At 38.2% G+C, this 288,358-nt stretch overlaps 4 protein-coding genes, 1 non-coding gene and 1 pseudogene across 15 annotated transcripts; all 6 read left to right on the top strand.

Moving 5' to 3' along the window:
- The first annotated feature begins 26,792 nt into the window (after positions 1–26,792).
- FCRLA (Fc receptor like A) lies at positions 26,793–33,669 on the top strand. 8 transcript variants are annotated; one of them, XM_069478433.1, is made up of 6 exons: positions 26,808–26,886; positions 30,065–30,079; positions 30,360–30,512; positions 30,813–31,079; positions 31,914–32,198; positions 33,327–33,669. In XM_069478433.1, the coding sequence occupies exons 1-6, from the start codon at positions 26,808–26,810 to the stop codon at positions 33,623–33,625; spliced, it is 1,098 nt and encodes a 365-aa protein (XP_069334534.1). In that variant the 3' UTR covers positions 33,626–33,669. The 8 variants fall into 8 exon arrangements, with proteins under 8 accessions (XP_069334541.1, XP_069334534.1, XP_069334535.1 ...); XM_069478440.1 differs by lacking the exon at positions 30,065–30,079 and having other exon boundaries at positions 26,793–26,886; XM_069478434.1 differs by lacking the exons at positions 30,065–30,079; positions 30,813–31,079.
- Positions 33,670–44,575: 10,906 nt separating this feature from the next.
- Positions 44,576–50,584, top strand: FCRLB (Fc receptor like B). 4 transcript variants are annotated; one of them, XM_069478429.1, is made up of 8 exons: positions 44,576–44,691; positions 44,783–44,877; positions 45,697–45,747; positions 46,033–46,053; positions 46,407–46,661; positions 48,261–48,527; positions 49,172–49,462; positions 49,700–50,584. In XM_069478429.1, exons 2-8 carry the CDS (start codon positions 44,793–44,795, stop codon positions 50,113–50,115), a joined length of 1,386 nt encoding a protein of 461 aa, XP_069334530.1. In that variant the 5' UTR covers positions 44,576–44,691; positions 44,783–44,792; the 3' UTR covers positions 50,116–50,584. The 4 variants fall into 4 exon arrangements, with proteins under 4 accessions (XP_069334530.1, XP_069334531.1, XP_069334532.1 ...); XM_069478430.1 differs by lacking the exons at positions 44,576–44,691; positions 44,783–44,877 and adding an exon at positions 45,292–45,319; XM_069478431.1 differs by lacking the exons at positions 44,576–44,691; positions 44,783–44,877 and having other exon boundaries at positions 49,276–49,462.
- A 5,081-nt stretch (positions 50,585–55,665) lies between these two features.
- Positions 55,666–55,727, top strand: LOC138391125 (U7 small nuclear RNA). Its single transcript, XR_011234746.1, has one exon. It is a non-coding gene; the product is annotated as a U7 small nuclear RNA (small nuclear RNA).
- Positions 55,728–71,096: 15,369 nt separating this feature from the next.
- On the top strand, positions 71,097–76,756 carry DUSP12 (dual specificity phosphatase 12). Its single transcript, XM_069478428.1, has 6 exons — positions 71,097–71,460; positions 72,481–72,594; positions 73,022–73,140; positions 73,767–73,863; positions 74,157–74,331; positions 76,355–76,756. Exons 1-6 carry the CDS (start codon positions 71,117–71,119, stop codon positions 76,514–76,516), a joined length of 1,011 nt encoding a protein of 336 aa, XP_069334529.1. The 5' UTR covers positions 71,097–71,116; the 3' UTR covers positions 76,517–76,756.
- A 6,477-nt stretch (positions 76,757–83,233) lies between these two features.
- ATF6 (activating transcription factor 6) lies at positions 83,234–287,289 on the top strand. Its single transcript, XM_069480287.1, has 16 exons — positions 83,234–83,337; positions 90,588–90,664; positions 93,626–93,713; positions 95,891–95,997; positions 104,225–104,354; positions 104,918–105,121; positions 112,584–112,804; positions 125,641–125,826; positions 127,119–127,210; positions 148,414–148,545; positions 154,024–154,137; positions 155,178–155,277; positions 163,198–163,265; positions 166,132–166,246; positions 216,540–216,624; positions 281,571–287,289. Exons 1-16 carry the CDS (start codon positions 83,256–83,258, stop codon positions 281,777–281,779), a joined length of 2,010 nt encoding a protein of 669 aa, XP_069336388.1. The 5' UTR covers positions 83,234–83,255; the 3' UTR covers positions 281,780–287,289.
- Positions 192,334–193,074, top strand: LOC138389107 (proteasome activator complex subunit 3 pseudogene; annotated as a pseudogene).
- Positions 287,290–288,358: the final 1,069 nt, after the last annotated feature.

The following is a 288,358-nucleotide window of genomic DNA, read 5'->3' as shown; positions in this document are numbered from 1 at the left end:
CCATATAATTTCTTTCTATTTTTTTAGTAGAGATGGGGTCTCGCTCTTGCTCAGGCTGGTCTCGAACTCCTGAGCTCAAACGATCCGCCCACCTCGGCCTCCCAGAGTGCTAGGATTACAGGCGTGAGCCACCGCGCCCGGCCTGTTTTTCCATTTTTTAGATACCTCACTTAGGATAATGGTCTCCAGTTCCATTCAAATTGCTGCAAAGTCCTTAATTCATCCTTATTCATGGGTGTATAGTATTCCATAGTATACATATATCACATTTTGTTAATCCACTCATGAATTGATGGGCACTTGGGTTGATTCCACATCTTTGCAATTGTGAATTGTGCTGCAGTAAATGTTCATGTGCAGGTGTCTTTTTGATAAAATGACTTCTTTTCATTTGGGTAAATACCCAGTAATGGGATTGTTGACAGGTCTACTTTTAGCTCTTGAGGAATCTCCATACTATTTTCCATAGAGGTTGTACTAATTTGAAATCCCACCAACAGTGTATAAGTGTTCCTTTCTCTCTGCATCAACACCAGCATCTATTGTTTTGGGACTTTTTAATAAAAGCCATTCTAACTCAGGTAAGATGATATCTCATCATGGTTTTATTTTATTTATTTATTTATTGAGACAGAGTCTTGCTTTGTTGCCTGGGCTAGAGTGCCATGGTGTCAGCCTAGCTCACAGCAACCTCAAACTCCTGGGCTCAAGGGATCCTCCTGCCCCAGCCTCCCAAGTAGCTCGGACTACAGGCATGCGCCACCATGCCCGCTAACATTTTCTATATATTTTTAGTTGTCCAGCTAGTTTCTTTCTATTTTTAGTAGAGACGGGGTCTCGCTCTTGCTCAGGCTGGTCTTGAACTCCTGACCTCCAGCAATCCTCCCACCTCGGCCTCCCAGAGTGCGAGGATTACAGGTGTGAGCCACCATGCCCAGCCTCATCACAATTTTAATTTGCATTCACCTGATGGTTAGTGATTTTGAGCATTTTTTTCATGTTTTTTGGCCATTTGTCTATCTTCTTTTGAAAAGCTTCTGTTCATGTCTTTTGCCCACTTTTTAATGGGGTTATTTTTTTCTTGCTGATTTACTTGAGTTCTTTATAGATTCTGGTTATTAGCCCTTTATCAGATGTATAGCTTGTATATATTTTCTCCCATTCTGTAGGTTTTATATTTTCTCTGCTGCTTATTTCATTAGCTGTGCAGAAACTTTTTAATTTAATCAAGTCCTACTTATTTATTTTTGTTGCTGCTGTGTTTGCCATTGGGATCCTCTTCATAAATTCTTTGCCTAGTCTGAAATCTAGAAGAGTTTTCTCCACACTTTCTTCTAGAATTCTTATGGTTTCATGCCTTACATTTAAGTCTTTTTTCCATCTTGAATTATTTTTTGTGAGTGATGAGAGATAGTGATCCTGTTTCATTCTCCTGCATGTGGCTGTCCAATTTTCCCAGCATCATTTATTGAGTAGGGCTTCGTTTCTGTCAGGTCCAGCTTCTTGGCAGACTGTTGTCCTGGTCCTTTGGCTCCTTGCTTGGAAAATTCACAAGCAGGGTGTGATGGAGTGACCACAGGCAGGAAGGAATTCTACACAAGCAACTTTTATTGCAGAAAAGAAGGGAGCTATCCAAAACAGATCAGGCTCCATGAATGGAGAAAGACATTGAGAACTCCAAGGTAATTTCTTTTTATTGGCCTGGTCTGGGGGAGGGCTCAAGGGAGGTGTGGGATATTACCAGATGATTAATATACATGATTGACAGGTGTTCTTATAACAAAGTTGCAGTTCCACAGGTGCACATGCCTCAAAACCTCAAGTTCCTGCTCTTTGCAGTTGTTAGCTGTGTTTTCCTGCAGTCCTTTCCCACCCCCGCCCCCACCTGGCTTCTCTGCCACTAGGAACCACCCTCCTGGCCTGTATCTGCCATGTGCAGATTTAGTCCCTGCCTAACATTTTCCCTAATGTATATTGTTGTCTGCTTTGTCAAAGATCAGTTGGCTGTATGTGGATGGTTGTATATCTGGGTTCTCTGTTCTGTTCTGTTGGTCTATGTCTCTATTTTTGTGCCAATACCATGCTGTTTTTGTTACTATAGCCTTGTAGTATAGTTTGAAGTCTGTAATGTGATGCCACCAGATTTGTTCTTTTTGCTTAAGATTGCTTTGGTTATTTAGACTCTTTTATGGTTTCAAATGAAGCATAGAATTATTTTTTTCTAGATCTGTGAAATATGTTGGTATTTTGATGGGGATTGCATTGAATCTGTAAAACACTCTGGGTAGTATGGACATTTTAACAATGTTGATTCTACCAATCCATGAGCATAATATTATATGCTTTTCCATTTGTTTGTGTTGTCCATTATTTCCTTCCTCAGTGTTTCATAGTTCTCTTTGTAGACACCTTTTACCTCCTTGGTTAAGTATAATCCTAGGTATTTTATTTTCTGTGTAGCTATTGTGAATAGTACTGAATCTTTGATTTGACTCTCAGCTTGACTGTTATTGGTGTATTGGAATGCTACTGATTTGTGTCCATTGATTTTGTAACCTGAGACTTTAATGAACTTATTTCTTAATTCCAGGAGTGTCTTAGAGGAGTCTTTGGGGTTTTCTAGATATAAGATTATATCATCAGCAAAAAGTGATGGTTTAACCTCCTCTTTCCCAATTTGGGTACACTATATTTCTTTCTCTTGCGTAATTGCTCTGGCTAGGACTTCCAGCACTGTGTTGAACAGGAGTGTTGACAATGGGCACCCTTGTCTTGTTCCAGTTCTTAGTCGGAATGCTTTTAGCTTTTCCACATTCAGTATGATGTTGGTTGTGGCTTTGCCATGTGGCTTTTTATAATCTTGGGGTATGTTTCTTCTATGCCTAGTTTGTTGAGGGTTTTTATCATGAAAGTGTGCTGAATTTTGTCCAATGCTTTTTCTGCATCTATAGAGATGATCATATGGTCTTTGTTTTTGCTTCTGTTTGTGTGGTGAATCACATTTATTGATGTGTGTATGTTGAACCATCCTTGCATCCCTGGGATGAAGCCCACTTGGTAATGGTGGATTATTATTATTTTTTTTTGATGTGCCATTGAATTCAGTTTGCTAGTATTTTATTGAGGATTTTTGCATCTATATTCATATGGGATATTGGTCTGTAGTTTTCTTTTTTTGTTGTGTCCTTTCCTGGCTTTGGTATCAAGGTGACATTGGCTTTGTAGAATGAGTTGGGGAGAATTCCCTCCTTCTTAATGTTATGGAATAGTTTCTGCAGCATGGATATCAGCTCTTCTTTGTAAGTTTGGTAAAATTTGTCTGTGAATAGTCTGGTCCATGGCTTTTATTTGTTGGAAGATCTTTTATCACTGCTTGAATCTTGTTGCTTGTTACTGGTCTGTTCAGGAGTTGTATTTCTTCCTGACTGAGTCTTGGGAAGTTGTGTGTTTCCAGGAATTTGTGCATTTCCTTTATAGTTTTGAGTTTATGTGTGTAGAAATTTTCATAGTATTCACAGATGATATTTTGTATTTCTCTGCTATCAGTTGTAATATCTTCTTTTTCATTTCTGATTGAGCTTATTTGGGTCCTTTCTCTTCTATTCCTGGTTAATCTAGCAAGAGATCTATCAATTTTGTTTATCTTTTCAAAGAACCAAGTTTTTGTTTCATTGATTCTTTGTATTGTTCTTTTATTTTCCATTTCATTTAGTTCTGCTCTGACCTTAGTTATTTCTTTTCTTCTGCTAGCTTTGGGTTTCATTTGCTCTTCTTTTCTAGTTCCTTGAGACATGTCATAAGATTAATTTGTGATCTTTCTGTCTTTTTGATGTAGGCAGTTTGAGGAATTTTGATTTCCATCTTAATTTCATTATTGACCTAATTAATAATTGTTCAGCAGAAGCTTGTATAATGTACATGACTTTGTGTAGAGTTGAGTGTTTCCCTTAGAGTTGATTTCTAATTTTATTCCACTGTGGTCTGAGAAGACATATGGTATGATTTCTATATTTTTAATTTGTTGAGACATGTTTTGTGGCCTAAGATATTCTGTATCTTTCACAATGTTCCATGTGCTGATGAGAAGAATGTCTATTGAGTAGTTTTGGGGTAAAATATTCTGTAGATATCTGTTAGGCCCATTTGTTCTAGAGTCCCATTTAAGTCCAATGTTTCTTTATTTATTTTCTGCTTGGGTTATCTGTCCAGTTCTGTCAGTGGGATGTTGAAATCCCTGGAAATTATGATGCTGCTGTTTATCTCTTTGCTTAGATCTAGTACGGTTTGCTGTATGAATCTGGGTGCTCCTGTGTTAGGGACATAAATGGTTAGTATTGTTATGTCTCCTTGTTGAATTGCTCCCTTAACCAGGATATAATGACCATCTTTGTATTTCTTTACTATGGTTTATTTAAAGTCACTTTTATCTGATATGATAATGGCTACACTTGCTTTCTTTTGGTTTCCATTTGAATGGAATATTTTTTTCCATCCTTTCAGCTTGAGTTTGTATGAGTCCTTGTGGGTTAGATGTGTTTCCTGGAGACAGCGGATACTGGGATTGTATTTTTTTTTTTTTTTTTAAGAGATGTTGTCTTGGGCCAGGCGCGGTGGCTCACGCCTGTAATCCTAGCTGTCTGGGAGGCCGAGGTGGGCGGATCGTTTGAGCTCAGGAGTTCGAGACCAGCCTGAGTAAGAGCGAGACCCCATCTCTACTAAAAATAGAAAGAATTATATGGACAGCTAAAAATATATATAGAAAAAATTAGCCGGGCATGGTGGTGCATGCCTGTAGTCCCAGCTACTCGGGAGGCTGAGACAGGAGGATCGCTTGAGCCCAGGAGTTTGAGGTTGCTGTGAGCTAGGCTGACGCCACGGCACTCACTCTAGCCCGGGCAACAGAGTGAGACTCTGTCTCAAAAAAAAAAAAAAAAAAAAAAAAAAAGAGATGGTGTCTTGCTCTTGCTCAGGCTGGTCTCAAACTCCTGACCTCAAGCAATCCTTCCACCTTGGCCTCCCAGAGTTCTAGGATTACAGGTGTGAGCCACCATGCCTGGCCTTTCTTGGTTTGTATTTTTTCACCCATTCAGCCTATGTCTCTTGAGTGGGGCATTCAGACCATTCATGTTGATTGACAGAATTGATATGTGGGATGCTGTTCTATTCATCCTGTTGAGTATACCCTATTGCTTCATTTTACCTCATGGGCTATTGTTTTATATGAGCTCTGAGCTTTAGCTTTTGGGTGGTTTTACACTGGTGGGTGTGTATTGTGCTAATCTGTGTGTAATGCAGTTCTGAGTATTTCCTGCAGTGCAGGTCTGGTCTTGACAAATTCCCTCAGTGTTTGCTTGTCTGGAAAAGTCTTTATTTCTTCTTCATATATGAAACTTTGTTTTGCAAGATACAAAATTCTAGGCTGGAAGTTGTTCTGTTTAAGAAGACTGAAGATGGGTCCCCAATCCCTTCTGGTGTACAAGGTCTCAGTTGAGAAGTCTGTACTTAGCCTGATGGGTTTTCCTTTGTAAGTTACACTTGATGTGTTCACCTCAGGGCTCAGAGGAGTTCCTCTTTCATGTTGATTTTGGCCAGTCTGATGACTATGTGTCTTGGTGACTGCCTCTTTGCAATGTATCACCCAGGTGTTCATTGAGCTTCTTGTACCTGGATCTCTATCTCTAGCAAGACCAGGGAAGTTTTCCTCAGTTATTCCTTCAAATAGATTTTGCAGCCCTTGTACATTTTCTTCTTTACTCTCAGGGATGCCTATGATTCTTATATTTGACCATTTTACATAATCCCATATTTCTTGTAAGCTTTGTTCTTTCCTCTCAATTCTCTGTTCTTTATTTTTGACTGACTGAGTTCATTCAAAAGAGTTGTCTTCAAGGTCTGAGATTCTTTCTTCTGCCTGGTTTAGTCTATTCTTAAAACCTTCCACTGTGGTTTATATTTCCTTAAATGAATTTTACATTTCTAGAAGTTCTATTTTTTTAATGTGTTGATTTCTTTAATGAATTTTTCATCTATTTCCTGAATTGTTTTTCTGGTCTCTGAGTTTGTTTTCCATTTTCTCTTGGATTTCATTGAGCTTCCTTATAATCCATATTTGGAATTCTTTATCTGTCATTTCAGTATTTTCATTTTGGTTGGCATCCATTGCTAGAGAGCTGGTGTTCTCCTTTGGGGGTGTCCTTTTGCTCTAATTTTTCATACTTCCAGAGTTCTTTTGTTGATTCCTTCTCATCAGCTGTCATTTCCTATTTTTGGATTTTCTTTTGTTTAGATAGGGCTTTTTTCTTCTCCCTCATAAGGGTATGGCTGTAGCATATGTTGGGTAAGAACAATGGCTTTTCTTGTGGGTGCTTTGATGGCAATCTAGGTTTTGGGTGGATGCCTTGGTTATAGATATCCTTAGTGTGGTGATTTTCTCAGTTGCTAGTTGTTTGTAGGTTGTAGCAGTGGTCAGCTATGTATGTGGGCAGATTCCCTGTTTCTCTTTGATGAGGGATGATGGAGGTCCTTGAAATCCTTTCTCTTTACCCAGGCTCATGGTCTTCTGAACCATGTGAACTGTATTGACATGTCCAGTTTAATCTCTGAAATAGTAGGTGGTGCTTGTGGGTAAGGATCAAACACAGCCTATATGATTGAGTCAGTAAATACTGTAAAAGGCTGTGCAAATTGATCTCCCTATCAGTAGGTGGCACTTGTTGTAAGGAACAGGCTGCTGTATTGTTTTGGGGACCTGGGACGGGCTCTACTCCCTTAGAAGAAGCACTCAAATGCCCCAAGTAGTGAGTGGGACCCTGGAACTTCCAAGTGAGTCCTGATTCTCCACCACAGCAGAGGCATGTGGGGGAGTGTGGCTGGGTGGAGCTGAGTCAGGTGAACCTTCCCTCAGGCTCCACAAAAGCTGGTAAGGTGGCTGTCTCACCAGGGCTCAAAGGTCCACTCCCAGGCCACCAGGGGAGGGGCTGAACTGGCCCCACCCAGCCAGAAAGTCTGCTTGTGGGTGGGGGCCATTTAGATTCACAATCTGGCTATCAGGAGCAGGTTTCGCTCCTCTCCTCTCTTCCCTGCTCCTCAGTATCCGTCTGGTGTCTATCAGCAGACAGGAGCTCAGACTAGCTGAGCTCCCCAACAAGAGTGCTGGGACCCACTCTGCAACTCTCTTTTCAGTTCTGACCATGTGGGCTCCATCACCTCCTGAGGTTAGTTCACAAATCTCCCTTTTGTTCTCCCAAGCAACACAATTAAGTACTGAGGGTACAGGATCTGGCCTGTGGGCCTGTCCTGGGGGTCCTGAAGATCAATCCCTAACTGTGCCAGGGAGAAGCATGCTGGTCCTGAGTTGCCAATGGGCTGCTCAAGCAGGTTTGATGTCCCTCTGTTTTGGGGTGTGTCCTGCTCTGATGGAGAAGCTAGGCAAGTAACACCAGGGAGGGCCAGTGAGCAGGGAGCTCACAGTCTGAGCACCCCTTAGTCTGCTGCAGGTCTTTAAGAGGAAAGGTTGAGCCACACTCTCTGTGGAAGCCCCGGTGTGGTGGATGCACCAACAGAGGGGAAGAGCAGTTCCTGTGAGCCCCAGCCCAATTGTCTCTCTTGGCAGCCATAGGTCGGGGAGAGAAAGGAGAGGAAAAGAGTCTGAATGGAAGAAAACTAGCACTGTGGTCATCTCTGTCCCTCTCTCCAGAAGGCAGCCTGTCCAGAATGTCCAGGCTCTGGGGTCACACAGATGCCCCAGGAGCCGCTGGCCCCCTGGGTCTCCTACAGTCTGCAATGGAGTTGAGAAATGTTTGTGTGGGAGCAAGGGAGACAAAAACTGAGGGGTGAAGCTCCCTGAGGAGGACAAAGATGCATGGTAGGTGGAGAAGCAGTATGGTGCCTGCCACCTTGGCTCCTGTCTGTGGTGACTGCAAGCAGCCCAGAGGGCGCTAGCAGCCTAGAGCTTTGTCCTCGAGAAGCTCCCAGTTCACTGGTAGAAGGAGCCCACTGACTGCCAGAGATGTCCCTTCTCACTGGACTCCAACCCTCTTCAGGGTTGATCTCTGCTGATATCTTCCTCCTTGTTCTGCTCCTCAACTTCTTCCTTTGAAATCTCTGGTAGGTTCTGGCACATTTCCCTTGGAATTACACCTGATCTATGATTGTTTGCTTTTTCTTTTTCATCTAAAACTTTTCCTTCTTTCTGAGATGATCTGGTAGCTGGTGTCTCTGATCTGCCATCTTAAAAAAAATGACTGTACTCTTCTAGTGAATCTGTATTCTTGTTTTTATATCTTCTTCCCTTTCCTCCTACGGCAAATAAAACAATCACTTTGTTTTGCAACACAAGTTCTCAGGAAGTCAAACTTCAGATGAGTCCTCAGTGGAAATTGCTGACTCTTCCTGTTCTGATGTCCTCCCAGTGTAGTTACCAGAAATATGTGACCTTCTCAGAGAAGCCATCACCAGTAGGTTAGAAACATGATTGACAGTCTCTTTGAGGGCTTGGTGAGTGTCCTTGAAGAAGCTTCATTTTTCTGGGACTGTAATACAGTATCATTATGCAATGTTCTTCTTGAATTCAGGCTTTAGTAGCTTCCTTTCTTGGGTGGTTTCCACAGATTTCTATGATACTTTTTATGATCCCACGATCAGATTTCATATGCACATATTGTTGTAGTAACAAGAAACAGTAATTATAAGTACTGGGTTATTGAGGCCTTACTTTATGCCAAACTATGTGCTTTAGGAATTTAGGGAGTTTAAGATTATTAGCCATTCATGTTTTTTCTTTTGAGATTTTCCTGTGCATTTATTTTTTGCCGATTTTTATAGTTACAATGTATGTCCCTTTGTTTATAAATTACATGGAAACAACCTATTCCTTTTATTTATATGTAAATTATTTTACTACACTAATAATATATTCTTTTATAAAATTAAAATACTGATAAGTGACAGAATATATTCAGGGCACTTGAATCTATGCTTTCAGAAGAAAGAAAACAATAAAAATATTAAAAAATTTTTAAATTCTGGTAAGCAAAAATAATAAAAAAATTTGGTCACCCATAAAGCCACAAACCAGAAGTAATTAAAGCTAACATTTAAGTATACCAATCCACATTCCTATCTGTGGCAATATGTATATGTATTTTAAAAATTGGATTGCATTATATATTTTCACATGTTTATAAATATATTCAGGTACAAAATAATGCTCATTGGAAGCATGTAAGTTCAAATATTACAGGAATATAAGGGATAAAAACTGGAAGTCTGCTTTTGTCCTCATTCCCCTCAATCCTGTTCCCCTTTCTATAGGTAACCACTGTTGAAGTTTGGTGTACCTTTCTGGATTTTTCTGATTTCATTTAATTTATATTTATAGTTTTTAAAAGACCACAAGTGGGATCATACTTTACATGTGATTATGCGGTTGAGTTATTTTGTTTAGCAGTATATTGTGGAGCTCTTTCTATGGAAGTATTTTCTTTTTAAGGATTATATAGTATTCCATAGTACAAACATTATACCATATTTTATTTAACCAATATTTTCAAGGTTTCACATTTTTCATGATTATAAACAATGCTGCAATGAAGAACATTCTTGGATGATATTTTTGACTGCATGTGTGAGTATTTCTGCAGGTTAGATTCTAGAAGTAAAATTGCTGGCTCAAAGGATACTTTTATATTGTCTTTATAAAAACAGTTTACATGTCCTTGCAAAGTATATTATGGTTCCCATTTCCTGGCACCCTTGTCAATATTGGGCACTGTTAATTCTTATCAATCTGATTGTAATGGATTGTGTTGCTCTTCCCTATGCAGCATTAACTTCCCCTTATCTAGTAACAGCCCAATTTTGCTTTGGCAAAATAGCCCTACCTGCACTCCCAGTCTACATGGGTAGGTGGACTGACTTCATCCCTTATTTCAGGGAACAGCACAGACCCCAAGCTGGGCCAATTGGGTGCTATTTCCCTAGCATATAAATCTTGACACAGTGTCACTAAGACTGAAGGCAGGTGAAGTTCATTCATCCCAGTGGTACTGCCCAGATGAGACTGACTTCTTGTATCCCTAAATCTTCCCTGTTTCTTGTAGTTTCTGAGGTCCTTGAACTTACCTGTCTATTCTGTCAGATATCTTCTATTCTTTCAAAAATTTTCCTTTTTTGCTTAAAGTGGTGTGGAAGATGAGTTGATTTATAGCTTGGCTGGAAAAAGCTCTATCTCTATCTCTGGGGGACTCCCAGATGTCTGGGTTTTACTCTTAGCTAAGATAAGCTAAACTAGTCTCACGCTTATCAGCAGGGTTTATGATGTGCTATTTAAAGTCTGAAACTTGACTTTCAGTGTGACTCCCACAGTCAATTTTTTTACTGATAGTTTTTCAATGAGCCTAGCCTAACCAGCTAGAAAGCCTGGCTTGACTGTATAGGCAGAGGGGCGTATAAACCCCTCTGGGAACTTCTGCTTTGAGCCCTCGCATAGCCAAGATTCCTTGCATGAATCTTGGCTGTTCAATCCAGACAAAAAGCACAAATAAAGTCCAGTGACAATAAGGATGCTGGGGAGCTTGCACATGGAAATCTCTTGAACTCCCAATGATTGCCTACATTTCTTTCTCTTGTTGTACCTTTAAATAAAAGCCTTTTGTGATTATGCCCTGTGGAATCTGGTGAGTTCTTTCAGATACCCTTCTCAGTAAGGTCTTCCCTGACCACCCTTCCTCCACTGCCATTACTCTGCTCTTATTTCCTCCATGGTAACTATCATTATATGTGAAAACTAAAAATAAAATCCTAAGTCTCCAGCCAAATGTGAACATGGGATGCATGTAACATATATGTTTGTTCTGACACATGTGTTAGGACCCCCCCTTTGTGCATATTCATACCTGTTGAATATGTATACTTAATCAACCCATTCAGCACAAATTTCTGTCTCACTCTTCCCTCCCTCAAAGTGTCTGCCTCCAGTTTCAGCTGGAGGCCCCCTTCCCAGCCTACAGGTTGTATCTCTTTATAAGAAATAAAGTTCTCCTCTCCAAATTTATGAACTCTTATCTTTTCAGTTGACATATGTAATTATCTTATGTATTTTTTTTGCTTGAATATTTACATATGTTCTGAAATGTAAGCTCAGTGCAGGCTATGTGCTTATATTATTCACTGGTATATTTCAGGGACTAAAACAATGCAATAAATATTTGTTGAATGAATTAATGAAAGAAATTTTTCTCTTATAGTTTCTGGATTATGTGACATGCTTAGGAAGGCATTCTTTATCTTAAGAGTTCAAAAGGTAATCATTTTTAAAAAAGGTAATCATTTATTTATTAACTTTCCTTGAAATCTTACTATATTTATCTAAAATTCCTAAATACTCTAAAAATATTAGATCTTTAATATATCTAGAACTCATTTTTGGATTTGGTGTAAGGTAAGGGCTTAACATAGTTTTTTTGCATATGAAAGTCAATTGTCTCAATATCATTTATTGAATAGTTCAATGATTTGAAATCTTACCTTTATCACTCTAAACTGATAGGTCAATTTTTGGCTTCTCTTCTGTTACTTTTTTCTATTTGTCCATTTCTGCATCAATATCACATTTTTACTTATTGCAACTTTATAGTGTACTTTGATATATAGAAGGTCAAATTTTTTCTCATTCTTTTGTTTCAAGATTTTCTTGGCTATTACTGTGCTGCTTCTCTTCCAGATGTACTTTAAAATTCCATAATATCATTAAGATATTGGTAAAATTGCATTGCATTTATAGATTATTTGGGTAAGAATTGACATCTGTGTCATATTGAGGCTTCCCAAGTTATGGCTTTTTATTAATTTAGACTTATAGAATTTTCCTATAATATCGTATGGGCTTGGTACATTCTCTTATGATAGATCTTTGATGAACTTTTTTTCTGTCATGTGTGGTCTGGTTAGGATTTTCTATCTCTTTTGGAGTCAATTGTGAAAATTTTTATTTTCCTAGGAAATCATCCATTTTATTGGTATGCAGCGTACATTGCATTTTCTTCTATTTCTCGGTAATAAATTATATGTTTGTATTTACATCCTCCCTCTCATTCCTAGCTTTTGAATTTTCCTTCTTTTATCCTTAGGATGACTTCAGTTGGAAATAACAGGAAATCATGATTTAAATTGCCTTAAACATTAAGGACATATATTATCTCACATAACAAAGAGTCCAGAGACAGAGTGTCTCTAATACATCAGGACTCTGGGTCTACTTTTCTGCAATTCTCTGGGCACTGCCCTTGGTCTAGCAGCAAGAGGATTATGGTTCTAAGCATCATATCCAGATATCTAGAGAAAGAAATGTAATAAGTACCTCTTATATGTCTCTTGAGAGTGAGAAAACCTTTTTTAGAAGCCCTGGAGCAATCTTCTGATCTTATAATATATTGGTCAGGTTGGCTCAAGTGCCCATTTCTAAGTCAATCATGAGAAAGGGACTGAGATTACCGTAACTTACTTAACTTATCATTTCAAGGTGAAATGATTGTTAAGGAGTTGACCACCTTGACCACTATTTATCTCTGTTCATCCTAATCAGACTTTCCAAAGATTTGTCTGTTTTGTCTTGTCACAGATTTTGACTTATGCATCAAGTACTTTGCCTTTATTTGTTTTCTAACATATTATTTCTTTCTTCTACTTTATTTGGATTTACAATATGGTTCAATAATTTCCAAACATCTTGTTTTAAAACAGATTCACAGAAGGCTCTTTTCCTCTTCTGCTATTTTAGCCACATCCATTAGATTGTGATATGTATGTACTCCTGTAGTTATTATTTCAAAACAATCTATACCTTTAGTTTTATTTTCTTCTTAACCCAAAGTTTATTTAGAAGAGTTTTGTTGTGTTTTTTTAATTCAAGGGAAATGAGCACTTTTTTATTTTCTACTTTTATTGCAGAATGGTCAGTAAGTGTGATCTGTATAATTTTTTTTGTATGTGAATATCTTTAAGTATATGTGTGAAAACAATGCTTTCTTTCATTTTAAAATAAACTTTTATTTTATATTATAGCAATACACACACTTAAATTGTAGATAGAATAGAAGGTATACAACAAGAAATTTCTGTTTCTTGTCCCTTCCCTCACATTCCCTCAGCTCTACTCCCCAGAAGCAACCATTTTCAATTTTTTAAAACTACATCTTCTGCCAATTTACCTCCATATTTCCAAGCAATACAATATACTTCTATTTCTTTATTTTTCAAGGTTAGATGTTATCTATTTGATCTCCTACTATAGAATGAGGACTATTATTATACTATGCTTACTCACTTCCCACTTTACCTACCAAGTGCTCCAGTACAGCTTTTTCACAATCTTATGACTACTTGTTCATTGCTGAGACAAAATGTTGTCTGATTACATTTCCTTTCTTGAACGATTTTTCCCCTCTAGAGATAATAAATGCTTTATTTTGTCATTTGTTTAATTTTCTATGTGTTTATTAGCTTTTCCCACAATTAAAAAAATTCTAAAGCAGCTTAATACTATTTTCCCTGTGGTCAAATGCATCATATAGTTTTTAAAGTTCCTTTTTCCTTCTTTTTTTTTTTTTCACCACAAGATATCCCTCCTTCTTCAGCACTAATTTGGATCATTTGATCTCTAGACCCCTTCCACAGCTGCTGTCCTGGGACTTCCCTTCATCTGTCTTTTGCATGACACCCTGTTTTCTGGATCTTATGTCTTCCCATTTCTAGGTTTGCTTCCTTGCTTGGCTGCAGTATGTTTGCCAGAGGCATCCTGAGAAACGGTGTGTGGGTAGTGTAGCAGATGCCGTTATGCCCTGCCTCATACTCAAATCACCTGTACTCACCTGCAGGTGCTGGCTGTTCAAATTCTCCTGAGAATTAAACCACGGTGAGGAAAAATTAGCTGCCTGGAAACTGTCACCCTGGGTAGGAGGAGAAGCCTTAAGAGTTTAACTTCTCCTTATACAGAATTTACAATTATCTTCTCATTTTCAAAACATTCCTTATCCATATCTTTGGTTGTACATGATTCCTCCAATTCCTGAACATTTCCTGAGATCTTCCAGGAAAATTAGCTTGCTTCTCATTAGCATTCCTCTCTTTAAAAAAATAAACTCTATTCTCTATCACTCAATTTTCTATAACAACATGACCAAGATTTATGGTCGTCCCAATGTTACTTCTTAGATATTAGACAAAATAGTGTTATTAATTGGTTGAATAACAAAGAGACATCTTTACATCCCTGTTTATCTTAATGAGACTTGTCAAAGTCTAATTGATTGGTCTTTTCACAGAATTATCTTTTGATTTTTTGATCAAGTCTTCCCTTTGTTTGCTTTCTATCTTGTACATTGTAATCTCTTCTATTTTTGTAATAATTCTTAGTCCCTAATCTTATTTCTAGTTCTTTTGCATTTTTTTATTTAAAAAAAATTTTTTTTTGAGACAGAGTCTCACTCTGTTGCCCGGGCTAGAGTGAGTGCCGTGGCATCAGCCTAGCTCACAGCAACCTCAAACTCCTGTGCTTAAGCGATCCTACTGCCTCAGCCTCCCGAGTAGCTGGGACTACAGGCATGCGCCACCATGCCCAGCTAATTTTTTCTATATATATATTTTAGTTGGCCAGATAATTTCTTTCTATTTTTTTTTTATTAGAGACGGGGTCTCGCTCTTGCTCAGGCTGGTCTCGAACTCCTGACCTCGAGCGATCCACCGTCTCGGCCTCCCGGAGTGCTAGGATTACAGGCATGAGCCACCTCGCCCAGCCTCTTTTGCATTTTTTAATACCAAGAAAAATGTATAGATTTAAAGTCATCTAAGACATTTGCCACACCATGCTAGTCTCTTTGTTTATTATACTCCTGTGTCTACTGAAATTAAATGTTCCTTAATTTCTCTATTTTTGCTGAAAAGCACAATTTCAATGGAGCATTTAAATTATACAAGTATTTATATCAACAAGATTACTTAAGAGATTTCTCATCAAACACATTGTAACATACATTTACATAACTATTGCTAGCCAAAAAAATTAAACCCTTTAACTATGATTTCCATATATCCAGTGAGTCTTTGTCTTTTAATAGATCATGCTTTTAATGTCAAATCTAAGAACTCTTTGCCTAGCCCTAGATCCCAAAGAATGTTCTCCTGTATTTTCCTAAAGGTTTTATAGTTTTACATTTAAACCCATGATCCAATTTGAGTTCATTTTTTATGAGGTGTGAGACTTAAACTGAGGGTTTTTTCTTTGTTTGTTTTTGCCTATGGATGACCAATTGCTCCAACAACCATTTGCTGAAAAGGCTATCTTCATCATTGTGTTATTGCTTTTGCACCTTTGTCAACAATCATTCCGACATATGTATGTGGGTCTATTCCTCCTTCTCTATTCTGTTCCATTAGTCTAAGAGTCTTTCACTCTGCCAACACCACACAATCTTGATTATTGTAGCTACATATACTTAAAATTGGTTAGACTGATTGTCCTGCTTCATTCTTCTTTTTCAAAATTGTTTTAGCTATTCTAGTTCCCTTATTTTTCCACATACATTTTAAAATAATATCGTTTATATCTACAAAAAAATCTTCCCAGGATTTTGACAAGAATTGTGTTAAACCTGTATACTATTTTGGGCAGAACTGACTTCTTTACTATATTGAGTTTTCCAATCCATAAACATGTTATATCTATTTGTTTAGAGTTTTTAAAACTTTCTTCCATCAGTGTTGTTTTTGTCATACAAGACCTGTACAGGTTTTTACCTTGTTTCTGATCTTAGAGGGAAAGTCTGCAGTCTTTCACTGTTAAGTATTGTATTAGGCAAAAGTCTTTATAGCTGTTCATTATCAAGATGAGGAGGTGCCCTTCTATGGCCACCCCTTTTTTTGAGACTTTTTATTATGAATGTATGTTGATTTTTGTTGAATGCTTTTTTTTTTCTTGGCATTGATTGACATGATCATGGGATTTTTTTTTTCTTTTGCATATTAATATGGTGAATTACATTGATTGATTTTCCAAATTGAACCAGCCTTGCATTCCAGGAATGAACCCAACTTGGTCATGGTGTGTAATTCTTTTTTTATGTTACTAAATTCTATTTGCTAATATTTTATTAAGGATTTTTACATCTATATTCATGAGAAATATTAGTCTGTAGTGTTCTTGTGTGTGTGTGTGTTAATCCTGTATTTGTCTTTGGCCCAGATATGGTCTGACTTTTTTGTTATATGTTCTATGGGCATTTGCAAAGAATGTGTATTTTTTTGTCTGGGTTTGATATCATGGTAAACTAACTTCCTAAAATGAATTTAGATATGTTCTTTCCTCTTCTATGTTCCAAAAGAGACTGTGTAGAATTGGTTAATTCTACTTTAAATGTTTGGTAGGATTCTCCAGTAAAACTGTCTGGGCCTGGAGATTTCTTTCTGAGGAGTTTTAAAATTTGAATTTAATTTCCTTTATAATTATAGAGCTATTCAATGATCTATTTCATTTTGGATGAATTGTAGTAGTTTGTGCCTTTTGAGGAATTAGTACATTTCATCTAAGTTGTAAAATTTATGTGTGTAAAATTGTAGTATTCCCTTATTCTCCTTTTTAGATCTGCAAGTTCTATTGTAATAGTTCCTGCTTCATCCAGATGTTGATACCTTGTGTCTTCTCTCTCTGTCTTACTTTTTGTTAGTCTTGCTGGAGGTTTGTCAATTTTATCGACCTTTTTTTCTGCTCGTATCTTTATTATTGCCTTCCTTCTGCTTGCTTTGGGTTTATTTTGCTCCTCTTTTTTTAGATCCTTGAGGTGGGAGCTTAGATTTTTGATTTGAGGTTTTTCTCTTTTCTAATGTATGCAGTTAGTGCTATGAAGTTTTCTGTCAGTACTGTTTGAACTGTGTCTCACAAATTTTGATATGCTGTATTTTCATTTTCATTCAGTTCAGTGTATTTTATGTTATTTCCCTTGAGGTTTTCTCTTTGACCCATGGAGTATTTAGAAGTATATTGTTTAGTTTCCAGGTATTTAAAGATGTTCCTGTTATATTTCTGTTGCTGATTTCTAGTCTGATTCTATTGTGGTTGGAAAACATAGTCTATATAATTTCAAGTCTTTTAAATTTGTTGAGGATTTATTTTGGCCCAGTATATGGTCCATCTTGGTATATATTCCATGGGTACTTGAAAAAAATGTATATTCTGCTATTCTTGGGTGAAGTTTTCTATACATATTGATTAAATCCTATTGGTTGATGGTGTTGTTGAGTTCTTCCATATACTTGCTGATTTGCTGTCTAGTTGTTCTATCAATTGTTGAGAGAGGGATATTGAAATTTCCAACAATAATTGTGGAGCTTTCAACCTTTTTCAGTTCTATCATTTTGGCTTCACATATTTTGCAGCTCTGTTTTGGGTGCATTTACATTTAGAATGTCTTTTTTGTTGAATTGATACTTTTATCATTATATAAATTCCCTCTCTGTTTCTGGTAATTTTCTCTGCTCTGAAGTCTACTTTATCTGATGCTTTTGTGAGTGGTGGTGGGGCCACCATTTTTTTCTGTGGTACTGCTAGAGTAGCACACTTATTGTCTAAATATTTTCAGTCATGCTAGGCTACTAGGCCTGGTCCTTCGGCTAGGAAGAACAAACTGTTGCTGGGGCATTTTTTTCTGTACCTTTGGCATTTCTGGGTTTCGGGAAACCCAGTTCTGGTCAGCTCCAGTTGTGTGATATATGAAGCAAAAAGAAAACCCAGAGAACTTACTACCATGTTGTTCCTCAGATTCAAAGATTCTTAGCTGGTCTGCCTTTCTTAGAGTCTTTTTATTTCTGTTTTATATATAATGTTCAGGGTTTTTAGTTGTATTTAGCAGTAATAATGGAGAAAAGTACCTCTTCTACATATTCCCAGAAGGAGAAGTCAGAAAGCTTTTTATTTTTAATATATATATTTATCACTTATCTTTTCTGTCAATACATAGACTTAATCATAGTCTTTATTTTCTCCCTTAATTTTTTGGGGAAAAAACCACCTAGGAGAAAATAAATCAAACTATCAATAGGAGAAATCTCTATGAGACAGACTTATGGGTGGTTTTTATTTCTTTATTTCCTTTTTCTGTATTTTCTATAATTACCATGTATCACTGTAAATAATTGGAAGCTCAATGCTCTATGTACCTTATTTTATTATTATTAAGTAAAATCCTACTTATTTCTATGTCATCTTTGCCAATAAAGTTGAGTTTTTTAGGCCTTATTTTTGCTCTTGGTGCTAACCAATAAAATTGCAGGCTCTAACCTTAAAAATACAAGTCTTCATAGCTAATATAAGGAGTCTCATAAAGAGATGTCCCCTCTCCCTTTAATCAACAGAGGGAGCATTATCCTTCTGTATCATAAAGCTGGGTTCAAGAATCCAATTCAATAAGGTATTAAATTGGAGACTTTTTTTTTTTTTTTTTTTTTTGAGACAGAGTCTCACTTTGTTGCCCGGGCTAGAGTGAGTGCCATGGCGTCAGCCTAGCTCACAGCAACCTCAAACTCCTGGGTTCAAGCGATCCTACTGCCTCAGCCTCCCAAGTAGCTGGGACTACAGGCATGCGCCACCATGCCCGGCTAATTTTTTCTATATATATTTTAGTTGTCCATGTAATTTCTTTCTATTTTTAGTAGAGACGGGATCTCGCTCTTGCTCAGGCTGGTCTCGAACTCCTGACCTTGAGTGATCCACCCGCCTCGGCCTCCCAGAGTGCTAGGATTACAGGCGTGAGCCACCGCGCCTGGCCTTAAATTGGAGACTTTTATAAAAAAATATCAATCTTGTGCTCTTGGGCAAAATGGAGACTTGTGTGAATATTCATAATTGTTTAACAACTTGTTCTGTTAATATCAATCTGTCCTTGGAAGTAAAATTTGACTAAGGAAGCTTTGTACAACTCCTTTAAAAATTACCATATCTTGGCCTGTTGTGGTGGCTTACACTTGTAATCCTATCACTTTGGAAGGCTGAGGCAAGAAGATCACTTAAGGCCAGGAGTTCAAGACCAGCCTGAACAACATAGTGAGACTCCCCTCTCTACAAAAAATAGAAAAATCAGCCGGGCATGGTGGTGCATGCCTGTAGTTCCAGCTACTCAGGAGGCTAAGGCAGAATGGAGCCCTTAAGCCCAGGAGTTCAAGGTTGAAGTGACCCATGATCATGCACTGCACTCCAGCCTGGGCAACAGAGCAAGACTCTGTCTCAAAAAAAAAAAAAAATTGCCATGTCTTATGAAAATTACTTTTAAAAAGAAATCCATGATTCTTTGTGGGTATCTTATTTCAAAATTTGTTGCCTGGGCAATAATGTTGTAATGGACATCTCTGTCTTCCTACACAAAATAAATGCTTGTAAAATTGCTCTGTCAAATCAGAAGTGGATTGTTGCCATTTTCATTTTCTCAGTTACTCATGTTGGGAGAAAGAAACTGGTGCTTCTGTAAGATATTCTACTTCAACAAAGACATTGGGAGACTTATTTCAATTAAATAACAAATTACATTAACAAATCCACAGGGAGCTGAGAGTTGAAGACTGTGCCCTATGCTGGCAGTCGCAAATAAAGCAGCAAAGAGAGGGGAGATAAACCTTCATCTTTGGCCCTAGCAGGAGCCTGCCTGCCTCTGTGATGTGCCAGTTCAAAACAATTTTGTTAAAGAGTTGTTTTGCTGAACAAATCTGCACAGTCATCACAAAGAGAGTAAGACAAAAAGCCATACACATACACATGTTTTTAAAAAAAATTGTCTCTTGCCCAAGAACCACAAGCAGTTTCAATCTCTAAGGGAAAGAGTCTAGGGCACTATCGTCCATGAAACACCCTTAAATCTTTTATTTTTTGCCAGCAGTCAGGTTGAAGGAATCACTCAGGGCACTGTCTTCCAGGAATATGTGGATTTTCTTTATGAAAATGAGTTTCCCATACTTCTGGCAATCTGAGGGTAAGGGGTTGGCTTTCTTTAGAAACTGGGAGTCACTCTCTGGAAGATAAACAATAGGGTGAGAGGTCTGGTGCATGGGAAAGCTCAGAGCATCTTTGTGCATGCTTTCTGAATGTGTGTTCTGAACTTTATTTGTGATGAAACAGGCACCCAGAAAGGGGCATGTCAAATCATGTCTGACTTACCTGAAGACTTTCTGCTTCTAGCTGAGCAACTAGAAACTGGTTCTGAGTATATTCTTTCTTTCTTTCTCTTTTCCTCTCCCTTCCCTCTTTCCATCTTTCCCTCTTCCTTCCTTCCTTTTTTTTCTTTCTCTTGGAAAAAATACACAAACAAGCCAAGTCAAGATGTGAAGAATAACTTTGTGTACTGCAATGTATTTTCAAATCCTCTGGAATGAGACAGGTGACATCACTATAGATCCTATAGATCTACAACAAGCCATAAAGTTCTCGATAATTATCACAGCTGGTATGTATAGACAGTAAAATGATAATAGAGGAATATTATGAAAAACTTTATGCTGATAAATTTAACAATTTAGACAAAATGGACAATTTCCTTAATAGCTGCACACAAACAATTTGAGAAAAAATAGATAATCTCAACAGTCCTATTATCTATTAAAGAATTTGAATTTATTAATAATACTTTCCTGTAGAGAAAACTCGAGGCCCAGATGGCTTCACTGCTGAATTTTAGCAAACATTTAAGGAATAAATAATACCAGTTCTACATAAAGTCTTCCAGAGAATTAGAGGAAAGAACACTTCCCAACTCAGACATCCAAGCAAAGGCTGCAAGAAACAAAACCTAGAGACCAATATCCCTCATGAATGTAGATACAAAAAATTTTAACAAAATTTTAGTCAACAAATCTACCATTCTATAAAAAGGGTAATATATCTTGACCAATGCAAACCTGGACTAATTTAAAAACCAACGAATAAAATTTGTTATATTAACAGATTAAAAAAGGAAAAAGACATCATTTTAATAGATGCAAAAAAGCATTTGATAAAATTCAACACTCATTCATGATAAAAACAAAACAAACAAAAAAGTCCTCACAAACTCAATAAACTTCGAATAGAAGGAAACTTCCTTAACTTGATAGAGGGCATATATAAAAAACCTACATCTAGTATCATACTTAGGTGAAAGGCTGCATACTTTCTCCCTAAGATTGTAAACAAGGCAAAGAAATCTGCTCTCATCACTCTTATTGAGCATAGTGCTTAAAGTTTTAGCCAATACAATAAGGCAATAAAAGAAAATAGAAAGCATATAGGCCGGGCGTGGTGGCTCATGCCTGTAATCCTAGCACGCTGGGAGGCCGAGGTGGGAGGATCGCTCAAGGTCAGGAGTCTGAGACCAGCCTGAGCAAGAGCAAGACCCGTCTCTACTAAAAATAGAAAGAAATTATATGGACAGCTAAAAACATATATATAGAAAAATAAGCCAGGCACGGTGGCGCATGCCTGTAGTCCCAGCTACTCGGGAGGCTGAGGCAGTAGGATCGCTTGAGCCCAGGAGTTTGAGGTTGCTGTGAGCTAGGCTGATGCAACGGCACTCACTCTAGCCTGGGCAACAGAGCGAGACTCTGTCTAAAAAAAAAAAAAAATAGAAAGAAAAGAAAAAGAAAAAAAGAAAGCATATAGATCAGAAAGGAAAAAATAAAATAGTCTCTATTTGCAGATGACATGACAGTCTATATAGAAAATCCCAAGGAATCTTTTTTTTTAAAAAAATAACTATAACTAATAAGTGAGATCAGCAAAGTTACAAAGTCAGTATACAATTGTATTTTTGTATGCTAACAATGAAAAATCAGAAATTTATTTCTAAATACCATTTATAATAGTATCAAGAATATAAAATACTTAGGGATAAATTTGGCAAAAGATGTGCAAGACCTATATATTGAAAACTGCTGAGAGAAATTAAGGAAGACTTAAATAAATGGAGAGATACATTGTTTTCATGGATCAGAAGATTTGATATTATTAAGATGTAAATTCTTTCCAAATTGATCTATGGAATCAATGGAGTCATAATGAAGTCCCAGCGGGCTTTTAAAAAAAATTACATGGTGATTCTAAAATTTATATGGAAACATAAAAATATTTACATGGAAATGCAAAAATTATATGGAATAGCTTTTGAAATTCTGAAAAAGAAGAACAAAGTTGAAGGGAGTCCAGAAATAGAATCAAATATATATGGTCAATTGATTTTTAGCAAAGATGCCAAGGCAATTTAAGAGGAGAGTATAATCTTTTCAACAAATGGTGCTGTAACAATTGGTAGCCATATGGAAAAATTAAACCTTAACCCTTAGCTCACACCATATTTAAAAATTTATTTGAAATGGATCGTATATCTAAATGTAAGAGCTAGCCCTGTAGAAAATAGCAGAAAATCTTAGTAACCTTAGATTTGAAAGAGATTTCTTAAATAGTATACAAAAACCATGAAAAAAGAAAAAATTGTTAAATTATACTTCATAAAAATTAAAAATGTTTGCTCTTTAAAAGCAATAAGAAAATGAAAATATAAGCCATAGATGGAAAGTATTTGCAAAACATATATCTAACAAAGGACACATATGTAGAAATTATAAAACAACAACCCTTACAAATCAGTAATAAGAAAACCCAATTTTTAAACATAGGCAAAGGATTTCAATTGATACTTCACCAAAATATACATATGGTAAATAAATACATGAAAAGATAAACATCATTAGTCATTAGAGAAATGCAAATTAAAATCATATTGACCTACTATGAAACATAAAAAGTACAAAGTATAAAGAAGGACCATACAGGCCGGGTGCAGTGGCTCACGCCTGTTATCCTAGCACTCTGGGAGGCCAAGGCGGGAGGATCGCTCAAGGTCAGGAGTTCGAGAATGACCATACCAAGCATTGTTGAGGCTGTCTAGCAACTGGAGCTCTCATACTATGCTGGTGGGATTGTAAAATGATTCAACCACTGTAATAGTTAACTTTATGTGTTAACATGACTGAGCTAAGAGATGCCCAGATAGCTGGTAAAACATTATCTCTGGCTGTGTCTGTGAGAATATTTATGGAAGAAATTAGCATTTGAATTGGCAGACTGAGTAAAGATCTGCCCTCACCAATGTTGGGTGGCCATCACGCAATCCATTCAGGGCCTGAATAGAACAAAAAGGTGGGAATAGGGCAAATTTGATTTCTCTGATTGAGCTGAAACCTTCATCTTCTCCTGCCCTCAGATATCAGCACTCTTGGTTCTGGGTCTTCAGACTCTGGCACCTACACCATCAGCTCTGCTGATTCTCAGGACCTTCAGACTTGGACTAAATCATCCACTGGGTTTCCTGGTTGTCCAGCTTGCAGATGGCAGATAGTGGGATCTGTCTGTCTCCATAATCATGTGAGCCAATTCCTGTAAGTTTCCTCATATATGTATATTAGTTCTGTTTCTCTAAAGAACCTTGACTAATATAACCAAACTGGAAAACAGTTTTTGGCATTTTCTTATAAAGTTAAATATATGCCTACCTAAAAATACACCTACACTTCTATGACCCAGCCAGGCCACTTCTAGGTACCCAAGATAAATGAAAGCCTGTGTCTTTACAACTTGTATGTGAAAGTTTGTGGCAACTTTATTTGTAGTAGCCATAACTGGAAGCAACCCAAATATTAATCAATAGGTGAATGGGTAAACAAAGTGTGATACAGCCATAAAATGAAATAGTCCTCTGCAATAAAATGGAAAGAACTATTGAAAAACACAACATGGATGAATCTGAAAGTGATTCAGGGGTCTGTCGCCCTGGGTAGAGTGCACTGGCATCATCATAGCTCACAGCAACCTCAGATTCCTGGGCTCAAGCAATCCTCCTGCCTCACCCTCCCCAGAAGCTGGGAGTACAGGTGGACACTACCACGCCTGGCCAATTTTTCTATTTTTTGTTTAGAGACAGGGTCTTTCTCTTGCTCCGGCTGGTCTTGAACTCCTGACCCCAAGCGATCCTCCCATCTGGGCCTCCCATAGTGCTAGGATTACAAGTGTGAGCCACCACACCCGGCCAATGCACAGTTTTTAATAGCAAAAACTTGAAAATAACTCACATGTCCATTGTTGGTAGAATAATTTGTGGCATAATCACATGATGGGATACTTCACAGCAATGAAAATTAGTTAGCTGTAGCTACACAGAACGTCAGGTTGAATCTCAGGAACATACTGTTGAGTCAAAAGAAAGCAAGACTCAGAACAATAAATACAGTGTGATTCCACTTACTAAAAGTTCAAAAATACAAACTTATTATAACTATGAAATAAAGGGGGTGATTAAAACAAGGCCAGGATTGCAGTTGATGATGGGGAGGGAGGACAATGTAATCAGACAGGGACCCACGCAGTACTTCAAGGATTATGGTACTATTCTGTCTCTTCAACCATATGAGGGTACAAAAGTGTACATTATATTATTATTCTTTATACCTTCACACTTTTTATAAATATTTTTATCTACTCAATTAAAAAGAAAGAAAATTAAGCATCAGCCCACTAGTGATAAGCCAGGAACAGCCAAGGAGGGCCTGTAAGGCCTAGTTGGTCTTGGGAAGGGATGAGGGCCTGGACCTGTCCCATCTCCCTGGGAGCATTCTGAGGTGATCCTGATGGCAGAACTAACTCAGTGAACTGAATCTCAGTCTCCACGAGCACACAGCAGACCCAATGGTGCTCTTTCCCCCAGTGAATGACACCTATTTTAAATAGTTCATCAATTGAGCTTCAAGTGAGGAAATTTTCCCAGCAGCTTCGTGGGATTTAAGTGTAAAGAACTTCATAGCTTCATCCCAGATCTTCAGGTGACTTTTTGCTTTCCATATTGAGAGTTGGAGCTAGGCATGGTGGCTCACGGCTGTAATCCTAGCACTCTGGGAGGCCCAGGTGGGAGGATCACTTGAGGTCAGGAGTTTGAGACCAGCCTGAGCAAGAGCGAGACCCCGTCTTTACCAAAAATAGAAAAAATTAGCCAGGAATGGTTGCCCACACCTGTAGTCCCAGCTATTTGGGAGGCTGAGGCAGGAGGATCACTTGACCCCAGGAGTTTGAGGTTGCAGTGAGCTATGAAGACGTCACTGCACTTTAGACCACGTGGCAAGGGAGTGAGACCTTGTCTCAGAAAAAAAAAAAAAGAAAAAGAGAGAGAGAGAGAGAGAGAGTTGGGTCCTATTAGAACTGATACAGATGGTATAGGGCAGGGTCTCTCTGCAGGTAAGACAATGGTAAGGGCAGTTAATGAGAAGGGATGGCATAAACAGGGAAAGATTATGATTTGTTTAGAAGCCTCTTAGCCCTTGTCTAACCCTGAGATTCTATGTTTTATGGAGTTTTAGGAATAGAGATCTATCTAAACACACTTCACTTATTTAATTTGTGTTAGGGCTGGCTAGACTTTTCTTCCTCTTCTGAGGCTGCTGGGTCTTTCACATCACATCAGCTGCAAGGCTTACTGCCTCACTGCCTCCCCAACGCCCCTGTGCAACCACTCTTGGATTCCCTGGGGCCACCTGCATAAAAACATACAATAATGGAAATTTTATTCTCAATGCTTATTTTAGACTGAGAAACATCTACTCTCTCATGCCTATATTGCTGATACGTCTGCTCTGATCTGTGGTTTTTGCACAGCTGAAGGGTCATGCTGTCCCTCCCTCTGTCTTCAAGCAGGACTGCCTGCCTCCATTTCTGATGGCTCCTCTTATCTCCAAAGGACCTGGTGGAGGCCTGGAGGGTGTTATGATGGAAGAAGCGGGAAGTCTGTGATCACTGTGCAAAGAGGCATTTGCCCTGCCACCGAGGATCCTCAAACAGCAAACATTCGGAGTCAGGGACAATGGTTCCCAGAAGGCCACCTGGAGCTGAAGGAAGATGTTGTAGCCTCTACATCGCCCCTATTTCTGAGTCTCCTAAGGTTTCTCAAGTTATCAGATGCCACCTGTCTCTAATTTCCTTAGGATCAGTGGCTTGAGATTTGGCTAGGAGCCTGAGCCCTGTGTTGCCTGCTGACTCCCCTGGAAATCGATTTTCTTTTTTCCTCTTCTCTTTCCCAGGGGACTCTCCCTGCCTCATACTCATATTTCTACTGAGAATGAGCAGTCTTAATCATGCTGCAGAGACAGAGAGCTGACACATGAGTCTAGACAAATTTGTAGGGAAATTTGTGTACAAATTTGTAGACAAATTTGCTTTGGGTGGACAGATTCTAATATCTGACTTGGTGCCATGGCAATCTTCTTCCCCCTCTGTCTTGCTACATTTTAGTCACTATAGACATGTAAGCCATGGAGCAGGATGGGGCAGGACACTTGAATTCTCACCACTGATTCCCCAGTGATATTCCACATAGCCTTCAAGCCATCTGCCACCTCCTGTCCCCCATTGCTTTACCAGTGAAATGGACGGTTGTTGCATTGACTTTCCCCAGGCATGTGAAGGCCAGTTGGCTATCAGACAGTCACGTGCTTTGAAAGGTCTCTGATCCCTGTGAGGAAATTCTTGAGCAATTGAGAATGCTATCATGCCATTCACAGCCCTAAGGATGCAGATGATACCGGAGCTAACCTGGCCAAATCTGAATGATGAAAGCCAATCACAGACTTGACAAAGAAAATAGACCTCAGATGTGAGGAGATAAGACAGTTAGATTTACTTCCTCTTTTCTAATTTGAGAGGTTTCATTTTGAAGAAGATCAGTGTTGAGGTTGCAGGAGACCTAAACACAGTCAACATGAAGCTGGGCTCTGTCCTCACAGCCTGGGCCCTCCACCTTTCCCCTACTATGCTCTGGGCAGCCCAGATGTTACTGGGTAAGTAGAATGTTCGAATATTGGTGTGGGAATGGAGCTATGTCTGGCTTTGGGGAAAAGACCCAAAAGAAAGAAAAGTGGACTAATTTGGCCCTACAAAGAAGCAGTGTTCAGGTGGGATAGGAAGGGTAGGTATAAGAGAATTTAGTGTGTAGGACTGAATGGCTTTTTTTTTTTTTTTTTTTGAGACAGAGTCTCACTCTGTTGCCCAGGCTAGAGTGAGTGCCGTGGCGTCAGCCTAGCTCACAGCAACCTCAAACTCCTGAGCTCAAGCGATCCTCCTGTCTCAGCCTCCCGAGTAGCTGGGACTACAGGCATGCGCCACCATGCCCGGCTAATTTTTTCTATATATATTTTTAGCTGTCCATATAATTTCTTTGTATTTTTAGTAGAGGTGGGGTCTCGCTCTTGCTCAGGCTGGTCTCGAACTCCTGAGCTCAAACAATCCGCCCACCTCGGCCTCCCAGAGTGCTAGGATTACAGGCGTGAGCCACCGCGCCCGGCCTGAATGGCTTGTTTTGAATTTAAAAATCATCAAGGCTTTTCTGTCCTAAAAGTCCCATCTGACTATGATGCCTTCTCTAGCTGCAATCTCAAATCTTACCTTTCATTTCTGAGACAAGTTTCTTGAAAGAGTAGTCTGCACTTGCTATATCCACTTCCTCACTTCTCACTCACTCCTCACTGCTTGCAGTCTGGCTTCCACTGAGATGGGTTTCACCTAGGGCTCAATGACCCCTGCATTGACTGGTCATTGCACACTTCTTAGTTCTTATCCTGTTGGACTTCTCTGCTGTACTGTGCTCAGTTGATCACTTATTCTTTCTTGAATTCTCTACTCCCCTGGCCTCCACGGCACCATTTTCTCTTTGTATTACATGTACTTCTCTTGGCCCCTTCTCTTCTCTTCCCTGTAAACACTAGTGTTCTCTATAGTTATAGCCTTGCTTTTCTACTCATCTTTCTTTACATAATCTTTTTCATAAGCTCATTTGTCTGTATAATTTTTGCCACTGCAACTTTATAGAGTCCCAAATCATATCCCCAACCCTAATCATGCTTTTGAGCTTCACATTCAAATATCATGCTTCACACAAGAATATAATATACCTGCACCTCTCACAGATATCTCAGCACCATGTGACCAGAGGTGAACTCATCCATTCTCCTGGCTCCTAGCTCTTTTAAGTCATCTTTCACTATTTCTGATCTCAGCTAATGGTACCTACAACCATCCCAACATCCAGGCCTGAAACCTGAGAGACAACACAGACTCTTCCTTCTTCATTCTCTACAGCTGATTAATCATCAAGTTTGGCAAATTTTACTTCCTAAATTGTTCTTAGAAATAGCCCCTTCCCTGAAACATCACTAAGGTCCTAGGACAAGCCCTCATCATCTATGACTTGGTCCAACAATTTTCTAACTAATAATCCCCTTGTCCCAGCCTTGTGTTCTTGAAATGAATTCTGTACTCTGCAGCTGCAGTGATTTCTAAAATTCAAGTTTACCATCCCAAGTTCCTTATCATGGCATACAAGGCCCACCACAACCTGGCACCTATTAACCTCTTCAGCCTCTACTCCCACCCTCTGAGTCTTGCAATTTATGCTGTAATAAATCCCAATCAGCTTGTATTTCACATTCACACACCAGACTCTTATCTGTCTCCAAGACTTTGCTTATGCTACTGTTTCCACCTGAAATGAGCTCCCTCCATGGCTCCCTCTTCCCCTCCCCCATACAAACTTCTAGGCATCCCTGAAGACTCAGCTCAGTTGGCATCTTCTCCAGGAAGCTTACCTTGAACCCTCTTTTTTGCTTCAGTGGCTGTCTGTGACACCTTTTTATTATTATTTTCCTACTCGTGCTGAAATATCTTCATCTACCAGTGTCTTGCATTAAACTGAATAAATTGGGTAGGGACAATGTTTTTTGGATTTTGTTTTGTGGCAAGAACTGCAGACTTGGAATCAGATAGTCTGGTTTCAAGCTCCTCCTCTATTTACCAGCTCTATGTCACTTTGGAAAGTCACTTTTTATATCTCTGATTCAGTTTTCTCATTTGTAATAATTGTGAGAGTAATGATATCTACCACATAAGGTTTATTGAGTGAAAGTGCCAAGTAGCCCAATAAGATTTTATTTTTAAAAAGGAAAAATGGAGAGGAGGCTGAGTTCAGTTGAGTGACAGTGGAGGAACTGAAAAGAGGTAGCAGAGTAGCAAAGGGAGCTGAGAGAGGATGGAGAGAAAGCACCGGGTCCTGCTATGATGAGAAATAGGAAGTAGAGAGGGGCCTTGGTAAAGGACGTTACAAAGTCAAGAGCACTGGGCCGTTGGGTGAGGAAGAGAACAAATGTGAGTGGGACAGGAAAGGACGGGGTGAAGAAGTGAGCACAGGAGAATGGCCTGTGGCTGGAAGATGGGGAGAGGGATTAGGGGACAAGGAGCAGTCACAGAGGCGGGATTGCCTGGGGCAACCACGGAGGTAAGAGATGGGTTGGAGAGATGCAGTGAGAATCTACAACTCCAAGTTTCAACCTGGAGGCAAAGAATTGTTCCACAGTTCCCAGTAGGAACTGGGAGTAGGAGGTCAGGGGTAGAGGGAAAGACAGAGAAAGGGCTCTGCCATTGCTAGGGAAAGTTCAAGGGCAGAGGGCATTAAGATAGAGATGGCTGAAAAGTGAAGACCTGCAAGGGGGAGCAAGGAAGGAGGAGAGACACAGCAAGGCGGTGAAAACTCTTGGTAAACGTATTCAAGGCTGAAGAGCCAAGTGAATTTTGGGAAAATGAGAATGAGGAGAAAGTCCCTGAGGAAGGTCTGAGGCTCGAAGTAGACCACATCTGCACAGTGAAGTAAACCACATCTGCACAGTGAAGTAAAAAGAACACTGATTTTGGACTCAGACACACCTGACTTTCTTGCTCCATTCCTTACTCTCTTCTTAAAACTTGAGTTTTTTACTTTTCTAAGGCTGTTTCTCTAAGATTTGTAAAATGAGAATAAAGTCACATACCTCTAAAGTTTGTGAAGATTAAATAAGATAATGCATGAACGTGCTGGCAGTGTCTGGTGCCCAATAAATGTTCAAATCTGATGTCTCCCTTTCCCTCCTGTCCTCTGCCCACCTACTCGGGGCTCACCATTGTCTTTGGCCTCTGGTTCCTGCACCACAGCTGGATGTCATCCAGGTGAGTTTACTATTCTTTCACTCTCTCTCTTCTCTCTGCCCCAAACTACAGTCCATTCACTGAGAGCACCTGGACGCCTGTGAACCAAGGTCAAAACTGTCCCTCTGAGACACTCACAAGGATCTCTTGGAGAAAAAGCTTTTGGTGTCTTCCTATTCTCATTCTAAAAAGAATGATTTTCCAAGGAGAGGGAGGAATGCTTGTGGAGGGTGATTTTCTGTCCTCTTTCTCCAAGTTGCAGCATCATTTTTTGGTTCTCCCTGGGCTATGTCCTCTTCAGTTGCCAGTTTTGAGACGCTGCAGTGTGAAGGACCTGTCAGCGCCGAGGAGAGCAGCTGCCACACCGATGAGGACTTGACCAGCCAAAGGGAAGCTGGTTTCCAGTTCAAGGGCTACACTTTCAGTGAACCCTTCCATCTGATTGTGTCCTACGGTGAGGTCCTGGGCAGGCCTGATCAGTGCCCCAGACCCTTCCTGTCAGCCCCACAGCCCACTCGGGAAGGTGCTCCCAGGAAACTGGCCATGGGATGAGGTACTTTCTTCCCAATCTTCAGCCCACAGCAACCAGGGTGCCCTTAGTCCTGGGCCCTAGAGAAGTTGTTTCACACTCCCAACCAGGGATGAAAGTTACCTGGAACCTGAGAGAAAGTGTAGGGGAGTCTGCTGTAGGCATAATTGGGGGAGCTCCCAAGGGAGGCCGTGGGTGACACTGAGTTCTTTCTCTGGGCCACAGACTGGCTGATCATCCAAGGCCCAGCTATGCCAATATTTGAAGGGGACTCCTTGGTTCTGCGCTGCCAGGCCTGGCAAGACTGGCCACTGACTCAGGTCACCTTCTACCGAGATGGGTCAGCCCTGGGTCCCCCCGGACCTAACAGAGAATTGTCCATCACTGTGGTGCAACAGGCAGACAGTGGGCACTACCACTGCAGTGCCATCTTCAGGAGCCCTGGTCCTGGGAGCCCCGAAACAGCATCCAGTGTGGCTATCACAGTCCAAGGTGAGAGCTAGAAGCAGTGTTGTCATGGCAGAGGAGGGTGGGGAGAGACAGGGATCCCCAAATTTTCTTTCTTTGGCCTGGAGGTGGAAGAACATTGAAGCCTTAAGGAGAATGTTGCTGGCAAATGCCCAAGCAGGGTTTCAGGAGGGATGAGATCTCAACATTGCCTTTTCTTTTCTTTTCTTTTCTTTTTTTATTTTTTTGAGACAGAGTCTCACTCTGTTGCATGGGCTAGAGTGCTGTGGCGTCAGCCTAGCTGACAGCAACCTCAAACTCCTGGGCTTAAGCAATCCTCCTGCCTCAGCCTCCCAAGTAGCTGGGACTATAGGCATGAGCCACCATGCCCAGCTAATTTTTTCTATATATATTTTTAGCTGTCCATATAATTTCTAGTTTTAGTAGAGACAGGGTCTTTCTCTTGCTCAGGCTGGTCTCGAACTCCTGAGCTCAAACCATCCGCCTGCCTCGGCCTCCCAGAGTGTTAGGATTACAGGCGTGAGCCACCGCGCCCAGCCAACATTGCCTTTTCAAGTCATTCAGCCCTGCTCCAAGTCCAGCATGTTTCCTATAACCCAGATCTATGCTTCCCTGGGTTCAGTGATTGGTGTTTAGATTATTGTCAGATTTGCCTATTGCTGGACCTTTTCCAGTCCTGTCTACTTGGAGAGAGAGAGAGAGAACTTGAAAGTTTCAGGTGGAACTTTTCTAAGAGAGCCCATTCCTGATGGAAACATGGGAGAGGAAGTGTGACTGGGGGCCTCTCAGATTGCCTCTCATGTGTCTGTCTGAATGTAGGATGGCTGAGTACTTCTTTCTTATCTATCTTTCCCCTAGAACTATTTCTAGCCCCAGTTCTCAGAGCCATACCATCAGCTGAGCCCCAAGGGGGAGGCCCAGTGACCCTGAGCTGTCAGACAAAGCTGACCCTGCAGAGGTCAGCTGCCCGCCTCCTCTTCTCCTTCTACAAGGATGGAAGGACAGTGAGAAGCTGGGGCCTCTCCTCAGAATTCCAGATCCCCACAGCTTCAGAAGAGCACTCTGGATCATACTGGTGTGAGGCAGCCACTGAGGACAATCAAGTTTGGAAACAGAGCCCTCAGCTAGAGATCAGGGTGCTGGGTAAGTTAGTACATATGTGTCTGTTTGGTGTTTGTGTGAAAAGGGGGACAGGATGAATGGGGCCGATCAGCTGGGGTTCAGTGTGGGCAGGTTAAGAAGGGACATTGAGGAGGCAGGAACAACAAGTGAGAGTCCCTAATGATGGAAGAGAGCACAAACAGAGAACTCCTCCCCCAGACAGGGACCTGAGCCAGCTCCACACTTGCTGCCCCATTGATCTCAGCATCCCTACATCATCTCTGGGCATTTGTAGGAATATAATATCTAGAATGAGGGTGAGGTGGTCTGGAGTCTATGTGCAACTATGGGAGCCACCATTAAGAAGGCTGCACTTGACCTGAAATACTCCCAGAGGAGGTGTCCAGGGTGGTGAGGGAACTTGAACCCATGTCATATGAAAAACAATGGAAGGGGCCAGGCGTGGTGGCTCACACCTATAATCCCAGCATTCTGGGAGGCCAAGGTAGGAGGATTGCTTGAGGTCAGGAGTTCGAGACCAGCCTGAGCAAGAGTGAGACCCTGTCTCTCAAAATAGAAAAATTAGCTGGGTGTAATGGTGCATGCCTATTGTCCCAGCTACTTGGGAGGCTGAGGCAGGAGGATCACTTGAACCCAGGAGTTTGAGGTCGCAGTGAGCTATAATGATGCTTCTGTACTCTACACAGGGCAACAGAGTGAAACCCTGTCTCAAATAATAATAATAGTCATGGAAGGGACTAGAGATGCTCATCCTGAGGAGGAGGTGATTCAGGGGGCCAGCAGAGATGTCCTCAAAAAGCTGAAGACTGGCACAATGACGAGGAATTAGACTAATGTCATATACAATAAGGAACTTGAGCTAGACCCAGTTATCATGTGCGCTTTAGGAAATTAGATTCTGTCTTGATAAAGGAGGAACTGGCTCATAGTCATAGCTGTCTAAGGGTGAGGTCTCATTGCTGAATATTTTCAAGTAGAGGTAGGAAAGCTTCTGATTAAAATTTGGATCAGGAGTGATTCTTGAGTCCTCAAGGCTCTTTTGCCATTGGGCCCCACAGTCACTTTCAGAGAATAAGATTGACCAGGGATATGAAGGTAGGGCCAGAGTCAGGTTTCACTCTCGTGTATGCCTTCTGCCCCATAATCCAGGTCCTGCCAGCTCTGCCACATCTTCCACCTTGAATCCAGCTCTGCAGAAATCAGCTGCTCCAGGAACTACTTCAACTACAGAGACCCCTGGGCCGCCGCCTCTGCTGTCCACTCCTTCTTCTGAGGATCCAGGCTTCTCTTCTCCTCAGGGGGTGCTAGACCCCCACCTGCATCACCAGATGGGCATTCTTCTCAAACACATGCAGGATGTGAGAGCTCTCCTGGGCCACCTGGTCATGGAGCTGAGGGAATTGTCTGGCCATCGGAAGCCTGGGACCACAGAGGCTCCTGCCAAATAGAAGTAAACAATTCACCCACAATATTGCTCAACCACCTCAATAAATCCAATTCTTTCTATTTTTTATCTTCCTGGGCCAGCACATATGCATAAGTAGTTTTCCAAGTTGTACCCCTGTTTTGTTAGAATAATGGAGATAAGTGAGTCAAATAAGTTGTATAAAGTGATACCTGGAGTTTAGCTACAATTGTGTATTCTCTTTCAACCTGACAATGTAAGTCTGCTCTCTCTAGACCAGGAATTTCCTTCTGTTGTCCAGACCAGAATCTGGTGATTTAAAGAGAAGCAATGGAGGTGAATTTAATGCAGCAGTTTCAAGTGGGGGTAATTTTGCCCTACAGGGGGCATTTGGCAACATCTGGAGACATTTTGGTCATCATACTGGGGATGGGGATGTGTGTGCTACTGGCATCTAGTAAGCAGAAGCCAGGGATGCTGTTAAACGTCATATAATGCATGGGACATACCCCACAACAAAAGTTTATCTGGCCCAAAATGTCAGTGGTGCTGAGAATGAGAAATCTTAGCCTAATGAAACCATGGGTGTTGGACTCTGGGTGAGCCTTTGCCCTTTTTAATTATCATCTCCTTCCAGCCTCATGCAGAAAGTCTTATTTACATGCTAGTATTTAGTTGGTGCCATGGTCTGAATGTTTGTGTACCCCCCAAATACATATGAAATCCTAATCCCCACAGTGATGATACTAGGAAGTGGACCTTTAGGGTGTGATTAGATCAATCACAATCCCTTGTGATTGGGATTACTGCCATTATATAAATATGTATATACTAAAAAAAGCCCCAATGAGCTAACTCACCTTCCCACCATATGAGGACACAGCAAGAAGGTGCCATTTATGAACCAGAAAGCAAGACCTCACCAGACACTAAATATGCTGGCATCTTGATCTTGAACTTTCCAGCCTCTAGATCTATGAGAAATAAATTTCTACTGTTTATAATCTACTCTGTTTATGGTATTTTGTTATAGAGCCTAAACAGACTAAGGCAGTTGGTCTCTCCTACATGTCTGAGTTTATGCTGTGTTAAGAATACCCATAAGACAGTGTCTCTATCTACAGAGGGCTTTGATTTTGGGATGGAGGGGCAGTAATACCTCTACCCAAAACACAAGTAAAGCAGGGTATATAAAAATTTCCCACAAGATCTTACTGAGCTTAGAAATATGTGATTAAATATAATATTGCCAGAACAGCAAATATTTGTTTTAATCCATTTGTGTCTGAAATATTTTTCCTTAATAACATATATGACTCTATTTTAATTTCCTATTAATAATTTTTTCTGTGCTTGGCCTGCTACTGTACATTCTCAGCCAATGAGAGCCAGCCTGGCAGACTCTGCTTAGGTCAGTGAGTTAGCACAGCACTTTATAATGACCTCAGCCAATGGGTGTTCTAGCATGTTATGTTGAATTACATGGTGTGATGTTCTCCACTGTGGCCTTTCTTTGTGCCATTTACTCTGTGCTATTTTGACCCACAGTGTTTAACAAAAGATATGTACATGATCACACATGCCACAAGGAAATAGAATTGTGCTGATGGTGAAAGGAGAGTTTTATGGTGGTTCCTAGCGCCTTCAAGGGGAAGAATCAGGAGGCAGATGGGAATTGATAGAGGTCTGTATATATCACCACAACCTGAGATGACCGATTAACAATTGTATGAATGGGAGTTGCAAGAAATGACCAGAGGTATGTCATGACTTTGGTGGATTTGAAAAAATGGAAATTCAATTGCCAATGTACCATGTGTCTACAAAGATGCATTATAGCCATCCTACATGGAGTTGATTTCAGTTAATGCTTCCATTTTCATGAATGCATCTTGCAAGCTCCTGCTAAATAGGGAATTCCTTTGAAGATGGTAAAAGCTATCAGAGATCAGGGAAGAAAAAAATGGATGCAGCTGGCTGAGATAAATGTCACCTCTGTACTCCTCATCCATGTGTATGTGTGCACCTCTGTCATCATACTGTATTTTAATTTTTTTATTATCTTATTTCGATTTACTGGAGTGTGAGCTCCTTGAGAGTATTCCTTGAACTCTTTGTTCCACATTGTCTCATTGGTGTCTACTTCAATGAGGCATATATAAGCCCCCAGTAAATTTTGTTTATTTGAATTGAGTTGGGGCAGCAAAATAAGGGAAAGCATCTTGAAGAAGATGGGAATGAAGCTGTATCTTAAAGGGCAAGTGCTGTGCTTGGCATCAGCAAAATCTCCTGACTCTGTCCAAGGGACCCAGCCTACGCCAAGGACTTAGAAGCCTCAGAGGGAGGGTTTCCCATCATCAGGAATGAGGACAGCAAGAACAGAACTGAGAGAGAGAGACAGAGAGAGAGAGAGAGAGAGAGAGAGAGAAAGCATTTAGTTATTTCCTTCTGTCTAGCTGGGAGAGGTTGGGAGAGAGGGCGGGGAAGAGGGGTTGTTACATTGGATCTGGTTTATGGCCTGTACGGTATAGAATTCTGTAATCAGCAGATGTCCCGATGCAGCTATGCTTGATGTCTCAGAAATTAACTTTAGATAGCAAGCACATCAAAGGAAAAACTGTTTTCTACTCATGACACTTCTGACACCAAATATGTGGGTTTTCCACCAAAGCAATTCTCGGCAGAAAACAATTGGATGTTCTACTATATGTCAATGATGACTCTAACTACCCAGAGTTAGCACAGACCCCACAAGTTAAGGGGTCAGTCCCACATGACTGTTATCATTTCAGAAGCCAACTGCAAGTCCCAGGCTTCTGGCACTTGTGACCAACCAGCTATAAATCAGGGCTTCCCACAACCCTATCTTGGGTTCAACACGTTGCTAGAATGACTCACAGAACTCAGGAAAACAGTTTACTTAACAGCCAATGGACAATATGCATAAGATGATATGTAGGAAAGGGCACGGAGTTTTCATGCCCTCTCTGGGCACACCACCTTCCCAATGTCTCCACGTGTTCACTGACCCGGAAGCTCTTTGAACTCCATCATTTAGGGTTTTTATGGAGGCTTCATTACATAGGCATGATTGATTAAATTGTTAGCCATTGGTGATTGACTCAAACTCCAGCCCCTCTCTCCTCTAGGAGGTCAGGGTGTGGGGCTGAAAGTACCAACCCTCTAATTACAGGATTGGTTCTTCTGGCAATCAGCCATGTTTTTCTAAGAGTTTGGTTGAAGGAGTTTATTATAAATAACAAAAGATGTTCCTCCCTCCTCTCTCTCTCAGGAAATTGCCAGGGTTTTAGTAGCTCTGTGTCAGGAACCAGGGGCAGAGACCAAATATACATTTCTTATTGTGTTACACACATCCATTATGTTATAAAGTTGAATACTCAACTTGCATAGCCTATAACTCAGAATTCAATGCCTACATATATAGACCCAAGACAGAAATTTTAGTACATGTATATTAGAAGACAGGTATAATAATGTTTACAGTGGCAATGTCTGTAAAAGCAAAAATTTGAAGTCAACTCAGATGTCTATCAGCCTAAAAATGGATAAATTGTGCTATTTTCACATTTTCACAGAATGGAATATTATGTAACAGTAAAAATGAATGATCCATAGCTACAAAGCAGCAATATAAAAAGAAATCAGAAATATAATATTGAGTGAAAAAAGCAAGTCTCAGAAGATATTGCATAGCATTATACAATGTTTAAAAACAAGTAAAACAAAAGAATATATTGTTTAGGCATTCACACATACATATGATAAAACTTTTTTTTAAAGGCACAGAAATGGAAATACTGATATCAGGATAGTTGTTACCTCTAAGGGGCTGACTGGGGGTGCTGATAGAGAAGAGTACATAGGTAGATATAAGTTACTAATAATTTTTTTAGCTTCTCTGATAGGCACTTAGAGCTCCTTTAAAATAAATGAATAAATATATACATACATACATTTAAGTACTTTTTCTCACTTTAAAAATATTTTTTTTGTCTTGGTGATTGGGTCTCCCTGTGTCACCCAGGCTGGAGAGCTGTGGTACAACCACAGCACGCTACAACCTTAAACTCCTGGTCTCAAGTGATCACCCTGCCTCAGCTTCTGGAATAGTGAGTGGGATTACAGGCATGGGCCACCATGCCACACAAAAAAGAAAAAAATACACACATATACTCACACACATTTTTCTAAATCATCTTTAAGTCCCTTTAAGTTTTCTGTATTTACCTTCTAGAGGTAATAGAAGCCATGTTTATTACCTACAATGTGCAGAAGTTCTTTCCCTTATTGTATCAGTATTTAGTATCTTTTCCTTTACATTTCCTTTATATTGGTAACCATACCAACCTATTAAAGACTGCTCCTAGGGCTGGGCATGGTGGTGGCTCACGCCTGTAATCCTGGCACTCAGGGAGGCCGAGGTGGGAGGATCACTCAAGGTCAGGAGTTCAAGACCAGCCCGAGCAAGAGTGAGACCCCCGTCTCTACTAAAAATAGAAAGAAATGAGCCAGATAACTAAAAATATATAGAAAAAATTAGCTGGGCATGGTGGCACATACTTGTAGTCCCAGCTACTCGGGAAGCTGAGACGGGAGGATTGCTTGAGCCCAGGAGTTTCAGGTTGCTGTGAGCTAGCCTGACGCCATGGTACTCTGAGCCTGGGCAACAGAGCAAGACTCTGTCAAAAAAAAAAACCAAAAAACCAAAAAAACCAAAAAAACCCACCTCAAAGAAATGAAGAAATAACATCCATAAAAAAGAATAAAAGCTTTTGAAATAAAAACAGGCAGGACTGAAACAAGTACAGGAAGATAGGAAAAAGAAGCAATTCAAAAATCCTAGAAGTAAAAAAAAAAAAAAAACACAAAAACCTGAAAATAAAATAAAAACTCAGTAGATAATATAAACTCTAGATTGAACACTATCAAAGAGAGAATTGTAGATTGGAGAAATATGCTGAGAAATCCACCCAAAATGCAATGCAGAGAAATAACAGGTTGAAAATATAAGAATAAATTTAAGAGATGTGGAAAATAGATTGAGAGAATCCAACATTTTTCAAAAGTTTTTGGCTGATATTTTATGTATATATTATCTTCCTTAGAACATAAAGTTCTCAAGGTAATAGATAACCTTACACGGGCCCACAGGCTGCATCCATGGAATTCATGACCCCATCATTGATCTCAATAAATAATTACTCACAGGCAGATATACATAGTGGTGGACATACTGTAATAGGAGTTCCAAAAGTTGAGAATACATGGAATGTCAGAGAAGCAATATTCAGAGTTAAAGGCTATGAATTTTCCAGAACTGAGGAAAAATGGGTCCTCAGCCTGAAAGTTCAGAGTGCTGAGATTGAGAATACTACTGTATATTCATTATCTTGATATATTACTTTTGTGTGAAACTTCAGTGTTTTTCTAGTGAGCCCAATAAGGAATGAAGACCTATTAGCCTTAAATTCTGATGTCCTATCCAAGGCTCTTTTTTGAAGAATGTTCATATTTTCAATCTTCCAGTGATCAAGCAGATAAGCTGTCTGTAATAGGAGATTTCACAACTTAGGCTGTAGTTGCCCAAATGCATTTTTGAGTTCCCTCAAAACTCTTAAGTGGGTGCTTGTTAATAGTTACCGTGTTAATTTGTTTTAGAACATATCAAATACCAAACTCTATAGGTAGGATATTGTACTACCAGCTATGCATTTGGAAGTAGAGATGATGATGAATAAGTCAGGAACTCAGGGAAAAGATCACTCCCTGCTGACTGGTGTGATTAGATAAGTTTCGTGAAGAAGATAATACGTGGGTGGAGCATTGGAAAACATGTAGGACCTGGAGAACTGAAAAGGAGAAGGAAGGACATTTCAGAGGTGGGATGATGCAAGTAAGGGCACGAGGGGAAGAATTTTTTTTTCTTTTAAAAAAATTTTTTTTTAATTTCAGCTTATGATGGGGGTACAAATGTTTAGGTTACGTATATTGCCCTTGCGCCCCTCTCCCCCCAAGTCAGAGCTTCAAGTGTGTCCATCCTCCAGACGGTGAGCACCGCACTCATTTTGTATGTATACACCCCTCCCCTCCCCCCCACATCTGCCTGACACCTGCTTAATGTTATTTCTGAATGTGCTCTTAGGTGATGATCAGTGAAACCAATTTGATGGTGAGTACATGTGGTGCTTATTTTTCCATTCTTGGGATACTTCACTTAGTAGAATGGGTTCCAGCTCTATCCAGGAAAATACAAAAGGTGCTATATCACCATTCTTTTTTATAGCTGAATAGTACTCCATGGTATACATATGCCACATTTTATTAATCCACTCATGTATTGATGGGCACTTGGGTTGTTTCCACATCTTTGCAATTGTGAATTGTGCTACTATAAACATTTGAGTGTAGATGTCTTTTTATAAAATGTCTTTTGTTCTTTTGGTTATATGTCCAGTAATAGGATTGCTGGATCAAATAGTAGATCTACTTGTGTTTCTTTAAGGTATCTCCATATTGCTTTCCACAGAGGTTGCACTAGTTTGCAGTCCCACCAGCAGTGTAAGAGTGTTCCTATACTCTCCACATCCATGCCAACATTTATTGTTTTGGGACTTTTTGATAAAGGCCATTCTCACTGGAGATAAGTGATATCTCATAGTGGTTTTGATTTGCATTTCCCTGATGATTAGAGATGTTGAGCATTTTTTCATATGTTTGTTGGCCGTTATTCTGTCTTCTTTAGAAAAGTTTCTGTTCATGTCCTTTGCCCACTTTTTGATAGGGTTGTTTGATTTTTTTGTTGCTGATTTTCCTGAGTTCTAAATAGATTCTAGTTATCAGCCCTTTATTGGATGTGTAGCATGTGAATATTTTTTCCCATTCTGTAGGTTGTCTGTTTGCTCTTGTGATAGTTTCTTCTAAAAAGCTGTGCAGAAGCTTTTTAATTTGATCAGGTCCCATTTATTTATTTTTATTGTTGCTGTGACTGCCTTTGGGGTCTTCTTCATAAATTCTTTGCCTAGGCCAATGTCTAGAAGAGTATTTCCAACGTTTTCCTCTAGAACTCTTATAGTTTCATGTCTTAGGTTTAAGTCTGTTATCCATCATGAGTTGATTTTTGTGAGAGGTGAAAGGTGTGGATTCTGTTTCAGTCTTCTACATGTGGCTATCCAGTTCTCCCAGCACCGTTTATTGAACAAGGATTCTTTTCCCCAGTGTATGTTTTTATCTGCTTTGTCAAAGATTAGATGGCTATATGAGGCTGGTTTTATATCTGGGTTCTCAGTTCTGTTCCATAAGTCTGTGTCCCTGTTCTTGTGCCAGTACCATACTGTTTTAATTACTATAGTCTTGCAGTATAGTTTGAAGTCTGGTAAATTGATGCCTCCCATTTTATTCTTTTTGCCTAGGATTCCTTTTGTTATACAGGGTCTTCTCTGGTTCCATACGAAGCATAAAATTATTTTTTCTGTATCTGTGAAAAATGATGTTGGTATTTTAATAGGGATTGCATTGACTCTGTAGGTCACTTTGGGTAGTATAGGCATTTTAACAACGTTGGTTCTGCCAACCCACGAGCATGGTATGGTTTTCCACCCATTTACGTCCTCTGCTATTTCCTTATGAGGGGAAGAATTGACACTCGGATGTCATAGAAAAAGGTGATTCCTTTAACTGAAACAGAGAGTTCAGTGGAGCAAAATAATAGGAAATAGTAATGGAGAAGTGAATAGGCTACACAGATTCTTAAATGTGCAGCTGAAGAAAATGGATCTGTAGGCAAAATTTTTAGTAGAGGAGCAACTTGTGAAAAGTGATCTTTAGCATGACTATTCTGGTACTCTGGTATGGGGTGAATGGGTGAATAGGAGAGGGATTGAGGGCGGTGGATTCTAGGTATAGGGCTCAGTGTGAAGGCTATTGCTCTCATCCAGCCTGAGGAGAAAAGGGCCTTGGGTAGGGACAGAAGGAATAGAAAATAATAATCTGAGAGATGTTAACAGAAAGAATCTCCAATTCTGGGTGATCAGATATGGAGTGACACTGCTCCTCTCAGACAAAAAGGCCCCTATGCCCAGCCCAGCAGCCCAAGGTAGAAAAACCTGGTTCAGTTACAACTTAAAAGAGGCAAGGGAAGGGACAAAGTGACCTTCTAGAATCTAAGGGGGAAGTTTAAGGGGGGGGTGTATGTTAAGATAAGCCTCATCCTAGTCCTGCCTCCTTGAAATTTTTGTTCTCTTTTGGTACCAACCTTCCCCCTTCCCAGTGAACAAGAGGAGACGTGGAGAAATGGGGAGGTCTCTAGTAGTCTTCCTGCCAGAGTTCCTTCAGGCACATACTGCTGTCTATTCTTAAATTGGCCTTTATATTCCTTTGGTATTGAAATTTTTTTATTGAAAAGTTTACATTCAAGAATAGTAATTTTAAAAATGTTCTTATTTAGGAAAAGAAAATTTTGTTTGGCAAAATTACAAAGTTAAGAAATACTGAATATTGATGACAAGAGGGAACAAGAGACCTGTGAACTGCTAGTGGGAGCATAAACAAGTGCAGCCCTTTTTGAGAGTAATCTCACAGTATTCATTGTCTTGCTTTATTTGTGCCACAAATACCTACTTTGCATGTGCTATGTGCTGTCACTGTTCTAGGTTATACAGCAGTGAACAAGAAAAATTCCTGCCTTCATGGAGCTTACATTCTAATGAGGGAAAACCTACCACAAACAAATGAATGCAATGTCAGGTAGCGACAAGTGCTATGAAGAGAAATAAAGCAAAATACAGAGCCAGAGAATGATAGTGAGGGGATGTTACTTGAGACAGTGTGGTTAGTGACGGTCTCTCTGAGGAGGCAATGTTTGAGTGAAGTGAGGAAGTGAAACTTGTGAAGATCTGAGAGGAGAATAAAAATCTTTCAGGCAGAGAGAACAGCAAGTGAGGGCCTGGAGCAAGACTAAGCATGGAATTTTCTAGCAACCATTATAAACACAGTGTGGCTAGATCACAGTGAGGGAGGGAGAAAGTCATAGGGAATGAGGTCAAGGGTCAGGCAAAGGCCCAATCTGTATGGCCCTGTACATGGGAAAGGTGTTTGGAATTTATTCTGAGTACACCTTTGGGAGATTTTGAGGGGGAGTAACGACATAATATGATTAACATTTTTAAAGTATCTCTCTAGCCACTGGGTGAAGAAATAACCATATGAAAAGATATATTTAGAAGGTGAGTTGTCAGGACTGGCCAATAAACTGGGTGTGGTTTTGCAGTCCCACTCCCAGGGACACATCCCATAGAAGCACAGCAGCGGCTCTGTAGGGAAGCATTGTATCCGTATTAGCACTGGCTTAAGCGAAGCTTCCTACACACCAGGCCCTGTTCAAAGCCCTTCACACATAGGAGTTCATTCATCCCTTACAATATGTGCCAAGAAGTTCATTGTGGAATTGTTTGTGGTAGCCTAGGGTGGGCAGCAACCAGGGTATTCGGGAAATGGACGAGTGCAGTGTGGTGGAAGCAAACTGTGGAATACTGGGTAAGGCAAAAGTGAGAAACAAGATGCATGTAGAGCAACGTGAATGAATCTTAAATGCATGGGATTAATTTTAAAAAGAAAAAGAGAAAATAATATCTAGAACAATGCTATTTATGTAAACTAATCACACTAAATATTTCTCAAGTATAAATACATACATATATATTAGAAACACAGAGTAAACATTGTACAGTGAGTGCCTATGTGAAGGAGAGAAGAACAGTAGTGTGAATGAAGGTAAAAAAGAATTAAGAAACTAGAGATGGGACTTGCAAAGGTGAATGATGACAGTCTGCCACGAGCAGCACCTTGAATCCCTGACAACCAGAGGGAGATCAGAGAACAGATTTTGGAGTGAGATAGACTTCTATTCAAATCCCAGTTCCATCATCTCCGTTTCCTCATATTTAAAAATGGGATAATAATAATCTTTCCTCAAAGGGCCTTGTGAGGATTAGATGAAGTAGTATTTGTGAAGCAGAGGCGTGGTGCCTGCCACACACTAAGGCACTCACTAAAAGTGAGCTGATGTCATTATTGTTGGCAACAGCAGCGTTATCTTGTCATCATCATCATCACTGAGAACATGTTTTTTATCAAATGATGGCATATCTTTTCCAGAAGCTATGTTGTAATAGGTGTCAAAAAATTGCTTAAGTAACAAATGATAATTGCTAAATTCCTCTGCATAGTAAAAGAGTGAAGAATTAGAAATTCTGAGGAGAAAAATTCTGGATGAAGAAAAAGATCCAATTTGGGGATAATTCAGAGAAGAGCTCAAAATAAAGAAACGTTGTGCAGGAGATTTTTCAAGCCAAATTCTTACTGTATGATGTGAACGTTACCAATGATTCCAGAGATTTCCAGGGAAGACAATACCACTCATGAATGTTTGGGGCAGTTAGATTTTTTTCTGGAATCCAGTAAAGGGCTGAGATCTGTGTTCTGGGTGATGAGAAACCAAATAGAGTCTTGTGTAGCCTAAGAGGAGAGCTGACAATGGCATTGCATTCTTGTCATACAGATGGAGGCCTGGTGCAGAAGTCAGCTCTCTGGGGCAGGATGTGGGTGATGTAGGTGATGTGGGTGATGTGGCCCCATACTGGCCCTGAGACGAGGAATCAGGCTGGGTGTGGGGAAGCACAGGTGTGTTGCCCAGACCGGGCACTCCTAAAGCCAGCAGTTGATCATCTCTCCTCTCAGTGCCTAGTTCTTCTCACCCTCCTCCACTCTCCTGGGCACCTTATCAAATACCTCCCTAGTTGTAGGCCTGTATGATTCTCTCTCTCTCTAATCAAAACCTGCTCTCAAAACAGGATCTGAAGTGGTGAGCACAATTTAAATGACCAGTCACATTTCCCTAAGAGGCATTTGCACTTTTAACAGGGACTAGCCAGCACATTAAGCTAAAATATGGGAGAATCCTCAGAGTAGAACTTTGGGCACCAGCAAGAGGGGAAGATACTATCTTAATGAGAGTTGACAGTGTCTGACAATTGATTTTCTTCCTGCCAGAGTTCCAAGGGAAGGAGGTGCCCCGGTTCTAAACAGCCACAGGTGAGGAGAGAATAGAGTCTAAGGAGACATACTATCAGGTTGGAAACTTCATTAAGTATTTACATGAAAATTCAGGTTCCCCGTTGCTCAGGTATGGTCACATGGCTCAGAGAGCACAAGAAGTAGAGCCGGAGGTTGGACCTGAGAAGTTTCTGAGGGGCTGTTGCAGTGACTTCTGTGCTGCAGGTCAGGACTTCTGTGCCGCAGGTCAGGAGTTCTGGGACTGACGTGTGGTTGAGGAGGGGTTGCAGGGACAGGTGGAAGGAAGGAATAAAGGGACAAGGGAGTGGAGGAGCCACAGGGTGAGATCATCAGGGTGGGTAGGAAAGAAGAGTTTTCAAATTTCTGAGAATTTAGGGTTTCAGGAAGGGAGGAAAAAGGGGAAACACATTCCCCTTGACTGGGGAACTAGACACCAGGGCCATGCCAAAGTGGTTGGTGAGTCATGCCTTTCTGTCTCCTCATTGTGGGAGGATGAGAGCTCTGGGTACAGGCTGCCCAACATTGACCTCATTAGGCCTCATGCCAATGTCTGTCATGGTGACTGATGAGAAAAAAGGACCTGGGTGGACCTTGAGGACATGAAGATGTGTCTTCCTCAGTTGAGGCTTGCAGGGCTGGCTGGAAGGTGGGGAAGGGGTTGGATGGGGTGGGATGTCGATGGGAGACTGAAGGTGGCAGAATCACCTGCTGGAACCTGGGGTTGTATGGAGCTCTCTCGTGCTGCAGAGGGCATAAGCTATGCCAGCCTTCACTGTAGGAGTCAGGGCTGGCCTGAGCTGTGAGGTGGCTATAGAGGTGGTAGATGGGACAGTGCCTGGCTCTTGGGATACTTGAGGGTTGACACATATTCAGTCTGTCTCCTCCTCTCTCCAGTCCACTGTTTTTAGGAGCTAGGAATGGGTGGGAGAAGCTGCAGTATCTCCTAGCCTCAGTGGTCAGCCACTGGCCACCTCTTTCTTTCTCTTCCCCATCCCATGCCATTACATCTCCATCCTTCTGCAGCTGCTGTAGGCAGATCCGTCATGTGGGCACTGACAGCCCTTCTGCTCCTGGGTGAGTCCTCAATGTGGTGGCAGTGGCAGAAGGACTTTGGGTAGTGGAGAATAAGGTGGGGCAGGGTATGGGAGTGTGGGGGTAGGCATTCAATCCTCACATCCCAAGAGGTTCATTATCTATTTTTGAAGGGGTAAATAAGAGGGGGCTTTCTCAGAGCTGGGGAAACCAGGGGCAGAAGAAGAAAAACAGGCTTTGACAACATTCAGTCTTTCACATGGTCAGGAGTCCCTGCCTTTCCTCTCATCTCCAACATTCTCTTCTCCCTTCTTGCTTGTTTTGCAGTTCCAAGCAGTGGGCAAGCTGGTGAGTCTTACACATTCCTCATCCCAATTTTCTACAACTTCTACTCCCATCCCCCTATATGATCAGCTCGAGTAGACTCCCCACTTCTTGGCTGTTCCAGGATGGTGTCTCTTTTCACCCTTTGTCAATCCCTGTAGGTAAATTTGCTTGTATACACTTAGAAATGGGTGCTGACTGATGGACTGAGAGTTTGTAGCCTCAAAAATGTGGTCTCTCCTCCTGCGGAGATGGATTAGTACCTGGGCTGGGTCCTGGAAGCTGGGGTTTTCTAAGATTTCCCAACCTCAGACCACATCTTTGGGCACCTCACCTTGATTTTCTTTCTACATTTCTCCCTTCTGTGTGCCCCCCAGCTACTCTGGAGAAGCCCATATTGTCTCTACACCCACCTTGGACCACAATCTTCAAGGGGGAACGAGTAACCTTGAGGTGTGATGGATATCACCCTCTGCTCCTGGAGCTCCGGCCCATCAACACTCTCTGGTATTTGGGCCACCTACTCTTGCCTTCTCATAAGAAGAGCATCGAGGTACAGACTCCAGGGGTATATCGATGCCAGACACGGGGAGCACCCGTCAGTGACCCCATCCACCTCTCTGTATCCAATGGTGAGTGGTCTGAGCATGGGGGGAGGAGGAGCACATGTCTCCTCAGGTGATACTGGGTCACTCCCAAGGGGCAGGAAGCAAGAGCCCCATTTGGGCCTATCTTGAGTCCCTGGAGTAGGCATGGCACTATGTGAGAGAGGCAGTAAGGCAGCCTAGCCCCAAAGTGCCCGCCTTACCCTCCTGCCACCGTGTGAGGCAAATGAACATTTCTGTTTGTTTCTGAGACCAGCTCAGAAGAGCAGAGGCTCTGAGAACCTGGGACACTGGACAGAGAACTTTGGGGAGTGGGGAGGGGTGAGCAGGAAAGGGCAGAGGAAAGCAGGAAAAGGGAGTGTCCCTAAGCAGGCTGAGCACAGATGGAAGAATTGCTCTTGATTGAACAGTATGATGCATTTCTGTGCTTCAGTGTCCACATCAGTCAAGTAGGGACAATAAAAGCATCTAGCTCTTTGGCTGTTGTGAGGATTAAAAATGAATTATGACATGTTGCTAAAGAAAAAAAGCTGCAATTGAATAGAGCACTTGATCAAAATTTTATTACAGACATGTATACATAAGAGTAATTTGAGAATTGACTCTCCAGAGATATTTGAAGGGTTTTTAAACAGTATTAAAAAAATAACAATAATTTGTTCATTGAAGTACAGGATTGGCTACTTCACAGGGAATATTATATAATCTTGGCCTGGTGGGCCACAATCTGTATTTAGAATTTAAAGGACATCACTCAATGTTCAGATTAACACATACACTTCGTATTTGTACTGTGTGGTTTCTTATTTGGAAATTGTTAGCGAGAGCAATAATATACTGACTACGATAAAGAGTGGTTACTGTTTACAGACTGGGAGTGCATACAGCTTGTGGCTAATACTTGCAGAATTCTTTCTCAATGTACACCACCTAAAATGGCTTCTAGTATGTGTTAGGGCTATGCGAACGTTAGCTATGATGATCATGGTGATTGGGTAAATCCCCAGTGCTGTGAGAAATACCTAAAGCTGTCCCAGGTTGTCAGATAGGTTCTCTGGAGGAGATAAGGTCTAAGCCTAGACATGCAGGACAAGTAGGCCTCAGCTTAAACAGGTGAAGGAGGGACTTTTTGGCTGAGAATACAGGGACAAAGACCTTGGGCTCAGAGAAGGGCCAATTCTCTCAGCAGTTCAGCATGGCTAGAACTTAGTCTGTGTTAGGAGTGAAAGGTGGGGAGAGTAAAGAAATGAGGCAGGGGAGAATACTGACATGGTGTTGGAGAAGTAAGCAGGGCCCAGGTCAGGAAGGCTCTGCTGCTGTCCTAAGGAGTTTAAACTTGATTCTGTTGGGCAATACTCCTTGAGACTGGAATCACCATCTTTGCCTCCCTAGTGCCTAATGAAAGACCAGCCTTCCTCCTTCCTCCCCAGTCACCTCTGAACGCATCTTGGGCTATGAAGCTGCTGGGTGCCAACCGCCAGGGAAGGCCTGCCCACTCAAGAAAGGGACTGGAGTTGGTGGGAGATGAGGAAGAGCAGCTAAGGGGGGAAAGCAGGGAGGCTGAGGATGGGACACCTCCAGGACTGGATTTTCTGTGGAGTCTAGCGTGTCTGTGGTCTGCCGTAGACTGGCTGATCCTACAAGTGCCCTATGCTGCGGTGTTCGAGGGCGAGCCACTGGTCATGCGCTGCCGCGGTTGGTACGACAAGGTTGTCTACAAGCTTCACTACTACCACGACGACCAGGCCGTGCGCTACTTCCACTCCAGCGCTAACTACACGGTGTTGCAGGCGCGCGCCAGCGACAGCGGACGCTACCAGTGCTCTGGCACCATGCGCATCCCGGTGGAGAGCGCGCCCATGTTTTCCTCCAAGGTGGCTGTGACTGTGCAAGGTGGGAGAGACCTGGGGCCCGGGAGGGTGGCAAACGAGCCCTGGGAAATTCTAGGACAGGAATCAAGCGGGGAAAGGAGGGGCGGAGGTTCAAATAGCTGCCACTTGGCGGATTTCTCTGCTAGACCTTGGGCGCTGTCCTCTCCTCCGCGGTTGAGTGCTTGACCTGCAGGCTGCTCGGAGGTTGGTGCCCATTCCCCCCGACGCACACCCTGGCATCTTACTCCGACTGGAGACCGAATACTTAGAGGGCAGCTCGGGCCTCAGCCCCAGCCAGAAGGGCGGCGGCAGTGGTAGGGGGCGCTGTGGGATTGAGACGAGGGAGCTGCTCCCTATCGTCAGGTGAGGCAGGCGCTGCGTACCCTTCTCTAACCTGGAGAAGTCGAGCTGGGTGTCAGTCGGGATGAGCTAGGAAGCATCTGGCCTGGTCTCACCTCCCTTCAAGCTTTTGCCGTCCCTCCGGGACTCGGTCCCCACCGCACATTTCAGAAGGCTCTCCTCCCTTCCTCCACGCGTACACACAGCCTGCTGCCACCCGGTCTTGGCCTCCGGGTCGGCGAGGAGCCCTCGCGGAAAATGAGAGGGAGAGAGGAATTGCAGGGCCATAGACAAGCCAGCCTTGGTTCCTCCTCGCCCTCTCCGCAGAGCTGTTCCAGGCACCGGTGCTGAGGGTGATGGGTTTGGAGGGGACCCGCGGCGCGGCCCACGGCGCGGTGGTCCTGCACTGCGAGACGCGCCTGCACCCGCAGAAGCGCGACACGCCGCTGCAGTTCGCCTTCTACAAGTACAGTCGCGCCGTGCGCCGCTTCGACTGGGGCGCCGAGTACACGGTCCCGGAGCCCGAGCTCGAAGAGCTCGAATCGTATTGGTGCGAGGCGGCTACTGCCACCCGCAGTGTCCGGAAACGCAGCCCGTGGCTGCAGCTTCCGGGGCGCGGTGAGTGACAGGACGCCCTCCCGGGATGCTCACCCCGGGGAGCAATGCTGCCTGACCTGTCTGCACCCACAAGTCTCCCCCATCTCCCCTCCTGTGTCCCGCCCGCCTCCTTTCCCATCTCCCCATCGTCGCCCTTCCCACCCCTATTCCGGCCGCCCTCGCTCCCCTCCGCAGCCCCACGCCTCTCCCCCACCCCAGCGCCAAGGGGCAACGACTCAGGGCGTCATGCTTTCACAGGCTCTCCCCTGGATCTGACCTCCACCACCGCCCCGGCCCCGCGGGCAGCAGCCTTGGCACCGGGTAATAAGCTGCTTTCCTTCAGAAAGCCCCCTGTGTCCAGATCGGTCCCTTCGGTCACCTTCGTCCCGAACACCACCTCCGTGGGACTGCAGTTCCCGGCGGACGGCGCCCCGACGGCTGGGCCACCAGCCTGCGCTCCGCCAATGATCTCAGAACAGTCGGCTAGAGCCCTGAAACCAGACGTGGACCTTCTGCTCCGAGAAATGCAGCTGCTCAAAGGCCTTCTGAGCCGGGTGGTCCTGGAATTAAAGGAGCCACAGGCTCTCCCGGAGCTCAGGGGAACTCCCGAGACCCCCACTTCCCACTTTGCCGTGAGCCCAGGAACCCCAGAGACCACTCCCGTGGAAAGTTGAAAGAGCAGCTACCGTCCCCTCTTCAGGGTCATTCCTCCCTGGTCTCTCCGTGGAGACCTGTCAAAGCCATCTTTGTTTGCTTCCCTTTGTTTTGCTGTGGTTTTTAAAGAAGAGCCCATGAAATGTGGTAGCTGACGATTTCGATCTCACACAGCAGTTTGTAACCACAAGCATTCTCTCGGATCTCTTCCTTCTCCTCACAGAATTCAGTGAGGAAGTAGAAACCTGTTATTTACTACTGTGCAGTTTACCTTTGGAAGGGAATTTGTCATCCCTAGCTCTTCATATAAGCCTTGCCCAGCATGGGCAATTTTTTTGGTACTTAAGTTCATTGAGGTAACTAAGCACTTGAGAACATTTTAGAGTCAAGTTGTAATTATTATAATGAATTTTCTGTCTGTTAATATTAAAAAGACTTTCAGTTCTATTACTAATGAGTTTATATCCTCAAAGTCCTGGGTTCCATTTATTTTTAGAGAAAGAAAGGTATTTGTGTGGACTTCCTATTCCTAAGTGATAAGGGTCAGAGTTCTTAGACTCATCCAGAAGCATCCCAATGTAACTAGATGGACTGATGGGCTCTGCTAGCAGCAGGTGGGCTATGCTAACCTGAGCGGTAAATTAGAGAAGTTATAATTTTTATTGAGAAATCTCTTTGAGTACAGTTTCAGACAAATCCGCAAAGTTGAATTCTCATTTTTAGCAGCTTTTTTTCTTCCTGAACCATTCCAACACTAACATACTTAGATACACACACTGCACAGATCCATATCCCATCTTGCATGGTGACTTTACTGTCACTTTAAGAAAAGTGAGAGACTATTTCAATTGCAATTTAAGGGGTGTGCTCCCTGAAAGTCCCATATTCATGGGTCCCCCATCTGCCTGCTGGAGCCATCAGTTCTTTGCAGGGCTAATGTAACTTGTTTTCAGGAGGTCTCATTCTCTTTGGGTCCACATCCTTTTTTAGTCAAGTTTCACTGTTAAGGCTTGGGGCTGATAACAACTGTACCCTCTCATCCTTTACTTCTACTTGATAGATATTCAGTCACAATCCTATTTTCCATTTCTTTCTGAGCAATTAACCAGAATAACATCAGCAGTCTTCATCCTATTCTTCTTAGTGTTATTCTTCACCATATTATTATTACAAAGTCACTGAAATTATACAGGGAGGCAGGCAGGTGCACACATAAATTACAATGCAATGTGGTAAATGTGCTATAAAGCACTATAGGAATTCAGAGAAGGAAGTTGAATCTTGAAAGAAAAGAAAGAATTCTCTATGTGGAGATGTGAGAAAGGTTGAGGGGTAGGGCAAGTAGGCTGAGGATGCAAAGGCACGGGGATGTGAAAGACTCTACTGTGTTTATGGAATTGCAAATAATTGGGAGTAGTTGGAGAATTCTGTGTGTTTATGTGTGTGGGGGGCTGTATTTTAGGCAGAGATGAATACTGGGAAGTAGGAAGGGATCAAAACATGAAAGTCTTATTAAGAAGTACTTTAGGCCAGGTGTGGTGGTTCACACCTGTAATCCTAGCACCTTGGGAGGCTGAGGCAGGAGGATCGCTTGAGGCCAGGAGTTCGAGACCAGCCTCAACAAGAGCAAGACCCCATCTTTACAAAAAACAGAAAAATTAGCCAGATGTGGTGGTGTGCGCCTGTAGTCCCAGCTACTTGGGAGGCTAAGGTAGTAGGATCACTTGGGCCCAGGAGTTTGAGGTTGCAGTGAGTTGTGATGATGCCACTATACTCTATTCTGGGTGATAGAGAGAAACCCTGTCTCAAAAAAAAAAAAAAAAAAAAGTATGTTAGCCTGTTGGATTGGATATTTGGGATGGATATTTGAAAGCCTTCCTGACATGAGGGCCTCAATATGTCTTACTTACTTTCTAATTTAAAATCAGAAAGGAAGAATCAAATAAACTTACCTCAATGACCCTTGCTTGACCCTGAGAAGGTACCCTAATCCAGTACTGGGGTCCTGGTCTACAAGGGTCTTTGTGGCTCTGTTTTCCAGCTTGGTAATGCAGGCTCATCTCACTTAAAATTCTCCTCCCAGGCTACCTTCCCTGGCTAACTGCACTTTATTCCTGTGCCCAGGCTCTTTCCCTCTTCCAATTCTGTTCCCCTGAGGTTTCTGCCATCCCTGATCTATTATAGATAGGAAGTGAATCACTTTTCTACTCAGATTTATCTATGTCCGTGTTTTCCCGTGTTTTCTTTCCTATGAAGAGCATTGACAGTGCAGCATTTCTTAAAAGAAGCCATTAAAAAACAAAGTTTTTTAATGTTGCCATTGTTGGTAGACTTTTAACCTGGCTCTACAATTACCCAGAGCTAGCTTACTTTTGACTTCTGCTTTAGGAATGTTGCTAAACATGGACGATTAAACACTCAGCCCAGCTCTCCCACAACCAACAGTTGTTTCACTGTTGTCTCTAGAAATTTCTTCCAAGCTGTTTGCAACATTCTATAAATCTCGATGCTGGTGCTTTAATGTTCATGCTTCTGTAAGAAAAGAAAATTATGCAAGGCAGCAATCATAAGATGCATCATGATTTCAGAGATGTTAAAACATAGTTGTAAAAATGTTTTAGAATTAATAAAATACAAAATGCACCCTGAGCTCTAGGCAACAAATTTTGAAATGTCTAGGAAAAAGGCATTATGGGCCCAGTACTGTGGCTCACGCCTGTAATCCTAGCACTCTGGGAGGCTGAGGTGGGATGATTGCTTGAGCCCAGGAGTTAGAGACCAGCCTGAACAAGAGCGAGACCCTGTCTCTGCTAAAAATAGAAAAAATTAACCAGGCATGTTGGTGGCCTTATAGTCCCAGCTACTCGGGAGACTGAGGCAGGAGGATTGCTTGAGTCCAGGAGTTAGAGGTTGCAGTGAGCTGTGACGATGCCACTGCACTCTAGCCGGGGCGACAGAGTGAGACTCTGTCTCAAAACAAAACAAAACAAAACATTATGTATGGTCCTACGTATGGCCAGAGAATAAAAGTGGACATCTTTCAAGATAAATTGGAGGTCCTCAAAAATCTTAAGAGAACTTAAAGCCTGTTTTAGTTCAACTAAGAAATCATTTCTTGAGACACTTATAAACTTCCCTTGCCCAAGAACACCCACTCTATCTTTGGACAGCTCTAGAAATTAGAAAGTTCTCCCTCAGGTGTGGTGGCTTTCACATGTAATCCCAGCTACTCCGGAGGCTGAGATGGGAGGATCACTTGAGGCTAGGAGTTCAAGATCAGCCTAGATGACATAGTGAGATCCCATGTCTTAAAAACAAAATGCTCTTCCTTACATATAATGAGCACAATTACTTTGCTATAACTTCTACCTACTGTACCCCTATGGTTACACAGAACAAATCCTCTTGACAGCCCTTCAAATATTTAAAGACACTGCTTAGCTCATGCCTATGTTTTCTTAAAGATATATTCTTTTTTCTTTTTTTTTCAATTTTTTTTCCTCAGGGTTTTCAACTCTTCCTAATTTGGAATTTTTTCTCCATCTTTGGATTTTCTGAGCATATCTCCAGTTGTTCTATATTTGGTTTAAAATGTAAGACCCACAACTGACTGCAGTTCCTCAGATAAGTGTGTCCAGGGAGAATAAGGCAGGAATTCAGGGGTTTTTTGTTTTGTTAATTTGGTAACCCCTTTTATTAGGATTTCCAGAATTACGGATGGGATAAAAGATACAGTCCTCTTCCCTCAACACAATGGAAAAGAATGTGACTACAGAGATGTCCTTGGTTCACTCAGTTCTCCTGTATCATCTCTAGTGCTGAAAGAACTCCTGTAATAACAGCTGCCTGTTACGGACCAGCACCCTGGGTCAAGGTCCTTCATTCACTGAATGAACATGTCCTAAGGGCCAAATTGACAGCAGGTCTCTATGTACTGGACAGGTGGGGGATGCAGGGATGCACTGTGCTATCTCCTTGTGAGCAGGTAACTACCACGCTGATGCCGGGTGAGGCGAACAATGGCAGAACTCAACTCACAGCACCCTTGGAACATGAGGAGAGCACCTTACTCCTCGCCTGAGGAGTGTTTGTATATGTGGGTGTGTGTGTGGGGGGGTGTCTGGTCAGGACAGACTTCTCTGGTCAAGAAGGGAGGTTTGTGCAGCAGACCCTTTGATTATCCACACTTTACACAAGAGAGTGCTGAGAAAAGAGAGCTCAACACAGGAGAAGCCAGCTTTCCACTCTTGGTCTTTGGGACTCCAAACCACCTTGAGTCTGATCAATTCCACAGCTGTGTGGCAGCCATTAAAAACATTCCCTCTGGCTGTTTGCCTCCAAATTCTTATTATCTGTTAAACAGAGTGAGGCGATGGAGACAGAATTTGGGGCTTGAGATGGACTGCAAAAGTCTCTCTCATATGGCAAATTGCCTTCCCCAGGGGAGCCCTAGAAGTCAAAGTCCTACTCAGCTGTAAGCTCTGAGGTGAGCCTTTCACACCAGGGGGACTGCAGGGCAGCTCCTCAGATAGCAGACACACAATGTCTTAGGACCTTTCAAGGTGGCTCTGTTTTGCATTTCACTGGTGGACATGGTGTTGGAACGATGCTATTCCATCATGGGACAGTATCTGCATCTTGGCAAGGGAACTTAAGCAAAGTCTGTCATGTAAAGTGTGTGAGTAGAGTGGACAGGGGCCTGGCTTTGGTGTCAGACAGACCAGGGTGATTCCCAGATGCAGCCTTTGCAACCCAAACTCTTTCAGTTTTGGTCCTTGTCTGTAGGTGGAGGGTTTGAGACTTACCTCTTTACATCTTTGGAAAATAAAAACTGAGACTTAACTTTTTACATCTTTGGGAAATAATAACTGAACATGTGCAGCACACAGTTAAGTCCTTGTTATTCAGGCTCCAGGAAGAGCCATTCTCATTGTGCCATGTGTTAGGGACACATCAGTGTGGAGGCAAGCATGCCGGGGTCCCAGAAAACCTTGTTCTCAGATTGTATTTCCCATTCATTGGTCCATTTGGGGAATTAGAATGAATCTCCATCACGTGCTCTTCAGTAAAAATATTGAACTCAGTTAAGTGTGTCTTTTCATCCAGGTATTCCCTAGGGAAAATGGAAGTGGATTGCCTTAACCTTAGGGCTGAAGGTAAGCAGGCATCAGGCAGAGGAGGAGGGAGAAGTGCAAGCCAGAAAGAAGGGACAGCAGATGTGAGGTTGTAAACATAAGAGACAGAGAGAGAAAGAGAAGGCATGGGTGGGCCATCTGATGAACAGAAAGAGGTTCAGATTGTCTGGAACATCGAGTGTGGGGTGCAGCAGCAGGAGGTGTCTGCTACAGGTAAGGCATTTTGGGGTTGGCTGGGCCAGATGTGTCTAGTCCAAGAGGCCAGATGTTATCCTAAGGGCAGCAGGCATTCCCTGAAGAATTTGAGCAGGGCTGACACAAGGAGTTATGAAAGGTTCCTCAGGCACTGGGACAGAGGATGCATGGGAAGGGGACAAGGCTGGCAGCGGGAAGACTAGCTATGATAGCCCTGGTGGTCATCAAGGAGAGAGATGACAGTGTTACAACTCTTTTAGAATCTGTCTAGCAGGTTTTCTGGTCCTCACTGGAAGACCCCTAAAAGAAAAAAATTTCAAAAGAAAAAAAGGAGAGAGATGAGAGTGACTGGACTAGGGAATTTCCTGTTGTAATGGAGAGAAGTGTAAAGATCTTTCTTAGACATGGGAGGTCAAAGTGGCCAGGCTTAGTGATTGTGGGAGTGGTGAGAGAAAGGCAGCAATCAGGATGGCTTTAAAGATCCCTGGCCTAAACTGCTGGGTAGAAGGTGGTGCTTTTCACCGAGTCAGGCACCACTAGAGGAGGGGCAGGTGTGCAGAGTGGAGGTGGATGGGTTCAGCTTGGGACATGTTGAGTATTAGTGGCTTTGGGACTCAAGGACTTGAAACCTGAGTGACTCTGGGGAGCTGACCTAACCTCTCTGTGCCTAAGAAGCCTCATCTGTAATGAAAATGATAATAATAATTAAGAATAATGACTAATTTGTTGCATTTGTTTAGTATAAGAGAATGTTCTCTTTTTATATAGCAGAGTGGTGTTTTCTTGTCAGGTCCTCCCAGGTAAAATGGGAATCTACCTATCCATGTATTGGCTTGATTTTACATATCTGCTTTGGGTATTTTAACCGTTGGGCAGGTACTTCCAATGATAAAAAAAAAAAAAAATAAATTCAAAGTAACAAGTGTATATTATCACATGTGTGCAGTATAACAGTCCATTAGCCTATCTCTCAAAGAAACTCTCCCACCCCTCAAATATGCTAATCTTCCTCTTGTAGCCCATCTCTCCCTCCAGAGGATGGCTAGGGCCTTTGGAACCCTGGATCTCTAACACTCTTCTCTGTTAAGTCACCTCCACTGCCCAGGGAGTTGTCTGGGGCCCTCTGAGTGCAATCGGCCTTTGGGGTGTCAGTTGGCTCAGCTTGTCTGTAGTTTCGGAGAGAGGACTGAGCCTGATATGTGGATCTGGAAATGATAGGTGAATGGCTGCCTAGCAGGGAGGTGCTGAAGGCACAGACACCTGGCTTTGAATCAAGCCTCCACCATTTATTCCTTGTGTGACTTTGGGCAGGTTACTTAACCTCTCTCTGGTCTGTTACCTTACTTGTAAAATGAGGATGATGATAATACTCTGGGATAGTTATTAATTTTTGCTTCCTTCATTTAGACCACAAAAATATTAACTTTCGAAAATTGTAAAATGGTGTTTGGGTCGGATACTTCCAGGGAAAAAAGAGAATCTCTCTTTGTATTCGTGTATCTGCTTGGACAGACAGGAAAGATGCCTTGCTTATTTTGACCTTGTTGACAATGAGAAACTTCACCTGATTTCTGCAGTAAGCCATGGTAAATAAATCTCTACATGTTTTCCTGTTCTGGAAAAGGGCTGACCACAAAGGACCACTTTTCTTCATGTGACTTAGATAAAGGTTGCTGTCTGGCCATTTTGTGCCAGGACTCCCATGAGACTCCCGGATGACAGACCCTCCCACTCCTTGTTCTTTGTCTCATGAACAATTCATCACTTAGATGGGATGTTTGTCCTCCTGAAAGTAGCTAGCCACAACGATAAACAATTCCCTGTTCTGCTGACTGAGACTTCCCCTGGTTACAAAAACACTCTCGTCCCTAAACCTCCCCACTAACACTTGTTTACTCCTCCCTAAGAAAGTAAAGGCAAAAGCACCCCTCCCAGACACTCTCCTTAGGGCAGCAGCCTGAACAAATCCAATTTCCTGACTTGTTTGGTTTCTGTCTTTCCAGTGGGCACGTATCGCCGGCGCACAAACAATTAGTAAATAAACTAATTCAAAGAGCTGGTGCCACTTCTCCCGTGTGCACTGTATGCCGAACCCCCAGTCAGTGACAGAGAGTCGCCTCTCACTCATCACTCCAGCCAGCGCCCGGCCTCGCCTGTGAGGTCACCTCTGCCGCCCGGAATTTCTTCCCATGGCCTCAGGAAAAATTAGTCCAGGAACCACGCTGCCGGGAAGGCGGTCCTCAACGCCTTTTCTCCGCGGAGCCGAGCGGCGGCGAGGGTCGCCACCACCCACCCGGCGCCCAAGCCGACAAACCCACGCCCCTCTCCCTCCCGGCGTGCACTGCGGCCCGCGGCAGCCAATGGAAGGTCCAGTTTCTCTAAGGTTTCCCAACCCGGGTTTTATTTTTATTTTTCACGATTAAGCAATAGCACTTGTGACAGGATGTCGAAGGTGATATTTTAAGAAACAACAGACACGAAATTATGAAGCTAGATCATCATATGCAGAACTTGCAAAGGAAATGGTTAACAATCTGTTCCTTGACTTTTAGACTCTGAAATCACACCAAGGAGATAAAAAGAGGCCAGGATGTGGAAAGGAGAGGATTTTTGAAGAGATTTCGTTACCAAAATTCTCCCTCATGGTGGGAAGGTGTGGGAAGCTTATACCCCCTTCTCAAGCCTGATGAGGGAGATGTCTATGGAGTCACCTCGGTCTGAAATGTGCTCCATGCAGTTAGGAGATACATGGAACTGGGCCGGACTTAAGCCTGAGAAAGGTAAAGTGAGCTATGGTTGTAGGATAGAAGAGCCTGTCCTGGCATTAGCCTACACTGTAGAAGATCCTGAAGCCACGTGTATGTGTATTTCCATGGTCCATGAAAAATCGAGAGCTGGCATGGAGTTGTCTTGGTTTCTGTACAATAAGGCCACCAGGAGGGGTAGACAAAGGCCCCCAAAAGCTGGAGTTACATCTGGATTCCTAGGGGCTGAGGAAAGAGGTGCACCTGGAGAAAAGGTGCATCTGCCTTGAGCACAGTACCAGAAGAGAGCCGTTCCCAGAAGTAAACATCTCCAAAAAGTCCACAAAAGTGCCCATGGGTGAAAGAGTTGGCTTTTAGCCATCGGCCAAGTACAGAGAGTAGGAAGCTGCCCAACCAAATAAGAACTTTCTGTTCCCTTACCTCTCATCCCTCTCTTCCCTATTCTCTCCTGTTAGGTTTGTCTGGATGTTCCCTGGTCCCCCAGTTCCCAGTGTCAAGAATGAGTACTGGTACTGAGTAGAGCTGATGATGGAGTGATCACAAACACAGAGCAATTTTATACAAATAGTTTATCACATTAAAGAAACAATGAAAGTAAAGAAGGAAGCTACACAAAATGAAAATGCATTCCAGAAAGAATGGAATGTGTCTATCTCCAGGAGTGGAGAAAGACTCCAAAGTCTGAGCACATGCAGCTTTTCATAAGCTCACTAGTTTGTCCCCCGTTTCTTCTGGCAGCATTGGTTGCCCTTTCCTGCCTTTTGGGGTGATTGACAGGTTAGGGTTACATAATAGGTTATATAACAGGTTGGTTATGTAACAGTTTCCTTTCTGCCCGTGTGTCTTCCCCAGAATTCCTCACGAAGCTCCACCCATGCCATGCTGATTAGATAATAATGAGCTCTAGGTTAGTTAAAGGTTACTAGGAACTTTTTACCATGTATGTTCACATCAAATTAGCTGTAATTTGGTTCTTAGCCACAATTTGGTTCCCGTTCTCTGCCCTTAGCCACTTCCTTGCCACCTGCTTACCTTCCACCAGACCTAACACTCCTACTTTGGCCCAGGTGTGAAGCAAAGGAAACAGATGCTAATGAGAGGAGGAAAAGATGTTGGTCGTAGTACAGTGCCAATCATGCTCCTTCCCAAGTCAAGACCTTACCTGGGGAAGTAAGAAGACAAAGACTTACCTTTGAGTAAAATTGGAGGTCTTATTAACATCTAGCACTGGCATTCTAATTTGTAAATTGAAGTATGCTTGTGGCCTAAGGTCATTTTAGGACTTTCCATTACCATGAAAAGCAGAAAAATCAGGGATCTTTGCAAACTTTAATGTATGCATGAATCACCTACTGCTCTTCTACAAATGCAGATTGTGATTCTTTGGGTCTGGGGTGGGAGTCTGCATTTCTGACAAGGTTCCTATTGATGCAAGGTTGACGGTTCTTTGGCCACATTTTGAGCAGCAAGGTGCTGCGAGCAGGGGAAGATTACCCCATTGAATAAATTTTAAATGGATTTTGAAAGATAAAAAGGCAGCATTTTGATCATGCCATGAATTGTGCTTTCAACATACAAGTCACCCACTTTAATTTTTTAAACATAGCATTAATAATGAATATAATCGTTATCTGAAAAAAAAGTCATACTGTGCAAAAAATATTCAAGCTACTTTCAGTTGCCACCTTCCAACCCACTCCATCAGTGGGTTACAGACGTAACCAGTATTTAACAATTTGGCATGCATTCTTCTAGGCCTTCTATAAAAAGATCTTTCTAAGTATATTATTATATTGATCAGGATTCAATTTCAGAGAACAGAATTTACTCTAGCTGGATTAAATAGGAAGGCATTTATTACATAGTATTTAATAGCTTATAGAATGGTTGGGAGGGATAAAGCAACAGACTCTAATTTTAGTTTTCAGCAAAGTCTCCCAATATCAGTTCACCAAGAGAGTTGCTGCTGCTTCCAAAATCAGAAAATCGCCATTCTAGGTTTACAAACCACAATTAGGAACCAGCCATGATAGGAAAGATGCTGCTATTGCTGGTTTATCAGAACCATACCTGTTTGCTATGGTCTAAGAAATTGTTGAGCTGGGCCCTGCATTAAGCACCATAAAACTACAGCCTGGACACTAAGTTTGTCCTATTGCTGCTACAGAAAAACCAAAAGCTTCCTCAACCAGGTTTCCAGAAACAACATAGCTACAGAAATATAGCCTCTGCTTCACTTTCACCTTCCATGTGTTGTTCAGGGCTTCTGAGTGGCCAGACCTAAGTCATATCCAGCACCTAGCTGCAAGAGAGTCTCAGTCCCTTTTACTTTTCTGGGCTCCGCAGTTCAGAAAGGCAACTGAGAAGGCCATGAGTGGATATTTATACCACCTCCACAGACAGTAAAATGGTAAGTTCTAGAATTATACTGTTGGAAAGGACCTAGATATTGAATCCAACTTGTTCATTTTAGAGAGAAGGAAATTCAGACCCAGAAAGGCTAGATGACTTGTAAGCGAAGGAGTAGAAATAGAACTCAGTCTTTTACGTGGAGTTCAATGTAACCTAAGGAGAGATCTTCTCCAGGAGTCAGGTAATACTGTCCAGCCTCACTGAGCTTATTACCTGTAAACCCACCCAACAGATCATTTTCAGCTTATGGGGGAGTTTGTTTTGAGGACCAAAATGCAGGACTTATATTTATCTCTTTTGAATTATGTCTTTGTTAATTTAATAAAATAATTTTGGATTCCAATGCAGTCCCTGCCAGCTTGTGACATGCGCATTTAGGTAAGCATGTCTGTGTCCTAATCTAAGTCATTCAAAAAGAAAAAAGTTAAATAAAACAAATTTTAAAGAAAGAAATTTGGAAGGGCTCTATCTCACTAAAAATTTAGTTCTTGGTTGCCATTGATCTGTGTCACACCCTTTTGGTACAATTGTTTAACCAATTACCAACCTACTTGACTGTGCAATATCCAGCTCATAATTCTCTCCCTTGTCCACAAGGAGGTCTGCCCCAAAGCCAAGGGGAGCACCCAGGTACACAGACAAGCATTTCCCTAATCTGCCTATCTAGTCACCCTGTCAAAAAAAGAACAGACTATCAGGGCAAGACCATTCTTGATAAATTCATGCTTATACCTGGTGGACATTGCTTATAAGTCATTCCTGTAGTCATCTGCTCTAGAAAATCATTTTGGGAGCAATCTTACTGGTTTGATAGCCAGAAGGTACAGAACCAGGTGGGGCGCTTACCTGTTTAGTAGTCCCTGTGGCCCCAGTAAGGGATTTTGAGGTCCTCTGTGAAAGGGACATGTAGGAGCCCTCTTTCCCTTGGCAGGGGCTGCAAGTGTGTGTGGCCCCTGTAAGGGCTGGTGTAGCTACTGTGACTGGGCACAAGTTCCAGGACAGCTTGTGAAGTTTCAAAAAAAAATCCTCCTTTTGCATATAGACATGTAAGGCACATTTTATGAAACAATCTCAAGAGTCTTTGCCCTATTGTCTTGTGCTTTTGCCTCATTGCTCTCTATCTTCCCACCACCCTCTCTAGGGCCTTAGCCCTCATTTCTTTCACCTGTGGGAAAAACTCAACTAAAATGCTCCTTTCCTGAGAATTTTCCCCTGCTTCTTCCAGCCAAAATGAATTATTTTTTTTGTCTGAACCCCCAAAGCATTTTATTTGTATTGTCCATTTAACACATGGTTTGAGACATCTTAAAGGAAGAGGGGGATATATTTCAAGGTAAGGAGGGGGCAAGGAATGGCATTTTGAAGGATTGGAAATCATCCGTGGACTGGCCAAAAGCTTACAGGATTTCTGATTTGTATATTTAGAATCTTTTAGGGACTGTTAGAGCAGGCATTACTAGTCTTGTCTTTTTTGGATGGGGGCACTCAAATTTAGAGAGCTTAACTGGCTTGGCCAAGGTTATTCAACTACTACATGACAGAACCAAACCCTAAGTCCAGGACTTGTGCATACAAGTCCAGAGTTCTTTCCTCTACACACACTGGACTAAGTGTAGGCAGCAAAAGATCTCAAAAGGTTGTGACACAACCTCCAAAGGAGGCCCAAGGCCATTTCTTCCATTTTGTTTGTCTGAGGAAGAATAGAGGGAGAAGGTTTAGGCAAAATGTAACCCAGCAAACCCTAATATGGAATAGGGAACATCTGTGGTCTCCCTTTCCCCACTCATCTGACTCTCTGTTTACTAGTTTCTCCTTGAGTCAAAGAAGGAACTGAGAGCACTACCCAAGTATCACCAACCAGTTCCTGCCCCAGCATTTCTCAGAAGGACAGGCACAAAAAGTGATGAATTTGCAGATGTTGGGTTGGGGGTGGTGGGTGTTGGGAGTAAGGCAGGGAGAGTTGTTTGGTCAGTTGACCAAGTTGTCCCTATACAGTGAGGGGGTTTCAACTACTAGTCAGTCATCTCTGGTCCGAGGGTTCTTTGGAGCTGAAGTTATTTCCTCGGATCTTGATAATAGGTGTCCTTGTAGGGAAGGAGGATGCAGTTTTACAAAGGCACAGGCCTCTAAATTAATAAATGGACTTAGGGATGTGGTTGCGGCAGGGTAGATGGTTAAGATCTACTTTTTCCTAATTCTCATGGCTGTTGAGCTCCTGGACTGGTTGAACAGTGATTTTTGTCTGCCCAACAGCTTCCTCGCCAGAGCTGTCTGCAGCCATTCCTCCCCCCGCTTCTTCACCACAACTCCAGCCTCTTCTGCTCTGCATTCCCTCCAAACTGCCCCTGGTGCCATGGGTTAGCTTGGAATTTATTTCTCCCACTAATAAGACATGTTGATAAGTTCATTCTTATTACAACTCTGCAGTGTGGCTATATATATATTCTTAATTTGCAGATGAAGGAACTGAGACCTAGAGAAATCAAATAACTTTCTAAGAGTACATGATCACAAATGTATAAGTAGGAGGTCCAGATGCAGCTTGGGATTCATACCTAGGTTTTCTCTAGCTTCAGACTGTGGCCTTCAAAGATAGTGCCAGGCCAGGCGCAGTGGCTTACCCCTGTAATCCTAGCACTTTGGGAAGCCAAAATGGGAGGACTGCTTGAGGCCAGGAGTTTGAGACCAGCCTGGGCAACATAGTGAGACTCCATCTATTCTACAAAAAATAGAAAAGTTAACTGGGCATGTTGGCCTATGTCTGTAGTCCCAGCTACTCAGGAGGCTGAGGTGGGAGGATTACTTGAGCCTAGGAATCTGAGGTTGTAGTGGAATATGATGACACCACTGCACTCTAGCCTGGGTGACAGAGCAAGACCTTGTCTCTAAATAAATAAATAAAAGACAGTGCCAAATCTGACCTCGTCACTTCCTATGTACTTGTCTTCTATAGAATTATGTAGAATTATATATATCCATTTGTATTTTTGTTCAACACAGTTATTTGGGGGCCTCAAAGTATGCTTCATATGTATCTTCATAACTGTCCTAGATCTTAAGTTTCATTAAGAACATACTCGCAAAAATCGATAACTCATTAGCTGCAGGAGGGCACTGGAGACCTGCTGGAAATAGAAAGAGGAAATTGTCTTTGGAGCAGGTGGGCAGGTGATGGGACAAAAAAGGGGAAATTTCTCTGTCATCGTTCAGCAGAGATATGCATTTACAGTAAATATTTTATAGATGATAATCATAAATTATACAAGTGACTATGTTCTAGAAGCCCAAAATGATTGAGAAACAACCAGAGTGAGAAGGCTGGGTGATGTGTATCCTCATGTGATCAGGCCTTGTTACATAAAATGAGTGCTTTCTCGAAGGGCAGGCCATCACACACTAAACAATCTCTTAGCAACTGTAAGAAATTTTTGCTAATCAATATTTATAAAGATTGCAAGTTCAGTGGTGATAAAATGAACAAATTGTGGCTATGTGCATGTATGTGTCTGTGTGTCTGTGTGTAGCTACCAATCCTAAGACAGATAGCCTCTTCTCCTTTCCTTGACAGTAAGCAACTTGGCTTCCTCCCTAAAGATAGCACTTCCTTTCTTGGGCTTAACATCCTGCTTTTCTTGCAGGCTGTCATATTCATTTTTTCCTATTTGAAGGCAGGCGCAGAAAAATACATCTTACAAAAAGGCAAACAGTGCCCCCTAGTGGCAAATGCCCAAATACAAAAGCTGTTAAATTCACTTTAGCCTCAGGAATTGAAGCATTTTTATTTACTCAGTTACGGATACCGAGCCAGGCTCTGTAGGTATTCAGTAAAAATCCAGGAGTGTGTCTTACTCCCATCCTGGAAGAAGCTTATACAGTCATTTTATGGAGTTTAAGAAGGAAAGCTCACTTACAGCAGAAAACTAAAAAAGCTAAGGGAATGATTAGGATACTGTAATAAAATGTCAGTAACAGAAACTTTTAATCTTTTCCCTCTTTTCCAGAATGGAAATATCTATAATTGTTAACAATGAATAATTTTAATGATACTAATTGAAATAAATAAATAAAAACTACATGAAAAAGTGTATAGTGCCAATCATGTAAGTTTTCCTCCTACCAGCAGCCCCCAGAAATAACCACTAACAGTTTGTTATACTGTATATCTTTCAACATTTTTCATATATATGCATACATATATATTTTTTAAATAAATAGACTCATACATACTTTCTTGTTGTAAATCAGCTTTTTTTTTTTTTTTTTTTGAGACAGAGTCTCACTCTGTTGCCCAGGCTAGAGTGAGTGCCGTGGCATCAGCCTAGCTCACAGCAACCTCAAACTCCTGGGCTCAAGCAATCCTCCTGCCTCAGCCTCCCGAGTAGCTGGGACTACAGGCATGTGCCACCATGCCCGGCTAATTTTTTTCTATATATATTTTTAGCTGTCCATATAATTTCTTTCTATTTTTAGTAGAGATGGGGTCTCACTCTTGCTCAGGCTGGTCTCGAACTCCTGAGCTCAAACGATCCGCCCACCTCGGCCTCCCAGAGTGCTAGGATTACAGGCGTGAGCCACCACGCCCAGCCTGTAAATCAGCTTTTTTATTTTTTAACTTAGTAGTTACCTAGTATTTCATTGAGTGGATAAACCAACTCACTTAACCAGTCTATTACTTGTAGTCATTCAGATGTTTCCAGTTTTTCACTATTATAGATAATAGATGCTGTGTTGACAGTCACCAAGACCATCCTCAAGCTCCCTGATTTACTAGAAGGATTCTCAGCACTCAGAAGAACTGTTATACAAAGTTACGGTTTATTACCATGAAAAGATACTGATTACAATAAGCAAAGGGAAAAGGTGCATGGGTGAAGTCCAAGAGAAATCAGGGGCAAGCTTCCAGGTATGGTCTCCCAGAAGAGTTCATACAGAGATGTGCTTAATTCTCCCAGCAATGATGTGTGGCAACACGTGTGAAGTATTGCCAAGACAGAAACTCACCCAAGCCTTGGTGTCCAGAGTTTTTATTGGAGGCCAGTTACATGGGCATGTGTCACCTGCATGACTAACCTTAACTACTCATCTCTAGCCACCCAGAGGTAAAATTGATACAGTATGGCCCAGGGCCTCAGGCTTACAAAAACAGGCCTTTACCATAAGTCACATTGTTAGCATAAACTATCTAGTCTTACTGATACAGGTGGCTCAAGGAGCTGGTCAAGGGCCAGTCCTCCTGAGGACAGGCCTTTCTTTGGAGTGTGCAGAGCTTGAGCAACTACAGCCTGCAGAGTTAACCCTTTGCTGCACAGAGGACTTCTAGATTTATATCCGAACACTAACTAGGCCCTCAGCTGCCCGTTCCCGCAGGTCAGCTTCCACATAAGTGGAATATTCACATATCCTCCACTCAATTCAAACTGGCTGTTCTTTTCAAACCTCTCAGCATATAAACGGAATTTTTCATTCACCCAGAAAATAGAAACCATCAGAAGAGAATGTCTTTAACTTCTTGTCATCCAACCACTGAGCCTCCCTGCATCCCTGTCCATTCTTTCCTCCTTTCCTTTGGTTACCATGGAAAAGGGTACTTTTTCACCCGGGCTTGGATCACACCCCACCCCTCTAATTCACTCAAGGACTACTTTTCTCCTGTATCTTTAAATTCTCTCTCTCTCTTCTGCTACTTCCCCAACCTTTAACAAAGCTCATCTTTTGCATAAAAAAAGAAAAGAAAGAAAGAAACCCCTCCTTGTGTCAAATTTTCCTTTGGCGATGGTCTCATTTTTTTTTTCTTCTTGAAAGACTAGTCCACACCCACTGCTTCCATTTTTCTGCTCCCCACTTCCTCGTGGCCCCCTGTTATCAGGCTATCTTTCCCCAGCCCTACTCCCAACAACCTCACTGAAACTACTCTCACAAAGGATGCTAAGACCTTGCAATTGTTAAACATATTGGGAGCTTTCAGTCCTCACTTTACTTGACCTCTCTGGTATAAACTCATCCTTGGCTTCTGAGATAACAGTATTTCTTATTATCTTTTTGGCTATGACTCAGTTTCCTTCATGGGTTCCTTCTACTTACCTATCCCTTAAATCTAATTTTTCTTCAGCAATTACTCAATTCTTTTTGCATCTTTTCTTATACTTTCTTCCTAGACAATCTCATCAATCCTATTTCACTCATAAGGTGAATGGACCTCTTTTCTGAGTGTCATATCCAGTCTTCAACCAGCCAATGGTCATATTTACTTGGGAGTCAACATGTCCCCAGATGGATTCACTTTTCTCCAAATTGACTCTCCTCCTTTATTCCCTATCTTGGTGAGTGAAACCATCATCCGAGCAATCACTCAAACCAGAAATAAAGTCATCTTTGATTTCTCCCCTTTTCATCTCCAATATCCATTTGCTCTCAAAGCCTTCTTAATATCTCTTAAACATGTTCCCTTCCTTTCTGTCCCCTCTGCTAGTACCCTAGGACCTTGTCATGCCTTGACTCAATTATTGCCCCAATCTCTTAACTAGACTCTGCCTCTAGAATTGTTCTCCCCAACACATTCCCTACACTGTGGTCAGGGTTGTTTTCTAAAATGCAAATTAAATTGTGTCATTCTGCTGCTTTAACTTCTTTAATAGTTTGCCCAGCCTCTAAGAAAAGTTAAAACTTATTGGCAAGGCATATGTTGCCTTCATGATCTGGCCATGCCTATCTTTCCAGTGTCCTGTAGACAACTGTAAACACTATCTCAATCCTCTTTCTTTCTTCCTTTCCCAAACACATTTACACTTTGATGGGGCTTTCTGGCCTTTGTGCCTTTGTAGATGTTGGTCCTGCTTAGAACTTCTTTCCTCATCTCCCTCCTTTTTGCCTGAAAAATTCCCACTCATCCTTCAAGATGCAGATCAAGCATAACCTTCTCCAGGAAGGCATCCCTGATTATCCCCTTTCCGTTAGGTTTGGAGGCCCAGTGTGCTCCCTTAGTACCTTGCCCTTGCCTCTATTAAACACTAATTAAGCTATTCACTTATCTTTTCCTACAGCTTTTCTCCAAGTTCCTTGAGAGCAAAGACTGTCTTATTCATCTTCATATCCTCAGCATCAACTATTGTGCCAGGATTTTAAAGTGAGAAAGGTTGGGTTGATTCAATCAAGAGCTCAGAAGACTGTTAATGTGACTGAAACTGAAATTCTATACTATTTGAATAACAACTTCCCATTTCTCCCTACTGCAGCCCCTGGCAACTACCATTCTACTTTTTGTTTTCATGATTTTGACTACTGTAGATATCTCAGATAAGTGAAATCATACAATATTTGTCTTTTCGTGATTGCCTTGTCACTCAGCATAATGTCCTCAAAGTTCCTCCATGTTGTAGCATGGAACAGGACTTCCTTCTTTTTCTAAGGCTAAATAATATTCCATGTATACCACATCTTCTTTATCCATTAATCCATCTATGGACATTTGGGTTGTTTCCACCTTTTGGCAATTGTGAATAATGCTGCAATGAACTTGGATGTGCAAATATCTCTTTTCAAGATCCCACTTTCAATTCTTTTGGATATATATCTATAAGTGGGATCACTGGATCAGATAGTAATTCCATTTTTAGGTTTTTGAAGAACTTCCATACTATTTTTCATAGCAGCTGGAATATTTTACATTCCTACCAGCAATGTACAAGTGTTCCAATTTCTCTATGTCCTCACCAACACTTGTTATTTGCTGTGCGCGTTTCTTTTTACAGTAACCATCCTAATGGATGTGAGATGATATCTCATTGTGGTTTTTTTTTTGAGAGAGAGTCTCATTCTGTTGCACGGGCTAGAGTGCCATGGCATCAGCTTAGCTCACAGCAACCTCAAACTCCTGGGCTCAAGTGATCCTCCTGCCTCAGCCTACTCAGTAGCTGGGACTACAGGTATGCACCACCATGCCCGGCTAATTTTTTCTATGTATTTTTAGTTGTCCAGCTGATTGTTTTCTATTTTTTTTTTTTAGTAGAGACGGGGGAGGGGGGGTCTCACTCTTGCTCAGGCTGGTCTCGAACTCCTGAGCTCAAAGGATCCCCCCCAACCTGGGCCTCCCAGAGTGCTAGGATTACAGGCGTGAGGCACCGAGCCCGGCCTCATTGTGGTTTTGATTTACATTTCTCTAATTATTAGTGATGTTGAGCATCTTTTCATATGGTTGTTGGCCATTTGTATATTTTCTTTGGAGAAATGTCTGCTCAGGTCCTTTGCCCACTTTTAAAAATTGGGTTACTTGTTTTTCTGTTGTTGAGTTGTAGGAATATATATATATATATATATATATATATGGTCTGGATATTAATTCTTTATCAGATATATGCTTTGAAATTATTTTCTCCCATTCCATAGGTTGCCTTTTCACTCTATTGTTTCCTTTCATGTGCAGAAGTTTTAAATTTTGATGTAGTCCCATTCATCTATTTTTCCTTTTGTTGCCTGTGCTTTTGATATCATATCCAAGAAATTATTGCTAAATCCAAAACTGTGCAGCTGTATTTTCTTCTAGGAGTTTTATATTTTTAGGTCTTTAAGGAATTTTGAGTTATATTTTGTATATGGTATAAGGTAAAGGTCCAATTTCATTCTTTTGCATGTGGATATCTAGTTTTCCCAACACCATTTGTTGAGGAGACTGTTCTTTCCCCATTGTGTGGTCTTGGCACCCTTGTTGAAAACTATTTGACCATATATATGTGAGGGTTTGTTTTTGGGCTCTCTATTCTTTCCCACTGGTCTATGTAACAGTTTTTATGCCAGTACCATAATTGCTACTTCTTGACCAATTACAGTTTTAGTATCTCTCTGGCCCACCCCTCTCTATAGATAAGATTATTGATACCCAATCATAGAATCACCCCCACTTCCTGGCAGCATCCAATCTAGAGTCAAGCCCTGATTCCTCAAACCCTTTCCAAAATCACCTAATAAAAGCCCAAATCCTATAATAGGATCTTCCTAATGACAGGAAAGTGACTCCCAATGCTGGAATCACTTGAAATCCAAGTGAGTCCTTGGTTTTGTGCAAGAACCAACTCAGGAGCAAACCGACAGTATAAAATGAAAATGAATTTTATTCAGAAAGTAGAGAAAATCCACTCCACAGACAGAGTAGAGCAGTGGTCTCCAACCTTTTTGGCACGAGGGGCCGGTTTCATGGAAGATGATTTTTCCACAGATGAAGGTGGGGGGAAGGAGGCAGAGCTCAGGCAGTGATGTGAGCTATGGGGAGCAGCTATAAATACTGATGAAGCTCCCCTCACCCAGCTGCTCACCTCCTGCTGTTGCACCCCCATTCCTAAGTTTCATGGAAGATAATTTTTCCACGGATGGAGGGGTGGGGGTGGGCAGGGGTGGGGGAGTGGAAGGCAGGGCTCTGTGGCTTGGTTTCTAATAGGCCACAGACTGGTACTGGGCGGTTGGGTACCATAGGAGTAAAGGCTAGTTCTTCCTGTGGAGGAGAACCCACCCTATGGTTCCTTTAGCCACTCGAACAGATTAATTATAGGCTAAACAAGAGGGAGAATGTTGTTATTTCTTGGAAAGGGGTGGTATTTTCCTAGAATTAGGGTGATGTCCTAATTCTTCTGACTAAATTTGATCAAGCAGAAAGTGTCATGGCGTCAGGTACATGATGGGAGTGGGAGGTTTTCTTAGCAAATTTTATAGTTATGAACTGTGTAATGAAGCTCTAAGGTCAATAAGTGGTCAATTTCTCCGACATTTTGGTTCTAACCTATTGGAACTTGTCCTGCCTCCATCTAGTTTTGATAAGCGTAGTTTGAAACTTTGACTTCCTGACTCAGGCAACGCCTGCAGCAATGCCCAAAGCAATGCCAGAAGTAATGTCCAAAGTGGTGCCTGCCAGTTCCCCGTCTCCAACATCTTACTGAGATGCCCTGAAATTCTCCATAGTTCATGGTTGTTTAACTACAGGTGAGTTCCTCGTGGTCTTTGGCTGGAGGGCACTGACGTATAAAAACATGGGATTAATATCTTCAAAATATATAGACCAGTAAACATCAACAAGAAAAGGATTCATATCCCAATAAAAATTGGGCAAAACCAATAAGAGAAGAAATATAAATGGCTTTATAAGCACTGAAAAAAATGTTTTACTTCAAATGGATGAAATGATGCTGATTCAGTTGGTGTGACCTTTATTTCAAATTCGAGTTCAGCTGCTCTTGCTGCCCCTTTCCTGAAAGTCTCAATACTAAAAGCCTGAGAAACCCTTTATTTGAGGAAGTTTACCCTTTGCCACCAAGTTTGAGGGGATGGGGCGAGGAGAACGAGAGTGGAAAGGCCGCTCCGAATGGGATTTAGCTCCGCCCTTCCCCAATAAGCCCATACTCCTGTGACCGCCCTGGTCCTCCGAGGGAGGCGGCTGAGCAGCTGACTCGGGCGTGTCCCAGGGGAGGGAGGTTCTAGCCGCCGCCCTCTCGATGGTAGGGCCTGCAGCAGTCTAGTCTCTGGGCGCCGCCATGTCGGAGGCTCAGAACTCAAGCGGTGGCTGCGAGCACCTGAGCCTGCGCTCAAGCGAGGCCAACTACACCGGGCAGATGCTGGAAGTGTGGCCGAAACTGTACCTGGGTGGGGCGGCGGCCTTCGCGAGGCCAGACCGGCTGAAGGCGGCGGACATCTCAGCGGTTTTGACGGTGGACTCGGAGGAGCCCAGCTTCAAGTTGGGGGCTGAGATCGAGGATCTATGGAGCTTCTTTGTGCCAGCGCTGGACAAACCCGAGACCGACCTGCTTAGCCATCTGGACCGGTGTGTGTCCTTCATCACACAGGCCCACGCCAACGACCGTACGGTGTTGGTGCACTGGTGAGTGGTCGGATCAGTGGAGAAAAGTGCCTCGCTTCGCATTCAGTCTGACCCCGTCACCCCTTTCCTCCGAGGTCACCAGGGGAGTACGAGGAGGGCAGTCAAGCCACGAGAACCTCTTCCCATTCCTCCCGCTGGAGGCGTGGGTTCGAGAGAGGGTAGGGAGCTGGAGGCGAGCACCTGATGGCGTGCATGCTTTCATTCGTTAATGTTTTGGTTGGTTTATTCTGCAGCAAGAGTTGTTTTGGGAGTGGGAACGGGTGTCATCAGATAAATGACAAAGTCTCGACACCCTAAGGAGTTTACAGCTCCCTGGGAGAAGCCAGACACCCACCCTATGATTGTAATACAGACTAGGATGCTAGGTCTTTACTAAGAGAGATAACAAAGGTTTAAGGTTATTTAGACTTCGGAGGAAGAGCATATTATTTTTAATGTTTTTGTTTGGGGTTAGGGGGTTGGTTGATGAAAGGGGGAATTGGTTATAATCTAAAGGACACCTGGGCCACCCTTGCCTCGGGGACAAATGGGGTAGGTTGCTGCCAAGACAAAAAGAAAATTTTGGTGGGTATTTGGGAATCCCTAAGTAGTACTTGGTTGGATTGGAGGATAATAACAATAATTTGAATTTATTGAGCACTTACTGTGTGCCAGCACTTGTTCTAAATTTTACATAAGGACAGAAGGTAGTGATAAAATTCAAAGAAGTCTGAGACCAGATCTCCAGGGCCTTGAATGCTAAGAGCAAAGGAGTTTGGATTCGTTCTGAAGTCCTTCCAAATTTTTTAAAAACTACTGCAACTATTTTTGAATAGATAATACATTCACAGGGTTCAAAATGCAAGAGGAACATGGAAATAAAGGAATAATTCTTTGTATATTGGTCGTATTTCAGAGGCCATGAGTTTATTTGAGTAGAAGAAGTAGAAATGCAGTGGATCTGAACTTTACCATTAATAGGGGCTGGGTTTGTTTTTTTTTTAATTGTTCCTATTTGCTGTTTCTCTCTCTCTTTTTCAGTCATGCAGGACTTAGTCGAAGTGTCGCTGTTGTGATTGCTTTTTTGATGAAGACTGACGAACTTACCTTTGAAGAAGCCTACAAATATCTCCAGACTATCAAACCAAAGGCTAAGTGAGTTCTTTGTTAAAGTAATAATTCTGCTTTTGTGATGTGATTTTTTATTTAAAGAAAATTGAACTTGGCCAGGCGTGGTGGCTCATAGCTATAATCCTAGCACTCTGGGAGGCCCAGGTGGGTGGATCGTTTGAGCTCAGGAATTTGAGACCAGCCTGAGCAAGAGCGAGACCCCATCTCTGCTAAAAATAGAAAGAAATTATCTGGACAACCAAAAATATGTATAGAAAAAATTAGCCGGACATGGTGGCACATGCTTGTAGTCCCAGCTACTCCAGAGGCTGAGGCAGAAGGATTGCTTGAGCCCAGGAGTTTGAGTTTGTGAGCTAGGCTGACGCCATGGCACTCTAGCCCTGGCAATGGAGTGAGACTCTGTCTTGGAAAAAAAAAAAAAATTGAACTTTATATTTCTTTGTCATTACAGGATGAATGAGGGGTTTGAGTGGCAACTGAAATTATACGAGGCAATGGGTAATGAAGTGGATACCTCTAGTGCAATTTATAAGCAATATCGTTTACAAAAGGTTACAGAGAAGTATCCAGGTAAGTAATAATTGCTAGTGTGTACTGGGACCTTTTTAGATGTTACTTACTCTAACACTGAGCAGATTATCTCACTTCCAGCAATGTTGAGAAACTATTGTTTCCTTTTGAAACTGTAGTTTCGTTGGAAATAACTTACTCAAGGTCGTGTGGTTTGTAAATGGCAGGGCTGGGATTTGAACTCAGGTAATCTGTGCCAAGAATCCAAGGACTTAATCAGTATGCTTGTTACTGAAAGTTGGGCATTTGTCCCTGACGCTATGAGCTTTTAAAGCGGATGGTCCTGATTAATCCCATCTTGAGCCATCTCCTGTGGCATGAAGAACAAAGTCCATTCCTGCCCCTCCCAACCACTGGCCTGAGGCAGGGAGTAGGTTTTAGTTCTCAAAAAGTGTAAGGGCGTTTGGAAGAGACAGAAGATGTTTTTTATCCTTTTATCAGGCCATTTTCTCTGTTACATGCTCTTTTACATCATCCTGATTTCTCAACACTGGAATTTGATTTTTTTTTTTTTTTTTTAATTTCTAAGGGTAGCATTTGTTGCCTCAGTTTGGCATTAACTGAGTTTTGACTGAAAGTGCAGAGTTGATTTTGACAAATAAATACATTTTAATTATGTCATATAGAATTGCAGAATTTACCACAAGAACTTTTTGCTGTTGACCCAACCACCATTTCACAAGGATTGACACATCAGGCTCTCTACAGATGTAGAAAGTGCAGGTAAAATATGTTGTATCCTCTGGAGATTTTTATCTTGTCTCAGTAGCTGAAAAGTCCTTAAAAGTTTTATTTTCTTAAATCTCTGTGGGAAGGATTTAATTGAATAATATAGAAATTTCTAATTCAAATCTGTTTTCAAGAACAATAAAGTCTTAAAAGTAGAAGTAATCAGATTGTATGGGTTATTGCAAATTTCAATGTCATAATCAATGCTCTATTATTTTGTCCTCTGCATATTTTGTCTTTTTTTTCTCCTTTTGGAAGTCATTAATGTTTTTGTTTGGGGGTTTTAGGCGATCCTTGTTTCGAAGTTCTAGTATTTTGGGTCATGAAGAAGGAAGTGGGCCTGATGACTTTGTCCACAAGAGACTGAAGCCACATTCTGTGTTTCGTTATTCGTGTACATCTTACTTTATTGAGCCTGTACAGTGGATGGAGTCCACTTTATTGGGAGTGATGGTTGGACAGGTGAGAACACATTTTCTATAATTTTATTGTATCATCTATATTTTATTCCTTCTTGCATTTTAAAACATATCTTAACTAGTGTTTTAGTCCATTTATTAACTCCTTTCTTGCTGAAGATTGTATCTTTCTAGTTTAGATAAGACTATCAAATAAAGTATTTTTAAAAAGTAGCTGATCCAAAATAGTGAACGACTTTTGGTTGAGAGCGCTGATCTAAGTTAATAAATTCCTATTAGTGAGGCTATTGTTTATATTTTTTCAAATATAAGACTAAGATTTTTTAAACTAATTAGAATATATTTAACAGAATTTGAACTTTGCAACAAGCAAGGTAAATCAAGGATTTAAAAATTAGAGTTAAAATCTCTTTCCTTTCTTTTTCTTTGTTGGCTTCATGTATCTCTCTCTCTTTTTTTCCTGAGCTTTTAGTTTAGTATGTTTGCTATGAGATTCTTTTTCATTTTCTGTTAAAGAATGCAGCTCTCGAGTAGGTAGGACAACAGGCCCGTACCACCACACCCAGCTAATTTTTCCATTTTTTCTTTGGCAGAGCCTAGGTCTGGCTATGTTGCCCAGGCTGTTCTCAAACTCCTGGGCTCAAGGAATACTCCTACCTTGGCCTCCCAAAGTGCTAGGATTATAGGTGTGAGCCACCAGGCCCAGTCCACTTCACTGTTCTTGACGGCATTATTTGTAGCAGTTAAAGTTTTAAATTTTGATGAAATCCAATTTACCTATTTTTGTCTTTTGTGGCTTGTGCTTTTGTCTTGCTGCTTTTATGTAATCTGGAAAACATATACATATACCCCAAGTTAAATACATTTTTTGGAAAGATGCTAAATCACATTTGTGTGATACTTCTTGTATACATATTTGAATTTTTCTATAGAATATATACCTAGAAGTGAAATTCCTGGCTTGAAGAATGTATACATTTTAAATATTAGTAATATTCCAACCTGACATTCAAAGCACCCATAATTTGCTTTTCGCTAACTGAACACATGTACCCATTTCCTCATATCCTTAGCATGATAGATACCATAAAGCTGGTAAAGTTTTGTCAGTCTGTCAATCTGTGGGGTGAAAAATGTTAATCCTAAAATGTTTAATTTGAATTTTCATGACCACTAGAGGACCAACGTCTTTATGTATTTACCAGCTGTTTAAAGTTTATTTTTCTGTAAATTGCTTTCACATGTTTAGCCCATTTTTCTATGGGTTCTGCCTTTTTCTGATTGATATGTTGGAGCTCTTTATATATTCTAGATGTTCATGCTTTGTTTAATATATTGCAATTCTTTTCTCTAGTCTGTTGCTTATTTCAATTTTTCCATATATTTTGTCATATTAAAATTTAAGATACTTATGTAATAAAATCTGTTCATTTTTTCATTTATAGTTTCTGAGTTTTATATACAGACTTTCTGTAGCTCAAGATTAACAGTAAAAATCCCTACCTCATACTATGCACAAATTAAAGAGCTAACCATAAAAAATAATACTATAACTACATTAGAAGAAAATATAATTGACTTGTTAAGTATCTTTGGATTTATCTGTTTTACTGGAATATCTATTTGTTTTAAATAGCCAGAAATCTGACTTATATGCTGTCAGTATCAGTCACAGAACATGAGAATCCTAACACACTTTTCTGTCCTTTGGCCATGATGGTTTTAGTTTGAAACCTTAAATTATAAACTGATTTAAAATCTATTTGCATATGCCACATCCATTGAACCTCCCTTAATCTAATCTCAAGCTTCACCTTTCTCCCCTTAAGCTGGAATTCATCTGTTCCTCCTCTAAACTCCCTGAATAAAACATGCCTCTTATGCAATAATTATAGTGCACCATTCTATTACAGTCAATTTCCAATGTATTCCATCTCACTGATTACATTATATACTCCTTAAGGTGGGGACCTAGTCTTAGCTGTTTTTGTATTCGGTATTGCCAAGGTAATTATTTGTTTTGTATAAAAGTGAATGAATGAAGTAACACATTTGCTTTATTTTAGCTTCTTTGTCCAAAATGCGGTGCCAAGTTGGGTTCCTTCAGCTGGTATGGTGAACAGTGCTCCTGTGGTAGACGGATAACACCTGCTTTTCAAATACATAAGAATAGAGTGGATGAAATGAAAATGCTGCCAGTTTTGGGGTCACAATCAAGAACAATATGAACTTGTGATATCTGATAGCCTGGGAAGAAACTTGATATGCACTACCCTTGCTTATTCATTCATGGCAGTTTTTAGGCCATCAACATTTCATAGGAAAAGTGAGAAGATAAAATCACCTGATGTAACATGGAAACTGCTTTCTTAGCTTATTACATGATATAAGTAGAATACTTTACATGGCAAACAAAGCCCTTTAATCATGTAAATTTTATTGGATATTAAAATCTTTTATAACCCTGATATGTTCTTTTTTATATATTTTTAAAAGTTCTCATGTTTGGAATGTTAGTTATGTGATCTTAAGGTCTGGATGGACAAAATCATTTATAAAAATTACTATTTTTAGATGCCATTATATATTTATAATATAATTATATAAGTATATACTAATTATTATATATTATTATGTTTAGAAACTATTATGTTTAGATAGGTGTTCTTTTATTTCCAGGAATGTAAAGCAGATTTGTTTGGACATATTTTGAAATTTATTTCTTTTTCTCTCTTTTAAGTGGTTTTAGTAAACTCATGTATATCTAGGTTTTTGTCTTGGAAATGTAAAGAAAAGGCCATTAGTACATCTCTTTGGTTCTCCTGGAGTGAGCTGGAACCCATTCTATTAAGTGAAGTATCCCAAGAATGGAAAAACAAGCACCACATGTACTCACCAGCAAACTGGTTTCCCTGAGTGCACATTTGGGATTCACACCAATTGGGTATTGGACAGAGGTCGGGGCTGGGTGGAAGGGATGGGTGTATACCTACTTGATGAGTGCGATGCGCACTGCCTGGGGAATGGACACGTTTGAAGTTCTCTCTGGGGGGGATGGGGTGGGGGGAGGGGAGGAGTGCACACCTACATGATGAGAGTGATGTGCACTGTCTAGGAAATGGACACAACTAAAGCTCAGACTCGGGGGGATGGGGAGGCATGGGCAATGTATATAGCCTGATCTTTTGTACCCCCTTAATGAGCGGAAAAACAAACAAACAAAAAAATAAAATAAAAAAAAAAAAATAAAAATAAAAGGTCATTAGTAAAACACTGATTAAAATAATGGTTTCAGAGCCAGGCACTGTGGCTCGTTCCTGTCATCCCAGCTATGCTAGGTGGGAGTCTAAGGCAGGAGGATCACCTGAGGCCAGAAATTTGAGACCAGCTTTGGGCAGCATAGCAAGACCCCATCTCAAAAAAAAAAAAAAAAAGAATGTGATTTTCACTATTATTCTTAAGGAATCCCAATTATCTACATTTTTAGAAAAGTGTGTTTAAGATACCTGTTTAAGTTAGGTGTGTTTCTAATGAAGAAAACAAATGTAGAGTTCCTATATACCAGTTAGTTTTTTAGCCCAGTATGTCTGTTTATTGGAAAAGTTAATATGTCTGGATTAGCTTTTTACCCTGATCTCTAGAAACTAGAATTATTTTATTTATTATTAATAGTTATTATTGGACCTAATTAGTTATTTGAACATTTACATGAAATCAGAATTAGCTAAGAGACATACAGTCCATGTCCTTAAGACATTTTGTATATTTACACGTGTGTCTATGTGTATAATAAACACAAAAATGTTAGTAATTTTAAAATAAGAAAGAAATGTGAATAATGACCCTCTTTAAAAATGCCTAGCTTAATTTTTGACGTGTATGGGAGTGTTATGGATGATTTTTGAGAAAAATCTCAACATAGGACCTGGAGCCTTTGGCAACTTCCATATAATTATAATTCCTCCATTTCTGTCATGGCTTTCACAAAATCACTTTTTTGCTTTATACTATTATCCTCTAGAAAGCTGTTAAAAAACCATATGAAATTGCTCCTTTTGTAGGTAAAAAGTAGCTGAATAGCTGCAGTATTATATGGCTCAAGTTAATGCCTTTCCATCATATACTGTAACATACAGCACAGAGAATTACATAGATTTTATTTGAATTTACAGTTGTCAACTCAGCCAGTATTTATTGAAAATGTATTATGTGCACAACTCTAGGTGATACAGTGAACAAATCAGATAAAGCCTCTGCTTTCTTGCAATTTCTAGTTGGAAGAGATAGTACCTTTTTTGAAAGATAATTGGTATTTACCAGTGAGTAATGATGTGGGGAAACAACTTTTCCTTATGTAAATTTTGAAATTTTGTGAAACATCCACTAAGCAAAATATTCAAATTTAAAGTCCTTCAATGCTTTACTTTTGGGGGGTAGAATAATAGAAAATCTTTGTTCTTTTAAAAAAATAGATTACTTTTTTTAAACATTTCATTAGGAATAGCAATTTAGGACATTTGGAATTATACATTTGTTGAAAAAAGCAATATTAGCCTTATTTCAGAGGCAATGTGGGACAGTGAAAGCAGTACTAATGTAAAGTCAGAGTATGCTCTAATCTGGCTCTGCTAATCATTATCTTCCTGAAAGTGAGCAGTTCTTTTGAGAACTGTGGGTGTTTTCTCCTTTACAAAGTGGGATTGATTAGAAATGTGCTGCCCTCCTGACAGAGTCGTTTTAAAGATCATTTACATTAGCCTTCATTCTTTCTTATAGGAAATGGAGATAACAATATCTACATCTGGGTTATTATGAGGATTTTTGTGATATGATGCAGGTAAAGAGCTTAGTATTGTGCCTAGCTAGTATTCAATAGTTTTCTGTAAAACAGCTGCAATTTATTGAGCACATACCATATGCCAGTCACTATACTAATCACTTAATGTGTATTATCTAATTTAAACTTCACAACAACCCTGAGATAGATGCTAATCTCATTTAACAAGTGAAATTGAGGTTTAGAAAGATTAAGTCACTCCCTCAGAGTTACATTGCTAGCCGATGGTTAAACCTAGATTAGAATCAAGACTGATTCCAAAAATCTGAGCTTTTAACCTCTATATTTTAATGTTTGGGTTCACTGCCCAGGGTGATATATACCTTAAAGATATACTGAAAATGTTGATCAGATTGTAAAATCTAATGGTACTAGAACTGATGAAATGCAGTTTTAACTATATTGAACATTCACTAGTCAGGCTCTTCACCATTTGCAGATTTCTGACAAGAATACAAATTGAGGTCCACATGCTCTTTGTTTTAACATTTAAAAGTTGTAAATCAAGCTTCCTAACTTAAATAAAAGGCTTTATTCTCTTATCTTGACAGATATACCTTCATAATGATTTGGAAGGCCATCTGATTTTATGAAATTCCATGACAAAACATGGCAAGTCAGAGGAGGGGTGGCCCCTGACCTACATGCTGCTTCCTTTCTCTCCCTACCCCTTGATTCATTCTGCCTCATGAGAAGCCTGGTGTGCGTGTGTGTGTGTGTGTGTGTGTGTGTGCGCGCGCGCGCGTGTACGTGTACCATTGCCTCATTTCACCCTTAAAAGGAATCTGTATGGGCTATTTGGGTGTTAGAATCATGTCTGGAAGGGGCCATGTGTTCTAGTTGGGCATATCACCTTGGCACCATGGTTTTTTACCCTTGGGGAGAGAGCTAGAGGTCAAAGCCAGGGTTTAAGTTGAAAATGAATGAGGAATAGACTGAAGAAAAAGGATTCAGTAACATGCAACACTTAACGTTTTAAAAAAATAAGAAGAGGCCTTGTCTGTTAGAGATACATATTGAAGTATTTACAGGTGAAATAATAGATGTCTGGGATTTGCTTTAAAATATTGCAGGAAAAAAACAAAGCAAAATGAAATATAGAAGTGTTTCGGGGAAAAAGGATAGATAAGAATGGCAAGTTGTCAAAGCCGAGTGCTAGGAACAAGGGGATTCATTATATTGTCTCTTGTGTTTGGTTGAAAGTTTCCATATTAAAAGTTTATTTTTTAAAGATTGAAATGCTAAATAAATAAACTTTAAAATGTTAATGTTGGCATAAAATAAGTTTTTTAAGTGAAAAATCCTAAAGAATTTGGAGATAAAATATTAGAATGACAGAATTCAGCAAGGTTTTTTGATTTAAGATTGTTGCACAAAAATCAATAGTGTTACTATACCCCAATAATAACTGATAGGAAAAAAGGATGTGAAAAACAAAATATAAAACTATGAAGATAAAATAAAAAAGAAAATTTTGATGACCTCAGCAGTGGGAAGGATTTCCACTTGTAAGATACAAATAGCAGAGATCATAAAAGATTGTTAAATTTCACTATATTGAAATTAAAATCTAGAGGACAAAAAAAACCCATAAACAGAGACAAGTATCAACCTGGAAGAAGGTATTTACAACATATATGCGGGGTAAATGAATAGAGTGGGCCATCTCATGATCTATACATCATTGAGAGAATGGAAACCCAACAGCAAATTTTATAATAGGTAAGAGTGTCGGCTGTTCACAGAAGAGGAAATAAGATTTCATAAATGGAAAGAAGGCACCACTTCTTTAATTGTCAGGGAAATGTAAATTGTAATCACACTCTTTACAGTTGTAAAACTTGTAAAAGTCTTACGATATCTAGTGTTGGTAAAAATGTGGAGCAAAGAACTCATCACTGCTAATGATGCTGTAGAGTGGTATAATCTGGCAAGTAGTAATATTCCTACTCTATGACTCAGCATACACGTTGCATATAGACATTCTTGCATTATATGCACAAGAAGATCCATACAAAGATATATTTTATGTAACAGTAAACAATTGAAACAACCCAAATATCTATCAGGGAAATGGAAAAAGAAATTGTGATATATGTATTCAAGAAAATACCGTATAACTGTTAAAACACGGATAGATCCTCAAAAAGTAAATGTCAAATGAGAAAAGTGATTTGGAAAACATCAGAGTATGATAAGTTTATGTAAACCTAAAAATGACACTAAGTGTATCTATAAACATTTAAACATGGTAAAAGTAAAAATAAAAATGGCCTAGAATGATTCCCATAAAATTCATTATGAAGTGGCCTATGTGAAAGGAGGGAATTGAAGCAGGAGAGAAAGAAGAGTTCAACATTATCTGAAATATTTAATTTCTTGCTAAAACAACCTGAGACAAAAGTGAATAATGTTAATATTTGTTAAGTCTTGGTGATAGGAACACACTTTCATAATTATCTGCACTTTTTGAATAAAAAATAAAATCTTTTGAAAATTAAAAAAATGAAAATTGCTGCAGTTATGGTGATTTTCTTGAGAGACTAAAGTGGGATACACAACAGAAGACTCACTGATTTTATTTTATTAATAGTTTTTATGTCAATTTTTGGATTTGCAGTTGGGTGAAAATAAAATTGTTATAAATTTCTCCTTAAATGGAAACAATAGTTATCTGGTGACAGAAGAAATCACACTTAATGTAAGGGGATTTCATGAATTTTTTATTGCCTTGGGTCGCAGAGCGATCTTGCATTATGCAATCTGTAGTAATACGCAGCCACGAGGAGTTTGGAGGGTTCCCGTAAGCATTTTTGTTTGTTTAGTAACCCTGGGAAAGATTCCACTTGGTCCTAGAGGGATACGTGTTCTTATGGTATTCACTGGTATATTCACTGGCCGCTGAAATTTAAAAAGGATGAAAAAGAAATTCTATTAAGTAGCGTTCTTGAAACTTCTTAAAAAATCAAACTCAGTCCATGTTTTCAGTATGAGTTCGTGATGTCTCTGAATTTCTTTTAAATAAAATCTGCATCTTAAATTTTAGTAGTAAAAAGATTGGGAACTTAGATTATTGTAGGTTTTAGGGTAGACTCGCTCGGACTTTTACTCAGTATTATGCTTTAAAAACTCGTCTTTGGGAGATAAGTTTGAGCATGGGGAGTTTATGTTTTATATTTGCTTTGTTTAAAATTGTTTAAATAAAAGTAGGTTTCTAGAATTATGATTTATATCACTTACCTCATACTGTGCCAGTAAAGCAGTTCTAACGAATGTGGAAATATAGTTGTGTTTTTCTGTTTTTTTTTTTTTTTTTTTTTTTGTTGAGACAGAGTCTCACTTTGTTGCCCAGGCTAGAGTGAGTGCCGTGGCGTCAGCTTAGCTCACAGCAACCTCAAACTCCTCGGCTTAAGCGATCCTACTGCCTCAGCCTCCCGAGTAGCTGGGACTACAGGCATGTGCCACTATGCCCGGCTAATTTTTTCTATATAGATTTTTAGTTGTCCATATAATGTCTTTCTATTTTTAGTAGAGACGGGGTCTCGCTCAGGCTGGTCTCGAACTCCTGACCTTGAGCAATCCACCCGCCTCGGCCTCCCAGAGTGCTAGGATTACAGGCGTGAGCCACCGCGCCCGGCCTTATAGTTGTGTTTTTCTTTCATACACTTGTGTATATGAAGAATTTTTACACGGACAGAGAATTATTAGTAAAAATTAAACCAATTTATTAATGGCTAATTTTGTTCTGAGATATCTAAACTGTGGTATTAAGAAGGATAATCAGGGAATAGCCAGTATGTTCAGAAAAGGGTTTTAGTTTTTATTTTTAGTATTATCGATAAATTTTGTTTAACCGAAGCGGTGTTTGCTTGTCTTGTCCCCCCCCCCCCCCGCGCTTAAACAGCGGTACAGAAAGCGCTGTAAACTCCAAAAGGGAAATATTTACTTACGGATCTGTTTCAATTAGCTTAGTCCCTGACGTTCTCTTGGCTTGCACAAGTCCCTCGTGCAGTAGGAGTAGTTTGTCTTTATTCGGCCACCGTCTCTTCAGCGTTACAGAGTGTTTTGTCCGCTTGCAGCCGCCGTCCCTGATATTATTCGCCGAGTTTCAGGGCAGGGGAACTTGTGTTATGGAGGAGCCGGCTTGTATTGCCGGCACCATGGAGTCACCTTTTAGCCTTGGACTCTCTCACAAGCCGGATGAAGACTGGGGTGAGTGGGATCTGATAATGTACTGGTGTGGCTCAGGTTCGTGTCTAAGGGTTTCTTCTTCCCTACTTCCGCCCACTTTCGATGACAGGTGTGGACGACCGCTTCCTGGGGAATGAGTCCACTCTACTTGTCACTCGGGTCCGTCCTCCTGGAAGAGTCGCCGAACTGTTTGGCTTCTGTTCTGGCCACAGGGAAAGTAAAATGTTGTTTAATCTGATTTACTGTCGTTTTTTTCCCCCACTGTTCCCCTTGGTGATCTTTCTGTGGGGCGAAAAGTGGATGTCGTTAAGAGGCTTAGGGCGGGAGAGCTGTGACCACCAGAAAGGCTACACTCTATTTTCTGAGTGTGGGATGTGGGCGGTGATCTCAGTGCAGTGCGTTTATGTGTGTGTGTTCGGTGTATATGAGAGAATGTGGATGTGTACAAAAAATCCTCATCTCGCTGCTTCCACCTTAAACGGCTGATGTCCATTTTGGCAGAGAAGCAAAGAACCCAAGTACGTGACCTCCCGTCCATGATTACCTAGACTTTACTCTTATAAACATATAATCCTGAGTACTCTCCAGATACAACTCTGAATTTTCCTGTTAAGGGTATTTTGTTTGGTTGGTTTTGGTGGTCAGGAAGTGTGGAATTGTAGTGGAATTGAGAGTGGAGAAGCTTTGTCATCTTAGTGTTTAGAGGAAACTTTTATTTCCCTTTTGATTGCAGGATATAATACTAACATTGTTCTTGGGTTCAATGTATGAATTTGGGATTGTGTAGGTCCTCCAGTGGGCCCTCTAGTGAGCCTACACCATTCACCCGCTTTTGAATTTTGGGGGAACCCGGACTGATATTTATTGTTCTCTCTTGGACCAGCATTCTCAGTAGTGTGAGTGGAATCTCAACTCCATTATTGAACGAAGTACTCATTTAATTTTTAAAGGGCAGAAGTTCTCTAAAATTATATTCTGTTGGAGATTTATTTCAATCCTTGGGCAGGTTTTCCAAGAGTTGTTGGAAAAACTTTAGACTTTCTATTCCCAGTGCATTTTACCAAGCCAAATATATTAGTAACAGTTACCATTTATTTAGCACTTTATTTGTGGCAGGCATCCTGCTAAGCTCTTCACATGCATTATTTTATTTCATCCTTCCAACAGTCCAATGAGGTTACTTTACAGATGAGGAAACTGAGGCTGAGAGAGAATTTGTATTCAGAGTCTTAGAGCTAGTGAGTGGCAGAAGTAGCATGAGAACCAGTTTTGTCTACTTCCAAAGCCTGTTCCCCCAATCTCTGTTCTATAATGCTTTTCTAAGTTATTTCTATAGATTTGATTCTTCCTAAGATCCCTAGTTATTAACAAGTCTACTTCAGTATATTGGGTAGTTATGATTTGTTTTCTCAGCTAGTCAACTTTTTGTATTTTCATGATATTTCTTAAACTATAACTGTGGAGCACTTCTTGATAGCATTATTATATTTTGTCTTCTGGTGCCCAGGCTGCATTTTCCTGACTAATCTGATCATTTGATTCCTAGTCTTAATGTTCTTTAACAGAGCATTCAGTTCTTTGTAGTCAGTTCACTGACTGACCTCTCTCAGGTATCCTGCCCTGCCACTTACTGGATGTGTTCATTTCCCATTGTTTTCCAAGTTTCCCTTTTCAAACTGTTAACTATCTTCTCTTAGTTGAACACTTTAATTTCGATTCCTTAGGTGTTCAGTAAATAGGATTGATTTTGTAGGCACTAGAGTGAAACACTACTGTCTGCTAGTGTTTCTTTCTCTGGGAGTTGCTGTTTTGGGTGTTCAGGTACTTCACTGATTTACTTGGTTTTTGGTTTTTAAAATTAGAAACTATCCAGTTAAATTTAAATTTACTATCCCTGTCCATCTCTTGTAGGGCTCTCTTGGATAAACCACAACACTAGTTAAATCCAATTCTGCCCACTTTGTGCCTGCACCAGTATAGCTGAATATGGCTGGAAAAAAAAATTCAACCATGCTGACTCATCTCACTTTAAGTATTGCCAGGGCAGTCATATTTTCCTGGTCCTTTCACTCTCCCATTGATGATTGTTTTATAAAGTTTCTTCTGCCTTCATACATCCAACATCTGCTCTCCCATTCTTTGACTCAAAAGAGAACTTCTGCCTTCTCTCTTGTTGCTCAGAATGAATGGCCTCTTACTCATAGCTAGAGCCAGTCCTTCCATGTGTGCTTTAGATCCCTTTATTCAAAAATATTGCTCAACCTATTCTTCTGTTTCCTGCATCATCATTTTTCCTTCTCCACTAGATCATCTGTCAGTAAACAATCAGGTAGTTACTTCTAGAAGACTGTATCTATATCAAGATAATATTCTATCTAGAGTAAAAAAAAGAGAGAAAGAAAAAACTCAGCAAGCTCTCGCATGATGTTACTGCCCATCTCACTGCTACTGCATTTCTCTTCTTTATTTTACAGCAGAATTCTTTTTTTAAAAAGTCCATGTTCGGCTGGGTGCGGTGGCTCACGCCTGTAATCCTAGCACTCTGGGAGGCCGAGGCGGGTGGATCGCTCGAGGTCAGGAGTTCGAGACCAGCCTGAGCAAGAGCGAGACCCCGTCTCTACTAAAAATAGAAAGAAATTATATGGACAACTAAAATATATATATACAAAAAATTAACCGGGCATGGTGGTGCATGCCTGTAGTCCCAGCTACTCGGGAGGCTGAGGCAGTAGGATCGCTTAAGCCCAGGAGTTTGAGGTTGCTGTGAGCTAGACTGACACCACGGCACTCATTCTAGCCCGGGCAACAGAGTGAGACTCTGTCTCAAAAAAAAAAAAAAAAAAAAAAAAAAGTCCATGTTCACTGACTCTAGTTCCTCTTTGCTCATTGTTTCTTGAATCCACTCCACTGAAACTACTGTTTCCAAGGTCACCACTGATTTCCACATTGCTAAACCCAGTGGATATTTCTCATCTTACTAAACTTACAAGGACTAAATGAATAAATAAATGGACAAGGTGGAGGTGAGGTGGGAAATTTTGCTGAGCAAACTAAAAATAATAGCTGCCATAGTTTACTATTGTTGAGGGGAATCTAAATATTAATAGTGTGGGATTGGTAAAAAAGATATATGAGTAGGCAATAGTTTTAGAGATACTTCAGGGGTAACCAGTGCTACCAGTTTCTTATGGATTCTTTTGGAGTATTCTATAAATGTACAAGTATATTTATCAATCCACCTTCATTTTTTTTCATCACAGAAAAGTTGAAAGGTTAGTACATCAGTAACACATATTTTCCTTATCTAGATTTACCAACTGTTAACATCCTGCCACACTCACTTTGTTTCTCAATATTACACACACTTCCCTCCTCTTTTACCATCTGAAAGTGGGCTGCATATAACATGAAACTCCTAAACACTTCACCATATGTTTCTTAAGAACAAGGAGATATTTATTTTTAAAAAGCATGAATTCATATTAATACCTACAGTTCAAAGCCAACATCACAGAGTTCTTTCTCACCTTCTTGTGTTATATACTTGTATTTCTCTTTTCCCACTATGTGAATCTTGATTTCCAGTAACATCCTTTGTTTTTATAGTCTCACTTTAGCTACTCTGTTGAAAATAGACTGAAAGAGGAGCAAGGGCAGAAGCAGGGAGACTATTTGGAGGTTTCTATAGCAATCCTCATGAGTTATAATGGTAATAGTGGACGTAATAAGAAGTGGTTGAATTATGGATGTACACACCCACCCTTACATATACACACATGTATATACACATATATATTTTTTTATTTTGAAATAGTTTCAAACCTACAGAAAAGCTGTAAGGATAGTGCAAAAGACTCTTGCATGTCCTTCACACACATTCCTCAATTGTTACATTTTACTGCATTTGCCCCATTTCTCTCTCTCTCTCTCTCTCTTTCTTTAGAGAGACATGTGTTAATCCATCACCCTTAAATACCACAGTATATACTCTTACCCCTACACCCCCAACAAGACTACTTAGTACTTCCCTGTATTACTAACATATAGTCCTTCCAGTGAGGAAATAAAACATTGATACAACACTATCATCCAATTCAAAGACTCCATTCAAAGTTTTCCATCTGTCTTAGTAATGGCTCTTTCTCCTTTCTAGTCTAGGATCCTACCTGCAAACACACCTTGCTTTTACTTGTAATGTCTGATCAGTGTCCTTTAATCTGGAACAGTTCCATAGTCTTTTCCTGTCTCTCATGTCCTTGACAGTCTTAAAGAATAGAAGTCCTTTATTCTGTAAGATGGTCCTAGATCAGGGTCTATCTACCGTTTCCTCATAACCAGACTTGGGCCATGCATCCAGGGCAGGGATGCCAGAGAAATAACGCTGTGTTCTTCTCCATGCATCACATTTGGAGGCAAGCTATGTTGACCCATCCCAAGGTGATGTTCACCTTGATCACATGGTCAAGTTAGTATCTTCCAAGTTTCTCCACTGTAAAGCCACTGTTTTCCCTTTTGTATTTTATTAGTATTTGGGGAGAGATAATCTGATATGACACCAGTGTCCTGTTCATATTAAACCTCCAGTCACCAGTCACCAGCCCTAGCTTCATTGATAACTCCAGCCTATATTACTATCACTGTCTATCCTACTCATTCTGTCTACATTTATTAACTGACATTATACTGTAAGAAGGAGCTTTCTTCTTTCTTTTTGTCTTTCTTTCTTGATGGACTCATTGATTCGTTGATTCAGTGGGTTGTAATCTGATACTCTTATTTTATTTTCATGCTCAGAATTTCCCAGATTTGACCATTGGGAGTCCATTCATATTGATACCTTTGTTCTTTTGACCTGTTCCTATCATTTGCTGAGCATTTCCTTCATTTTCTGGCACAATAAGATTTTCCCAGCTTATTTTGCACTTTTCTGGCCTCAACCCTGGAATCATTCATTTCTCTTATGAGCCCTGTAGTGGACTTCTGTTTAGTGAAGGATGGTGTTATCCAAGATCTGGGCACCCAGCATTTTCATTGCTACAGGGATGTCATTGCTGCTAGGACCTCTCGGCAGACAGAACTAAGAAATATATGTAGGTATATATGTACACATCTATACAAACATCTGTATGATACACAATATACAAACATCTATGACTGTTAATTTGTGTGTGTGTGTGTGTGTATATATATTTTTAAAGTGACTTCATTTCCAATCCAACATCTTATGGTTCTTTTAGTCTCCTCCCTTTCCATGTTCTTAAGTCCTTTCTCAGACAGTGAGACATGTGACTCCAATTATTTTAGATATATTTAATCGTTTGCTCAATAAATTAACATATTTGTTCAGTGTAATTACTCTCCTAATCACTTAGGCTGCCTCTTCCATCTGCCACTCTGTTCCCCCTTCACATTTCATTGATGGCTAGGGCATGCTGCCACCTCCACTGGGCAACACCCGCTCCTGCACCATCCCATTTCCTTTCATATCAGGCACATTGTACAAAACCACCTCATCTTCATTGCTGTGCTTCCTTGAAAGCTGACATCTCCATGTTGGAAGGGGTAAGGAAGGAAAGGAGATGAGAAGGGAATGAAGAATGGGAGGAAAAGTAGGAAGCCAGATTATGGATATTTATTTTGAAGACGTCTGACAGGATTTGCTGGTAGATTGAATAGGAAGAATGAAGAAGAGAAATAAACAGAGATCCCAAGGTTTTTTGGTCTGAGCAACTGGGAAAATTGAAATGAGGACAAAGCAGTAGGAGGTTTGGTGGGGGTGATCAGGAGCTCAGTTTTGGTTGTGTTAAGTTGGAGATGCCTTTTAAACATCTGAGAGATGTCAGTACTCAGTATGTGCATGCATCTTGAAGTATGGGCTGAAGATGTATATTTGGGAATCTTTGGCATATAGATGCTGTTTAAAGCCATGAACTCAGCTGAGCTTGGAAAGGGAGTAGAGGAGATAGAAAAGTTTATGCTGAGCCCAGGGACAATTTAATGTTAGGAGTTGAGGAGGAAATAGTAAGGTAGGTCAACCAGTGAGGTGGGTGGAAAGCCAGGTAAGTGTGGTATTTTGGAAGTCAAGAAAATGCTTCAATTAACATGAAAGGATCAACTGTGTCAAATGCTGTTGATAGGGCAAGTAAGATAAGGACTTAATATACCATTGAATTTAGCAATATGGATGTCATTAGTGACATTAATAATTGTGTGTGTGGACAGGGGAACTCGGTTGGAGCAGGTTCAAGAAAAAATGGGAGGAAAAAAATGAAAGAGCCAACATAGAGAACTCTTTCAAGGACTTTCAGCCTATACATAAGGTACCTAGCCACAGTTCATCTGCTTAGGTGTTTTTTAGCTCTGTAGCTGAGTTTAAGGTATCCTTTTCTGAGAGTCATATGAGTAACCTTTCATTATTACTACATATAAAATTTTTTTCTCTGTACTATTTTGTCTTGGGGTGTTGAAATGCTTCTGTCATTGGCTAAGTTAAAGAATGGCAGTATAGTTTCTAAACATGTGCAGTGAGGAAATGATCAGAGTAGTTTCAGTAGTATGATAATAGAGAGTACAAAGGAAGACCTAGATTTGGAAAACTCTTCAAGGTGCTTGAAGATTTAAAGGTGTCAGAGAAAATAGAGACTTTACAGATTTTACTGTAATAAGCCTTCATGGGCTTTGTCAGCACCTTGACTTTTCTCTACAAAAAGTTTTCAATCTAATTTACTAAAGAATGTTTTCTGTGTCCATCTATTTCTTGGTTGGTAATGCCCTTATTAGGGAGTTGGACTATAGGTAGATTTGGTAAAATGAATTTAATTGTTTAGATGAGTGAGTCCTTTATTGTCTAGACAGAAAATTGGCTGTACCCTTAAATTAAGGCATGTATGGCATACATAATATATGTATACTGTCCATAGTGCTCTCCCATCATCATTGCTCATCAGCCACATTACTTTTTCATGCTGAGCTCAGATGTAGCATCAAATTCTTATTAGTAATGTTCTAGAAAGTCACAACCAATTAGTTCAGCATGACATATGAAATAAAACCTTTTTTGATCCCTGTGTAAAAATTTAGTTCACAGGATAAAAATTATGTGGAAAACAACACAAAATAGCAATGAGCTTTGAATTGCTTGTCATTCACACTGCTAGAGTTTATCAATAATAGTAATGGCTAATAAGAAGCCCTATTAGAGCTGGTATAGGTGGTTATTTGTCATATCATTGAATTGATAATTAATTTCTATTCTTTCCTTTTGTCCAAAGATTCTACCCTGTTTGCTGAACTTGGTTATTTCACAGACACAGACGAGCTGCAATTGGATGCAGCAAATGAAACTTATGTAAGTATTTACTAGAGGAGAAATATAGAATAATGTGATACTTAATCTTTACCCTAATTATTGCAATGAAGTTTCAGGACAACAGGTTTAGGCTAGTAATTTAAGTTCAAGTAACTTTTACCATTAAGTATGATAGTTAGTAGCCATTTTGTAGTCAGTAAATGTAGGACAGTAGAAATTGCATTGGTCTTAGTGTGAGAAGACTTATATTCTAAGCCCACCTTTGGCCCCGGGGTGGGTGACTTTTTAAGAAAAGTCACTTAACTGCCTACTTCTTGGTTTTTACAGATACTTTGCTGCATAAGGGAAAGTTGTGATGTTAAGTGTTATATGTGAGTCATGGACCTAGTCAAGTAGAACTTACCAACTTCCTTTTTATTTTTTTTATTTTTATTTTTATTTATTTATTTTGAGACAGAGTCTTGCTCTGTCACCCGGGCTAGCGTGCCATGGTGTCATGCTAGCTCACAACAACCTCAAACTCCTGGGCTCAGGCAATCCTCCTGCCTCAGCCTCTTGAGTAGCTGATACTACAGGTGCGTGCCACCATGCCTGGCTAGTGTTTTCTGTTTTTAGTAGAGACGGGGTCTCGCTCTTGCTCAGGCTATTCTCAAACTCCTGACCTCAAGCAATCCTCCCGCCTTGACTCCCAGAGTGCTAGGATTGCAGGCATGATCCACCATGCCGGCCATTACCAACTTCCTTTTTAAACATTATGTATTCTAGTGTAGAGAGCTCTGAAAATAGGTATATTCTTACTTTTTGCCTTTGATTGGTTAGAGGTCTGTGTAAAAGTTATTATTATAACACTCTGAGTCCTCAAAAATATCTTAGATTTTCTTTTTTTTCTTTTCTTGATTAGTATATATGAAGCTGTTCGATCTTTGGATTGTCTTATTCTTTAATGGATGAGGTACTGTTTCATTTGGGAAGTAATTCAAGTGAGCAGAGTAGTTTGTCAATTAGAGTAATTTGTCATTTATGTTATATTTATCACTTATTTTAAGCTCTTACTGAGTATAAAAATATGAAATGCTTGCTTAGTGAGTTTTAGGCATTTCTCTAAGAATGATTTAGCAGTTGTTTTACTGTGAATCAATAGAAGAGAGTGATGCACATGATTTTTTTTTTTTTTTTTTTTAAATCAGTGCAGGGGATTCTAATGGTTTCATTTACTCTGTGAGATACTTTAGAATGTGGCCTATTGATTAAGCTGGCTTTTAATATTGACGGGTTGACTAAGTAACTGATATTCTTTCATAACCTCTAGATCCTAAAAGTAACAGAGTTTCTTTTAAACTGTATCAAGAAACAGTGTGTTAAATTTGAAAGATTCAGGGGAATATGGTACTGGTCTCTTAACTAACATTTTGTTATAATATTTTATGCAAACCACTCAGTATTTCAGTTCCTTAGTTTTTCTAGTGTAATATGATCTCTGAGAGGCCTGGTGTCATCCTACACCGTGGTAGAATTTCCCATGATAAGTCATTGAAGAGCCAGAGTATATAAGTATCAGTATGTTTTACTTTGCATAAAATGGGTCTTTTAGATTTCCAATGAGATTAAATTCTTATGCTGTAAAAGGTATTTGACTTTCTTGGCTGAAGATTGAGTCAGAAGCTCCCTGAAGTAGATCATGCCCACATTTAAAAGTATTGCTTAGCACTCAGGCAAGCAGCATTGGTAAATTTACTTAGACTAAGAAAGTTTAAATATTTTTTGGTTGCTGAAAGTACAGGCTGCTTAAGTTTTCAGTGTGTAGATCAAATAAGAGAAAAAAGTGAAGGAGATTGATTTTTTAAAAATACAGCTCTTTCATGATTTTTTTGTTGTTGTTGTTTTTTATGTGAACTTCCACAGATTCTCTTTATATACCTTGTAGTAGTATTTACTCAGGACGATAAGAAAACATCTTCCCTTCTCTACTTCTGTTACATTCTAAATAAAAATAAACCATGTAATAGTCATTTTGAAATGCTAATACTGTTCTAGAAATTATTAACAAATGGTTGTCAACACCTACTAGATAAATTTTTACTTTTTGCCAAAGGCTTACTTCCTCTATTGTTGCTGTTTTAGCATCTGTGACACTAAGTTAGTATTGACTGCCTTTTGACTTTATTGCATTGTTTATGCATTAAGTTTACTTTTGGCTCTTGTCTCTGTAATCCCAGAGATTTAATTTAAAATAGTATTGTTTGATACTTTCTTGATCTTCAACTCACATGAGGGCTCTGAAATCATGTGGTAGTTCTTTATTACCTAAACAAATATTAATGAATAAATATTACCTATAAATATATACCTAATATATTAATAGTATAAGGAGGTCATCCAGATGGTCCAGAATATGCTTATATTTAAGTAAAAAAATTAAGAAGTGTTTAAGAGGTTTGTTGACTTTTGTTTGAGAAAGTTAGTTTTATCTTCTAGGATTAAAAAATGTTATTTTTTGATTCCTAAAAATTTTAGAAATTTAAAAAGTACAGAACAGTGGAAAAAAGAACAAAATTACTCTGTGATAATTACCCTCTATGATTCTTGCATGTCTTTTGGATATATCTAAATTCTGTCCATTGTACATAAAGATGATGTTGTGAATTGCCATTTGCTTTGACTTGTTTTACTTGATGGCAATGGGAAAGTTTATTTTTTGGATTTTCTTTATGATAAAAGACATATTTTGTGACTTCTATAATGTTCTCTTCCTATAGAAAAGAATGAAGGCAACTGAATCTTTTAGATAGTGAATTCATTACCACCTTCCTAGTTTTACTGCTGTGCTTCAAATAACTGAATTATTTATCTCTAGGTTATCCAAGATGTATTCTCAAAAAGAACCAATTGACTTAGAAAATTTTTTTTGCTAGGTTAGGTAGTAGTTATTTATGACAAATTGTGTCTGATTTTAAGATGTATATATTCTTTTAATATTCTTTTGCTGATTTGAAACCATAGGAAAACAATTTTGATCATCTTGATTTTGATTTGGATTTGATGCCTTGGGAGTCAGACATTTGGGACATCAACAACCAATTCTGTACAGGTAATAATGTGATTCATTGGCAAAAGCTTTAAACAGATTCATTTTATTTTGTAGTTTGGTAATACCCAAAATTAGGTGAGGTTATTGGACTACATTGGTAGGTTAAAAGATTCTAGGACTATAGATCCTACTTCTGGTATGGCAGCGCAGAAATAAATTTCTTACCAAAAGTAGATACATGAATTTTATAGTTAGGTTTCAGTAGTCTAATGAATGAATAAATAATTTCATATCAGAAATAGAAATATTGATTTTGAATTATGAATAATATTTCTATAAGAGATCAACTTACCTGGCAACCATACAGGGCTTAGGGAATCCAAAGGAATAGGCTGGGGTTACCAGACCTGGGAACTTAGTGGAGGGGTCCTGTGTATTTGATGCACATACTTCTAAGGAGGGGTACTGCCTGGCTGATGCTCATATCCAGCACAACTGATGAGATGGGGGTTGAATATATTGAAAGAATCTGGACCCTGGAGCAAAGTGTCACTGCTAGGGTAAAGATGATGGGGGAATGAAGAAAACCCCCTCTACCTTCTAGCATCCTTGTAGTGTCTCCTACTGACAGGATCTAAAAAGGAAGCCAGCTGGGAAATATATTAATAATTTGCATTATAGACTATAGAAGGTGGACTTGGAGCTGAGAGATGATGGATAAATAACCAGTACATTCCCTATCTAAATTCCTCCCCACCACTGCACTTCTTATTTCCCTTCATTTTATGTATTTATGTACCTTGCTTGATGCCTGTCTTCCTTCTTTGAATATGGGATACACAAGGTCAGTGTTCTGGTTATTATTGTATAACAAAATATTCTAAATCTTGGTAGCTTAAAACAACAATAATTTTATTAGATTCCTTGAATCTGTGGGTCAGGAATTTGGACTGGGTGGCTTGTCTCTGCTTGATGATGTGCAGACCTCAACTGGGGAGATTTGAAGGCTTGAGAAGTCTGACATTTGGGGGCTACAATTATCTTTAGGTTTCATTGTTCACATGTCTGGTGCCTAGGCTGGGATGACTTGAAGACGTGACTACCAACTAGAGTGCCTACACAGGGCCTCAAATCATGGTGGTCTCAGGGTAGTCAGACTTGAAAGGCTCCAAGTGGGAGTGTTCCAGCACACCAAGCAGAGGCTGCATTTCATCCTCAGAATTCACATAGCATTACTTCCATTCTCTGTTGACTGAAGGAGTTATAAGCCCCCATACATTCAAGAGAAAGGGAAACAGACGCTACTACTCGGTGGTGAAGTGACAGGATCACATTTTAGAAGTTAATAAGGGATGGCAGATATTTTGTGGCCAACTTTGGAAAACAGTCTGCCGCCCCCACCCTGTTATATCTTTAACATTAGGGAAGACTGCCCGGGCAGTAACTTTTTGTAGTGTAAGTTCAAGGCTGGGCATGGTGGCTCATGCCTGTAATCCTAGCAGTTCTGGATGCAGAGGCAGGAGGATTGCTTGAGCTCAGGAGTTCGACACCAGTCTGAGCAACATAGCAAGGCCCCATCTCTACAAAAACTAGAAACATTAGCTGGGCATGGTGGCGCACACCTGTAGTCCCAGCTTCTTGGAAGGCTGAGGCAGGAAGATTGCTTGAGCCTGGGAGTTTGAGGTTGCAGTGAGCTATGATGATGCTACTGCACTCTAACCTGGGTGACAGAGTGAGACTCTGTCTCCAAAAAAAAAAAGTTCAAAAGATATGAGCATTTTTATGAGTTTTAATTATATCATTAAAAATGCTTTCTAAAATAATTCTTTCCTGCTGCTTATTTTTTAAATTAATTTTTAAGAATCTGTAATTTTTTGCATATGGTATAATATTCAGAGGGTACAAAAGTATACATAGTAGAAAAATGTCTCCTTCTACTCATATTCCTCAGCTAACAACTTCTGCCCTCCAGAGACACTGTTACCAATTTCTTCTGTTTACCTTTCCAGAGAATTGTGCAGGTGCAAGTAGGTACATATACACGCATATTACACAAATGGGAACATACTAGATACACTGTTTTCTACATCTTGTATTTTCATTTAAGGTTATATTTTGCTGACCTTAGTTTCCATACCTGATTGAATTTTATGAGTAAGATTTTACCTCCTTTCTTGTTCATTTCATTCTGAGTTTATATTGTCCAGGGGGAAAAACCTTTATTCAATGTTTTTCAGTTGAAGATATTAAGACAGAGCCTCAGCCACTTTCTGCAGCCTCCTCAAGTTGTTCAGTCTCATCTCCTCTGTCAGTGGACTCTTATTCTTCAACTCAGAATGTTCCTGTAAGTAGCCAATCTTTTACAAAGATTTTGGTTATAATGCTTTTTTGGAAATATGTATATGGGAGAAACAGTTAACATTTATTTAGTGCTGCTATAAGCCTTATTATCTCATTACTGAGGAAAATTGACACTGAAGGAAGGGCCTTGTAGATAGCTAGAAGGTTGTTAGTGTCTTTGGTTTTGCTTTCCTTCCCTAGTGTTCTTGCCTCCTTAATTTCATTGTTTCATTGTATTTTGTTTAATTGCATTTTACCAGTATCCAGTGTTTTTTTTTGTTTGTTTGTTTTTTGGCTTACTGTCTTTTCTCCCTGCCTTTCTTCCTCCTCCTCATTAGAATATATATTCTTTAAGAACATGGAAGAATGTAAGATGGTCAGTTTTTTAACTCCTTAGCCATAGAACCTAGAATGATTACCTTAGTTCAGGGATGCCTAGCATTGCCTTTTGAATGGGCTGATGTTTTTACAGAAGTCTGGTAGCTTCTTTAGAACACTTCTCCCGATCCAGACAAAAGCCCTGAGTCCAGGAAAAGGAAGTACCTGATTTAAGTCCTTGGAATGGGGAGAGGGAAAATATAAGAATAAAATTCAAACAATATTTTAGTATGATATATCTGCCATAAATTGAAGTATCTTTGTTCTGACAGGGTCTACATTTAGTCAATTACTATATTCTGGTGATTCTAATCACCTAATATCTCTAGGATTCACCTTTTCTGCCCTTGCCAGTCCATCATCATCTCACCTGGATTAAGTCAATAGGATTTTAACTGGTTTCTCTGCTTCCCAACTCTGCAAAACCTTTCTTAGTAGAGGAATCTTCAAAGAGAAATCTTCCAAAATCACAAACTTGTCTGAGTCAGTCCTTTGCTTAAAACCTTTTAATAGCTTCCCATTCCCAGGATGCAATGTAAATTCCCAGAGTACTAGGCCCTTCATGATCCGGACTCTGCTTACTCTTCTAGTGTCATTTCTCACTATCCTCTCGTATCTTCACAATCCCCTTAGCTTAAACCCTGTGAGAGTTCCTACCTGAGGGGCATCTATGCACTCCACTCATTCAACAACTGTGTCAGGCACTGTTCCAAATGCTGGCAGTGAACGAGAGCAGTGAGATCTCTGCTCTTACAATTTTAGGCTTTTGCACATCTTTCTTTTGCCTGGAATAGGCCCATTTTTTTTTTTCTCTTGGAAAATTCCTCATTCTTTAAGTCCCAGTTCAAAAATTATTTCCTTTGTGAAGCTTTTCTCTGTGGTCCCACAATTTCTTGAAATAATTTAATTAAAAAAATTATTTATTTATTTATTTATTTTACAGATAGGGTCTTGCTCTATCGCCCAGACTAGAGTGCAGTGGCAGGATCATAGCTTACTGCAGCCTCAAATTCCTGGGCTCAAGTGATCCTCCTGCCTCAGCCTCCCGAGTAGCTGGGACTGGTACATACCACCACACCCAGCTATTTTTTTTCTTATTTTTTGTAATGACAGGATCTTGCTATGTTGCCCAGGCTGCTCACAAATTCCTGGCCTCAAGTGATCCTTCTGCTTTGGCCTCTCAAAGTGCTAGTATTACAGGCGTGAGGCACTGTGGCTAGCTAAAAATTAATAAGGTGTATTCAGAGAAACCTGTTCTATGTTTGTCCTTCCCATCCTTTCTTGCACAAAAGGTAGTAGTATACTGTACTGCTAATTTTAGGGTATATAATATTCTTCATGCCTTTCTATGGCTGCTTGGTGTTCCATTGTATGGCTATATGGTATTTCATTCAATGATTTCCTTATTGCAGAACAACAATTTGTGTTATTTTCAGTCTTTTCCAGACTCAAGTAATGCTGTAGTAAGAAGTTGGTATGTCACTTCATATTTTTGCCAGGTTACCTTTGGGATATATTCCAAGAAGTGGGGTTGCTGACACCAGGGTAAATATATTGTAATTTTGCTAGATATTGCCCAGTTTCCCTCTGTAGGTGTAATATGATACAATTTTGCATTCTCAGCAGCAGTATGTAAGAGAGCCTATTTTCCCATCATCGCTCTATAATGTTGTATTTTCTGTTTCTTTTAATATAAGTATGGTGAATATCTGTATCTATTCATATGTTTTATATGTTTAAGGCCTACTTACATTTTTTTAAATGAACTGTCAGTTAAAATTTTTGTTCATTTTTTTTTTTTTTTTTTTTTTGAGACAGAGTCTCGCTCTGTTGCCCGGGCTAGAGTGAGTGCCGTGGCGTCAGCCTAGCTCACAGCAACCTCAAACTCCTGGGCTCAAGCAATCCTCCTGCCTCAGCCTCCCGAGTAGCTGGGACTACAGGCATGTGCCACCATGCCCGGCTAATTTTTTCTATATATATATTTAGCTGTCTATATAATTTCTTTCTATTTTTAGTAGAGATGGGGTCTCGCTCTTGCTCAGGCTGGTCTCGAACTCCTGAGCTCAAACGATCCGCCCACCTCGGCCTCCCAGAGTGCTAGGATTACAGGCGTGAGCCACCGTGCCCGGCCTGTTCATTTTTTATTAATAATTGAATTGTGTTTGTCTTTTTCTCTTTAGTTTTTTAAGGTGTGGTATTATATACTTGGGTTGTTAGTCCTTAGTTTGTGAAATAAGCTGCAAATATTTCTTCCCTAATGTTTCATTTGTCTTTTATCCTTATTTCTGGTGTTTATTTTAACTAGGTATGCTTTTTTCTATAGCTGGGTTATTGATCTTTTCTTCTATTACTTTTTTTTTGTCACTCAGAGGAATGTTTTCACCACTCAGAGGCTACAAAAGAATTCACTCATATTTTTTTTTTCTTGTTTTCTTGCTTATATTCTTTGTTTGGAACAATCTCAAATTTACAGAAATGTTGCAAGTGTATTACAAAGAACTTTTTTTCCCCTGAACCATTTGAGAGTAAGTTGCTAACCTGATACCCTCTCATCCCCACTTCCTTCAAGCAAGGATATTTCTTATATAGCTACAATACAAACATCAGAATTAGAAAAATAAACATTGATATCATCTAATCTTCAGCTAACATTTAGATCGTGCCAGATGTCCCAGAGGTGTCTTTTAGACCTGTGGTCCCCAATCCTCAGTCTGTGTACTGGTTGTGGCATGTTAGGAACCAGGCCACAGAGCTCTGCTACATTCCCCCCTACCCCAGGAAAAATTGTCTTCCATGAAAGTTAGGACAGTAGACGGGTGCACAGCAGGAGGTGAGTGATGGGTGAGGAAGCAAAGTTTCATCTGTGTTTATAGCCGCTCCCCATCGCTCTCATCACTGCCTGAGCTCTACCTATTACCCTTACTCCCTCTGTGGAAAAATTGTCTTCCATGAAATTGGCCCTGCTGCCAAAAAGGTTGGGGACCACTTCTTTAGACTATCAAAAGGGTCCAGTTCAGAATCATGCATTGCATTTGATTGTCTTGTCTTTCTAATCTCCTTCAATCTGAAACAGTTCTTTGTTCATCCTTGACTTTCTTGACCTTGCCACATGTAGAGATTAGAGGTTAGTTATTTTGAAGAATATCCCTCATGTGGGTTTGTCTGATGTTTCCTCATGATTAGATTTGGGTTTTATATTCATGGTAGGAATGTCACAGAAGTGCTGTATCCATCTCATTATTTTTTTGGAGACCGAGTATTGCTCTGGGTAGAGTGCTGTGGTGTCAGCCTAGCTTATAGCAACCTCAAACTACTGGGCTTAAGCAATCCTTCTGCCTCAGCCTCCTGAGTAGTTGGGACTACAGGCATACGCTGCCATGCCCAGCTAATTTTTTCTATATATTTTTAGTTGTCCAGCTAATTTTTTTTCTATTTTTAGTAGAGACAGGGTCTCACTCTTGCTCAGGCTGGTCTTGAACTCCTGACCTCAAGCAATCCTCCTGCTGTGGACTCCCAGAGTGCTAGGATTACAGGCTTGAGCCACTGCACCCGGCCCATCTCATTTTCTTTTGATGACACAATTTCAATTTGTCCTATTATTGATGATGTTCACTTTGATTATTTGATAGGTGGTGTGTGTTAGGCTATTCCACTGTGCAGTTGCTCTTTTTCTGCTTGCCATAAATAAGTATTTTGTGAGGAGATACTATAAAACTATGTAAAAATATCCTGTTACCCGTCAAACTTTATATTTATTCTCTTACTTGTTAGTATCAGTATGGGTTCATTGTTTCTTATTTTATTCAACATGTTATAAATTATTTATCCTGATTTTTATATTGTCCTGACTTTGGCCAGTGGGAGTCACTTCATACCAGCTCTTATGTTTTTTTTAACATGTCTCTCTTGGGCTCTGGCATCTGTACATCAGGCTATCCCCCATATGGATGGCCTTATCACCCTGCTCTGACTCCTCATGCCAGCCTGCCCCCCATGTGAATGCCCTCCCTGCCACCCCTGAACTTTGATTCTCCACCAGGCTGCCTATCTACATGGATGATGGTTGTCTTGCTTTAACCCATCTAGTGGCTTAGGATCAAATTATTCAGGAAGGAATATTTTCTAAGTGACTATTAATACATATTTATCATAAGATTTTATTTTTAGTGTTTAGATCTCTGATCCACTTGAAATTATCCTGGTATATGATGTGAGATACAGATCCAATTTTGTGTTTTTCCAAATGCCTACCAAAAAGCATTATTCCGGTACCATTTATTAAAAAGTTCATCTTTTTTTCACTGATTTCAATTGTGTACATGTGTTTAAAATTTATTTAAATGGTATTATATTAGATCTCTTTCTATTATTTACTTTTAAAAATCAGCACAATGTTTTTAAGATCAATCTATTGCTCTATATACATCAAATCTGTTGCATCTAACTCTGCACAATATTTCAAGTATATGATCAGTACATTTTACCTACACAACAATGGATATTGTAAAAAATGTTCCTTTGTGGTCCCATGTGAGAATTCCTTTGTAATGTATGTCACGGAGTAGAATTGCTGGGTGGTAGCATTTGCATATATTTAATTTGTTAAGTGCTTCCATGTCACCTTCCAGAATTGCCATAGTGCTCTACAGACCCTTCAGCAGCGCTTGAGGATTCCTGTAACTTGCTTCTCTGCTAGTGCTTGGCATTGTCAGGATTTCTAATTTTTGCCTCATGGCATAACATTTTTTTGTTGTCTGTTTTTGTTTTGTTTTAATTTACATTTGTTTGCAGTATTTCTTTACATTCTTACTAGCTTTTTGGACTATTTTTTTCTTTTATAAATTGTTTATTACTGGTTTTTGTCAATTTTTCTACCGCGTTGTTGTCTTTTTCTTGTTTATTTGCAGGATTTTCTTGTATATTTGTGATATTAAACTCTTGTTGTTGCCTATATCTTTTCTCTGTCTGTTATCTGTCTGTTAACTTTGTAGTCTTTATAAATTCTTCATTTTGAATTATTCACACTTATCTTTTTTTTTTCCTTTCTTTTATGGTTTACTTTTGAAGTTGTAAGAAGTCCTTGTATGCTTGTAGGCCACAAAGATATTCCCCTGCATTTTCTTCTATTAACTATACGATTTACCTTTCACATTCAGATTTATTAATACCTTTAGAGTTTGATTTAATAAGTGGTTAAGTAGGGATCTATTAGTAGTCTTAATTTTCTCTATATAAGTGTGTTTAATAAGTGTTAAGTAGGGATCTATTAGTAGTATTCTCTATATAAGATTTAATAAGTGTTAAGTAGGGATGTATTAGTAGTTTTAATTTTCTCTATATAAGTGAACCAATTTTCCCAATTGTATTATCTTTTTTTTTTTTTTTTTTTTTTTTTGAGACAGAGTCTCGCTCTGTTGCCCGGGCTAGAGTGAGTGCCGTGGCGTCAGCCTAGCTCACAGCAACCTCAAACTCCTGGGCTTAAGCGATCCTACTGCCTCAGCCTCCCGAGTAGCTGGGACTACAGGCATGCGCCACCATGCCCGGCTAATTTTTTTTGTACATATATATATTTTAGTTGTCCATATAATTTCTTTCTATTTTTAGTAGAGACAGGGTCTCGCTCTTGCTCAGGCTGGTCTCGAACTCCTGACCTCGAGCGATCCACCTGCCTCGGCCTCCCAGAGTGCTAGGATTACAGGCGTGAGCCACCGCGCCCGGCCCCAATTGTATTATCTTTTGTAATCATTCTATTAAAGAATATTGTATGTCTTTCTGTTTACTCATATCTTCTTTTATGCCTCTCAGTTAAGTTTTATAGTTTTCTTCATGTAAGTCTTGCACATTTTTAGAAAATTCCTAGCTATTTCATAATTGTTATTGCTATTTTGAGTGAAATATTTATCTTTTATTGTATTTTCTAAATGAGTATTTATACAATATTTTCACAGTCAAATATTTTTTCATTTGATTCTTATGTGTGTTCCAAGTAGACAGGATATCACCTTGCAAAAAGGCACTTCTTTCTCTTCTATTTTAATGTTTATTTCTTTAATTTCATTTTCTAAAATAATTGCTAGAATCACAGAAAAAGCAAGTATCTATTTCTTATCCTGACTTTAATGGTAATGCATTTACTGTTTCACCATTAAGTATGACATTGACTGTATAATTACCCATAGCTTTTTTTTTTTAAATGCTAAGAAAGTATCCCTCTAATTCCTGTTTTCTAGGATTTTGTTGAGGAATACTTGTTGAATTTTATAAAATACCTTTTGAGCATCTAAGGCCGTGAAGATAATAGTTTCCTCCAGTGTTGTTGTCTTGTACTCTTTGGTTTCTTATAAATACTCTACAAGGTTCAAGGTTCGTATAGCTCAGGATCTGGCTACATGCTGAGTAGATGTTAAGGATAAATTAATGAAGCAATTCTCACTGTCACCAATGAGACTGAGAATGTACATTTCTCTCATATGTTCTGCAGGTCATTTCAATTTTTTCTTTTTCTTTTTTTTTTTTTTTGAGACAGAGTCTCACTCTGTTGCCCAGGCTAGAGTGAGTGCCGTGGCGTCAGCCTAGCTCACAGCAACCTCAAACTCCTGAGCTCAAGGGATCCTCCTGTCTCAGCCTCCCGAGTAGCTGGGACTACAGGCATGCGCCACCATGCCCGGCTAATTTTTTCTATATATATTTTTAGCTGTCCATATAATTTCTTTCTATTTTTAGTAGAGATGGGGTCTCGCTCTTGCTCAGGCTGGTCTCGAACTTCTGAGCTCAAACGATCTGCCCACTTCGGCCTCCCAGAGTGCTAGGATTACAGGCGTGAGCCACCGCGCCCGGCCCAATTTTTTCTTATGTTAAAAAAAAGTTTAAATTTACCTTTGTATTTCCTTCTCAGTGAAATTGCTGTTCTTGTCCTGTGTCCATTTTTGGCAAAGATTTTCTCCCTATATATCTTTTGAATTTATGGTCTAGTTTTCATTGTTAAATATTTTAGTTGTTATTTGTGCAAATCTATTTCTTCTTCCTTTATGGCTTCTGGGTGTCTTAAGAGGGCCTACAATATTCTGAGAGTAAATAAGTATTCTCCTAAATTTTCTTTTAATAATCTTATAGATTATTTTGAAGATGGTATGAAGTAGAGATTATGCCTATTCCATTATCATGTATACCATCTTTTCTCTCTGAATTGAAATGCTATTTTATCCTATGTTAAGTTTCTTTATTCTAATAAAATGAGATATATTCACTAAATATTAAAAGACTTTTGGAAAATATTAATGTTATTTTTATATATCTGTTCTTATCAATTCTCCCATTAAATTAAAGAGTAGCCCTGCTCCTTTCAGTGTTAGTCTTTCTTTCACAACATTTGGGACAAAGATAGTGTTAATAAATAGAAAAGGATAAAAATAGTTAGAATTATTTTGCTTTTGAGATTCTTTTAAGACTGAATCAAAGATTATGGGGAAAGGACATTGGTATTGTAACTGTAGCCTTCTAACGATACTAAATGTTTGTATGACTAGGAACCAAGAAATATATAAAGTTTGTGGGAGGAAATGTAGAAGCAGATCAATGATTTATATTTTTAATGTAAGAGGATGCCGTAGACTTACTCTGCATTTTGAATTATTATGCCTTTGGTATTGATGGATAATGTTGATTTATCCATACTTACTTAGTACTTAATATACAGATATAGTTTCTAATATATCACACCTTTCCCTTGAAGTTGCCTTGAAATATTTTTGGATCTAAGCAATTTGCTGCTTAAGGATGTAAGCAATCCTAAGCAATTTGCTGCTTAAGGATTATACTCTTCTGCATTAATTTTTTACTTTATTTTGCTACAGGAGGAGTTGGATTTATCTTCTAGTTCCCAGATGTCTCCCCTTTCTTTATATGGTGAAAGCTGTAATAGTCCCTCTTCAGCAGAGCCACTGAAGGAAGATAAGCCTGTCCTTGGTCCTAGGAATAAAACTGGTATTACTCCATCTTCTACCTTCTGTTATTTCTATTTTGAAATAGCTTAGGTTTCATTTCTTAAAAGAAAATGTTGGATTAGGCATATATTTATTAAGCTCACTTACTATTTTCAAATTATCGGACCTGTATTGTTTATTATGGGTGATTACTGTGGAGAGGAAAGGGAAGAAATAATCTTCAGTTGTCTCTCTCTTTATAGGTGAAAAATACTTGAAAATAGACTCAGACCCCATTATTATCAGGAAAGATTTCAAAGTTTCAGTTAAAGGTACTAAGTGTGAGGGGCATTCAATTATGACGTTTGTTCCTCCATTAATCTCAATGCTTATTCAGTGTTTTTAGCCATTCTCCTTTACCCGTTCATGTGCCCTCCTTCCCAAACTGCATCTTGATCAAAAAAGATCTCAGTTTAAGGACTTTTGTCTACTGCATTCAGGTATATGCCGCTTAGCTATGCTTAAACTACTCAGAAGTCAAGATAATGTGTAGAGAAAGGTATGTGATAGAATTTGCTTTTTAGGGCTTGCCTAATTGATTTGTGGTTTGTCTGTTTTTTCTAGAAAATGGACTGACTCCAAAGAAAAAAATTCAGGTGAATTCAAAACCTTCAATTCAGCCTAAGCCTTTATTGCTTCCAGCAGCACCCAAGACTCAAACAAACTCCAACGTTTCAGTGAAAACCATCATTATTCAGACACTACCAACACTCATGCCATTGACAAAGCAGCAGCCAATTATCAGTATACAACCTGCACCCACTAAAGGTATCTGAGTGGAACTTGTATCATATAATTTGTTTTAATTCAGATTATAATTTCTGAGCACATGCTGTGTGTTAGGAATTGTCCTTGGTTCTGAAGACATTGCAGAGTTGACTAATATGTGGTCCAGTCCTAACTAGGGAGGACATCTATATACCAGTTGCATCTGATACTTATTTTTTCTTACACTTTTAATTATGAAAACACCTGTCTTCAAGGCTTTTGGTTTTGTATAACCACTAGTAATGAAGAAGAAAATCTGGGAAACTTTCTTGACGTCATTTTATTCTGAGATATTTGTGGCTGTGAGCTTTTTTTGTTTTTAAGGAATGGTCAGTATTTAAAATAATTTGGTTCATTTCTTGTCTAATAGGTGTGTTTTAGCAATAAAATCAGGCTTTTAATCTCTGAGGAGGCTGCATGATTTAGTAAACAAAATATGGAACTGGGCATTTGGAAGAGACCTAAACTCTGCCTTCAGCTAGCTAAGAATTTGTGTGTTTCTGATTTTATCCACCAGATGGCCTCATATACTTGTGATTCTACAAGAAATTTAGGTCAGTATTAAAAGAAATTAAAGTTTGAGGATTTGGTACTATTCAGATATGGGAATCATTTGCACATGGAGATTTCTTAGGCGGGTTAGTCATCATTGTGCTTATATGTTTACACTTTGACTACAAGAAAACTTGTGCAGCATTCTTTTCTGTGGATTTAGGTTGTTGGCACCAAGTAGGAGTAAGTGTTAATGGGGTATGGATTGTAAATAAACACCAGTTACATTTGCTTTTATGGCTATATTTCCAGTTGTGGATAGTTAGCTCATTTCTTGGGAGTATAATTTTAATGAGGGCAAGGTCATAAATTTGATTTCCAGGTACTCTCTATTACATGGTCATAGACAATATAACATCGATAAAAAGAAGGAGTATATGAGAGTGGAGGAATCAGTAAAAATCTATCAGTCAGTCCCTACCAAAAAAAACCAAAAAAAAAAAAAAAAAAACCAGTTTGAAATACCTGCCCTCTCAGTACAAAATCATAACTATCTTTTTCATGTGAAAAATAGCAATCCTGTAGAATAGGTATTCTTGTGATCTGTAAAAGGGGGTTGAAGGGTTCATGAACTCTTTGAAATAAAATGCAAGATTTAGTGTATGCTCATTTGTGAATATTTCTAGGGATAGTCTCCAAAGCTTTCATCAGGATCTCAAAAGGATCTGTGTCTTCCCAAAGGCTGAGTCTAAACTCGCAAAGAACTTCATTATAGTTCCCATAAGCTATAAAAATACATCTATATAAAGTTAAAGTGTGACATTAATATGACTACTATGTAAAGTAGGGGATGTTCCTAAGAATTTGCTATTAGCAGACCATTGGCTATGTTTAAGTGATAAAAGATCTTACCTATAGCAAGAAGACAAATTGTTCTTTTCTGAGTGGATTATCAGTTCCAGAAACCTGAATCATACATTATTTGGAACTTTAGTTCTTTCCCGTGGTCTGATATATTTTTTGTGAGCATGTGCTAATAGGAGGCACTGCACTTTGTTTTTATAGTACAATCTAGAGAGGTGGTATTATTATACGGATTTAAGTGTATTCCATTTATTTGAGAATGGGGAGGGAGAAGAATGGAAATATAGGCAAGGCATTTTACAGTTAATTGATGTCAGGACTATTGAAAAAGAAGAAATAATCCCTAAAGGAATTAAGTTCAAATTCTCTAGCTTGGAATGCAAAACCCACATCCAAGTGACAGAATTTGAACTTAACCTGTTTAGTTTTCTAACTTTACATTATAATATCACTCTTTTCTATAAATCTTCATTCTAGCCCAACTAATTTGGCATTGCCCCTTGAATTCCCTTGTTTTTTCTAGTTTCTTGGCTCACACGTTTCTACCAGCCTGCAACAACTTCTGCCTATTTCTAAGTCCTATATGTCCTTTAAGACTGTTTTGAGTAGTGTAGGTGAAAGATGATGAAACCCTGGAATATCAGTGAAAATGAAGAAACCCAGGATGGAGAGTGGAGATGTTCAAAAGCATAGAATCATAGGGGTTGGTAATTGGATGGTGTGGAAGAAGGATGAGGGTTAGAAAGGAAGGTATGTAGGATTACTTCTGTATTTTTGTCTTGGAGTTTCTGGGTAGATGGTGGTGTAAATCATTGAAATGAGGGATAGAGGTAAAATAACTTGGCCCCAGGTCACTTTGCTGATAAGAAGTGGAGCTAGAACTTGAGCCCAGGTGGTCTGACTCAGAGTATATGTAATTAATCACTGTACTATATCGCTTCTAAAAGAATAAGATATATAGTCCTTGTTCTCATAAATTCTACCCTTTAATTGGGGAGTTAAATTTATATAAACACTTGAATAACAGTCACTGTGAGAACTAATGAATTAATAATTCATGCAGTGCCCATATGGAAACTATTATTAAACAGAAAAGGAGATTAATAATAATAATAAATTACATTTAAGGTCTTACTATGTGCCAGACATTCTTCTAAGTACTTAAGTGCACTATTTTATTTAATCCTTATGTCAACTCTGAGGATAGGTGCTAATATCTCCATTATATAGGTGAGAAAGCTGTGATATTTTAGACAAAATAGGCATTCGATAATGTTTGATACATAGTTTGAAATCCTTGAGGAAAGTTGGAAAGAAAGAACTGACCAACAAAATCAGCGAGTCATACATAGTCAAAAGTATCCAGCATTGGATCCAGCCGTGTGTCATTAAAGGGGATTTGCATGTAATGCCAAAGACTATTTTGAGCATAACTGTTTCCATACTACAAACAGTATTAAGTATGTTCAGCTGCTGCCTATTTAAGTGCCCCGCCCCCAAACAGTCCTTTGCATTATAGTTTGTAGTCTGGTCAGCATTTAGCAAGTCACCATGAGTTTGTTTTTTCACTTGAACACATTGTAACAGAAATTTAGTTGTTTCCCCCCCCATTCTGTCTTGAACTTGAACATGCCTGGACTATTTAGAGGATTCTTTTTTTTTTTTTTTTTTTATTTCAGCTTATTATGGGGGTACAAAAGTTCAGGTTATGTATGTTGCCCATGGCCCACCCCCCATCCCCCCGAGTCAGAGCTTCAAGAGGATTCTTTTTTTTTTTTTTTTTTTTTTTTGAGACAGAGTCTCACTCTGTTGCCCAGGCTAGAGTGAGTGCCGTGGCGTCAGCCTAGCTCACAGCAACCTCAAACTCCTGGGCTCAAGGGATCCTCCTGTCTCAGCCTCCCGAGTAGCTGGGACTACAGGCATGCACCACCATGCCCGGCTAATTTTTTCTATATATATTTTTAGCTGTCCATATAATTTCTTTCTATTTTTAGTAGAGATGGGGTCTCGCTCTTGCTCAGGCTGGTCTCGAACTCCTGAGCTCAAACGATCTGCCCACCTCGGCCTCCCAGAGTGCTAGGATTACAGGCGTGAGCCACCGCGCCCGGCCCAAGAGGATTCTTGATGTAGATACTGGTTAATTTGAAAATAGATGGGCACACTGGGATGAAAGTGCTTGGTATACAGTATGGGAAAAAAAGAAAACAGCAATGGCTTGGTAGGACTGTAGCCACGTTGGATACACAGGCCTTGCCATCTCCTCCTCTCTCTGTGATGCAGTTCTCTCAGCAAGGAGATGGTGATAACTATATGCTGGACAGTACAGATTTGGATTTTTTTCTTAATTAATTTAAGAAATATTACAAAGCTGCATGTGTTACCTGCCAGTGCTTTAAATCTTTAACTAGAGCTAGAAGTAGGATTTTTTTTCTTAGAAGTGACTTAATTCATTATGTTTACCACTTCTTCTGTTCTTTGAAATAGTCCCAAAGTTAATTGAACAGTGTTTAATTCTTGGGAGTCTTTTTATCCTAATTTTTAAACTCATAGAACATGGAACATTGCTTCTATAATGCTCTTCTCAAAGTATTGGTTTAAGTCAGTGGTTCTCAATCTGTAGACAGTGGGCCCTGGGTGTGGGTGATGGGAGTGGTAGCCTTGTGGCAGTTCCCAAAGCATCTGTAAATCCACATTTGTAGTAAGCATTTTATGTAACCAAATAAATAATTTGTTTCATATATCTTTGTACAGCAGGATTTCAAATTTTTGTAGCTATACTTCTGATTAACAAACTATAAATTCATTTTAAATCATTACTAAATTTTTAATAGCCTTTTCATCATGTATTTTCTCAATCCACAGAATCTGAAAGGACAATCATGATCATCTTTGGTGATCATGATATTTTTTGATATTAAAGAAGCTTTCTTATATTCAGGGTTGGGAACCGTTGGTTTAAGTTTTTACATTATGATGAATATGTCTTTTCCTAGTGTCAGATTGACTGTAATTTCTTATTAAGTGTTACTAGAAACCTATTTAGTCATGTGCTATTTACTTTAGTATTTTTATTTGCATATTTGGGCTAAGCATATTTATATCTTCTTAGGAGCCATTTCCCCATTTTATATGTTTTTATTTCATAAAAGAAGTTAGTCCAAGGGAAAATGAGAAGATAAAAATATTTAGTGATCATTTATGCCTAAGTAAATTGTACATATTCCAAATCTATGAAATTATTTTTAGATCTTTCTTCTTACTAATTTACTGACTTACCTGGGATAAAATGCTATTAATTAAATTCTGCTACTTTTAGTGTCCTTTTTGAGGCCATCTGAAACAAAGACTGTGATTTTATAAAAGTAATCTTTTTTAGCTAAGACAGATGTTCTTAAAAAACAGGTGTTCTGAAGCATTATTTTGATTTTTAATTTTCCCTGATCCTTTGAAATGCTGAGCTGAGTTTTACATAGGTCATATTAAACTGTCTGAAAACATAATGCCTTCTTTATTAAAGAATAATTATAAATTTATATGGAATTTTAGTTGCCAGTTATTATAGTACCTTTATTTTGTTAGATAGACTCAAACAGCTGTGGATATTAGGCAAGGCTTTCAACATCTTATAAAAATCTGGCCAGATCTGAAAGGAAATACTTAGTAGGCAAGTAAAATTTTTAATAGATTAGTGTTATGAGTGTATAAGTCTTCTTTAGGTTAATGATACAAGTTTAGTATACCTTATCTGAGATGCTTGGGACTAGACGTATTTCGGATTTCAGATTTTTTTTGATTTTGGTATCTTTGCATATATATAATGAGATAGGTTAGGAATAGATCCCAAGTCTAAACATAAAATTTATTTATGTTTCATATGCACCTTATACACAAAACCTGAAGGTAATTTCATGCAATGCTTTTAATAATTTTGTACACAAAACAAAAGTTTTTGTACTTTGAACCATTAGAAAGCAAAGGTGTCACTATCTCAGCCATGCATGTTGACAGTCTGTGGTTGTTTGGCATTACCATCATTCCTGATTGAATTTATGTGCTACTGATAAGCAATCATTTTTTTTTTTTTTTGAGACAGAGTCTCACTCTGTTGCCCGGTCTAGAGTGAGTGCCGTGGCGTCAGCCTAGCTCACAGCAACCTCAAACTCCTGGGTTCAAGCGATCCTTCTGCCTCAGCCTCCCGAGTAGCTAGGACTACAGGCATGTGCCACCATGCCCGGCTAATTTTTTCTATATATATTTTTAGCTGTCCATATAATTTCTTTCTATTTTTAGTAGAGATGGGGTCTCGCTCTTGCTCAGGCTGGTCTTGAACTCCTGAGCTCGAATAATCTGCCCGCCTCGGCCTCCCAGAGTGCTAGGATTACAGGCGTGAGCCACCGTGCCCGGCCAGCAATCATTTTCTTATACTTATTTATGCATAAATAATTAACAATAAAACTATGAAATACCATTAATACAGTGAAAAAATAATATGTTCAGGGTAACTAAATACTAAATAGCACAGTAGAATCACTAGAATACTTGTGTCAACTGTTAGACAGGAACAACAACAAACAATAGCAGGCTTTCAGTCTCTACCTGCAGTGCTGTTTTGATTAAAAGGTTACTGTACGTTGTACTTTTTTAGGTGAGAAGAAACATCAGAAAAGTGGAGTTACCAAGAAGTATGTCCCATAGGGATGAGGAGGCATCCCTCATCCCTGCTGGATGGCTTTTTAAAATGTTTCCTTCAGAGTTATCTGCCTCATTAACCATGGTTTTTGTCTTAGAAGTCTCTCTCTCTCTCTCTCCCTTTTTTTTTTCTTTTCTTGGAGACAGAGTCTCACTCTGTCACCCCAGCTAGAGTATAATGGCATCATTATAGCTCACTGCAACCTCAGACTCCTGGGCTCAAGTGATCCTCCTGCCTCAGCCTGCCAGTAGCTGGGACTACAGGCATGCACCACCACACCTGACTAATTTTTTCTACTTTTTGTAGAGACAGAGTTTTGCTCTTGCTCAGGCTGGTCTAAAACTCCTGAGCTCAAGTGATCCTCCTGCCTCGGCCTCCCAGATTACAGGCGTGAGCCACCGTGCCTGGCCAGAAGTCTCTCCTTGATTTTATAAAACTGACATGATCTCTTGATTTTGTTATGAATGCATGCTCCTCTAGTCCTTCAATGAGCCCATCACACATTTTTACCATGTCAGCTGTAGGCACTTTTTCTGCAGTGTTAATGCTTTGTTTACAGTGTAACATCTTCATCATCATTATTACAGGTTGAATATCCCTCATCTGAAATGCTTGGGACCAGAGGTTTGAAATTTTCCACTTGTGATATCATGCTAGTGCTCAAAAAGTTTTGGATTTTGGAGCATTTTGGATTTCGGATTAGGGATGTTCAACCTGTGTTAATTCTCCTCAGATTACTGTAAATTTAAAATAATGATAAATGTTAAGACTCAGAAAAGAATCGAAGGCCATCGTTTTGGGGGGAGAGGGTTGGTATTATCTACAGACTATTTTTTGTTTGTTTTAGTATATATTATGACCTTTAATACAGACTATTTTAAATTGCAGATTTATGTTTATTGTGCTTGTTAGCTAAGATTTTATCTCAAGTAGTTTTTAAGATGAAATCCTTCTTCTTCCAGGATTGAATTAATTGAGTCTCTGTTCATATATTTTTGGTATTGTATGTTTTTGTAAATCCTATTAATTTAAAATATTTGGTTCTCTTTGGTCAGTATAAAAGATTTTTATTTATATGACAAATCTTTTTAGCGCTAATAAATTTCAGAGGTTAATTCTTAGGGAAATCTATGTATAATAGCGAACTTCATATGTGTATGGTTGAGAAAGATAAATATGGAAATATATTGTTAGTGCTATCTCAAAGAGAATGAATTTAGTTGGTTTCATTAAAAACATACAACAAAGTCACTGTGAATATATGCTGCTATTTCTCATGTTTTAATTGCTGGTGAAAAAATCCCTTGGTGTTAATCTTACCCATTGTATCTGCAGAAGAGACCTAAATGTTAAACTGCTTCCTGTGCCACAATTGTTATGCACCCTCTGATTCCTTTTCCTTTTTTTCTAATGCAGGTCAGACCGTTTTGCTCTCTCAGCCTACTGTGGTACAAGTTCAGGCACCTGGAGTTCTGCCCTCTGCTCAGCCAGTCCTTGCTGTTGCTGGGGGAGTCACACAGCTACCTAATCACGTGGTGAACGTGGTACCAGCTCCTGGGGCAAGTAGCCCAGTGAATGGAAAACTTTCCATGACTAAGCGTGTCCTACAGAGTACCATGAGAAGTGTGGGTTCAGATGTAAGTTTTGAAACAGTGCTTTTATTAATGCCTGATTTAAAAAAAACCTAAAAAACACTTTTTGTTCTTGTTTTTATTTTTTGAAGTTTGTTATATTACATAAATAAAAGAGTGTGCTGAAATTGCACATCCAACCTTTGGTGCAAAATTAGGGTAAGGCTTACTATGTTATTATAGAATCTAAGTGAAAACGTTTTGAAAATTTGAAGTGGTTTGGTGAATAGTGAAGTATGCATACCTCCCTCTTCTTTACTGCTTCTTTAGAACACTCTCATTACATTCCTCAAGCCCCCACATCCCCAAGCCAATCATCCACTAATATTTTACAGATTCTTTCATATTTCCTATTTGAAATGTTTTTAGCAACTTCCCAGATAATAGTCTGTAGACTACTTTTAAGGCAAGTTTTATATATAACTTCTCCCTTGACTTTTTGAAGGGTTTTCACCACTGCATAATGATGACTTGCTACTCTTAGGAATTCTGTCTCTTAATGATTTTTTGGTACTTTCCCATTTTTTCAAACCTTCAAATTTTCTAGCATGTTGTAGGGATTTCTTATAATTTATAAATCACGTAGTTTCCTAAGATCTGTCACTCCCTAAAGCCAGTTCCAGTACTTGCCAACTAATTCTTGCTTATTTTCAAAGTGATTTGAAATAGCTCATGTTATGTATTAAATAGTAATTGAACATCATGATCCTAAATGTTAATGAATGGTAAAGAATTAATCTAATAGTGGATTTTCTAAAATTATAATTGCGAAGCAAAGCTTGTATGTTTTTTTAAAATAAAAATGGATATTACTAGTTGTTAATATTGCTACTCTTTCTTTAGGTAGAGTACTTTTGCAAAGTATTTTTAAAATCCTATGAGTTATGCAAGGTTGTTTATCAGACTGCTGTCTGATCTGTCTACCAGAATTTATTAACCAGAATGTCAGTGACCCATTTAATTGTGAAATTGCTCTACTGTTGCATAAACAGTAATCTCAGCCAGCAATATTGTAAAAATCCATAACAAAGGAATATTATCTAATGAAAGTAGAACATCCAATTTCTAGAGTAAGTGTCCCATAGTTTCTGTAGGTATTGAAAACAGTTCATGCCAAGACATGGAGTAGGAAAATTAGCGTTATGTGAGCATAGAGAATGAATAATACAGGATTAAGCTTGGCTGTTATGTTAATTTATTTTGAGGAGTAGAAGAGGTAAGCACAGTGTTTATGGCATAATAGGCTCTAATGCATAGTGTGTCTTTCAACTGAAGATGAAACAATATGATGCTGATATTTGCTTTAAAGTACTCTGAGGAGGACAGAGAAAACATGATTGGCAAAATGTTGATAATCATGGAAGCTGGGTGTTTAATTTTTCTCTCCTTTTGGTGTGTAGAAAAATTTCTGTAAGTAAGAGAATGACAACAAAAATCTAAAAATATTCTGATATTTTCAATTAAAAAGTGCAACCAATAAGAAAAGATTATGCTTTTCACAGGAAACTAAGCAGGTTAAGAATAATGAAAGAGGATTTTTAAAATGATCCCTTAAAATTTTCTTTTAAAACTCTTTAAATTTTAAACTTGATTGTTTCTTGTGTAATACTCCCAAATGAAACTAGCAATGGAAAATATTCAAAGTTGCGTTTATGTAATATGTTAGGACATTTTAAATATTTTTCATGAAATATTTTAGACATGAAAAAAATATAAAGACTAATTAGAATGTTAATAATATACAGGTCAACAGTATGTCACTGTTGTTAAAAATATTAACATAATCTAAGTCTACATTCATGCAATCTCAATTATGGAAAAGTTCAGAAGAACATAGCTAGGATGGGGGCAGTATCTAAAAGTCATGTAATAGCTAGAGGAGTTGTTTAAGGGTTGGAATAATTCAGTAAACTGAGGAAGAGAAGACTGAAAGTATACCTGGGAGCCATCTTCTAGGAAATGAAGATTGACATGTGGAAAATAGGAGAATTGTTTTGAGTTATTCCAGAGGATTTATCTGGAACAGGTGTAGGTAAGTTATAGAAAGGTCCCTTCTTAATTGTAAGAGTTTTTGATGTAGTAATTGTAAATAAAAACCAGAGGAGGCCCTTTTCCCCCTTTCTTAAGGCTTAACATCTGAATAATGAGCATCTTAATGTTGGCAGTCACCATATGCTACTGACCCATTTTGTAATCTCTAAACATTTTTCAATTAATTATATGTTGGTCTATTAGCCAGACATCCTTTATTAGTTTTCTGGAGTGAAACACCATGTCTATTCTGCTTTTACATTCTTAAGAGGGCTCTGTAAATTTGTTGAGTAATTTGCTGACAAAGTCTCAGTTAGCATCAAGGAACTGGGAGATATGTGAGGTGAGACAATGTAAAACCAACAAGTATTAGCTTTTGTTTTTAGCAGTATGTATTGGCTAGCATTCTTAAATTTAGAGTTGATAGTATTATAAAAGAAAGATTCAAGTACTGTGTGTTTAGTGCAAAGAGACCTCAAGATGATTAAAATAATTTTCTAGTCAACCTGCATTGTGGTTTTTGTGCTCATTTTTACTTGGCCAGCACATCAAGAAGTGAGCCAAGCCTTTTCACTATGAATTTTTGGGTAGGGATTTTGACTGAATGTTTATTTCTAGTAAAGAAGCATTAGTTTGTCCTATCGGCTGGCCAAACCACTCAGGAACCCAAAGTAAATCTGTTCCAGAAGGGGCTGCAGGAGAGAACTTTGATCAGTTCATATAGTCTGTGTTAGTAACTTGGTTGACCTCAGCAGAGCATGTATTTGTTAAGACTGAAATCCTGTTAAATTAGGATAAATTTGAATTAGTATAAATTCCTAATTCAAAGTGGTCAAAAAGAAAATGTTTTTATTATGTACTTTTTGTGCTTTTAAATCAAAAGTATGGCAAAAAAGTTGTAATTCAGCAAAAACAATTATATCAGTCTTTTGTGGCTTTGTGATGCTGACATGGCTTCTTTTTCTACCTTTTTTAGTTCTTTTGTTTGGCTGGTTTCACTCTCTAGAGGCCTGCTACTGCCATAAGTAGCGTTTTTAGCATACCATATTCTGCAAACTGCATTAAATGCCACATTTTCTGTTATGAAATAGTTTGCCTGGTTCAAATTATAATCTTACTCTTCCTGCCTTTTGCTGGTAAATCTGTTTTGTTTAACTCTTGGAAACCTCACCTAAGTTTTCAAGAAATATGGTTTGTTTTTGGCTATGATCCTGATGGAAAAAATGAACATGGTCTCTCATTTTAGTGTAGAAATTCTCTGTACAGTTTCTTAATAAATGGCAATCTTGGAACTACAAAGTTGACTTTTTAGGAGAGCATGCTTATCTTTCTTTAAAGGGCTGTTGAATGTTGCCAGACATCAATCCAAGGGCTTCAAAACAAGCAGTCTGTTTAAATCTGCATTGCACTCACTACTTCTACCTACCCATCATAATCTCATAAAGTTCATGAAATATTACTGCTCTCGTTTTAAGTTTATGGGATTGTATTGTTTTGGTTACTGGGACAAAAGACCAGGGAAAAAAGTGATGAAATTGTATTCTACATCTTCCACAGTGGGCCAAGTTGGAGCAAAGATTCTTAATGGAAATCAGTAGTTGGGAACAATGGAAAGAAAATGATCCAGAACTAATACAGGACTAGAAATAACCTCAAATGGGAGGTTGATTAAGGGGTACTGGCTATACTGCCAGGAGGCTCTGGGTCTTCCTTTATTCCAGCCCATGTGCCCTCACTGCACATCTTCCAAACCCTTTGTTACCTTGCACACTCTTTCTAATCCTCTAGTTAGGGACTTGATCCCCTCCATCCCCGAAGAACTACCGTTTGGGAGTCCCTGCCCTGGCTCCTAGAGCCATCATGAGAGACTAGGTGCTGAGGGAATCCCTTTCCACTGGCTTGCAGGTATTAGAAATGATGTAAAGGGGATTCTCCTGTCATACCAGATCAGAACTTTATATTTCTTTTCTCTAGAAATGGTGTACAGTTAAGTTAGAGATTTCAGTTATTGTTAGTATTATTAGCATGGGAGTGATGTGACACAGATCCAGATGGATGCTCTGCACAGAGTTCCTTGCAGTAGAGGAATCTGCACTTGGGAATCTACCACTTTTACAGCAATCAGGAAGCAAGCCTCCTCATTGTCCACAGGGAGATTTTACCTCATTCTTCAAGATTGCTCACTGGAAACTAAACCCTGAAAAAAGGCCTGGGTAAAGAGTGGTCAGGGCTTTGCATTCTTAGCATACCCAGTAAGATGTGTATGAGCAAAACTCACTAGAGACCCACTGAAGATGTGTCTCTCAAGAAAAATATGATTATATGATAATCTATTTACAATGCAAAGCAACTCAGAAAAATGGAGAATACCTGTGTTATTTCAAAACTGCTATAGACACTTAAGTTGCTTGTTTTAGCTGTTAACACCCAAGAATAGGTCCTCTATTAGGTCAAAATGTGAGCCAGGTCTCCTTAAATTATGTGGCTAGCTTAGATCTAAGAAGATATATAATGAGTAGATACGTTTTAGTAACTTTGAGCCATGAAGACAGTGCGAGAATGGTATTTCTTTAGGCTGCAAAGTAGAGAAATACATCAGAACAAATTCAATAGGAAGGATTTAGAGATCTGAAAAGCTATCCAGATTTTAATAAAACAATTGCTTCTGTACTGACTACGTTTTGGCTTTGCTACTACCGGATACTCTTCAAATAAAAGAAAAACATGCTTTGTTAAAATATTTGCAGTTTCTCTTTAAATGGAGGTTTGGGGCTTCTAAAAATTTATCTTGAATAAAGATTTTGGCAGTTAAATTTCATTTGTGGTTACAGTAGCTTTGGAAAGGGAAGTGAGCAGCGTTTTGTTACCCCCCCCCCCCCAATGTATTGTATTAGGATAGGTTTATGTTATGGCAACGTTAGAATTCTTTATTCTGTATTTTTTTAATTTGGCATCTTGATAAGGTTAATGACTAATTATTTTTAAATGATGCTGATTTATATCTTAATTAAATACTTCTCTCTCCTTTCTCTGATTTCCCTACATGCAACCTTTCCCTGAGGACTCCTTCTAGGGAGACAGTCCTTTCCTGCCCCAGATGCTTTCTAGCCAATCAGATCCCCTGCCCAGAAGTCACTCTTACTAGTTTTGTGTGCATTTTTCCTGAAACAGTTCTTTAATATATAAATACTTAAAGTTTTACCTATTGACCTATTTTACAGAAGTGCTAGCATACTATACATGCCATCTTGCAACTTGCTTTTCTCACTTAATATATCTTATAGATCTTTCTATATTAGTACATAAAAAGTTGTCTTACTCTTTTAATAGCTGCATAGGAGTTTATTTCATAGGAGTACCATGGTTATTTAAAATTTTTGGAATCATTTTCTTTATGAACATTCTTCCATTGACTAAGGTACTTATTTTTTTGTTCATTTGCAAATATATCTGTAGGAGAAATACCTAGAATTGGAATTGTAGCATCAGAAAGTAGGTGCTTTTTCTTTTTTTTTTTTTTTTTGAGACAGAGTCTCACTCTGTTGCCCGGGCTAGTGTGAGTGCCGTGGCGTCAGCCTAGCTCACAGCAACCTCAAACTCCTGGGCTTAAGCAATCCTACTGCCTCAGCCTCCCAAGTAGCTGGGACTACAGGCATGCGCCACGATGCCCGGCTAATTTTTTTTTGTATATATATATTTTAGTTGTCCATATAATTTCTTTCTATTTTTAGTAGAGACGGGGTCTCGCTCTTGCTCAGGCTGGTCTCGAACTCCTGACCTCGAGCGATCCACCCGCCTCGGCCTCCCAGAGTGCTAAGATTACAGGCGTGAGCCACCGCGCCTGGCCTGCTTTTTCAATTTTGAGAGATTTTACCAACTGGCCCTCCATTGGGGTAGTTCTAATAAGAACTTTCATTATAGAGTGCCAGTCACAAGGGCTTCTTAATGGAGTTTTTGGATAGGTTTCAGTGTTTCCATAAAAAACTTCATTTTTCTCACCTCACTCTGTTCCTCACATAATTATTATTTTTTAATTATTATTATTATTTTTTTTTTGAGACAGAGTCTCGCTTTGTTGTCTGGGCTAGAGTGAGTGCCATGCATGGCGTCAGCCTACCTCACAGCAACCTCAAACTCCTGGGCTTAAGCGATCCTACTGCCTCAGCCTCCCGAGTAGCTGGGAAGACAGGCATGCGCCACCATGCCCGGCTAATTTTTTCTATATATATTTTAGTTGGCCAGATAATTTCTTTCTCTTTCTTTAGTAGAGACGGGGTCTCGCTCTTACTCAGGCTGGTCTCAAACTCCTGACCTCGAGCGATCCTCCCGCCTCGGCCTCCCAGAGTGCTAGGATTACAGGCATGAGCCACCACGCCCGGCCAGGTTCACCCTTTTGAAGTGTATAATTTAGTGGTGTTTAGTATATTCACGGAGTTGTGCAACCATCATTGATATCTAATTCCAGAATATTTTTATCATCCTAAAAAGAAACCCACTACCCATTAGTAGTCATATCTTATTCCTTCCCTTCTGCAGCCCCTTAGCTGCTTTCTGTCTGTGTGGAATTATCTGTTCTGGATATTTCATATTTGCAGGATCATACGCTGTGTGTCCTTTTGTGTATGACTTCTTTCACTTAGCATAATATTCTTTAAGGTTCAATCATGCTGGAACATACATTAGCACTTACTCCTTTTTATGGCTGAATAATATTTCATCATATGGAAAATACCACATTTTGGATAATCTGTTTATCAGTTGAGGGACATTTGGGTTGTTTCTACTTTTTGGCTATTATGTATAATGCTGCTTTGCACATTCATGTATATTTTCATAGCCTTTTAAAAACCGTTTTAGATATATGAAGAATATTTATAAATCAGTGAGAAAATGCAAGTTAATCCAACAACCTGTGGACAAAATTATGAATACATGATTCACAAAGAAGAATGGTAAATTTTTTTTTTTTTTTTTTGAGACACAGTCTTGCTCTGTTGCCTGGGCTAGAGTGCTGTGGCATCAGCCTAGCTCACAGCAACTTCAAACTCCTGGGCTCAAGCAATGCTGCTGCCTGAGCCTGCCTAGTAGCTGGGATTACAGGCACGTGCCACCAGGCTTGGCTAGTTTTTTCTATTTTTGGTGGAGATGGGGTCTCTCTCTTGCTCAGGCTGGTCTTGAACTCCTGAGCTCAAGCTATCCTCCTGTCTCGGCCTCCCCAGAGTGGTAGGATCATAGGCATGAGGCACTGCACCCGACTGATACATATATTTTTTTTAACTGAAACTTATATTTGTATGGTACGTTATGGTACAGAGAACTTTCATGTCTATTACCCATTGGACCCTCACCTCACTCATTTGACCTGTTATAATTGAGTTAGGATTCAAGCCTGGGTCTTATCTCAGTCCGGTGCTGTTGTCATCACTTCTGTGCTCCACTAAAGGGGCTTTACTTTCAAGGCAGCCCTGATGCAGTTCAAACTTCAAATTACCTGAGTCTTGCTCCTTTTTTCCTCCCTTTACAAATGTATTTGCTTAGTTTTTAAAAACTAAGGTAGTCTTAAGATTTAACTTTTAAAAATTAAGGTAGCATGTAGTTTTAAGTCATGAGTTTTATAAAGTTTTATACAGATTGACCATATTTGAATAATTTGGTGGTATCAAAATAACAAAAAACTGTTAAAGTTTTTTGTATACAATCCACAGAAAGAAATGTATTTTACATCTCTCTTTTGTGTACACAGTCTAATGAAACAAACTCTTACTACATACAAAGCACCTCATTACTTTTATTCTATCCTATACTTTTCTTTCAGTTTTTTAAGGCTGTAATGATTCATTAAATTGATCATATATCCCGATAATGGATTATAATAGTTTCACGAACACTATTCTGGTCTAATTTCTTTTTATTAATATGTAAATAGACCCTAGGAGAAGAAATGATTTTTCTAAGATCTTCCAATTAATTCATTGCAATTCTGAGACAAGCATTAAGGACACCTGACTTCCAGTGTTGTGGTGCCATTTAATGACTTGGGTTACCATTACTTTTGTATAGCTACAGCAAGTATTTCTAGGGACACATGAAACAGGAGTGATTAACTGAAGTCAGAGGAAACTGTTCTGAGGATCCTTTGAAAATTCCTGTGTACAGGACTTAGGTCTCTCCATTCTTCAAGAGGCTGTGCCCACAGTGTGGCTTTCCTAAGAGCATCTGGGGCATATTCCTGCTTTTGCATTTCTACTGGTTGTTCTTGTTCTTCATGCAGAAGATGAGATTGGATAGGGCAGTGTGGACCTACAGTCTAGCAGGGACTTTGCCTAGTACCCATTCTAGTTCTGGAGATTCATACCGGAAGGTATTCTTCATTTAAAAAAAAAGAAGGATGCCTGGGGAATGGACACGCTTGAAGTTCTGACTGGGGGGGATGGGGTGGGGGAGGGGAGGGGTGCACACCTACATGATGAGTGTGATGTGCACTGTCTAGGGAATGGACACAATTGAAGCTCAGACTCGGGGGGGATGGGGAGACATGGGCAATGTATATAGCCTGATCTTTTGTACCCCCATAATGAGCTGAAAAACAAACAAAAAATAAAAATAAAAAAAATAAATAAATAAAAAAAATAAAAAAAAGAAGGAAAGAATTTGCAGGATGAAGATGATTTCCTTGCCTCTGCCAAATAAATGGTTCAGGTTGTGAATAATGAAGCTTCGTTATTTAATTTTTGGTAAATGGGACCTGGTTATATGACACACATACACACACAAAACTTAATAGGAAGAGTAAAATAAAATCTTGACCGTCATGAAGTTGAGAAGAGTAGATATAAGTCTGAATTTCCCCTCTTTCTGCTTTAAATAATTTTATGAGAAAAAAGTATACTGAAGATTCTTAAGGGAAATCAAATTAAAATTTTAATTTATTTGAATATTTAAAGTAGGATTAACACAAATAAATTTGACAATAGTTTTAGCAATACATGTTTTTAAGAATGTACCTGTAAATGTGTTTACTGTGATATGCAATAATATGTGTTATGCAATTTAGAAGAAAATGTCCTTCTTTGGCTTTTAAATCAATTTCTAATAAATTTAAAGTTTATTTAGTTCAAAGGGTTTTTTTTTGGTTTGGTCTGACATGGTGAAGAAGTTAATCAGTGATAGCCTCTACTATATCCATCAGTGTAGAAGGCAAGATTCAGCTAAATGAGAATTAGAACTGGTAGAAATATGTGTAGCAAGCCAGTAATTACTATGATTCATCCATAGGTTATCAATACTTGGTCTGACTGGACTTTACATGAGATGTTGCAATGTATTTCTTAGCATAAAAATGTCCTATTTCAATATTACTTAAATTTATTCAGGATATTGAAGCTCATTTCTTAGCAGCATCACAGAATCTGGCCCTTAATAGTCTATCTTGTTTCTAAAAAGGAGATTATAAGAATTTACACTGTTAATCAATCAATAACGCTTTTAAAATTAAAAACAAAATGTGAATAGACTTGGAACTTTGACTCTTAAATTGATCCAGCCTTCAAAAGGAAAACGCTGTTTTCCTTTTACGTAAGTCTTTCTTACAGACTAATAAATGTTTGTTTTATAAACGAGACACCACATTTTATAGTGCAGTGGCACTAAAGGGAGAATATTTTGCAGCTGTGGAATTTTTTTTGTTGTTGTTGTTGTTCTTTTTTCTTTTTCCAAAGCACAATGCTTGGTGGGAGAGTTGTCTGGAGGCAGAATGATCAGAAGCAGGGACTGGCCAGCTGTTCATTCAAGTCTGTGTTAAATCATCTGATACGCCTGTAGGGGAGATGTGTCAATTGATTAATGGGCCAGAGTATTGATTTTATGTTTTCAGATTGCTAAAAGAGGAGATTAAGCTTCCAGATACAAGCAGTTCCACAAGTCTCTATTTTCAGATAGGCATGTAATTAAAGTAACCACATAGTTCACTGAGGTTAACGTTCCGTGCTGTGATGCAAGCCTCTCTGGTGTTTAAAAGCAGTTTGGAGCCGTTGTATAAGTACCACTGGACTTGGAGGCAACTGACCTAAATTCTGTTCCTTCTGCTAACAGTGGATTAAATGATGAGGCTTATTTTAAAGAATGTTGAAAACTAGTAATTTCAACAAGAGGAGATGAATTAAATATATTATGAAACATCAAGATAATTGAAATACTGTGCCACCATTCTCAATGCATGTCAAAGATGATTATGATACATTGTGCAAAAACAGTTTACCAAACAGAATTACAGTGTAATCCTTTTTTTTCTTGTAAAGGAAGATACCCTCCCCTCAAAACACCAAATATCACATTGTGTGTGTGTGTGTGCATTTAGTCTAAAAATTGCATATTTTTTTGCCTATGAAATAATTTAAATATTATGTATTCAGATACCTGAAGATAGCTTGCTCAGACATAAAGTTGGAACACTGTATTTGGTGACTCCTGTGAGTTTCATTTATCTTTACTGTCTTTATTGGTAGTGTTGAGTATTTATTTTCAGAACTATTGTAATATATCTTTTTCTGTGGGAAGAAATGCATATTTGACTACAGGTGGTTTTCATTTTTTTAGTATGAGGCACGTGGATTGACAGCCTTTGAAACTTTAATACTGTAAAATGTGCAGGTGCTTTCATTGTTTATAGAAATGCCTAATCCTTGTTTGAAATTTATGAAATACTGTGCCATCTGTAAGCCTCTCTAAATTCCATAGATTAGTTAGCCTTTAAAGTAAGGTTGTCTTTTATCTAACTTTTAGTATAAACTCTTCAATCTGGGAACCTTCTCTTTTATTTGCTTGTTCAGTGTTCTATATACTTCAGCCCTCTAGTATTAATTATGGACACTGGCATTCTCAGTAACAATGACGATCACTAAAATTAAAAGTAGACTGAACAATGCAGCATTGTCCCGAGAATAGTTTGAAATTAGTAAATAATCAATCCATTTTGGCTTTGTCACTGCTTTCTGTGTGTGTGTGTTTAAGCATTACTGAAGAATGGAATAGTTACTCTGCAGGGAAATTTTTATAGGTGATGGTTATATAAGATCAGCATTCTTGTAAAGTTTCAGTTAAAAAAGAAAAAAAGCATGCCTTTTTGATATCTCATGTAACATGTCTTTTCTTGTGGTTTCTGATTTGAAGGTTGTTGACAGTATTTGGTGTTGGGAGATCACTTGGTTGGCTTTGGTATATCTCTGTTTCTAGGAAATGTAGTGTCAGGGTGGGAATTCTATTGTTTTTTTGAAAAGAAATCAATATTAAATTATTTAACTTTATTTACTGGTTTCAGTAAGAGTTATTGAATAGCCCACAGTAGAATGCTTATTTTTAAAAGTCTATTAAAAATATATAGAAGTCAATAATTCAGCCAACTGCATACTTCCACAAACCAATTTAATATTATTATTTGGTATGTTTTATGGACTTAATTTTGCTACCTTTCTCTTTTCCCCAAAGAAATTAGACTAATGTTGTAACAGTGGGCTCCATAACGTAGTTTAGAAGATATAAAAAAATTTTTTTTCTCAGTAAGCTTTTATTACACTAGATATTGTGGGTATTAAACAAAAGAGTAATATTAGACATGGTTTTGGCTTCCCAGGTATAAAATCTAGGTGGAGAGAGAGCAGTAACATTCATGAAATGATTGAGACCATTACAGTGTTACAGTGTATCTTCCAAATTATAAGGATATAAGATGCGCAGAGAAAATAAAAATCAGAGTGGGGGAGAATAATTGGAGTTTGGCGAGACCTTAGAATTAGCTTAGTGGAGGAGATGGCATTCCAAATGGGAATAAACAGTATGAACAAAGGAACAAATTAGGTATGTGTACATTATGGAGTAGCCTTCAATGATAAGATTGGTGGATGTGGCTTGAATAGTTGTAGAGTTAAAGTAGAAGGTATGGTTAGGTAGAGGGTGGAAGAACTTAAAAGGTGGGTAGCAAGGATGTATGACTGGCTTGTTTTTGTAAAGGAGTAATGTCATAAAAATGTTGCTTTGGGGAAGTTATCTTAGAAATGATAGACAAGATGAGATGCAAGATAATTAAAATGGTTAAGAGTCTATTGCAGTAATCTAAGGATGAGTTAATGAGTGCCTGTATTAGGAGAGTGGCAGAGGGAATAGAGAGAAAAGAATAACTGAGACACATTTTCACCAGAAGAAACTTGGTTTAGCATATACTCACATAGTGAGTGAATAAGGGATTGCAAGAAGGAGTGAATATAGAGAATAAAAGAAAAATAGTAGTTAATGGACATTTCTTCCTGTGTATCCTATGAGATACTTACTATAGATAGTAGATAGATATTCTAAAATCTAGGTAGAGGGAGATAATGAGTTCATTTTGCACATACTGAATTTGAAGTGGTAATGACTCTGCAAGTAGAAGTGGCCTTGGAAGTAATTGGGTATGTGGTTCTGGAGCATAGTCAATTAGGGCCAGTGATGTACAGATGTACGTATACATACATACATATTAAAGGTACTTTCTGAAGGAGTTTCTAAAGGGAAAATTGGAAGACCAATAAATAAGCCTTAGTTAGAAAACAACAGAAGAAATTATTTAACATTTAGGTTTCAGAAAGCCTTATTTAATCATTTGATTTTAACTTATTTGGTTTGAGCAGTATTTTTTAAAACCTCTTTTGAAGCAACGAGTAATAACCTATGTTTTGAAAAATTGTTGTTTAAAAATAATTGTAAAAATCACTATATTCTGATCTATTTTGATCCAATTCTAAAATCAGAATATTCTAGTTCATTGTAACTTTTTCTAGATTGCCGTGCTAAGGAGACAGCAACGTATGATAAAAAATCGAGAGTCTGCTTGTCAATCCCGCAAGAAGAAGAAAGAATATATGCTAGGGTTAGAGGCAAGGTTAAAGGCTGCCCTTTCAGAGAATGAGCAACTGAAGAGAGAAAATGGGTCACTGAAGCGACAACTAGATGAAGTTGTATTAGAGGTGAGTGGTAGAGCTGGGATGAGATGGGTTAAAGTATTTCATTTTTTGGATAAATAAATTGAGAAACTTTTACATTTTCAATTAAATTGTGTAAAACAATAGTGCTAGGAAAAGGAGAGTACAGTAAGTTCTAAAATATTTGCAGTAAACATAAAGGTTTTTTTTTTTTTTTTTTTGAGACAGAGTGTCGCTTTGTTGCCCTGGCTAGAGTGAGTGCCGTGGCATCAGCCTAGCTCACAGCAACCTCAAACTCCTGGGCTTAAGCGATCCTACTGCCTCAGCCTCCCAAGTAGCTGGGACTACAGGCATGCGCCACCATGCCCAGCTAATTTTTTCTATATATATTTTAGTTGTCCATATAATTTGTTTCTATTTTTAGTAGAGACAGGGTCTAGCTCTTGCTCAGGCTGGTCTCGAACTCCTGACCTTGAGCGATCCACCCACCTCGGCCTCCCAGAGTGCTAGGATTACAGGCGTGAGCCACCGCGCCCGGCCCAACATAAAGGTTTTGAAAGAGGACCTTTTAAATTATACCTCCCAATCTGCATGTAAAAGTTGTCCCCTTTTCCTGGGTTTCTCCTCACTCATTGCCTTAGAACCTTCTTTTCTGACTAAAAGAATCACATTGAAGCTCCAGGTCTTCCCTTAAAAATATATATATATGTATATATATACACACACATATATATGTATGTTTTTTAACCTTTCTCAGTTCCCCTGACCACTATTATGTTTTTTGCATTCTGTTGCTGGTCCCAAGAAGATTAATCTTCTCCTCTGTTCTCTTCATGAAATCTATGCTTCTAGAGTTTCCCACTGCAATGCTGTCCTGAACCACTTAGATGTCTACTGAGTGGGGCTTTTTACACTGTTGTTTCTGTTTTGCCCCGAGATAGAAATATGGGAATACTCCAATGTGTTACTGAAAACAATGATTTAAAAGACAGGGAGACTATCAAAATTATTTGGGGATCCATAAAAATATAAAATTGTTGAACTCTTTCCTTTTGGGTGAAGAGGCAACTTAGCAGAGTGACTGCTGTGGTTTTTCTCTTCTGCTTCTTTCCTTTTTTCTCTCTGCTAGAAAAGAGAACTTAGAAGACTCTGCCCTTGTCTTTTGAAAAGTATTATTTTGTCACCTTTGAGGTTTTTTCTTTCTTTTTCTTATTTTTTTCTTTTAATTGGAAAAGATATTTATATAACTGGTGAAGAGAAAAATTCTTATCTTAGGTGTTGCTTTTTATCAGATTGATGTGTAGTTTAATTGTATTTAATGTGGTCATTTCCTTTAGAACCAGAGGCTTAAAGTTCCTAGTCCAAAGCGAAGAGTTGTCTGTGTGATGATAGTATTGGCATTTGTAATACTGAACTATGCACCCATGAGGTAAGTGTATAGATATTTGTTTTAGATACTAACGCTAAAGATTTAAATTTTCATTATTTGTTATTATTTAGCTCTAGTGATAAGATAGAGAAAAACTGAGTTGTTTTGAAAAAAAATCAGCATCATAGATGTGTAAAGAGTAATTAGACCGGAGCCATGCCTTCAGACATCTGATCCAGCTGGAAAAAGAGACATATAAAAGGATGACTATGGTATAATGTGATAAATGTAATAATAGCAGTATGAACAAAATATTAAAAGAATATAAATGACAGTATGAGTTCCTTGAGATGAATGTTCTTGTCATACTGATAGGTGCTCAATGCATTTTTTTGTTGAATGATGGAGTGATAGATAAGGGAAATCCCTACAGAGGAAGCTGAACCTTGAATTATGATACCAGTTTGCCCTGTGGAAAGTAGGTGAAAGGCATGCTAAGCAGAAGGAACAGCATGTTTACAGGCATAATTATGAAATGGCATGACATTTTCAGAAAAGTGAAAAGTTTAGTGTATCTTATATATGTGGGGAGTGTGCCTAAGGCTAGATATATGGCTAGAGGTATAGATAGAGCCAGATAATGAAGGGCCTAGAATATTATTATATAAATGAGGTATTCCTAGTTTTTAGGTGGAGGTAACATAATCAGCTTTCCATGTTAGGAAGATGACTTTTAGGATTGTATTGAGAATGAACTGGACTAAGGAGAGACTAGTCCAGAGCAAGCATTAGGAGACTGTTGAGATATTTCAGGTAATAGATGAGAGTCTGAACTTAGACTATGGTAAAGGGTTTCTGTAACCATTTGATTCTGTATAGTTAGTTTCTAAAAAGCACAGAACTATGCAGAATAAAAAGTGAAAGACTTCTAGCCCACCGTCCTCTCAGCCACTTCCCTTCTACCAATCCACTCTTTTCTTTGTAAATATTTTTTTCCAGATTTTCAAACATATATTTGAAGACAATTAGTTATCTTCCTTTATTTTTCTTCCTTTTCTTTTCCTGGTTCTACCCTCCCTCAGGCTTAACATCCTAATTTCTTCACCTGTTTGTCATATGATTTAGTTTTCATATCTTCTCATTGCCCTAGTTACCCTCTTCTGAACACTTACTCATTCACTTCCTTCAAATGGTGCTGCTTCAGTATTCCAGGCTTTGTGCTTGTCACTTTTTATCAATGTACGTGTTAGGATGTGATGTACATATCTGAACACATTTCCTCAGATATATTCTGACCTGTATAGAATGTAGTGAAAATCTTACTTCTTGAGAGCTCTTTTTTTCATGCAGCCTAAGATTGTGTTAGCTCTTTTAAGAGCTATCTTATTAACTAAAATCTCTGTGTCTTTTTCACATGTTTGTTGGCCAAGCTAGATCACTCCCATTTTATTTCTGTATAGTTGGTTTCTAAAAAATAAATATAGGATCTTGTATTCACCTTTTGTTATTTGATATTAGCAAAACTCATCATAGCATTTGATGTATCCCATCAAGGAATCCAAAAGACCTATCTATTTGCCTTTTAATTAGTATACTAAGGCAATTCAGTGAGAAGAAGCCATAATTCTGAGTTGACTTATTTTTGAAAGTTCACACTATACTAGACATGTTACATAGAACATACGGAAGAGATACCTGGAGTAAGCATTTGAATTATTAAAAATTCTTTTTACCACTTTCCTCATTATGTATAACTGTTGACATTTTGCCCATATTCTTCATATTAAAGTTATTTTGACATCAATTTTTGTGTTTGTGGAATGGGACTATCTCTTGATTAATAAAAGAGAAAAGAAACATGCTAATCTAAACTTTGTCCTCCTGACTTAGGAACTTGAAAATAATAAAATCCCATGAATAAACTGAATTAGATTACTATATAGTGAATACAGAGTTACCAGCAATGCTTAAAATGAAGCATTTTGTACTAAGGTTTCCTAGTGCCATCGAAGACTGCATTGCTGCAGGCCATTGGGTAGAGCTTTTCCAGGTACACTCATTTCTACTTGTCCAGTGTTTATATATGGGCTTTTTCCACTTACTTTTCTCACATGACTTTCTTTCACAGCCACTGAGGAAAATAGAGCCATAGGTTTTCATTATTATCTTAAATTAAAATACTAGCTTTTAAAGGTGACCATTAGTAGCTCTACCGTGAAGATTCTAACTTTTATCATTACAGAAGTTGGTCCTTCGCCTCCTTTTCCTTTTTAATGTATCTTTACCTTTTTGTTTATTTTTAATTACCAGAGTAATAGATGAATGAATATATGTTCTTTGTAAAAATTTCAGGAAGTATAGAACTATGCAGAATAAAAAGTGAAAGCCTTCCAGCCACTTTCCTCTCAGCCATTTCCTTTCCCCTAACCTACCCTTCTTTATATTTTTTCCCAGATTTTCAAACATATATTACTTTACTAATTTAGTCAGAATATATTTATTGAATATTTACTGAGTATTAGATATAATGCAAAGCTAAGAATATAATGATGAAGAAAACTAACCTGGTCCCTGCTCTCATGGAATTTATAGTATTATGTAGGTGATGTATATTAATCAAAACGATTACACAAATAAATGCAAACCTGTTAACAATGTCAGGTGCCATGAAGGAAATGTACATAGTATCATAGGAACATATAATTGGTTCATTTAACCTAGTTAGGAAAGTAAGGCAAAGTTTCTCTGGGAAAGGGGTGATTATCTTAAGTTCTAAAAGAAGATTAAGAATTATTTAGGTAAGATATAGGAAGAGCATTTTATAAAGAGTATATAGGATGTATACACACATTTGTGTTTGTGTCTATATGTATATAGTTTTAAAATTTGATGTTACATAAAAGGAATTATATGCATATTATTTAAAGTGTTTTTTTCACTTTAAAATATGTTATTAACATCATTCTAATTTAATATCTACATAGTTTTCTACAGTATGGATATACTATAATTTTGCAGTTCTCAAACTTTAGATCTTGGAAGGATTCCAAAGAACTTTTGATTATGTGGCTTATATCTACTGATATTTATTATATTAGAAATTAAATATATTTTTAAAAATATTAATTCATTTAAAAATAATCTATTACTTTACATGTTAACATACTTAACATTTTAATGAAAAATAATTATAGTTTTCAAACCTCCAAAAATTTAGTGGCATAGAGAAGACTGGCATTATTTTACACATTTGTAAAAATCTTTGATGTCTGACTTAATAAAAGTTAGCAGGATTCTCATGTATCTGTTTCTTCATGTAGTCTGTTGTGATATATTGTTTGAGTTGAAATAAATGAAGAATATTCAGACTCACATAGGTAATTGGAACAGGGACCAGCTGACCCTTTGAAAGAGATTTGGGATCCCCATGGTTCTTTGAACTGCTTAGAACCCCAGTGTGCACTTGTAGAATGGCTGCTATCATTTACTCTGTGAATGGGCATTTAGGGTATTTCCAGTTATTTATTAATATGCATGTATATATGTATATAAAATGTATTTCCACGTATCTGTGTGTGTATGTGTGTGTGGGGGGGTGTGTGGGGGTGTGGTGCATGGTTAGAATCTACACTGGATTTAGAGGGCATGAATATCTGAAATTGTGATAGATTCTGCCAAGTTGTCTTCCAAAAGGACTGTACAAGTTTACACTCCCACCAGCAAGTGAAAGGAGTATCCATTTCTCCACACATCTCTTAACATTGGGTATTGCAATTTTTTAAAAAAATATTTGTCTGTCTTCTGGATCAAAAATGTTATGGTTACTCCTGCCACACCAGCCTCTGTGTTCTTCCTCAAATACATTGAGCATGCTCCCACTTTGGGGTCATTTGTCCTTTCTACTGCCTGCAGTGCTCTTCTTCTAGATTCTTCTGTCAGGCGTTAGCCCAGATGCCACCTCAGTGGGGCTTTCATGGACTACCTTCTCTCAGTGGCCACCCCTGCTCCTGCCACTGCACTCCTTATCCTCTTTCTTCCTGTACTTTTCTACATGGCACCTCTCACCCTCTGGTATACTAGGTATACTATGTAATTTATTTTATTTTATTTATTTGCTGGCATGAATTTGTATCCCTTTTGTTTTCCAGTGCTTAGAACAGTGCCTGGCACATAGTAGTCACTCAGTAAATATTTGTGATATGAATGAATGAGTGTTCCCCCCACCGATTAATATTAAGGGTTTTTTTAAATATCTTTAGTGAGTTGTATTTCCATTTTAAAAAAAATTACTTGCAGTTTCAACCAGAAAATCCTTTTTCATATGAGTAGTGTTATAAATGCACTTACAATTATTAAACGTGTATCTAGTATTTATTGACAACTAACAGACTTGCCATACGCTGTATATATTTACTAATTCCTACTTTTGTAACTTTATGTACGTCATTTTAACCTGAAAGAACTTCCATTTCTCTTTCAACTTATCTTTTTAATTTTATTTATGATTCCAAGAAGTTCTCCACACTGAATTTCTTGGTATTGCTTTATTCAACTGCTTTTCATCAATTATGCAATTTGGCGCATTTTCTTCCACTTACTGAAGTCTTGCTTTTTGCTATTATTAAATTTTTTCTCCTTTAGAGATAGTACAGTATTTATCCCAGAACATAATACATTTATATAAGTTCATTCACTAATTCTTAGAAACTGTGTGTCCTTTTAGATCCTCATTTCTTATTGAGGCTATATGAAGTATTCATTTATTTATTCAGTCAGACATACAGCAAATGTTTATAGAGTACCTAATGTTTGCTCAGGTACTGAGCAAGAAGCCAGGGAAGCAAGTATGAGTAAAAGTACAGTCTAGTAAAAGAAGCAGATATATAAACAACTGGAGTATGAGAAAGAATTATATAGATGTCATCACATAAACATATAGGGATTAAAAAAAGGAAAACCTTTTTCTTTACACAGCACTTTTTTTTTTTTTTTTTTTTTTGAGACAGAGTCTCACTCTGTTGCCCAGGCTAGAGTGCTGTGGCGTCAGCCTAGCTCACAGCAACCTCAAACTCCTGGCTCAAGCGATCCTCCTGCCTCAGCCTCCCGAGTAGCTGGGACTACAGGCATGTGCCACTATGCCCGACTAATTTTTTCTATATATATTTTTAGTTGGCCAGATAATTTCTTTCTATTTTTAGTACAGACAGGGTCTCGTTCTTGCTCAGGCTGGTCTCGAACTTCTGACCTCCAGCAATCCTCCCGCCTCTGCCTCCCAGAGTGCTAGGATTACAGGTGTGAGCTACCGCGCCCGGCCTACACAACACTTCTGACACCAAATGTATGGATTTTCCACACCGAGCTATTCTCCAATTCTCTGGAAATCAACTGGGTGTCCTACAATTTAACTCAATTCTGACACTAACTACCTGGAGTTAGCACAGCCTCCACAGGTTAAGGGCTCAATCCCATAAGATTATCTCCCCTTCAGTTGCAAGTCCCAGGTTGTGACCTGTAACTTCTGACAAACTGGCTATAAATTGGAAGTTCCCAAGACCCCCTCTTGAGGTTTGATACTTTTGCTAGGATAGCTCACAAAACTCAGGAAGGTATTGCACCATGGCAGTGGCTCAGGCCTATAATCCTAGTGCTTTGAAAGGCCAAAGCCAGAGGATAGCTTGAGCCTAGGAGTTCAAGAGCAGCCTGGACAACATAGCAAGAACCAATCTCTACCAAAAAAAGAAAAAGAAAAGAAACTCTCAGGAAAACACTCTACTTAATATTACTGGTTTATTATAAAGGATACGTAAGTCGAGCCAAATGGAAGAGATGCACAGGGTAGGGTATGGGGGAGGGGTGTAGAGCTTTCATGATCTTTCCAGGTGCCTCACCCTCTCAGCACCTCCTTGTATTTGCTAGCCTGCAAGCTCTTCAAACCCCATTGTTTAGGGTTTTTATGAAGGCTTCATTATGTAGGCGTGATTGAATAAACCATTGGCCATTGGTGATTGAACTCAATCTCCAGCCCTTCCTTCTCCCCTCCCTAGAGGTTGGGGGATGGGGCTTTGTGCAGTAGTATTCAATGAATGAATAAAGAGGATTAGATTATGCTGCAGGAAGTAAGCATGGGGTTGGGGGAGACATCTTGTTGTGGAAGCCCTCATGAGTCAATTAAAATTTAGGGGGGGAAAACTGGAACAAAAAATAAAAAATTTTTAAACAAATTAATGATCTTCACAGCAGGTAAAGTGAAGGGATGGGTATGGGGATGGATGTCATTTCCATGGTAGATTGATCCATTATGAAAGGAGGAGATGATGGGCCCCATTTTATCAAGAAAAGGTTTGAGTTCAAAAAGGAATTAGATGGACAGTACAGGAGAAAGTTTAAATACTCGAAAATCTGAGGATCAACCAGCTGAGATCTGGGTCTTTCTGTGTGTGAAGCTTTAGGAACAGAAAGCCAAGAAGTAGTGGGAATATTAGGAACTATTCAAATTAAAAAACATGTTAAAAGGCTTAAATTGAAGAAGAACAACAAGGAGAAGAGCTGGAACGAATGAAGAAATATAGAAATATCTGAACAAATTGGACTATCTCCAGACATTAAGAAAGAAATAAGAAACTGGCTGTGAAACTCATAGAAACCAATACAAAATTTGGCATGAAAAGTGAAATTTCAAAACCCAGAGAATAATAATGATTTTAGACTGAAACTTGTCACTGAACCAAATATTGGGACTTGAAATGTTCCATCATATATATTATGCAGAAGCATGATATGATTGGTCCCATCATTTCTGGAGTGTGGGAGTCTGCCCAAGGAGCAGGAACTTCCCAGTTGAACCTTATTATTACCACCTGGAAGATACTGAACAACTTCCTCATCTATGATTTTGTGTACCTAGAAACCTCAAACATGCATTACTATGTTTTAATTTATACAGACAGAAACTGCACAGGCTTTTGAAAAACAGATTGTGAGCTCTATCTGAACTTTTCTCAGGTACCATAAAATTAAGTTTGGACAGAAAAATAGACATTTGAATCAGAGATTTCCAAAGTATTTTTTTTTTTTTTTTTTTTTTGAGACAGAGTCTCACTCTGTTGCCCAGGCTAGAGTGAGTGCCGTGGCGTCAGCCTAGCTCACAGCAACCTCAAACTCCTGGGCTCAAGCGATCCTCCTGTCTCAGCCTCCCGAGTAGCTGGGACTACAGGCATGCGCCACCATGCCCGGCTAATTTTTTCTATATATATTTTTAGCTGTCCATATAATTTCTTTCTATTTTTAGTAGAGATGGGGTCTCGCTCTTGCTCAGGCTGGTCTCGAACTCCTGAGCTCAAACAATCCGCCCACCTCGGCCTCCCAGAGAGCTAGGATTACAGGCGTGAGCCACCGCGCCCGGCCCAAAGTATTTTTAATATAGGAATCTAAGCTCTTTTAGAATAGATCACATTACCATAATGAAGTTATTAATGCCATTTCAGATGTTCAAAATAAGATTGAACTTTTATGTCTTATTAACATGGACCCAAGTAAAAAAAAATAAATAAGTAAACACAAATTTGCCAAATATAGATATGCCTTAAACATTTCCTAAAGGCATTTTAGTGATGAAATATAAATACATCTTACATCTAAAGTAAGAGGGTTTTGTCAAAGGTAATGTGCAGCAAAACTGACTAATTTGAAGAGTTTTGGGTTACTAAATAATCATCACACCAAAAAAGAAAATAAACTAAACAGGCTTAAAGGGTTAATTTTTCTGACTTTATTGATGTTTTGTGGATGGTAAAGAAGGCATCTAGCTGTTTTTCACAAAGGATTCAAGGAGCTGGCCCACTCTGGGTGGTCTATAAAAATAGTAACTCTAGGCAGCCGGGAATGGCTAAACAGAACAAATGTGAATTGGTAGGAAACCCTCTTCTTACTACTCATTGGGTTAATTCTGTGATTATTAGTCATATTTTATAGTTGAAGAACCTGAAATTTAATCCAGGTCTCTTTTAAAAGATTATCTCATTACAAATTCTGCCTTTTCTACTGTACCATAAAGGTTTTTTTTCCTATCATTGTTCAAGAAACCTTAAGGACTTCTGTTTTTGGAAGTGTGGTGGACTAAAGGTATAGAGAAACTCATTGCAGTTCAGCACACCAGAAAATGGTGGATTAGAAAATAAATCAAAACTCTTTTATTTCATGGCTCAACTGGAGACTAAGTAAGGACTTATCAGAGGCCAGAAATATTAAGATAACATGAATCCATAATGGTAAGCTAGCATTGGAATTGATGCTCGTTCTGGATTGAGTTCCTTATCCTTGTGGCCTAGAGTCGGAGGATAGGAAAGAAAGCTCTGGACCCAAAATGAGGTGGGACGTCATAACTGAGGACCCCTTTCCCCCTACTCAGATAAAGCCAGAATTTCCTAAGAATGACATTCTTGGTTGCTAAAAAGAGGAAAAAAAAAATGTGTTGCCATACCACCATACTGTTGGTGGGTACCTATCTTGGTTTTGGCTTTGAGTAGAGTGGAAATAAAAAGTATTTTCTAATAGTTCTTTACCTTAGGCCCCTAATTCATGTAGATTTGAGCCTAAATTTATACTACTGATATAACCACCCCCGCCCAAAAAAAACCAAAAACAAGCCAAAAATTTTGTTTAGGTGGCTCTGTGTTGGCCGTACGTCCAGGCACCTGGCAGAAGCAAATGCAAATTCTTCTCTGAGGAAGATATTTAAACATCCATCCTAAAACAATTGCTGCAGGTAGAGATCCACTTGAACACGAGCACACATCATCCCCTTCTCCTCCCCCACATCATTAAACACACCAGGAAACAAGCCAGCATAAACAAGAATTAGAGGCAACAAACTACAGAATCAGACTCTGAGAGACTATAGCTACCTGAATTATTAGATAGAAAATGTAAAATAAATATGTTAAACAAAAGAAGGAATTAGAGTATGGTAAAGGAAAAAAAGACCATCAGAATCAACCAGGATATTAAAAAAAACTGGAAATTTACTAATTAATAAGTTAAAATTAGAAAAATAATAACTACGTTAAAACAACAAAATAGGAAGAAAGAAATAGTGAATGAGAAGTTAGAAGGAATCATACAGAATGTAACACAGGGAAACAGAGAGGTAGAAAACATGAGAGATGTTAAGAGATACGAAGTTACACCACCATAATCAAATAATAAAAGTAACATCATAGTAATAAGACATATTGACATCTATACCTCCTGATGGGATGCACTGAAAAGGGTACAATATCATTTCTATGCTAGTTTTGCCAAAAAATGCATAACCTGAATTTTACCATGAAGAAACACCAGATAAACCTGAATGAAGAACATTCTAAAAAACAAAGAGCCTATAATCTTAAAAAATGAAAGTCAAAGCAAGAAAGGCTGAGGAACTTTCTGAGATTAGAGGAGACTAAGGAGACATAGGCAAGGAAATGTAATGTGTGATTCTGGACCAGTAAAATGACATTAGTAGGACAATTAGTGAAATATGAATAAGGACTGTAAATAGTTAATTTAAATAAGATCTGTAGATCAAAGTTGATTTCCTGTTTTGCTTATTGTGCCATTGTTATTTAAAAATGTTAACATTTGGGGAAGCTGGAAAAAGCTTATATATAACCTCAGTGCTATTTTCGCCACTGTTTTGCAAGTCTGAAATTATTTCATAAAGAGAAGTTGAAATTTTTGTTAAACTAAAACAAATTAATTAAAAAAGAGAGACAGATAAGAGCATAGAATAGAGAGACAAGGTGCAGCATACATCAAAATGAAATTCCAAAAAGACATAATAGAGAAAATGAGGGAAGGTAATATTTGAAGAGATAATAAACTGAGAATTTACTAGAATTGATGAAAGACAATCCTCAGATTTGACAGACTTGGGAAAAAGAAGTCCAGGAAAAATTGGTGATTCTCTCAATTAGTGGTTTTCAACTTTGGCTGTGTATCATAATCACTATGGAGTCTTAAAAAGATTAACTGAGCCCTACCTAAAGACCTGTAGAATCTGGTAGGATGAGTCAAAAGCATTTGTTTATAAACAAACATTTTCCCCAGGTAATTCTGAAGTATGGCCGGGGTTGAAAACTATTGCGTATGGTTTTGTTATTTCTTTCTTCCTGTATGCTAGCCTTTATGGAAATTATAAAAACACGTATTCATTAGATTAGAAGATAATGTATATATTTGGGGAGTTTTGTTAAATCTCTAGACAGACACCTTTATATTTATAAGTTTGTCGTACATACTTAAGAAAATGTGTGAACCTCTGTTTTGGACAGAATAGGGGCCACAGCAATAACCCTGTGAGGGGAACTTCTTCCTGGCATAGGACTGAAGTTTATAGATTCCTTTGTTATGTTTTCCCCTTTTTATTTTAAAGGTCACTATGTATTTTTTCTGCAAATAATAAACTAACATCCCAAGGAGGTTTAAAATACACTTTGTATAGGTCTTAAAAAATTAACAAGTGTTTGAATTTGACAGTTGAATTTGACAGAATTTTTTCATTTTTGTTCTGGGTTAGATGCTGTGCCCTCAGTAGATCTGGAATCTTTGTAGTTTGAGATGTCAGACTTGGATGAGGAGGGGAAAACATACTACTAATGGGCCAGCTACTCTGTGGTTTTCTTATGAGTCTGCTTTAAGGAAAAGGTAACCACAGAGCATATGGCATTGAGTTTGAGTCCTCTGGAACTGGTTAGAAATAAAATGTTTCTATTTCAGCATTCTCTAAGTTTGTCAGCTTTTCATTATTTTACAGGAAGAATCCTAGCTTCTTATCCTAAGATGAGCTTGTCTGCAAATCTGGTTCCAATTTTTGTTTCTGTTCAATTGTTGAGCACATTTTGCTGTGTGATATCACAATTGGCTGTAGGTTAAAAGTTACTGTATAACTTAAATGTCAGAATTCAAACCACCAAGTATACATGGTTTTGTTCAGCCAGATTTGTAAATGAAATCTAATTTGAGTTCTTGGCTACAAGTACTTTCCACATTTATCAAAATGACATATAAACTGAAGAAATACAGTACATCTAGGTACCAGGTGTTATTGAATCCGGGATTGCAGAGGGGTAGCAAACCCAAGGGCAGTCCTTTACCCAAATAGTCTAATTTATTCATGTTTGTCAAAAAAGTGTCTGCATAAAGTAATTGGTTCTCTTTTCTTGTAGCCTCTGTAGATTTCATTCTTTGTTGAAAAAAAAAAATGGCTTAGTGTCTATCAAGTGCAGAGCTGGGTTTTGAGGGCATGGATTTTTCTATTGATGATTTTCTCTAGTTTTGGCTTTCATGTGAGTTGTATATAGGAAGGCATATAAGGAGTTTCCCGGTGGCTTTATCATCTCTCGCTTGGCTACCTTCCCCCACAGACTTCATTGTTACAGTGAAGGGAAGGGCAGTTGAAATAAAAAAACCTACATCCCTTGCTAACTTCCCTTTTTACTTTGAGTAAGTCACTGTATGTCACTTTCAAAGGTAAAAGGAGATAATGTGGTAACTTCTGATGCTTTCTATCTTGTGAGAGGGTATTAGTGAGAAAGCAGACCAGATGAAAAAACGACTGTCAGAGTTTGAGTACTTTGAGATTTTCTTCACACCACTTCTTAAAACAAGGATGGTTTGTCTGATATAGCTTTCTCAATCACTGTTTTCAGTACTTAGTATATCCAGGTAGAATCATGCTGTGTAAGCGCTGCAAAACATAAATGATAAAGGAAAAAACACTTTAACTTTGTAATAAGTGAAGCTCTAGCCTAATATTAAGGGAATATAGGATAACTTTGAAACTTCTGAATGTATGAAAGTGCATATGTAGTTATTATACATTGCTTAGGCCTCTAAGCAATTTGCTAGTAATGCTTTTTTTGTCTCCAGATTGGAGCTGTTTTATCACCTCAGTAAACATTTGAAACATATACTTTAAGGGTCATTCTACAAATTTTTCTTAATTGATTTATGGCTGATATCAGCATGAACTATGGGTATGTGCTGTGCATTTAGACTTTTTGGTGTCTGTGTGTTCTGAACATAAACTGGCGTTAATATGTGCACGATCAATTTATCACAGTCCATGGCCTCTGAGGAGCTTTAGATATTATATACCTTATATGACTTTCTGTCTCAGGCCTTTTACCAGAATTCTCAATAAAACAGTATTACTTGCTTTCATTTTTTCTTCTCCCCTTTTTTTTGTAAATTAGAAAGTGAAAGATAAATGGAAATAAGGCAGTTGGAAGAAAAGAAGATGAATAAAAAACTGAAGATTATTAGTTCTAGGATAATCTAGGTTAGTTGGATGTTGTTACCATCTGTGCTTGGTTGGTAAAGGTGGCTAGTTTTCTCTGTTGTTGTATTAAGCCATTATCAAACACTTATTATGCACCAAGTGCTAGTCTAAGCACTCTGTATAAATTAATTCATTTATTCCTCCCAGTGCCTTAAGGTAGGTATTATTATCCCCATTTTACAAATAAGGAAACTTAAGACACAGTTAATACGTGGCAGTGCTAGGATTCATAGTTTGCCTTTGGAGCCTTGTCTTAATCACTAACAGAGGAACAGCCACTCAGACAGAGAAAAAGAAGTTGACACTTACAGATAGAGAAGTTAGGATTCTATGTAGCAACTCTGCCCATTCCCCTAAAGTTGAGGATTGGCTGTGAAAGGGGAAAGTATTTTATGAATTGACTGGATTGATACAAGTATAACGGAAAAGAGAGATTGCAATCAGATTTACGGCCATGTTTTCTGACATTTCGAATGATCAGAGGATACCTTTCTCAAGTGAGAAATAGCCAAAGAGTTGTTCATACACAAACTTTTTGTAGTAAACATTGACTCATTGACATCAACAATCTAACAAGTGTCAGTTATCTATTGCTGTGTAACAAACCACCGCAAAACCTAAAGGTTTAAAACAACAGCAAGTGTTATTTTGTTAAAAATCTGCAAATTTGGTAGGGCTTAGAAGAGACAGCTCTTTTTTGCCTCCATGGAGTGTTAACTGGGGTGGATTAGGTTGGAGGACCCATTTTCAAAATGGCTCATTCACATGGCCAGCAATTTGGTGCTGGTTTTCAGCTGGGACCTGAGCCTAGGATATGAGCTAGGGTACTTGGTTCTTCATTTGGGCCTCTCCACAGCTGCTTGCGCTCCTCACTGTATAGTGGCTGGGTTCGAAGAATGAGCTTTACCTGTTACAATAGTGCTTGCTCTGGAATTGTTGATTGAATGAATGAATGAATCTCATGTTGTTTTCTGGCTCATGTTGGCTCACTTAGCAAACAGCCACTGTAGAGTGCATGTTTCTTCCCAAGGTATGGTAATCCCTGTCTCTCAGAACTGCTACTTAGAGGATTCTTTTATCTTGACTTGAAGATCTATTTCTTCATTTAGCCCCATTTCTGTTTCTAGTTAATTATCCCCAGTTATTGCTGGCCTGCAGAAATCATCTGTGAACCATTCAGAAAACAGAGAGAAGAAAACCTTTTTGAAATTTGGGAATTCCCTTGAAAAATCCCTGTCTTTTCTTCCTTTAGCTTCAGTTGCAATGAAAATTAACATGATATCCTGTTCCTGGATGTGGAGATGGTGTAATAAATAATGAGTTCACCATCTGCCATTCTTGAGTTGTGGGTTAGTTTCCCTAAAATGAAGACCTAGATTTTTCTTTTGACAAGAGGCAGAATGGTACATAAAGGTCATTTATTTGTTATTAAAAAAAAAAAAAAAAAAGGAATACTTCCTACAACCCAGGAACTTAGAGCAAAATAGAGATCCTTGTACCTCTTAGCTTACATTGTAGTGAGAAGAAAGACAATAAAAATCATAAGTAAAATGATAAAGTTGTAAATTCTTTGAACAAAAGGATAAAGTATAATAGGCTAAATGGTTTTACAAGTGTGTGTGGCGGCTTGTTGGGACTGTAGTTTTAAACAGTGATCATTGTAAGGTAGATGTTTGAGCTAAGGCTTTGAGATGAGAGAGTTAGCCATATGGGTATCTGGGGAAGAGCATTCCTAGAAGAGAAAACAGCCATTGCAAGGGTCCTAGGGTGGAAATGTGCACTGTATATTCAAGGAAGAGCCAGGTGGTAGATATGGCTGGGCTGAAGTGAGCACGGGGAGAGTAGCAGGAGATGATGTCAGAGAGGTAAGATGGAGGGGAGGGGTCAGTTGAAGTAAGACCTTGGTCATTTGAAAGATTTGGGCTTTTACCATGATGGAAACGGGAGCCATCAGAAAGTTTTGAGCAGAGAAGTGACATAATAATCTGAACTAGATTTTAGAAGGATCACTTCAGTTACTATGTTGTGAATAACTTGAACCTGGCAGGAAGACAAGATATGTCACTAACTGCTCTATGCCATCTTTGGGCTTTATAAAGCATGTTCTCATCTATCATCTCATTTGAATCTCAAAAAAACCTTGTGAAATATTTGTTATTTTTCATATTTTACATGTGTGGAATTGGAGGCTTAGAGAAGTTAACCAATTTTCCCAGGGCTACTCAAGCAGGGAGTCTCAGAGTTACGTCTTAAACCCAGATCTCCTGTCTCCAAATTTTGTGCTCATTCCAATATTCTACATTAAAACTTGAAGATCTCCATGCTCTTTTCAACTTAAAGTAATTTCGATTTTTCATACGTGGTTCTCTGAGCCACAGAGCCACAGCAGCATGTGGTTTCTTTTTGGGATGAGAAACAGTGTGATTCTTACCTGCTGAGATGCCTTTAATTTAAAATTGACCTACTTGTGCCATAAGAAAGCAGGTTTACAAGGGGGTAGAAGAGACTTGGACATGAGCCATTTTTTTCTTCAGCTACTTGGTATGAAGATTGGGTATCTGAAATCACATCTTAAGGATTAAATGTCTTCATAAATAATCTAAAACAGTTGTTGGCTTTTAGAATTTCATAAATGAAAAAGTAAAGTAACAATGCTTGTAATACTTTTTCCAGACTTTTAGGGAAAGTGAAATCATTTGTGTTTTATTAATCCATGCTTTTCAGGACTAGTGGCCCATGATATAAGCAAGGTTTATTGGTGTAATGATTATTTTGTGGCTTAAAACTACTGTGATTCTTACAGATTAGCATATTTCTGATCAGAGAGACATAGGGATTTCTATTTTCTTAATATTTATTAGTTTAAAAAATACTGAATAGAAACTGATTAAAGCTAATTATAAAAAGAGTTTGGTTAGATTGCTTTATTAATAGTATAAACTAGAAATAGTTGTCAAATGCACAATTATTATACTAACCCTTACTATTGCTAAAAGTTCTTGGAAATTTAACTTTTCTGAAATTAACAAAAAGGGATGTGTGAATGATGCAAAAACACTCATGCCAAGAATCTAAAAGTTCTTATCAACAATAATTTTCTCATATTCTTTTGTACATTTGACCATTGTAAGGACTGTCAAATTTCTCTCTTAATATTTGTGGTGTCACAGTTGTACTAAAACAATCTTGAATTCTGGCAGTGAAATGAACTACTTCCATGTCTTTCAAATATTAATAAAAATAAAGGAAATATAAATCTGCGGTTATTCAGATGGTTAAAATTAGTTTCTGTGGGTCATTCCTTAGAGTTCAAGCATTTAATTTTTTTTGAGCTGAATTGAATTAGACAGCTTATCTGTAATTTAAGAGAACTTTCATTTTTTTTTTTTTTTTTTTGAGACAGAGTCTCACTCTGTTGCCCAGGCTAGAGTGAGTGCCGTGGCGTCAGCCTAGCTCACAGCAACCTCAAACTCCTGAGCTCAAGCGATCCTCCTGTCTCAGCCTCCCGAGTAGCTGGGACTACAGGCATGCGCCACCATGCCCGGCTAATTTTTTCTATATATATTTTTAGCTGTCCATATAATTTCTTTGTATTTTTAGTAGAGGTGGGGTCTCGCTCTTGCTCAGGCTGGTCTCGAACTCCTGAGCTCAAACGATCCGCCCACCTCGGCCTCCCAGAGTGCTAGGATTACAGGCGTGAGCCACCGCGCCCGGCCAGAGAACTTTCATTTTAAGACATAAGAAAATCTACTGGGAATGGTGGCCAAACAACAATAACAACTAAAAACAAACAAGTGAAAAACTTTAAAAGATTCTTAACAAAATTTCTTAATATATTACCTTTTCAAAATATATTTTAGGTCAATGGGTAGATAATAAAGTTGAGACTCATGGACTATTTGGATCCTAATTTTTGCTCCATCACGATTTCCTTCTTCAAAATACTTTGTTGACTTGGTATAATGTAAATGTTGTGAAGATCATTTTTGTGAAGTCCGTTGAATGAGATCTGAGCTCTTTGGCTCAAGAAAGGGTACAAGTTACTGAAGTAGCCATGGTTAAGGGTGTCATTACAGTGTGATGATAATCTTTACCAGTGTGGACAGAGGGAAAAATAGTGACTACTTATGAGCCAAACCAATCAACATCAAAACTGATTTCCAGCAAATGTAGCTGGTAAGTGATTATAGCATAGTCCAGTAACAGATGTAACAGACTAAACTGATAGTTAAACTCAAGGCATTTGTTTCTAACAGCCACAAATTGTGAGTTGAATGCCAATTTTTGCAGTGGTCGCAGAATCATTGAAGGGCAATGATCAGTAGAAGGGCTCCTTAAAAACTTTAAAGTATTAATTCTGAACTAATTTAATTTATAAATCAAACAGAAGCCATGTAAATAGCCATTTTAGTTTACCGTTTCATGTCCCTCCTGTTTAACTCCCCCACTCCCTCTCCTCAAACTGTCCACTTCTTTTGAATCCATTGTAAAAACACGTACCTTTTAAGGAATTGATGTAGGAAAGATGTTGTGAAAAACAGGATTAGTTTAGAATAATGGTTCTCAAACATTGGCCAAATTACATAGACAGCTTGTTAAAACACAGATTGTTCAGAGTTTCTGGTTCATGATTTTGGGGTGGGGCCTGAGAATTTACATTTCTAACCAGTTGTCAAGAATGCTAATTGGAAGCCACTGTGCTAAAGGAAGGTGCATTCGGATGTAGAAGAGCTCACAAAGTTTGTTAAGCCTTTCCTAGAAGCCATAGCTGCCAGTTTGATTTGGCAGTTAAACCCTGAGAGTTATTGAGGGAGTCTCCCTACAGGCCTAAGACTCCATGTAGAAAATAGGAAAGCAGAGGAACTGTTTTAATAATCTATTTTTTTCTGGCAATGATAATCACCAAGCAGTCTAGATAAATAGGAGACAAACACAATACCAATTTTTAAAAGAAAAAAGGTAGATTTTCCCATTAGACCAGGAGATTTAACATTACTCATAAGGAAGATTCTGATATAGAAAAGGATATGATAATGGGGAGCCAAAAATAAAACAAGAACAAAACATACTAGTTTTGTTTCTTTTATTGAATAAATTGCTAGACTTATTGACAGTATGACAGGCAAGGCAATCTATAATCTAACCGTGCATTATTGTTACAGTCTCTTCCTCTTCCTCTCTTTCTGTGGGATGCTTGCCTTCTCACTGTGGGCTTACCATTGCACATGTCCGTCCACACACCCTCTCCTACTTTACTTATAGTTCCTTAAAAAAAAAAAAAGCTCTCTTATGCCTATGTGCTTTTTCATATACTATTCTATCTGCATGAAGTACCTTGCCTCACTTCTGTCCTCTTTTCACTTATGTACTGCTTATCCTTTAAGATTACTTTATGATCCTCTCTGTAGAGATCAAGTGCCCTAGCTATATTATTCCATGGCAATCTGCATTAACTCATATTATGGTACCAAGCACTCTGCTATCTTTTGTCTCTATCACTATCCTCCTTCACCCCCCACACATACACTGTACAGTAAGTCCTCACTTAACATTATCCATAGGTTCTTGGAAACTGACTTTAAGTGAGATGATGTATAATGAAACCAATTTTACCATAGGCTAATTGATGTAAACAAGAGTTACATTCCTACAGCATATTTCTGGTCATAAAAACATTACCAAACTTCTAAATAAAGACCCAAAACACTTCTAATATTAAACATTGACATAAATGTGAGCTGTAATTACATTTAAGAAAGATTAATAAAAACAAGTAATAATTGTTTATACCCAATTTTTGGTGAATTAGTGCATGACAGCAGTTGTAGGGGTGGTGGGTTAAATCAAGTGTTTGCAAAGCAAAAATTATAAGGTGTACTTTCTCCCACCATGCAGTTTAAAAACAAGCATAAATATGGCGAGCTTGCTGAGTGCACATTGTTTATTGTTGTACATTAATATGATTATCAAATACTGTATGGATTTTTATTTTTCAATCATTTGTATTCATTCATTCATTCATTGTCCAACCCCCTTTTTCCAGTTCAGAGTTGCAGGTGGTGGGAGCCTATCCTAGTGTCTCAGGGCGCAAGGCAAGGAGGACCAGCTCTGGCCAGACACCACCCCATCACAGGGTGCACTTACACGCACCCCTACACTCACTCCAACTGGAATCATTTAGACACTTCAGTTCACCAAATGTGCATATCTTTCGGATGTGGGAGGAAACTGGAGTACCTAGAGAAAACCTATGCAATTGGCCAGGAATTGTTTTTTTTTCAATCTTATAACGAAATGACGTTGAACAAAACAATGTTATTCGAGGACCTGCTGTAATCTGACCTTTTATCTTTCATCTTTGAGTCATTAGCACCATATATGGTTCTTGGAATGTGATACATATTTAGTACATGAATAAATGAATGAATGAATCAGTCATTCTGGGAAATGTGGTCAACATTGGAACAGTGATGGAGTTCCAATCCTGAATCCAAATCCTGACTTCATTAGTTATTTAGAGCATAGCCTTGGGCAAATTGTTTAAACTCTTTGAGCCTCAACTTTCTTTGAGCCTTCATTCCTTAGTAGGTGCTTAAAAGTGGTATGTACTATTATACTGTATTTGCATCTCAGAGGAGCAATTAACAGTCTCATGATATCTTTATGGTCAGGAGGGGAAATTTTGGAGTAGGTGGTATTACAATGAATTCATAAGAGGTTAAACCTATATTTTTAAAAATTTTCAAGGAGCTTGATATTTTAATAACTGAGTTGAGGATATTGATGGCATGCTGATCCTTGCTTGGAAGAATTTCTTTTGCTAATTAGTGTCCTACAAGTTCTTGATTGATTAGTAGGCAAAATGATATTTTAAAAGGAATTGATGTAAATTATTCAGGTGGTTCCAAAAGCTCAGTTACATAAATTCAGAATTGAAATGGGGAAAGGAAGGAAAGGGAAGGTAATGATTCAAAATCAGTTTGTAAGAAAGGACTTGGGGTTTTAATTAAACTGGGCTCTATATAAAGAGTTATAACTGTCAAAAAAGCCTACATGATATTAGACTACATCAGTAGAAGAACAGTATCTAGAACAAAGGAAGGAATATCCAGCTTCATCCTGTAACGGTCATACTGTCTAGGAAGGACTGTGGCCAATTCTGGACATCACCTCTGAGAAGCATATTGGTAGGATAGTGACCTAGTATGCTAAAGGGCCCTAAAACTGTGCTGTAACCAGGAAATGTGTGAAAGAACCAAGAAACCATAATCTAAAACAGAAGTTTTATAAGGAAGTACATTTCTAATTAAAACAGAGGAAAACTCTTTTAATAATCAGGATGGTAGAGTTCCTGCTTGTTGTTGGAGGGATCAGAGTGTACTTCCACTAAACAGGAATGTTAGTATATGGATATTTCACCAATACAAAGGAGGTGTCAGTAGGGGTTGAGTAAATTGAGATTCTGTAAACCTAGGGAAAAGTTCTTAACTTTGATTTTGTTCACAGCATACTTTCATACACACAGCATAATTTCATAGAATTTTTGGTACCACATTTGAAAGAATTAAAAAGCAAATACGTTTTTTAAAAAGTATGTTTCAAAAAGAAGAAATAAAATTCCATAATTATCATCACATTCTTCATTTGGCTTCCCTCCCAAATTGTTTTGTTTATTGCTTCTCTCATGTTTTCTTAAATATTCATCAGGATAAGTTTTCCTAAGTTTAGTTAGACATTCTGCTAGGCCTCTTACCTCATTTGCAGCAAGGTTTACACTGTTGTGTGACCACTCAGGTAAATATACAGTCTGAAAGATACAGTTGTTAACAAAATGTAGTCTCAGTTGTAGCAAAATTAAATTTTACACAATGGCCATAATTTGGAGGTCCACCTGTGAAGAGTTCGCAGTGTGCCAAAGTGGTGCAGCATACCATGTGAGAATCACTGGGTAGTAATGATTTCTGGGATGAAGAATTGAGGAGAATGGGAAATATAATAAGAGATCAGAAAAAAATTCTAGAGAGATATATCTGCTTCGTGTTTCCCCTAACACTGCTTTCTCCGAATTTGGAGGCAAAGTGCTGTACCCCAGAGAACTCCTTTTCTTTTAGAACTACAGGGCCCTTAACTATCCTTTTTCTTCAGCCGTACTTTCCTCTTCCACTTCATCCTTCTAAATAGAATCTTTTGTGCTTCCCTAGGGAGATTCCTTTTGTGTTGAATTTTAAGAAGATTATGACTAGTGTAAATTATTAATATGTGCATGGCACACACAAAACCTTATTGATGAGTCAGGTTTATAAGCACATGATTAATGACTTAAAAGTGTAAAATAACTATTGCAGTATTTGCCATATACGTATATGTAGTTGTTTTCCCCAAATACTTACGTCTATCAAGAGGGTATACATTGATGAATGAAGGTATTAGGGAGAGTGGAGAGAAAGACGTAAATAGAAATTTTTACATGTAAATAAAAATAAAAGTATTTTAAAAATAAGATTTTGCTAGTTCTGATTGCCTGCCTTCTGGAATTGTGAAAGGCTAATAATGAATTTGGCTATTGCGAAAGAATAATTTCTATTTCATTTGATGTATTCCCTCATTGCAAACATCAGTTTGCAGCATCCAGGAGGACTTCTTATTTCAGTTATTATCTGAGTTTAAGATTTGTTTTTATGTATGTTGTATTTATTCTTACTTTATATACATGCATAATTATAGGTTTTTTAAAGCATAAGAACACTGCTTTTGCTTATGGACAGGATGCCAGTCTAGGGATTTGAACACAGTACAGTGTTTTGACTTGCTTCTGTGGTAATCATTTTTGCTATATGCATGGACCTACAAAAGAATTCTGGTTTGTTTCAGAGCTACATGTAGCAGGCATATGTGTGACATAGTTTTATTTCAACTATTGCTTCACGTTTTTTATTTTCAGCATACTGGAACAGGATGCCAGGAGAATGAACCCTAGTGTGAGCCCTGCAAATCAAAGGAGACACCTTCTAGAATTTTCTGCAAAAGAAGTGCAAGACACATCAGATGGTATCATCCAGAAAAACAGCTACAGGTTAGATGGCATGTACCTGTTGGTCTGAGTGATTTATTGAAACCGAGACAGAATTATCTAGTATAACTTTACATCTAAATTATTCATATACAGTTTTGACTAGTAGAGAAAATAAATTATTGAGGTCATTAATAAATTTTACTTTTAGGATTAATTCTAAGAATAAATTTACTTTGAAAGCTTTTCTAGTTTTGGAATTCTTGTAGAGATGTGACAAAATCTCAGTTAAGATTTTATATATATTATAACACATATGCTATATACACATTATATTGTAACACATATACTATGTACACATGATATTGTATATAATGTCTTAAGTACATACATATTGAAACACATACAATATATACATATTATATTGTATATAGTGTTTTCAGTACAGTTATTTTATCTATCATGTGATTATAATATCATGTGCTTACACATACATCTACTATTTGTTACTGTATCATCTGTGGGTGGAAATGATATGGTGGAATGATATGGTTGAACCTATTTGCAGTCATTGGGTAAAATCATTTATACTTATTTATTGTGATCTTTACTGAATCCCTCTCTTGTTACAATTTAATACTGAGTTGGTAAATGTCCATGTTGCTTGTCAATAGCAAAAAGTTCATAATTGTATGAAAATACAATTTCTATATTATGTTAACTAGAAGAAGGTATAGTGGGCATTTTCATAGGTGTATACTTTTTGATAAACATTTCCGTTTGTTATTTGGGCCAAATAGAGCCAGGACCTTGAATAATAAGGCAAAGGGAGGTCACAGTGTGGTTGCCATTGCACAGTATAATGCTTGAAAATCGTTAAAGATTTGTTTACTCTTAACTCTCTAAGGTTTTATAGGCTAAGAACCATGTGGGAATCATTCTTCCTGATTTTTACTCTGTTACATCCATGCTATTGAATGAGATTATTACCATAGTCCTACAGGCTTGTCTCCATTTAGTCTTCCTGAAAAAAATGTTAGTATTAATTTTTTTTTTTTAGGAATTTGCATCTTGCAGAGGACTATGCTAGGTGCAGAGGAAAATCTAAAGGATAATATGGCAGTAGCTGTAATGCAGCATCGCAATGATAGACATGATAATGTTGAAAATAATATGTAACATTTCCTGCTTTTTTATATGCCAAAATTAGCCATACTTCTGAAATATTCATCTTGGTGATCACTTGCAGTATTTCTAAATATTGATAGAATTTAATAGTATCTCTAATTTTACTGAATAATTTGTCCAGTTTTGCCCTACATGTTCTATAATTTTGGGTTCTGTTGTTGTCCACATGAGATCCATCAAAAGTTATATTTTTAAATTTAATAGCCTTTGGATTTATGAGGGTTGAGATAGCTTGTTGCTAAAAAATAGAACAAGTTATTGATTGGATACTTGAACTTGCAGTTCATGTAACCTTTACAAGAGTATTATCTAATTTGCACTAACTATAATAAATAGAAGGCTACACTTATTTGTCCACATTGGCATAAGATGACATGGTGGATTCTGGAAAGCATAGTAATATGATCACACTAGTTCATCCTAAAAGTCTGAATGACGTCCAGGCTGAAATTTATCAGCTTTCAAAGTAGTACATGAATGCAAGCTATCTGTCTGTCACCTACCCCAAAGTCACCAATGACTGTGCATAATTTGGGTAATTGGTCTTTTTTTTTTTTTTTCCTTTGAGACAGAGTCTCACTCTGTTGCCTGGGCTAGAGTGCCGTGGCATCAGCCTAGTTTACAGCAACCTCAAACTCCTGGGCTCAAGCAATCCTGCTGCCTCAGCCTCCCGAGTAGCTGGGACTACAGGCATGCACTAATTTTTTTTCTATATATTTTTAGTTGTCCAGCTAATTTCTTTCTATTTTTAGTGGAGACGGGGGTCTCACTCTTGCTCAGGCTGGTCTTGAACTCCTGAGCTCAAACCATCCTCCCTCCTCGGCCTTCCAGAGTGCTAGGATTACAGGCGTGAGCCACCATACCCAGCCAGGGTAATTGGTCTTGATAAAAATAAAAACAAAAGATTATGGATTCTTGGCTACATGCAAGTCTCTTGAAATATCTAAGATTATTATTGAGCAACTTTGGAGATTTAAATAAATGTCAGTCCATTAATTTGATGTTCTTGCTTTTATCACTATAAATATTGAATAAAAGATACCAAAAATGTTTGTGAAACATTTGAAAGCACCAAATATGAGTTTGTTCTTAACTGAATTTTAGATGGTTTATTTATATAAGCTCAGCCATGACACATATATTTATTTTTTAATGAAGCTTACTTTATGCTTCATTTTATAAAGAGAGTTAGGAGACCTGGTTCAAATAAAAAAGGAGTAGATTTTAATCCCATAGTTTATAATATTGTATTTACCTATCATTAATTAATTGCATGTATTTTTTCAGTCTTAGAAATATGTGGTATATAAATGATATAACCATATAATTTGTCAATCAAACTGGGACACTTCTAAGAAGGAAAAGGCAGTGCTAGTAATAATGACATCAGGATATCAGGCATCAGTCAGGACTGTCTTGTATAAATAGGAAAGGATAGTCATCCTATATATAAGGCATCAGCCAGAACCTGTCTTTATTTCAATAATTCTCATGAATTCTAGCCCTTTAGCACTATTCTTTACTTTAGTGATTTATTTGTTGAAATTTCTTCCCTTGATATAAAATGGTTTGTAAGCAGCCTAGAACTCTTGACTGTCTCTTGGTTAATGTGAGTCTAATTGTCTCCAGATTGCCTGTTGGCTGGAGTCTCCCTTTCCTTTCTCCTTTAACTCCACCCAATCCTTGTACTGGTATTTCTTCTATCAGACTTTTTTTTTCTTTTCCAAAGAATATTTTTGGCTGTTAGAACAAAGCCAGTCAGCACAGATGTGCAGAAATCATTACTAGAGTTTAGATCAGAAATATATTTTCAAAAGAAGTTTTGGACTTTTCTGACGGACTACAATGTTTGTATTTTTGTATGATTTTTAAAATAACACGTGATAGATCTTTGTTCTTGATGTTTTTAGTGTGTCAAGCAGCCTCCTCTTATAGGCATTCAGAAGCATATACATTTACAAAACACAAGACATTTTTTTTCTTCTCTCTCAACATTTAATTTTTGTGTGTGCATTTATTACCTGCATACCAACGTCTCTGTTTTATTACAAACAACTTAACCCTACTTAACCCCAACAGCCAAAAGAGAGGACTTGGAGAATGTTCCTGTTGCAAGTTGCAGGGAAGAATGCTTTATATATCCTCAGCTGTTGTTTCTTTTCCCTTATGTATGGCATAAATAGATATCGCTAACTTTTATCTTGAAGTTAGTTTTCCACTTTGCCAAAATTGTTTTTGTCAAGGATACCAGTGATTTCAATGTTGCCAAATTCAATGGAAACTTCTGTTATCTTATTTAACCTTTCCTCAGCATTTGGCCAAGTGGATTATTTGCCCCTTGAAAGACTTTCCTTTTGTGTTGCCACATTTTTTAGTTTCCCTCTTTTTTACTGGCTGCTACTTTGCAGTCTTCTTTGTGGGCTCCTCTGCTATCCAAATCTCAAGGTTTAGAACTGTGAACTTTTTTGTTTTCCTTCTGCCTCGGTGACTCATCCATAATTTAGTACACAGTCTGCATACATCCTGATGACTCTCAAATTTATGTTTTCAGTTCAAACTTCTCTTCTGAGTCTCCAGACTCACATATCCAATAGTTTCCTTGGCATCTCTATTTTAACATTTCAAACTTAACACGTACACAGTGAAACTCTGTTCCTCTTTCTGTTTTGCCTCCAACCGGTTTTCTACAAGTCTTTTTTGTTTCTGTTGCTTAAGCCACAGACCCTGATTCCTCTTTTTCAACAAGTGTTGATATTGTTTCCAAAAATTATCTTGGATTGTTCCACCCTTATCCATCTCCACTGCCAGATGATAGTCTATGCTATCATTGGTTCTTGCCTGGATTGCCGTCGCTCTTTCCTAACTCATCTCTCAGCTTCCCCTCTTGCCTCCATTGAATCCATTTTTGTTACCATGGCAAGATACAAATGTAAATTGAAGTATATCACTCATTTACTTAAAACACCTTTGTGATTTCTAATTACATTTAGTAATTCTTTATCATGATCTGGTCTCTGTCTTTCCAGCCTCATCTTGTGATCTCCCCTGCCCCTACCCAACTTGTGCACAACTCTTCAGCTAGTGGTCTTTTTAAAATTTCTTGAGCCTACATTTTTCCCACCTGCCTCTACTTAGACCACTCTTACCCCAGTTTCTATAGGACTGGCTTCTTTTCATCTTTAGGCCTTGACTTAAATACCATCTCCTTCTCAGACCGTTTTATCTAAAGTAGATACTGCCATTGCTTTTCTATTTCAACTATTTGTTTCTTTCATAGTACTTACCAGAGTTTGGATTTATTTTATGTCTTTGTTTTCTTGTGTTTGGTACCCCATTAGGGTCTTTGAGGATAGAAACTTTGTTTCTCCTGTTCCCTGTTGGATTCCCAGCACCTAGTATAGTACCTGGCACATAGTTGGTATTCAGCAAATATTTGTTGAATGAATAAATGAAAAGTATGAATCTTACCATGTTCAACTTTATGTGTTTATGTATTTTCCTTGTGGGTTTTAACATATCTAGTTTCCTAAAACCAGAGCATCTTACATAAAGAAATTCAGGGCAGAGACAAGATTTCTTAGAAAGATTAAAATAGCAGACTGAAGAGCATAAATGGCAATAATATCCTGAGCTCAAATTCTAATTTTTAACTCAGGTTTTGTTTCCTACATCACACCCTGGATATGAATTCACATGATATAGATTAGTGTGATGGCTAGGAAAGTATATATTTTTTTAAGCTAATGGAGTCACTGGTTACTGTCACCCTGGTGTTTTATTAGTGATTCAGATTCCTCTAAGATTCCAAAATTTAAATTCAGCTTTTCAACTCTTTTTCACTTTTCTCCTGCCAAGTATTTTATATCCTACCCTACCTCTACTACACACATACCTGTTTTAGGGAGACTATTCAGTTTTGTTATCACAGAATTGTGAATGACCACAAAACTTTAGTCCTGGTCACATCGTACTGTCTTCCTTATCAACCAGTTGGTCTTCCCCCAGGTTACCCCATTACCGTCACCTCCTCTGTTCTAACAGCATGTGTATACCTTAAGCTCATTGAAGACATGAACCATGTGTTATTATATCCCTTAGTTATTGTGCATATAAATTGCTCAATAAAGGGTTACTAGGTAAATGTGAATTACCATGCTATCTCTGTAGAGAATCAGAAAATGACATTTGTGCTACATGGCCTATAGTTTTCTCATTTTCTATTCTATCTTGCAGTATATTCTATTTACTATATTTTTATTCCATGAAAGGCTAACACCAGTTATGATTTTCTTATAGCAAACTTCTTTTGAATTTAAGATGCAAGGAAACAAATTTTGTGCATGTATGTTTCAGATATGATCATTCTGTTTCAAATGACAAAGCCCTGATGGTGCTAACTGAAGAACCACTGCTTTATATTCCTCCACCTCCTTGTCAACCTCTGATTAACACAACTGAATCTCTCAGGTGAGTGTTTTAGATTATTGCAGAAATATCACAGTTGGTTCCCATGTTTGGAATAGTAATTGTTCAGAGTAACTAAGTGGCTAAGAGAATCTCTGAATTATTTGTTGGATAGACATATCAATTGTTGTCCAGTATCTCCACCAACCTGATGGAGATGGTGATGGGTCAATTTTATGTGGTGCTTGCATACTTAAATATGTCTTATTTGAAAACTACAAAATGAAATTAATATTAAAATTCAGGGTGTTAGGCTTACAGATGATAATGTTCATATCAGAAGGATCTTTTTTCTTGAAATTAGGAAGACAATAATTTGAGGATATGTGATTCTGGAGGTACTTTCCCATTATTGCACCCTTCTTTATCAACTTTCCCTTGCATTTTTTCCTGTGATTTTAGACCTTATTCTTAAACCTTAAAAACTGCCTCAGGCTTTTTGTAATAAGTAGTAATCAACTACAGTTAAATAAACATAGTCTAACATCTTTATAATTATTATAAAAGCCAAACAAAATAAAGGAAGTTATATTATGAACTGGGTTTTTATTTCCAGTGTTGAAAAATTTGAATTATTTTTTTTCCCCAGGCAATTGAGTTCATTCTTTTCCTTCTCCCCAAACAGCATGATTTTCAAAGCCTTTATTTAATGCATCTATTTGTTGTTAGGGGTCCTATGACTTGTTAAGTTCTTTCCAGTGTCTTGGATGTTTCTATGTACATAGCCTAAGAACAGAAACAGGAAATATGTTTGTTGTGGAAAAACCTTTGCATCTAATTATTTATATTTGGCAGGTATTTAGCTGTGATTTTCTTTGAATTTTGAACTCATGATTGAGGAGGTTGCCATATAAAAATGCATGTCATTAAAAACAGCTTAACATTAAGTATCTCAGCTTTTTCAAATAAAAAGGCAGTATTGAGTCATCAGGCACTTGGAACGCTCTTTGGAACATACAGAGTATGTTAAAATCATTTCCAACCAAGGGGTGAGACATTCGTTTCTATGAAATATGTTTAATTAATTAAGTTATATTTTATAGGTTAAATCATGAACTTCGAGGGTGGGTTCATAGACATGAAGTGGAAAGGACCAAGTCAAGAAGAATGACAAATAATCAACAGAAAACCCGTATTCTTCAGGTTTGTTTCTGCTTGTCTTTGAACAATGGTTGGCATATTTGTTGGAAGGCTTCCCCCTGGGTTGCTCCCTTCCCTGGAAAATTTGGGAAGCTTGAACTTCAGTCCCTTCTCACTGCCTCCTGCTGCTTCTGATACAGCTGTCATTGCCACTGAATCCCCCCTCCTAGGTTTTATAGCACTAGTTTAGGTTTTACAGCATTAGTACTGGCTGCTCAGGCATGGTACTATTTCCTGTTCTCACCTTCAAGTTTACTTTCAAGCCAGGAGTTCCTATGGACAGATATCTGTAACAAATGTTTTTGGCACAATGGTATATAATAAATAATACTGTATCTCCTTTCTTCTTAGAGCTTTTCAAAAAGAGGGTGTTGAAATATGGGGCAATTTAGAAGTGAAGGCAGGCACATCCATGGAGGGCATTTCTGAACTTAGACATGTACCACTATGGGTTAATGACAGCTCTTAGGTAGAACTGTTCAGTAGGGCTTCCAACTCAATGTTGTTTGCCACAAAGCACCATTTATAGTCATTCTCCATCATTCATCAAATATTTATTACTATTTCTGAAACACTTAAACTGGCAACTGGCATAACTGCAGTTTCCTAACAAACATTACCTATGATAGTAATAATGAGCCAAGGACTATCTAGATCCTGGGGAATAACAGTAGTGAATATCACAAAGTCCCTACCTTTGTGGAGCTTGCATTCTAGTGGAGAGCTAAACAATAACCAAGTAAATAAATACTCAAATACACTCAAAATTAGAGGTAGGTTCTCTAAAGAAAAATAAAGCAGGTTAGGAGGTTAGAATTTGAATTGAAAAATGAGTTATTATTTTAGATTGAGTAGTCAGAGAAGGCTTCTCTGAAGAAGTTCCACTTTAAGAAGATATTATCGGAGTAATTAACGCTAGCTGTTATAACAGCCTCAAAATCTCAGTAGCCTAATAGAATAAAAATTTGTTTTTTCACTCACACAAAATTTCACATAGTTCTCTAGGATGGCTTTCTTCCAAGCAATTAGTAAGGGATCCAGGCGCCTTCTATTTTGTAGCCTCAATAACTTGAAATCTTTTGCTTCTAGCTTGGATGTTAGGGAAGAAACAAAATGTTTTAGGAATCAGGTCCAGGTTTTAGCCAATGTTTAGTTGGCTAAAACTGTCACTTTGCCTAACCTGCTGCAAGGGAGACTGGGAACATGTAGTCTTCCTGTGTGCTCAGGAAGAAGAAACAGGTTTGGTAAGAACATTGCTTTTGCTATAGGCAGAAAATGACAGAAGTAATAATGTAAAGGTTTAGGGGAAATTCTGGAGAAAGAGCTTCAAGACAAAGGGAACAGCAAATGTAAAGACCCTCGGGAGGGAACGGTTTGCGTATTTGAGAAATATCAAGAAGCTTGATATGGCTGGAATGCAGGAACTTGGGAGGGTGGTAGATGGAACCAGAGAAGCAGTAGAGGTGAGATCATAGTGAACTTCATAGGCTATGGTGAAAACTCTGGGTTTGTTCCTAGTTAGGAGGGAACACCATTGAAAGGTTTGAGCAGGGGAGTGACTTGATATGATTTATTTTTAAAAATCACTAGCTGGTACACAAAGTAGACCATAGCAGGGAGCGTGACTGGAAGGAGGGATACCAGTTAAGAAGCCATTTCAGTAGTTTAGGTAAGAGATGGTTGTGGCCCATACTAGTGTGGTGGCTGTGAAGGTGGAGGAATGTACTTGGATGCCAAATATATTTTGAAAGTAGAGCTGCTAGAAATTGTTGATGTAAAATAAAAAGGAATCAATAATAATTCCCATGCCTTAGGTACTAGATGAATGACAATGCTATTTACTGTGACTAAGACTGGGGAAGGAGCAGTTGGAGGTAGGAGTTAAGAGTTTTAGAAATTTTAAGTTTGATGTGGCTGTTAGACATTCAAGTGGAGAAGACAAGTGGACAATCAAATCTCTAGGTCTGGAATTTAGGAGAGAGGTTGGGAATTGATGTTTAATTTGGGATGATATTAACTAGGGAGAAACTAAAGAGGAAAGAAAAGGCAGTGAGGAACTGAACCCTGGGCCAACTCCAACACTAGAAGATAAAAGAGAAAGAAGGATCAGCACTTGAAAAAGAAGAGGGGTGGGTGGCCAGTAAGGTAAGAAAAGATACAGGATGGTGGCATCCCAAAACCCAAGCAAAGAAAGTTTTGTTGGTTTTTTTTTTTTAGAGATGGGATCTTGCTCTGTCTCCCAGATCACGGTAATCTTGAAGTTCTGGGCTCGAGCAATTATCTTCCCCCACCTCCTGAGTGGCTAGTATTATAAGTGTATGCCACCATGCCCCAATAATTTTTTTATTTTTTTATATAGATGGGGTGTTAGAGTCTTGCTATATTGCCCAGGCTGTCTCGAACTCTCGGCCTCAAGCGATCCTCTCACTTTGACCTTCCAAAGTGCTGGGATGACAGGCTTGAACAGTGGTTGCCTGGCCTAAAGAAAGTATTTTAAGAAGCGGAATGTGATTAACTGATATGGAGCTAAGAGATACTGATTAAAATAAGGAGTGAGGAATATCTTTGGAATTGGCAATTAGAACTTGTTAGAGATTTTGATGGAAGTTGTTTCATTGGACTGGCCATAACAAAAGCCAATCGAAGTGGATTCAGGGAAATGATAATGGAGGAGAAAGTGAAGAAAATTATTTCAGGATAATCCCCATAAATGGGAATAGAGAAATGGAATAGCTGTAAGAATCAAGAAAGAGGTTTTATTTTGGGATGGGAAATATTTCACCAGGTTTACATGTTTACATGCTAATGGAAACATCTTAACTATTTGATTATTTGGATACTAATTGGAAACAGTATGTGATATGTTCAAAAGTAGCTTAAAGTGATATCAAGAAACATGGACTTTTAATCATTATGGACTGTTTTCATCTGTAAAATAATGAAGGTTAGTCTAGATGAGCTCAAGCTCTGACATTGTGAGATTCTATGATTATCCAGTATGTGCTTCTCTAGGCCTCTCCAACACCCTTTATTTATCTACTATGGCAAATTTATTGGTTGTTGCTACTTCTAGAGGCTGCAGGCAGTCATTACCAATGTCATGGTTAACTCAAAATCCCAAAGCTGCTTATTGGCATTGGAATGTGGAATCCAGTACAGCAGTACAGCAGAAAATTCATGTCTGCGAAAGCCTGCACATCAGCTGCCACTAGACCATGGCCAGAGGGCAAATGGGCTGTCTCTCTTCCACTTTCCAAATCTGGAGCAAGTAAATCTTATTTGCACAGCCTAAATATATCCAGAACCCTGGTGGCAAAATAGTTTGAATAATATAGGCTTCAGGCTTCCATGCTTTGCTATACAGGGGCGAGCACAGGAGGCAGGAATAGATCATTGCCACACAGCTGGTATAATGGGCTTTATGAAAAAGTAGATTAAAATTCTTTGCCTAAATGTGTTTTTTTGCCTTATCTTTAAATATAATTTTTCATGTTATTCTTTCATGTTCATTAGATAAATGAATAGGGTGTTTACTGTGGAAGGAGTGCTTAGTGTTCTTTAATCTTAAAACAATTCTAATGCGAGGAAAATAATTTTGTTTTAATTTCACAGTCTGTTCATTTGGAGGTGATTTGTATAAGTTTAAAGTCTTATTTCCTTCCATGCTATTTTGGATACATATCTTTCTGTAAGGAGCTTAAATAATGATCAGAAATGTGGGAATCTTAGCTATAATAGAAAAAGGAATGATGGGGATGAATCTATATTTGTCAATGGTAAAAGAAATTCTTGGTTAGTCAGAGGAAGGAGAAGGATTATTCTGCTAATGCTATTGTCAATACCCAAAGCATATAAGAATTCCTTTGATTCTCTTTCTTAGTGTAGAGAGCCTATAACTGCGCTGCTTTTTCTACTCTTCTCCTTTCAACCTTCTTTTTCCTCCCAGTTACTTCTTTCAGGTGCTAAAGGAGCCTAAAAGTCCTAGAAGGTATTCTGTAATTTTGGTGAACTGACATTTCTTTGAAATATCTATTGATTTAAATATTATATCTTTGATTTGACCCATCCTATTTCATAATTCTTCCCTCTTCCTAGACTGTGAGTAAAAGGTAAAGGGACAAATTAGTGAAAATATCTTTCAAAATGAAGATAAAATAAAGATATTTTCAGATAGACAAAAATAGAGAATTTGTCTCTAGAAGACCTGTACTATAAGAAATATTAAAGATGTTTTTTAGACTGAGGTAAATGATACCAAATAGAACCACAGATTAGCAGGAAGGGAGAGCATCAGAATGGGCAAATATCTAGGTAAAAAAAGAATAAGCCTTTTAAAAAAAAACTATCTTTATATTATGTGTGTATATTTAAATGTCTTTAGAAGACTATTGTGTTTTTAAAGCAATAATAATGACAATTTGTTGTGGGGTTTATAGCTTATATAGAAGTAAAATATAAGATAATAAGGACACAAAAGGATGGAAGAGTAAATGGAATTATACTCTTAATAAAGTTTTTATATTGTTCAAATAATATTCCAAGGTAGACTGTGATAACTTAAAGATCAAAGTATAATCTCTAGAGCAACTGCTAAAAACTAATATAAAGAAGTACAACTATAATTAAAAAGACAGTATAAGAAATAAAAATAGAATACTAAAAAATATGCAGTTCAATGAAAAGTCAGGAAAAGAGAAACAAGTAAGGAACAAATAGGATCAATAAAAAATACATCAAGATGGTATACTAAAATCCAACCATGTTAATAATTAAATTCAATGGGCTAGACACATCAATCGAAAGGCAGAGATTTTCAGATTAGATTTTTTTAAAGGAAAGATCCAACCATATGCTGTTTGTAAGAAATAACATTTTTAAATATAAAGACACAGACAAGTGGAAAATAAACGGGTGAAAAAAATATCAGATAAAGTAGACTTCCAAACAAAGGATATTATAAGAGTTAAAGAAGGACATTTCAGTTCTTTGAATAAACCTTCTACCCCAATCTCTCTCTCTCTACCTCCTCTTTATGGCTAATAGCTCTTAGTTTTGCCCTTTTGGGTCTGTTTTCTAGATCCTGTAGGCATGCTTCATTCTTTTTTATTCTTTTTTTCCCTTCTGTATATTTTCAAATAGTCTGTCTTCAAGCTCACTAATTCTTTCTTCTGTTTGATCAATTCTGCTGTTGGGAGACTCTGGTGCATTTCTCAGTTTATCAATTGAATTCTTAAGCTCCAGAATTTCTGCTTGATTTTTTAAAAAATTATTTCAATCTCTTTGTTAAATTTCTGTGATAGGCTTCTGAATTCCTTCTCTGTGTTGTTTTGAAGTTCACTGAACTTCTTCAGGACAGCTATTTTGAATTTTTTGTCTAAAAGGTCATCTATCTCTATCACTCCAGGGTTGGTCACTGGTTTCTTAGTCTGTTTGGTGAGGTCATGTTTTCCTGGGTGTTTCTGATGCTTGTGGATGCTCATCAGTGTCTGGGCATTGAAGAGTTAGGTATTTATTTTATTTTATCTCATTTTATTTTGTTTTATCTCATTTTATTTTATTTTATTTTATTTTTGAGACAGAGTCTCACTCTATTGCCCAGGCTAGAGTGCCATGGCATCAGCCTAGCTCACAGCAACCTCAAACTCCTGGGCTCAAGTGATCTTCCTGCCTCAGCCTCCCTAGCAGCTGGGACTACAGGCACGTACCACCGCGCCCTATTTTTAGTTGCCCAGCTAATTTTTTTTCTATTTTTAGTAGAGACAGGGGTCTCACTCTTGCTCAGGCTGGTCTCAAACTCCTGAGTTCAAGCGATCCTCCCACTTCAGCCTCCCAGCGTGCTAGGGTTATAGGCATGAGGTACCATGCCCGGTCTAAGAGAGGTATTTATTTTAATCTTTGCAGTCTGGGCTTGTTTGAACCCATACCAAAGAAGGAAATTTCATAATGACAAAAGGAGCATTTCATCAAGAAGACAACAATTCTAAATGAATAGGCTCCTAATAACAAAGCTTCAGAATACACACAGGGAAAAGTGACAGAACTCAAGGGAAAAATAGACAACTCTACAACATAGTTGGAGATTTTTAATTTTCTGTCATTTTTATTTAAGTGCCTCATATGGTAAACCCAAATAGCTAAAAATGGAAAAGGTCACGGCTAATTTTTCAGTGAGGTTCCTTTTTGTTGTTGTTGTTGTTGTTGTTTTTCTTTTTTAAGAGATGAGCTCTTACTCTGTCACACAGGTGGTGTACAGTGGCGTGATCATAGCTCACTGTAACCTTGAACTCCTGGGCTTAAGCGATTGTGCTGCCTCAGCCTCCCAAGTAGCTAGGACTACAGGCATGTGCCACCATGTCTAGCTAATATTTTTATTTTTTGTAGAGATGAGGGCTTGCTATGTTGCCCAGGCTGGTCTCGAACTCCTGGCCTCAATTGATCCTCCTGCCTTGGCTTCCCAAAGTGCTGGGATTACAGGTGTGAGCCACCGCACCCAACCAGAGATTCTTTTGTTATTATAATTGGTGTAAATCTTAGGTAAATGGAATATCCATGTTCTACTTGCCTGAGATCTCTGTAACTCAGCTTTCCCTAGCACCTACCCACCTACTTCTGAGACTGGGGAAAGAAGTCTGGCTTCTTTCAGACTTCTTTGTTTGTTTCATATGTGTCAAAGTAGCAGAAATCATTTAAAATTCACAGCTATTTAATCTATTTAAACCTTATATTTGTCAACTAGCTATAATTTAATTTTGGTTTTATTTACTACTTGATAACAATGTCAATAAATGTAGTATCTTATGAAATGTACTTGTTTCTCTTTTTTCCTTTCATTTTATTGGTACTTTTTTCATTTTTTTTTTAACAAGCATTTATTGAACACCTACAACATGCAAGACATACGTTAGGTTTTTATAAAGTAAAACCCTTGACTTACTACAGAGCCAGAAGTTGGAAGCCCTACATTGATCCCCGCATATTGGTTCTATCCACGAAACAAAATTGGTCCCCCTTCTTTTCTCCCTTAACCTTTCGTACATGTTTCTGTTTTAGTATTTATCATATTGTATTGTTTTCATATATTTGTCTTCCCAATTAAACTAGAAGCTTCTTAAAGGGAGAAGTCAAATGTTTAATTTTGTTGCTGTGGTGCACGTAGGTGCTTAGATTGTTGAAAAATGGGTATATGGACAGAGTAATGAACAAATGATTAAACAATTATTTAAGCCACTGTTTGACAGGATGAGGTCACTTCCTAACATAATAGAAGTTGGTAATATGCCCTTGAACTCTGATATTCTTACAAAACTGTTCTGAAGATCAGCTTACAAAACTGTCAGAGAATATAAAAAGGCATAGCGCAAAGCAGATGCTATGTGAAAGACGGTTTCCCATGTAGCATATGTGGGCCACTAATGGTTACATACTGAACTATTCTCTTGCCAAAAGAGTCATCAGTGATATCTCTTTAATGATGGTGTATTCCATAGATGTATTTAGGCCTAAGATCTTTGTGTTTAATTCAGTAAATAATAGGACCTTGTTTCATTATGAACTTTTCATAGGTCTTAGGAACTTGTCATTGGCAATGTAATTATTAAAATAATGTCAAGCATAAGCTGTTAAATGTTCAGTACTACTTGTACAGCTTAGTCAGAAAACTTATGGCGCTTGGACTAAGCTTTTGGACTCTTTCTTTAAACTTTATGAGAAGTGCCTTAAATGTCTTAATCTCCACAAGACCCATCTCTCAGCCAAGAATGTGACCTAAAGAGATTTAATTTGTTAGTGTTTAATTATTTGGACTTAATATGTCAGAATATGAATACTTTAATGAAGGTTTAGCAAATGTCAATGTAGAATGAGTCAATATAGGAAGACCTTCACATAATTTCATATGACATTAAACTTTTTTTTCTCTACCAGGGAGCTCTGGAACAGGGCTCAAATTCTCAGCTGATGGCTGTTCAATACACAGAAACCACTAGTATCAGGTAAGAAAGTGTGGAAGCACTTGGCCAGGGAGTTTAAAACAGCTAGCATTTTAGTAAAGTTGAAATTCACACTTCCTTTTCACCTTAAATTTGTTCTCATCTATGACTTTTATATTAGTCATTTACTACTATGTATATAATATATACTACTTCTGAGCAGTTGCAGTAAAGCCAGATAATTTCAAAAGGTCATCTCTCCCAGTCATAATTTTGATGAAAATCTTGAATATACATAGCTCTCCTGTTCTTGATTTGCATCTGTTTCATGAGCCCAGGGGAAGGGAATGTTATTTTTTGAGTGCTCTGTGCCAGGTGTCCTGCTGAGTGCTTTATGTGCATTTTATCTTTAAATCCATATAACTTGAAGTTTATTTTTTAGATGGAAAAACTGGGCAAGTCATTTATTTTTTTGTAATTTTCAGAGTTTAGACCTTAGAATCAGAATTTAGACCTTAGCTGTTTGACTTACAGTGCATTTTTTACTACACAATACTTCTTAAGATTTTGAAAGATTCCAAAAGGAGTGCGTATCTAGAGGTTTAAATGTCTTCACCAAGACATATCTAACTAAATGGAAAGATAATGTGGGAGGCAATGTAGTATCATGGTTAAGATGGTAGCTTTGTCTGCTCTGTTGGGCAGAGTTCAAATCATAACTGCCACTTAGTTGCTCTGGGAGCTCAAACAAGTTAACGTAATTGAAGTTTCCTCATCTACAAAATTCTGGTTGCACAGAGTTGATATAATGGTTAAGTTAGATAGTATATTTAGAGCACTTAGCGTGGTGCTTGGCACATATTAAGTGCCACCCAAACATGGTAAATGGTGATGATGTGATGATATTGACAACAGTATCACTGAAGTGAAAGTTGAGAGTCTCAGCTTCTGCCTGTAGCTCTACAACAGACTTACAGTTCACTGTTTACTTGATGTTAATTTAACATTTACTAAGAACCTATTATGTGCCAGGCAGTGTTCTAGGCTCTGAGAAAAAAATATATATAGTAAAAATGTAAGTTGAAAGCTTTTTTATTCATTATGTTATTAACTGAGACTTCCTATTAAATGGCAATACGCAGCATATCAGCAGTCATGAATGTTTAAAATCCTGAGAATGTATTATCTGGTTGAAATGGATAACATATATTTAAATAGTTAAAACACAAATTAATAATTCTGTGTTAACCAGAATTTATCATTCAATTACTATACATTTATTTAAAAAAATATCGATTGATGCATGATTGTGATGGCATATTTCATTAATTAAAAATACTTTTAATTAATTATAGTCAATCTTCATTATTTATAGATTCTGCATTTACTAATTCACCTACTAAAATCTGCTAAAAATTTATCTATAACCCCAAAATTAATACTTGCAGTGCTTTTTTTTTGGTCATTTGCAAACACGCGTAGATGCTCTCAGGTGAGGTTGACCAAAGCAACATTCTGCCTTCTTGTTTCAGCTCTCATAGTATAAACAAAGTTTTTTAATGGCTCACTGAGTGCCACATTTTTCATAATTTTGTGCTTTTTATTGCTGATTTTGCTATTTAAAATGGCCCCCAGGCATATTGCTGAAGTGCTGTCTAGTGTTCCTAAGGCCAAGCAGGCTGTGATATGTCTATATTATAGAGAAAACACATGTATTAGATAAGTTTTGTTCGGGGCGTGAGTTATAGTGCTGTTGATTGTGAGTTCAAGTTAATGAATGAAAGATATATATTAAAGAAAATGTCTTTAAACAGAAACACATAAAATAAGGTTACATGTTGATTGGTTGACAATACCAGAGGCTCACAGGAACCTAACTCTGTGTTTCCCCTAGGAGAATGGTTCAGGATTCACTAATTCAGTGTTCGCAGTGACTTATTAGAACATAACTATCACAAATAACAAAAATTGACTGTATATTCAAAATATAATCAGAAATGGCCTACTGAGCAGATGTGATTATTTCAAAGAAAGTTCTCATGATTCATTTATCATTTCCATTTAGGTCAATCTTTTTCTCCTCTTAAGTTAATGATGTTTGATTGATATATTTAAGTTTTCTTTTTGGAGAAAAATGAAGCATTGTAGTATCCCTTTGACTATTTTGGACATTGGCCCTAAACACTAAAAGATCCTGAAAATATTAAGAACTATATTAGTGTCATTTGAATGTATCTTTGGGGGCGCAATGTGGTTTGAAGTATTGTAATTTTAGATTTTAATTTTATCAAAACATTTACATGATGCTTTTAATAGCAATGGCTAGCAATTGTTGAGTGACTCATGGAACGGGACCCGTACTTGGCACTTTACATATTTTTCATCCCCAATAACAATCCTGCAAAGTTTACATGGTTATCCTCATTTTATTGATGAGGAAGCAGGTTGCTCAGAGAGGTTGATTTCCCCAGGAATACCCACTTGAGGAGTGGAGCAGCAATTCAAAGCCAGGTCTATTTGTTTCCAAATCCTAATTTCTTTCCACCTTTTGCACAGCCTCATAGGCATGCACACCTTCACATATTTGACAGAGTGGCGAAAAATGGCTTTTCCTCAGACTTAATTTTTATTACCAGAAATTATAAAACCCTGCAAACCTATGCAGAAATCTATTTTCTGGTAGTTTTTACTGTCTAGTACATTTTAGAGCCTTGATTTAGAAACAAGAATATTAGCTTTAGTGAATTGTATCTTATAAATATCCTGATCTTGGGCTTTTCAAAATGTTGTAAAAATTACTGCCAAAGTGCTACTAATATTTTGGTTGAGAGAGATTCTTATAATTTAGACATAGCCTTAGAATGGGAAGTATTTTGGGAGAACATGGAACTTTTTACTTTAATAATACTTTACATTTTTCTTTCTTTAGCAGGAACTCAGGGAATGAGCTACAAGTATATTATGCTTCACCCAGAAGTTATCAAGACTTTTTTGAAGCCATCCGCAGAAGGGGAGACACATTTTATGTTGTGTCATTTCGAAGGGTAAGTTCATCTTGAAAGAATAAAGCTAATATTTTTGAATGCCTGCTGTATATAAGATGTTGGGGTGAATATTTTGTAAGATACAAGTATGTGAGAGATAGAAGCAATATAAAGTAAATTATGTGAGTGGGACAATGTAAGTGCTATAATACATGCTTAATTTGAGCTTTTCAGCATTATAAAAGTGAACATGGAATTGGTGTCAGTCTATGATTTTGTATTTAGAAAATATAAACTACTTAATGATTTTTATTCTTTGTCTCCTGATAACCATACTGTTTGTTTATAACCAAAGGAAAAGCAAAATTTTCATAAAAATATTTTATTTAGGCTTTTCCTATTTAGGCTTTTTAAGCCAATTCCCATTTGGATATTGAGAAAGAGACTTCTGAAATGTAGGTTTAAGATGAGTCATGGGCAGGTTAATACATTAATTGTGGAATGTTTGGATCTATGTTCCTAAGATGTTCTATTCCTCTTGGTCTCTTCTTGATCAAACATTTGGTTGGTGAAGAATGTATTAAATAATCAACTAGCTTATGCAAAGGTAAATGTTTATACCAGCACTTTTGAATGTTAGACTAAATGGAAAAAATGTATAGCTATTTACATTTCATCTACTTTTCCTATAAAATGAAAATGCTGTATATTCTTCATAGAGTTGCCATGTAAATATCTTTATTAGAGTGCTATGTGTTAACCCAGGAGCATGTGAATGAGTTAGAATTTCTCAGTGGTTTTTATCCCAAGCTTTTTATTCTTCCTTTTGTTAATTTTAAGAGACAGGAGTCTGACTGTGTTGTCCAGGCTGAACTCAGACTCCTAATCTCAAGCAACTGAGTTGCTGGGACTACAGATGTGCACCTCCATGCCTGGCTTTTTTTTTTTTTTTTTTTTTTTTTAAGAATATAGGGGGTTGTGGTTAGAAATAAGTACAGTTGACCCTTAAACAATGTAGGTTTGAACACATTTATATGCAGATTTTTCTCAATTAAACAAGTATCGAAAATACAGTATTCTTAGTATGCAAAACCCATGCCTATGAGGGCCAACTTTTCATATAGGTGCATTCCACAGGGCCTACTGCAGGACTTGAATATGCAGGGATTTGGGTATACAGGGGAGGCCCTGGAATCAATCCTCCATGTATACTGAGGCACAGCTGTATATACTAACAATAGAATAAATAATTCATTCTCTGACTATTGTTATTGCTCACTCTCACTGAAATTCTCAGTTAGTTAATTATTTTCCTAAGGTATAAATATCTAGCAGCTCAGATTTTCAGGATCAGAGAACTTTGGCACTTGAAGACTAGGGAAATCAAACATTTTATGTATTTTCAGGTATTAATCAAATGTGCTAAGAGATTTGGAATACATTAGCCATGGCATCTCATGATCTCTGCCTGTTCACAAAATTCCCTGTGCTCACTTTACTCTCTTTGATATAATTGGTATATTTCTATACTGCATCAGCTTCAAAGTTTCTTTTCAGCAGCTCGGGGGCAGCTGAGAATGGGGTTTCTGGCCTGGCTCCAACTGTATTGGCTGATGAAAACAAAGTATTTGCTTTACTGTTGACTTAATTATGTTAAAAGTAGGTGAGGGAAAGTACACTTTTAAGAATGGGATCCAGCAGTATCAAGAAGAGACTTGCTGGGTTTAAAAGGATTGTGTTGAAATGTATGTTACTACAGAAGAATGTTTCTAATACTCAAATAACCAAATAGTTTTTCTTAGGTTCAGGATGATTATTATTTGATCAAAATAATATTATGTATATTAGAAGTAGCAATTATCAAGTCATGGCTTGAAGTCATGGTTAGTAATGCTTTTCTAAGGGAAGAGAATAAGAACTTTTATGGAGAGAATAATCCTATCTTTAAAGGGACTACATTTTTATAAAAGAAGATGAATGGTGTTCTTTTGTAAAATATATGCATTGCATTTTTTGCATTTGTAAAAAGCTATTTCTCATTGGTTTACTGTAAAAGTACTGTTGGAAAATCATTGACCACCCCAACCCCCCCAACCCTTTAATGTTCAGAAAGACTGTTAGGACTCTCTCATTCTGTTTGGATCTATCATTTTCTAATTACTGATTTATCACATTTTGGTGTTTTTTGTGAAGGAAGAGTTAGGATAAACCTCAGCTTAATTAGGTAATAGTAGTTAGACAACATTCTGTTTTATTTTTTTCTTCTGTCTTGTTTTAATAGTAGGAAAAAGGAGGTTAATTTTATCTTGATGACTATAAACTATGTTATGGGATAGGAATTTAGTTCTTAAATACCTGGATTGTTCTCTTTGCTCTTGCTAAAATGAAAATGAAAAAAGTGATGAATTATCTCATGCTTCTTCCTCTCTTCCCATCTTTCATTATGAAATATTCTCCTAACTATTTCATTGAAAAGGCACGTGGCATCATTTCTTGTGAAGAGGGGTGTAGATTTTTTCTCCTACTTATGCTCTTAATTTCATTGATAGAAATTTATTATAAATGATCCTGCATTGGAAATTCAGAAATACAGAGATTCTGAAACCTCAAGTTTTTGCTTAGCATGAACCAGATGTTTATAACAAAGTCAATAAGCAAACTATTTTGTTTTCTTTTATAATTGGAGGTGTATTTAACAAAATATTTTAATATCTTAAAGCATAGAAGTAGCCATTGACCATTTAGTATCCCATTATTTAATAAACCAACTCTTTTCCAAACTTACACTCCCTCACACCCTGCATTCCTGTACCCTTTAATCTCATTACAGTTGAGCTGCTGAAATTATTTTCTCTAAAGTAGACGCACTGTTGGATGGCTTTTGAGTTCCTGTTATATGTCAGCAAGAAAGAATGCTTGTGATGCCAGTAATCCTGACAAAGGCTCAAAAATTTTTCTGTTCTTTGACTTTCCTTTAAGAGTTTTTACCTCTAACATAGTAACCTATTCTGCTTTTTTTGTTTAGTTCCAGGTATTCATAACTTATTTTCCTATAAGTACTTTGCCTTTTTCTCCTCTCTTTGACTTGTTTTAGTATGATTTGAAGAGGGGAGTATAGGAAATAACTTTTTCTCAAACTTCCAAATCACTTTGCCTATGGTATAACTCATATATTAAGAAAAATCCAACTAAATTTAATGCTTATTTTTTAATGCTTTTATATGACAGTCTATTTAGGGAGGGGAGAGGTTGATTAAAAAATATAACAAAATGAATTCAAGAGCATGGGGCAGAAACACACACTCAGGAAAGCTCAAGTAAAATTAGGTAAGAAAGTTATTTTAAAGGGGCAGAAAAGGTAACATTAAGAAGAAAGGTAGGGAAATAATATTAATTTATCTATAATTTCAGTAAATATTCAAATACAATCTTTAGATGCTGCCTTCTCATCCACTATTACATAGGGAAAGGATTTTTTTTAATCTTTCTGGGGCAGTTCTTCCTTAAGAACAGGTTCTCTTTGATTCAGATGGCTATGAATGTCACTTTGCCATATTATCTCCACTTATTTGATATTTCTTTTTCAAATGAGATGGATGCCTACTTTTAGAACACTTATTTCTTTTATATTTTGTTTTCAGTACCTGTTCCTCAAATCAAAAGTAAAGACTTAAAAGTACCTTTTCATCTGTTTCAAATACATACATAATGTAACAGAAGAACCTGAGCTATAGCTATATGCCTGCCTCAGAGCTGTTTCTCTCTCCCTTTCCATGTATTTTATGTATTCCAGATACAGTACCATATTTGGGTATTTCGCCCCTTCTTGGTCCCTTATAAAAAAATTTAACACTGTCAGGTGTACATATGGCATGGATTGTAATAGAAACTTAAGTAATAGGGACTTACCGTAGGATAAGTGGAATTGAAGAAGCACAGGAAACTGACTCAGCATCCAAACCGTCCCTCTGTGCTTGTGCTTCAGAGAATGGAAATGGACACTAGTTCTTACAGAGAAGTGGAATAGTGGCTTGTTGTCATTTCTGATGCAACAGCAGCTCCAGTGATTCCACTTTAGTCTTTTTCACACATTGCTGATTGAAACTCCTCAAGCACAAAGACAATCTGATCGCTCTGGCAGTCTTGGCTCATGATCCAGGGTCCCTTCATGTATTTCATTAAATATATTCTCTTGCTTTGTAAGCTCGCAACTTTATGCAGAAAGAAAAACCTAGGTCCACTTTTTTTTTTTTTTTTTTTTTTAATTTTAGCTCATTGTGGGGGTAAAAAGTTCAGGTTATATATATTGCCCATGCCCCCCCATACCCCTGAGACTGAGCTTCAAGCATGTCCATTCCCCAGACAGTGCGCATCACGCTCATCAAGTAGGTATATACCCATCCCTTCCCCCCACCCCCCACCTCTGTCCGGTACCCAATTGGTGTTATTCCCTAATGTGCACTTAGGTGATGATCAGGGAAACCGGTTTGCTGGTGAGTACATGTGGTGCTTATTTTTCCATTCTTTGGAAACTTCACTTAATAGAATGGGTTCCAACTCTCTCCAGGAGAACCAAAGAGATGCCATATCGCCGTTATTTCTTATAGCTGAGTAATATTCCATGGAATGATTGTGGCAGGCCCTTGGAACTTCATAAACTATTAGACCACACAACCTGTTTTTTTTTTTTTAATTCTTTCTTGTATTGGTTCCTAATTTGTTTGATCTAAAAGGCTCATCTTCTCATCTTTTTAAAAGCAGGAAATATCATATGCTTTGGTATCAGCACCCTGGCGCTGAGCACAATGCCTGCGACTCAGTGCTTACTGAACAGAATAGTTTTAGGTATGTTTCACTGAGAGAAGTCACAGTGATATAAGTTTGTTGTTTTTCATAATCATTTAAAAGGTATTTTTACATTGTTTTGCTTAAAGAAATTTGAATCTATTTTACTAATCTAAAAAGTAACATAAGCTGTGCTGAATTCCAGCAGAAAGTTTAGTTAGAGATAATTTCTCTTTTGTCCATTTATGGTTGTACTAGCCAGAGATGCATTAGCTTTATTTCTTGTCTCTGAATATAAGCTTTAGAGCTAAAGAAACCAGCTGTATTCAGTGTTTAACAGCTTTCTACGCTAATAGGTAGAACTTTGAAGTACTTGCATCCTCATTTGTTAATATGTGGTGGAAACATTTTGGAATGGATTTTGTTAGACCTCACTGCTTTCTGTTTTGGAGAAGAGATGGTGTCTCCTTTTTGTACAGATTTAAGCAGTGTGAGCCAGAAACTTGAAACTTTGGAAAAACCATAGAAAATGCCGTGAGTATTGCAAAAAGGTTGACTAGTGATGTTATTCATTCAAAATGTTTGCCAAAGGTTTATTCCCATGGGTGGTCATAAAGAAGAATTTCAAAAAATAGCAATGATATTTCCTAAACTAATAGCTAGATTAATAGTGAACACATGAATAATACCGTATTTTCTTAATGTATATTATTTGTTTCTCAGAAATTTTTGTTTAGTTTGTATACATATAAACAATTATATATACACAAAGTTATATATGTATAAAATCTTCATAGGCAGGAGGAATTTCCTTAGAGATCAAAGGAAATTAGTTTATTAAGTCTACTTCAAAAAGATAAAGCTCCTTCTTTTGTTTCTGAGACTTTACAACTTGAGCATACACATGCATCTTGGAGTTTGGCCATTTTCTTATCTCCACTTTCATGGCCCTTCAGCCAAATTCTAACTAGAAAAAAATGTGAATAAATAAATTTGGAAAGATACTTGCATTAAAAAAAAGTCTTATGTCAAAAGAGAGACTTAAAAAAACTCTTATTTTAGAAGGCTTTTCTAATTTTAACTTTACAATATACTTATTCAGGTATAAAGCACATTATAAAAAATAGAGCAGAGTTGTCTGAGTATCCACTTAACCTAGGTTTATTTACCCATTACATCAATAATATTTTTATATCCATTTTCTGTTTCATTTCACTATGTACAAATATTAACACTTTCATATATACAACCTTTATAGTTTATAGACCTTTTTCATATACATAATGTCAGTGGTTTCTTACATATAATAATGTTAAGTATTCTTAGTCCTATTTTTTGAATGAAAAAACTGAGGCAAAGGGAGGTTAAATAGCTTATCTAAGGACACAAAAAGTAGTTAGCATTAGAACTAGGGCAATAATTGAGGTATTCTAATTTAATACAATGTTTTGTTGTTGGTTTTACATTCTGGTACTTTTTTTCCTTACATCTGGTGCTTTTAGATATATTACAGAATATGTAAATAATAAATTACTCTAGCCTTCTCAAACCAGCATGTTTCATTGCCACATCTGCTGGACACTTTTGGCAGGGTTATTACATAGCTTCAAAAATTTTCTGTTTGTTAATGACCTGATTGTAGATCAAGCATTTCATTAGGTTACACTTTCATAACACTAAAGAATAACTTAATGGTTTAAAAGATTATAATATAGCTTCAGATTTCAAACCAAGGAATAGGATAAATAGGCCTTGAAAGTTTCTGGTTTCTTTTTAAAACATTATCTAAAATTTCTAACATGTTGGAAAAAAAAGTCTTTGCTTTGTCTTAAAAAGGAAGTAGTTTAGCCAAAATAGAAGTTGTCTTAATATTGGTACTTCAGAGCTTATCATTGAAAATAGTGGGTTTTTGGGTATATAAATACATTTTGTATGGATTCTGTAAATGGCATGCTAGATCCTTGAGAGCAAAAGCTTTTGATCTCAAACTCCTTATTGCATAGGAGTTACTGTTGGGTGGTTTTAGAGGATTTAGTCATTGTTCTTTGGCTCTATAACTGATTGCTACCTAACAAAAAGTTGTTATTTGGACTTGCAGACTCTAAAACAACTTGCTTTATGTTTGAAAAATGATTGTGGAGTAGTCTATATAACTAGACTTGTATATAGTCATTGATATAGATAACTTATAACTCATGAATAATTTGAAGTCTTCAGTATTCTCAGAATGGTGGGCAGATCCGTCTGAGTCTGGATAGTTTTCTAATTGTTCATTATTTGTGTACTCTATTTGGTAGTCTTATTTTGTAATGTGTATTTGTAAGCAATTGTTTTATCTCCCCTTTTTAAGTTGTATGCTTTCTCTGGACAGGGATAAAGTCTGTTCAATCTGTTTTGTCTTTTACTGTGGTCTCCAACCCCTGGGCCATAGACCAGTACTGGTCAGTGGCCTGTTATGGATGAGGCCACAGAGCTCTGCCACCCCTCCCACCCCCAATCCCTCACCACCCACCTCCCATCCATGGAAAAATTGTCTTCCATGAAACCGGTCCCTGGTGCCAAAAAGGTTGAGGACCGCTGTTTTATAAGATCTGTTGTAATGCATTGCAGACTGTGCAGAGCAAGTCCTAAATAAATGTTGACCTCTCAGACCACTAATTACTTATTTATGCCCTTTAACTTTATTTTTTATGTCCTACTGTTCAAAAGATTACTAGAGCTGGGGTTTGCAGAAACAAAGGAGGACATTTTTCTCAATAAATATTTAAAATTACTTTTGTAATTTGGATAACAATGAAAAGTTTTAAAATATGTAGTCTACTTTGATGTTAATGGACTTTTAGCTGTGGAATAGAATCATTTCTGAAAGACTTCTAAAGTTACACTGAAAAAGGTGGTATTTAATTAATTGATAAAGTTCTCATCAAATTTCAGTTTTTTTTAATGAGTTAAAAAAAAAAATTTCCCCAAAGTGGAACTGCATTCTCTAAAGAATATTTCTTCACATCATGAATAGGTTAGGAAAAAATGTATTTTAAACAACTCATAGGTGCAGACCTTAGGGACCTGCATTCTAGCCCCAATTTTGCCACTCACTGACATTTGCTATGTAACTTTGGACAAATCACTTAGTCCCTCTTATCTTTAGTTTTCTTATTTGTACAATGATGAAATTAATGTAGATTTGCGTTTTCCTTTTAGCTCCAGAAATCTATAATTTTCTTCTGTGTGTGTGTGTGTGTGTGTGTGTGTGTATGCGTGTGTGTGTGTGTGTGTGTGTGTGTATTGTCCTCTTAGGAAGCTGTAGCTACTGCTTTAAACTCTTCAAAGTTACTGAAGTGATTCAGTCTAGTGGAATTAGTAGTACATTTTAAGGGTTTTGAGAAGCAACTATAACAAAAACAACAAAATGTCAACTTACAAGTTAGGCCCATAAACTAATGAGTTTGATTTTTTAATAGCTGGCAATTTTGTAAGTTATTTAATAGTCGCTTATACTATGCACAATATAACAGTCTCTAATCCTTATAATATTTCTACAAGATAGGTACAGTTATTACCTTCATTTTATAGATGGAGAACCTGAGGCACACAGAGGTTAATTAATTTGTCCATTGTGACATAGTTTGGAAATGACAGAGCCAGAATTTTACCTACAAAGTCTGGCTCCAGAGTCTGTGTTCTTGATATTTCTGTGTATTGCCTTTCTAAAATTTTTATAGCCAAATATCATATCTTTCAAAATAGTGACCTTGGAGTTTAATTCCACTGATCTCTCTTTTCAAAACATATTTTGAGTTACTTCAGGTTCATTTTCCAAAGAGATCAAAGACAAAGCCGTGTGGAAAACCAAACCACGAGCTACTTAAAGTAATAGTGTGGGAGGAACAAGAGCCAGCAGGGAAACAGAGAAGAAATTATTAGAAATATCAGAAGAGAATTGGAAGAGTATAGTACAAATGAAGGAAAAAACATTTGACTTGTTTATTTTATTTTAAAACATGGAGGTCAAGGAAGATCAGTTCAAAAGGGAGGTGATCAGCAGTTTCAGGTGTTAAAAAGCTTCTTGAGAATGAAAAATGAAAAAACACAGAATTGGCTTGTTAAACACAGAAATCAATGGTGACTTGATTATATGTATTGTAGGGTAATCAGAGCAGAATCCAGACTAGAGATAGGAGAGCACAGGAAAGAAATTAAATGATGAGTTTTGTAAATATGACATTGAAGGGAAGATATAGCCTGGATATGTTAATAGTCAAAGGGAAGAGAACTAAGGGAGTGAGTGTGTGTGTGTGTGTGTGTGTTTAGGATAGAAGAGATACAAAGCTTGAGTGTAAAGTAACTAGAGACTATTGTGGTCAGTTCATAAATGTAAGAATAGAGCTTACGTTTTATGCTTGACAGATGTGCTAAAGGAAAATAAGCAAGTCAATGTTCCACATCTGTATTAATGTTTTTCTGTTTAAAGCAAAGCATGGAGAAAGGTGAAGAACAATTTTTGTTTGCTTATTTGCAGTAGGACTACAAAGAAAATAAAAGTGTATGGAATTAAAACCAGATTAAAAAAAATAAAATCATATTTAAATTATTCCTTGAGATATCAAAAGTCTTTCAAATCTTAAATAAGGAGCTAGTTTTTTAATAATGCTAAAGAGTTTTAAAATTGTAAGAGTTGATAGAACTGTTTCTAATTTAATTTATATGGAGATGATTTTAGAATTTTTTCTCATATAAAAAGTTAGAAAACTAGCAAAGTAGCCTGTTAAATCATTTTATTTCTCCATAAAATTTGCTACAATCTTTTAGATGATGTCACAAAACTTAATTGTGGAGGAAACAATTATTATAGTTAGGAAAAGTTGATGATTTATGATCTGACTCATGATTAAGGTCTGAAATACTCATGTCATTTCCTCCCCTCCCTCATAGGTAGTGATTCGTTCATTTTGGACTCTGATTTGTTTAGCTTGTGACACTGACAAATCTCAACACTGACACTTAGTTGGTTTTTCCTGAAAAATCTTAGGGCTAATAATTGCATGATATTTATTTCAACACATTGCTGCTAATCTTCTTTAAAGATCCTATTATGGGTAGGCTTTGAGGAGTTGTCCTATTCATAATGTGGGCATCATGCTGGAAGCCACCAGGATGGATGATTAGCTGAGACTAGGAGTATAGTGTCTAACTAAATAATTATGTTATTGTTTAATGTCTATTTCCCCTGCCAGGTGATAAGCAACCTGAGGGCAAGAACCTTCTCTCTTTTTTTTTATTTTTGAGACAGAGTCTCACTCTGTTGCCCAGACTAGAGTGCCGTGGCATCAGTCTAGCTCACAGCAACCTCAAACTCCTGGACTCAAGCGATCCTCCTGCCTCAGCCTCCAAAGTAGCTGGGACTACAGGCATGTGCCACCATGCCCGGCTAATTTTTTCTCTATATATATTTTTTAGGTGTCCATATCATTTCTTTCTATTTTTAGTAGAGACGGTGTCTCGCTCTTGCTCAGGCTGGTCTTGAACTCCTGAGCTCAAACAATCTGCCTGCCTCGGCCTCCCAGAGTGCTAGGATTACAGGTGTGAGCCACCGCGCCTGGCCAAGAATCTTCTCTTAGTCATTACTCTATTCCCAATACACAGCATAGTGCCAAGTATGTAGCAGGTATTCAATAAATACTGAATGAATAAACAAACAAATGACCTGGATACCAAATCAATTTGATGCCATATTGTGAATTAGTTTATACAATCACTATAACAGGGAAGTTGTGATAGACCAATTTATTGAGTATTTTTATCAGGCCATCTGTGTTTCATGATTAATCGAGAAATCAGTCTTTGAAAATGGTTGAATTCAAATGCATTTTTAAAAGGCTAAGTACTTTTTTGCATGAGTGAAAACTATACATCCAATAGGATATTCTGTGTATTTCAAAGTTGAAACACTGGTCTTGGTAATACACGGGCAGAGAAGATTATTTTTCAATTCCAATGCTAAACAGATTGTGCTATCATTTTAACCTCCAGAATAAGCCCCAAACTAAGTTCCATATCTATAGAGGCCTGTCTCTAATGTGTTTGTGATGTCCTAGAAGGATGAGACTATGTTAGCATTTTATTCCCTACACAGTGCTTATTTCATATATGGAAGGTATTTAAGAAAAGCTTGTCAACTCAAATTGTTGGATCTTTTCATAGACTATCTTTTGAATAATTTAGTTAGTCATCTATGTCTGATTATAATATGCTTTAAAATTTTAAAGAATTAAACTAAAATATGTCTTACAGAATAAACAGATCTCTGTTATTCAGTTTACATTTTATAGCTGTTTTTTTTTCTGATTCCATTTTTTATTATAGAAATGCAGTAATTTTTATTCTGTTAAGGAGTCTGCCTTGGAGGGGGGCACTGTCATATTTACTTTGAAGTTCCTTAAAGATGTTGATTGAATTCTCCCTCAAAAATGTACTTTGAATTAGCAGTTTTTAAATGTTCATTCTAGTACAAGCAGTGTGAACTAAAGAGAGTATTAGGTTGGTGCAAAAGTAATTGCACTTTGGGACCATGAATTTTAAATCATTATACCTAGGCTCAGACACATCTTTATTAATCAAAATAGGAACCATTACAATCAACACATTTTTGCCAACGAGAAATAAGTTTGTTTATTCCTGTAACATAAAAATCCATGCTTCGGGATTCAACGAACTCTTGGAAAGCATTTTCTGCATCCTGCTGGTTGTGGAAGCATTTTCCCTGCAAAAAGTTGTCAAGATGCTTGAAGAAGTGGTAGTTGGTTGGCAAGAGATCAGACGAATGTGGTCGATAAGGCAAAACTTCATAGCTCAATTCATTCAACTTTTGAAGTGTTGGTTATGCGACCTGTGGTTGGGCTTTGTCGTGGAGAAGAATTGGGCCCTTTCTGTTGATCAGTGCCGGCTGCAGGTGTTAGAGTTTTCGGTGCATCTCATTGATTTGCTGAGCATACTTCTCAGATATAATTGTTTCGCCAGGATTCAGAAAGCTGTAGTGGATCAGACTGCCAGCAGACAACCAGAGACTATGACCTTTTTTGGTGCAAGTTTGGCTTTGGAAAGTGCTTTGGAGCTTCTTTTTGGTCCAACCACTGAGCTGGTTGTCGCCAGTTATTGTATACAATCCACTTTTTGTCCCATGTCACAATCTGATTGAGAAATGGTTCGTTGTTATTGCGTACAAGAAGAGAAAATGACACTTCAAAATGATAATTTTTTTGATTTTCGGTCAACTCACGAGGCACCCACTTATCAAGCTTTTTCACCTTTCTAATTTGCGTGAAATGCTGATTGAGTTCTTCAGCAACTTCTCATGTAGTTAGTTGTAAGAGGATCACCTTCTATGATTGCTCACAATTGATCATTGTCAACTTCTGATGGCTGGCCACTACATTCCTCATCTTCAAGGCTCTCGTCTCCTTTGCAAAACTTCTTGAACCACTGCAGCACTGTACCTTCATTAGCAGTTCCTGGGCCAAATGCGTTGTTGATGTTGCCGGTTGTCTCTGCTGCTTTTTTTTTTTTTTTTTAACTCGAATAAGAAAATCACTTGAGTTTGCTTTTTGTTTAACATCATTTCCATAGTCTAAAATCAATATAAAATAAATAGCAAGTAGTAAGTCATTAGCAAAAAAACATAAAGGGAGAAATGTGCATTAAAATGAGGTATAACATAACCACATTTAGTTAATGTATCCCAATATCAAATGGCAAATTTCATCAATGCTAAAACCACAGTTACTTTTGCACCAACCTAATATATAGTAAAAATCGTTTTTCTTTTACTTTGGAATAAAGAAGATCCAACTCAGAGCTATGTAAGCAGACATTTATCTGATGTATGTATGTATATCCACATATCCACTCATCTTCTTTATGTTTGGCCCTAACCTTTCAGGCTCCTATTTTGCCATCGGTTCCAAGACCCAACTGAGTGATGAGAGTGGAGACCTCCCCCCTTTTTTTTTTAACTTGAGTCTTTAACTGCATTTAGACTCCCTCCCTCCCTTTTTTTGAGATAGGGTCTCATTCTGTTGCTTGGGCTAGAGTGCAGTGGCTTCATCATAGCTCACTGCAACCTCAAACTCCTAGGCTCAAGCAATCCTCCTTCCTTAGCCTCTTGAGTACTTGGGACTACAGGTGTGTGCTACCATTCCTGGCTAATATTTTTTAAATTTTTCGTAGAGATGAGGTCTCGCAATGCTGTTTAGGCTGGTCTCAAACTGCTAGCCTCAAGCAATCCTCCCACCTCGGCCTCCCAAAGTGCCTGGTGTGAGATCCTTAGATTGATGTGTTAATTCTTATATCAGTGGTTCTCAAACTCTTTGGTTTCCAAAGTTCTTCATATTTTCTAAAAAACGAAGAGACATTGATGAGAAGAATGGCATGGTTTTTACATTTTTTAAAAATCTCTTTAATAACTGGCTTAATAGAAGCCACCTAGATTCTCATATCTGTTTCTATGTTAATGTTGTTTTTGGTTGAAATATATGAAGAAAATCTAGCCTCACACAGATAGGTGTAATAGTTGGACAGGGAAGGAATATTTTAAAAGCCTTTCAGATAATTGGTATTCTTTGATGCTACACCAAATGCAAGATGGTAGTTTCTTAAAGGTTAATTGCAATGTGGAAGCCAAATCTATGAACTTTTAGGACTCTGAGATATTAAAATCCATTGATTTATCTTACACTTTGAATGGATCTTTTACCCATGCGATATTTCATAACGTCACACATTAGTCATTTGAAGATTCTTGTTCACTGAGTTATGGAGATCTTCCAAATGTTGACACATTTTATTACATGTTAAAAAGTCACATTCTTTAATACCATCACAGATCTTATCAGAAAAGTTTTTTAAGTATGGTGAAGCTCTTAAGCTCATGGTAGCAGATACAGGTTTTCCAAAATTTTAGTTTTTGTTTGAAGGCTCAAATTTTATCATTGTCAAAAATAAGTCAGCTTTTTTAAGCGATAGGTTCACTTAATTCATTTTCAAGAAAATGTCTATCAGCTACCCAAGGGTAAATAACTGTAGTTTGTCCGTCAATCTTTCAAGTAAAAATAGTGTTCCATGACCTTCTGTAATACTTCAAGGTGCTACAGGGGGAAAGTGCCATTCCTCTCTTCCCTCTCTCTCCTCTTCCCTCATACCTTTCTTCAGTTCCAGCTGTTGGAAGGCAGAAAATTTACAAGAATTTGTAGATGCAACCTAATAATATCATTTTTTATTTGGTATATTGTTTATCATTTTCAAAATAAATAAACTTTAATGTTGTGCCATTGTAATCAACAATATTTGAACATTTAGTGTTTATCTTGGATTTCTGCCCTATTGCCTTCTGAGGAGATAGCCGTTACAGCAGTCAGGGAACTATACCACTTGGAAGACTCTAATTCTCTTTACATGAGAATAAAATCCTGTGACTGGTTTGAATTTAGTTCTCTCCTATATAAAGCAATGATTTATTATTTAGTATAGTTTGTAAATAAAATTGATAGTGAAATTATATATGCCATGCAATGCCATGTGTGTTCTTTTAAGGTGAAGATTAGTTTGGGGTTTTTTAAACAGCTTTATTGAGGTATAATTGACCTATAATAAACTATACATATTTTAACTGCAGATTTTATTAGTTTGACTTGTATATATCTGTGAAATCATCCCCACAGTCAAAATAATCAGCATGCCTATCATTCCCATAAGTTTTATTTCCACATGCATGCCTCTTTGTAATTTCTCCCTGCCCACTCTGTCCTCTGTCACCAGGCAACTGATCTTCTGGCACTATAAATTCGTTTATATTTTTAAGAATTTTATATAAGGGAATCATATGTTATATATATTTTTCTTCCAGCAGAATTATTTTGAGATTCATCCATGTTGTTTCTTGTATCAGTAGTTCTTTCCTTTATTGCTGAGTAGTATTCTGGTATGGGGATATAGCACAATTTGCTTTTTCATTTACCTTCCTCTATTGGCTACTACAAACGAGGCTACTGTGAATATTTGTGTACAAGTCTTTGTATGGGCATATACTCTCATTTTTCTTGTGTAAATACCTAGAAGTGGAATGGCTATATAGTAGGTGTATGTTTAGCTTTTAAGAAGCTGCCAAACTATTTCTCAAAGTGGCTGTACCATTTTACATTTTCACCAACAGTATATGAGAGTTCCGGTGTCTCCACATCCTTGTCAACACTTGATATAGCCCGTCTTTTACATTTTAGCCATTCTAATAAAGGTGTGTAGTAGCATCTCATTATGGTTTTAATTTCCATTTCTCTAATGACTAATAATTTTGACCATCTTTTTATGTGCTTATTTGCCATTCATAAATCTTCTTTGGTGAAGTATCTATTCAAATCTTTGTCCATTTTTTATTGGGTTGTTTTCTTATAATTCAGAGTTCTTTCTTTGAGGGTTTGTTTTGTTTTGTTTTGTTTCATTTAGCAGCTTTTACTATCCCACAATTTCTGTGGGTCAGGAGTCTAGGTGTAGCTTTCTTGGGTCCTCTGCTTCAGGATCTCATCTGAAAGCTAACAGTAACATTCTTGGCCAGGGCTGCAGTCTCATCTTAAGGTTTGACTGGGGAAGGATCCACTTCTAAGCTCACATGATTGTTGGTAGAATTCAAGCCTTGTGGGATATTGGACTCAGGGTCTCAGTTCCTTGCTGTCAGTTGGCGATTACCCTCAGTTCCTGCCACATGGGCCTCTCCAATGGGCAGCTCATAACATGGCAACTTACTTTCTCAAAGCCGGCAAAGAAGAGTTTATGTTTACCAGTTTATTATAATTACAGAGGATACACATGAACAGCCAGATTGAAGAGATGGATAGTGGTAAGGCATGTGGGAAGGGGATGAGAACATCCATGCCCTCTCCAGTCATGCCACCTTCTAGGAACCTCCACAAGGTCAGCAATCTGGAAGCTTTGAGAGTTCTTTATATATTCTAGATACAAGTCCTTTCTTAAATATGTGATTTAAAAAATATTTTCTCCCAGTCTGTTGCTTGTCTTTTAATCTCCTTATAAGTGTTTTTCAAAAGGCAGAAATTCTTAATTTGATGAAGTCCAATTTGTCAGCTTTTTCTTTTATGGATTGTGCTTTTGTTGTTCTAAGAAACACAGGCTCATGCCTGTAATCCCAGCACTTTGGGAGTCGAGGCAGGAGGATCACTTGAGGCCAGCCTGGGCAACAAAGTGAGACTCTCTCTCTACAAAAAAACAAAAAGATAAATATTTGCCTAACTCAAGATCACAAAGGTTTTCTCACAATGTTTTCTTCTAAAAGTTTTATAGTTTTAGTTTCTACATTTAGGTCTGTGATCCATTTTGAGTTAATTTTTGTATATGGTGATAGGTATGCATCAAAGTTAATTTTATACAAATGGATATCCAGTATTGTATGATATTCAGTGCTGTGTTTTCATCCAATGGCTTTTAAAGGAAGAATTAAAGCAAAGCAAAGTTAAAAAGGTTATACCAGGCTTTCAGTTTGCTTTGTGTTATCTTTGACTTTGTTAGGTTGTACATTTTGCTGGAACTTCTTAAAACAGTATCCTGTGATTGAACTTCTTCAACCTCAAATTTCCAGTCTTTATACTTACCCAATGAAGTGTTATTTATATACTCTTTGGAAACATAACATATACTGTAGATAATTATAGCAAAAGTGTAATGGGTAGTAGAAGATATTGCCAAACCAAAATTCTGGAGACTAGACAAGATAAACATATAATATGTGCCTGTATAGACCACAGTCCTAGGAAATACACAGAGAAATAAATGAAAGAAAACTAAAGTTCTTATAAGAACTATCTGATACTTATCTATTAGTGGTTTGTTTTCCTTAATTTAATTAAAAAATTGCTTCAGAATCAGATCCTAGAATGAATCTTTTAAAAATATATGTATTATGTATACACATTCATACATACACATATTCTATGCATTGAGTAAAGAACAGAAAAATCGCACAGGGTATAATTTATCCTGTAGCATTGTGCAGTCTTATTCAGAAATAAGAAAACAAGTTTTTCCACTTAGCTGTGAGTCATTACTTTTCAGTTTAGTGGAGAAAATAACTTTTGGGAGCTGATGCAGCATTTTTTTCATAGACAATCATGGGCTTTGGAGTCAGATAAATCTGGGTTTTAACTAGCGTTTTCAACTACTTAGAAACTTAAAGACTAGGGAAATATTTTTCAGAGCCTCAGTGTCCTTATCTCTATGTAGTAATATTAATAGTTGTCTCTTCTTGGGTTGTTGAGATGTTTAAATGAAATGATAAATCAAGTACTGGCACAGTATTTAACACATAATAGGTATTCATATATGTTTATTTCTCTATCTTCAGGGGATTGACCTTGTAAGCATATGGCTACAGTAGGAAAAACCCATAAATGGGGGGAATAAAAGACGGAAGTGTTTGTTTTCATTAGATTTAGCACAATCATCTATGATCCCTCCCCTCCCCCAACTCCCCAGAAAGATTCATTTTAATGCTATTATTTTCCTTATCATCCACCAGCAGATAAAAAATTAGCATGTTTAGGAAGAATATTAAAACTGCAGAATTTTACAACAGTAGCATTCATTGCATTACTATCCATTATCTAACTGGATTTATGAAGGCTTGATTTAGATAATTTAGACCTATGCTTTTTCTGTTTGGGGGGAAGAGAATTAGAAATTTGAAAGGAAGGGCTCTTCCAAACAGAAAGATAGCTAGAATCTTCTTCAATAGTATATAATCTCGTCTAAAAGTGATTTTGGAGTTCTTTTAAATATTTCCTGTATTGATGCTAATTCAGTGTTCATTTCACATGATATCTACAGAAACTAGAGACTTACATTACAATCAGAAAACTGAGTAACAGGAGGCACTAAGGTTTTTCGCTGTTTTTAGTGTTTATTCTAATTGACTACATCACATTCATTTGCATGGAGTTAGTGACATCAGCTGATAATTGGAAAGAAACCAGTCTTTAATCTCACCTTTTCATATTGATATTAGACAGGAGCCACATGACTGACATGTCGTAAGTTCATTCAGAAAATATAATAAACATTATTTTCACTTGTAGCATGAAGCCATCCTTTATTGTTTTCTTACAAGTATTAAAACATACACATAATCATATATAGATTTTAAAAAATTACATCAGCATAGGTTTTGTAATTGTTAATAGATTTAATTGCACAAGGTTGTAATTCATTGTTTCTCATTTTCAGATGAAGCCTTTTATCTGACATTTTTCTATATAATAGGAGTCCACAGGTTATTAAGAAGATAAAAACTTAATAATTTGAATAGTTGAATTCTACTCTGATGAAGCAACTTCACTTAGGCCTGAAGCTTTTGGGTCACTATTTTTTTTTTTTTTTTGCAGACAAGGTCTCACTCTGTGCCCTGGCTAGAGTGCAGTGGTGTCATCATAAATAGCTCACTGCAACCTCAAACTCCTGGGCTGAAGCTATTCTCCTGCCTCAGCCTCCCAAGTAGCTGGGACTATAGGTGCATGCCACTGTGCCTGGTTAATTTTTTTTCTATTTTTAGTAGAGACGGTGTCTCACTCTTGCTCAGACTGGTCTCAAACTCCTGAGCTCAAGCTATCCTCCTGCCTCAGCCTCCCAGAGTGCTAGGATTACAGGCATGAGCCACCATGCCCAGTTTGGGTCAGCTTTTTAGTTATAAGTTTATCTTGCTTATTTTTTAGTAAAATATGTGAGTATATATAACACCCTATCATAAAGAAAGAAATGGTCAACTGAATTTCTGTGCATATATGATTGCTGGTTATTTGTAAGCTATTATCCTCCTAGGATCATTTTTACCAATTTTGTATTCAGCTTAGATTAGGGAGAATACAGCGTCTCCTTAGGTTAAATACTTATTAGAACCAAGAAGTTCAGACTAAATTGTTTTTTTTTTAATTTTGGTTTTATCTTATTGTATTTTTTGCCGTTGATTTGATTTTAAAATATAAAACTAGGAGGGCATATTTTCCACCTACCAAAATGTGGATCTTAATTTCATTTCGAAATAAACACCTCTATTTTAAGAAAGTGAATGGTAGTGATAAATAACAAAACCCAAAATTCTTTTAAACTAGTAGTGCTTTTTTTGTTATTGTTCTTTAGGGGAAAAAAATAACATATGAGATACCTTTGGAGCATAAAAGTTTTCTTTCCTAAGAGCTTTTAAGAATTGACTATTTTGGTTGGGCGCAGTGGCTCACACCTGTAATCCTAGCACTCTGGGAGGCCGAGGCGGGTGGATCGCTTGAGGTCAGGAGTTTGAGACCAGCCTGAGCAAGAGCAAGACCCTGTCTCTACTAAAAATAGAAAGAAATTATCTGGCCAACTAAAAATATATATTGAAAAAATTAGCCAGGCATGGTGGCGCATGCCTATAGCCCCAGGTACTCGGGAGGCTGAGACAGGAGGATCGCTTTAGCCCAAGAATTTGAGGTTGCTGTGAGCTAGGCTGATGCCACGGCACTCACTCTAGCCCTGGCAACAGAGTGAGACTCTGTCTCAAAAAAAAAAAAAAAAAAAAAAAAATTGACTGTTTTAAAAATCCATAATCAGTTGATTTGTATTTATTTTTTTAAATTCAGGATATTATGGGGCTACAAACATTTTGGTTACATGTAATATGTTTGCCTCACCCAAGCCAGGGCTACAAGCATGTCCTTTCCCTCTACAGTGCACTCCGCTTCCATTAGTTGTGGGTTTACCCTCCCCCGATAAGAATTGATTTTATTATCCAAAAAAACTTTATTCATACTAAATTGTGACTATCTATTTGAATAATTGCCTTACTTTTATAATTTTTTTTGGAAAAGCTCTTCCAACTGTGGAGCTGTCCTCCAAGAATTATTATTTAATCAATAAATTTAATCAATTCCGCTGTCATTCATTCATGACAAATAAATATCCTGTATATTTCGCCATTATGTTCCTGGCTGTTTTCACTGCAAAGAATCCTGCAATGAACAAAACAAGCCCTTGCTCTTCCAGACCTTACATTCTAGAGACAGACACTAAACAAATACACAAATGAATATGTAATAGAATATCAATTTGTGATAAGTGTTGAGAAGGAAAATCAGAGTAAGAGGGCAGAGGGTAATTTTAACTGAATATTGAGAAATTATATTTTTTCAGTTTGAAGCATATAAATGCTTCAGCTTGTCTTTTAAATTTGCTTTTGACTTTCTGTTGCTGGTGAAAATTATTTAAAGAAATTAGGAACTGATTGTAAATATTTTGTACACTGATCTAAAAATCTAACTACAACTAGTGAGTTTAGCATTTATAAATAGAGGTGTCTATAGAGGAATAAAATCTTCAGTTAACCAGTACTTTACTTTTAGCAGTAAAGTCTGCAGCTCATGAAATTTGTAATTCTGGAGTGGTTTCAGCTTGCACCAGCCCCTGGGGAGCCTGTTGATACAGCACTGAGTTACAGATTATTATTCAAGCTGTAGAAGTTTTTATGCTTAGGCATTTTCTTACATCTTTCTCTCTCAGTTGAAATCTTGTATTTTTGCCAAATGAAACAAATCCCATACTAATAAGAAGCTATAAATAAACAGTAGGAGTATGAGTCAGAGCCAGCATCACTCTTATTCCTTGTGTGTACCCTCTCTAGTACTCCCCAATATATTCCTTTTGCACAAACATGTAGTACTGCACAATTACTGTTCTACAGATGAACTCGTTATTTAATTGAGGGCTATTTTTTAGAGCTAAGTAATACTGTAACTAGTAGAATTCTGGCATATTACCAGTGTCAAAAGCAGAATGTGAAACTGTTTGCTGTTGATGGAAGAAAAAAGAAATGTATTTCCCACCTTCCTTGTAGAAAACCCTAAAGACTTCAGCCTAGAAGACTGCTTGAGACAGAGTCTCACTCTTTTGCCCAGGCTAGAGTGCTGTGGCATCAGCCTGGCTCACAGCAACCTCAAACTCTTGGGCTCAAGTGATCCTCCTGCCTCGGCCTCCTGAGTACCTGGGACTACAGGTGCACGCCACCATGCCGGGCTTATTTTTTCTATTTTTAGTAGAGATTGGGTCACACTCTTACTTAGGCTGGTCTCAAATTCCTGACCTCAAGCAGTCCTCCCATCTCAGCCTCCCAGAGTGCTAGGATTACAGGTGTGAGCCACCATGCCTGGCCCAGAATGGATTTTATATGATGTAGCATAATTCAGCAATTTTGGGGGGGTGGGGAAGGAAAAAGACAAGCTGCTTGAAAGTCCCATCTCTTCTGCTAATCAGGTTCTATCTGATAAAATTTTATCCTGTTTTGCTTCATTATTTCTTTGTTCATTCAACCAGGCACTGTGCTACCATAGAATATATAAAAATGAATACGCTAAAATCCTTGTTCTCAAGGAATTTATTATGGTGGAGAAAAGTGACTTGTAAATCCAAAATTACACACTGTAATAGGAATTATTAATATATTAATATAAAAGAGACATCATGCAGAATACTCTGAAATTGCAAATGCAACTGCTGCTATGTTTGAAGCATTTACTGTCCTAGATGTTTTACAGAAGTTATTTCATTTAATTCTATATTATTATACTAGTTTACTTGTGCCAGGAGCACTAACTTCATTGAGGAAGGAAGAGGTGGTATCTGGGGTTTTTCAGAAAACAATTCTTGAGTTGATTGTAGAAGGATGAGTAGGGTAGTGTGTGGGAGGAAGATGAGGCAGTGTGGCATTTCACACAGAGAGAAGTGAATATGTAAGCACAGAAGAGGAGGGAGAGAAGTGTTGTTGGAATGCAGAGTAGGTTCTGGGAAATAAAAGATGGCAGGATCCAGATCATGAACGAACTGGTGGGCCATGCTTAAAGAGTTTGTTTCTTAACCTGTAGTAGACAGAAATATGATCAGACTTGCATTTCAGGAAGATAACTCTGTAATTGTTTATACACAGCATTTAGAAGAGGGTTTGTACTTTTAAAGGAAGAAACTCTCTTCCAACATTGGCTTATGTTTATTAAATACTTAAAAATAAATTGTACCACTCCCACTGCTTCACCCGACCAGTCTTTACAAAAAAAAAGGTAATAAAACTAAATTGTAGAAATACCTTACACAGTCATGTATCACTTAACAATGGGGATGCATACGTTTCGAGAAATGCATTGTTAGGCAATTCATCATTGTGCAAACATCATAGAGTGTACTTAAACCTAGATGGCATTTATTTTTTATTTATATATGTATATATATACTTTCATATGGAAAATAAAATTTCCCAGCAGTATTTCTGAGTAGCATTCATTTCCCCACTTGGTCTACAATGCCAATATCAAGTGCCATATATGAGGTTTCTATATATGCTCCATTATAATCTTATGGGACTACTGTCATATATGCGGTCCATCGTTGACAGAAATGTCATCATGCAATGCATGATTGTATTTTTAGTTTTACAAAATGAAGCACAGAGAGTTTTCATAACATAGTCAGTGTCACACAGCTAGTAGGCAGCAAAGCCAGGATTTGAACATGGTATGGTAGACTAACTTCATTGCCTTAACCACACACAGTGCTATATTGCCACTCCTCTTCATTTTTCGGCATGCATGGACACATTAGATTTGGAAACAGTTCTGGAGACATTGAATTGGCAATGTCTACAATTGATAGGACACTGTAGCAAGTACCTCTGCATTATTTGTTTCTGTGCCTTTACTTGTAGTAGTCTAGGAAAGAGTCAAGGAAGGGGGATTGATATATTTGTCAACCCTAGAAATTGGCTCTGGTAGGGTTCTTAATAACTACATTATAAATAAAGCATTTTATGATACTCATTAGAATTATTCATAAATGGTAAATGAAGCCATTGGATTAGATAACTTATAACCCATTGCATCCCAGAGATGAAGAATTTTATAAAGGGGATAAATATTACCACCCACCAGAGTCTTAAGATTATCTAGATTTAGCCCCATTGATTATATTTCTCCTAACATTTATAGACAAAGGAATCAGTGATAAAAAATGTATTTTGAAGGATTAAATCCCAATCCATATCTCAAGATTATATTTATATCCAATAGTTTATACAACAGTTGCTTAGAATAGTTCTGTAAGTGGAATTCAGACATAGGACCACAGAATCCCTTCTTCACAGAGCATAGTTTCAGAATTGTAGGATATATAAAGGATAAATCAATCCATAAATCTGTAGGTATTCCTAAAAGAAGAGTGGTGTGTCAGTTATTGGCACCAGTACATGATGAACCCTGCTGGGTGGGCTGTGGAGGAAAGAGAAACTGACCTGAACAAGACCACACTCTCCACAGCTGTCCCTGGCATTCCTCCTCCTGTTAGCATTGAGAATTAATTTCATGGGTCAAATCAAGGCATGCAAGTGCATTAAATAATTTAAAAAGAAATTGCTGATTGCTGATGGCTGAAGAGGGAAGAGAAAAGTTAGGAGCTGTTATTTTCCTATCAGCCATTACTCTTGTTAACAAGAACAGGAAACATTATGAATAAGTAAAACTCTGACATCATACCAGAAAAAAGAACAGCTGAATCCCCTAAAGGATTTTATATTCTATCATTAGACAACTAAAGAAAATAATTCCTTATAAATGGCTGCATTAATCAGTGTCATAATGTAAGTAGAAACTTCCTCACTTCTTTAAAAGAGCAACTAGAAATATTTACTTTTTGAAAATAGAGTAACCATTTTTTAAACTCTATATACCACTGAAGATGTTTTGGCTGTAAAAGGGAATTTCCGTAATAATTCCACTGTAATCTTTTATAGCCAAAGTTATGAAGAAAATCAAGATTTGGGAAAAAATTGTGGTCATGTTTTAAGATTTGATTTTCCTTTTCTGTTTAATAGCCTTATCTAAATTCCCCTAGCTTGAATGTAAACAGAATATGTAAAAATGTATGTATTTCTAATTCACCTCTTGGGGGAGGTTTAATGTAAGTATAAATAGAAATTCTTTCCCTAAGCAAAAAAACAAAACAAAACAAAAAAACCCATAGTGTTGTATTACGCCATTTCTCATCTGTCCACATCCAAAACTATCACCAAGTCATGTTAATTTTGCTTTCTAAAGCTCTCTTGACGCTTTTCTTCAACCCGTCACCACTGCCTTAAACGAGGCATACTTTCTCTTTTGGATTATAGCAGCAGTCTCTCTTCCTTGAGTTTCTTCCTCACATCTACCTCTACCCTTTATATCATCCATCATGTATTTTTCTGTGCCTAAATGCTTTGACTAGCTTTTATTAAATCCAAGTTCCTTAAGCATGGCAAACAGGGGCCTGCCTCCATGAGCTGGTCCTTGCTTATTTCTCTTGCCTCATTTCCTGACACTTTCCCTTATACCCTGAGATTCCAACTTACTAGTCATAGTTCCCTATTCCTCCCCCACATATTATAACCACATAAATACACACCCATATATTTATCTCCACTGCATCCTTCTTTATCACATTCCTGTAAGACTGGAAGCAATCTGAACACAGAAACCATCTTTGAATTTCCAACTCCTAAATGGTGCTGAACATGCTTGACTTGAACACATATTGCTACTTTGTTAGTATAGGTATCTTACTATGACACATTTGTAGTCCAAGCTATGATGCATTCCCCAAATTCCCCATCTGGACTAAAGGATTATTTCCCAACAGCTGGAAGTCCTGCTGCTATACAGCCCTCTTCAGGAATTGCCTTGCCCCCATATCAAATCAACTCTGAAGGGCCTTTCCCAGTTTCCCATGGGGTCAGCTGAGGCCTGGAGATTGCATCAAAGTGAAGATTCTCTCTCTGCTCCCGCTTTCCTTCTACAGGTGTTCATCTCAAAATCACTCCCTTAATAAACTTCCTGTAAGCAAACTCTGAGTCTGCTTGCTGGGGAGCCCAACCTATAACAAGTTTGTCTTGTTGACACTTTTCCCTTAGTTCTAGATCATGTGAAGTTACGGTTACCTAAAATTTTACTAATTCAAAATTATTGCATTAGACATGTATTGAAAACCTGCTCCATGCCAGGTTTTGTGCCAGATGCAGTAGAAACAAATTAAGACTTGGCTTCTGCTCTGAAGGAGTTTACAGTCTGAGGTGACAGTTACATATGAAACTAACTGTACTATAGCATCTTTAGAATAATCTTTTTGAAGTAAACTTCAATAATTTTAGTATAAAAGTCAAAGGCATGGACTTTACTCTGTGGTGTTACAAAGAACAAAAGGAAAATATTTCAGGGGAAGGAAAACGAATATAAATACGTTGGCTGAAAGTTTAGAAGATTACAGAATTTGTCTTTTAATGCCAGAAACCTTTAAGGGAAAGGTAGTTCTTTCACTTTTTATTTTGAAATAATTTCAAACTTACAGAAAAGTTAAAAGAATAATACTGAACTCCTATATACCATTTATGCAAATTTATCAATTTTTAATATTTTCCTCTTTCTTCACAAACACATACAAATTTTCAGAACCATCTGAGAATAAGTTAAATACTGTATCATGTCACTTTATTACTTTGTAGTGTCTATTTCCTAAAAACAAGGTTATTCACCTCTGTGACCACAATACAGTTAGCAAATTCAGGAAACTTAACTTTGATCTTTAATCTAGAGTCTAGATTCAGATTTTTTCTAATTGTCCCAAAAAAAGGTGAGTTTAGGAAGAGTCATATAACTTAACATTTGTAATTTAAACTAAAACTTGTATTAAGTAAGCCATAGATGATCTCAGAAGTTTGCCGACCTGATTAAAATACCACAGTGAAGTGAACCACTTCTGATTTTCTAAGGGAAAAGCATGGATAGGCCCAGGTAAGGTATGATTTACTGCTTCCCCAGAAGAGAGTCTTGCTCTGGAAAGCCCATTTGGTGAGGTTCCTTTCAAAAAGAGATTGTGTATTTTTGATCCAGGGATTGTAGACTTCGTTGAGCGCCCATGTAAAGTATAACCGACTTGTTATTGCCAGGTCTTCACAATGCTTCTGTTAAACGACGTTCTTTGGAACTGTTGGACCGGTAGGGAGGAGAGGGGCGGCTCTGGGAACTACATCTGGCCGCGTCTATTGAAACACGTGGTCCCCAGACGCCTGGCTGCTTGCACTAGGCGTCGTCAGAGGGTGTGGTTGGCGCTGCGCGCGGGCTGCTGGGACCCCCCCCCCCCCCCCGCCCCGACGCCATTTCCGGAGGGTCTGTTGGGAGTTGGTGGCGACGGTGAGGCCCAAGCACAGCCTGCCAAGGAGAGAGAAATCCAAGCCTTGTCCGTCCCAACGTTCACAGCCCCTGGAGACCATGGCTTCCGAACTGAAGCTAGAACAGGACGTGCAGGGGAAAGTAGATTCGTTTCGGGCCCGTATCGCACAGGAGGCCGAGGATCTGGTATCCACCTTCTTCCCTCAGAAGCTATCGGAGCTGGATAGCCGAGTCCAGGAGCTCCGCCTGCAGGATCTCTCCAGAATCCGTTCGGTGCCAGCCCCAGAGCCCCCTTCCGCCTCAGACACTGTGGGGGACGGGCCCAACTGGGACCCACCGCCTCTGCAGACCCAGACCTCGGTTAAGGTATCAGCAAGGCGGGGCGGCGAGGGACAGCTTCTGCGGAGCAACCATCATCTGGTGGAGCTAATTGAGCGGGTAAAACCTGAGATTGAGCTGCTGAGAGAGAAGTGCAACACAGTGCGGATGTGGGTGCAGCTGCTCATCCCGAAGGTGGAGGATGGCAACAACTTCGGAGTGTCTATCCAGGAAGACACCGTGGACCAGCTGTGGACCGTGGAGAGCACAGCGGCCTCCTATCTACGTCGCTTCTCCACCTACTACAACACCCGGGCCAAGTTGGTATCCAAGATAGTAAAGTACCCCCAAGTGGAAGATTATCGCCGCACTGTAGCAGAGGTTGACGAAAACGAGTACCTGAGTGTGCGCCAGATCCTGCTGCATGTACGGAACCAGTATGCCACCTTGCATGATGTAATCCTCAAAAACATCGAGAAGATTAAGACCCCTCGGAGTGCCAACACGGACAACCTATACTGAAGACCTTCCTCCACCCCATTTTCCATTAGGAGTTGGCCGGGCTGTTTAAGCAGCTTAGAAGGCTGATTATTAATGACTATACAGGTGATGAAACGACTGGACATGTGCATTATTGTTTAGTTAGAATTTCATACAGCTTATCTTCATACTGAATCCTCCTTTGGTGTAATTTTTATTTGATTTTCCTTTCGTGGGGAAAATGGGGACAAACCATCTGGTGGCATATGTTAAGGTTGGCCAAGGACAAAAGACTGCCATTTTTAATAGCAGCTTTGTAGATGAATGTTGGCCAAGATTTCTTCATTATGACATTGGTGACATTGAATGGTTTCAGGGGTTACTTAAAAACTAAAGTTAAAAGAAGCTTTTCCTAAGGTTCTGCTATGTGTTACTTTGTTCAAACCTCAAAAATGCCCCTTTTACACCAGCATCTTTTTTTTTTTTTTTTTTTTTTTTTTTTGCAAAGGAATTTAAAGGCATGTGTTGAGGTCATTGTATGCCTTCAATTTAGCAGATTGAAATAAAACTTGGTTATAACATTTTATGATGGTCTAAGTGTGCTTCTCTGAACTTTACTTTTTGAATGTGTAGGGTTTTCCCCCTTCTCTTCCTCAGTTGGACTCATATCCTTAATATTTTTCAACTCTGATGTGTAAGAAATATGAGCATGTGAGTAAAAGATTTTAATTCTTCTAAAGAAATGGATGTCTACTTCCATTAGAATGAAGAGGAATCTGTGAAAATGACTTCCTTCATAACTTTCTACCATCTCCACATCATCCAGTTTCCTTTTACACCTAGTTTAGAATTTCTTCTGTGTATCCATTTATCTCGTAAGTCCCTGCTATGTCCATCAAGCTTAAGATCACATTTACTTTTTTTTCCCAATTAGTTGATTTTCATCTCCCTTTCCCTTTTGTCTCTTAAGTTATTTTTTATAGGCACTCGTATGAGTTTCCCTCTCGCATAATGAGTCATTCCTTAAAGATGCTAAAATGTGTCTTTGGGTTCTTTTCCTACCTCATTGAGGGGAAACCATTGTCTTCTCATCAGTGAACTATACTGTTGGTATTTTCAAAGTTCAGCTTTACCAGATTTCTGCAGGCAAGATAAATTATTTTACTGTGATGAGTCTATTCTAACCTGTGTAGATTAAAAAAATTATAAACTGATTTAGGGACACTTTATTTTCAAAGTAAACTCCTGAAAAATAACAAGGTAAAACAAGTTTATTCTTTTGTTGAACTTCTGAAAAGCCTAAGTCTTTCAAATCCACCCTTAAAAAGCCCTGTAATCCCAGCACTTTGGGAGGCTGAGGCAGGAGGATTGCTTGAGGCCAGGAATTCAAGTCCAGCCTGAGCAACATAGTGAGAACCCATCTCTACAAAAATTTCTAAAACTATTAGCTGGGCGTGATGGTGCACACCTGTAGTCCCAGCTACTTGGGAGGCTGAGGATGGAGGATTACTTGGAGCCTAGGAGTTCAAGGTTACAGTGAGCTATGATCATGCCACTGCACTCAAAACAGCAACAACAACAACAACAAAATATATTGAGTAATAGACATCCGCCCCCCCCCCAACAGGAATTCTCTTTATTTCCTTTGTAAGGTGTTTTATCTGATTTAGAAAAGTGCCAGGAACCCTATATCAATTCATACCATTTGACAGGCATTTAATTGCACACAACCATAATGGGCTATGTAAGGGAAAAACAAATGTTGCTTAATTTTTTGACCAACGTTAATCATCTAAGGTTTAAAACATCTGTTTCCATGTACACAATATAATCATCATCTTGTTCCTTTTACTCTTAAATTGGCAAACCCTATGCCAGATAGAAATAAGTCTTCTGTAATCCCAGGCATTCCTTTTATTAAGAAAATATGCATGTCATTTGTAGTTAAAGATTTCTGGTGTTTGCATTTTTCTCCCATTTCTGACACTTTATAAAACTAAATTGGTGCTGGAATACTTTTATAAAGTCCCTACTTCTGCAAAAATTAATCCTTATGTGGTTTTTCCCTTTCTTGAAAATGGTTGGAAAAGCTTTTATAATAATAAACTCACTTTAGGAACTGGTGTTAAAAGATGTTATCCAATATGAGTCATTTGCTTATTACTAGTACTGGAGACTTAAAGCCCCTTTTTTGTTTCTCTTAAAAAGCTAAATTGAGAATGTGTTTGTGTGTGTGTTTTGTTTTTAAGAAATGGTTTTCAAAACTTACTTTGAGGCCAGGCATGGTGGCTCATTCCTGTAATGCTGGAGAACAGCTTGAGGCCAGTAGTTCAAGACCAGCCTGAGCAAAAGTGAAACCCCATCTCTACAAAAAATAGAAAAAATTAGACAGGTGTGGTAGCGCGTGCCTGTAGTCCCAGCTACTTGGGAGGCTGAAGCAAGGAGAATCGCTTGAGCCCAGGAGTTTGAGGTTTTAGTGAGCTATCATGATGCCACTGCACTGCACTCTAGCCTGGGTGACAGAGTGAGACTGTCTCAAAAAGGAAAAAAAAAGAAGACTTATTTTGGAATTAAATAATTTTAGTTTGAAATTCTTTTTGTAATTCATGGAAGCCACTAAAATTTGATTGGAAACTGAAATTAGTAGATCTGGTTTTTAGAACTGAGTGACATGCCTTTCTTAAACCACATAAATGTTGGAGAAGAGTCTTAATTTTGAAGTGCTTCTTAAATTTTAAGCTTCTTAAACTTTTGAGTTTAGAGCTTTTTAAAATTACTGAATTGTTTATAAATTCTTTTTTGGTTGTTGTCTTTATGAGGTTTACACATTTTTATAGAATTCTAACCAAATGTTCCCAACCATTGATGGTTAACTATTTAATGAATTTAAAATGCTTTTTAGTTCAAAAGGACTATCTCAATGCTGAGAAATTTAATTTGAAAAATAAGGGGGAAATGACCCATAGTTTACTAGCCCAACAAATTATTGAAATTTATGTGTGTTTGACTTATTTTAAAGAATACATATATGTTTCTAAATCATTGCAAGATAGCATATGCATACTTTTGTAAAGTACAAGCGTTTATAGTTAAATCTTGTCTAATATTCTAATTTCATCTGACTGATATCCCCAGAATCAGATAGTAATAGGTAAACTCCCATTCATTCTGTCTTACAAGGATTTGTAAGACTCTGTTCCCTAACTGTGAAAACGATATTTGTCTGAGGCAGGAATTTTTTTTTTTTTTTTTTTTTTGAGACAGAGTCTCACTCTGTTGCCCGGGCTAGAGTGAGTGCCGTGGCGTCAGTCTAGCTCACAGCAACCTCAAACTCCTGGGCTTAAGCGATCCTACTGCCTCAGCCTCCCGAGTAGCTGGGACTACAGGCATGCGCCACCATGCCCGGCTAATTTTTGTATATATATATTTTAGTTGTCCATATAATTTCTTTCTATTTTTAGTAGAGATGGGGTCTCACTCTTGCTCAGGCTGGTCTCGAACTCCTGAGCTCAAATGATCCGCCCACCTCGGCCTCCCAGAGTGCTAGGATTACAGGCGTGAGCCACCACGCCCGGCCTGAGGCAGGAATTTTTATTAGAGTGTGGAAAATAGAGATCAGGTAGCCAGGAGGACACGTGCTTAGATTAGGATTTTACTCTGTTTTTAAATTGGGGCTTTGTAATGGCTCTAGCAATGTATCTGTGATCATTTTATTATTGTTTATCCCTCCCCCAAAACATTTAATTACCTCTATAAAATATGTACAAGAAAGCAGTCATGTTGTCTTATTCTGTGTAGATGAATTGTTCCTGCTTACATGATTTGATATGAGTGGGAGGGAATCCTATTTCCTCTGTCAACATTTAAACGCTTCTTAAGAATGCTATTGTGCATTGACATCAGGACATTTAAAAAAAACTTTACTGATCTTTTTGACATAACAAAGGACCCAGTCAGTTACAAAAACAAGTGCTGGACCACCCCTGTTCTCTGCATTAGAAAACTACTAACACAGCTCCATATTAGATGATTATACATTTGTGTATATTTTTTTTCTTTGCTTGGTTTATTTTCATGAGTCTTCAAGTTCCTTAAGGTCAACAGCAGAATTTTATCAGTGAAGTTTAGTGATCCCAGTCACTCAAATTTAAAATGTTTCACTAGTAAATTGAATTTAATGAATTCTCTCGCATAGAGAACATCAAGTGTTATTTTTAGTTACTGGTGAAAAGCTAAGAGGAATATATGAACAGGGATAGAACATATAATAAGTAGAATTAGGTTCCTTTCACAATTTGGCCATTTATTTTAGCTTTATTATTTAATCTCACTTTTACGAAATTTTACAACAGTATTTTGGAAATACTATTTGCTTCAAATAATATTGCTTCTAAAGTGTAGAACATTTTGAAATTCTTGAATATATAGTTTCCACTTCAGATTTTTGAGATTTAGAGGTATCCATTCACCCCCTTATTTTATAGATGAAGAAATTTAGACTCAGGGAGTTATCTAGCATCACACAATTCATTTATGACAAAGCAAGGTCTAGAAGTCAAATCATCTCCCATTTCAGGCTAGTACCCTTTTTACTGTACTTTACTACTTTTTTATTACCAGTAAATGAAATTACACTAGAAGGGAGTTCTTTCAGAGGTATTCAACTCAGTAGTATTCAACGGATTAACGTAACACCCCCTCCAAGTAGTGTGTCATTTTATTTTGCAAAATTTAAGAGAAGTTGAAATGTTTCCAAATCAGAATAGACTGTAATATTTTTACTTAAAGATTATGTAAAGAAACCAAAGATATAATCTTTCAATTTATATTTTAAATGTATTAATAACTTTATTCTGTTCATTTAAAAATGTCCCTTATTAAACATAGCCCAGGAGTGTCAGTACTTCCAGTTCCATATCCATCTGGGCAGAAGTTATTCTGTACTATCAGCAAGGCCATCTGTGTTGGAGATTGGGCTTGGGCTATTAGAGCATTTGGAGATAGGTGAAGTGCAGTAGAAGAGTCTGTTTATTACACTTTCAATACATGGGTTTAGAATATCCTACTGACCAACTCCCCCACCTTCCAACCTTTACCTCCAAAGAACTGCTAAGTGGATTTGTCATGGCTACTGCTCCTAAATAATCTGTAGAATAAAAGGGGAAAGGAGAGGAGCTGTAGTTTTCTGTTAGGGAGGAAACCTGAAAGGGTCATTTTCCAAAATAAATTTATCTTCTAGAGCTGCACTGTTCAGTATAGTAGCCACTAGTCTTGAAATAGTCCTAATTGAGATGTGCTGTAAGTGTAAAATACACACTAGATTTTGAAGACTTAGTATGAAGAAAAAACAGTAAAATATTTCAGTAATTTTTTTGTTCATTACTTGTTGAATGACAATACTTTGAATATATTGCATTAAATACAGTAGATTATTAAAATTAATCTCACCTGTTTCTTTTTACTTTTTTATTATATGTACTAGAAATTTTAAAGTTGCATGTGTGGCTTGCATATATGATTCACAGTATCTTTCTATTAAACAGCACTGCTCTAGAGCTAAGATTGAGCCAAAACCTCCTCTAGTGGTATATTATGTAACTATGGTATTCCATTAAGTATAGAATTTGACTCCTAGTATATTTTTTATTGATTTGTCATCTGGTTCATAATGTACAATTCAGTAAAAGCCATTCAGAGAGAGGCAAAATTTTGTGAGCCAAGCAGTCTCAGAGTCCAGCTTGGTCTTGGAACTTAGAATGAATGCTTAAAGGAGTGGATAGCTAGCATGCCTTTAAGCATGCTTTCTAAATATCATATCCAGGCTTTCCGTGAGAGCCTAGAGTACTAGTATTCTGTATTGCTAATTCAGGGCTGTTCCGTATGCTATAGAAACCAAATAGAGAGTAGGTTTGACATCTTATTATGAAAATTGAGACATTTCCTTAGTGTTTTTTTCTGGATGGAAGAAGAATGTAATATATCTCTGTGCCTGAGAGTACCTACAGGCAGGCAGGCTCTTCTTCAAGGATTAGTGTTTGAACACTCGGTGAAATCCCCATGATTCCTTTGAATTCCCATAATACTGATGTGTAGTACTTACAGTATTCTTTGTATTGTTTTTATGTATATCCTCACTAAGTAAGTTTCTTGAGAAGAGTGAGGGGTTTTTATTCACCCTTTTATTTTAATCCCTTATTGTGTTTTGTATATAATTTATAGTGTTTCAAATTCAATTGAACTAAACCAAACTGGATAAAACTAAAGAAAATTGTCTCTCATTTTTCTTATAAAACATGTGGTAATTGAGGCGTTTTGTTCCAACCTAGCATATATGTGGATAAGTGTACCCAGGAATATGTAAAATGTTGAGAGACATCTAAAAATCTGATTGAGAATTAAACAAAGGCCGGCTAAGTTTTTATACCGTTTTCTGGCTTCTAATTAAACATTTTTTCATATCATAATAATATAAATATTTTAAAGTACTCTAGGCAATTCTCCTTCAATATTCTCCTTCAGTATTCCCAGTGATGTCATTAAGCCTATTCACCCTGCAACAGCTGCAAGTTATTCCAGACATCTGTACTGAATCCTCATGCTGTACAAGCCCATTTGAAATCACCTCTTTCACCCCATTAACAGCTTCAGTAATTCTCTATTACTTTTCTAACCAAGAGTTAGGGAGAAATAAGTCTAGTATATCAAAGCATGAAGAATCCTGAAAACTGCTTTTCAAAACGGATTCTGTATGATCATGGACATAATGATTTGTTTACTTTTTCAGATTTCTTTGTTTAAAAAGTTAGTTTCTCAAATACTTAAAAGTTAGTTTGTTAAATACTTAAAAAAAATTCCTTTAAGTTTATTAAATCTTATTTGGTAGTAAATACAAAGACAAAACATTCCAGGTAAAAATTATTTATTATTTTTATGGAGATTACAAATATTTCCTTTGTGTGGAAACTACAAAGGAAAAATTTTATAAAATTTTGTAATGAATATTTTGTAAATAAAGGTACATTTAGCTACAATTTCCCATTTTCCCTATGTATAGCAACTTTTGGGACACCCTGTAATGAATTCAACACTCTACTACCTTATTCCTCTGTATCTTATTTTCTCTGCTATTTTTCTCCATTATATTCTGTGGGACAAGCACAGAATTATTGGACCCATTGCTTATATATTCCACAGCTTAGTACCCATTCAGAACTGAAGAAACTTGACAGACTACAGCAGGTCCTTGAAAAATGTTTTTTTTTTTTTAGTTCATCTTATTGTTATGGGGGATACAGAATTGCAGGTTACATACGTTGCCCATGTACCGCCTTTCCCCCCAAGTCAGAGCTCCAGGCGTGTCTGTTCCCCAGATAGTGCGCGTTGCACCCATCATGTAGGTATATATCCCTCCCTTCCCCAACCCCCCTTCCCGAGTCAACACCTTCAAGCGTTACCATTCCCCAAACTATGCGCAATGCACTCATTGTGTAGGCATACACCCATCCCCTCCCCCACCCCCCATCTCAGTCTGATATTCGATTGGTGTCGTTCCCAGATGTGTATTTAGGTGATGAACATTGATGAAGAAAAAAATCAATTTCCAACTGGGGGTACTGTCTGTGTGGAGTTTGCACATTCTCCCCCATCTGGGTTTTCTACGGTTTCTTCCCACATCCCAAAGTGCTTTATGTTAGTGAATTGGCATGTTTAAATGGTCCCAGTCTGAGTGAGTGTGAGTCTATGCGTGAGTGGTCCTGTGATGGGATGGCATTCTGTCCATGGTTGGTTCCCAACTGATGCCCTGAGCTTCCAGAATAGACTTCAGCCACTCACACCCCTGAACTGGAATAATTAGGTGGGAAAATGAATGAATGAATGAATGAATGAATACAAATGATTGTTATATAAAAATTTGTACCGTATATGGTCATACAAATGCACAACAATAAATGATGTGGTATGAAAGCACTCAGCAAGCCCACCATACTTATGATTGTTTTTGAACTGTGTGGTGGGAGGAGATATTCCTTATAATTCTTGCTTTGCAAACATTTATTCCTTGATTTTAACCCACCATCACTACCATCACCATCACTTACCAAAAATTGGGTAAATAATTATCTTACTTATTTTTATTAATCCTTCTTAAATGTATGTATAGCTCACATTTATTTCATTGTTTAATATTAGAATTGTTTTGGGTCTTCATTTAGAGGTTTTGATGATGTTTTTGTGACCAGAAATATGCTGTAGGAACTTAACTTTTGTTTATATCAATTAGCCTACAGTAAAACTGATTTTGTTATACATCATTTTGCTTAAAGAACCTATTGAGTACATGAGGAGTAGTACTCAACTTTTGCTTATAAGTTAATTAACAGATGACATGAAAAGAGACCTCCTCGAAAGCCATTTTTATGAGCTTGTTGAGCTGGGGGTTAATATTCTCAGTTAGAAGCTAATAAGAAGCCAGTTATTATAGTTTATTAAAAGTATCTCCTTAATGTCATAGTATGTGCTAATTGTTTGCTTTGCGTGTATACACATAGTGACATAAACTTTTACATTAGCTGAGACATGCTCATTCTGTAAATGTTTTGAGCAAAACTAATGATCTTCAGCTACACAAGAACATTTTAAAATTTGACATTTGAAATTGAAAATTAAAGAATAAGGTATGAAACTGAAAAATAAAAACTTTGGTAAAAGAGGCTATGGGAATTATAGTCAGAAAGAAACATTATATTACTCTTTTTTTTTTAGTTCTTCCATTCTACCTCAGAAATCATTTAAATTTATTTAAAAAGGTCAAATTTAAAAGTTCTGCCTAGAAAATAAATTTGAAATTCTTCACAGTAATGCTATGTTTGATCTCTTAATTTGAACATTTTAAACATGTGTTTATACAAAAGGCCTATTGGTGTTCCTTTTTGTGAATTAATGCCAGAATATAGTTATTCCTTCAATTATATCATTTAGTCTCTTTGAAACTTCACTAATTTCTAAATTAACTATAATTTGCTCTGAAATTAGTTCTGAAATGTTTAGCTACACTGTCAGATTAATGGCTGATGTGATTTACTTTTCTAGTTACAATCTTGATCTCAATAATATCAAGAAGCAGCATTATTTCATTATACCATCAAATTGTACTGGTCCATTGATTTATTGATCTGTTATTTCATTGAAGTGTATATGAAGCACTTTCTGTACATGTTCTTGGGCTCACAATTAGTATATACTAACCTATGTTTGAGAATACTTTTGGTGTATAGTCTTAGTAACATTATTATGATGTTTAATACAAAATGACAATGGACAGCCTACTGTCACCCACACTCACTCATATGGTCTTCTGTCTTGTTAACCAACAAACATTATTCTTGCCTATTATGAAACATGTTTTCCTGTTTGCCATACATATGAAATATTTGTACATACTTATGTGAAATAATTTTTAAAGACACTCTTGAACAGAGGAAAGTAAAAGTCATGGAAATCAAGCAAGGGGTGGGGGGAAGAAGGGAAGGGCAAACAGCTACCTTATGGGTATAATGAACACTATTCGGGGATGGGCACATTTATAGCCCTGACTTAAGCCATGTATCAAAAACATCTGTACCCCCTTAATATTTTGAAATTAAAATATTGTAAAGTAAAAAGAAATTATAAAGATAGTCTTGAATGACCAGAATGTATTCTTTATTTCAATATTTTATCCCCAGCATACTTAAGTATGTCTTAGTTGAGCCATAAACTGTGTTTATAGTCACAGTTTTAGCAATACTAATGTGTGTAGCAAACAGCATCTGTTGTTTTTAGATTTGAATTTTTGGATTATTTATAAATAGCAAAGATATATACTCACTTGAGGTTTAAAACTACAATAATTTTAACTTACTATTTTATATTGGAGTGATTTTTATTCTCTATAAAAGTTTTATACTCTGAGAGTTGTTAATAGATCATACTTTGGTTATTCTTTGATCTTCTGCTCATAGTAGAATCATATATTTATTATATCTTTGTTAACAGAGAAAATCATTTTAACAATTCTTTTCACAAAACAAGGTGTATCATGGTAGCCACGAAATAATTGATTCAAAGATTTATAAGACAATTTCTACTACTCCTGACTTGAAACATATAAGAATAATTACAATTTAAGATTATCTATCTATTGCCTATACCTGTTTTGATTTTAACATGTGACTACATTAGAATTGTTCATGAAAATGCATTTAGGGTCTCATCGATAATGAAATAATTATTTATATTGATGTAACATTAAAATTACCTTAACTCACCTTCAGTTACAATCATCCCTAGATCTTACTTTTTTATAATAACCTGTTTGTCACTCGTATAAAGTAAAGGGTATGAAGATTATCTCTGAATATAATTGTCTCGGTATATTGAACATCCTGATCTTATGTGATTTATAGTGATGCTAAAGATTGTGTATGCTTCCTAATCACACACCAAAGAAAGAGCAGAAATACACAAGGAAGAGAGTAGAAATTTTGCGTTATGAACAAGTATGACTTGATAGATAATTATGTTTGTTGTTATAGCTGATTTCCATTTCTTTAGGAACATCCCAGAAACCTACCCAGGCAATGGGCAGGGTCCAGCACTATTAGCAGTTTGATCAACTAACTTTCATGAGTGAATTCTGTTTTTCACTTTGAAGGTCTTGGCGTCGTTTTTCTTGGTGATTTTAGAAACATTTATTTTGAGTTGCAAGTTGTTGGTTTATTGGAATAAAATTGTTGTTGATAGAGCTCTAAATCCCAACTGGGCTTGACTTTTTTTTTTTTTTTTTTTTTTGAATGGGGGTAAGGGCTACTGATCTCTGAGGTCTCTTCATACTTTATGATTCTGTGCTTTTGCCTAATATAATTTCTATCATATATTAGTTGTTTTTTTTTTTTCTTACAGCAGACCTTTATGAAAATCCCCTATATGAAATTGAGACTTGAGATTTTGGGTGGGAAGGGAGATGATCATAAAGCCTTCAAAGGTAAAGAATGCATGAGCTAGAGTCATATAAGGTGAAAAGGTATTCCCAGCCAAAACAAAGGCATTCCAGACACAGGTAACTTCACTGCAAAGTTAAGTATACATTGGGTGAAAGAAAGGGAATAAAGGAAATCACTTGATTTTATTAGAATTCAGAGAGTGTTGTACAACATAAGGTTGAAGAAGTTGGGGCCAGATTTTTAGCTTATTGACTATTGACTCTTAGTTCTACATATATTCTATATTTATATTGTGTTTTTAATGTCACAGATATAGCAAGATTTGGGAAATAGAAAAACATCAGGAAATTTTTACACTGATTTGGATAGTTTTTTTTTTTTTTTTACATTTTAGAAAGCAGCAGTTTGGAATCCTTGCTTAATAATTATGGGTATGTTGAAACAAAGAAAAGGTTAGGATTAGTCAATTGAATATCTTCACCACCCTTTGTTATCTAGCATTCACCTCCTAGACACTTTCCTTTGTGGGTTTTTTTGAATAGTACCTATTTGTTTTCCTATTTGATAGGCTTTAGTTCTTCTTTTTAGTTTATCACTGCACTTTATAATTAGCCTAATACTCCAGCCGGCTATTTCGCATTGTCATTTACTTCTGATCAAACAAACAAACAAACAAACACACTGTTCTCTCTACTCACAATTACTCAGCACAACACTTCACCTCTAATCCCCACAATGTGTGTGTGGGGATTTTTCCCCACATACCAACGAAGTAATTCTCTAGCAGATACCGACTTGGTGTCCTGCAATTTAGTTCAACTGTGACACTGTCTACCTGGAGTTAGTGTCAGATCCCACAGGTTGAGGGCTCAGTCCCACAAGACTGCCCCAAACTTGAGATACCAATTATAAGCCCCAGGTTATATAACCTGTGCTTCTGACTGGCTGTAAATTGGGGGTTCCCTTTACCCCCTCATTGGGTTCAATTAATTGGCTAGAGCAGGTTATAGAACTCAGAGGAATATTTACTTACATTTACCCATTTATTAGAAAGGACATTACAAAGGATACAGATGAACAGCTAGATGAAAGACACACATAGGGCAAGATATGTAGAAAGGGGCATGGAACTTCCGTGCCTTCTCTGGGAGCACCATCATCTGGGCACCTCCACATGCATTCCGCTCTCTGGAAGCTCTCTAAACCCCATGGTTCAGGGATTTTTATGGAGGCCTCATTACATAGGCATGATCAATTATTGACTCCATTTTCAGCCCCTCTTCCCTCTCCAGAGAATGTGAGGTGGGAGTGAAAGCTCCAAGCTCATAAACATGGCTTAGTATTTCTGGTGACCAGCTCCCATCCAGGAGTCCACCAAGATATGCTCCTGTATCACCCAGGAAATTCCAAGGGATTTAGGAGCTCTGTGTCAGATGCTCCCATAGCTCAGGAAATTACAAGGGTTTTAGGAACTCTGTGCCAGGGACTGGGGCAGAGAAACAAATGTAGATACAGATATATCTTATTATCTCACATCATTCTACACTTTTTTAAAATTAATAGTTCTATATTGGTAAGTGATTTTTTCATGATCTTCTGTGAATGTCAGAGCTCACAACCAGTTGATAAGTCTAAGAACATACCTATAGCCATATTTCCCAATAAAAGATTTAGGTTGTTAAAAGAGCAAAGATCAAAAATTTAGAGAAACTCCCCCCCAAAAAAACCTTCTAGAATAAGGAGCATTACCTTTGTATAATATCTTGCTAAGAGCCTCTCATCTATTCAGAATTTTTGTTTATAAGGAGCACACTTTTATGTGACCTGGCATTCCAGTGCAGGACTCAGTACATGTTATTTCTTCCGGCCTTCAGCATTAATCAGTTACTCATATCATCACTTGTGTAGCTGTCATATTGGAGAGTGATCTCCAGCTTAGATTCCTTGCACGTTGTTTTAGAAGTTTCCATAGGTAAGTGTTTGGCAGTATCTTAAAGTGATGGCTTCTATTTTTTAGAGGCATTAGCTTAACTATCTGGACTCTGATGAGGAAGTAAATGATTTCCAATTAGTATGATTGCCACCATTCGTACTCCTTATATTACTGTTTCTGATGAGGAGTGTATTTGTAAACTTTCTCCTTTTAGACTATCTTATGCATGTGTGTTGTGTTATGTTGTGTTGTTGCCATCACCTAAGGAAGTTTGTAAAAAATGAATTTGCCTAGACATAACAACTTAAGCATCTTGAAATGAGTGTAATTCATGTTCTGCTGACTTAAGGTCTCCTTTAACAATAAGAAGAAAGATTCACCCATTCATTTATTCATTTAAAAAAAGTTTCAATGGGCCGTTATTTGCCCAGTATATTTTAGGGCTATGGATACAAAAATTTCAAACTTGTTATCTTTTGGAAGTCATCTTTGTAGATGACTAAATTTCCTTTGTTTCTAGTATATCTCATCATAATATGAATACAGATTGGTAATAGCATTTGTTTTGGTAGAATTTGAGATGTGTTGGAAAAAGAGTGCACTTAATTGTGGGCAAGACTGTAAAGATTAGAAAAGAGTTTTTCCAAAGGATGTGAGTGAGTAATAACCATGATGATAGAGTAAGCCACAAACTGACCAGAGCAGCTGTTAGTCATTTCTATTCAGTCATGTCTGGATGTTAGAAAACAACAATCTGAAATGAAATGGTCATTAATTGGGAGAATCAACTGTTCTATATCAAATGCTTTGCTAAAGATTTCTCACTGTTTCACTGTAAATAAAATTTAGCCACTCAAAGTCATTATGGCTACAAGTGAATCCTTCTGCTTAAAAGAAATAAAGTAGTTGTTATAGCATAAAAGTCATTTGTAAGATATAAAACAATTTTTAGTAAGATAATTTTTTTCACTAAAAGAGTCATTTGTATTAAAATATTTATTGAGTGCCTTCAGTCTGAGATGCTGGGAATTAAAAGATGGAGTTTTCCTCTAAAACAGTGATCTTTTATCCATTGTTGATCATGGACTCCTCCCTCTCCCAAGAAAAATTCATATACATATTTTAACAGAATGTTTCATACAATTTCGGGAGGCCCATGGATCCCACCATTATGAATCATACCCTGAAGAAGTGCAACCCAGTAGAAACAGACATATAAACATCAACTATAACTTGTTAATTGACTTAATAGTGATGGGCATAAGAAATTATGGGAACATAAATGAGGGTCAGTTCATTTTGCCTAATCCTAGGGTATAGAGAGTGGAAATGGAAAGAGAAGAAGCTGATGGGTGGAAATTGGTCCCCAAAGGTTGAGAATGGACCTTTTAAAGTTGATACTTTAACTACATCTTAATAATTGACTAAAAATAAATAATAGTGGCAAAACCAAATGCTGGCAATGATGCAGAGAAATTGGATCACTCATATATTGCTAGTGGGAATGAAAGATGGTATAGCTACTCTGGAAAAGTTAATAAAACTAAACATACATTATGATACCAAAAGCACAAGTAAGAAAATTTAAAAAAAAACGGATAAATTGGACTTCAAAAGTAAAAACTTTTGTGCTTCAGAGGTCACCACTAAGAAAGAGAAAAGACAATCCACAGAATGGAAGAAACTATTTGCAAATCAAAGGAGGCTACATAGTAAAGAACAGCCATTGTCTCGCTCAGAAAGTTAGATTAGGATAACACACCACTGGACACCCGCACGGCTGCTAGCAAGCACTGCTATCCGTGGCCCTTCCCTGTCATGCTGTGAATAATCCAAATCTCTCTGAGTCTTTATTCACTGAAGTACAAATCTTTGGATTTTAAGAGACTATCTGATTGGCTAAGCTTAGGTCACATGTCTGTGCCCCAGTTGCCAGCAAACTGGGGGTGAAATTATGTCTTTCCCTTCAGCTTCTATAGTTGGAGATATTTCCCCCATAAAAACCCAGTCAATGGCAATACCTACAAGTATACAAGATGTTTGAATGCTGGATAGCCAAAACCAACAGCTAGTACTATCAAATCTTAAAGATTTGGGGAAATGTATTTGAAAGTCACATGACCAAAATGAAAATTATTTAATAAATTCAGAAATATAATCCAAGGCTTGCCTTGACAATATTAAACATCAAGAAGATCAGATTAGAAACTTGGCTTTGATCTCTCCTTCTTCATACCTTTTATTATGGGCTTTTAAATATCCTCCTCTCACCGCAAATCTCCTCTGGACCTCTGAAACCCACATTAAGATTCATGATGGCAGCCTGGTTGAACCACAGGAGCTCATTTCTAGGTATGAGACTGGTCTCTCAGCTAGAGCTGGGTAGATATTAGGAGCAGCCAAGACCATTCAGCAAGGCAAAGGGAAGTACCACAGGCAAGAGAGCAGACTGGGCTGAGGCTAGGGGAAGTGCTACAGACCACAGCAGAAGCTGAGTGGCTGGGACAGGCCAGGGATTAGGAGGGAAGGGAGATAAGGCAATGGAGGGGAGGGCAGAGAAAGGCATGTGTTGTACAGATAGTGGCTGCCCAAATTCTTCAAATAACTAGGCCTATGAAAACTTTTTTTGTTTTTTTAGTACTAAGGTTTAACTTTTAAAGGTGCTTCTCTGCCAGATGACCATTATGAAATCTCCACAGAGGAAAAGACCCCTTATCTGTGTAATGCAAATAAAATTAAACTTATTTTCTTGCCCTCTTTTAGGCTGATTTTGGCATGGTGGCACATCCAAAAGAAATACAAATCCAGCACCTGAAAACTTAATAAATAATGTGGGCCTTTAATGAAGTCTCTTGAAAATATTCCAAAGGGAATATTAAATCAAACCACAGACAACAAAATGTCCTAAGATTTTCACCTCTCCTAGTGCCCCCTCTCTACCATAGAGTCACTGTCCCAGTCTGCCTTCTGTCACACAGAAGACCACAGCTCAGGCTGACCCTCTTTACCTATCTCTTTACATCCTTCCAACTTCCAGCCCTGTTTTCTCTGCTGATAGCTCATACCTTTTAAAATTTAAACCAATTTTAACAAAAGAAAAAAAAATACCAACTTAGAAAAGGTTTAGGGATAGGGTGGAGGCTTTGAATACTTGTGCTTCAAGTATTTTCCCCCTGTGATCTTTTTAAATGAAAGGAAATGAAATATGAGGGTGTCTTCTTTTCTTGGTTGAATTCATAGAAAATATCTGTGACAGTTGGTGCTAGTGTTTATGAAAAGGAATAAATACTAGTGAAATCATGAGAGAAAGAGACCAAAACAGTAGGGATCAAATTATAAAGAGGTTGCATTTCTAGGCTAAAGAGTTTGAATCAGTCATGACTGCCTGTCACCCTTTCTTTTATTCAGCAGTGGAAGAGCGGCTCTCAATTAGAAGGTTGAGGGGAATAACTAGACAACAAATGTAGATTTCCTGTATCAGTGTCCATGCTGGTGTTACCTGTTACATTTCCTCAAGAACTTCCCTTACCTCAAACTTTGTGGTCTTTTAAAAAACAATTATTGTATATTTATATAATAGTCCTTTCTACATGCCAGTCACTGTTCCAAGTGGTTTAAAATATTCACTTGTTTAATCTTTGTAAGCAATCCATGCAATAGGTATTGTTACTATGCCTGTTTTACTGATGAGAAAACGAGGGCACAGGGAGATTAAGGAATTTGGCTAGAAATTAGGGGGTAGAGGCAGAATTCAAACCCAGACAGTCTCATTCCAGAGTCCATGCTCTTTTCTTTTCTTTTCTTTTCTTTTTTTTTGAGACAGAGTCTTGCTCTGTTGCCCTGAGTAGAGTGCAGTGGCATCATCATAGCTCACAGCAACTTCAAACTCCTGGGCTCAAGCGATCCTCCTGCCTTAGCCCCCTGGGTAGCTGGGACTACAGGCATGTGCCACCATGCCCAGCTAATTTTTCTATTTTAAGTAGAGACAGGGTCTTGCTCTCGCTTAGGCTGGTCTCAGAACTCCTGAGCTCAAGAGATCCTCCTGCCTCAGCCTCCCAGAGTGCTAGGATTACAGGCGTGAGCCACTGCGCCTGGCCCAGAGTCCACGTTCTTAATCTCTGTCTATGTCATGGTGGCCAGTATTTGTGAAAAGAGAGTCATAGAACTGTCTGAATCAGAATCACCAGGGATACTTGTTAAAAGTGCAAAATTTTGGCGCACTTCAGACTTACTGTATCAGAATTTTTTTCATGGGGTGGGAAATATGGGTATTTATATTATAAAATCTCACAGGTGATTCTGATAATTATCCTTTGTTAAGAACTTATGTTTTAGAAGGACCTTCTGCTGTTACCATGTTTACTTCTGATCCCAGCTTCCTTTGACTATAAATGCTTTCTGAAAGATACTTAATTAGTACAGAATTTAAAATGAATGCTATTATAGCTCAGTTTTTCCTTTTAAGCCATTGCCATCTGAAATTTAGATGAAAGCATTGTCCTTTCTAGCTTTCTAGAACAATACTTGACCAAACAATTAAAACTTTCATTTCCTATAAATGCTTTATATCTCACAAATGCCGTTTAAAACTGAAGTGATACTGAGAACTTGCTGTTCTATTTATGATGGAAAGTACACTGCATGTGTTATGAAAAGGGAACTCTTCTTTATTATGGAACAGGTCTGTATAGTATCATATTTCCATCCTTCCATCCAGGATGGCAACTGGCAATAAAGCTCAGCTTCCAATGTGAGTAAGTATTCAGTTTGGTTATTTTGCTAACCCAAGATCCTGAGAGAAAATCTGTCCTATAGGTAAATCAGATTATCACAGATTATGGTTAAAATTTCAAGATCATTAAAAGAAATTTAAGGGGCATACATTTTTTTTTTTTCACTTTGTAGTTTGCCTTGTCAATACCAATCTTTCCTAAAATGTATTTTAGGGACGTTTTAAAATCTTCCCTATTTTTATATGTGAAAGCAAGATCAGAATTGCTTTGGAAACAAGAGGATCAAGATCTGAAGTGAAGGCTAGGGAAAAGCCAGACACTGAGGATTATACAAGGAGGGATAACTTTAGAAATATAAATTAAGTGGGACCTCTTTTTTTCTCCCCTTCCAGAAATTTATAGAATCATTGATAGAGTCAGCTAGAATATCTTCCAGTGTTCCCTTTCCACCTTGCTGTGCTACCTGCACACACACACACACACACACACACACACAGCATTTGAGACTACTTTTGAGACTCTGCCTAGAATTTAAAAAAAAAAAATTTTGTATCAACCCAACATTTTCCCCCTTCTTTATAGCAAAAAATAAAATAATTCTCTTAGATATTTGTGTTTAATTTTTTCCTTGAAGAGTTGTTTCCTAATATCTCTTTTCTCAGGATAATTGTTGACTCAGTTTCCTGTAGCCACAGACCCTCCTTCCTGCCCCCTTGTGGTTTGCTCTGGTAGGATACCTGAAGGATGCAGTTTAATCCTCAGGAAATTCACTTCCTATCAGTAGTAGTCCTGAGTAAAGTGAATTTTCTAAAATGAAACATTATGTCTGACAAAGTTTCAAATGGTTAAATTTTTTATGCATTTAGTATTTGATCTTTTTCCTTAATAAGACACTCTCTTGGATTGCCACACTGTTGACACTCATCAAATGATAATTAATAACAAGTTTCAGAGGTCCTCACTTATTTTCCTAAACCACACACTGCCCCGTCTTTGAAAAGGCTCTCTATTATAGCTGACAACAATGTGAATTTTGATTAACTTTAGTTATTGAATGTAATATGAAGTACAGAGTCAAAGACTTCCTGGTCCTATACCTGTCCAAAGCATGTAACCAATATTTTGTCTAAGAGCTTTCTCTAGGGAAAACAATCCTGACCTGGTTTAGAAATACTTTCCCTGAAACTCTCATCAAGAGCAAAGAATGATTGGTAAACTACTGCCTCATCCTTGGGAAAGTATTTATGAGAGACCATTTTGATCAAGAAACTCACAGTTAATTCTGGTTTTTAAAAAAAGAGGCATAAATACATCTTAGGTTTAACCGTATGAAATTGCTGATATTTGACCCACAAAATTGCCAGTTTTGTATGGCCTACCCTAATTTTTTTGTGTGAATAAAAGAGGTGGCCAAGGTCAGTTGGGCAAGTTTGGGGGGCATCCTGCAGAGTTTGATATGAAAACCATATCTTAAAGCAAAACTTGAGTTTGTACTTATTAAGATTCCAAGCTCATTTTTCCCCTGGTCAACTTGTCAGCATTATCAGGTTTGTATAAAGTGTTAAAATTATCCTCTTGTCAAAGTGTACACTTTGACTCATTCTTGGGCCATCTGTTGTACACTAATAGTTGTGATTTATTCTTCATGTGGCTGACATGCATACTAATGGTGCAGATGCAAGCTTTACATTTCCTTTTATTGGTCTGTAGTTTTATTGCATACATTAGTGGCACAAATACTGCATTCATATTAGCTATTTATATTAACTATTTTTAGTTTTGAGATGAATAATACACTTTGCTTATGTTTTTACTATGATGGGAAGCTCTGCATCACAGACATTTTAATAGACTTTAAAATGATTACATTTTACTACCTCTAATTTTTTTGCAATTTTTATTTTCAGAATAGGTCACTATGTGACTGTGTTTTCTAATGATTTCAGATTTCCTAATTACCATTGCTTTAGTGAATGAACACATTTGGTTTCTGATCAACTATTAGTATAACTACTAGAAAACAGCATTATTTCCAAATATGATGAATATAGATAAGTAACTTTGAAAGACATACTTCTAATTGCTGCGTTGGCCCTCTTATTTTTGAGGCTTGACATGCCCTTTAGTTTGTTGGACAGCTTGAAAGATTGTTAGTAAGGTAAATGAGGTATAGAGTGATAGAAGAAAAAAAAAGCTCTCTATGACAAGAACATGGGGTAGAGAAAATTTAATACAAAGCTGTTTTTGAAATAAAGATAGATACTATTTTCATTTTTGATCTGGTTGTAACAGTTTTCTGTTACAACCAACCCCATCTCTGGAATCTGGTGGATATGGGCCAAATATAAAATGTTAAGAGGTCATTGTTGTTAATATTGGCCTGCGTTGCAAAACTTTTTGCCTGATAGACATCCACGTTGATCTGTGTGAAAGCTGCTCAGTGTCACAAGTGCAGCCTATTGCAGACTGAGTTTCCTTCATTCCTAGGCGGACATCATGATAGAAATACATTCCTTTCTATCCAAGATAATGGGCTCCAGCCTCGAGCCAGAGTTTGCTAATTCAGTAGAAGCCATCTTATCTAGTATAATGGGGACTAGTAGATGGTCTGTTCGTTAACAAGACTGGCTGAAGCAGGAAATCATTTTTTAAAAAGATATATGTGAATCTTTGTTTCCTGTAATTATTTAAATGTGCATTCATTTGCCAGTTCTTTTATGTAAGGCCAATGCCTTCTCTTTGAGTCCAATCCACTATTTAGAATTCCATGTTGCCTTTCTTGCTTAACCTACAAACTTAATTTCCAGTACTGGTTACAGTTACTTTAAATTAGTATAAGAAGTTAAATATACCTGTTAAGCAATCTGAGTGCAGACTATTATGATTTTTATGGTTGTTTTGCAATGAGAGAAGTTTTTTTTAACTTATTCGCTTTTACCAAGTCTTTCTGGTTTTTCACACTATATTTTATCAGTTTATGTAATATTTCATTAAATTATACTGACAAATACAATTGGCAAAAGTAGTCTTAAAAAAAGCTACAACTAGTTGTAAATATTCATTGTGCTATGGTCAACAGTCAGTGAGTTTTACAGCGGGGTGGGAAGGGTCATTTGAATCTAGTAAATCAGGTTCTACTCCACATGCATTTGTAGAAGCAAAATTGGATAGCTCAGTTGGACCTTAATTTTATTGTGAATTACTATATTTATTTCTATGGCAGCTTCCTTTCCCTTCCCTTTTCCCTTTCCTTCCCCCTTCCCGCTTCTGTTTGCTCTTCCCTTCCCTCTTCCTTCTGTCCTGCCCTGCCCTGCCCTGCCCTTCTTTTCTGATGAAGTCTCACTATGTTACTGAGGCTGGACTCAAACTCCTGGGTTCAAGCGATCCTCCTGCCTCAGCCTCCCAATCCCAAGTAGCTGGACTACAGGCCTGCCAATGCTCGGCTAATTTTTTCTATTTTTAGTAGAGATGGGATCTCGCTCTTGCTCAGGGACTCCAGACCTCAAGTGATCCTCCTGCCTCAGCCTCCCAGAGTGCTGGGATTACAGGCATGAGCCACCACGCCTGGCCTGTAAATATTTCTTGATTGATTAACTAAAGCACCTTTGTTTCTGAAAATATGGCCAACAGGATTAATGATCTAAAAAAGCATAAAGATGAACACAGAGAAAAAAAATTATTCAAAATTCATTGTTGTGAGGCTCAAGAACATTTATATTTAAAGAAGTGAAGGTAAATGTTAAATGAAGTAACTATACTGTCCCAGATATATGAATATATATATATATAAAAAATTATTTTTTAACCTAAGATAAGCACTATTAAAGTTTGTAGTATACCAGCTTTGGTTCCCTGCAGTCTGATCTTTGGGCTTCTTGATAAACAGGCACCTTAAATTGTAGGCTGTTTCCGCAGTTTGCAAACCTTTAATAATTAAAGACAAGGCAAGTCAACTGTAACAATTTGTATGCATGCAAGATATGATTCTTCTTTTTCATAACTAATAATGTGGTTTTTGGCTTTCTGCTAGAGAAGTAACTACTTCGTTTGAAATTTATTGAAGAGAAAAAGTAGGAGACATGAGGTTCAGAAAATCATGTTTAAAAACAACAATTAGTATGGCATCTAGATCTTAGCAGGAAACTCAGAATCAAGTCTGAGCCTGACCTTAACCCATGACCAATGGAATCTAAGTGTGTTTATTTTTACAATAGCCTTAATTTGGGACTTGCAAGTTTTTTGGTTTGTTTTCACATTCAATTTAGAGACCCTGAAATGGTATTTTAATTATAAGAATTAAGGTATTTATAATTTTCATGGCAGGAAGATCAGCAAACTGTATTTTTTTTTTGTTTATAATGTTATCTTACTCTCAAAATTGTGTGATCTTTGTGTTCTAACAATGCACTTAACAAAACAAAACAACTCCCATACTACAATGCTGGAATTCTAACAGAACTTTATTCATCTTCCCTCCCCTCCCTGATTTTTAAAAACATGTTCTCATGGAAATGTTTCCTTGAATTACACAGAGCACAAGCAGTTATTGGAAATGTTTTCTACACATTTCTGTTTATGTATATCAATTTCAATTTGTTTGCACATTTTAGATTTTTTCGTAGCTTTGCTGATAACTGCATTTCTTAATCATGTTGACTTTCACCTAAGTTGTGTCAAATTTTTATCACTCTCAGCTATATCAAATCCTACTTTTTGATGAGTCCTTTCATATAGCAAGTTTTTTGAATGAATGATGAAACAATGAATATAGGAACAAGAAAAGAAAGCAAAATGGGTTAAACTTAGGTTCAGTTTTATCTCCAGTTTAAATGGAAATGCTAATGTACCTCTTTTTTTTTCTTTTTTCTGTGAGAATACTTGTTTTTTCTAGGAAGAAATGGAACTATTGAAGACAGCAGTTAATATCAAAGTTATGAGTCATTTATAATCAGTTTTAGAATATCTACAGATATATATACATTTTTCAAAACATCTATACTTGCCCTTTTCTGAAGCCAAACTCCTCTTGGCTCATTCCTACTTTTAGTAAGTGTGGCTTAAAACCAGAAACTTCAGATAACCTGGGTCACTTACAGATCATCAAAAGTTGGCTATATTATATTTAGGACTATGCAGTTGTGCTAGATACACATAATTTTAGCTGTTCTACTGAACTATATATGCTTTTTAAGGGCAAGAGTGGCACATCTTCTTTTGTATGTACCTGTTGCTTACAAATAAATGTCTAATTCTGTGGCCACTTCAGAGGCAGAAGAATATGCTAAGCAGGCAAGGCTCTAGGCCCTGACCGTGCTTCAATTAGCATCTCTCTTTTATATATCAATAGTTTGGGGTAAGAATTTTGTTGAGAAAAAAAAGTTCTTCTCCTTAAAGAAAAAAAAGTTTGAAAATGACTGTTTAGTGGATAGGTAACTTCAATATTTTTTGACATTATCTAATCTAGCCCTCATCATTTTATAGGACTAGAAACTGAGACCCAGAAAGGTTATATAGTCTTTTCCAGATCATACATCTATTTAGTCACAGAACTAAAACCCCTTGTTTTAAACCTCCTTGATCAATGTTCCTTATACTGCAGCATGTATGTTGTCAGAACCCAGGAGTTTTCCAAGATGAGTGCACAGTGCCTGGTATTGGTAGACAGTAAATGTGTATTACATTAATGAATGCATGCATGATTCTAAGATGATTTGTAGTTAATTACCTCTAAGACAAGTTCAAATAAAACAGTCATTTGTCATGATCCCAGTGAACTGTTCCTCTTAGAAACCCTGAATTTGGCCTGTTCAGGACTAAACCAGTTGTTATATATAACAGATTGTTCTTTGTCAATTTTAGGATCACCTGCTGTTACCAGCTACCACCCATAACAAGACCACAAGACCAAAAATGTCAATTGTATTACCAGCAATAAACATAAATGGTAAGTTGAAATTTTGGTTTATGAACATGAGTTTCCTTTGTTTACCCAAGATTCTCTGAATCAGTTAAAAGACTTTTAAAATGTTCAGTTGGGCAAATATATATCCGTGCATTATTTCTAAAACATTTTCCCATTGTTTTCACAAAAATATTATTTTTATATTCCATACTCTTTTTTAAAAAATTTTATTAAATATATCTTTAAAAGAAAAAATAGTTCTCTTTTATTTGCAAAATTGGAAAAGCTACCATCTTGACTGCTCTACAGACTTCCTGTCTGGGGCCTTTGTAGTCATAAATGTAGTATAAGAAGTCCTTGCTGTGTTCTAACAGTAAATTTGTAAATTAGATTTTTGGAACTTAAAGCAGTTTCCTTTGTTACCTATATGTTAATATGATCCTAGACCAAGCCACAGAAACATAATTATGTTTAATCCATAATACTGATGATTTTGATATTGATAGTATCACTGTTGCATTTTGTTCTACTACTAATACTGGGTATTAAACAAAATATAAATAATACTATAATCTAAAGATGTTAAGGCATAGTATACTTGCTTATAGTCTAGAGGGAAAAATAAAACAAGCACAGAAATAACTGTACTCCAAAGAGAGAGTCCCATAAGTATACAAAGTACTAAAGAAATTTAGTGAAGGAGAGATTACTTACAGCTGGGTTCTTCATGGAGAAGAGAAAGAACCCCCAATACGAGCTGTGTGTTATAAATGAACACAATGTATATTATTGACTAATTGCTTTCTTTGGCACATCATATTAGACTTACTGAAAATAGGAGAGTAGGCCATCTTTCTCAAGTCCATTTATCTGGCATAATGGAACTACCAGTAAATTTTCTGTCTAGTCTTAAAAATCTCATAGTATACAAGGAAGATAAAAATGAAAAGCCCTTTGAATTAACCTGCAGCAGAACCAGTCCTCATTCTGATTGATGATCATAATTAAGTCATCAAATAAAGTTACAAAACAAACAATGGATTTTAGGAGGATTATAATAAATTCCAATAAAATTTAGTCTTTAGGGAACAAATAATATTCATCGTACATTTTAAGACCATAGAGGAGTATAGAATTTCATGAGCTGTATACAGACAGTTTATTAGAAATGCTCAGGAGGCAACTTTAGAGACATATAACATAAATGACTTTTTATGTTAAAGCATAAGCAAATTTTAATATTTATTTAGTCTTACAAAGATGTTCAAAACAAATTTAAGAAAAGAAACTATAACATTGAGAAGAACATCTCTTTCTTCAGTAAAAGCATAACTCTGAAGTTATTCATGGAATAATCATACTGCTACCAGAATAAGGACAATATGTTCCAAAATGTATTTTATTACACTTTAAAAAATATATTTAGGAAATCTCATTTATTCTCATCCTATAGGTACCTATATTCCTCTGCTTGAACTGTGATAGATTTAACTTTGGTCAGCTCATACTCAGAAAGGCCATTTACTAAGCTTCATCAAGGCAGAATTCACTTAATTTTGTTCTTCTGATTTTGAGTTCTTATGCAAGAGAATGCCTGGTTTTATTTTATAACAGTGATCTACCCATTGACATTAAGCCAAAAATAATAAGATGCTGTTCAACTATGTTTATCTTGGCTAGGTGACTAATTTTTGAAGATGAGCCTTTCATGGATTTGGAAAATAAAATCATTAGAGCATCACTATATTTTCATTCTGTTTCAGATTCTTTGTAAACAGTCTTTAAATTTTTTCATTTTAAGATGTAGTAAACTATTAGAAAAATTAAGATTCAAATCGAAAATTATTGATTGAATATATACCATGTGTCAAGTACTATGCTACATCCTAGCCTCTTCTCTGAACAATCCCTTCACTTTCTTGCTCTCACTGAGGGTGTTTCTCAAATTAGAGCCTGCTTTTTCTTCCCCACCTCATGTACCTCACAGCCTGCAGGGGCCTGGGTGGTATCCTTGCTCCCCACTACAACTTCCAAATTGTCTCTCCTTCTTTCTCTTTCAGTCCCCCTAACATCTTTCAAGTATATCGCATCAGACTTTACTCCTCTTGCCCTTCTTTGTTACTGTCATCTGCCCCACCTTCACCAGTGACTCTCCACTACTGCTTCTGTTATCTCTCTGCATAACTTCAACATCCACATAGAGGATTTGTCTAGCACCCCAGCCTTTTCTGATCCAGTCACTTCAGCCTCCCACCCACATCATGTGCTCATAATTTCCCCTTACCATCATCAGTAATGGCACTCCCTTTGAAATCTCCTTTTCACACTTCCTACTCTGACTGTTACTTATTCTCTTCAATATTCACACTCCAAGTACTCTCTTACCTCACAGATCTCCAGTCCTTTGAGCCTACCACTTTTTTCTATATCTATCACATCCTTAATGGCCATACTTTCCTCCTTACCTAGCCTGGATTCCATGGCCATATTGTTAGGACTCTTTTACGAACACTCCTTGCTCCCTGGCTTCTTTATTCTTGGGTCCCACTTGCCTGGAAAAACCTCACTGTAGTTAAACCCAACTCTCCCCTTTATGCCTTCTCTGAAACAGCTGAAACTTGCTAGAAAATATTGTCCAGTTAAGATAAGTAGATTCACTTGAAATTTATAGCGATTAATTTCAAAGGGGTATTCAATACCACCAGTCATTGCTGGTAAATTCACTTTCCCTCTCTTCTGAAACAAGAATTTCTCACCTTGTCTTTTCAAAACTCCAACATCCCCTCTCCCCACCCCCTCAGCTGATGAACTCACCAAATGCTGCATTGAGAAAATAGATGTCATCATACGAGAGCTACCTCATGTTTCCACTACCGCCAGCCCAGCTGCATCTACACCCACAAACTCTGCCTTCCCTCTTGTTGCACTGAAAGAAAAGTCTCTTCCATTGGCTTCTAAATCCCAGCCTTGCCTCTTACTACTAATACATATGTATCCTTGGGCATGTTAATTATATTTTCTGTACCTCAGCTTCCTCACCTGTAAAAGGAGATATTAGTAATACCTTCCTTTTAGGGTCTGTGTGAGAATTAAATGAGTAAAAGTGCTTTAAATAGTGCCTGGTTATTTTCTGGTTAGCTGCTGTGTCACAACAATTGTCATTTTTATTATTTTCCTTGTTGTCATCATCAACGTCATCTACGGTGATTCCTTCCTTTTCAAACCTAAATCCTAGCATCTCTCACAGTGCTCAGAGACTTTACTGCTGCATTTATACCCTTTCTCTTCTATATGATCAATTTCCTTTTCTCTATTAGATCATTCCCATCAGCATACAAAATGTCTTAATACTACCTTTGGTATAGGGAGGCTGCCTGACTCCACATCGTATTTCTCTGCTGCCCTTCATAGCAAAATTCTTGAAAGAGTTGCTTGTACTCACTGCCTCAACTTTCTTACCTCTCATTTTCTCCTTTGTCTACTCTTACCAAACTTTTGCCCCTTCACTAGACTGAAATGCTCTTGCAAAAGGATCAATGACCAATATCTTGCCAGAGTCAAAGGTCATGTCTCCATTCTCATCTTCTCTGACCTCTCAGTAGTTTTTGACACAGCTAATTATTCTCCCTCTTTTTAGTTCCCTAATTCTTATTTTTAAAAATTTCAAATCTATAGAGAAGTTGAAAGATGAGTACAGTGAATATGTGGTGACCATTTACCTACCCTTTACCTAGATTTCACCAATTGTTAATATTTTTTTAGATTTGTTTTATATCTGTCTATCTTCACTCACATGGATTGGCTTTTTCTTTTTTAACCATTTGAGAGTAAACTGCAGACATCCTGACACTTTATTTGAAAATACATCTCCTATGAAAAGGACATTCTCTTAAATAACCACAATAAAATGATCACACTAAACAAAAAGCTTTAACATTGATACAATACAGTTTAGTACTCATATTAAACTGCGTATTCAAATTTCCTCATTTGCTCCCAAACCAGTGGTGTCATCATACCTCACAGCAACCTCAAATTCCTGGACTCAAACAATCCTCATGCCTCAGTCTCTGGAGTAGCCGGGACTACAAGCACGCACCACCATGCCTGGCTCATTTTTTTCTATTTTTGGTAGAGATGGGGTCTTGTTCTTGCTTAGGCTGGTCTCAAACTCCTGACCTGAGGTGTCTACAATACTCTTTATAGCTTTTTTTTTTGGATTCAGGATCCAAAGATCATACATTATATCCACGTGTCATGCTTCTTGAGTTTCCTTTAATCCTTTAATCTACAACAGCTCCTCTGCCATTTTTATTATCTTTAATGACATTATACTATTTGAAATTAGACTTATTGAAGTATTTGTAATGTACATACAATAAAATTTATTAATTTTATTTGTACATTTAATGAATTTTGACAAATGTAAACCCTTATAAAACCACCGTTTCCATCATGATATAAATGTTTTCATTGCTTCAAAAAGTTCTCCCATGCTGCTTTCCAATCAGTCCCCTCTTGTACATTTTTGACATTCCCTTTCTTGAAATACATTATTTGTAGGCTTTCTTGGTACCATGACTTGTCTAGTTTTCATCCTATGTCTCTTCAGTAAGCTTAGCTGACTTCTCCTCTGTGAGGACAGGAATCGTGTTTGCTATGTTCACCACTTACCACCATATCCCAGTACCCAGAACAGTACGTGACATAGGAACATTGTAAGAAACATGAAAGAGGCACTTTCATTTATATTAACTCATGTAATGCTCAGCTGCAAGCTAAGTACAGGTTGACTATCCTTTATCTAAAATGCTTGAGACTAGTATTGTTTCACATTTTGGATTTTTTCAGATTTTGGAATATTTGTATAAACATAAGGAGATATCTTGGGAATGAGACCCAAGTCTAAATATGAAAATCATCATTTATTTTTCATATACACCTTATACACATAGCCTGAGGGTAATTTTATACTATATTTTTATAATTTTATGCATGAAACAAATTTTGTATATATTGAACCATCAGAAAGCAAAGATGTCAGGAGTGGAATTTTCCACTTGTGGCATCATGTTAATGCTCAAAAAATTTCAGATTTTGGAGCATTTCAGATTTTTGGATTAGTGATGCTCAATCTATATTCTCTTTATTTTCTAGATGAAGACATTAAGGCTCAAGAAAGTAATTCATACCATTTACACAACCACTATGTAGCAGAACCAGGATTTAAATACATTGTATAAAATATCTTCTGATAATTATCTTACTATTTCAGTATTAAGGACAATACACAAGGATTAAAAATATTTGGGATTCTAAAATTTAAAAAGATTTTTATACCACTTTATACCCGTAGTGTAAGGGATACACTTTCACTGAGAACAGTGTAATTGTGCAGTTCACAGTTGAAGAGTGAATTGAAATTTTTAACCTACTTTTCAATAATTGTACTATAAATGAAAACATGCAGAAAGTTACGTATGGGAAACTATACAAGACTCCTCAAGACCCAGAGATAGATATCTTTGGCTTATTAGACATATGAATTTGACAAACTGCATTATAATTATGCAATTTATAATCTAAAGAGTATAAGTTATGTAGGCACAAAAAGTTTGGGCACCAATTTATCGAAAGAGCAGAGAAGATATTCCTAATGTTAGAGATTTTAATCCTGAACAATATAACAGTTTGAGAAAGTTGAATAAAATATATTTTCTGTCATTTCTGAGTTTAAAAGTTACATGTAATTTTGAAAGAAAAAAAAGTTGTGAGGGATTCCTCTCTCAGATTTAAATAGAGCCTGTAAAATTTTGGAGCCAGTGGTAAAGAACAGAAAGTGCAGATAGAAAGTCAGATTTTATTGAGTAACTGGTTTAGGTAATACATAGGATGGAGATATTTGGGAAGAGGAATTTGATTTTCCAATTTGAGTAAAGTAAATTACATTTCCAGGTCAATGTCTGGTCTCAAAAGATAATATATAATGATTATACTTTGTGGTTTTGACCTAGTGGAAAAAAGTTTAAATAAAAAATAGCTAAAGCAAGTAGGATATGGGCGTGAAGTTAATGCCATTTAGAAATTACCAGTCACATCATTCTGTGTTCTCCATACCAATTTTATTTTTGTAACTTATTCTTTATCTTGTTTTCTTTATTATTTAAATTTTTTGTCTCATAAGAGAGTGAAAACAGATTAGCAAACCTGCAAGAAAGACTTTTTTTGTCTGAAGAAGTCTTCATACCAAGGATTATAGAAGTAAAGTCAAATGCTAAGTATGCTTTAAAAAGGCTTTTTTAAAAATGATCACATGGTTGGCAGAGCAGTGGATGACGAATTAAAAACTATTGCTATTTTTAAAAAAAGAATTTTGGAAGTTCTAATAGTTACTGTAAGTCAACATTTCCTGCTTTTAAATTTATTTTCATTTATGTTGTTATAAAACTGCTGATTGAATGCTTTCTTTCACTCTTGATAAATAATTCAACAAGCTAGAACATAAAAGAGGGTTTTGGGGTTTTTTTTTAATGGTAGCTACTTTTGTAGACATCTTTAATGAGGGAATGAATCTTGTGAACACAGCCATCAGCAGATACGTTTCATAATTTGACCAACACTGTCATTGATTTGTTTTTACTGTTTTCCTTCCCCGCTGTATACCGTGTACCTGTTAGTGTGGTACATGAGTAATAAAAATAATACTGTTACTCTAATTCTACCACATTGTTATTAAAGGCCCGAGTATTAATAGATGAACAGATGACAACCAGGTTAAACTGTCATTATATTTAATCTCAAAGTAATTTCCATGTAAAGAAAATCTAGAAAAACTTAATAGCATTGGTATGCAAATGCCAGTGCCAACACTTGAAACACAATTTTAGCTGGAGTAGGTAAAACAGAAGGGCAGGAAGCAAACCAACCAAATAAATGTGTTGGTTTTAATAATAAGTGAATGTTGATATAACTGCTTTTGATGATCACAGTTTTTAGAAGTGGCTATCCCAAAGCAAATATACTTGGAAACTGACTTATTTGTTCTGCTCCAGCAGACGGGTTGCCTAAGCAGGCTGAGAGTTGTGCCTTTTACTCTTATAAATTCATTTCTCCTTAAAGGCCTGCAGGGTATCTATTTTTAAAAAAATGTATTAGCAACCTTGCATTTTCATTGCAATTCATTCCATTTTAATTTTATGTAATTGCATAGAGACAGTTAAGTGAATGGAGTCTTCTCTTAAAACTATGTTTTAATTTCTTTTACATACATAATCATGGTTCTCTGTTTTTTTTTGTTTGTTTGTTTGTTTGTTTTTTAAGAAATGAGGTTTCACTGTGTTACCTAGGGTAGGCTTGAATTCGTGGGCTCAAGCGATCCTCCCACCTCAGCCTCCTGAGTAGCTAGGACTACAGATGTGTGCCACCACACCTGGCTTTAATTCTTTGACTTTTGACTCATTACTAAAACCGATAATAAAATTCCCACACTGAGAATTTCTACCGAAGAAAGTAGAAAAATCACATTATTCACCTGAAAAAAGAAATTTTTTTTCTCTCAAAATATATATACAGAGCCACTAATTATGTATAACAGGCAAGTAAGAGATGAGAGTTAACATTTACTACACTAACTACATTAAGTAATGCCTTTATAAAAACCTAAGTTTACATTTGGGTCCCTGGACTGATTTGGCAGCTTTCTGCCAAGAAGACAATCACCTAATGGAAGCAGAAGACGACTCCAATTATCTTTAGAATTTAGGTGAAATTTGGCTCAATTTCTCAGATCCCTTTTTAGCTCACTGCCCCATATTGATGCTAAGATACCAGCTAGGCTTCGACCAACAGTGATGATTGAGATCACTTCTAAACCAGAGACAATATGCTGATTAATTCTTTTAAAGAAAGATCAGTTAAGTACCAGGTAATATAAATTCCCAATGTCTATGGTGTAGAATCAAAAATTAGAAGAACATGATAGATAATAGAATCTTGATGACTACCATCAGTTGGAACCTTAGGAACTGGATTGTCAAGGAAACTTAGAATAACTAAAAGGATAAGGAGAGCATGAGATATTTATGAAAGGTTTCCATCCAGCTACAAGTAACAAAAACCTAACTAAGCTTTCACTTATATAAATTGGATTTTTTTTTCTTTTTAGTATATTGAGAAGTCCACAGCAAAGAACTACAATGAATGAGTTCAGTGGCTGGGATTGATTTAATAACTTAAGGATGCTAAGGCCAAGATTGCTGAAATTCTCTTGGTTTTTCCCAGATGATCACAAAGTGACTGCTGCAGCTGAAGCCATCATATCTGTATCCAGGCAGGAAAAAGGAGGAAGGCATGATGCTATCAGAGCAAACATTTTCTAGAAATTTGTAGCAGACTTTTACATATGTCTCATAAAACATAAACTGTGTCCATCAAATGTTTAGGCCTAGCTTTGAAGGAAGCTCAGAAATGTAATATTAATATTTTAACTAGGCACACTGTGATCTGAAAAAAAATTTGGAGTTCTTTTAGTAAGGAAATAGTGGCTATCAGGTGAACAAATTAGCAGCAGCTACTTACTGCAGCACTCCCATCATTTGCTAAGTTGAGATTGATTGAGCAAGGTCTGGGAGGAGACAGTAAAGAAAGGATTCATGTTGAAAAGAAAGGAGAAATACATGTTTATTGCATAAGATGCAGCCAGATGATTTTGGTCATTAATGAGTTAAGGAAGTAGCTGTAAACTGTCAAACAAAGCAATGAAGACTCTTGTAAGAGACTGTTAATCTGGTTGAGGACTATCAATAGAAAAAAGTGAAGAGAGAAGATGAGCCAGGAAACTTGCAACAGTCTTGGGATGAGATGATTAAAGGCCTGCAATGGAGAGAGATTTAAAATTTCCAAAGAAATTCTCAAGGAAAAATATATAGCGCTTGGCAACTGATAGTGTATGAAGGATAGAGAAGTAAAAGCTAATTGCATGATTTTGAGACCAGAACACTGAGAGACTAGTACCACCATTCAAAGAAATGGATAAAATGGGAAGGATGGTATTAGATTTAGGCATCTTGAATTGGAAATGGGGTTGGTGGGCATTTTGTGTGACACTAGTAACCTATAATACCACTAAGTAATTGTTGACTGATAAATTTGGTTTTCTCTTTCCTTTTTGTTAAATACCACCAGCCCCCTCATAAGTTAGTGTCCCTTTCTCTCTCTTGTATTGCCTTGGACTCATTCTCATTCACCACCTCTATGGTTTTACAAAATACAAAGCTTTTGGGGATGGGTGTGGGGCAGCAAGAAATATCAAGTGGAGATCTGAAGAGAAAAGGAAGAGAGCTGAACTCCGTCTCTTTGCTTGTTTTCCTGTTTGTTCATTTTTTTCCCTTTGTTTCACCTTGGGCATGATTGGGGTTAGTGAGATTAACGTCCTGTCCATATTGTTACAGTAGTATCCTAACTAGTCTCCCTAATTTATTATTTTTCCATCTTAATTCCTACAATTCACCCTGCATATTGTTACCAAGATGAGTCATCCTTACATACTGCTTTTGTTATATCATTATCCTTCTTAAGAACCAGCAATGGATTTTCAGTGTCTGTGGAGTGAAATCCAAATGCCTTAACCTGACATTAAAGGCCCAAGACAGTCTGTGTCCAAACTACCTTCTCAACTCAGATCTAACCAGACTGCTCTACTCATGGTTTCTTGAATCTGTATTCATTAGTTCATTTAAAAATATAATACTTATTCACTGAGAACCCTCTTTATGCCAAACACTGGGGATATCAACATTGAATAAGGTATGTGTGGTTCACACTTTACAGGAGCTTTTAAGTGGAAGAGCAGAAGAAAACAAACAAATATTAACAACCCAAACAAAATAATTACAGCTTGTGACAATTTAGGGGAAAGAAATAGACATGGTGCCTTGATGAAATATAATGGCGGGAGTGAGGGGTAGAGAAGGCCCCCTTGGATTGGATGGTGAGGAGATAATAGTTAAGCCAAGAACTGAAAGAGGAAAAGAACCAACTGTGAAACCCAAGGGGCAGTAGATTGCAAGCAGAGCAAGCAGCAAGAAAGCAGAGGCGGTGAGGCAGGAAAGAATATGTTAGTTTTAGGTACTATGAGAAGACTAGTGAGGCCAGAGTAGAAGCCGGGTAGGGAGTTGTGAGAATGATGTAAGATAAAGTTGGAAAGGTAAGCAGGGAATTGTAGGCCATGGTGAAGAGTTTAGATTTATAGTGGGAAGGTGCTGAAGTGCTGAGGAGTTTGAGGTTGTGAAGTGGCTTGATCTGATTTACATTTAAAGAATATTTAAAGAGATCAGTCTGGCTACCTTTGTACCTGTGGTATCCATGCCCTGCATTGCCTCCCCTCTTCCCTCCATGCTGCCTATCTCCTGCCCATCCTTCAAGATCCGGCTGAAATCTTACTACCTCTATAAAACTTTTTCTTTACTTCTGTGGGCCACTAGAATACTTCTGTAGGTCTTAGGATAATCTTTCCTTTACTAAATACACTTACTATAACTTATAACTTTATCTTAACACTACTCAGAGATAATCACCTTGAGGGTAGGGATTCTGTGTTATATTTTTATATTTATCTCTTTCTCCTCTCCATCCAAAGCCTAAAGAAATGCTATGATAGTTAATTGTCAATATATATTTAGTATGGGGAAGTTTTTGCCTTCTTTGTGATTTACATGAAATAGTTGTACTATAGCTGTATCTTGCCTCCTTCATTTCCTCTGATTGGCCTTATTTCCCTCTTGTTTCTTAAAGTCATAAGCGTATTCATTTTTAACTCTCCCCAAACCATTAGGTTTTCCCCACTTAGTATAGCCTCTTCTGAACCCTTTTCTATAAAGTAAACCTGGAAATAGATTTTTAGATGGAAAAAAGGGTTAACTGTAGAGTTGCCTTTATGTACTTGGAATACTATTACTTTACCAAGAATAATTATTGCTTTGATGATTTATTGGCAGTTACATAGATCATTTTTTCCATGAATAGTTTTGGGGAACCTGCAGCCTCAAGGCCACATGTGGCCCTCCAGATCCCCAAGTGCGACCCCTTGACCAAATTCAAACTTCCCTTTATTTATTTTTTTTTTATTTTATTTTTTTTTTTTTTGAGACAGAGTGTCGCTTTGTTGCCCAGGCTAGAGTGAGTGCCGTGGCGTCAGCCTAGCTCACAGCAACCTCAAACTCCTGGGCTTAAGCGATCCTACTGCCTCAGCCTCCCGAGTAGCTGGGACTACAGGCATGCGCCACCATGCCCGGCTCATTTTTTGTACATATATATATTTTAGTTGTCCATATAATTTCTTTCTGTTTTTAGTAGAGACGAGGTCTCACTCTTGCTCAGGCTGGTCTCAAACTCCTGACCTCGAGCGATCCACCCGCCTCAGCCTCCCAGAGTGCTAGGATTACAGGCGTGAGCCACCACGCCCGGCCCAAACTTCCCTTTATTAAAAGGATTTGTTCTGTAAAATTTAGATTCAGTCAAAAGGCCACATTCAAGGATCCAGAAGGCCACATGTGGCCCCAAAGGCTGCAGGTTTCCTGGATAGAGCTTGAGCCCATCCTCCAAAGTGAGATATCGCAAGAATGGAAGAATAGGCATGTACTCGCCATCAAATTGGCACTAACTGATCAACACTAAGGTGCTCACATGGTAGTAATATTCTTTAGGGATTGGGGGGTTGGGGGTAGGTAAACTCACAACTAATGGATGCGGTGAGCATTGTAGGGGGGAAAGGGCACGCCTTAAATCACGATTTGGGTGTGGCGAAGTCATAACATGTAACCAAAATGTTTGTACCCCCATAATATCCTGAAATTAAAAAAAAAAGTAAATAATATACCTCACCTTTATCCTTATTGCAATAAAAATATAATTTATTCCATAAAAAAAAAAGGCTGCAGGTTTCCCACCTCTGCCAGAGTTTTAGATTAGATAAGCTTGCATTGCATCTTCGAGGATGTTAGTACTTCCTTGACCCAAAGGAGCCCACTGAGTCCACGCTACCTAAGTGACCTTCAGAGTCCCATTAGCTTTCAATGAGATCACTTTCACTCTTTATCCCTTGTAGCAAAAATCTGTTTCTACTCAAACAGATGGTTTAGTTTTCAACAAATAAAAACTAGAGATCAGCATCTATTTAAGCCAAAAAAGTTGGTTTGAGGCCCCCACTAACTCTTCAAAATCTGGATTATTTCTTTATTTTTAAATATTAAGCATCTCAGAATGGATTTATCTTTGTACCAGAAAATCAAGAACCTTATACTTTGTCAGAAGATCGAGCCATTTTACATAATCTCAAATTTCCATTTTTCAGAAGTGTGTAATAAGCACAGGTTCAACCCCTCTATGTGTTCTCTTTTGCAGTGATACAAATTGGAAACACTAGGGATCGTAGCTTTCTGTGGAGTGTTACATAGATCTTTCAGTGCTTGCATGATAATTTCTTTTTTATTTAAGATATCTGCAAGCTGGGCACAGGGTGATAGGCCAGTGTCATTTCACAGATGTACATGTCAAAGACATCATAATTTTTGTTCACATTGGGAAATACCCCTTCTCTTGAGCTCTTATAAATCAAGGTTAGCAAGTCCTAAGAAATATGTGTGTGTATGTATATATATTCTTAAATCTAGAATCTTGAAATTGAGCATATAGATACAGATAGTTAATTACATGTTCATGTATTGAGAGGGAAATTTTGCTTTGGGGATCTTGAATATGTCAGACAAGAGTTGCCTTTGGACTCAACCAAATATCCATAGAGATATTTTCATCCATATGTATTATAGATTTTACAAAAACAAATGCATGCCTTAAATATAAAATTCAGATAAATGAGATAAATATGAACTGTAAAATAGTTTGTTGCTAGGAAGTGAGTTGTTAGGAAGGCCATATAAGCAGCCTCTTGGAAGATATCTAAAGCCTATCTTCTTATTTCACTCTATCTAGTATACAGGGTAGAACCTTGTGGGAAATGTGATCTATTAGGCATCATTACAGTATAGATTAGGACAAGGAAAGATTTGTTAATATTCATGTATTCAAGCCATAAAATATCAGGGTTAAAAAGGCTTTAGTACAAAGTTATCCATGCTAACTCCCTTCCATGGATTGGATTGCCTTCTGCAACATTTTGCTCAGTGGCCAGCCAGTTTAGATGTAATCACCTCCAGGGATAGAGACTGCCTGCTTTAAATAGCTCTGGCAATTTGTAAATTGTTCCTTCTGTCTCTTCCTTACTTTACCTATAAATCCACAGGATTATATGTAAATATAATCTTTCTTCCACATGACAAACCTTCAGCTGTATGTATTACGTACCCTCTGAGTCTTCATATATCAAGACCTTCCAGTTTTTGGAAGCTCTTCTTTTTGTGACCTGGGTTCATGGTACCTCAGTTCTGGTCATTGACTCCTGAATGCCCTCTGGTTTTTCCACATCTTTTAAAGAGGACTGATGAATGCTGAGCATAATGGAGTATCTTCAGATTCTGTATAGTGTGTTTCTCCTGGAGAAGCCAAAGTGTTTTACCCAGTTACATCCTACCTTGTGCTTTCCTGTCAAATATAGTCTATAATTTTTCATGTATATTACTAACAAGCCATATCTCCTTCATTTTGTTTGCTGATTTGGATTTTTGGCCTGAAGTTTAATGCTGCATTTTTACCCTGGTTCGATAGAGTTTTTCATTAAATCCCTTATTCAATAAACATTCACAGAAGGCTTCCCTAAGTCCATAGAATAGGTTAGGTCCCCTCCCCTACTTTATGTGCCCAGAACGCTCTGAACTCTTTTATTTTTGTAACATTCATCTCACTTGTAATCAGTTTGTCTAATTTCCTTGCTAAATTGGAAGTTCCTTAAGGTTAGAGACCTTGTTTGTTTAATTTTCATTGTTATTTCTACTGTCTGACAAAAATAAGTGCCTCATGTATAGTAGGTGCTCAAAAATACTTATTGAATTGAATTAAATATATAAGCATCTATCTAAACCAGGCACTGTCCTTTGTATCCAAGGGCAAAAAATGTAATTAAATAAACACACACAGTGAAATTGAACTGAATCTTGAAGATTGGCCAAGAGAATGAGGCATTCTAGGCACGGGAACAGTATAAATAGGGATATCAGAGAAAGAAAATCCTTAGCTCATTTGGAGAATTAAAGCAGGATTCAAGTTATACAAGCATTGAGGTACAGATGAAGCTATAGAGGCAAGCAGAAGCTAGTTCTTCAAGGCCTTGTATGACATGGTATGGAGTTTGATTTTATCCTATGAGTAATGGGGAGCTACTAAAAGTTTTTAAGCCAGGGAGAGGTACAAGGAGAGTTGTTTCAAAAGATTTCCCTGGCAATAACATAAAGAATAGATTAGAAGGAACAATACTTGTTTACAGGGACAAGAGTTAGAAACTTATAATCATCTAGGGAAGAAATGATGGGTACATCATATAAAAAAAGGATTCTTTATGTATATTAGTTATCTATTACCTGTGTAACAAGTTACCCCAAAACCTAGCAGCTTAAAGAAAACCAAACATTATCTCACACAGTTCCTGAGGGTCAGGAATCTAGATGCGGCTCAGCAGGGTGGTTCTGGCTCCAGGTCTCTCTGGGGGTCACACTGTTGGCTGGGGCTCAAGACTTGCCTTGTTCTAAAGGACGTGCTTCCAGGTTCACTCACATGGCTGTTGACCTCTTCCTGGGGCTGCTCACGACATGGCTTCTCCAAAGCAGCTGATCCATGAACAGCGAGAAAGTGAGAGTAAGAGCACTCCTAAGATGGAATCTGCAGTCTTTTAAACTTAATCTCAGAAGTCACATACCATCACTTCTGCTGCATGCTGTCCATTCCATAGACCAACCCTGGTACATTGTAGGAGGGGACTGTACAAGGGTGTGAATACCAGGAGGTAGGGATCATTTGGAGGCATATTAGAGGCTGCCTACCACGCTGGCTTGTCACAGTATGTGAAGAGTAAGTCTACAAGTCTGAAATATTTTCATGATTTATGGAGATTCACATAGAAACTATCTTAGTCATTCCTCCCAATTTCCTGTTACCTAGAGTAGGTAATTAAAGCATTTGCTTGACTGAAAGGTAAGATATTTAAGACCCCATTATAAATGTTAAGTAATGGTTACTTTGCAATCATTGCTTAGTTTTATACTATAAGTTATGATAATTTGGTTACATGTTTGTTTTTATAGTATAATATGATTGCAGTTCAGTTTTACATTTAGTGCATAGCACTATACTAAGTAATGTATGGATTCAAAAGAAGACTAAGATGTGATTCATACCTTCAGAGAGTTAATAGTCTTACCAGAAAGCAGGACATACATAGAACATAGAGAATCTTAGACCCAGGAGAAAAGTTAGAGGCAATCTAGCACAACAGCCTCATGCTACAAATAAGAAAACAAGCGGAGGGAAGTGAATGGCTGATCAAACCAGTTACTGATACAGCTGAGACCAGAACTCAGACCTTTAGATCCCTGGGCAGAGCACTTTATTTAAATGTGAAAGGTAATTTGTTTCCACCACCAAGAACATTCTTCAAGAACATAAACCATTTTTATATTTGAAAGCAAAATGACTTAGTATTTGATGTGAGGAAAGGTAAAACATGAATGTGTTAGAAGACATTTCTGTCTTCTTGATGAAAAACCAACTCACTCTGTCACTGATTACTGTATGATTTTGAGCTAAATTGGACATTAGTACATAAAGGAGCAAATAATGAGCAGTGCCACATCCCTTGTGGTTTCTTAAATCAAGGACCACCCTAATTTAGAGTGAGATATTTATATAAATGTTCCCATTTTAAAGTAATAATATCCAGGGTTCAATGAAGTAAGATTTATGGAGTAAATTATAAGTAGAAATTATGTAAGTATGAACTACACTGTTAGAATAATGAGAAGGTAGAAATCCATCTACAAGGTTTATTTGGTATATATCATAGTTTAAAATATTTTGGAGTTTTGTTTCCTTTTTTTAAAACAAAATGCTTTTTAACCATTTGTTGCCTGTATTACTAAATAGTTATAAGTTACAAATTCAGGTGCCCGTTTTTTAGTACGCACAATGTGTATTAAGTATACTATGGGTTCTTTATCATATATAATTGCATTTGGTCTTCACAAAGCCTCTGTGAGATATGCATTTTCCTCGTTTTACAGCTGAGGTGGTAAGAAATTAAAAGAACCATAACCAAGCTTTCTGTGTGGTCCTTTGCAGTCAGTGTTCTGTAGAGGAAGTGCTAGCTTTTAATAGTGTCTTCAGCCTTTCCCTTAAGTACAGTGTGTGACTAAATGAAGACAGTAGAACTAAATACTAGTTTATGTTACCATAATTTCAGAGTAACAGCTACTGTGTTATGTTCTGGTCATCTATAAATATTTAATATTAAGCATGTAATATGACATGGCAACAAAAAGTTATATTTATCCTGGAGTTTCCACAATAAACCAGGAAGGCTTTTTTCCTCACTATATTAAAATATGAAGAAATAAATTAGGAGACTGTAAGCTACAGCTTTTGTGTCATCTTAAGTTTACCTAATTAAAGTACTTTTTAATAAATTCATTCCATCTAAATTTAGTTGATTTCAAAGTTTGCTTACTTTCTCCATGGCAATTAAACATACAGAAGCCTTTTTTTGTTTTCTAGTAAGTAAATGTCAGTCACTTCCTTAAACTAGCATGTCTTAGACCAACAGACTAGTCCTACATTCAAAATAAAATAAACAGTCCATCTTCTCACTAATGAATTTACTGTCCGCATTTCTATAGATGTGGCCATGTGTTTTCCCAGGAAAACTGGCTTGCGCTATGAGGGTCCATTAGACAAATTGGTTTATGAAACATGAAAAATCTACTGCCCCCTATTCTGGGTTTAGTTGATTTTGCTGTTCTTACACGTTCTAGCAGATGTACCATTCTGTTCTCCCTTTTACTCCAGGGAGCCTCATTTGGCATACAGTTAATCAATAAGTACCTTTGAAAAAAGCCAGTTCTATTCCACATTTATTGAGAACCTGATTAGTGCTAAACATTGTCTTAAGAGCTGAGCGATACAAATATGAAAACTATAGTCCTGCCCTAGATAAACTCACAATATAGAAGAGCATTTGTTAGCTACTTTTTAGCCACTTGTATCAATCAGTTTTCTTAGTTTCAAGTGACAGAAACTAACTTTGGAAAACTTAAGCAGAATTTCTAGGAAGGCCAAAGAATGTGACTTGGAGGTCCCTTAAACAAAAGCAAAGCCCCAGATGACACCACAGAGCTGGTCATAGACCATAGCTTGCACCACTGATAGCACTGATCCTGAACTCTACTTCCAGACCCAGAACCACCTCTGGCTCTTACAACTAGATACCACTACTTCTAGGGCCACCACCCTTTCAAGAAGGGCCTTCTTTGCAGTCTGGAACTGGGGTACCTAATTGACAGACCCTAGGACATATGCCTACACCTTAGTTACAAGGAAGTTTGAGAAACAAAGCATCTGATACTTTACACTTACGTAGTGGGAGGTAACCTCTGTCTCACAAGATAGGAGATTCTCTAAACCAAGGAAGGTAGTCAGATGCTAAGTGACCAAATATTTCTATAAGCAGCATTTGGAATAAGTGGAGAAAGGTTAAACACAGGAGGTGAGAAGCAGGAAACAAAAAAGAAATAGTGAATTTGGCCTTAATGCCACATAAAGAAGGAGAAACAATCTATGTTCCTAAACCATTTGACAAAAATACAGTTGTAAAAGACTAGGTGATAGCTTATATTCTTAGAAGTTAATAAGGTCCTAAAGAAGGTGACCTCAACTTGAAGCCCATTTGCTCTATACAGGTACAGTAACTATCATCTCCTTAGAAAGGGTTGGTCTCAGCATAATATCCAGGAAAACAACCCACACTTGGAATCAGAGCCCATAATTCTCTCCCTGCCCAGCCCTTAACCAGATGTGTAACCTGCAAGCAAGTAGTTCAATTAGTGTCCTCATCTATAAAATGAGAAGGTTGAGGTAGGTAATCTTTAAAGTCCCCTCTTGGCTCTAAAATTCTATACCTTGTATATGATAGGCTACTGACAGTTAATGTTTTTACACAAGTTGATTGTTATAGAAGGCAAATAAATCATGAGCTTATTTTTTGATGACAGTAGATTTCCATGAACCCAAAAGAATTAAATCTCCACCTCCCACTTAGATTTTTTTGTTTTTGTTTTTAAACAATTTTGTATTCCCACACAGTACAGTTTAGCCATCCAAGTTGTGGCAGGGGAAATACTCATTGAATTTGTCATCGTTATTTTTGGCTTATATCTTCATGAGAGCCTTTTTAGTTTCCTAGTTTCAATAATCTATATCTTAGATTTTTAAGCTCCAGCATACCCTATTTGACATTTGAGGATTAAATTGCATTTGTGATAATGAATTACAATGTTATCCTATTTCTTTCAAAAATAGTTTTATCTCAGTATGAAATGCAAGATTCTTCACATTTATTACAAAATGGGAAAATTTTGAGACATTCTGTATCCATTGGTCAGCTATTTTCCTGTTTTGATTAAGTGATTTAATGATGGAAAATGGTAGCAAATTATACATTTAAAATAAGCAGAAAAAGTAACTTTATGTAGAAATAAAGTTTGAAGGAACAATTTAGAGACAAGAATTTTATCCCATTGCCTTCAAGAATGCCTATACTTAAACCAGCCCCCCAAAATTAAAATTACACCATATTTATTTTAATGAAACCATCTTTAAGGCATCTCTAGACCTAACACAATAGAATTTATTTCTGGAATTACCTGCAGGACTTTATTATAAAAACTGTTCCATCTCAAACATGTTCCAGATGGATTCCAAGAATAGGTTCCAAGAAATTCTAAAGTTTGTTCTGTTTTTAAGGAGAAAAATTATTGAACAACTTACCTCTAAACTATAGTCCTTAATTAATAAACACTACTGTTAAAGTTCTTATTTCTAACATAATCTGATATTGTTACTAAAACCTTGGAGGAAATAGAGAAAACCTGGCTAACATCCGTTATGACTGTATGTCTTTATATATTAAATACTAGTATTGAATTGCCTTCCCCACTGCCTTTTTTAGGCTAAATAATTTATATTTAAACTTTTTAAGCCTTATTCTTTTTATACTTCTGTTTTATATAACAACTTTATAGAGATATAATTCAGATATCATACATTTCACCCATTTAAAATATATAATTCAGTGGTTTTTAATACAATCAAATTTAGAACATCTCATCACCCCAAAAGAAACCCATTCCATTAGCAGTCACTTCCGAGCCCATGTTAACCACTAATCTACCTTCTGTTTCTGTGGATTTGCCTGTTCTGAATGTTTCCTGTGAATAGAAGCATACCATATATGGTGTTTTACCCCTGCCTTCATTCACTTAGCATAATGTTTTCAATGTTCATTCATGGTGTAGCATATATCAGTATTTTATTCATCTTTTAGGCTGAACAATATTCTGTTATATTGCAGGGTCACATGGTAATTTTATGTTTAACTTTTTGTGGAGGTGCCAAACTGTTTTCCACAGAAGTTGCACCATATTATGTTCCCATCAGTTGTGTGTGAGGATTCTGATTTCTCCACGTCCTCGACAACACACTTGTTATTGTCTGTCTTTTTTATTATAATCAACCTAGTGAGTGTGAGGTAGTATCTCCTTGTGGTTTTGGTTTGCTTTCTACCAATGGCCAATAATGTTGAGCATCCTTTCATGTGTTTTATTGGTCATTGTATTAATATATCTTCTTTGGAAAACTAGAGCATTTGCCCAAGTTTTAATTGGATAATTTACCTTTTTATTATAGAGTTATAAGAGTTCTTCATATATTCTAGATATAAGTCCTTTATGAGATATATGACTTGCAAATATTTTCACTCATTCTATGGGTTTGTCTTTTTACTTTCTTCTCTTGATCATAGCCAAAAGGTTGAAAAGCAATTCTTTTCATTTTCTTGAGCAAGCCTTATTCTTAACTCTAGTTAAATTTTGGTTTCTTGAACCTTCTGCTAAATTTTCTAAATCTCTCCAGTTTTGAAGTAACCTAAAATGAATACTTTATTCTTTGAAAGTGGAACAACATTCTAATTTAAGACTATAATAGAAAATAGTAATTACGATAGGAACCAACAGTTTTTGGTTGTTTGTCATGTGCCAAGCATTGTGCTGAGTGCTTTAGAACCCTAAAATATAGGCGTTTTTATTATCCTGTTATATAGATGAAGAAACAGAGGCTTGAAGAAGTTGAGTTGAACAAAATCAAAAAGTACTAGTAAGTGGTGGAATTGGAATACCAGTGCAGGTTATTTTCTTGACCAGTATTCACATTTTATTTTGGTTCTTTGTATTCTAATATTATGCTTTTAAAAACATTATTTTAAAGCTTCATTTTCTATCTGCTATCATCCCTAGATTTTTCTCACATATATTGAAACATAATCATTCACTTCTGCCTCTTTAAAATCAGAATTTCTTAGTTTCTGACCAAATCTTTTCATTTATATAACATTTTGATTTTTTTGACTATCTCCAAATTGGCCCTTTCAAACTAATTCTAATATTAGTTAAAGCTAAAAACTATTACCAAAAAAAAACTATTACAACGGTAAACTTGGTATTAAAATGATTAAATGTATGTTTCAGACTTATGTATGTATGTATGAATGAATGAGACAGTCTCGCTCTGTCGCCCTGGCTAGAGTGTAGTGTGGTGTGATTGTAGCTCACTGCAACTTCCAACTCTTGGGCTCAAGCTATCCTCCTGCCTCAGCCTCCCTAGTAGCTGGGACTACAAATGTGCACCACCACACCTAGCTAATTTTTTCTATTTTTACTAGAGACAGGAATGTTACAGAAAAGAATGTTATGTAATGCTGATCTTGAACTCCTGAGTTCAAGTGATCCTCTCACCTCGGCCTCCCAGAGTGCTAGGATTACAGGCGTGAGTCACCACACCTGGCCTTGCTTCAGACCATTTTAAACGTCTTTTGGATTAGCCACTGTTAAGAATCTACTGCATTAAAATGTTTTAGTAGCTCAAAGTATTAATTATATATTGCTGTGTAACAAATTACCCCAAAACTTAATGACTGAAAACAGCATTTATTATTTCACAGTTCTCTGGTTTAGTAATCCAAGTGTAGCTTAGTAGGGTGGCTCTGAGTCCGGGTCTCCTATGAGGTTGGGGTCAAGCTGTCAGATGGCATTGCATTCTCATTCTTGTGGAGAATCCATGTGCAAGCTCACTCATTTAGTTGCTGGAAGGATTAAATTCATTGTGAGCTTTTGGATTGAGAGCTGCAATTCTTCACTAACTGTTGGCCAGAGAGGCCTCCCCTAGTTCCTTGCCATGTGTGCCTCTTTATAGGGCAGCACATAAACGGCATCTGGTTTCTTTCAGAACAGCAAACAAGAGAGTGTCCAAGATGGTAGCCATAGTCTCTTTGTAACCTAATCTCAGAGCTGATATCCCATCACTTTTACCATATTCTACTTATTAGAAGCAAATCATTAGGTCCAGCCCACACTCAACAGAAGGGAACTACCAAGGGTATGGGTACCAGGATGTGGGGTCCACTAGAGATCATCTTAGAGGCTGCCTGTCACACTCAGTGAATCTGTTGTTTAATCCTGGAGAACCCAAAAGTCATGGTGTTCTAAGACAGAACACTTATATTCATAATCCATCATGCAAACAAGTGATAATTTTATCATCTGAAAATATGTATTATCAGCAAGTCTCTCCATGCTAAAATATATATGTATGTGCATATGTGTTATTTTTTAAAGCATCTTTATTCTGAATATTCATTCACTTGTTAATCCATTTTCTCAAAAGACAGTACTAAAGTTTGAAGACACAATTAGAACACAAAATTTTATGTGTAACTTCATTTTTTCCCCTTGACAGGGGAATATAAATTGCTGTTGGATTTTAGTAGTGGAAAATGTTGGCCAATGTAAATATGATTTTAATTTAAACATATGCAACATGCAAAAGAATATTTTTCTTCTTCTTAAATCATACTTTAAACTTCAGTCCTAATTTAACAAAATAAGTGATCCCAAATAATTCATTTGTTCAGCAGGAGTTATTGAATTACTCTCTTAAGTCATCATGAGTTACATTCACAACAAAGTTCACACTCCTAACTTTGGCCTCCCATAGCTCAACGCTATCTTTCCAAGATCGCTATCTTTCCAATTTCATTTTCTATCACCATACCCCGTAATCATTCCACTCTAGCATACAGTCTTTCCTTCTCTTCCTCATCTTGACTGCTTATTTATGCTTCAGGGCTTTTCTGTCTTCCTGGAAACCATTTACCCCAGATAATTACATGGCTCACTTCTTCACTTCATGTATTTCTCTGCTCCAGCATCACTACTGTAAAGAGACATTCCTTCACCACTCTTCACAATAAACCAAGGACCATCAAATACAAGGATATAAAAGTGACATGTGAGAAAGATTAGTCAGCCAACAGTATACAAAATGACTTGTGTGTAGACAGAGGCTGGATTAGACATGAGTGAGTGGAGGCCACAGTTAGGAACTTTCATGTTCATCCAGGTGTGAATTGATAATGATCTAACTTAAGAAGAAGGTTAGGACTGTACTGTTAAGCAGAACACAAGGCATTACAGAAGATGGCAAGTAATCTGCCAAAACCACTTTACTTTTTTTGATCATTGAGGAAACCTCATTTTTAAAGGACCCTGTTTAACTCTTTGTATACAATTTTGTCCATTTTATTGCCTTTCCCTTGGAGACTTGTTCATGAGAAATACTTATCATGAACACAACACAAATTTTATGTTGGTGAAGAACAGAGGGTCTCCATGGTTACTCTGTGATCATCTTTGTTTACCACAGGGAAGTATTTCTCTGTGAGCTTAAAGGGAAAACATCTAGCCTTTCTGTTTACCTAACTATTATAAGGAATGTACTAGGTCATCCTTCCCTGAACTGGCAATTTAGTTTTCTTTGTATTTTTGGTGAGATCACACACCATTCTTTCTGCTTTTACTTTGGGTAAAGAAGTCTCGTGGATTTTTCAGAGTTCGTATCAGCATTCAGTGCTACTGTGTATGATTTTGGCTAGCCCCCCTGCCTTTCTCTATAGCCTACCAAAGCCTAGGCATTCTTTTACAGTCATTTTTGTTGCAGTCATTCTGGTTTTTGTATTTTCTGGAATATATATGAGGTTTTCTTCATACATATTTCTTCTTCACCCATCTGTGCTGAAGACATTTCAGATATCATAGAGATGTTATTGTAGGTAAGTAGGTCACCCTGGTAAAGAATCTTCCAGTCCTCTAAACTAATGAATTTCGCAGTCTCAAGTTTAATTCAGTTGATCCTATCATGAAGATAAGTGTCAGAATATTAAGTTAGTGAATGCCATTACAAAAAGGGAAGTTAGTGAAAATCTGATTAAGGATGGATTTTATGCTGGACCTGACAGATCCACAACGATCTGTTTAATAGCTATGAGACTGTGATAATCAACTGTTATCATCACATGGAGAAGTAAAGGTTCAATTTTTAATACAGGCCACTATATTAAAGAATAGCATGGATGCTAATGCAAAACCTATAATGGTAAAAGAGCCACCTGAAAACTATGTGAAACAATGTGTAGAGTGATAGAAACTAAGCACAGATAAAGCCAGTGAGTAAGTGCTGGTGACTAGTTAATCTTTAGCTATTGTGGGATAACATATGTTGCTCTATGAAGAAAATTTCTTTAGGACACAATGGTTGAAGCCATATATGTTTCCTTTTAATGTGTGCCCCTACACAAAGCAAAAGCTTCACCCAAGCAGGTGCTTCTGTTTCACACGAGGTCTCCTTGGTGTCAACCAAGTTAATTATGGTGAGCCACCCAGGAGTAAGACCACCTTGGGTATGAGTAAAGCCACATAATTGTTCCATGAAAACTAGATCTTTCTTCTGATTTGTAATGCCAATAAATTGTTGCTGCATTCTTCCATTCTCCTCTAACAAAGCTATTTCACAACCCCAAAATTAATAAAGTTTGAAAAAAATAGGAAGCGCCAAAGAAGTAGCAAGAAATTTTTTATCAGGAATAAAAACTGCTGATGTAATAGGGGCTCTGCTAGAGGAAGGAGCGAGTACTTCAAAGTGACACGCATCTGTGTGCTCTTGCTCCTAAGGCTCCTTCCATTCGTAGAGGTTTCCTAGTGGTGTTGGTGGAGCTACTATTGGCTGTACCACAGGCTTTCTCAAAACCCTTATAAAGAATGTATGGCCAACCCCCTCTATGTAAAGTCCCGTAACTCTCAGGAATGTGGGTTCAACTGTAAGTTTATTCCACAGTAGTTAATGATTTGGGTGTTTCTGCTGCTTCTAAGCTCCATTCTAATTGCTTTTCCCCTTCCTTTTTCTTAAGCTCAGGGATTTATTTTTTCTCTGTATTTTTCACATACTTGTAGAAAGAACAAATATGTTTTCATGGCACGTAGTATGTTGTAAATGCATTGTTTTCCAAGGAGCAAGATCATGCTACCACTGAGAGCATTAAATCTGTGTTCCTAAGATAACGTATGTTTTCCTAGGGGCCGGGGAAGAGTCACAACCAGCTTTCACATTCTCTGCTTTTTCTGGGGCATCACCAATTGTGTTAACTAATCCCAGGAAGTTTCCTCTCCAAAATAACATTACTTCTCTCCATTACTACTCTCAATTCAAGTAAACTTCCATTATAGATAGAATCCAATTTTATAGAGAAATCTGATAGATACTATACTCAATTGTAAAGAAAGACAGATGCAAATGGTTTCAGTAATTGGCAGAAAATTGTGCTCTAAAGAGCACAGAGCTCTTTAGATTTACAGGTACTTGTAAACTGGGCAAAATATTTTTTATTCTATGTTAGCTATAAGAATGTCCTAACTTTCTGTACATACTTAAAAGTATCTGGAGAGAGACATGCATATAAGCATGGACTTTTGAGATAGACAAACACAAATGTTCCTATAGACTGAATGTTTGTGTTCCCTAAAATTCATGTATGAAAATCCTAACCCCCAATGTGATAGTATTAGGACATTGGGCTTTCGGTTAGTGATTAGTTCATTAAGGCAGAGCTCTCATACATGGGAGTACTGCTCTGATAAAATAGGCCCTGGAGAGGTCCCTCGCCCTTCTGCCATGTGAAGACACAGTGAACCAAGAAGCAGACCCTCACTAGACACCAAATCTGCTGGTGTTTTGATCTAGGACTTTCAGCCTCCATAACTATAAGAAATAAATTTCTGATTTTTATAAGCCACCCAGCCTATGTAGTTTGTTATAGCAGTCTGAACAGACTGAGACAGGTATAATCCCATCTCTTCCTTTGCTATATATTTGCTCACTTTTCTCTGAGTTATAATTTCCTCATATGGGGTTGTAGGAAAGAAAGATTTAATATATAGAGTACCTAATAATATGTCTAGCATATGAAAATGTTCATAATAGGTTCTTGGTAAATAGTGGCCATGCTCAGACATTTCTAATGAAAGGGAACTAATTATATCGAGAGACAATCCGTTTTGTTTTCAGACAGCTATAAAAAGATAGAAATTTCTTTCTGTTATTGCTCTAGAGTCTGTACTTTTCAATTATTTGTTCTAATTCAGTATTCTTAGGCCTCTGAGAAAAAAGTCTAATCCCTTTCCTAAATGGTAGGCTTCCAGGTCTCTGAAGATGGCTGTTTTGTACCCCACATCTTCCCTCTGTCAGCTCATAGGAATACAGTTCCTTCATCTGCTCCCTCGTGACCTGGGTTCTAACCAACCCAGAATGGAACTATCACCTTTTTTGTTGTTTTTCATTAATACAAAAGTTGGCATGAGTTTGGGAAGCAGTTATATTTTACCTTTGACTTGTCAAACTTGTACTTGATTAAAACCTATAGATCTTTTTCAAACATGTCTCTATTCTACCCTGTCTCCCTCATCATATATTTATATGATCTTTTACATTCTGACCTACTAAATTTCATCTTGATAGAGTTTGCTCATTTTTTTTCTTGCCTAGCCAGTTGTTTGGGGACTCTGATTATGACAGTAAGTGACTTGGCTACGTACGTCAGTGTGTGTTCAGTATCCACATTTAAATCATTGATAAAAGTATTTAACAGGAAAGGAAATTTATACTTCTAAACCCAACCTAACCCTTGAACTCCGGATTCATATATCCTATTGCGTATTTAATATTTTCACTTAGATGATTCCTAATCAGTTCACACGTAACCAAATTCCTGATTTCCACCCCCAACCTTCTCTTGTAGTCTTCTCAACTCAGTTCATGGCGTATCCATCCTTCACTTTGCACATCCTTCACGCTGGAGTGATCCTTGACTCCCTTTCCTGTTTCCCCACACTCCACATCTAACCCCTCAGCAAATTCTACTGGCTCTACTTCTAAATATATCCTGAATCATTATCTTTCACTTCTTACCTCTTGCACTACCACTTTGTGCCAAACCATCTGGAATAGATTCCTAACAATTTACCTTTGCCTTCTTTAGTCTTTTTTAAACATCACAGCTAGAGTGATTCTGTTCAGATGTTAATTATATCATGTCACTCCTCTGTTCAGAACCTGCCAGTAGCTTTCCATCTCATTTAGAGTGAAAGCTAAAGCCCTGACAATTGTCTGCAGTTGTCTGCACAACCCTACATGATTCTGCCTCCCCTACCACACATGTGCACAAACACAAACATGCTCCTTTTCTGACCTCGTTTTTTAGTGTTCTGATCTTGCTTCCTCGTCTCCATGCATAGAGTCCTCCTTGCTGTCCTCTGAATATGCCAGGCACACTCCTACCCCAGGGCCATTGCTTTTACTGTTCCCTCTGCCTGGAGTACACTCTCCTCAACCCATTTACTGTCTGTGAATCTTTCCCATGGAACCTTCAGCTCTCATTTTGTTTAAGGTATTATATGAGATTCTATGGTAGCAATAGAAATTATGAGGCTCTTTTGGCAAATGACAATTATAGATTTGACTTCTGGACTCATATAACTGAATGAATATGTTAGAATTACATCTAAAGAAATAATTGCCTATTTATATATGGAGTAGTGTGTGTGTGAACAAACATTCCTCTCCCATCTCCTTTCCGACTAAATTTCAGTGATTTTCATAGTACCTAAGGTATCCCTTTGAATCAGAAAGAACTATAGGAGCATAAAGATTTTTAGGGAAATGGTCATATTTCTCAGATGAGAAAAGTTCACCAAAGTTTATACTCACTGATGCCAAAATATAAGGTTGACAAAAAAGTTAGTAGAAGAAAGTTGTCACATTATCAACTTTCTTATTAATATTAAAAAACAAACTTTTCTTGTTAAAAAACAAAGTTTTTTTTTTTTAATTGTATGCACTGATAGTTCTAAGTGAATCCCATAAACCACTACTATTTCTGTTTGTAGTGTAGCAGTAGCATGTGTGATATTAATGTGACCTTACAGGTCTCAAGTTTAACAGCATATTATGAGGTAAGCTGCCATTTCTATAAGAAGGTGAGTTTGGATTATCTTTTCAAAGAATGAATTACTCTTTTATAAAAACTTAAGTACTTCATATTGTATTTCAGAGCTCTCGTTTTTTAGTAAACCTTATAATTACAATGGTTTCAGTAATAATAGTGCTCACTTTGAAAATATCTTCCCTAATTCTTAGTTTCCCCTCCATTTACCACCGGCCCATTTTTCTGTTACCTTCTTTAGCAGAACTCCTTGAAAGACTCATCTATCCTCACTATTTCCACCTCTCCTCCTATTCTATCTTTAACTTTCTCCAAATAGGCTTTCATCTCATCGCTTCACCGAAACTACTTGTCAAAGATTCTGTCACCTTCGTATTCTTTTATGTGTCCTTCTCTTACTTCCAACAACATTCCATACCATCTTGAAATACTTTATTTACTTGATTTCCACTATAACTTCCTGTGTTTGTTTGGTTTTTCATCTTACTTCATTAGTTACTTCTTGTCAGTCTCATTTATTGACTCTTTCTCTTCTTTCAAACCCTACACATTTATTGACTCTTTCTCTTCTTTCAAACCCTACACATTGAAATATCCCAGGACTTAGACCTTGGCCCTCTGGTCTTTTGCTAGGTGATCTCATTCAATCCCATGATATATAAATTATAATACATTTTAGATTTCTATGACAAAGACCCCAGAATGCAGGTGCTTAAGCAAGATGAAAGTTGATTTCCCTTTCCTGTACAGATGTGAAAGGTGGTCTAGGACTGATATGGTAGCTTGTTAGTGTTGGAAACTCAGGCTCTTTCTTTCCTGTTGCTCTGCTGTTCTCAACATGCTGCTTCTATCTGCTGGTCCCAGATGGCTGCTGCAGAACCTCCATCATGTCTAGATTCTAACCAGCAGGAAGAAGAAAATAGGAAGTTAAGGACATATCCCTTCCCTTCAGGACACAGTTTGAAGTTAAACACATTTTGTCTGCTCTTGTCCCATTGGCCAGACCTGAGTCACATGATAAGAACTTGCTGAAGGGAATTTATGAAATGTAGTCTTTAGACAGGTAGCTATGGGTCCAGCTAAAATTTGGCAATTCTTTTACTAGAGGGGGGAAAAAAGGATAATGGATTTTAGAGGACAGGGAGCAATTTCTGCCACATGTAGCCTTAAATATTATCTACATGCTAATGTCTCCCAGTTTTGTATCTCTAGCCTTGATCTATTTTCTGAATTCAAGACCTCTATACCAAGCTGCCTCTCTAATATCTCTGAACACCTACATGTCCAAAACTGAACAGAGGCTTCATAGGGTTCATGTTTCTCCCTAAAACTCTTCCCATCTTAAGTCTCCCAGGTGCTTATGCTGGAAATTTAAGACAATCTTGATTCTTCTTTCTCTCTCAACCAACTCTAATCCATCTGCAAGTACTATTAACTTTACTTTCAAAATAGTCCACAAGTCCTACCACTTCTTACCATCTAGTATCCTGCCCCCCATCACTCTAATCTAAGCCACCATTATCCCTCAGCAGGAAGACTGTAATACCTTCCTAACTAGTGATCTCTTGTTCTACTCTTCACATAGCAGTCAGGGTGACATTTTTTTTTTTTTAATTAAATCAAGTCATATTCCTCTTCTGCTCAAAATGCTATAATGGCTTCCTGGCCCACTTAGAAAAAACACCACGTCTCTTACCCTGGCTTATGGATGCCTGCATGATTTGCTCCCTGATGTCGTCTTTGACTTTATTTCTCTTCCTCAGTTGCCCCACCCTAACCTCCCTGGCCTTCTTATGCTTCCTGGAACATACCAATTCCTTCTTCGTGGCCTTTTCGCTTATTAGTCCCTCTGCCTGGAACTCTATTCTGTCTTGTCCTTCCCTGTCTCTCTCCTTCCCATCACTCAGATCTCAGCCTCTACAGCCACCCTGTTGAATACAGCATATTGTTGCCTTTCCCTCTCCCTCCCTCTCTCCCTCTTCAGGAGAGCTATCTTGCTTTCATTTCTTCATAGCTTGTCACTATCTGAAATTATATCTTTCTTTGCTCTGATTTCTTCACTGGTATATAAGTACCATGAGGGTAGGAACTTAGATTTGTTTGTTGATCTATCCTTAGCCCTTAAAATGCTGCCTGTCACATAAAATGCTTAATATTTATTAGATGTTCAAATTCAAATACTTCCTTATATTTCACCATAGTATAGGTTAGGATGCTATAGTAAAGAGGACCCCCCCTCCCACCATGGAATGAATGAAGTAGGAATTCAGTGTTTGTAGAATGATTAGATACACAATGTAGAGATGGACAGGATTTCATTTGTGCTCAATGTCACCTAAAAACATTGGACTCAACCAATCTTGGGTTTGGAAATCAAATCTAAAAGGTCCCAAGAGATTCTGTTTTTATATAATTCTTCTTTTCTGTGGTAAGATTGGGCATCTATTTGCCATTCCTTCCCTTTCTTTAAAAAGAAAGGGATGTAAGGGGTAGAAGAAGAGTAAAGGAAAAGAAAAAGCAAACAGGGAATGGAGACATTTCTCAAATATGAGGCATTTTAATCAACCTAAAAGGTTTTCATGAGTCTACATAAAGTGCATGTTGATTGGTATTGATACTTCTTCTTGAGAGGTCATGTAGCTTGCTGTCATGGAAAAACACCCAGACTTTGAGATCAGACCTGAATTCAAATCTGATTGTGACTTAATTTACATATATTGCCCCAAAGCACTTCACATACTGTGGGTGTTGGGGCAATACATATAAATCTCTGAGACTCAGCTCTCTCGTGTGTTAATATGGGGGTATCTCCAAGGACTGTCACAAGGATTAAATGAAACAGTATAGGCCAGGTGCCTTGTTACAGTTCCCTTCCTGTTCCATAAACTTTCTCACTCCCCATTACTCTAAACTGCTTTGCTTTATCCTAATAAAAGTATTGTTACTACTGTTGTATGGGTTGTGTTAATTTCTGAACAGCCATAGTCATAGAAGTGGCTTGATACATATTTCTGTTCTTTAATAATGTAACCAAAGTTATTTTAGTTAAAGAGAAAGCAATGTAGGGGTTGGAAGCAATGTAGGAAATGTAGCAAATTCTTTAATAATCCCTTAATAATCCTCTGTTTCTCCAGATTCTTTTTGAGTGGCCTTTTTGTGAAAATTCTGCTTAGGAGATGCTGCGGTAGATCATGCCACTTTGTTAGCAAAAAAGTGGTGGTGAGGGGGGTTTTGCTATTGGCCTGACAGCCCCACTGTGCTTGTCAAGATTCCCTTCTTGCATTGGGCTTGCATATCAGAGAGAAACCAGCCCTGATAACAGTGTCACTCATGCATCAAGTGAGAAATGCTTTAGAATACAGTGCACATGTTAAAAATCTTTTTCCTATGCTTTTATCTTAACTGATGGATATACAACAAAACTTACAGACATCTTAGTTCCCGAGGAAAAAAGTCAGGATATATAAAATTTAAGATTGACTCGTCCATTTGTTGCTGTCTCCATCTTCCTTCAGCTCTATCTTCCGAATTACCACCAGTGACCTATGTCAATAACGTACATATCCCATCCTGTTTCTCACTTCCCTAGAACCCTTCAGTGGCTCCTGATTGCGACTGGGATAAATTCTAAGCTCTGTGAGAACAACCCCTTCTCATCTTCCCAGCCTCATTTTTCCCACTTTCCGCTTCACACTTTGTACTTCAGCACTGCTTCACACAACATGTTGCCTCATGACTTGATGTATTTACTAACTCTTATCCCTCTCTAGAATTTCCCCCACCTCAAACCTGGCTGAAGAATCCTTTAGAATTTAGCTCAAGTGTCACCTCCTTCAGAAATCCTTCTTTGTCACCGCTCCACCCCCCAGGCTGGGGTAGGTACCCCTCCTCTTTGTTCTCATTGCACCATATGCATATATGCGTGGTTATATCAGTTTACATAGCTGCCTCTTTTACTAGATGGCAAACACCTTGATCAGGGGCCAGGTCTCACTCACTTCTCTCTCTTTGCCCAGCATCCAGCACAGTGCTGACATATAACAGCTGCTAAGTAAATATTTATGTAATGGAATCATATTGATCATAGGAACGAACTCCCATTGGGGGAACATCAGCCCTGCTTTATATGTCTGAGGAAAGCTCTTGTTCATTATACTCTATTAACTGAGTCTGCTGTGTTATATATTAAATTGGGCATTTTAGTCCCTGCTTAAAAAATAAAAGTTAAATTGAGAATATTCATAGCTCTGTTAGGATAATGCCTGTCAGTGTAAAAACATGGGTGGTGACTGTACTTTACAGTTGTTTGGGGTTTGTGATACCCAGCTGCAATCTAGGGTAACTTTGTGTATTTGGTGGTATTTTGATTAGATGAATGAGTAGTGTAAAAGTAAGAAGTCACTCTTAGTCTGTGGAAGAAATTGGGTGGGCTTAGTCTTGCCTTCTCTGCCTTAAAGTCATGCTTTTTAAAAATCCCAAGAAAGGTAGATTCTTTTAAGAAAGTTTATAGCCTGCATTTTCTAAGTTATAAACCAACTCGGTTTTCAGCCTTTAGCCTGGCTCCCACAGAGACTAATGATAACCCATATAAACTGTGTGGCAGTTCCAGTTGTTCTCACTCAGGAAGGGCCCCAGGATTTTCACTGAAGAAGCCCAGAAAGAAAAGATGTCAAGAATTCTTGTGAGAAATATTAAGTTACAAGGAGCCGATTCGGATAACTTGGCTTAAAAATGAAAGAGATATAGGAAACTTGCCATATTTTCTAGTGCTCTCTTAGCACTAAATGAAGACTTAAAGAAAATTTTAATCCTTTCCAAATTTTCCTCTCTGGAACTATTTCCACTGTGTGATAGACCTGCTGCTACAACCCTGTCATCATCATTTTCTCCATCCTCTCATGGTCAGTGCCACCACCACCACCACTTCCTTCGTCTCCTTCCTTGTCCTCCTATTCTTCCTCCTCCTTCTCTTCTTTTTCTTCTTTTTTTTGTATACTAAATCATAGAGCTCAAAAAACTCTGGGTAATGCCTTCACGATAAACAGATAAATCCCACATTGTTTCCAGTGCAGCAGCTTCCTCTGGATTCTTTCACTGTCTGCTTAATGTAAGTCTTAGTCACACTGTATTAAAAGTGGAAACACTCTTCAGTATCTTATTTTATACAGTGGTGCTACAAGGATTAACTCCTTAACCCTTACATCACTACAGGAAACCAGCAGTCATCATACCCCTCTCTCCATTGGAGAGATGGAGAAAATGAACAAACTATGCAGAATGCAACTGATTTCCTCTCTGCACCATGAGGCAATGGAAGGCCAGGGCTGGACCCCAGGATTGCCATTTCCCAGGGCTCTTCCCTGTGCTCCAGGATGCAATGACACCTTTCAGTTCTTGCTGTGTTGAAAGTGTGTGTTGCATGCTGTGATAGGTACATTACTTGGCATAATTATGTTTAACCCTTGTAACCATATACTGCAGGTAAGGTATTAATATCCTGTGTTACAGATGAAGTTACAAAACTTGCTAGCTGACCTTCAGATCCATGTCTGTGATTCCAAAGCCCGATGTCTCTCTACTGTTCTATACTGACTCCACATAATAATCACTCACAGTTTATATCACTTGACGTCCTGAAAGCCCTCCACAAACATCATCATATTGAATCCTTAAGAACTTTGGAAATATGAGTGGTTATCATGCTCTTTGAAATAAATAAGCATGCCGCTAGGCAAAGCGATCTTACTAAAATATAAGTCAGTTCATGACACTGCTGCTCAAACTCTTCATTTGCTTCCCATCTAACCAGAGTAAAGGGCCAAATCCATGTGACCTGTAAGGATTCTGGTCCCCTGGTTCCCTCCCTGGCCTCATCTCCTCCTACTCTCCCCTTTATTCTCTCTGCCCCAGTCACACTGGTCTCCTTATTGTTCCCCAGATGCTCAGGCAGTGCTCCCGCCTCAGGGCTTTTATACTGGGCTGTTCCCTCTGCCTGTAATGCCCTTTTCCCAGATACCTGCATGACTAGCTCTCAGTTCTAACAGGTCTTGACCAAAAAGTCACCTTTTCATAAAAAATTCATCTTGCTGGTCAGGCCTTCTCAGACTACTCTTTCCAAAGTTCCAACTAGCACCTAACATTTCATATCCACCTTCCATGCTTTACTTTTATCTTTAGTCTTTATCATTTTCAAACATACTGCATATTTACTTCTCTTGTTTACCCTCTACCAGAATTTCTAAGTGCCATGAGGGTAGGGCTTTTGTCTGTTTTGTTCACTTCTCAACTGCAGCACCTAGAACAGGCTTGGCACATGGCAGGCATTCAGTAAATATTTTATGAGTGAAAATAGATAAGAAAACAGAAGATAAAAGAGTCTAAGTGATTTTCCCCAGAATGATGTGACCCAGCAGTATCAGAGCTAAAACTGACACTTGCCTTCTGGTCCACATTCCATGCTGCTTTAGCTTGGAGCCTATCTAGGCCAAACCCAGGAAAAGTTGTAAATAATGTTGTAAAATAAAACTCAGTTAATTATGAATACTTTTTGTGTAATTTTCAATTTGAAAACAATTATTTCATCAATTACTATATCATAGGGGATGTAGACCAACCCTCCCTTTGGACTGTCTCCAAGCAGCAGGAATAATGAGAGTAAATTACAGAACTTAAACCTAGGTATTTCTGGGCCTCAGATTCCTAACATCTAAAATGAGGGGCTATGTCATTTCAAAGCCCCACACAGCTTTAACTTAACCTGAATCCATCACAAAAGTAGATGAAATGTTCAGTTTTCTTTTTTCTTTTTTTTTTTTTTGAGATGGAGTCTGGCTCTGTCACCCCAGGTAGAGTGCAGTGGCATCATCATAACTCACTGCAACCTCAAACTCCTGGGCTCAAGCGATCCTCCTGCCTCAGCCTCCTGAGTAGGTGGGACTACAGGCACGTGCCATGACACCTGGCTAATTTTTCTGTTTAGTAGAAATGGAGTCTTGCTCTTGCTCGGGCTTGTCTCAAACTCCTGAGCTCAAGTGATCTTCCCGCCTCGGCCTCCCAGAGTGCTAAGATTACAGGAATGAGCCACCGCACCCAGCCCCAGTTTTCTTTTTAAGTTTTTCAATTCTGTGCAAAGTATGCAGTTTATTCTGTAGGTAAACTATGCACGGATATTTCTGTAACTCCCCTTTTATCATAATACCTTGTTTGATTCTTTCCCCTACATTTGTGTAAAATGTAGGCTTTTCATCTCACTGTGTTACATTGTGGGGTCAGCAGGCACGTAAAGGAGCTCATGCATCCTCTGATCTCACGCAGCTTCTGCTGCAAGGAGGCTCTAACTGCTATTTCCTCAGAGTTAGCCAAGCAGCAGAGAAACCAGAAGGCATGACCACTTAAGGACAGGGACTAAATCAGTATTAGCAATGTGTGAGTCAGGAAAGAAAGTATGTCTACAGTGTGGCCTTGCACTCTTTGCCACTCTGAATTAAGGATATGCACATGGCTGTCAAAACTAAAAAGAAGTGCGCCAATAAGTTAGGCTGTTGGTTGTCCAACTCTTTACAAGTTTTGGCAAAGAAGGTTAAATGCAGTGTTTGGCATTTTATCTCAGCTTGGTTCATTTCTTTGATAAAAATTCCCTCTATAGAGAATAAAATGCAGTTATTATGAGGTGGTGTACATATCCTTAAGTGCAGGAGGCAGTTTTCCAACTCTTTTACAAACATCAGTTGCTAAATGTACAACTTAAGTAAGGTTTATAATTCTCACTCCTGTTATGTGCTGCACACTGGCTTATAGCAAAGGCAACCTGCAAACCATGGCAAGACAGAACAAGTTTGAGAAAGTAAGAATGGCAAGTTAATTACCGAAGCTGGGATTTGATCAGTAATTTAAACCCAAACTTTCATTTGAAAACAAAGTAAAACAAAACAGCAGCACCCTCAGTCACCTTTCTCTTACTTTGTTCCCATTTGCTCCAGAAGGAATTCATCTCTTCTTTCTCTTTATCCCTGAATACTTTCATATATCTGTACTTGGGTTAAAGGCAGTTCTCTTCATTTCTTTGTTTGGACAGAAGTTTCCTTAATTTATTATAACCATGATCTGTCACTATACCAGATAATGTGTTTGGACTTCGCAAATAAGTCTTGCAGTTTCCCAAAAGGCATCTCATCTTTACTGTATTTATTGAATGACTTTTCACTGTGAGACACTATAATTATCCTTTACAACAGAACCACAAGTAGGATCCTAATAGCAAGTTTACTGTTAATTTCTATTAGATATAGCCATACCATTATATGTCTTATAATTTTTCATATTCTGTCTTGTGAATTGTTATTAGTGTTTTTTTCCCATATGTATTTTGCCTATCAACTTGATTGTAAGCTGCTTAAATATAAAAATTGTTATATAAGTGTTTGGAGTGGAATATACATGCTGGTTTTATGAATGATCACAGATAACCAGGATTTGGGTTAGAAATCTCATCTGAAAACAGGCCCTGCCCTGCTACCTGCTTTTATGAGCCTGTGTCTCCCACCTAAGTATTTACACAAGAACCTACAGGGTGCCAACTTCAGACCTGTAGTCTTTAACAAATGGGAGTGAATGTTAGGAGGAACCTGGGGAAGAATCCTCATTCATTTTAACCCTGATGTTAACAGTCCTGTGAGACAACTATGAATCCTCCAGAAGGAATATGTTTTTGCTGTATCAGAGCCACCTATTAGGAAGTCTTCCATAACTGAGCATGAGAAACTCTCTTAGAGTTCAAAAAATCAAAATGACATCCTTGCTAAAAAATCTCCTCATGGTTTGAGTCCCATAGTTACAACCAGAAATCTCTGGGAATTTGGTCTCCAAGCCATTCTCATAGCAGTGTTGCGTACATTCCACAAGGGCCTTGGGGGATGGAGCAGACCTAGTTTGGGGTTTTCAGCAGTGTTTGTCATTTTTACAGCTAAATGGAACACTGGAATGTGGTCTTTACTCAGTTATGCCCAGTTTTCATTCAGTATTTGTAATTTTCAATGTGGCAGGTCTTATCCTAAAAAACAAACAAAAAAAAACCTCTTTTGATTTTATGAATTTAGTTTGTAAAATGAAAAAGCAAGAGACTTCCCTCCTGTGGACTTTATCCCTGGTTGTTATCTTTCACTCTCTGTTCTTACTCTATCCTCAACAAGTCAGATGTGACATTTATTGATCAGAGCATTTTATAGTTAATTCACTTTTTAATTTTCTAAAGTGCCATTTGGCTTCTTGCCAAGAGAGCTATAGTCCCAGGATTTACTCAGTAGATTTGTAAATATGACTGCTTCCATTTTCTGAAAGAAATAGAAGTAGGATTGAGAGCATTGTTCTCTTTGTGTTCTTCCTTGTGTTAAATAAAAAAATTATACATGAAACTTGCTGAAGATAGTAAGAAAGACTTTATTCAAATGAGGCCAGAACAGTAGATATTAGGGACCACTGCAATGGAGTCTTGTAGTGAGGGAGAAAGATTAGGCTCAAGTCTGGCTCCAACAAGGACAAGTGGGGATTTATCACCAAGGAGCAGGTGGGGGGTCAGTAGATGGAAAATTGTACTAAGTGGAAACATCAGGGGTAAGGGAGATTCGTGCTAGACTGACGCAACAGAATTCCTGCTGAGGTCAGGCCAGGGTGATTAGATATCGAGGGTGGTCAGAGACCAAGGGTGGAGGATTTTTGTTAAACTCATTTAGCAAAATTCTTGCTGAAGATGGATTCTACAAGGACAGAGAGAGAAGCCCAAGGTCAGACCCAGTTGAGCAAAGGGCTCAGAGGAGGCTGATTAAAGTTAGGTTAAAGAGAGAGTCTTTGCCACCTGATAAAAAGAGAAATTATGTTTTATGGCTCAGAATAATAGGATCACCATAGCAAGAGAAGTCTTTTCTATAGCCCATTTTATAATAATTCAAAAATCATGATAATTTTTTGAAAAAGAAGCATTTGTTATAAGAGTCGTAAGTGGTGCTATTTATAAACTTATGTAGTGATGTATCAGAATTGATAGAATGGAAAAATTACTTAATGTGCAGAATGGTATATTCTAAATTATTTTGTATTATGGAAATCAAAAATATTTCATAGTCCTTAAGCCATTTCTTTTAAGACACTGAGAAAAGGGTAACAGCCAATGCATTCTGATTTTTTTTTTTTTTGGTTTGGAATTCCAGATCACAGCAGAACAGTGCCTTAATTATACTTGGTAGTGACTCCTACTAGCTATTCAATTATGTATCCTCAACACTTCTTATCTGAATAATGTGGAGATCCCTTCCTTAGTTCTTTGTTAGGCAACTTTTCTAGATTGGTTTCTAATAATAGCAAGAGGGAAAGTCCTTTCTTACATCTTTTCTAGAATAAATATTTTCTGATTACTTCATTTGCAAGAGTAAAGTGAATATTGAAAATGTCAAAGTGAGCTTCAGCCATTTATAGGAATTATCTAAAGAAGGCAGTCATCAGTTATTTTTTTCCCATGATTATATTGCCTGAGAGTAGTATTTACATTAGTCTCTTAGATTTTTATGTCCAAATGATAAAATCAATTTTTTTAATTTTTAAAAAGTAAAATCTTAAATGGCTCAACATTTGATTAGATTTCATCTAAAGATGAGATTAAATTAGCAACGTCAGATTCTCAACATATATTTGGCCTTACCTATTGTTAATGAAACTTGCCTGCAAGCAGGGCTACATGTTGCAAAGCTTATATGGAGCAGTAAAACTATTTTTTTTTTTGAAATTATAATCTTTATTTTGGAAAAAGAAAGACATTCCATCTTATTTATGAAATAGTTACAAATTGTGCATGGAGTCAAAGCAATTTTGTGGACTTCTTAAACCTTGTAAGGAGGTCACATTAATCTCTATTTTCAGCAGGGATGTTACATCACAATTAGGCTATTTCACATAGGGCAGAGGAAAAAAAAGCAATGATTCAGTATTTTACCACATATTCTTTAGAGAGAGAATATATTTGCAAAATGTCAAGGATTCTGTTAATGGGCACTCATCCCCAAATTCACCATAATAACTAACATTTGACAAGAAATGAAGAGTACAAAAGAAGTCCTTTAACTAACACAAACATTTCCTTCTTTATTGGACTCATGCAAATGGAAATCAAGGGAAGAAATTGTCTAATGGCCAAACTTTGTGGATTGGAAGGCTAAGACAAAAGTACTTTATGTCTTCTTTCAAATGTCACATTGGTACTTTCTAAATAGTAATTTAAAGGCAATATGAGGTAGACATTGTTCAATATAAAAACATGCTCTTAGGCTTTTGTGTAGCATATGCTAGGTAATTTGTATGGGTTTGGGGGAATTTCATCTGTCAAGGATAGCTCAAAATCATCATTATTCACCTGGTAACTAATAATTGAGTTTGGTGCACAAAATAGGTTTGGGGATAACAATACCTTATAAATATCAAATGTACTGTCTGTAATAATTTTGTACATTATCAGTTATAAGCATTTTTTTTTCCTAAGCATTTAATCAAATACAGCACATTTTTCTTTCTTTTTTTTTTTCCCAGGGGAAACATATTTAATACACAAAATGTGATTTAATACAGAGGACAACAATTTTTTTAAAAGAAATATATCCCCTTGAACTTAAAAAATTTGCCAGATGAATTAATAAAAACTTTTTTTTTTATTATATATCCCTCCCTTCCCCACGCCCCCTTCCCGAGTCAGCACCTTCAAGTGTTACTGCTCCCCAAATGGTGCGCAATGCACTCATTGTGTAGGCATACCCCCATCCCCTCCCCCACCCCCCACCTCAGTCTGATATGCAATTGGTGTCGTTCCCAGATTTGTATTTAGCTGATGATCAGGGAAACCAATTTTCTGGTGAGTACATGTGATGCTTGTTTTTCCATTCTTGGGATACTTCACTTAATATAATGGGTTCCAACTCTCTCCAGGAGAACCATAGAGATGTTGTATCTTCATCATTCCTTATAGCTGAGTAATATTCCATGGTATACATATACCACAGCTTACTAATCCAATCATGTATTGATGGGCATTTGGGTTGTTTCCACATCTTTGCTATTGTGAATTGTGCTGCTATAAACATTCGGGTACATGTGTCTTTGTTACAGAATGACCTTTTTTCCTTTGGGTATATGCCCAGTAATGGGATTGCTGGGTCAAATGGCAGGTCTACTTGAATCTGTTTAAGATACCTCCATAATGCTTTCCACAGGGGTTGCACTAGTTTGCAGTCCCACCAGCAGTGTATTAGTGTTCCTGTCTCTCCACACCCACACCAACATGTGTTGTTTTGGGTTTTTTTGATAAAGGCCATTCTCATTGGAGTTAAGTGATATCTCATTGTGGTTTTGATTTGCATTTCTCTGATGATTAGGAATGTTGAGCATTTTTTCATATGTTAGCCATTCTTATATCTTCTTTCGAGAAGTTTCTATTCATGTCATTTGCCCACTTTTTGATAGGGTTGCTTGATTTTTTCTTGCTGATTTTCCTGAGTTCTAAATAGATTCTTGTTATCAGTCCTTTATTTGATGTGTAGTATGCAAAAATTTTTTCCCATTCTGTAGGTGGTCTGTTTATTCTCTTGACTGTTTCTTTGGCTGTGCAGAAGCTTTTTAATTTAATCATGTCCCATTCATTTATTTTTGTTGCTGCTGTGATTGCCTTGGGGATCTTCTTCATAAATTCTTTGCCTAGGCCAATGTCTGTAAGAGTCTTTCCTACATTTTCTTCTAGAATTCTGATTGTATCACGCCTAAGGTTTAAGTCTGTTATCCACCGTGATTTGATTTTTGTGAGAGGTGAAAGCTGTGGGTCCTGTTTCAGTCTTCTACAAGTGGCTAACCAATTCTCCCAGCACCATTTATTGAATAGGGATTCTTGTCCCCAGAGTATATTCTTTCCCGCTTTGTCAAAAATTAGGTGACTATATGAGGATGGTTCTATATTTGGATTTTCTGTTGTGTTCCACTGGTCTGTGTCCCTGCACTTGTGCCAATACCAGGCTGTTTTAAGAACCACGGCCTTGTAGTATAGTTTGAGGTCTGGCAAATTAATACCTCCCATTTTGTTTTTGTTGCTTAAAATTGCTTTTGCTATACGGGGTCTTCTTTGATTCCATACAAAGTGTATAATTATTTTCTCTATGTCTGTAAAGAATGATGTTGGTAATTTAATAGGGATTGCATTGAATCTGTAGATCACTTTGGGTAGTATAGACATTTTAACAATGTTGATTCTTCCAATCCACGAGCATGGTATATTTTTCCATCTATTTGCAAGTTCTGCTATTTCTTTTCTCAGTGTTTCATAGTTTTCCTTATAGAGGTCCTTTACCTCTTTAGTTAGATATATACCTAGATATTTTATTTTCTTTGTTGCTATTTTGAAGGGTATTGAGTCTTTAATTTGGTTTTCCGATTGACTGTTATTGGCGTATATAAATGCCTCTGATTTGTGTATATTAATTTTGTAGCCTGAGACTTTGGTATATTCGTTAATCAATTCCAGGAGTCTCATGGTTGAATCCTGGGGGTTTTCCAGATATAACATCATATCATCAGCAAAAAGTGAGAGTTTGATCTCTTCCTTCCCTATTTGGACTCCCTTGATTCTGCTCTCTTGCCTGATAGCTCTCGCAAGGACTTCCAATACTATGTTGAAAAGTAATGGAGACAATGGGCAGCCCTGTCTGGTTCCAGTTCTAAGTGGGAGTGCTTTCAGTTTTTCCCCATTCAGTATGATGTTGGCTGTGGGTTTGTCATATATGGCTTGTATCATTTTTAGGTAGCTTCCATCAATGCCTATTTTGTTAAGCGTTTTTATCATAAAAGGGTGTTGAATTTTGTCAAATGCTTTTTCTGCATCTAATGAGAGTATCATATGGTTTTTGTTTTTGCTTCTATTTATGTGGTGAATTACATTTATAGATTTACGTATGTTGAACCACCCCTGCATCTCGGGGATGAAGCCCACTTGGTCGTGGTGGATTACTTTTTTGATAAGTACTTGGATTCGATTTGCTAGTATTTTATTGAAAATTTTTACATCTATATTCATGAGGGAAATTGGTCTGTAGTTCTCTATTTTTGTTGTGTCCTTTCCAGGTTTTGGTATCAATGTTATATTGGCTTGGTAGAACGTGTTGGGGAGAATTCCATCCTTCTCAATATTGGAGAATAGTTTATGTAGGACGGGCACCAGTTCTTCTTTGTATGTATGGTAAAATTCAGGTGCGAACCCATCTGGACCAGGACTTTTCTTTTTGGGAAGGTTTTTTATTGCTGTTTCAATTTCAGTTCTTGATATTGGTCTGTTCAGGTACTCTATTTCTTCCTGGTTGAGCCTGGGAAGACTATGTGTTTCTAAAAATTTGTCCATTTCCTCCACGTTCTCCAGTTTGTGTGCATAAAGATTTTTGTAGAATTCATAGATGATATCTTGTATCTCTGTAGCGTCAGTTGTGATTTCTCCTTTCATGTTCCTAATGGAGGTTATTAGAGATTTTAGTTTTGTGTTCTTGGTTAGTCTAGCCAGGGGTGTGTCTATTTTGTTTATCTTTTCAAAGAACCAACTTTTTGTTTTATTAATTTCCCTTATAGTTTCTTTGTTGTCCTTTTCATTTAATTCTGATTTGATCTTAGTAATTTCTCGCCTTCTGCTGGGTTTGGGATCGTTCTGTTCTTCTTTCTCCAGCTCTTTGAGTCTATTCGTTAGGTTGTCTATTTGCAGGTTTTCTGTCTTTTTGATATAGGCATTTATGGATATGAATTTTCCTCTCAGGACTGCTTTAGCTGCATCCCATAGATTTTGATAAGTTGTATCTCCATTGTCATTTAATTCAAAGAAATTTTTGATTTCCATCTTGATTTCTTCTTTTATAGAATAGTTATTCAGGAGAAAGTTATTTAGCTTCCATGACTTTGAGTAAGAGTGAGGGTTTCTGTTTGTGATCATTGTTACTTTTATTCCGCTGTGATCTGAGAAGATGCATGGTATAATTTCTATTTTTTTGAATTTTTTAAGACATGCTTTATGTCCTAGGACATGGTCAATCTTAGAGAATGTCCCGTGAGCTGATGAGAAGAATGTATATTCTGTGGACTTTGGGTAGAATGTCCTATAGATGTCAGCCATGCCCATTTGTTCTAGCATTCTATTTAGGTCCATTATGTCTTTGTTTATTTTCTGTTTAGAGGATCTGTCCTGTACTGTCAGTGGGGTGTTAAAGTCTCCAGCTATTACAGTATTGTTATCTATCATTTGGTTGAGATCTAGTAGGGTTTGCTTTATGAATCTAGGTGCACCTAGGTTGGGTGCATATATATTGAGTATAGTCATGGCTTCTTGATGAATTGTGCCTTTAATCAGTATGTAGTAGCCATCTTTGTCTTTTATTATTTTTGTTGGTTTGAAAGCTAAGTTATTGGAAATTAAGATTGCCACACCAGCTTTCTTTTGGTTACCGTTTGCTTGAAATATCGATTTCCATCCTTTTATTTTCAGTCTAAATACATCTTTGCAGGTTAGGTGAGTTTCTTGAAGACAGCAGATACTTGGATTGTGTTTTTTTATCCATTGGGCCAGTCTATGTCTCTTGAGCGGGGAGTTCAAGCCATTCACATTTATTGAGAAAACTGATAAGTGAGACAGTTTTTTGTTCAGCTTGTTGGGTAGAACTTCATTGTGATGTTTTCTCTCCTGGGCCATTGTGGTATCTGGAATTTGATCTTTAGCTCTTGAGTAGTTTTACATTCGTGGATCTTTCTTGTGCTGTTCCGTGTGTAATTCTCTTTTGAGTACTTCTTGGAGGGCTGGTCTTGTCTTGGTGAATTCCCTCAACCTTTGTTTATCTGAGAATGTCTTGATTTCTCCTTCGTATAGGAAACTTAGCTTGGCTGGGTACAAGATTCTAGGCTGGGCATTATTCTGTTTCAGAAGCGTGAAAATGGGGCCCCAACCTCTTCTTGCTTGTAAGGTTTCAGCTGGGAAATCTGGCGTAATTCTGATGGGTTTTGCTTTGTAAGTTACTTGTTTCTTTTTCCTTACAGCTTGGAGAAGGGACTCTTTAGTGGATATTTTGGTCAGCCTGATGACTACGTGGCATGGTGTTTTCCTATTTGCTATGAATCTCCCAGGGGTCCTTTGAGCTTCTTCAATCTGTATGTCTAGAGTATTGGCAAGGCCTGGAAAATTTTCCTCCATTATGTCTTAAAATAGCTTGTCCAACCCTTGCTTATTATCTTCTTCACCCTCAGGAATGCCAATAACTCTCAAGTTAGGTTTCTTCACATAATCCCACATTTCTTTTTTTTTTTTTGAGACAGAGTCTTGCTTTGTTGCCCAGGCTAGAGTGAGTGCCGTGGCATCAGCCTAGCTCACAGCAACCTCAAACTCCTGGGCTTAAGCAATCCTACTGCCTCAGCCTCCCGAGTAGCTGGGACTACAGGCATGCGCCACCATGCCCGACTAATTTTTTTCTATATATATTTTAGTTGGCCAGATAATTTCTTTCTATTTTTACTGGAGACGGGGTCTCGCTCTTGCTCAGGCTGGTCTCGAACTCCTGACCTTGAGCGATCCACCCGCCTCGGCCTCCCAGAGTGCTAGGATTACAGGCGTGAGCCACCGCGCCCGGCCAATCCCACATTTCTTGAAGACTCAGATCATTTCTCTTACTTTTTCGATCTATCTCTGTGACTGACTTATTTAGTTGGAAGGAGTTATCTTCAGTTTCTGAGATTCTTTCCTCTGTTTGATCTACCCTGCTCTTGAGACTTTCCACAGTGTTTTGTAGCTCTCTGAGTGAATTCTTCACTTCTAGGAGTTCAGTTTGGTTTTTCTTCAATATTTCAATTTCTTTAGTGAATTTTTCCTCCAAATCCTGTATTTTTTGTGTGTTTTCCTTGTGTTGTTTATCCATTGATTCTTGTATATTATTCAGCTTGTTTATAATCCATAATTGGAATTCTTCCTGTGACATGTTGGTGTTTTGAGTCTGGTTTGTGTCAAATGGTTGGGAGCTGGTATTTCTCTTTCGGGATGAGCTTTCCATTTGATTCTTTGTGCTCTCCGTGTTTTTTCGCTGGGTCCTTCCCATCTAGATTTATCGTTGGATCTTTACTTATAGATTTAGTCTGGTTAACAGCACTCTTTGTGCTCTATTCTTAGGCTGTGAAACAGTCTAGGTATGTTGCTTCTTTTGGTAAGAGAGGGAGACTGTTGTGTATTGTTTAGAGATTTTTCTCTTTCCGTTGGGGGACTGCTTCCGATGGGTCCAATCCTAGAGGATTGGAGTGATCCAAGACCGCTTTGGCGAGTTAGGACACTGTGTTGTGGTCTTTCAGAAGGCAGGCAGGGTCCACACTAATAGTAGACCGAAATTCTCTTTGTTTGTTTGTTTGTTTGTTTCCCTTTGGTTCTTCCTCTATAGGGGAGGTTTCTGTCTCTATCTGCAGGCAAGATACTAGCTATGGGGAGAGGACGGTGACCTCGCTTGCTCAGCGCCCCAGTTGTTGTAGCTCCCACGGGCAAAAGTCTTCCTTGGCCCAATGTCCCCAGGGATCAGGTTCCACACTCTCGCTTCTGGAGAAGTATTCAGTGTTTACACATGGGCGGGGACCCTATATAAGGTCCGTGGACCAGGGGAGAGGGCCGTCCAGGGAGCCTCTTGGTACCCTATTCCTCCGCAGTGACTTGGCTGTGGGCCCTAGAATGGCGATTGCGTGCCCGCAGATCTCCGGCCCTGGGGGTGACTACTCAGGATCCAGTATGTACCAGAGCCAGGGACCTGGCCCGTTCCGAAGCTCACCGTGGGTCCCCAGTTAGAATGCGAAAAGAGAGAAGAAAGAAGAAAAAGAAAAAGAAGAAGAAAAAAAAAGAAAAAAGAAAAGGAAAGAAAGAAAAGAAAGAGGAGAAAACGAAAGAGAAAAGAAAAAAAGAAGAAAAAGAAAGAAAAAAAGAAAAAGAAAAAGAAAAAAAAAGACAAGAAGCGCAAAAAGCCAAACCAAAAAACACCAAAAACACCAACAAAAATGAACAAAAACAAACTATGTAGAACCTCACCACACCGCAAGGCAGAAAGATACACAAATCTGAAGTATATAATTCAGCGACTCAATGTTTTTTGTTTGTTTGTTTGTTTTACGCCTTAGTGCAGCTCCGCCCCTTCACGCCTGCCCGTCTGAGTCCCGAGCGGTTTCGCAGTGGATTTCAAGATGGCGTCTGCGCGCCCGCACAGCTCCGAGGGTGGTGGGGATCCAACCTCTGTGCTCAGAAAGGTGCGGCAGCCAGAGGCCCGGAGGGCAAAGGTGCCTGCCAAGGCTGTCCGGCTCGTGAGCCACCGGAAAAGAAAAAGAAAAAGAAAAGAAAAAACAAAAACAAAAACAAAAACAAACACAAACAAACAAAACCCAGAAAAAATTTACCAAGAATAAAATATACAGTTCGGCGAGCCTATTCTTCTTGTTCGTGGTTTTTTTTTTTTTTTTTTTGCCTTAGCGCAGCTCTGCCCCTTCACCCCAAGCGCGGCCCTGGCATATCCCGCACTCCTGGCGTTGGTTCAGAGACCAGCGGAGGGCGCCGGGCAGAGAGAGCCGCTCGGCACTTTATGGCTCCCGAGCGGTTTCGCCCTCGCTTTCAAGATGGCGCCTGCTGAGCTCCGGGGCTGGAGGAGACCGGCTCCCCGGCAGGCAGAGACCACCACTGCCCGGGGGCTGGCGAGCAAGGACGCGCACCGGGGGTCACCGGCTGGAGAACAGCCGAAAAAGGCAGCACGGGGTACAACGCTATTTGCTGTCCAGGAATCTTTTGTGTTTTTCTGCCCTGGTGCAGATCCGTCCCTCCTCGCCAAGCGCTGTCTCAGCTGAGATCTCCCAGGTTCTAAGGTAATTTCGCAAAAAAGCCTCCTGTCTGCAATGCGCCACGTATCCCTCAGTGATTCTGCGCTGGCCTGGGTCAGGGCTCTATTCAATTGGGAGCGGAGGGCAAGCCGCTTTCCCGAGAGGCTGCACCCACCCCGGCTGGGGGCGAGTGTATCCGACCCGCGCTCCGCTGGCTAGTGTCTGTCCCGCGTTCCTAATTTTCGTTCACCTCAGACCTCACTCGCTCTGTTTGTCCCACGCTGATTCTCTGTGGATTCACACCGCTGTTCCTGTGTGGGAGTGGTCCTCTAGCGTTGTGGCAGGTCCGGATCGATGCCTTCCTCCCCGGGAGCGCAGATCCAGGCCGTCACCACCACTCCGCCATCTTTCTTCCCCCTGTAAAACTATTTATAAATCCAGACACCTTTACAAAGACCATTTCCTTGGTCTCACTTATGTAAGCCTGCACAACTATCAGTTGTAAGGAACTGAGGGAAGTAAACACATGAATGTACTCCAACATCTAGGCTTCTCTGAACATTATGTGATTGAAAAGCAGCCAAGTTTAATGCAGACTGAGAATTGCTGACATTTCAATGGAGAGAATGAGTCTCACAATGGCAAATAATGTTTCAGTCATTGACCTGTGAGGCTGGTCTCCACCCCACTGTTAATCCCACTCCTGCCTTTTTTTTGAGGGGGAAGGAATTATCTAGTTAAAAACTGAATCTGTAGGACAACCTGTCTCTCTTGAGACAGCTGCCTTACTCTAATTCTTGCTTGGCTCGGTTTCCCAAATTTAGCAGAGAAGGGCATTTTCAACTCCCACCCTCTTTAAGTCAGCATCCTGTGGGGCCATTTCTATACAACCAAGGCCTCATTCATTCATTGATACAAAAAAAATATTTATTGTGTGCCAAGCACTGGGGATTCAGCAGTGAAAAAAACAGATAAAAATGCCTGCCCTTAGGGAACTGATGTTCCAGTGTAATTACTTCTAGGAATGTGTCTGAGTCGAATTGCGTTTCAGGAGTGGATGTGTCTGAGAAGCCTCAGGAGTTTGGGGGCTGGTGGTGGGTGGGGAGGCTAACCTGTTTCTTTGCCCTCCAACAGGCTTTATTACCTGAGCAGGTGTGGTAAGGGAGTGTCTTAGTCTGTTTTGTGTTGCTATAAAAGAATAAGTGAGGCTGGGTAATTTATTTAAAAAAGGCTTACTTAGCTCACAGTTCTGTAGGCTATACAAAAAGCTTGGTGCCTGCATCTGCATCTGGTGATGGCCTCAGGCTGTTTCCACTTCCCGGGAAGGCAAAGGGGAGTTGCTGTGTGCAGAGATCACATGGTGAGAGAGGAAGCAGGGGAAATAGAGGGGAGGTGCCAGACTCCTTTTAACAACCAGCTCTTAAGGGAACTAATAAATTGAGAACTCACTCACCTCTGAGGGACAGCATTAATCTATACATGTTGGATCTGCCTCTATGACCCGTACGCCTCCCAGTAGGCCCCACCTCCAACACTGGGGATCAATTCCCAAAGTGAGGTTTAGGGGGAACAAATATACAAACCATAGCAGGGAGAGACACTCCCTCCTATTAAAAAAACAAAACAAAACAAAAAAAAACCCATGCAGAACAGTTGACTTCAGGGTTATACAAACTATTATACTATATATATATATATAGTATAAGAAAATTCAGTTTATTGCACTTCATTCAATTTATTGTGTATTCCAGTTCAATGTCATGTCAGATCTCGTTAATTTTAATAACTGTTGACAATTGTTCTAGCCTTTGAGTAACTTTTTCTGAATATATGTGGTATTGTGTGATAACCATCCAAAATACTTTAGGATTCCACTTTATGAGTAAAAAGTATACTAGGCTTTTTAATAGGTGGAGAGTAATTTGGTGGTATCAGTCCTCTTATCCTTTAAGGTTCCTTCATGCTCTAGAATTTTTTTTTTCTAATTTCATTTATTTTCCACAAAAGAGGGAGGCATCAATTACATATTGGGAAAGGGGAGCTTCCAATGTTAAAGGTAGAATTCTAGGTGTCTCCCAGACAGTGTACTCCCAAAATGCAGCAAAATTAAATGCAGTACTTCAGAGAAGGTCTTACCCGCCAGAAAAACAGTAGAAATTCAGGGCCTCTGATTTATTCTTGTTTTATGTTTTATCTTATCTCTTTAAATTTAGTATTCCAGTCTGTTGAACACATTTTCAAATTTGATCTCGTCCATTAAAAGGGCACCTTTTAATTTTTCAGTCCCCCCACAAATGCAGAAAAGAGCTAAGGCCAGACTTGTTCCTGGAATGTGATCTTCAGCCAGCCCTTGTGGCCCAGGTCCCGCCCCAGCCCCTCTGCCTGGAGCGTCTGCAGTGCAGATTCTCCACCAATTGCCTGACCTTACAAGCAGGGTTAACTAACAGGACTGGATGCTGCTTTTCTCCTAAATGTGAAAACTAATTATTTAACTTCATAGTGTTGCTCATAGCAAAATAATAATACCTCTGTACAATTAAGTCATCTTTTTTCAGAGTATTACAGGGGTACAAATGTTTTGGTTACATGTATTGCTTTTGTATAGTTTGAGTAAATGTTATAAGTATGCCTATCACCCAGATAGTGTGCATTGTACCTGTTAGGTATGAATTTACCCAACCTCTCCTCGCACCTCCCACCTGCTTGATTTCTGTTGAGTTTTACTTCCATATGTGCATATAAGTGTTGATTTGTTAGTTCCAGTTTAATAGGGAGTACATGTGGTGTTTGTTTTTCCATTCTTGTGATACTTCACTTAGAAGAATGGTCTCCAGTTCCATCCAGGTTGTTACAGAAGGTATTAGTTCCCCATTGTTTTTATGGCTGAGTAGTACTCCATGGTATACATATACCACATTTTATTGATCCACTCATAAATTGATGGGGACTTGGGTTGATTCTGCATCTTTGCGATTGTGAATTGTGCTGCAATAAACATTCTAGTGCAAGTGTCTTTTTTATAAAATGACTTTTTTCCCTTTGGGTAAATGCCTAATAGTGGGATCGCTAGATCAAATAGTAGTTCTACTTTTAGTTCTTTGAGCTATCTCCATACTGCTTTCCATAGAAGTTGTACTAGTTTGCAGTCCCACCAACAGTGCATAAGTGTTCCTTTCTCTCCACATCCACCCCAGCATCTGTTGTTTTGGAACTTTTTGATAAAAGCCATTCTCACTGGAGTTAGGTAATATCTCATTGTGGTTTTGATTTGCATTTCCCTGATGATTAGAGACGTTGAGGATTTTTTCCTATGTTTATTAGCTATTAGTCTTTCTTCTTTTGAAAAGCTTCTGTTCATGTCTTTTGCCCTCTTTTTAAGGGGGTTGTTTGATTTTTTTTCTTGCTGTTTTGCTTGAGTTCTTTATAGGTTCTGGTTATTAGCCGTTTACCACAGGGGTCCCCAACCTATGGTGAGTTGTATAATTATTTCAATATATATATTACAATAATAATAATAGAAATAAAATGTGCAATAAATATAATGCACCCGAGTCATCCCCCCCCCCCAGTTGGTAGAAAAATTGTCTTCCATGAAAATGGTCCCTGGTGCCAAAAATGTTGGGGACCACTGCAATTGGATGTATCATGGTCTAGACTTCTGATTCAGTGATTTTTAGATTAAAAGCTGAACCTGCCTAACACAATGGGCAGGAATATTGCAGAGAAAACCATTTTCATGCTGTGAGAAGAATGTATCTTCCCATACATTGATTTTAAGTGCAGTTAAAGAGAAGAAAGAATGCTCTATAGCCCAGTAGTAGTAATTCCAGAAGCTTAGTCCTTAATCTCCCTTCAGAGTGGCTATTTCATAGGTCCTGGATGTTATAGGGAAGTGCTTCTGAACATTGCTTCAGTTTTTAGGGGTCTCACATTTCAGATTGTGACATAAAACAGTTTTCTACTACTTGGTGCCAGTGAATGAATTATAAGAAGCAGAAAAGTAACTGGCCATTCCTGGTGTTGGCCCATGACCCCACGCTAAAACTCCAGACTGTGTTTTAGGACAACGGATCAGGTTCCAGGTCTAGTTCAGCTAGCTTTCAGAATGAATTTTAACCCTAACCTAGTCTTCTCAGGGGCCCCTTTGTTGCTACACACACCTTAAGTTCACTTGTTTTCTGTTTTTGAGGCACTAAGTGTAATTACATAATCAGATGTTAACTTGGTAGTCTAGAAACTCAATTTGAAGAAAATGAATAATAATTTTTTTAGTCATATTCTTTTTAATGATGTTTCAGGAGCTATTTTAGATCAATGAAATATTACTCTTTTCTGTGATCTAAGGAAGAAACCTCCCACAGATTTGGGCAGCATTCTCAGGGAAAGAGTAGCCAGGTCCAGAGAAAAGCAAATCTAAAACCATTAGTCTTTGAACAGCTGTGGAATTAGCCAGATTTCCTGAAATAGTCCTAGCTGTGAGACTCTCAAAAACCCTAGGGGAGCTAAACTTGAGAGAAAGTAGGAACTTGACCTAATATATAGCATAGACCTAGGTGATATAGGCTACTAAATTTCCCAGGGGATAAATTTCATCTGGTCACCTTTAAAAGAGTCATTATTATGGTTATGAATTCAAAAGATAAACTGAGATTGAAAAGAAATGACTTTGGCTGTGTTTCAGATACAAAGTCTTAACAGGGTCTTGCCTAAAATTGTATTTGAGGACATTAGAAATTCTTTGCTGCTACCACCGTTTCTGGAACTATTCTGGGATGGCACAACCAGCAAGTATGAGAAGACAGCCTTCTTGGCACTGAAGGCTGTGTTCTCTATTTCTGATTGTCTTCTGGGTGCCAGGCACTGTGCTAGCTCTGGGTATGTAGTGGTGAACAAAGCAGACATGCTCCCTGTCTTTACGGAGTCAGTGGTCTAGTGAAGGAGACACACATTATTAAACAAGCAAATAAACCGGTGTTTAATTATGCATCACAACAGGAGCTATGAAGGAAAAGAATTGATATAACATAGGGGTGAGTTTTGGTGATAAGAGAAGGCTTCTCTGAGGAAATGCATTTGTTTGATGTTTTACTGACGTTTTAAATGTAATTCTGCTTTTGCAGCACTTGGGTATGCAGGTAAAAGGAAGAAACCTCATTTTCTTCCATAATTCCTCACTCACAGTTTCTTAAGACATTCAGTGAATGTTGACTGACAATTTTGTGGATGCATCATATGGTGTCCGTCTTCTGTTAGATAACCCTCTCCCTGTCTGGGTTTGGGTACAGAATCTAAATGTTCGTAAGAATCTGTAACAGCGTGTGGCCATTACAGAGTTTGTAATCAGTGCTCACATGATTGTTGAATGAGTGAATGAAGTTTACAGACTGAGTTTGGTTTCTCAGTTTAAAAGTGTTCTCCCGGGGATCTGATGGAACCACAAACCTCTTTTCCCATCATGCCTATCCTTCTTAATACAGGTTTCCCCAACATTCTTTCCCCAAGAGTGATATCATGTGGTCACAGGGTTCCATCTGTCTTTTGTCTGAAGATAACTCTCAAATCTAGAGGTTCTGGCCTTGTTTTCTCCTGCTGAGTGTCATTCCTTACCCCTATTTTCTACTGCTTGCCAGTCCTTTCCACTGAAATGTCCTCCCGGAAGCTCAGGCACGTGGAGCAACTCTTCCTCCTTTGCCCCCTGTGGTCTTGATTTGGAGGTCATCTTCTCAGAGATGCCTCCCCTGAGCCCTGCATCCAAAACTGCAATCTGCTCTCTGACCCCAGCCCACACACTCACTCTTTGGACCACCGCCCCTGCTTTATTTTTCTTGTTAGCACTTATTCAACATTCTGTATACTTATTTATATTCCTTTTATAAGAATTAAACTCTTTAGGTACAGTGCTCATGCCTGTTGTCCCAGCAACTCAGGAGGCTGAGGCAGGAGGATCACTTGAGCCCAGGAGTTCAAGACCAGCCTGGCTATTTAGTGAGACCCCCATCTCTGAAAAAGTAAAAATAATTTTTTAAAAAGAATTAAACTCTATGAGGACAGGGATTTTCCTTTTTCTGTTTTATTCATTACTGTATTCCCAGTGCCTGGCACATGGTAGGAATTCATTAAATGTTTGATGAATTAATTAATATATAATATTCAGACACATTGTCCATATTGCATATCGTAATGCTTCTACTGCACTAGAAGACTCAGTGAACAAGTCAGGTGCTTGCACTGACATACACTGTCACTGTGAGTACAACAAATACAGACTGATCCAGGTGTGTCCTGATGGTGACTCAGATACCAAGAGTGTCTTTGCCATAGGTGATGTGATTTTCTGAAATGATAAATAATTATTGGTTCAGTTCAGAAAAGGAGAATACTCCCAGCATAGCAGAATGGTTATAAGAATGGATTCTGAACCCATACTACCTAGGTTTGAATCTCCTGTTCTGTCATTTGCCATCTGAGTAGCTCGTCACGTGATGCCTACATGTTTCATTTCCTCATTTATAAAATGGGAATAATAATCACAATAATTCCTGACTTAGGAGGCTGTTACAAGAATTGGATAAACATTGTTTAGCACATGGAAGCACTAAGTGTTTACTAAATAAATTATTATTCAGTAGTTTCATTCCTGGAAATTTAGTGTATTAAACCCATATAAAAGTACTTTATATTTAAATGTAAAACAGTGAAGTTCTAGACTAATAAAGTAATAATCAAGTTGTTTTTTTTTTTTTTTTAACCTACTGAATTGTATGAGATACAGGACTGTTGTTGTATGGTACTGTCCCTGTGTGTTGTAGGATGACCAGCATTCCTGGCCCCTGCTCACTAAATTCTAGTAATACCCTTCAATAATCAGGACCACTAAAAGTGCCCCTTGAGGGTCTGTAGATTTTATATACACTTGTTCTAGGTCCACACACTTGTTTTGTGACATCATTATGAATCATCTAACTAGGTAAGCTCTCTTTCTCATCTAAATCCCCATTGCTCAGTGTCCACACCCTTATAATAGTTAATAAATTCTGGTTTGTGTTACAGTTGAGTGTGTGATATCCCCCCCTTCCTTCCCTCCCTGCCTTTGGACACTCTCCATCCTAGGTCTCTCCTGTCAGAGAAACTCTATTTTTAATTGCTCTCTACAAAGGGCATACATGGCTGTTGCTAGGAGCTCTTTGCTCCCTGCATTTGTTCTCCCTTATGCCTCCAGAAAGATTCTTCAAATTGGAAGCACTTACTGTGTTTCCATCTACAGTGTGACTGTTACTTATTCACTCAGTGTTCTTCCCAGCTGATGAGTGAGAGGTTCTAGTTTTACCACCCTCCACCGCCTGCCTTGGTTTCACCCCACCCCATTTTTTCCCAGGCATTTCTTAAGGAGCCTCTTTTCTGTAAGTATTAACACTATTCATTTAAATGGAACATTTTTAAATTGGTTATAAGGAAAAAGATCAACATTGTAGTTCTCATGGAATGTTTCTTAGAAATGGGCCTTAAAAGATAAATAGAATTGAACTGGGTAGGAAAGAGCAGAAAAGTTGTTGTTGTTGTTGTTGTTGTTTGCTAAGCAGAAGAAAAAATACTAGCAGAGATGCAATGCATGGCATGTTGGGATGGTCAAAACCAGGACTCAGGTTGAAAACTGGAGATAAGATTGGCATAGTGGAGTTAGCTTATAGAAGTTCTTAGAAGCCACAGTACAAATGAGATATTTTACCACTTCCTTGTTCTTTGTATTCCCATCTTCCTTGTTTTTCTGTTTGTTTTGGTTGAAGATGTCTCTTGTGATCCATTAATGGGTGATATTTATCTATCTTCCTTGCCCCCCACGCACATACAACAGCACTGCCTGTCACCAGCCTAGCTTACACAGAGCAAGCTATGTCTTGTTAGGATTAGTGTCTAATTCTGAATAGAAATCTGTTTTATTATATATGCTTCTTTGCAAAGCACTGGTGAAGTCTTGTCACTTTTTAAAATGAAACCATATGTAAAATTTTTGGATATTTAATTCTGTTTATGGTCAATGTTCTGATTTGTGTGTTAGTCGTCTTCCAGCTAACAGTCTCTTGGCAGGCCATGCTTAATTCAGTTGCGTGTTTACAGGCTGTTCAGAATTCCACGTTGCTTAGAGTTTTTCCACCTCCAATGTCCAGACAATTTTTCTGGCTTTCCTGACCATTCAGAATCACATTTTAGTGCTGATGTTTGAAGCCATTTCTCTCTCTTTTCGTTTTTATTTGCCTGATTAATTTCAGATTTGAAGTAATCATATTTTATACATTTTTCCTGACCCAGATCAGTGTTTCATCTCATTCTGTGTAACTTCAGAAGGCCCAGAACATAAGATTTATACGAATTTGTGCAGGACCCAAATGTGTGCTGATAGAAGAGAAAGAGTGAACTTTTAACATTTTCACTCCAGTACTGTTCCTTTTGGTTCTATTTTTCCCAAGTAGTCATGGGTTTTTTTTTTTTTCTTTCATTAAGTACACATTTACAAAAATGGTTTAGCAGTCTTTCTACATACCTCAGCTCTCACAACTCCCTAATCTAATGTTGGCCATGTTCCCTGTTGTCAGAAAACCCATGACTTTACTGCTTTCTCTTCACTAGAGCCCTGCACATTGACCTGGTCTTTAATGAACATGTGCAGTCCATCCTCAGCCTCTCACATCCCTGTGTTTTCCTTCAGAGGCCCTTCCTCTCCTTCCCATGGAAGCAACGAGAGTCTTCACGTTCTATCTCTCCAATTAGAACCTCCTCTGATATTTTTTATTCATGCTGAGGGACAAATTGGAGGCAACAGTTGAAGGTGTTGTCCTTCCCAGGGGTGGTCACTTTTTAACAGAACTCTAAGCCTTAAAGTAAAGGATAACAAGCTTCATCTGCTGCTATTAAGAGGAGTTTTGGAGCCTCTCTGCTGCTCTTGGACGCGTACTGTGTATACAGATGCCCAGCAGCTCAGGAGAGGGGCCTGTAAAGATGAAGAGTTATCATGAGCTGTTTCCCAGTTTGTCCTCCTTTAATTAAAATAATTAGAACCTCATCAGTAATGGTGAGACCACCTCACTAACTGCCCATGGTGGGGTTAGTACTGAAACACCCAAAGAACCGTTTAATAGAGTCCTGCAGAGAGGACTAAAGAATGTTGCTGTAGCCCCTTTAAGTATTCTTTAGAGGTGTTGGATTTGTTGGGACTCCTAATGGCATGTCACTCCAAATGCTAAAGTATCCAGCCTGTCATTCAGGAGGGGCTTCCTGAATTCAGCTTCAGACATTCATATCCTATCTGATAGTCTTCTTCTGGAAATGCTGATAGTTTTCTGGGCCTAGAACTTATTACCTTCAGAAGAAGGGAGTGAAGAAAAAACCCATTTTGAAGCCACCTAAACCAAATCTAACCTCTCTTTTCGGTTGGGCTTCAGATGCCATTTCAACTATGGCTCAGAATTCTGAGGTTTTGGAATCAGTCACAGCTTTAGCTTTCCCTCAGAGAACCTGAGTTTACATGCCTAAGTTTTCCATCTCTTCTTGATATTTAAGGTACTAAAGAACTCCAGATATCAGTTTAATCCATAGCAGATACATGAGCTGTAATGACTTCTGCAGGTGGTTTGAGCTATATTAGAGAACCCAGTCTTGATCTTAAACTGTCATCTGGATTCTGAGTTAATCCAGGAAACCAGTTAAAATTAGTAATGTGTATTGCATGTCTCTGATACATGTGTTTTCGATTATTTGGTCTTCTATGCCACAGTGCATGCGCACTCATATGCACACACACATACACACAAAATCCTTCAGTTTTTCTAAAATGAGGAGAGAGGGACTGCAGTTCCAAAAGGAAATGACTGGTATGGCACCTTGAAATCTGAACCTAGTCTCATGTTCTGAATGAAATGACTGCAAACATATTAGCAGGATTTTTTTCTTTCATCTCCTACTTTTTGGAAAACACTTTAAGAAGATACATTGGCTAACTTATTCAAATTTAATTCTCTAAAGATACACAAATGATTTGCTACTCATTGCAATGCAGCAGGACTTGTAAAATTGGAGTTAAGCTTCCATAACAATAGTCTTAAAGAATAGGTAGGGTTAGTGAATACACAGCAGCAAGCAGCTGTTCTTCATCTCTGGTAAGACTGGGAAAGAAGGAAATTGGCTCCAACTGTAATAGAAGAGATTTACAAGACTTATAATGGGAAATTTATCATCAATGGAGACTATTTTAAACATTGGAACAGATAAGTTACCAATAAAAGTGGATGAATGATGTTTTCCATTAGATTTAAAATAGAATATATCATCTACTCAAAGCACTTAAAACTGATAGATTAGATCTGTCTAGTAATTTTTAACTTTTGAGGGGTCACAGACCTCATTGAGAATGTGATGGACCCTCTCTCCAAGAAAATGCAAACACAAATAAAACTTCACGTACAATTTCAAGGAACTTACAAACTCCGTAAGTCTGTAAATTTGAACCTAATTTAGGACACCGTGGACTAGATGGTCTTCGAAAGTCTTTTTTGGCTTCCCAAGTGACAAGTTCCACCGCTCAGTTTTCCCAAACATAACAATGGAATCTGATGATCAAATGTCACACTATGGATTTTCTTCCTCCAGATTTTTGCTTGGCATACACAGCATCAAAGTAAAAAGAAAGGATAATAGAAAGAATTCTACTTTTGAATTCAATTCTTTGTCCTAGAGAAGCCACATGTCTAATTTTAAAAATCACTGGTTGGCTCTGTGTCATCATCATCATAGAAAGGCAATACAGAACTATGTCACCAGCAATCTATTCCCCACCCCACACTCAGCTCCAGATTCACAGATGTCAGTGCAACCTCAGACGCCATGTTAACTGCCCAGCATTCTTCCAGGTTCACACATCTAGCTAGCTGTATTGCTGTGATTGTTCAGCTGGGCTTGAAAAATATTATCTATTTATAATCTCTCATCAGTTTTATGCCCAAGTTTCATTGACTACAAGTTGGAACACGACCACCCAGGATTACAAATCAGGGAGTAATTTGGTCCTCTCCCTAAAATAAAGAGCTTTCATCCTCTTAAGAAGAAAGAATGAAGCATAGTATGTGTCTGTGTATTTTAAACTCATGACAGTGAGTTACCCCATATGTGGTAAGCATGATTTTATATGGTTTCCCTGTTTTCTTCTCCAGATACCCTCTAGTTTACCTGCAGGTCCTATAGCACTCCCTTTAATTGCGTATTAGAATTATACTTGTCTCTTTATACCTGGAATCAGGAACTCTGGAAATAAAGATTGCCTCAATATGAAGGGGAAATGCTAGTGATCTCTGGGAAATATCATAATTGTCAGATGTCTATAATTTGTTGGCAGTCTTCACTGTGTTACAAAAAGTGTTACAGTGGGTGGTTCCGGGGACAAACCTAGCGACACATGGAGAGTCGGAGAATCAAAGTTTATTCGCTGGCGGGCTCAGAGGGTTCTCACCACCAAATTCTAAGCCCCATCTACCCAGTTTTTTCCACTTTTATTAGGTCGGGGTGGTCCGGGGGTGGGGTCTCAGGTGGCTGATGCAATTGTGGAAACCAGGTAATAGGTTAGTATTAGGTTGATGAGGGTCTTCCAAGGGATGGGGTCTCAGATGGCTGATGCAGTTGGTAAGCATGATTGCAAAAGCCAGGTAATAGATGGAGGTCTTCCTTATCATTCCTCCCTTTGATGTCCTTATATGTCTGTTATAGGGCATCATTTCCCAGTGGATGATAGTCTCGTAAGGCCATTATGTGAGCTGTTGCTCTCCAGGTTATAGTGGTCTCTATGAATTTTATAACCACGCTTAGTATGTAGGGGTCTGTAGTGACAAGGAGGAGAATGGTTATTAGTGGCCCAGCCAGAGGTAGTAGTCATGAAGTCTATGTCCTAAGTTGAAACCCCAGGTTTTACTCTAATTTCTTGTTTCTTTTCTGAATTTTTTTTTTTAGTTCCCTGACTTTTGTGGTTATTACTCTCGTCTGATTTATATAGTAGTAGCACTCTTCCCCTAGGAATATAGAGGCCCCCCCCCCTTTTTAGTAGTGAGTAGGTCTAAGGCCCATCTATTTTGTAAGGTTACTGTTGTTAGTGAGTTTAGTTGACTCTAGAGGAATGGTAGGGAATCTGTTACTCGTTTTATGTCTTTATTTAGTTTTTGGGATAACTTATGGTAGATGTTCGGGGATGTTTTTAGGCCATCTACTCCTGCTGCTATCCCAGCAGCAATTTCTCTCCCTATGAGGAGCGATGTTAGTAAGGCTCATCTTTTCTGAGTGTTTGGGTGGGGGCTTAGTGCAACTTCCAGTTGCTGGGTTTTAAAGGTAGAAACATCTGGGGTGAGGAAGACCTGGGTGTGGGTCTTGGTCCAGTTTCCTGGGAGGCACAGGTAGGCAATGTCTCCACAAAGAAAGAATATGCCACCCTGGGAGCAGGTGGCAGTGGCATTACTGGGTAAGGTTTGGTTATTTGTGCAGAGTTCACCTGGTATGAATCCCAATATTTCATTCTCTCGTGTGTTAGTAATGCAAGTGATATTCAGGTGGGAAGTTATGGCTAAGCGGACATTGTATGCTACTGGGCCCACCAGGGGTGTTTTGTTTAGGCCTGGGATCAAGATGCTGGAGTTCCAGCCTGGAGACACAGGGACCCCAATATAGACTCATTTCTGGAGGGGTAAACAGACTCAACATGAAGTATGGTTGGGTAGGGCCTGGAGAGTCATATTGAGGAACCGGGTTATTAGGGGAGAGGTTTCCAGGGGTTTAGTGATCTTTCATATGCCAGTAAGATCTGGCCTCTTGTAAGTTGACTCTGTTACTGAGGCTATCTTAATAAGTTGACTCTTTGTGTCTTGGAGTTGTTGGATTTTAGCCTGGTCTTAGACTCCTCCCCTGTTAGACATCCCCCAGTGGGTATAGTAAGTCCAACAAGCTGGTTTGTCTCTTGGGGCTATACAGGTTCGAATATCACCTGAATGGTGCCAGTCCAGTATTTCTTTCCCCTGCTATGGCAGACCTGCGTCCTTTTTGGCCTTCTCCTGCTCTGCTCTCTGGTTCTCTTCTGGAGGATATTTTGGTTTTTTGAGCCATTCAGGTTCCAACAAGATTTGGCACTGGGTTGGAGTGTTGTCCTCTCAACATCCTCGACTGGCTGCATTTTTGGCTGCTTGGTCTGCCAGGTGATTGCCAGTGGCAATTGGATCTGTGCCTTTTTGGTGCCCTTGACAGTAGATGACCACAGTTTCTTTTGGCTCCCAAACTGCCTCCAGCAGTTAGAGGATTTTCTTCCTATTTTTGATCTCCTTTCCACCTGCAGTCAGCAGTCCCCTCTCCCTGTATATTGGCTTGTGGATACGTATTGTGGCAAACACATACTTAGAGTCTGTGTATGTTTGCCTTCTTACCCCCAAGCATGTCTGAGGGCTTGGATGAGGGTCCATAGCTCCGCCCTGTGCACCGACCGCCCTTCGGGCAAAGGAGCTGACATGATGACCTCATCAACTGTGGTGACTGCAAAGCCCGCCAGTTGTTTCCCATTCTGGACAAAACTACTGCCATCCGTGTAGAGTTCTAAGTCTGGTGCTGGTAGAGGACTATCTTTCAGATCTGGCCGGCTGGCATAGACCTCCTCTACCACCTCAGTGCAGTCATGGTCTGGGGGCCCTGGCTCAGTGGGTAGGAGGATGGCAGGATTTAAGGTCCACACAGTCTCCAGGGTGACCCGCGGATTTTCGCATAGCAGTCCTTGGTATTGCACTAACCAGTTGCTTGAGAGCCACCAGTACCCTGAGGTGTTCATTAGAGCTATCACTGTATGAGGGACTCACACATGGAGGTTTTGTCCCAGTGTGAGTTTGTCTGCTTCCTTGAGTAGCAGGATGGTGGCCACCACTGCGTGGAGGCAAGGTGGCCATCCTGCTGCTACCGGATCCAATTGTTTTGACAAGTAAGCCACTGGTCTCTGCCAGGGGCCCACAGTTTGAGTCAAAACCCCCAGAGCCACTTGTTTCTTCTCGTGTACAAACAGGTTAAAGTCTTTGGTGAGGTCCGGTAGCCCTAGTGCAGGGGCTCTTTTTAGTAAGTCTTTTATTTACTGGAAAGCCCTTTCCTGACTCTCGGCCCATCCAAATTCTTTTGTTTTGGGGCCCTGTAGGACTTCATACAGAGGCTTGGCCTTTAGGGAGAACCCTGAGATACAGATGCGTCAGAATCCAGCCGCTCCAAGGAATTCCCTGAGTTGTCTCCCTCTGGTCGGCCTGGGAATTGTACAGATGGTGTGCTTACGCTCATGTCCCAGTGTCCGGCGCCCCTGAGTGATGTGGAAACTGAGGTACTTTACCTGTTTCCTGCAGATCTGTGCCTTTTTCCAGGAGACTTTGTATCCTTTATCAGTGAGCAGTTGGAGCAGGCACCAGGTTCCCCAGTGGCAGTCTTCTCTGGTTGGGCTCACTAGAAATAGGTGATTGATGTACTGTAGAAGTGTGTAGCAGGTTTCTTCTCAGGGAAAGGAGATAAGGTCAGTGGCTAGAGCCTCCCCAAATAGAGTTGGTGAATTTTTTAATCCCTGTGGTAGTCCCGTCCAGGTCAGCTGGGTTTTCCTTCTACTCTGAGGATCTCCTACTCAAAGGCAAACAGGAGCTGGCTCTTTGGAGCGAGCCGCATGCAAAAGAAGGTGTCCTTTAAGTCCAGGCAGGAGAACCAGGCAGCTTCAGGAAGAATGAGGCCCAGGAGGGTGTATGGATTCAGTACCTCTGGGTGGAGAGTCTCTGTAGCCTCATTAATCAGTCACAAGTCTTGGACAGGCCAGTATCCACCTCCACTGGGCTTTTTGACTGGCAGGAGGGGAGTGTTCCATGGGGACTGGCGCTCCAGCAAAATCCCCTCCCGCTTGAGCCTATCGATGTGTTCCTGAATTCCTTCTTGAGCCTTCTTGGGCCTGGGATACTGTCATCTCCTGGTTGGTTGGGCTCCCGGTTTTATCTCATTCACCAGGGGTGTATGTTGGTGTGTAAGACTGGGCGAGGGAGGGGGTTGTCCTCCACCCATACCAGCGGAAAATCCTGCTGGAAGTCAGGCAGGTTTTGTTCCTCTTTGGCCTCATCATCGTATAGCTTCCATTCTGACTCCCGAGGCAGGGTGACCGCCATTATGAGAGTCTCTGGGGCGCCAAATGTGAGACTCGCGGTCCCTTCCTGGTGGAAGGTGATCTGGGCTTCCAGTTTGCTCAGGAGATCTCGACCTAGGAGGGGAATGGGGGAGTCAGGTATGTATAGGAATTCATGTCTTATCTGATGGCCCCCATCTGGCATATTTGCGATTGGCAGAAGGGCCGAGCTACTCGAGTTTCAGTGGCTCCCACAATGGTGGTTTCCTGCTTTGTAAGTGGAGCCACCAGGGTTGTTACCACCGAGTGTTCTGCCCCAGTGTCCACCATGAATGTTATTGGTCGGCCCCCTACTTCCATTATGACTGTAGGCTCCCGGCGGCCAAGAGTCAGGGAACCCAGGCGGTCCTATTCTAAGTAGACTCCAGTGAGACCAATGAGATCCTGGGTCTCTGGCTTCTACTGGAATCCCCTGGGCAGATTTCTGTTTGGCAGTGGGTGATTTCTCTTGTTGGAGCATTTATACTTCCAGTGACCAATCCTTTTACAATAGGTGCACTGGTCAGGCTTCAGGGTCCCTTGTCTTGGGGGTCCTCCTTCCTGAGGTGGGCCAGGTCTCTTGGCTGGGTCAAGTTTTCCGAGGGCAGTGGCCAGGAGAGCGGCTTTCTATTTCATTTTCTTATTCTCCCTCTTGGCAGTCTGGTCTCAATTAACATAGACCTTCTTGGCCACTTCTGTCAGCTGCGTGATGTTCATTCCTGCAAACCCCTCAAGTTTCTGGAGTTTCCGTTGGATATCAGTATAGGACCATCCAACAAATGTGGCATTCACCATCTGCCGATTTTCAGCAGCCTCTGGGTCGAAGGGTGTGTAGACTCGGTAGGCCTCGCAAAGGCGCTTGTAGAATTCGCTCAGGCTTCTGGGTGATCAGAGAGACTTTGTTCATGTTGGTTGGTTTTCTGGCTCCCTCCCAGACCCCATGGAGGAGAGTTTCCCGATACCTTCTGATTGCCTCGCGTCTGCTCGGGGAATTGAAATTCCAATCCTGGTTGGTCTCGGGTGCTGTTCTCTGTGCCCACTGCTCCACGTCCATAGTCCCTGCTGGAGCCTGGTTGTGGAGCCACCTCCAGGTCCCAGCTACAATCCGGCGTCATTCTTCTGTGTTAAAAAGAGTCAGAAGGAGCTGGCAGCAGTTTTCCCAAGTGGGACGTTGGGTCTGAAAGATGGATTCCAGGAGGTTAACGAGGGCCTGAGGTTTTTTGGAGTATGGCAGGGTGTGGTGCTTCCAGTTCAGAAGGTCAGTGGTGGAGAAGGGCTGGTAGTACAGGACTGGCTGCCCTGGCTGACCGGACCCATCGTCTATAACCTGCATCGGACCTTACACTTCACGCAGGGGCATCTGGAGGGCTGAAGTTGGGGGCTGAGCCGACTGTAGCTGGTGGGTGATGGGAGTGCTGGCACCTGGTTGGTCTGGATCTGGTGGTGGGGAGACTGATGGTGGTGGGGTGTCTGGTGGATTTGGGGGTACCTCATGAGGTGTAACCCTAGGGCGGTGGTGGTAGATCCTTTTCAGGAGCTTCCTGATAGATGATTTTGGACAGTTTGGAGTCTCTGGTCCTTTGGGACACAAAAATCCTGCTCTGTCCCTTATTAGCACAGAACCAGACCCAAGGGGGCTTCCTCTGAGCAATCTCTAGCCATGAATCTATGTAAGGGAATTGGTCGGGGCTTATGGGAGTCCTGGTCACGACTCCCCAAACTGCTCATGTGGTGGGGAGGTCTAAGGTTCCTGTTGTGGGCCAGTCGACCCCGAATGTGGGCCATTCATGTTCACAGAGGGTCCTAAGTCAACTGGGACTCAGTGCGACACCATAATCTCTTGAAGTTCTTTAACATGCATTTAAGGACTATAGGCTTAGATTCTACGCTGCCCATCCTAGACCTTTGAACAGTGTCGCAGCTTAACAGACAACGTGGGAGGTGGGGGGCAGGGGGGTTCTCTCAGGTGTCTGCCTGGCTGCGTCCTTCGCAGGAACTTAGGCACATCTTGGCTAAGGTGTACCCATATAAACCCCAGGCCTGGTCGCTCCCTTTAGGGGAGTGAATCACCATTATACTGTACAATGACGACGCAGAACCGCAGGTGAGGACCCACTCAGGTTCTGTAGCTGTAGCCGTGGAACCACAGTCACTCTTCACTCACTCACTCAGACAGGCAGAGGTTACATGTTCCCGCCCTGGGAATTCCCTGCACTCAGGAGGTGATCAAGCTCCTCTTCTGTCCTCTGATGGGCCTGACTCGGACGGGTCCCGGGACCTTACCTGGTCCGATGCCTCCAGATTTGATTTGACTTGTCCCTCCGGCATGTCTAGGCGAGTTTGGGACTCCATGGCCAGCAGGAGCCCCCGAGGAGCGAAGATATTCAACAAAATGGTGGTTGACGCTGTTTCACTTCTGTCACTGAGGTCCCGCAGGCCCCCATGGCCATCCCAAACCAGTGGCTTCAAGGGGCCAGCACAGTTGGTTTCCAGTCAGGAACCAAAATGTTACAGCAAGTATTACAGTGGGTGGTTCCAAGGACAAACCAAGTGGCACACGGAGAGTCGGAGAATCAAAGTTTATTCTCTGGCGGCCTCAGAGGGGTCTCGCCACCAAATTCTGAGCCCCATCTACCTGGTTTTTTTCACTTTTATTAGGTTGGGGTGCTCTAAGGGGTGGGGTCTCAGGTGGCTGATGCAATTGCAGAAGCCAGGTAATAGGTTAGTATTAGGTTGATGAGGGTCTTCCGAGGGGTGGGTCTCAGGTGCCTGATACAATTGGTAAACATAATTTCAGAAGCCAGGTAATAGATGGGGGTATTCCTTATCAACTATACCTCAAGCTCCTAAGACAAATTCTTAACTTTATAGTTGGGAGTATCTTAATGAAGTTATAAACATTACTGATGAATAGGAGCTAAGCAGATTTGGCCAAGGGCTCCATACTATTCACCTGGTATGTTGGTCCTTTCGACAATTGTTTGTTCCCATTTATTCTTCCCTGTGCTCCCCACGAAAAACCCTTTCTGTTCCAGTTGCCTCAGTCATGGTAATACACTGCATGGAAAGCATATAAGACATGCAATGTCTATGGACAGATACTCTGTAGTGTTACCTCTGGCTGTTGCTTGAGCCCTTATTAGTCAATGAAGGTTGTTCGGTAACTAGTACTGGGAAGAAGACAGGCCATCCTAGCACCCAGCCATGCTGTATCTCTGCTTAGTGACTGATAAAGTACCATTAAAGTACATTGATGTCTTTCTGGGACTGAAGTTTCAGGCAAAGATGCACATTCTGTTGAATATTTACCTTTGTGTATATTCCTCTTTGCAGAGAATGTGATCAATGGGCAGGATTACGAAGTGATGATGCAGATTGACTGTCAGGTGATGGACACCAGGATCCTCCACATCAAAAGCTCCTCAGTTCCTCCCTACCTCCGAGATCAGCAGAGGAATCAAACCAACACCTTCTTTGGTTCCCCTCCAGCAGCCACGGAGGCAACCCACGTTGTCAGCACCATCCCTGAGTCATTACAATAGTACCTGCAGCTACATTGGAAAACTAAGAGTGGTACCCCGCCAAATTAAAGAGTGGGTGAGAGAAGTGCTGCTTGTTCTGCCTTCTTGGTGACAGGTAGAGAACTGCCTTGTGCTAGAATTCAAGGGGGAGAGAGAGAAAAAAAGCTGCTGTTCCATTTTTCACCATCTACCCAACTACTTGGAAAGCACTGGGATTTAGACACAAGAGAACAGCATTTCTTCAGTGGCAAATGTAACCCCGCATCCTCCAGCGTTACCTACTGTGGATTTTTACCCTGTACCTTTCTAAACTGCTATACCCTTTGTATTTGTTTTGTGTTTAAATGGTGGTCTTCTTTCAAATAAGATCCACCTCCCCTTTTTGCCACTTTACTTATTGATGCAGTAAAGTGAATTTTATTTAAAGTTATACAGCGCACAGATGTTTAGATGGTTTCCACTGATTGGATTTTTCATTCATTTAATGCAAACCCATTCTGGATAGTGTGCTTATTTGAGAAGACAGATTTCAAAACCATAACAGCCAAAAACACTCTAAAAAGAGACAAAGCAATTTGGAGCCTTAGGTAAAAGGGAAAACCCCCAGTTGGTAAAGTTTATCTTTTCTTGGGATTTGTGGTTCACACCTGAATGAATAACTGTGTTGAGGGTTGGGGTGGGTAGCAAATTTATGAGAATTAAATGGAAGGGAAGGGTCAGTAGCGGAGTTTTAAGAGAAGAGATAGTTCCATTAATACCTGTGTTTAAAAGATTGAAAGTTTGATGCAATTATAGTTTAAGATTAGCTCCACAGTTACCGCTTGAGGACTCTAGACCACAAAGTATTACCACACATACTTAAGTCTTCCCTTTACTAATCTGGTGCAGGGCCTCGTGGTCCATAGGACAGATCCTTCATTTTCATTGTGAGTCCCCACCCCACCACACACCTTCTATTAATATGATACTAAATTCAGCTGAAGACCATGGACTTCAGACCGAAGCAAGGCAAAAGCTTTTTCTTTTGAGAATTAACAAGTATTTATTCCTTAAAGCAATACAGATAGGCAAGATTGGATTCCTGCTGAGGGAATGCATCCCATAATATGGCAATAATTTTTCAGTTTCTTCAGTAAAAAGACAAGGAAGGAATTAACTCTTTTGTCCTCCCATGGTAAAAACAAAAAGAAAAAAAATACACTTATATATTACTGTACTTTGCCTACTTTCTTCACCATAGTAGACAAATTATGTTTCATTTGATGATTTCACAGAAGTGGATCTCAGGTAGTGATGTCCTCTGTAATGTTATCCCTTCAGTTTCTAAAGTGAGTCTTCCTCCCTCTCTTTCTACAAAACTTTTCAACTGCTCAATAGAACTCATTCTACAAACACTGCTTCTCATCCCAACAGACTTGCCTTTGTCAGATTTCTCCCCTTTCCTTTCCACACTATATCAATCAATTCCTCTTCCTCCTGGCAAGAAAGGGGAAAGGAAATCATATCAACTCACAAGGGTTACATGCAGCCAGTTAGTTTTCTGCCTGTGAAATTAGGCCTGGCTCCTACATAAATTTAAAGAATCACCAACATTTCTAACTGTCCAGACAGGTGCCTCTCTTCCCAATCCAGTTAGATGCTTTCCAAGGAAATCAGTTTAACTTTTGTGAAGGGGAAAAAGGGGGGCTCTATTGTTCTATTGCTTGTGAATCTGAAGTTTGAAAAGTGCTAGTTAACCTTCCTCTTTATCCACATTACAAGCCATTTTAGGTTCAGTACAGTACTCCCCTCTGATTGGCTAGTGTGGGTCATTTTCAGACCAGAACATTTTCCCTGGGGACCATTTTTCTAATGGATGCCAAGGAATCAAAAGCAAATGCCTAGAAGACCTTAAGGGGACTGGACAGTCTTCTCATGGGATATCTTCTCCTGGCCCTGCTCTTCCCATTCTGTAATGTGAATTAGCCCAACAAGAAACTGTGACTGTGGCCAGTAGGCAGTGGCAACATGGTAATCCCAGCTGCTGATATTCTGCTAGAACTCCATGCTTATCACAGTGGACAGAAATACAGTATGTGTGTGGTGATTATGAAGGGAGCTCCCCTCCTCTCCTTTGCACTGACTCACACAAGAAGGAACCATCACATGGACTTCTTGTTCTTAGCACTTTGCTTTTAAGAAGAATTAACACCAATGCTACTTAAACTATTACAAAAAATTGAGGATGAAGGGACACTCCCAAACTCATTCTGCGAGGCCTGTATCATCCTGATACCAAAACCAGACAAAGACACAACAAAAAAAAGAAAACTATAGGCCAGTATCTCTGATGAACATAGATGTAAAAATCCTCAATGAAATACTAACAAACTGAATTCAACAGCACATTCAAAAGATTAATCATGATCAAGTGGGATCCATCCCAGGGATGCAAGGATGGTTCAACATACACAAATCAATCAATGTGACACATCATATCAACATAATGAAGGATAAAAACCATGTGATCATTTCAGTTGATGCTGAAAAGCACTTTGCTTTTACTTCATCCCTCTATTCCCAGCTTTTCCTGTGCTCGTTTTACCAACTCCTCAGACTGAAGACTTCTATCATGTCATGTTCGCCGACGTTAATGCCTCTCTTAAAGGTGATGCTTTTAGGAGGGAATCACGGCCAAAGAGCAGGCAGATGTTGGAAGGGCTGGCAACTCCAGCTGGGGAGCTGAGAGTACTGGAGAAGTGACATGCCCAAGCCATCAGGAGCCTTGCTTTCTCTTTTCACTCACTGGCCCTTCAGCTCCTTGTCAGTACCTATTCTTGAATTGATCTTTTTGAGATGAGAGAACAGGATTCTCCTCAGGGTAGAGTTTCAGGAAATGAGTGAAAGGCAACCGACAAGTGCAAAGAAATATTCTACTTCTTAAATTGCTGGTAACACTATTATTAATCCCCAGGCACAACAGTAGTTTCTATTTTAATGTTTGTGTGCTAGCACAAGGCCCTTTAGAAAATGGAAAGTTGTTATGCCAGATTAATAAATTAAACAGGTATTTGGGCTTAATTTTGTGGTGGGATTGACTTTTGGGGGTTGCAGCAAGAAATTGTGGGGAATGTGTGTGTTTATATTAATATTTTTTAATTTATTAAGTTTTGAAATGGGACTTTGCAAGCTTGTGAGAAAATCAGATAAAGTCATGGAGGAGGCAAGTCTTCCTGTTATTAGATGATTTTGTGCTCTTTATGCCAATAATACTATAATCCTGGGTAGTGACGGTGGAGACTGATGGGAACAGTCTTTCTACCTGGTTGCAAATCCCAAAGTTTTAGGCTTAATGGAAGTAAGTAAATGTTTCCTCATGTTAACTACTGATCAGAAGTTAGGAGCTTCTTCCCCTTGGGGTTAACTCATACCCCACAGTACAGGGACACAGGTTCATTAGAGTGTTAGTATAAACTAACACCAAAGTTAGGAGTTAATGTGAAAGGATCAATCTTAAGACAAACTGTTTGCCATGCATGTAGTATAGAAACTTTAGATTATGGGGTAGGGTTTGTGTTTTCCCAAGTAACAAATACACCATAATTATAAAAGCTGAAAGCATCTTCTAATTTTTTTTAAATGACTATAAGTTCCAGCACAAAACTGGCATTTCTTTGCCTTTTCTTGCTAGCAAGAAGCAGACATGGAGGTATTTGAAAGCAATAATGTTCTATGAGTCATTCTTGACTGTTCCAAATAAATTTAGGAAAAGACAAGAAATTTGGGATTCAAACTGATTTTTCTATCATTTGTAAAGAGACACTGTCCTGATTAAATCCTCTTGGCCTAAATCTTGCTCCTGGCCCTGTATTCCCCAGTAGTCACAGCAGTGAGACGCTGATAAGACCCTGCCACTGTGGCATTTAGAGTGATTAGAACCAGACAACTCTCAAGCTCTTTGCCACTTTCATACTATTTTTTGATTCTTGCCATTTTACTAAGCTCAGGTTGTGAAACTTGACATGACAGGAATGTATCACAGGAAAAAACTTGTAGTTGTATTTGACTTTCTAATACATTGAAAAGTTTTAAAGTGACTTCCACTTTCAACAACATATTGAAGTAACCACTTCTGCTTTCACAACCTAAAGAGCCAGAGTCTGATCCGAAGCCCCTTTCAGTCTGACCTCATGGAAACTTTCCACCCATGAAAGCCTCTTTCCCCCACATGCTGACGGGCTGACTCAGCTGCCTTCAGTGGACTGAGGCCTTTTCATGCTTTTGTGCTCTTTATGCCAATAATACTATGTTTCATACAAAGTAACCACTCAAAGAAGATTGCTTATGGCCAAAATTGATAGACAATTATTACCACCTATGGACCCCATATCCCTTACCAAAATGTTATTTTCAGCAGTCCTGATTCATTTTCATTTGTACAAATGAGGATCTTTGCTGTTAATATGAATACCAATTATAACTTTTACCTTAAAAACAAGAATGAATCCTAAAAGAAAGAGAATGAAATGTAAGAAATTTTCATTTCTACCTCTAATAATATTTGGAAGAGGAAATTCTTGTTTCTCCCCACCCACAGGGATTGTGATAGATTTTTAATTATCTAGGGTACAGAATATTGGACTACCTAAAAAAAATGTTGCCAGAGTCCAAAAAGAACTATGCACATAAAAGAAATGCATTTTTTCCTACCCGAAAAAAGAAATCAGAGTATATTCTGTTAACTTATATTTTTAATGATTAAGCTTAAAATAAAGTTTATTTTGGATAAGACTAGAACTTTCAGCAGTTTATGCTAATATCGTCAGGTACAATAGAATTTATGAAAAGAATGAAGGTATCTGATTAGGAAGTTTGATCTTATGTATGAATCATGACATGGCTAGCCACTGTCACATAGTGGATATCATTCTCAACCTACTGGTTTGCTAACTTTAAACATTAAGGATTTATTACACTAGAAGACTCTTACATTAGGCTTGAGAACCAAGGAATAAGTAAGTCATAGTTTATCATTTGCCAAGGTCAACAAATACCACACAATTGCCCCCTGTGAAATTGGTGATCATTAGTTAAATAAACCAGTATCCCCCAGTATGCTAATCCCAGCTGGAGATTTGCAGGTTAACTTTCACAGCAAATGTATATTAAACCATTTTAACTCATACTCAGCCCTAATTTCCAAGCCAGTCACTAGGATAGAGGAGATGACGAGGACACAGAGCTTTAGATGAAAACTGCTATGTACTACTAGCCTTAGAGATACTAGTTTCCTATTTTCATCATGTTGGCAAGTACGGTTGAGGTAAGACCAATAGTGCTTCATTTATGGAACCATTAGAACCTGAGGAGAGAGAGTCAGAGGTGCCATTTCACCAGGATTTTCTTTCTAAGGTTGTATCCATGCTAATTTAAGAACATGTTAAAGATGAGATGTACCATTCCTTCCCTTGATAATTATGTTGGTTTACAATACCTAAAGAAATAATGACAACAGACTATTTCATACTTCCAAGCAAGCCTTTATAATGCAATACGTGTTCTTTCTCTAAAATTCAAATAAAGAATTTTTAAACTTGCCTTGTTTTATTCTGTATATAGAAAGAAAAAAGCTCCCAAATGAATCTTCAATGTTAACTGGTTAGTAATGGGAAAGGAAGCCTAAAAAAGATTTTTATGGCTTGTGTTACTGTTTAGATGAAACTGTTGAACTCTTTTCCACTCTTCTCCCAAGCCTGGTTAAGTAAAAATTTCCTTTATTTAAGTGTCCAGATATGTGAACTACAATCTTACCAAGGAAAAAACATTATCTAAAAACCTATACTTCATCCTTCTATGTCATCTGGAAACTGGGTTACTCAATCACACATCCAGTCCTCACTAAAGGCCTCTTCACAGCTTGGAGTGGCAAATGCCACCATGCATGAAGCTAGTCACTGCAAACTGACAGTGAAGGTTCTGTCCAGTGTAGGTATTTACTGAGCGCCCAGTGAATGCCTAAGACACTGCTTTAAGTTCATTAACTGTATTATCTTATTTCAGTCTTCTCTACAACCCATTTCCTAAGATGGTGACATAATTAGTAAGTAGTAGAGCCAATAGTTGGGCCCAGGAAATTTAGTTCCAGCACATGTATTCTTGAGCACTATATTGTTCCACCTCCCAAGGCATAAATCTGGTGCAGGCTCCAGACCTAAAAGAGCTCACAGTCAGCCTGTGGAGCCAGACACAAAAATATACACTGTGACAGTAATATCGGGGTTCTCCTAGAAGCAAAAGTGCATCTGTTTCAGAAGGTCTTAATAGACTTATTTAAAAAGAAGACCCCCTCATCTAGAGAAGCCTGACCTCAAATCACCTCTTCTGAAAAGGAAGTTTGCAGAGATTGGAGGTAAAACAGAAAAGAGAAACTGGGACTAAGCAGCAGTCTAGAGACTGGAGCCTCCACAGTGGAGTCTTACGAAAAGACTCCGTGGTGGCAGGAGAGCCAGGGACTTTTACAAACTGATGCTAAAATGTAAGTCCTTTTCATTGCCCCAACTCTTCAGTAAAAGCTGATACGCAGCTTTTTATCAGTGTTGTCTTGGGGAGTGAGAGAACAGG

This window comes from Eulemur rufifrons, chromosome 8, assembly GCF_041146395.1.
Source record: "Eulemur rufifrons isolate Redbay chromosome 8, OSU_ERuf_1, whole genome shotgun sequence".
NCBI lineage: Eukaryota > Metazoa > Chordata > Mammalia > Primates > Lemuridae > Eulemur > Eulemur rufifrons.
The sequence above is the reverse complement of the archived record's forward strand: the minus strand, read 5'-3'. Positions and strand labels throughout refer to the sequence as shown.

Excerpts from the sequence above, each read along its gene's own strand:
- FCRLA (XM_069478433.1), top strand. The coding sequence starts at position 26,808 with ATGAAGCTGGGCTCTGTCCTCACAGCCTGGGCCCTCCACCTTTCCCCT. Across the intron at positions 30,513-30,812 it reads CCATCTGATTGTGTCCTACG|ACTGGCTGATCATCCAAGGC; the intron begins GTGAGGTCCTGG and ends TCTGGGCCACAG. Across the intron at positions 31,080-31,913 it reads TGTGGCTATCACAGTCCAAG|AACTATTTCTAGCCCCAGTT; the intron begins GTGAGAGCTAGA and ends TCTTTCCCCTAG.
- DUSP12 (XM_069478428.1), top strand. The coding sequence starts at position 71,117 with ATGTCGGAGGCTCAGAACTCAAGCGGTGGCTGCGAGCACCTGAGCCTG. Across the intron at positions 71,461-72,480 it reads CGTACGGTGTTGGTGCACTG|TCATGCAGGACTTAGTCGAA; the intron begins GTGAGTGGTCGG and ends TCTCTTTTTCAG. Across the intron at positions 73,141-73,766 it reads GGTTACAGAGAAGTATCCAG|AATTGCAGAATTTACCACAA; the intron begins GTAAGTAATAAT and ends TATGTCATATAG.
- ATF6 (XM_069480287.1), top strand. The coding sequence starts at position 83,256 with ATGGAGGAGCCGGCTTGTATTGCCGGCACCATGGAGTCACCTTTTAGC. Across the intron at positions 125,827-127,118 it reads TAGATGAAGTTGTATTAGAG|AACCAGAGGCTTAAAGTTCC; the intron begins GTGAGTGGTAGA and ends CATTTCCTTTAG. Across the intron at positions 155,278-163,197 it reads AGAAAACCCGTATTCTTCAG|GGAGCTCTGGAACAGGGCTC; the intron begins GTTTGTTTCTGC and ends TTTCTCTACCAG.
- FCRLB (XM_069478429.1), top strand. The coding sequence starts at position 44,793 with ATGGCTCAGAGAGCACAAGAAGTAGAGCCGGAGGTTGGACCTGAGAAG. Across the intron at positions 45,748-46,032 it reads GACAGCCCTTCTGCTCCTGG|TTCCAAGCAGTGGGCAAGCT; the intron begins GTGAGTCCTCAA and ends CTTGTTTTGCAG. Across the intron at positions 46,054-46,406 it reads TCCAAGCAGTGGGCAAGCTG|CTACTCTGGAGAAGCCCATA; the intron begins GTGAGTCTTACA and ends TGTGCCCCCCAG.